Source organism: Bos taurus, chromosome 5 (genome assembly GCF_002263795.3).
Source record: "Bos taurus isolate L1 Dominette 01449 registration number 42190680 breed Hereford chromosome 5, ARS-UCD2.0, whole genome shotgun sequence".
Lineage (NCBI taxonomy): Eukaryota > Metazoa > Chordata > Mammalia > Artiodactyla > Bovidae > Bos > Bos taurus.
The window spans coordinates 41,696,396-41,984,753 of NC_037332.1; the positions used below are offsets into that span (position 1 = coordinate 41,696,396).

A 288,358-nucleotide genomic window follows, 5' to 3' on the forward strand; every position below is an offset into this window, starting at 1 on the left:
TTCTGGGCCTTAGAATGAAACATATAAAAGGTCTTTTCACCATGTCCTTTATATATTTTTAAGATCTCTTTAACTTTATTTCATCTTTCGTCTTTCTGTGCTACATTTGTGTTCTTTTTTAGATTTAATTTCCAGGTCCATCCTTTTTTCTTCAGCTAGGCATAATTTACTATTTGATTTATTTATTGAGTTTTCAATTTAAATTATTTCTAGAGCTTCTATTTGGCTCATTTTCAAATCTGATTAGCCAGTTTCTGGCTTTTTCCCTGATCTCTTATTTTCATTTCCATTTACTATTTCTTAAAGTATACCCTAGTTGTTCAAGTATGAAGGTAGTTATTTTCTCTTCTATTTCTCATAATTTCTGTACTGCAATCCTTACATATCTGATTTTATAAATTGTTGATTTGGAGTTTTATGGGCCATACAGGTAAATCTCAGGCTTACGATTAGGGCATTTCAGAGTAGGTGTATTTTTTTCTCTTCTATCTAGATCCAGAAGCAAAACTTGATCATATAGTCACAATCTCATGTTGTGTGGTAGAGTTTTCCCATTTACTCTGTGAGAGTATTACTCTTTGTAGATCTGGGTTCAATGCGAGTTTTCTTCTCTGTGATATCTTGCTATACATACTCCTATTTTAGACTTTGTCTCTTGTTCCTGATCCACATGACTTATTATTAATAAAACCTAGATTCGATCCACATTGATAAGCAGATCAGCTCACTCAGTCTTGTCTGACTCTTTGCAACCCCATTGACTACAGCACACCAGGCTTCCCTGTTCATCACTAACTCCCAGCACTTGCTCAAACTCATGTCCATCTAGTCGGTGATGCCATCCAACCATCTCATCCTCTGTCGTCCCCTTCTCCTCCTGCCTTCAATCTTTCCCAGCATCAGGGTCTTTTGGAATAAGTCAGTTCTTCACATCAGGTAGCCAAAGTATTGGAACTTCAGCTTCAGCATCAGTTAAGCAGATAGTCCCAGGTCAAATGCTATCTCCAATTATTTTTTACTGCTGTAGATTTACACTTCTTTGTTGTTTCTGAACTCAACTCAGTCATGCATTTAAATTTTTTTATTTTATATATATTTTATTTTATTTTATTCCTCTATTTTTAGAGGAATTTTATATTCACAAATAAATTAAGGTACAGAGTTTTCTCATATACTCCCTGCCTCCATGTATGAATGGTCTCCCCAACCAGAGTGTTGCATTTGTTTCAGTGATGAACTTATACATCATAATCTCCTAAGGGCCATGGTTTACATTAGGGCTCACTCTTGGTGGTATACATTCTATGGGTTTGAACACATATATAAAGTAAAATATATAATGCATAACATATAAAAAGGGTGGTGACATATATCCCCCATTACCGTGTTATACAGGATATCTTCATTGCCCTAAATATTCTCTGTGTTCCTTCTTCTCCATCTTTCATTCACTCACCACACATACACTTAATCCCTGGCAATCACTGATCTTTCTATCATCTCCATACTTTTGCCATCTCCAGAATGTCACATAGTCGGAATCACAGAGTATGTAGCCTTTTCAAATTGAATTCTTTTCTTTAGTTATATGCATTTAAATTTCCTACTTGTCTTTTCATGGCTCACTTCTTTTTGCACTGAATAGTATTCCATCATCTGGCTATACTATAGTTAATTATGCATATACCTACTGAAAAACATCTTGGTTGTTTCCAAGTTTTGGCAATTATGAAGAAAGCTGCTATAAACATCTTGTACAAATATTTGTGTGCATATAAGTTTTCAATTCCTTTAGTTAAATAACCAGGAGCAAAACTGCTGGATTGCAAAGCTAGAGTATATTTAATTTTGTAACAAAACATCAAGCTGTCTTCCAAAGTGTCTGTTCCATTTAGCATTCCTATCAGCAATGTACAAAAATTCCTGCTGCTCCACATTCTCATTAGCATTTGGTGTTGCCAGTGTTCTGAATTTTGGCATTCTAAAAAGTATGTAGTGGTATCTTATGTATGTATGTAGTGGTTTTAATTTGTATTTTTCTGATAACATTGATGCGAAGCATCTTTTCATATGTTTATTTTCCACCTGTACATTTTCTTTGGTGATGTGTCTGCTAAAGATCTTGGCTTATCTTTTAATTTTTTTTTCTCATTGTTCAATTTTAAGTGTTTTTTGTATATTTTGGATAACTGTTTTTTATCAGATGTGTCTTTTGCTAATAGTTTCTCCTTGTCTGTGGCTTATCTTATCCTTTTTATAGTGTCTTTTACAGAGCATAAGTTTTTAATTTTAATGAATTCCAGCTTCTCAAAAATGTACTTCCTGCATATGTCTTTGGTATTGTATCTGTATGTTTTTATCCAGAATATTTGATGTATTGTTTCACAAAGTGTTCACTGAACCTCTCGTATATCACACAGTTAGAAGCAGAAATCCTATTCATTGGATTATTTTAAGTAATAGTTAAGTGCTTGCCTCTGTCTACATCAATTTCAGTGAATATCAGTCAACTTCTCCTATATTCTATCACCAAGTTCCACTCCTGTCCTGCGATACTTGTTCAGCAAGTTTTTGCAGCTCAGAGGAGGTCGGGACGGCGCCGAGAGGAGCAACCTCAAGTCTAAGGAGCGGCGGCTGCGCGGGCACAGGAGGGCTGAGAGAAGCTACTCCACGTTCAAGGTCAGGAAGGGTGGCCCCGAGGAGATACCCCTCATCCAAGCAAGGAACAGCAGCTGTACTTTGCTGGAGAAGCCGTGAAGTGATACCCCACATCCAAGGTAAGAGAAACCCAAGTAAGACGGTAGGTGTTGCAAGAGGGCATCAGAGGGCAGACACTGAAACCATAAACACAGAAAACTAGCCAATCTGATCACATGGACCACAGCCTGGTCTAACTCAGTGAAACTAAGCCATGCAGTGTGGGGCCACCCAAGATGGACGGGTCATGGTGGAGAGGTCTGACAGAATGTGGTCCACTGGAGAAGGGAATGGGAAATCACTTCAGTGTTCTTGCTTTGAGAACCCCATGAACAGTATGAAAAGGCAAAATGATAGGCTACTGAAAGAGGAACTCCTCAGGTCAGTAAGTGCCCGATATGCTACTGGAGATCAGTGGATAAATAAGAAAGAATGAAGGGATGGGTACAAAGCAAAAACAATACCCAGTTGTGGATGTGACTGGTGATAGAAGCAAGGTCCAATGCTGTAAAGAGCAATATTGCATAGGAACCTGGAATGTCAGGTCCATGAATCAAGGCAAATTGGAAGTGGTCAAACAGGAGATGTCAAGAGTGAACATCGACATTCTAGGAATCAGCGAACTAAAATGGACTGCAATGGGTGAATTTAACTCAGATGACCATTATATATACTACTGTAGGCAGGAATCCCTTAGAAGAAATGGAGTAGCCATCATAGTCAACAAAAGAGTCCGAAATGCAGTACTTGGATGAAATCTTAAAAACGACAGAATGACCTCTGTTAGTTTCCAGGGCAAACTATTCAATATCACAGTAATCCAAGCCTATGCCCCAACCAGTAATGCTGAAGAAGCTGAAGTTGAATGGTTCTATGAAGACCTATAAGACCTTTTAAAATTAACACCCAAAAAAGATGTCCTTCTGATTATAGGGGACTGGAATGCAAAAGTAGGAAGTCAAGAAACACCTGGACTAACAGGCAAATTTGGCCTTGGAGTATGGAATGAAGCAGGGCAAAGGCTAATAGAGTTTTGCCAAGAGAACACAGACACCCTCTTCCAACAACACAAGAGAAGACTCTACACATGGACAGATGGTCAACACCGGAATCAGATTGATTATATTCTTTGCAGCCAAAGATGAAGAAGCTCTATACAGTTAGCAAAAACAAGACCGGGAGCTGACTGTGGCTCAGATCATGTACTCCTTATTGCCAAATTCAGACTTAAATTGAAGAAAGAAGGGAAAACCACTAGACCATAGATGTATGACCTAAATCAAATTCCTTATGAATATACAGTGGAAGTGATAAATAGGTTTAAAGGACTAGATCTGATAGAGTGACTGATGAACTATGGATGGAGGTTCATGACATTGTACAGGAGACAGGGATCAAGAAAATCCCAAGAAAAAGAAATGCAAAAAAACCAAAATAGCTGTCTGAGGAGGCCTTACAAATAGCTGTGAAAAGAAGAGAAGTGAAAAGCAAAGGAGAAAAGGGATAGAAGCATCTGAATGCAGAGTTCCAAAGAAGAGCAAGGAGAGATAAGAAAGCCTTCCTCAGCTATCAATGAAAAGAAATAGAGGAAAACAACAGAATGGGAAAGACTAGAGATCTCTTCCAGAAAATTAGAGTTACCAAAGGAAAATTTGATGCAAAGATGGGCTTGATAAAGGACAGAAATGGTATGGACCTAACAGAAGCAGAAGATATTAAGAAGAGGTGGCAAAAATACACAGAAGAACTGTATAAAAAAGATCTTCACGACCAAGATAATGATGACGGTGTGATCACTCACCTAGAGCCAGACATCCTGGAATGTGTAGTCAAGTGGGCCTTAGAAAGCATCCCTGTGAACAAAGCTAGTGGAGGTGATGGCATTCCAGTTGAGCTATTTCAAATCCTGGAAGATGGTCTGTGAAAGTGCTGCACTCAATATGCCACAAATTTGGAAAACTCACCAGTGGCCACAGGACTGGAAAAGGTCAGTTTTCATTCCAATCCCAAAGAAAGGCAATGCCAAAGAATGCTCAAACTACTGCACAATTGCACTCATCTCACATGCTAGTAAAGTAATGCTCGAAATTCTCCAAGCCAGGCTTCAGCAATACGTGAACCGTGAACTTCCAGATGTTCAAGCTGGTTTTAGAAAAGGAAGAGGAACCAGAGATCAAATTGCCAACATCCGTTGGATCATGGAAAAAGCAAGAGCGTTCCAGAAAAACATCTATTTCTGCTTTATTGACTATGCCAATGCCTTTGACTGTGTGGATCACAATAAACTGTGGAAAATTCTGAAAGAGATGGGAATACCAGACCACCTGACCTGCCTCTTGAGAAACCTATATGCAGGCCAGGAAGCAACAGTTAGAACTGGACATGGAACAACAGACTGGTTCCAAATAGAAAAAGGAGTACGCTAAGGCTGTATATTGTCACCCTGCTTATGTAACTTATGTGCAGAGTACATCATGAGGAACGCTGGGCTGGAAGAAGCACAAACTAAAATCAAGATTTCCAGGAGAAATATCAATAACCTCAGATATTCAGATGACACCACCCTTATGGCAGAAAGTGAAGAGGAACTAAAAAGCCTCTTGATGAAAGTGAAAGAGGAGAGTGAAAAAGTTGGCTTAAAGCTCAACATTAAGAAAACGAAGATCATGGCATCCGGCCCATCACTTCATGGGAAATAGATGGGGAAACAGTGGAAATAGTGTCAGACTTTATTTTTCTGGGCTCCAAAATCACTGCAGATGGTGACTGCAGCCATCAAATTAAAAAATGCTTACTCTTGGAAGGAAAATTATGACCAACCTAGATAGCATATTGAAAAGCAGAGACATTACTTTGCCAACAAAAGTCCATCTAGTCAAGGCTATAGTTTTTCCAGCGGTCAGGTATGGTTCTGAGAGTTGGACTGTGAAGGAAGTTGAGCGCCAAAGAATTGATGCTTTTGAACTATGGTGTTGGAGAAGACTCTTGAGAGTCCCTTGGACTGCAAGGAGATCCAACCAGTCCATTCTAACGGAGATCAGTCCTGGTTGTTCATTGGAAGGACTGATGATGAGGCTGAAACTCCAATACTTTGGCCACCTCATGCGAAGAGTTGACTCATTGGAAAAGACCCTGATGCTGGGAGGGTGGGGGCAGGAGGATAAGGGAACAACAGAGGATGAGATGGCTGGATGGCATCACCGGACTCGATGGACATGAATTTTGGTAAACACCGGGAGTTGGTGATGGACAGGGAGGCCTGGCGTGCTGCGATTCATGGGGTCGCAAAGAGTCGGACACTACTGAGTGACTGAACTGGAACTGGAAGCAGCTCTTCAAAGCAGGTTGGAAGGAAAACGAAAAGACTCTATAACGTGTAGGTCCCCTTATTAGGGGACCTACATGTTGTAAGCATTCTTATTCCAAATAAATAGATTTCTTGATGCTCTTATTCGGGTTGTTATGAGGGAAAAGTATACACAGCAATAATGATCTTAAAGACTCACTTTCCAGTTTTTCTAGCCTTTTCATATACAGGTTGGAAATGGGAGATGGCTGTAGGACTATCTTAGCATAATCTGCATAACACATCTCTTTGGATCAAAGGAGTCCTTACACTTTTCACCTATGGTTCTCAGCTTTAACACCTTAGTTGAAACTAGAGATCCTATTTAACTTCTTGTTAAATATATATGTACCCACGTATTAATATAAGTCTATGTGCATAGCAAGTTTCTGAATGACTAAGCACAAATCAGCTAATCTGGAAAATGGAAATCATGAGATGATGAGGAAGGAGTTGTTTTCCTTTATATTGTTTTATATTTTCCTTTTTTTTTACCATGAAAATATATTTCAAATATATTATTTCAAATATTTGAAAAAGTCTTGGCTTTTCAAAATTAGTGTTTACAAAGAAATGGATCAGTTTTATTCTGGATATAGGAGAAATAAAGGAGCAAAAGTAGATTTTCAATACATGTTTTACTCATGAAAGTTTACTTAGCAGACATCTGTTGTCTATGTACTAGCATATTAAGCACTGGCAAATGTAAAGATAAATAAACCCTTCAAGTACAACCTGTAATTTGGTAGGAGAAATAAACATGTATGTAAAAAATTGAAGGGAGTCAACCAAGGCACTGAAAATGGAAAAAAATTATGTGTCTGAGATTCTAAATTAGAAAAAAAAAATCTGTTCTGCACTAAAATTCTATTCCACTAGCAAACTTCCTGTATCATAAATGTGTTGAATGACACTTTCCACACCAAAAGGAAAATCTCTCCACTAATGGTATAGGTTTTCCATAACAAAATAAAATTATCAAGCCCTTCTCTCTCATATACATACCACACAGATATCAATATTTGCTTTGTATTCTGCGCATAACTAATTTTACTCAGTTACCCAAATCCATGTTCATTCAGGGCTTCCCTGGTGGCTGAGATAAGAAAGAATCAGCCTGCAATGAGGGAGGCCTGGGTTTGATCCCTGGCTTTGGAAGATCCCCTGGAGAACCTACCTCAGTATTCTTGCCTGGAGAATCCCTTTGGGCAGTGGGCTACCGCCCATGCAGTCGCAAAGAGTTGGACATGACTGAGTGGCTAAGCACACATGGCACATGTTCATTCAACTATATATCCTTTTCCTCTGTGATGATATTGATGTTAAGTGACAGGTACCTTTGTTATTCATAAAATAATTTCCCAGTAGTTCAGTGTTTACTGTAGCTAATTTTAGGTTTTTCACCCAAGGTGTGACATAAATATTTTGTTTTAAAAAAGGCAACTTTATGGAAGAGGCAAAACTATGAAGACAGCTGTGAAAAACTAGCCATTCCTATGGGTTTATAAAGGGGAAAGATGAGTATGTGGAGCACAAGAGATTTTGGGGGCAGATAGAGTACTCTGTATGACATTATATGGAGACACACATCATTATACATTTATCAAAATGCATAGAATGTACAATACAGAGAATGAATCTTAATATTGTATAAACTCTGTACTTAATAACAATGTATCAATACTGGCTCATTGATTTTAACAAATGTATCCCACTAATGCAAAATGTTATTAATACAGGAATCGGGAGGATTGAGAAGGTATGTGGGAACTCTGTACTTTTCACTCAATTTCCCTATAAACCTAAAAATGTTAAATAAATAACATCAGTTAATTCAAAAAAACAAAATGAAACTTTGAATTTAAGTTTCATCTGAAGTTTTGCTTGAATCTTCACTTTTACATACAAATAAATGAAAGACAGGGGCGCCTGGAGTGCAGTGGTTCATGGGGTCACAAACATCCGAACCCAACTTAGGGACTGAACAACAACAACTTCAGTTTAATAGTGGAAGATGTCACTGTTGCCTTTTTTTTTTCTGTAAAACATGATTTTTTTTTAAATCAGAGAGGTTACTATCCTTTTTCATGAAGTATGACAAATTTTGTGTATCTATTTTTTTAATTAGAAATTAGCATTCTATTCATACAAGTCAAAGTAGTGGAATCAAAATGTCATAAAAACTTTAGGCAAAAATTCATAAGTTTTCTTATATATATATATATATATTATACCTACTATTTACATATATGAATACAAAAACTTTTCTACTACACTTGATAAAGGCTTGAGAAAGAACATCAAAAACAAAAAAAGAGATGGAGAAATTGGAGAATATAAAGTAAATTAAATGGAAGCAATGAATATAAAATAGAAAAAGTGAAAGAAACCAGATAAAAGTAAAAGATCATCATATAACTCAGTTGTTTTTAAAAGTGGCTGCTTATTAGAAATATATCTGGAACTTTGGAGAAAGAAAACAATACCTGGACATTTGTATTTTTCAGAAAATTCCAAGATAATCTTGATATGAATTTGGATTTTAAAAAGTGATTACAGGCTTTCCTATTAAAGGGTAGTTTTGGTGATATAGAATTCTATTGTTTTTCTGTTGACCAATCATATACAATTGTAATAAATGAATAACAGTTACATAATCACAATAGTTGGAGAAGGCAATGGTACCCTACTCTAGTACTTTTGCCTAGAAAATCCCATGGACAGAGCAGCCTGGTAGGCTGCAGTCCATGGGGTCGCAAAGAGTCAGACGCGACTGAAGCGACTTAGCAGCAGCAGCAATCACAATAGTAAAAGCTGTTTACCAGTTTTCACAATCAATAGACAAAAAATAAAAGATAATTATAATTGCAAGCCATAATAGAAATATTATTAACCTAACAATACAAAATAATTAAATACAATCTGGGAGATAGTCAAGCAGAGTGATGTGGTAAGTGGAAGTGCATACATGCAGATGTTTTCATTTGCCTAGCCAGTCTATGTCTTTTGGTTGATGCCTTTAATCCATTTATACTTAAGGTAGTTATCCATATGTATGATCTTATTACCATTTTCTTAATTGTTTTGGGTTTATTTTCTGTAGGTCTTTTCCTGCCTAGTGAAGTTCCTTTAGCATGTATTGTAAAGCTGGAGTGGTGGTGCTAAGTTCTCTTAACTTTTGCTTGTTGGGAAAGCTTTTGCTTTCTCCATCAAAAAATTTCTCCTTGGTGTAGGTTCTTTCCTTTCATCACTTTAAATATATTGTGCCATTCCCTTCAGCTGATAACTTTATGAGAGTTCCTTTGTATGTTATTTGTCATCTTCCCTTGTTGCTTTTAATACTTTATCTTTGTCTTTAATTTTTGTCAGTTTGATTACTATGTGTTTGATTACTCTGTGTTCCTCCTTGGGTTTATCTGCCTGGGACTCTTTGTGCTTCCTGTACTTGACTATTTTCCTTTCCCATGTTAGGAAAGTTTTCAACTGTTATTTCTTCAAATATTTTCTCAGGTCCTTTCTCTCTCTTCTACTTCTGGGACCCCTATAATGTGAATCTTGGTGCATTTAACGTTGCCCCAGAGGTATCTTAGGCTTCTTTTTTTTTCATTCTTTTTTCTATATTTTGTTCTACAGCAGTAATTTCCATCATTCTATCCTCCAGATCATTTATTCATTCTTCTGCCTCAGTTATTCTCCTACTGATTCCTTCTTGTATATTATTCATCTGTGTTCACTTGTTCTTTAGTTCTTCTAGGCCTTTGGTAAACACTTCTTGCATTTTCTTCATTGTTTTTCTGAGTTCCTGGATCATGTTCACTATCATTATTCTGAACTCCTTTTCTGAAAGGTTGCCTCTCTCCATTTCATTTAGTTGTTTTTCTGGGATTTTATCTTGTCCTTTTATTTGGGACATAACTTTCTGCTTTTTCATCCTGTTTAACTTTCTGATGTGGCTTTTGTTCTAACCACGGTGGGACTTTTTGCTTCTCTGTGTGCCCTCTGATGGATGAGCCTAAGGGGCTTGTGTAAGCTTCCTGAAGGGAGGGACTGGCATTGGGAAAAACTGGGTCTTACTCTGGTGGGCAGGGCCTTGCTCAGTAAAGCTTTAATCCAATTATCTGTTGATGGGTGGGTTGCACTCCCTGTAAATTGTTTGGCCTGAGGTGACCCAGCCTTGGGGTCTACAGGCACTATAGTAGGGTTAATGGTGGCCTCCAAGAGGGCTAACACAAAAGGAGTTCTTCCAGGACTGCTGCTTCTAGTCGCTTTGTTGCTGTGGTGAGCCCCTGCTGACAGATGCTTCCACAGGAGATCCTCCAACACAATTAATTTTTTTTTTTTAATTAAGTCTCCTATGGGGTCATTGCTCCTTTCCTCTGGGTTTTGGTGTGAGCAAGATTTTGTTTGCGTCCTCCAAGACCAGAGTCTTTGTCTATTCCAGTCCTGTGGAAATCCTATAATCAAATCCTACTGGCCTTCAAGGTTAATTCCCTGGGGATTCCCAGTCCCTTAGCCAAATCCACAGGCTGGGAATCTTGATGTGAGGTTCAGGAGCATCACAACTGTGGGAGAACTTCTTTGGTACTATTGTTCTCCAGTTTGTGGGTCACCACCGCGTGGGTATGTGATTTGATTTTATCATGACTGCACCCCTCTTACCATCTCACTGCAGCTTCTTCTTTGTCTTTGGACATGAGGGTCTTTTTTTGTGTGTTTGGCGGATTCTAATGTTGTCCTGTTGATTGTTCAACAGGTAGTTGCAATTTTGGTGTTCTCACAGGAGGATATGAGCACACATCCTTCTATTTTGCCATCTTAAACCAGAAGCCTAAAGTGTGAGAAATTTTATAACAGCTTATGCACTGGAATCTAAATGTGAATGAATCAGAGTAGATCAGATCAGTCGCTCAGTCATGTCCGACTCTCTGCGACCCCATGAATCGCAGCACGCCAGGCCTCCCTGTCCATCACCAACTCCCGGAATTCACTGAGACTCACGGCCATCGAGTCAGTGATGCCATCCAGCCATCTCATCCTCTGTCATCCCCTTCTCCTCCTGCCCCTAATCCCTCCCAGCATCAGGGTCTTTTCCAATGAATCAACTCTTCGCATGAGGTGGACAAAGTACTGGAGTTTCAGCTTTAGCATCATTCCTTCCAAAGAAATCCCAGGGCTGATCTCCTTCAGAATGGACTGGTTGGATCTCCTTGCAGTCCAAGGGACTCTCAAGAGTCTTCTCCAACACCACAGTTCAAAAGCATCAATTCTTCGGCACTCAGCCTTCTTCACAGTCCAACTCTCACATCCATACATGACCACAGGAAAAACCATAGCCTTGACTAGATGAACCTTTGTTGGCAAAGTAATGTCTCTGCTTTTGAATGGCAAAGTAATGTCTCTGCTTTTGAATATGTAAATGAATAGGTGGAGCAATATAATTTTATTTTTTATATTATTCACCAAAATTCCAATTCTCACATTTAAATTTTGGCTGCTGGTACTGTCATCACATTCTCAGATTCATTTGTTCCAATGTGTAAAAATTCCCATTCTAAATGAGAGTAACATTTTGAAAAATATTTCTACTTTTTCTTTCTTAAAGCATATTTTAAGCACATTTCTTTTAGAACACCTTTTCTGAAAGTACACTTTACTGAATCCCTATTTGAGTTTTGAAGAGTGCTCATTCTTCTACTTTTATTTTGACTACTCTTTGAAGCTAGAATTAATAGCATAGACACTTACTTTATGCCAGGGACTGTGTATAATAAGCATTTTACTTATGTTAAATAATCTTCAAGATAACCCTTCTTGTAGGTGGTGAGATTTCTATTTTAAGAAACTGAAGAAAACCAGATATGAATTAGGCCTTGTCTGACACCAAATAACCTTTTACTTTCAAGAATTTTACTATAATTTTGTCTTAATGTTAACTCCAATATTTTGGCCACCTCATGTGAAGAGTTGTCTCATTGGAAAAGACTCTGATGCTGGGAGGGATTGGAGGCAGGAGGAGAAGGGGACGACAGAGGATGAGATGGCTGGATGGCATTACCAACTCGATGGAGATGAGTTTGGGTGAACTCCTGGAGTTGGTGATGGATAGGGAGGCCTGCTGCTGCTGCTAAGTCACTTCAGTCGTGTCTGACTCTGTGCGACCCCATAGACGGCAGCCCACTAGGTTCCTCTGTCCCTAGGATTCTCCAGGCAAGAACACTGGAGTAGGTTGCCATGTCCTTCTCCAATGCATGAAAGTGAAAAGTGAAAGTGAAGTCGCTCAGTCATGTCCGATTCTTAGCGACCCCATGGACTGCAGCCCACCAGGCTCCTCTGTCCATGGGATTTTCCAGGCAAGAGTACTGGAGTGGGGTGCCATTGCCTTCTCCGAGGGAGGCCTGGCATGCTGCAATTCATGGGGTCGCAAAGAGTCGGACACGACTGAGCGACTGAACTGAACTGAACTGAATTAAAGTTAACTCTGTTACATGTTGCTGTACTATTTTGTAAATGTTCATTCACAAAGGTGCATGTTAAGTAATCCTAAGGCAAAGACAAATTCTGAAGGGAAATCATTCTGAGTCCGTTTTCCCTGTTTGCCACTTCTTGTCTCAAGTGAATTCTCATGTTAGTATTTAGTTTTGAACAAATAATGATGACCAAGTCCAAAAAAATTTTTTTAATTAAAAAAGAAACTATAGGAATCATTAAACAGGGGAAAACTACTACTTTTCCATGAAAATATTTTTATTCAGCAAACTCAAACACTCAAACACCAAGAAGAGATGCTTCCCTAAAGAACAAAAAATCGGTAAAATGATGAGAACATCTTACAATGCTTTCAGTTTGAAAAATGCTTTAATATACATTATGTACTTTAATTCTCACAACACACTTACATAGGAAAGCTATATAACCATTTTAAAGATAAAAATTCTGGGACTCAGATAGGTAAACTGGCTTGTTTAGTAATTAGTGGGGTTCAGATTCCAACCTAAATTGGAATTTAATTTAAGTTGGAATTTAATTTAATTCCAGATCCCAGACTACTCAAGATTCAATAGTTTGTGTGTCCATTTAAAAATTTTCATTACAGCCAAACTGCCATCCAGAGAAACCACTACCAACTTATAGGCAGTCTAGTCTAATGGTTAAAAGTGTTGAATAGAGAGGCACTTATAAACTGTGAGATCTTAGTATATGTCACTAAAACATGTTCCATCAGGTAGATAGCATCACTGACTCAAGGGACTTGAATTTGAGCAAACTCTGGGAGATAGGGGAGGACAGAGGAGTCTGGCATGCTACAGTCCATGAGGTCACAAAGAGTCAGATAGGACTTAGCAACTGAAAAACAACAACATGCCCCTCAGTTCAACCGTAAAATGAAAATGATAATATGACACTTACCTACAGGGTTTTTATGAGAATTAAATGTGTTGATATATGTAAAATACTAGAAAGAGAGCATGGTACATTGTAAGAAGTCCTTAAGAGCACCAAACCTTTGCTGGCACTGGATATTCCACTAGAATGTCATTATTATTATTATTAACAAACTGAAGGATAAAAAATGCTATTGACTTACTGTTTTACTTTGCATTTTCCTAATTATTAGTAAAGGTATCTTCTTGAGTGTGTGTGTTTTTTTGTTGCTGTTGTTGGTAGTGTTGTTGTTTTGTTTGTTTATTTGTTTTTTGGTATTATCTCATGGGTCAGTTCATATCCTTTGATCATTTTATACATTTTCTGGGTGTTTTTATAATGATTTATAGGAGTTTTATAACAACCTGGATACGAACCCTTTGTAATATAGAGCAGTATTTTCCCTTAGTTTTTATTTATCTTTTAAATTTGTTTAAGCTGTCTTTTTGTTCTAGTTTAAAATTTTTATGTACTCGAGTTTGTCAAGATTTTTCTTTATGGCTTTTATGTCACATGTTTTACATTTTCATCTGATATCTATATACTTTTTGTTTTTATATGCGGGTATTTACTAACCTAGAAGTTTAGTTTTCCGTGTAGAATGAGAAATGGGTCTCCCTTTTTCTTCCCATAGGAATAGGAATCTTCACATGAATAATCTGGAGTTTGGTCATCTGTCCAGGTTTGAACACTTGCACTTCACATCCCCTCAAATTTACCCCTTACCTATACTGTGGCCTCTTAAAAAAATAAGAGTAGATAATCTGATTAATTCTTTCTCAATCTTAGTTTTCTACCCTGCATATGGAAGCTAACCCTGGGGCAGTACATGGACATCCAGATGAGTACCATTGAGAGGCAGTGTGAGATGGAAGAGTGGTAATCCAGTAGGTAAGCAGGTCACTTTCTTATGAAAGTGGCTCAGCTGCCATAACAAAATGCCACAGACAGGGAGGCTTAAACAACAGCGATTTATATCTCACATTTCTGAAGCCTGCAAAGTCCAAAATCAATGTGCTAGCTGACTTATGTGCCTGGTGAAAACTCTTCCTGGCTTCCTGTGGCTGCCTTCTTGCTGCTTGCTCACATGGTCTCTTCATTGTGCACACTGGAAAAGAGACTGCTTTCTGGTGTCTAACTCCAATACTTTGGCCACCTGATGTGAAGACCTGGCTCCTTTGAAAAGACCCTGATGCTGGCAAAGATTGAGGGCAGGAGGAGAAGGGGATGACAGAGGATGAAATGATTGGATGGCATCACCAGCTCAATGGGCATGGGTTTGGGTAGACTCCGGGAGTTGGTGATGGACAGGGAGGCCTGGAGTGCTGTGGTTCATGGGGTCGCAGAGTCGGACACTACTGAGCGACTGAACTGACGGAACTGAATCTCATCATGGGGGTCTCAACTTTGTGAGCTCATGTAAACCCAAACATCTTTTAAAGCCCCATCTCTGAATACTGACACACTGGGTTCTAGGACTTCAATATATACATTGGAGGGGGACACAATATTCATTCTATAACAGTCATTATTCCTGGGCATTAGGTCATATTTTCATCCTAAATAACCTTCAGGGGTGGGCTGACCAGAGATGGTGTCATCATCTGCCACTCAGAGGTTTGTTGTTTAGTCGCTAAGTAGTATCTGGCCACTCTGAGGTTAGCTCACAATAAAGCAGAAGCTGTGCCACTTCAGTGTGTTCACACTGGTTGGCCCAATGCAGGCAGTAGCAGCCTAGTGTATTGGGGCATACCATTTCCCTACCCTTTCCAGAAAGAATGATACATAGAATAGTGCCAATTATGGCCAGGATGACAAGGAGCCTCATAGCCATTGTCATTCAAGGTTATCAACTGGATTCTTCTCTCAAAGTCTATGTCCTTCAGCATCTGATGCACGCTGGATACCACAACTCTGGTGATGGCAGCAAGGATTTCATGCACATGGTCTTGGTACTGTTGTCCTGGCCTTGGCCTTACCTTAGGCTTGGAGTTCCACATGGGAAGTGCAGAGCCTGTACTTGGAGAAACAAGACACTTTAAAAAGCATTCCACCCACTAGGAAAAACCAAACAAAATAATTTGGTATTTAGATTAACTAAGAAATTAAAATTATTTTAAATAATCAGATAATGTTAGTATGTGTTACCAAATAAAAGCATCAAATATGTATTAATGAGGGGTATAAGAAAATATGAGAAGCAACAAAAATTACTAAATGCACTATGGTACACATGTGAGTGCTTTTTTACTATGAAAACTCATAACATTTTATTTATATTTAGCATCTGAGTCCAAACTCTCAGTTCAGAATATGAGAGATATTTGGCATAATAAAACTTCCCACATCTTTTTTTGTATGTTATCCTGAGCTGTTTTTCAAATTAAAAAATAGCAGGATCAAAATAAAACCCCTGGGCACATCTGCATACCCTGGATGTTCAGTAAAGGTGCTGCAACTTAATTGGTATACCTATGCTCCATGAATAGCAGCTTTTCCTTAACTAAAGTTTGTATCAGTTAATGTTTGGGCTTGAAGAAAGTGGTGTTCATTTATCCTTTTACTGAGTAAATATTTCTTGAACATCTACCTTGTGCTATTGCACCATGGTAGACATTGGATGCAAAGGAGTGAATAAGACACATGATTTGCTGGAAATTACAGTCAAGTGGAAGAATACTGGAGTGGCTATCCGTTCCCTTCTCCAGGGGATCTTCCCAACTCAGGCATTGAACTTGGGTCTCCTGCATTGCAAGCAGATTCTTTACATCTGAGCCACCAGGGAAGTCCCAGGTAGAGTTTTCAGTCAAATAATAAGGAACAGAATATATCAAGAAAACAAAGATTTGATAGAGAACAAGTAATAAGGATGTGATCAAGGTGGAAGTTTGAACAGGAGGCTTAAACTGTTAAGAGGATAGAGAACTCTGAAAAGGGCAGAGAAATCTCAGGTATGGAGATAACAAATAATGTGTCTTAGAAACATACATATAAAACTATTATTTTATTTTATTTTATTTATGCATAATTTTAACTGATTGATTTATTTATATGTCTGCATCAGGTTTTACTTGCAGAATGAGGAATCTTTGTGGCAACATGTGGCTCTTTTGTTGTGGTGCACAGACTGTCTCTAGTTGTGGCATGCAGGCTTAGTTGCTCCAAAGCATGTGGGATGCTTTGGAGGGGTAGAACCCTGGTCTCCTGTATTGCAAGGCAGAGTCTTAACTGGACCATGAGGAAAGTCCCCCAGACTGTTCTTTGATCTTAATTTGGAAACCACACTATTCTGTCGAATCTTTATCAGGTTCATAGAAATAGTAAAAAATGATTATTTGGGGAAGTATTCTTTTAGAAAAATGCATGTGTATATAGCATGTTACACTATTAATGTTTTGATTTGCTATGTTAATTTTTTTAACTAAACACTCAAATATTTCCAACATCTTAATGACATAAATTAATTTGAAGATAATTTGACAGCTGTTCTGGTGTTTCAACACTGATATGTGAAATGAATTGCTTGGGGTTGATTTTGTAGATGTTTTTCCTTCTCTTGTATTTCTTGACTGTATAAGTCCCTTTAATATTCATTGTAAAGCTGGTTTGGTGGTACTGAATTCTGTTAACTTTTGCTTGTCTGTAAAGCTTTTTATTTCACCATCAATTTTGAATGAGATCCTTGCTGGGTACAATAATCTTGGCTGTAGATTTTCCCCTTTCAGTACTTTAAATATATCCTGCCATTCCCTTCTGGCCTGCAGTTTCTGCTGAAAGATCAGCTGTTAAATGTATGGGGTTCCCCTTGTATGTTACTTGTTGCTTTTCCCTTGCTGCTTTTCCCTTGCTGCTTTTAATATTCTTTCTTTGTGTTTAGTCTTTGTTAGTTTGATTAGTATGTGTCTTGGAGTGTTTCTCCTTGGGTTTATCCTGTATGGGACTCTTTGCACCTCTTGGACTTGATTTATTATTTTCTTTTCCAAGTTGGGGAAATTTTCAACTACAACCTCTTCAAAAATTTTCTCATATCCTTTCTTTTTCTCTTCTTCTTCTGGGACCCCTATAATTCAAATATTGGTGCATTTGATATTGTCCCAGAGGTTTCTGAGACTATCCTCAGTTCTTTTCATTCGTTTTACTTTATTCTGCTCTTCAGAAGTTATTTCTACCATTTTATCTTCCAACTCACTGATTTGTTCTTTTGCTACAGACATTCTGCTATTGATTCCTTCTAGAGTGTTTTTAATTTCAGTAATTGTGTTGTTTGTCTCTGTATGTTTACTCTTCAATTCTTCTAGGTCTTTGTCCATTGATTCTTCCATTTTCTTCATTTTGTTTTCAAGGCTTTAGATCATCTTTGCTATCATTATTCTGAACGCTTTTTCAGGTAGTTTGCCTATATCCTTTTCATTTATTTGGACTTCTGTGTTTCCAATTTGTTCCTTCATTTGTGTAGTATTTCTCTGTCTTTTCAGTATTTTTTTTTAAACTTATTGTGTTTGAGGTCTTCTTTTCCCATACTTCAAGGTTGAATTCTTACTTCCTTTTGGTTTCTTCCCTCCTAAGGTTGGTCCAGTGGTTTGTGAAGGCTTTTTGTGCAAGATTTCTGCTGAGTTTTTGTTTGTTTGTTCATTTGTTTTTCTTCTGATGGGCAAGGCTCAGTGAGGTGCTAATCCTGGCTGCTGATGATTGGGTTTGTATTTTTGTTTTGCTTATTGCTTAGTTGAGGCATCCTGCACAGGGTAATACTGGTAGTTGGGTGATGCTGGGTCTTATATTCAAGTGGTTTCCTTTGTGTGAGTTTTCACTATTTGATACTCCCTAGAGTTAGTTCTCTGGTAGTCTAGGGTCTTGCAGTCAATGCTCCCACTCCAAAGGTTCAGGGCTTGATCTCTGGTCAGGAATGAAGTTTCCACAAGTGGTTTGTTATGGCATTAAGTGAGATTAAAACAAGTACCCAAAAATGAGAAACCAAGATGAACCCCAGACAAATGGCAGTTACAAAATCAGGCAAACAATAATTAAAATGATGGAATATACACATATACATATATACCCATAAGCAAAGTCAAACAGTCCAACAAAAAATGCAGTACATTGACCTGATGAACAAAGGAAATCAAAAATAATATTTACCAGTTAAGAATAAAACTAACTAAAACACAAACTGGAAAACAAAACTAAAGTAAGGTGCCAATTAGGGAATAAATAAAAGAAAACACAACTAACAAATATGTTGAGAGGAAAGGAAAGAAAGAAAAGAAAGCAAGAATAGATATGCAAAGTTAAACAGAGGTAGATGAAGAAGACTTATATACATTAAAGATTAATTGCAAGGGGAAAAGAACAGGAAAGGCAAACAAAGGAATAAATGTAGAAAAAATATAATAGGTTAAAAAATTAAAATTATAAAAAAGAGAAAATAAATAAAAAAGGAAGAAGAAAGAAAAAAAGGAAAAAGAAAGGGGAAACTCCACAGAACTGTGAAAGCCCAAAATAGAGGCAGAGGTTTATAACAACAATAAAAAATGTGACCGAATATACACATATACATATATACCCATAAGCAAAATCAAAGCAGTCCAACAAAAATAAAGTACAATAGATTGATCTGGTAACAAAGGATACCAAAAATTATATCTATCAGTTAAGAACAAAACTAACTAAAGCACAAACTAGAAAACAAAATTAAAGAAAGGTGGCAATTGGTGAATAAACCAATGAAAATAAAACTAACAAATACATTGAGAGGAGAGGAGAGAAAGAAAAGAAAGAAAGAATAGATACGCAAAGTTAAATAGAGGTAGATAAAGAAGATTTATATACATTAAAGGTTAGTTGCAAGGGGAAAAAAGAATAGTAGAAAAAGCAAATATAGGCATAAGTGTAGAAAAAATAATAACAGGTTTTAAAAATTAAAATTAAAAAAAGAGAGGAAAAAAAGGAAAACTCCACAGTACTGCAAAAGCCCAATGTAGAGGCAGAGGTTCATGACAGTACAAAATGTGAGTGGAAAAAAACAAAAAAAAAAGCTCAAAAGCTTAATTATATTTCATAGTGTCAATAAAGTTGACAACTACAACGGGGGTGGTGGGGTTGGGGGGAGGAAAAAAAATCCAAAAGAATCTACAGAACAAGTGAAAATATGAGAATAATAAATATTTTTCTTGAGTCGCTGCTGTCAGAGTCCTTTCCCTCGCTGAGAGTCACAGTCCACTTCACCTCCTTAGGATGCCCTCCAACACTGTGCTGATCTCTGGACCTGTTTTGGGGGCAGCTCAGATTCTAATCTGGTCCTACTCCTATCTGTTCTTGCCTCCGATGTCCACAGCTATCAGAATTAGTGTGTTTTCTTTTGTGGGAGCTCTCAATGTCCCACAAAAGAATGTCTCTCAATGTCTCAATATATTCCATAGACGCAGAGTCTGCCTAGTTGATCATGTGGATTTAATCTGCAGCTTGTATAGCTGGTGGGAAGGTTTGGGGTCTTCTTCCTTAGCCACACTGCCCCTGAGTTTCAATTGTGGTTTTATTTTCACCTTTGCATGTGGGGTTTGCACCTGAGGCTGCCTTGGAGGACTTGGGTTTGCCCCCGTAAGGGCCAGGAGTGGAGGTGGTGAGGGTTCTGGGTTGCAGGGGTTCTGGCAGCACCAGGTACTCAGGGGAGTTGGTGGCTAGGGCAGCAGGAAATATAGTGCTCTAGAAGGGTATGGCAACCAGTATTGGCCAATACAGTCTAGTATTCTTGCCTGGAGAACCAACCTGACAGAGTAGCCTTGCAGGCCACACTCTACAGGGTCCCATAGAGTTGGACATGACGGAAGTGACCCTGCACATATAGACACAAGATTTCCGCCCCTCCCCCCCCGCCCCGCCCTGTGGTAGCTCTGCCCCAGTGAGAGCTGAGAATGAAGGTGGTGTGGCTGCTTGGCTTGTGGGGACCCTGGCAGCGCAAAGTGTGCAGGGACATAGATTGCCTCTGCCCCAGGAGTTATTGCCCTATCTAAGTCTTTTTTTCAAGCCTCTTGTATTTGGCGATCAGAAGGCCTCTTTGGCCAGTCTTTCTCTGTAGCTCTGCCCATTCAGGTGGAGCTCCCTTAGAAGATTCCCTTCCCTGGGGTCCTTCTCTGTTGTTCTGTGCATCGGGCACATAGAAGCCCCCCCACCAACCCTCTGACTGGGGTCCTACTCTGTAGACTGGCGCATCAGGCACTTAATGGGGCACCTTGGGTGGGGTCCTACTCTGTAGCTCTGTGCATCAGTTACTTAAAGGAGCACCCTTGGTTGTGTCCTACCCTGTAGTTCAGTGCATCAGGAGTTGATGGGCCAGCCTCTCTATTGTTCAGCTGCCAATGCTGGCATGTGGGGAGAGAGAGAGGATATAGTGATGGTTCCACCCTCTACATGTGACTCAGCAGTATTACCTTGTGTCTATGGCTCCCCGACTTTCCTCCACAGGCATTTCACACCACAATCTCCTCCCTCACATCCCCTCGATTTGTCTCTCCACAGTCAACAGCAGCCCTTGCCCTGGGATTGCTCCACAATCCCTAAATTCCAGTTCCTAGCTGCTGCGCCTTCCAGAGGACCCGCATTCCTGTTTGGGGTATATATGGCTGTGGCAAGGACTGTCTGATTCTCATTCCATTGAGGCTTACGCAGACCAGCTATTTCACTCCCAGCCTTAAATGTTTCTCCTCTGACTCAGACAATTGCCCCAACGTGAGGATCGGACCCCTGCTTCAGTTCCCCAACCCGCTGAGGGCAGGCCCAGTCCTACCAACACTCCTGTTTCCCCCCTAGTTCCTTCATCCTAATGAGTTTTGCGTGGTTCTATATATTTGTTTCCACAGGTCAGTTACTCCTGTCCATTCTCAGCTGGTGTTCTGCATGCACTTGTGTGTCTGAAGGTGTATTCCTGATATATCCGTGGAGAGAGATGTACTCCATGTCCACCGACTCCTCCGCCATCTTGTTCTCCCTAACTTATTTTAAAAAGAGTATTTCCAGTATGTAATAATGTTAATACTCTGGTTTGATAATTATGGGATATTTATCAGTTAAGTTCAGTTGCTCAGTCGTGTCCAACTCTTTGCAACCCCATGGACTGCAGCACGCCAGGTTTTTCTGTCTATCACCAACTCCCAGAGTTTACTTAAACTCATGTCCATTGAGTCGGGGATGCCATCCAACCATCTCATCCTCCATCGTCCCCTTCTTCTCCTCCTCCTTCTCCTCCTGATCTACAGGGATATTTATATATGTTATTGTATTAAGGGAGCTGAACATAAGGGAACTCTTTGTTCTACTTTTGCAACTATTTTTAGGCCTAAAATTATTTCAAAATGAAAAACTATAAATGAAACACACATTCGTGTGTGTGTGTGTGTGTGTGTGTGTGTGTATCTCCAGAATCTGACCAGTTCTCACTCCCTTTACTGGTACTGGTCAGATCATCTCCTGCTTAGATTACAGCAATAGCTACCTAAACATCTCCCACATTCTATTGCTAGCTTCTCTCAGTTTATTTTCAACCCACTGTTCATAGTGACTCTATTAGAACATAATGAGTTATGTCATCGCTTAGCTCAGTGTGATCCAATGGCATTCTATCCCACTCCTTGATTTCAGTGGCATACATGATGTACCTTGCATGACAATTTGATGACACTTTGGCCTTTCTACCTTGTACTCTCACCATCCTCCACTTCTGTAATCTCATTTCCCATTCTTCTTCCCGGCTCCAGTCATATTGCCCACTTCATTGCTTCTTAAACAAACATCAGATGTGTTTTCACTTGCAGGTCTTTGCATTTACTGTTCCCTCTACCAGGAATGTTATTCTAGTTTCCTCATGTCTCATCCTTTCACTTCTTTTCGGGTCTTTACTTAGTGTCATCCTCTTATTGAGATTCTTCCTGATTATTTTCCTTAAAATACAAAACATTACCATCACCCATGCATTCTGTATACTCCTTTATTTTGTATAGCATTAATCATCTTTAAACATGTATTACATTGTGTTTATATTGCTTATTGTCTTTCTCTCTCCTAAAAATGCAAGCTGCATGAAGGCAAAACTTTTGCACATTTTGTTTTCTGTTGTATTTCCAGTGCTTAAAACTGGTTTACACACTATAGATACTGAATAAATGGTTGCATGAATGAGCAGTAATCACCATACAGATTGAATTTAAGCAGTGGAATAAAGTATAAAAAGGAAAGAGAAAAGGGCCCCGGACCAAGACTTGTGAGTTTCAAACCTTACAAACTGAGAAGTGAAGGCCTGCAAAGAAGTCCAAAATAAAGTCACTTGAATTACTGGTTTAAATGTAGCAAGCACCTCAGGAATAAAAGAGCACAGTCAACTATTAATTGCTATTTGGAATTCAAGAACAATAAAGGAGGACTTTTAGTCATCTATGAACATTTACTAAGTATCAAATAATATGTATTGTTTGGAGATATAAATATAGTGAGCTTACAATCTAGTGGGAGAAACACTGTTAAAGAGATAAATTCAAAGAAAATGAAAAACTTTAATAACACCCATGTTCAATGTGAGTATATAAAGGGGGTCTCTTTGATCTAATTTAAGTGTGAGGGTACAAAGAAGAGCCTCAGAACACTTTCAAGATTGGGCAGAATTTGGCCAAAGACATAAGGGTTAAAATGGAGAAAAGTTAATGAAAGTAGTTTTAAATATGATGTCATGTAAGTATTAAAACACTTTTTGAATTGATTTAATGACTTATAAGTAGAAATAAAATTTAGTTCAAATTCTTTTTTATCTTCATTAAAAGCTCCTCAAGAGAATAACTGTCCTCTTGGCTTCCTATCAACAGTCCTTAGCTCCCTGGACAGCTAGCTCTCCATTCCCCTGTAAAGCTACCCTCTATGTTTACAACTAGATGTGTTGATCTGATAGATCCATTGATTTTTCCTCTGTTCTCTTTTCCTTTATATCTCCATTGCTTTTATGCTTGTGTTCCACCCACCATTTGACATTGTCTCTACCTTTATTTTTGTCATATTTCTTCATCCCAAATCTTCGACTATTCACTTTTTCTTTCTGCTTTCTTCTACCAGATGAGCTCTCTCTTCCTTCCACCCAATTATTAATAACACTGTAATTATTATCTCAGCTACCTAGGGTGAAATAAAAACTCAAATATTAAGGCAAGACAAGAAAAATTTAAACATAAAACATTTTCTTTGTCCTTTGTCCTTTCCCTCCCTTCTAATGTGCATTGTGATTCTGTATTATGTGTTAACCAGACTTCACTAATGGCTGAAATACCTTCTCAACCATAAGATCAATTTTTCTACTTCTGGTGCCAGCCATATATTTCCTTAGAAGGTGACGTTCCTTCATAATCTCATAAAGGTAGGAGCCCAGCAGGCTACAGTCCATTGGGTTGCAAAGAATACACATGCAAAGAACACAACATGACCTAGTCCAGGAATAGAACATTGAGTGTCCTATCAATGAAATTCTTCCCTGATTTGAGAATAAGCATTCTTAGTGCCTTGGGACGAATTGTTCATGAGATATGACCAAACTTTAAGATTGATCAAATTTTAGAAGACATCTTATGACCAATGTTTGATCGAAATTAAGATAAAAAGGGAGGGGAATGTAAAATAAATAATGTTGCCCACCATCCAGTTCTACAAGAATCCAGTCATTCGCCACTGCAGTTGCTGACCTATAATACATCCTGAAAGGAATTCAGAGTGAAGATCAGGATGAGACACTCTGTGCTCTGTGAAAAATGACAGAACTGGCCCTCAGATAGATATTTTCCAGAGAAAATTTTGATCGTGCCTGTTCCCAATATTTAGAAAAGCACTAAAACCATTACCTAACATGAATGTTCCTTTCAAATAACAGTGACCTTCTAGCAAGATATGTGCTTGATTGCCCGTTCAGTTCAGTTCAGTTGCTCAGTCATGTCTGATTTTTTGTGACTCCATGATTGCACACATTCCCTTCACAAAAATCATATATACACTGGCCTCTGCTTCAGAACAATTCCCAGAGCTCTCTGCGAGACTGTCTCCTGAGTTATAATACTAAGGTTGGCTTAAATAAAATTTTCCATTTCTGTCTAAGACTATTAATTTTTCATAGACACCCAAATTTATTGATATTTTTAAACTACTTTATAAATTCACAGTATTTGATTGAAGGACTCTCTTGTTCAGTCGCTCAGTCTTGTTCGACTCTGTGACTCCATGGACTGCAGCACACCAGGCTTCCCTGTCCATCACCAATTCCCTGAGCTTGCTCAAACTCATGTCCATTGAGTCAATGATGCCATACAACTATCTCATCCTCTGCATCCCCTTCTCCTCCTGCCTTCAATCTTTCCCAGCATCAGGGTCTTTTCCAATGAGTCTGCTCTTTGCATCAGGTGGCCAAAGTACTGGAGCTTCAACTTTAGCATCAGTTCTTCCAATGAATATTTGGGGTGGATTTCCTTTAGGATTTACTGGATTGATCTCCTTGATATCCAAGGGACTCTCAAGAGTATTTTCCAGCACCATAGTTATAGCATCAGTTATTCAGCGCTCAGCCATTTTTATTGTCCAGCTCTTACATCCATACATGACTACTGGAAAATTGACTTATCTCCCTTGTTCTCTCCAGTTGATGCATCTTTTTGGTGGTCTCTTTATCCAGTCTTTTTCTTGCTTATGCTTGATGTTTAATATCAAATCCCCTTTTATTCCTCAATCTTGCTAATTACTATTATTCTTCCATAAGGATGTCTTTCAATTCTAAGTCTTACTTCTGCATTTTCACCATAGTTTATTAAGATGCCTAGTTTAGGCCTTTACCAATCATAATTTATTTAGTATGATATGGTTGCCTGAGTGAGCCTCCCAAATTCATCTCACAGACTTGGATCAGACTCATAATACTTTTAAAATTTTTATTTTACATATTTTAAAATACTGCTTCTGTCTTATTCAGTGCAGTCAGTTCAGTTGCTCAGTCATGTCTGACTCTTTGTGACTGCATGGACTGCAGCACACCAGGCTTCCCTGTCCATTACCAACTCTCTGAGCTTGCACAAACTCATGTCCACTGAGTTGGTGATGTCATCCAACCATCTCATCCTCTGTCATCTCCTTTTCCTCCTGCATTTCAATCTTTTCCAGCATCAGGGTCTTTTCTAATGAGTCAGCTCATCTCATCAGGTGGCCAAACTATTGGAGTTTCAGCTTCATCGTCAGTCCTCCCATTGAATATTCAGGACTGATCTTTAGGATTAACTGGTTTGGTCTCCTTGCAGTCCAAGGGACTCAAGAGTCTTCTCCAACACCACAGTTCAAAAACCTCAATTCTTCAGCGCTCAGATTTCTTTATAGTCCAACTCTCATACATGACTACTGGATAAAGCTTAGCTTTGAGTGGATGAACCATTGTCAGCAAAGTCAGTTCAGTCAGTTCATTTCAGTCGCTCAGTCATGTCCGACTCTTTGCGACCCCATGAATCGTAGCACACCTGGCCTCCCTGTCCATCACCAACTCCCAGAGTTCACTCAGACTCACATCCATTGAGTCAGTGATGCCATCCAGGCATCCCATCCTCTGTCATCCCCTTCTCCTCTTGCCCCCAATCCCTCCCAGCATCTGAGTCTTTTCCAATGAGTCAACTCTTCACATGAGGTGGCCAAAGTACTGGAGTTCAAGCTTCAGCATCAGTCCCTGTAAAAGAAATCCCAGGGCTGATCTCCTTCAGAATGGACTGGTTGGATGTCCTTGCAGTCCAAGGGACTCTCAAGAGTCTTCTCCAACACCACAGTTCAAAAGCATCGATTTTTTGGCGCTCAGCTTTCTTCACAGTCCAACTCTCACATCCATACATGACCACTGGAAAAACCATAGCCTTGACTAGATGGAACTTTGTTGGCAAAGTGATGTCTCTGCTTTTGAATATTCTGTCTAGGTTGGTCCTAACTTTCCTTCCAAGGAGTAACCATCTTTTAATTTCATGGCTGCAATCACCATCTGCAGTGATTTTGGAGCCTGAAAAAAAATAAAGTCTGACACTGTTTCCACTGTTTCCCCATCTATTTTCCATGAAGTGGTGGGACCGGATGCCATGATCTTCATTTTCTGAATGTTGAGCTTTAAGCCAACTTTTTCACTCTCCACTTTCACTTTCATCAAGAGGCTTTTTAGTTCCTCTTCACTTTCTGCCATAAGGGTGGTGTCATCTGCATATCTGAAGTTATTGATATTTCTCCTGGCAATCTTGATTTCAGCTTGTGCTTCATCCAGCCCAGCATTTCTCATGATGTACTCTGCATATAAGTTAAATAAGGGTGACAATATACAGCCTAGATGTACTCCTTTTGCTATTTGGAACCAGTCTGTTGTTCCATGTCCAGTTCTAACTGTTGCTTCCTAATGTCTGCTTTTTAACATGCTGTCTAGGTTTCTCATAACTTTTCTTTCAAAGAGCAAGCATCTGTTAATTTTATGGCTGCAGTCACCATCTGCAGTGATTTTGGAGCCCAAGAAAATAAAGCCTGTTACTTTCCATTGTTTCCCCTTCTATTTACCATGAAGTGATGGGACCAGATGCCATGATATTAGTTTTTGAGGTGCTGAGTTTTAAGCCAACTTTTTCACTCTCCTCTTCACTTTCATCAAGAAGTTCTTTAATTACTCTTTGCCTTCTGCCATAAGGGTGGTGTCATTTGCATATCTTAGGTTATTGATATTTATCCTGGCAATCTTGATTCCAACTTGTGCTTTGTCCAGCCTGGCATTTTTCATGATGTTCTCTGCATATAAGTTAAATAAGCAGGGTGAAAATAAATTATATTAATAAGTATATACTTATATTAAATCTTGTCATACAAATTTAAATGTCATCTTATATTCTACTTTCATCAGTCTAAACTCCTCTGCTTTCCAGATCCTACCCATGTTATTTCTCTTTGATATTGAAACACACCTTTTTATGGTGTATTCATAAGAAAATGTACTTAGAGGCTGCCATTAACTTACTGCTAATTTACTGTCCGTTGACATCTTACTGTGTACATATCTCTGTTGCCAATGTCAGAAGTAGAAAGAAGTTCTTTAAATTCTTATGTTTGGCTAAAAAGAAACTTTCACAACAATTTTCCTAACAGAAATAATTTCTCCCTTTTGCTCTTCTGCAAAAATTGAAGAGGTGGCTTGGGAACATAAAATAAATACAAATGTCACCAGTTTCTCCTGTCTGGGAGACTTTTCTTGCTGGAGTCTACTGTGAAAACTGATCAAATCAAGGAAATAAAAACAGAATTGATATTGATTTAGGTAAAGTTTCATGACATTTAACTTGTGTGTTTTCCCTTAAAAAGCACTGATTCTACCAAATGGATACTTTTATTGAGATAAATCTAAGCATATTTTTGGAGAAGGCAATGGCACCCCACTCCAGTACTCTTGCTTGGAAAATCCCATGGACGGAAGAGCCTGTTAGGCTGCAGTTCATGGGGTCGCTAAGAGTCGGACATGACTGAGCGACTTCACTTTCACTTTTCACTTTCATGCATTGGAGAAGGCAATGGCAGCCCACTCCAGTGTTCTTGCCTGGAGAATCCCAGGAATGGGGGAGCCTGGTGGGCTGCCGTCTATGGGGTCGCACAGAGTCGGATACGACTGAAGTGACTTAGCATAGCGTACCATAGCAAGCATATTTTTTTGCAAAGGTTGATAAAATATTTACCATATAGCTATAAATTATAATTAACTTTAACTTCATATTTTTAATTGCTTTCAGTTCAGTTCAGTTGCTCAGTCGTGTCCGACTCTTTGCGACCCCATGAATCGCAGCACGTCTGGCCTCTCTGTCCATCACCAACTCCCAGAGTTCACCCAAACTCATGTCCATTGAGTCGGTGATGCCATCCAGCCATCTCATCCTCTTTCGTCCCCTTCTTCTCTTGCCCCCAATCCCTCCCAGCACCAGGGTCTTTTCCAATGAGTCAACTCTTTGCATGAGGTGGCCAAAGTATTGGAGTTTCAGCCTCAGCATCAGTCCTTTCAATGAACACCCAGGACTGGTCTTCTTTAGGATGGACTGGTTGGATCTCCTTGCAGTCCAAGGGACTCTCAAGAGTCTTCTCCAATACCACAGTTCAAAAGCATCAATTCTTCGGTGCTCAGCTTTCTCCACAGTCTAAATCTTACATCCATACGTGACCACTGGAAAAACCATAGCCTTGGCCAGATGGACCTTTGTTGGCAAAGTAATGTCTCTGCTTTTAAATATGCTATCTAGGTTGGTCATAACTTTCCTTCCAAGGAGTAAGCGTCTTTTAATTTCATGGCTGCAGTCACCATCTGCAGTGATTTTGGAGCCGAAAAAAATAAAGTCAGCCACTGTTTCCATTGTTTCCCCATCTATTTCCCATGAAGTGATGGGACCAGATGCCATGATCTTCGTTTTCTGAATGTTGAGCTTTAAGTCAACTTTTTCACTCTCCTCTTTCACTTTCATCAAGAGGCTTTTTAGTTCCTCTTCACTTTCTGCCATAAGGGTGGTGTCATCTGCGTATCTGAAGTTATTGATATTTCTCCTGGCATTCTTGATTCCAGCTTGTGCTTCTTCCAACCAGTGTTTCTCATAATGTACTCTGCATGTTAGTTAAATAAGCAAGGTGACAATATACAGCCTTGATTAGGTCTTTTAAAAATAGATTAAGGACAAAAACCCAGAACTTCATTAATCTTTTGGTTTCAGGGTATTCTGAACTATGAGAATTTGAAAAATACCCATGTAGAGGTAACAAGAAGAGAAAACGTTTAGAAAACAGAAAATAATCTACACAATAAATGCTGGAGAGGGTATGTAGAAAAGGGAACCCTCCTGCATTGTTGGGAATGTAGATTGATACAGCCACTATGGAGAACAGTATTAGGGTTCCTTAAAAAAAAACAGATTAATTAAAAATATAAATAAATAAATAAAAATAGAACTACCATATGACCCATGGAAATACTCTGAGAAAATGCTAATTCAAAAGACACACCACATCATAATGTTCATTGCAGCACTATTTACCATAGCCAGTACGTGGAAAAAATCTTAATGTCCATTGACAGATGAATGGATGAAGAAGATGTGGTACCTATATACAATGGAATATTACTCAGCTATAAAAAGAACAGAACTGGGTTATTTGTAGAGACATGGATGGATCTATAGTCTGTCATACGGTATGAAGTAAGTCAGAAAAACAAGTATCATATATTAATGCATGTATGTGGAATCTAGAAAAATAATACAGAAGAACCTGTTTGCAGGGCAGGAGGAGAGATGCAATCATAGAGAATAAACCTGTGGACAAGGGGGAACGTAGGGGGTGATGAACTGGGAGATTTGGGATTGATGTACATGCCTGCCATGTGTAAAACAGAGCTAGTGGGAACCTGCAGTACTGTGCAGGGAGTTCAGCTTGGTGCTCTGTGGCGACCTAGATGGATGGGATGGGGGTGGTGGAGGGAGGTCCAAGAGGGAGGGACTATATGAATACGTATAGCTGATTCACTTCACTGTACAGCGGGAACTAACACAACATTGCAAAGCAACTGTACCCCAATAAAAAATAAATGAAGGCAGCAATTTCAATCAACAGATATGGGGTTGGTGGTATTGATGAATAAGTAAAAAGGATGGGCTAATAAATAGTGGAATGTTTATAATTTTTAAAAAACTAATAAAATGATCTTTCGGTGATTGAATTCTATATTTCCAAATTAAAAACACACACACACACAAAGAATGAGGTTTTAGTGAATGATGATCCAAATGGCTTATCAAGTTCTGTCCTGCACAGTTAGAAAAAACACACTCCTCTTACTAGCTTGGCACAAGATGTTGGCTCAAGACCAGCATGACTTAATAGCTGTAATTTGCATTTGAATGCAATTAACTGGGCCAGTACTTTGGGGTAATCAAGTTGCATGCAATACACATATGCTGAAAACTCAACAGAAGTCCAAACCCTGGAGAGGCTGGAGAGAAGAGTCTTTATTCTTTGAATTTCTCTTAGATTTGGAATTCAGGTCCAAGACTTTAAATGCAATTTTAGATTTCAAATTCTGATTTTAAGTGTAAATAATGAAATATAATGTCTATTTAATTTTTTATTCTTAATAAAGAGAAGTTTACCTACCTGCCATTTTTTCCTTTTAGAAGAAAAATTCCACTGTTTCTGAAAAAGTGATTTATGTTATTTTTAAATTTTCAAGCAAGATACAAAGAAAGAAAAAAATCACTGAAACCTTTGTTTTCCACCCAGAAATAATTCTCACCAATATTTAAAATAAACATAAATGAAAATAGTGTAGAAACTATTAAAAGGTAAAAGTTTGATTTTTTGTAATGTTATGGGTCATTAAAAATAAATTTACAAGATGTTAAACTGCTTTTATCATGAGAGAAACTACTATGATAAGTATTTAAGCTCTCCTTGTGTCTCTTTTCAGTAATATATTCTTCATATGCAAACACTTGTAGTTTAGGCTGAGATTTTCTAAGTCTCCAAAATAAAACACATAATGAAACCAAGAGTGAAAACCAAAGAGTCCAGAACAGAGAGTTAAGATGCTTGGATTTTTATTTAGCTCTGCTAGTAATTTACCGTGTAATATGTGGTGTGTTGGGAACATGGGAACTGGTGTGGTGATCAGTTCTCTCAAGAACTGTTTCCTTATCTGTAAATGAAAGAGGTGAACTAGAATTGTAAAGTGTCCTCTGTTTCCAAATTAACGAAATCTTGCTTACGTTTTCTTGGCTCGGGTGCTCTGGTTTCCTTCCTGATAGTTTGCATGCCACTTTTTTTTTTTTTTTTTTAAACTTTACATAATTGTATTAGTTTTGTCAAATATCAAAATGATAGACACTATGGTCAGGACACAGTCTCTCTGAGGACCATTACCAATGGGCAGCAGGTGATCTACAGTGAAAACTTGCTCTGTACTGAAAGCATACCATGTCCTTCTGGTAATCACTGATTTATACAAGGAAGCACTGGCTGCACTCTAGAATTTTCCACAAACCCCACCCATTGGGAATTTATGATTTAGTTGAGGAGTTAAAAAGTAATGATTACAACAACAACAAAGACATATATGAAGTACAAAGGAGATCTGGAAGAAGAAAAATAATATACTTCTGGTCCAGAGAAGGAGTGAAATCAGGAAAAGTCTGAAGAAGGAAGTAATTTTTGAGTTGGGCCGACACATGGACAAGATTTTAATAGAGATTTTGGGGGAGGCTTCTGTTTACTCATATGCAAAATGGAAGTGATAATTGTACCCATCTACTAGAATCATTGAATCAAGTGAAATAATGCAGGTCAGTCACTTAACACATAGCACTAGCATGGTGGAAAAGCCCTACACATGTTTAGCATTGTTATTAATAGGGACAATGTATAAAAAAATCTAATCATTGAAGGAAAATTGATATTTCTGATTATGGTATTAAGGATTAGTCTTCTAAAGGTTTTTTCCAAAAATATTTCTGAGGAGATATTTGTCTGGGCATGCTCTTCCAAAGCCAGCTGTTTGCACATAGAGTTGTAATCAGTAGTATTTCTTTTAATCTTTCTGCTGGAAGCAAAAAGGAAGAAGCAAATAACTTTTAATGACTGATTAGAATGTGGAAACCAAAAAAAAAAATACAGAGTAGATAGTCTAGAAGGAAAAAACTGGTGATGGTTGTTCTCGTGCATGTTGTAGCTTTCTTTTGGATGCTTGTTTAGGGTGTGCTGGGCTTCCTTGACAGCTTAGCTGGTAAAGAATTTGCCTGCAGTATAGGAGACCTGGGTTCAATCCCTGGGTCAGGAAGACCCTCTGGAGAGGTGAATGGCTACCCACTCCAGTATTCTTGCCTGGAGAATTCCATGGACAGAGGAGCCTGGTGAGTTACAGGATAGTGGAATGGGTTGCCATGCCCCCCTCCAGGGGATCTTCCTGACCCATAGTCTCCTGCATCTCCTGCATTGGCAGGCAGATTCTTTACCACTGTGCCATCTGGGAAGCTCGAAGGTATCTTTCATCCAGATACACCTCAGGCGGGTGCAGATAAAGCATCAGTACCTGCTTTGTAAAACAATTTATATTTATAAATATATTTATATTGTATATTAAATATGTATGTAGCTCTTTTTATAGCTAACTTTATTGTGCACTTACTGTGTTAGTGCTGTGATTAACATGTGATAAGCAAAGCTCTTAATCTACAAGACAACTCATAAGGCTGAAAATACACACAAGAAGCATCTTGCCCAAAGTCACATAGTCACTCAGCTAACATTTAATGACCTGTACTATATGTCAGACACTGTCATAGGAGCTACAGATACATTAGTGAATAAAACAGAAAAGATCTCTGCCATCTTAGAGGAATTGTATAGTTTATAATTCCACAAATGACTTAAGTGCTTTTCTATTCATACTTAAAAGTTGGCATTAAACAATATAAAGATGAATAGTAAATTTTTCCAATAATTAAAAATTTTAATTTTTCTTTATGGAAAATAACATTAAATACTAAGTTAAAAAAAAAGAGAGAAACCACGACAAGTTGAGTGGGAAAACTCAGAAGAAAGGAAAAAGCTTTTATTTTTACTAACATTAATAACATTATTACATTGCTTTTTTATTATAAAAAAGATGCTCTGCATTTTCACTTTGCACTGGATCATGCAAATCATGTGAGCTGGCCTTCTGGGAGTGCTACTTTAGACTGAATTATCAGGAGAGGTCCCTCTGAAGAGATTGCATTTAAACTGACATCTAAAAGACCAAAAGAAGCCAACCATGGGAAGATTCAGGGAAAAAACATTCCAGGTAGAGGGATCAGTTAGCACAAATGTCCTAAGGCAAAGGAACTGTTTTCAAGAAACAGAAAAAAGGCTAATTTCACCAAAAAGTAGTTTTTCAAATTTGGAGTGGCATAAGATAAGGTTAGAGTTTGGAGGGGCCATAGTGTGAAGAGCTTTGAATCTAGAAGAATTCATTCTATTTGTGTTAGTTAGCTATTGGAATGTTTCAGGCAGAGGAATAACATAGATGACTTATGTTTTAAGAGATCATTTTTTTTTTTTTTGCAGTGCGGATACAATAGTGGACTCAGGGAGATGATCCTGAGTGGTCTATACCTGAAGAACTCCTCACCCTTCCAGATGGAATTTATCATACTTTTGTCATAATTTCTATTATTGCACTTACAGCTTTTCAAATTTGTCTGTCTGAACTAAACTGTTAGACAGTCTTCTCTCCATATAACTACTGCCCAGCATGGTGTGCATATTGTAGTCACTTATTAAATATTTATTGAATGAATAATTGGGAAAGGAATTTTTACTCCTATGGTAGAAGCTCTTTCCTCAGAATCTTCTTCAACTTAAGATAATTAATTAGAAGATTCAAAAGGAAAGGGGTTATAGCAGACATAAGGAATCTGAAACAAATAAAGAATATATAGTTGATTTTAAAATGTTGAAATTTGGGAGAAAAATACTGATTCAATCACAATAGGAATTTGAATTTTTATGTTACCTCTTCCTAAATCCATATGCAACATGTATCCAAAGACACAGCTATTACTGGTGTTAATATTTTTGCTGCAAGTTCCAAACTGATGTGGCCTTCCCTGATAGCTCAGTTGGTAAAGAATCTGCCTGCAATGCAGGAGACCCTGGTTGGACTCCAGGGTTGGGAAGATCTGCTGGAGAAGGGATAGGCTACCCAGTCCAATATTTGACCTGGAGAATTCCATGGATTCTAGTGACTTTCACTTTCACTTTTCAAAACTGATGGCCTGGGATTGAAGTTGGCCCCAGACCTATTTTGATTGATTTGCACAGTATGCAAATATAGTGCTGAATTAGTTATTGATGTTTAAAACTAAGGAATTTTCACATAAAAGTCTTACTTTTCTCTATCTCTTGAGAAGTAACAAACATATAAGCAAACAAAAAGCTTTGCAGCATTGGGTCTGCATTCCTGTTGACCAGAGTCAAGAAGGGTGGTTCCTTTTTTAAGAAGAAGCGTATGTTCTCTATTTTAGCACAGTTCTCACTCTGCTTGCTCCACTCACTTAAATTACTTGTCTGGTTCCTGGTGACACTTGTGTATGTGATATGAATGTACTACTGCTATATATATATATATATTCAGTTTTCTTGCTATATTTGTTTGGCTTTACTTGCCTACCTTGTAGCTTTTAGAAGCAAGGTGGCCAGACCAGATCCACCCAAATGTGAGACTGCCAGGGAAGGAGGAAACTGTGCTCAGATTTGTTGACAGACAAATCACTGAAGGAAAGAAGGCTCTCCAGAGGGTAGCCATTGGAGAGCTTTGCCACCAATTTGATCTGTACAAGATACTCACCACCTCTGTCCTCTTTACTTCCTACTTATATGTCTGTTAGGACTCAGAAGAGTATTGAGGTTAAGGGACGGAATAAATTTAAAATTTCTATTATTACATATCACATAGGCCTTCACTTAAGATCACTGAACACTTATTGTATGTCCCAATGTGTGCCACTGCCCCTGACCCATGCTGCTGTATCTCTGATATGGATGATTACATGTGCCATCGTTGGTACTTGGGTCAGTGTCTTTATTTGGATGGAGCCATTATTGAAAAAGACTCTGATGCTGGGAGGGATTGGGGGCAAGAGGAGAAGGGGACGACAGAAGATGAGATGGCTGGATGGCATCACTGACTCGATGGACGTCTCAGTAAACTCCGGGAGTTGGTGATGGATAGGGAGGCCTGGCGTGCTGCGATTCATGGGGTCGCAAAGAGTCGGACACGACTGAGCGACTGATCTGATCTGATCTGATCTGATTTAATGTATTATACTGTTTCATATGAAGCCACACACACACACACACACATATGGGGCAACCCACAAAAGATACTCTGTGACAAAGTTAAAAAAGGCTGTTTCCACAGAGCTATCTGAAGGCATGGGGAAGAACAATAGCCGCAAGCAGAAATCACAATGGGTCAATGTTGATATAATCACGGGATTTTGAAGGCCAGAAGGGAAAGAAAGTCAATTGAGAAGGATGTACTACATAGCAGGTCTTGGTGGATATACAGTTCTGGGGAGTCTTAGCAGTACCAGGGTGCAGTTCATATACCAGTATACAAATGATTTAACAGAAAGGCATTCAAGGGTCTTAAGAGTCAATCATTACCACATCCCACAGGCGATGGACTGCAGAACAACCCAGCTGCCCAGAGGCAGTGGCCAAACCAGGGAGCTGGGTTTAGTATGAATGACTGACTCCTGGGAAGGAGGGCGTTCAGAGGGGGCTGGGGATAAGGGTCAGAGTCCAAGCTGGAGAGAGGACAATGAGCTAAGGGTGGAAACAAAGGCGAACCAGAACGGCAGCGGGCAGATTGCAAGCTCTGCACTGGGGAATCAAGCTTTGCTTTTAGAAGGCGCAGGCTGCAGCAGGGCGGGCACTAGCCGCGGCGTTCTCACAGCCTGCAAGGGCGCCGGGCTCGTCACCCCGGGGCGTGGGCAACCCGCGGCCGGCATCCCTCCCCCGTGCGCCTCCCGGCAAGCAGCGCCTGGCAGTGCCCACCGAGGGCAGGGCGGGGCGCAGGCCGGGCAGCGCTATAGGTGGGGCCGGCAGCTCGGCCGCCGCTGACGCAGTGCGGGCCAGCAGCGGGAGAGTCCAGGCAGGCGTGGAGGGTTCAGCCCGGCCGCCCGCAGGCCGCGTTCCCATCGGAGGGGGCAGGGCACACTCACCCGGCCAACAGCAGGCCGCCGGCGGCCTGCTGGCTCCGCCGCCGCCGCCGAGCTCGCCATTCAGCGCGCCTCGTCTCCGCCCCAGTCCTGGGGGCTGAGCTGGGGAGAAGGGGCGGGCGCCCGCGAGCAGTGAATCACCGCCACCTCCTCCTCCTCCTGCCTCAGAGCCGCCGCCACCTTTCCATTCAGTCGCCCAACATGGCTGGAGTGCGGCGGAGGTGAGCCGACCGCCCCCTGCAGCTCCAGCCTCCTGAGCGCGAGAGCCGCGGCTCCAGCGGCGCCTCAGTTCTGCGGTGCAGAGGCCCAGGGACCCGGCTGTCGCTCGCCGCCGTCATGTGGGGCGCCCCGGACGAGAGCTCGGTGCGGGTGGCTGTCAGGTAAGGACGGACGCGGCGAAGGGCAGGCTGCAGGCTCCCTGAGAGGATCTGCCCTGAGCTCTGGAAACCGAGCCCGCGGGTCCCCGCCGGCCTGGCGCGCGAGGCCGGGTGCTGGCCGGAAAACCTCGCGCCCTCGGCCTCCTGGTGTTTGCAGGTGACGGGCGGCGCCGGGTCCCTGGGGGCGTCCTGACTCCTCAGCGGGAGAAGCCGTTGCCTTCTGCCCCCTCCAGGTCGCGCACCCGAGGAACAGTTGCCTCAGGTTTGGCCGCCTTGGGCGATCGCCTGTCGGGCTTTGCCCAGAGGACCTGCCTCTCTCCAGAGTTGTGGTGCGCTTCTTGTATTTGTAACGTGACTGTCTTTACGGGTACCTGCAACTCCGGCCTTCGTAGGCAGGAGACAAAGCCTCAGCACAGCGCTGCCAACCGCGGGGGTCTAGATCTCTGTGCAAATAAATGGACATCTTGTTAAGCACTGGCGGGGACTAGATAGCAGCAGCGTGTGGGTGTTGAGGACATTTTGGCGTTGCAAGGGATATTATATTTAAGGGAAAATTCATTGGTAATCAGTCTGTAGAAGCAAGAAGACTCTTCAGTAAGTGGAAGGGTTAAATGAGGGAGTGGTGAAAAAGAAACATCCTGAGGTTCAGCAGGGTGGTTACAATATAAAATTTCACATTCCCGAGTGTAAGTTTTTAAATACTAGATACATCAAAATTGTAATTTGGTCAAGGACAGATACATGAGAATCGAACGTAATTTGGATTGTTTTGATACGTATCGAGAAGCGGAGCTCTGACAGTTGCTCATGGAAAATTGCAACATCATCACTGAAATATTAATGAAGGCTTCATGGTAGAATAAGTGCGTTTCTTTTATAGCTCTGATACTTTACTGTAAGTTCATTTCTCTTTATGTACACGTTATAGGATTATAAAAATAATCTGTTTTCTCTGAGAAATTATTTTTTTAAAAAATTCTCCACCCTTGTAGTCTTTCTGAAAAGCTGTTCTTATCCTATCATGTCAGCATTTCAATAGTTATTTTAGTGACAAATCTTGTTAGTTATGGAAATGGTAGTTTTATATATACTTTGTATTTTAATCAATCTAAAGAATAAGATCAATTTCAAAGATATTTGTCATTCCCTTTACAGACCAGGAGATAACCACCCATGGAGGTGACATTTTTATGACTGTTTAGAATCACCTGTTATAAAATTTTTGAAGTTTTAATTTGGCCTCTCTGGGTATTTTAGGGTTATTTATTCAGTTGTTGGATTAGTTGTTTCTCCTGTTTACTGTTTCTACCTCTCTTTTAGCCTTTTAACACTTACTAGTGACTCTACCACCACAAAGGAAGGGGAAGGAAAAGAGAGGAAACTCAGTAAGAAGCAGTTTTGTTAATTAGCAGATCTGGTCGAAGAAAGTGAAGAAGGAGCATAAAATAGTAATGAAAAAAAAATTTGGCTATCAGAGAAAAAACCTGTTGTTACAGAGTTAATATTTTTATCTGTGAATTCTGTAGAATATCATAAGGTAGTGTATTGACCATGCAGTTAAAACTGATGCTGCTTGCAATGGAGATAAACAGAGTAATGAATCACCCCAAAGTGATATTGACAGATAAATAACTTATATTTGCTTTTGATATGCATATTAGCTTTTTAAAAAGGAAATATGTGTGGGTCTGTTTGTTGGAGAAAGGCTTTATAAACACACGTTGTGAAGTAAGCCATATTTTGAAGGTCTATTTTATTTTTATTAAATACATTGAATAGATTCACTGGTTAAACTTATTTTGCATAGGATAAGAATAGCTTAGATAGCACTTCTGTATTTATAAAGTATATGGACGTTTATTTCCATTTACAACAGATATTTATTGAAATTAAGTCCTATCTCTTTTGTCCTAACCTCTGAGCTAAAAAGAGAAATAATTATTGGACACGCAGTATGTGCCAGGATCAGTGCTGTGTGTTAAGATGTTTTATATGCTGTGAAATTGCATTTATTTCTCATAACAATCTTTGACTTAGGTCTGTTATTACTATGGCCATTTTACAGGTGAGACACAGAAGGATTAGGTGATCTTCCCCAAGTTAAACTGGTAGCAAGTGGCAGCAATAGCATTCTACCTCTAGACAGCTTGATTCTAGAGCTCAAATTCGTAACCATTAAATCTATACAGGTGAGAGGCAAGAACATCCTTTGCAAACCTTTACTTAGCTTAAGGTTACTTGCCTCTTCCTGGTTCTGAACTAGTTTAATTAAAAATGAATGACTTTGACAGGATTTTTATGCCTTATATTTCTAGAAAAGATAGAGCTCAGAAAGGGGAAACCTGAACTTACCTAAACTGTTTTCCCAATTTTTAAATCTTTGCAGTGACCTCCAGTCTTACTTTCCAGTTTGTGATAGACTTTATCAGCAGGGTAAATAAATCAACACATAGACACAAATGATCAGAACAATTGATTAACTTTTACCCTTCAATGATTGTAATAACAAGTAATAGAAAGTTGGCTGTACTTGTGTAAATGCACGGTGTCCTAGAGGTCTTTGTGTTTTATCAGATATGGAGATTTACCAATGTGTTAAAGTTGATGACTGTATTTTAGGTTTCTCAAAATAAGTGCATGGGTCATATTATATGACCTTTGGAAAAAGAAGTTAATAGAACATTTCTTATTTCGGGAGAACATTTTAAATTCAATTTCTGAAAAATGCCTTTGGGTAGAGTATATCTGAGATGTTGGTGGCGCTGGTGATAAAGAGCCTGCTTGCCAATGCAGGACACCTAAGAAATACAGGTTCAATCCCTGGGTCATTAAGATTCTCTGGAGAAGGAAATGGCAACTCACTTTAGTATTCTTGCCTGGAAAATCCCATGGACAGAGGAGCTTGGCGGGCTATAGTCCATGCAGTTGCACAGAGTCGGATACAACTGAAGCAACTTAGCACTGCAGCGTGGAGGTGTCCTGTAGGGTATCTTTCTTTCATTGTGTAGATGTGGATTTAGGACCCCCCTCCACCACTATGCAACCCCATGTGGCTATTGAGCACTCAAATGATGATTAATGCTGTAACCAAACCAAACTTGGTTTCACTCTCCCATCACACAGCAAAGCCAATCTGTTGACACCAGGTTGTGGTGAAGTAAAGGATAGCTTATTGAAGGGTACCCACTGTAGGGCCAAGCAAGGAGAATGGGCAGTTCATGCTCAAAAGATGCAAATTCCCTGATGGCTTTCAGGGAAGGGTGTTTAAGGGCAAGGTGAGGGACAGGGTCACAGGGTGCCGGATCAGCTTTTGGGTATCTGTCTGATTGGTTGGTGGTGAGGTAACAGGGTGATATTTCAGGAGTTAACATCATCAACCTTCTGGTTCCAACTGGTGTGGGGTCTACCTGCTTGTGGTCAGCATGAGGTTAACTTCTTTCACTTGGTGGGGGCTTTAGTATCTGTAAAACCACTCAGGGATGTGGCTCAGAATATTATCCATAGCCCTTGTGGAGGAACTAATGGCCTTTGACTTACTTTTAATACAAATAGAACTGTTAGTACTTTGTCTTGCTTGACTGTTTTCCTTTCTATCTGCGTTACTCTGATTAAATATGCTCTTAAGAACTTGGGGACGGCTAAAACTTTGCAAACAGGAGCCTGGTGACATAGGGTGGGGTGTGTCTGTCCCCAGGAAGGCCCTGAAGGGTTGCTTGGTTTCAACACTACTGAGAATCTAAATTTTAAATTTTATTTAATGTTAATTAAATTTAAAAACTGTCCATTTAGTTTTTGGAAAGCTTGTAGTTATGCCTGAAACAATGTAGTTATATGGACCTATTTTTTAACTGTAAAGTTTATCAAATCTAAATACTTATAAAGTATTTCTGATGGAAATTTAGTCTCCAGATTGACATGTATTTTCTGTGTTTTATATATATACATATATATATATATATATTTGATTTTAAAAACAGTATGAGAAAATGAATGTAAATATATCAATGATCTTTATATTGATTACATATTAAAATGATGGTATTTTGATATGTTGAGTTAAATAAAATATTAGAATTATAATAATGTCATCTACTTTTCCTTTTTTAAAACGTGGCTACCAGAAAGTTTAAAATTAAATATAATGTTGTTGCCATGATATTTCTATTGAATAGTGCTGCTTTACAGGTTTTTAAAGATGTGAGAAAAAGTATAGAAAAAAATGTTCACAAATGTTACTCAGCCATAAAACGGAATGAAATTGTGTCACTTGCAGAGACATAAATGGATTAGAGGCTGTCATACAGAGTGAAGTAAGTCAGAAAAGAGGAAAACAGATATCATATATTAATGCATATATATGAAATCCAGAAAAATGGTATAGATAATCTTATTTGTAAATCAGAAACAGAGACACAGATGTAGAGAACAAGTATATGGATACCAAGGGGGAATTAAGGGGTGGGATGAATTGGGAAATTGGGATTGACACATACACACTGTATGTATAAAATAGATAACTAATGAGAACCTACTCTATAGCATGGGGAACTGTACTCAGTGCTCCGTGGTGACCTAATTAGGGAAGGAAATCCCCGAAAGAGGGGATTTATATGTATGGCTGATTCACTTTGCCGTAGAGCAGAAACTGATACAGCAGTGTAAAGCAGCTAGGCTCCAATAAAAAAGTGAAAAACCAAAAAACTGTTCACAGCCACCACGTCGTAGATCTGGTATTTTCTGTAGATTAAGAAAATACCAAAATATTGGGTGTCTGTTTTAGAGTGGTTGTATATATAAACACACATACATAAGTATCTATGCACGTATATCCATGTAAGATTTGATTTAACAGTAACATTTTTCCCCTCTGGGTTGCATAGGTATAGAAAGTTATGGGTAATAGGTTGATGGTAACTGACTTCCTAGAAAATGTAGTAAGCTGATAGATGCCATCTACAAAAATGAGCAATGAGGTTTAGTGTATATTCTGTTCTTATTACCTAACTAGTGTACTGAATTGAACCATTCAGTTAACATTTTAAACTCAAACATTTTGAATTCTAAATCTGGAACTTTATGAAATGATGTGAATGAAAGTACAGTGTTTGCTGCAAGGCACCTACTTTGGGGCCAAGCAAGAAGACTGGACAGTTCATACTTTCCACGTCTGATGGTGATATACTATTTGAAACTTTTTCCCCAAGAATTTTAGCTTTCAAAATACGAGAGGAACTGAAGGAAAATGGAGCTACAGAAAGGACCATTGTGTTTTTATGTCATTGTCTATGTGATTGTGAGCTAAGATTTTTTGCTTAGCTTTGGCAGAGAACAGGACATATCCTTGACAGCAAGTTTGGATTAGTGTGTAATGATGTTTAATTTGCTGTGTTTTTTACCTTACTACAGCATTTTTAAGAAGTGACATTGCTCAGGTAGCTTAAGTGCTGATTGGAATGTAAATGCTCTGTTTTGAGTCCTTCACTGGCACTGATTTGCAATGTGATCTCCTCGAAGTTTTCTTTTTCCTCATGCTGAGGTATTAAGGGTTGTAAGAACTTTGCATATGCAGTATATGAAATGTATGTTTTTTTTGTTGTTAGCCGAACTGTTGGCACTAGTGCTGCCTCTTTATTGATAGGAAGGAACTGTTTTAACATTTAAACTTGACTTTCCCACAATAAATTTATTGTAGGTACTGCTGTTACTTAAGAGAAAACTTTTTGGCTTTTGTGGTCTCTTTGTCCAATTCTGGCTGTAATACAAATAGGCAATATTTTATTTAATATACATTAAAACCGTATGAGGTGGGCTGGACAGATATTATCCCTATCTTACAGATGTAAAACTGAGTCTCAAAGATACTAGGTGACCTGTTCAAGGTTTCTCGCCACTAAATACCAGAAATGGAACTCAAACTCAGACTTCTGGTACCTGTTTCTTTATTCTTAAAAATATTTCCAAATGTTTTCAAAATATTTCACATATTAATGTCAATGTAATAAGGATCTTTCCAGCTAAAACACAAATATACATGTGATGTAACTTATTTGAAACAATTTAATGTCTAAAGAATGTAGAGGCAGATAAGCAAGGCTTTTAGAAATATTTTGTGGAAACAGATGGTTACCTGCTGTTCGATCATTTGTTTATTCCTTCCTTCATTCATCAAGTATTTATCATGTGCCTACTATGTGCAGAACACTTTCCTACTACTGAGGATATAGAGCATACATGAGAGACGTGGTTCCCACTTTCATGGAGCTTAGACCTAGCAATGTGAGGCTCTTTTAGTGCACAAACTATGTTGAATCTAACACAAAACATATCAGTAACACAAACTAGAAATTAGAGAAAGTTGTTGCAGTTTAGTTTTTTATCTGTCACTTATTTTCTTCAATAGCATTTTTTGGGTTCATACTTTCTTGAAGGACAGTGACTTAAAAAACAGAAATTGCACCCTGCTTACAAGCACATGTCATACAAAGTTTGGACTCCAAAGCCTGTGCATTAGAACGATATTTCCAGTTTTGTATGTGTGGCATGTGTACCCTACATGTATGTCTTTGTATTTGGATCATAAAGTAAAGGAAATGAAACAGAGGAGACTAAAGAGCTTGTGGATGATATGAGTTTAAAGTCAGTGAAGTTATTTATTTAAATATGAGTTAATGCTTTTTCTTCAGATAAGGTTTATTAAGTTTATAGTGTGGGAGGCCTGATTGTTATTTGGAACTCCACAGAAGTTCAGATTTCATGTCTAATTATTACTACCCCTTGAGCTCTTACCCTCTTACCTGCTAATTAGTTAATATTTTGATGCATAATTATGGGTTTGTAAATGATGCACTAGAAATTCCAGTTTAGTGAAGCCATGAAAGCTTTGTAGTTAATTTCATAATGTACCCAGTCTTCCAGTTCTCATCCATTTCTCCTCAAAGAAATGAACTTGAAATATCCTTTATTATGGATAGTTTCCCCCAAGACATGTTATAGCTCACCTATGTGACCTTAACTTACAAATTGTTATTTTCTGTCAACATTAGATACGAAACTATCTAAGTTTCAGATTTAGGAAGGAAGACACATCAGTGAAAATGCATGCTAGATAGTATCATTTGTATTCGGTATGTCATTAAAATGACTTTATTAAAAATAAAATGGATGTTTGTTATTTTTAATGCTTCTCTCTGGAGAGCGGATTTGTGAATTCTGTCTTTGAACTTGGTTTCCCAGTGGATTAAGTATTTAATCTTCTCAGGGTGTTAAAATAGTTTTCTCGTGGCTCAGGCTTTATTTGAAGCAAATGACACAGCCAGTGGGACCATTTTGATGAAATTCTACAATTATTATGAGATAGTTCTTAATGTTTAAGAATTATATTTGAGATTCCTTTGTTTTGAAATTATTAGACATTTATATATTGAACATAACTTTTCAGTTCAGTTCAGTGGCTCAGTCGTACCCGACTCTTTGTGACCCCATGAATCTCAGCATGCCAGGCCTCCCTGTCCATCACCAACTCCCGAAGTTTACCCAAACTCCTGTCCATCGAGTTGGTGATGCCATCCAGCCATCTCATCCTCTGTCGTCCCCTTCTCCTGCCCCCAATCCCTCCCAGCATCAGGGTCTTTTCCAATGAGTTAGCTCTTCACATGAGGTGGCCAAAGTATTGGAGTTTCAGCTTTAGCATCAGTCCTTAGGATTTAGTACCTCTGTAATTATTGGATTTGAAATAGATTTTAAAACTGAAAGGGACCATGAAGGAACTAGCTGGCTGAAGCCCCTTCAAGATAATTGAGGTAACAGAGACCCAGAGCAATTGAGGGAATTGCTTGAGATCCTGCAGCCATCAGCTCAGGTCTTCTGTTGACCGTTGCTTTGGATTTTTTAGGATTTCATGTTTTGCTGTCAAACATCCCAGAAATATAGTAAATTTGTATTTTGTAAACTACAGTTTTAATCCCTCAAGTGCCCTTTTAAAAGTTTAACATTTAAAAAAGTGCCCCCAATCTCAGTGCCCTTTATTTTGGCTTTATGATTGCTTCAATTCTAGAAACTAGACCAGTGATTCTAAGAAGGACCTCTCAAGAGAGAGAGAGAGGGATCCCTGGAGTAGAAATCCAGGTTATATTTTAAGGTTCCTATTATATTAAAGTGTGAAAAAATGCCAACACTAGGTTATAAAAATTGTTAAAACAGACTGATTTCAGCATATGCATGTACCACATTAATATTTTAACAACCACAGAAATACAATATCCTGGTAGCTTAATTTGGAAATAGTATTAATCATGTACATAGAATTTGGTGAATGCTAGGCCTGGGACATGTGGCCTTCTCCCTTTGCCGTCACCTTGGTTCTTAAATTTTTTTCCCTACCTCAATAGATTTGACAATTAGAGCACGTTCCATTAATAGTGACAACCTCAATGTCGGGGGGATGATTGGAGAGTGGGGAAAGATGGAGATAGAGTAGGGTCAGTGTGGTATATTTACTGGGATCTGAAATTGGAGCTGGAGGTAGACATCTGAGTGGTTTAAAAATAAAACACTTTGAGAATTACTTCACGAGAAAGGTGGTTCTTAAACTTTAAAATAACATCAGTCCCTTCTATCCTTACTTTAGAAGGATGTAAGGATACAACACATTTTGGCCATACATTTGGCCTTGCATCCAAAAAATACCCTAAATCCCACCTCTGCTTGAAGCCTTTCTAGACTTTATGCAGGGAAATTTCTGCCTTGTGGGGCCTTATTTATTTATTTATCTGATTCTCTCGCTTTCTCTCTCTAAAATTCCGGTGTGAGAGGTGTATACAATATGATGATTTTCACTGTTTGACTTGAAATGTCCCCCAACCTGAGAGAATATTTGACATTTTTTTTAAAAAATGTTAATATACTGACAGCACTATTAGAACATTTAAAGGACATTGGATATACTGAATTGAAGCAAGGTGGTATTTGCATGTCCAGATTTGAAATGGAGGCCATTCAGGATTTAATCTTAGGGTCAACTTACTTGGGCACTGTACACTTCCATCTACTTCTTCAATAAGAGCAAGAAAACCAAGAAGTTGTTCAAAATTGAGTGTAGCAAGGTGGGCATCATGAGCCCACCCAGGGGCTAAATCAAGGATAGTTTAAAGTTTATTCCCTACTCTTTGGATCTCTTAGTGTGTAGTAAAATTTTAGTTTTTGAGATTGGACTTTACCTTATTCTCAATTTGGGGGAGCTATGTCTGTCACTTAGGCATCACAATATCAGTTCTTCTGAGTAGGATGAATGAATTATATTTTTCACAGGAGATATTCACATTATTTGACATACCGTCACAGAATAGAGACTTTTTCTTTCCACAAACAGGAACAAGGAGCCTTGGAAAGGGTCAAGCTATAGTAACTGTTATGAAGTGATATGTTGAGCACATGGTGTACTAATAAGGCATGAGGTACCTCTACTCTGTTATATTCTTTATAATCTTACTTTTTTATATCAAAATTCATTCATTTATTACATAATTATTGAATGTCTGTTGTGCACTAGAATCACATAAGTTAGAGGCATTAAAGCTGTTGGAAGCAATATGATGTAAGAGAATGAACTTTGGATATTTAGAAAACTGTTTTGGTCTTCAGTTCAGTTCAATTCAGTCGCTCAGTCGTGTCCGACTCTTTGAGACTCCATGAATCGCAGCACGCCAGGCCTCCCTGTCCATCACCAACTCCTGGAGTTCACTGAGACTCATGTCCATCGAGTCAGTGATGCCATCCAGCCATCTCATCCTCTGTCGTCCCCTTCTCCTCCTGCCCCCAATCCCACCCAGTATCAGGGTCTTTTCCAGTGAGTCAACACTTCGCATGAGGTGGCCAAAGTACTGGAGTTTCAGCTTTAACATCAGTCCTTGCAATGAACACCCAGGACTGATCTCCTTTAGGATGGACTGGTTGGACGTCCTTGCAGTCTAAGGGACTCTCAAGAGTCTTCTCCAACACCACAGTTCAAAAGCATCGATTCTTCGGCGCTCAGCTTTCTTCACAGTTCAACTCTCACATCCATACATGACCACTGTAAAAACCATAGCCTTGACTAGATGGACCTTTGTTGGCAAAGTGCTTTATAATATGCCATCTGCTGTGGCTGCTGCTGCTGCTAAGTCGCTTCAGTCGTGTTCGACTCTGTGCGACCCCACAGATGGCAGCCCACCAGGCTCCCCTGGCCCTGGGATTCTCCAGACAAGAACACTGGAGTGGGTTGCCATTTCCTTCTCCAATGCATGAAAGTGAAAAGTGAAAGTGAAGTCACTCAGTCATGTCCGACTCTTAGCGACCCCATGGATTGCAGCCACCAGGCTCCTCCGTCCATGGGATTTTCCAGGCAAGAGTACTGGAGTGGGGTGCCATTGCCTTCTCCAAATATGCTATCTAGGTTGGTCATAACTTTCCTTCCAAGGAGTAAGCATCTTTTAATTTCATGGCTGTAGTCACCATCTGCAGTGATTTTGGAGCCCCAAAAAGTAAAGTCTGACACTGTTTCCACTGTTTCCCCATCTATTTCCCATGAAGTGATGGGACCAGAGGCCATGATCTTCGTTTTCTGAATGTTGAGCTTTAAGCCAACTTTTTCACTCTCCACTTTCACTTTCATCAAGAGGCTCTTTAGTTCCTCTTCACTTTCTGCCATAAGGGTGGTGTCATCTGCATATCTGAGGTTATTGATATTTCTCCCGGCAATCTTGATTCCAGCTTGTGCTTCTTCCAGCCAGTGTTTCTCATGATGTACTCTGCATGTAAGTTAAATAAGCAGGGTGACAATATACAGCCTTGACGTACTCCTTTTCCTATTTGGAACCAGTCTGTTCCATGTCCAATTCTAACTGTTGCTTCCTGACTTGCATACAGGTTTCTCAAGAGGCAGGTCAGGTGGTCTGGTATTCCCATCTCTTTCAGAATTTTCCACAGTTTATTGTGATCCACACAGTCAAAGGCTTTGGCATAGTCAATAAAGCAGAAATAGATATTTTGGTCTTAACCAATGATAAACTTGGCTTTGTGTGTACTTCAGTGGACTTGGGAGAAGATCAGCAGAGACAACCATGTGAAAGCATTTGGAAAATAGTTTTTATACAAACACAGGCAATAATGTTTTTAGTGATGAGTTGGATGTATAACCAACAATGAGTATATTGGTTATATTCCAAACTCTAGCAATTAGATTAGTCATTCTGTAATATGTAATCCATAACTTCAATTTGTGAAGTACATTATAGGTGTTGTCTCTGTTCTTTTGCTTTTTGAGTGCCTATTATATCACTATGAATAGAGCAGAAATGTATATAAATAGTTAAAAACCTTCCATTTAAACAGTCACCTAGTTTTCATTTTGTTTTTAACATGTAAATCACATATCGTCCTTCTCTAGTTTACCAAATTCCTTTTTATATAGTTTAGTATAATCCACCATTTTTAGCCCTGGGTGTTCTTTGGAAGGAATGATGCTAAAGCTGAAACTTCAGTACTTTGGCCACCTCATGCGAAAAGTTGACTCATTGGAAAAGACTCTGATGCTGGGAGGGATTGGGGGCAGGAGGAGAAGGGGACGACAGAGGATGAGATGGCTGGATGGCATCACCGACTCGATGGACGTGAGTTTGAGTGAACTCCGGGAGTTGGTGATGGACAGGGAGGCCTGGCATGCTGTGATTCATGGGGTCGCAAAGAGTTGGACACAAATGAGCTACTGAACTGAACTAACTGAACCATTTTTATTCTTTCTTTTCCCACACAAGACTTTCAGTTGGCATAGTGTTTAGTGTTTGTAAAGTTACAATTAATACAATATACTTTGTGAGATTAATGATAATATTGTATTTGCTGCTAGTTGCTTAACCTGATGTAAGACACTGATGACTAAATTGGTTAATAATAATGTGAATTTTCTTTCTGAACTGGCTTGCACCAGATTTTTGAAAATGTTGCCAATGCTTGTCTTGCTTTCTCTCATCAACCTTGTCAACAATACACTAAACCAAGCTGTGGATTAAAGAGCATCTTAATGAGTAAACTAAGTAAAAAGACCTGAGGTAATAATAACATAGAATTTTGAAAATGAGTTTAAATTTTCTATATTTTTTTCTCATACCTAGAGCTGATGGGCAATGCTCCTGCAGAGTTCATTGAAAGATCTATATGAAAATTTAGCTGAAAACATTTTTTTAAAAGGCTAATACTTAGAAGCAGAAAATAGATCTTGCAGGCATAGTCTATCTTCAAAGTCAGATTTTAATTTCATAAGTTATTTTTATTTGATTTCTTTTCCGGTTAATGAAATAATGTAATCAAATTAGAAAAAAAAATACCTGAGAAAATATGAGAAAAGCAATCAATTATAGGTTACCTCCCTGTTATAATTACTACTAGCATTTTGGTATATTTATTTTTAATCTGTTTTCTTATGTGTACTTATATATTTTTAAAAATTGCTGCCATGTGTATAAACTTTTATTGCTTGATATTTACCACTTAATTGAGTAAAACAAGAATTTTTCCACTCAAGTAAGTGAAATTATTGAAAGCCTACTTTCTGTGATGGGGAAACAACCATTTTTGTTTTCTAACTGTGGTGTCCTTTGACTCAGGTGGGCTGCTTAGAATTGGAAGTCACGACCAGGTTGAATCTAATTTTGTACATGTGCTGCCAGTGATCAAGCCTGGGTCACTCTGGACCTTACTTCACTTCCATGTCACCTAGGCCTCTGGCCAGGCTAGATGTCCAACCTTCTTTCACCCTTAATCCATGCCACCTGGAGGTCCCAGTATGTTTTGAAACAGATTTTACCCAAAATCAACAAACTGTGATTTTGGTAAGGGATTGACATGAAACACGTAAACACACATATATACACACCCCTGCCCCCTGCTCCAGTGTTCTTGCCTGGAGAATCCCAGGGACAGGGGAGCCTGGTGGGCTGCCATCTCTGGGGTTGCACAGAGTCGGACATGTGTGCCCACTAGGCTCCCCTGTCCCTGGGATTCTCCAGGCAAGAACACTGGAGTGGGTTGCCATTTCCTTCTCCAATGTATGAAAGTGAAAAGTGAAAGTGAAGTCGCTCAGTCGTGTATGACTCCTAGTGACCCCATGGACTGCAGCCTACCAGGCTCCTCCATCCATGGGATTTTCCAAGCAAGAGTACTGGAGTGGGGTGCCGTTGCCTTCAGTAGCCCTCCCAAAAGATAAAATCTACTAGAAGTTGATGAATCTGGCCAATATAATATAAAATATATGTATGTTCATAAACAAAATAAATTGATATTTGTTTTTTAATCTCAGTTGATAGAAAAGATTCTCAACTTGTCTTTATGATATTTTGGTCAAAAATGATACACTGGGATTGTTAGGAAACTGAAGTTTTGAGTCAACATTTGTGGTTCTCTTGGCTGTCATTTTGAAATGGAAAATTTTAGTCACGCCTGAACTGTACCTACCTTCACATCAGCATGAAAATGTTGCATGGCTTCTGCTGTGGCCATGTAACATATGTACACTGATGGACTGGCATCTCAATTTGGGTAAAGCTGTCCGTAGACTGTGTGCTGAGCTAGGCCAGGCCACTTGTATGCACTCTGCAATTGCTCTGTATGGGACTAGTGAATCTAGGTGAATTGGCCATTGCTTTTTTTCATAGCAGATTTCCTGACAATGAAATAAGGTAGGCAAGAAGAATAATGTTGAAGGGATCAAGGGCACTGACTCTTGAAATCAAATAGCTGTTCTGGCTTCTGACAGCCCTGCATTCTAGTTTAAAAACATCATAGCTCTGCGACAGTAGTGCTCTGTCATATACCAGTATCCATCAAAGAAACTTCTAAAAGCTGGTTTATCTCCAGTCTTTTTTCTGAATTTGCATTCTTTATTATCCCTTTACCCCATCCTTGCCTTAATTTTATTTTCCTTTACCGCATGGCTTATTGAAAAGAGTTTGGATTTTAGTCACAAAGATTGGAGTTCAAAATTTTAGGACAGCCACTTAACCTTTATGACCCTTATTTTTTCATCTTTAAAATGGAGCTAATACCTTCTTGATAAGACTATTAAGATTATATGAATGTTATAAATGCCTTGCATTTAGAAGTGCTTGGGAGATGTTAGATTCTTTATTCCTCTTTTAGTTATTGCTCTTTCCTTCACTTCCTGCTGCCTCTCATCTCTCTGTGTGTGTACACACACACACACACACACACACACACACACACACACACACACATCTCTTTAAATCTCGCTCTTTTCTCTTATGGATAAGACTTACAGTGACCAACCACAATTTCTTTCTATTCACCTCAAGATTTGGATAATTTCTTTGGTGAGCTCTTTTTCTCCTTAGTTTCTCTATGAAATGGAGAAATAAGAGTACTAATCTCATATGATAGTGAGAATTAATTGACATTTATAAAGCACTCAGAATAATGCTTGGCATATAGTCATTTTGTGTGTGTGCTCACTTGGGTCCGACTCTTTGCAAGTAGCCCACTAGGCTCCTCTAACCATGGAATTTTCCAGGCAAGAATACTGGAGTGGGTCGCCACTTCCTTCTCCAGTGGCATATAGTAGGCCTTGATAAATGTCAGTTGTAGTCATTAACTTGCAAAAATTTATTTCTTTAGCAGGGATTCTTTTGAGTCTTTACTTGAAGCCCCTTTTTACAATGTATTATGTCTGTTTCTAAAGACAAAGCAAAGGGATAATGGGGTATGGTATGGAAGAAATAGGAAGAGATTGGTAAAAGGGCACAAACTGAGTTGTAAGAAGAATAAGTCTTGAGACCTTAATATATAACATGGCAATTATAGTTGTTAACATTGTGTTGCATAATTGAAATTTGCTGGGAGAACTTAAATGTTCTTTTTAAAATAATGGCAAATATGTGAGGTAATGATTGTGTGAATTGAAGGGAGGAACCCTTTCACATGTTTATATCAGGATCATCATAATGTAAACTTTAAATATCTTATGATTTTGTTAAATATATTTTCTGAGGGCTTCCCCATGCCTCAGTGGTAAAGAATGCACCTGCAATGCAGGAGAGACGGAGACTTGGGTTTGATTCCTGGTTTGGGAAGATCTCCAGAGTAGGAAATGGCAAGCCGCTCGAGTAATCTTTCCCAGAAAATCCCATGGACAGAGAAAACCTGGCCGGCTAGTCCAAGGGATCTCAAAAGAGTCAGATATGACTGAGTGACTAAACAAAAGCAACAACAAAATATCTCCATAAAACTGTAAGAAAGGATGGTAAGAGTACATTTATATTAAATAATATATGACCTCCATGTTATCAGCTGATATTATCAGCATTGTATTTATATGGTAGAATGAATACCATTGTTTATCTTTATGAATGTATCGAGTTGTGAAAGTCAAGGCAGATCATTATGCTTTCTTGACCAGGTTGAATAAAATATTTTCTTAATAATCTTTGTTCTCTTTTGTAAATAAAGAATTACATTTCTTTCCTGTTTATCTTTAAGGACATGGGAATACTAATTGATTTCCAACTGCTTACCTGGTAAGGTGAGCTGACTGACACCTTAATCCTTAAACTCTTAAGTATATTCCTTGCTAAATTGTTAACATGAGCACATTCTACTTATGCCAACAGAAGTTTTACTAAGACCCCAAAAGTGATCAGAAATACACACATGCTCATGTCCTCAGTTCACATGTACATAGGCACACATGCTTATACACATGGACATACACATGCATGCTCATACACGTATACACACGTACATACACACTCACTTTATAAATGATCTCTAGAAAAACATCACACTATTTCCATGCCTAATGTGAGGTAATTGAAAGATTTGAGGTGACAGAGTTCCCTTGCTAACTTAAAAAGACATTGGCTTAATTTTAGCCTTTCGTTTTTAGTAATTCATATTATGAGATGTTATTTTGCAAATTTTTGGTTTAAGTACTGTGATTAAAGAAGAAATAAAATCAACTTGTGACTCTTTTTTTCTTAGGACCTTATTCAAAAACCAGGTCTTCCTTTTTATATAATAGTAGCCACTGAAACCTTTGACTAGATGGCTAGTTTGGTTTGCATTGAAAAACAGGTTTCTGAGTGATACAGGATCAACAAACCAAGTCAGAAACATAAATGATCTTGAAAACAAGTTTCACTTTTAGAAACGAACCTATTTAGAAAACAAATTTGATTGAACTGGTAAAATAAATACCTTTTGAGTTGGACTGTGAAGAAGGCTGAGCGCCAAAGAATTGATGCTTTTGAACTGTGGTGTTGGAGAAGACTCTTGAGAGTCCCTTGGACTGCAAGGAGATCCAACTAGTCCATTCTGAAGGAGATCAGCCCTGGGATTTCTTTGGAAGGAATGATGCTAAAGCTCAAACTCCAGTACTTTGGCCAACTCACGCGAAGAGTTGACTCATTGGAAAAGACTCTGATGCTGGGAGGGATTGGGGGCAGGAGGAGAAGGGGATGACAGAGGATGAGATGGCTGGATGGCATCACTGACTTGATGGACGTGAGTTTGAGTGAACTCCGAGAGTTGGTGATGGACAGGGAAGCCTGGCATGCTGCGATTCATGGGGTCGTAGAGAGTCGGACACGACTGAGCGACTGAATTGACTGAACTGAACTGACTATGTCCTTCACACATTGTTTTACTGTGAAATAAAGGCTTCCCTGATAGCACAGTTGGTAAAAAAGGTAAAAGTGTGATGACAAATTGAATTTAAAAAATATAGAATAGAAAGTTAAGCAAACCATTGAAGATGACTTAAGACTGCCTTAGCACTTAAGACTAGTCCCACTTGCTGTCTTTGACAAGCAGAAAAATGCTACAAATATCAGTTATCAAAATAATAAACACAGCAGTAGAGGATGAGTATTCTGCAAAATCATCCAGTAGATTTCCGCCCTTGCTTATATGTTTGTTCTCTGTACATTCTGATAAGAACCACGCTCTCTATTTTATGTGAAAAAAGACTGCAGTAACAGGAACTTCTGTTTCTAAAAGCAGTCATCTTTGTGACTTTTTTGACTATCAAATATGTTTATTTGCATATTACATAATTTTGCTTTTATGATTGAATCTTTTAAGATGAACTTTGGTGAGGAAAGTAATGCTTTTGGAGTTTGAGTTCAGATCTTCTTTGTTCCACTGACTCACTTTTATGTGGCAGTAGTATAAAAGTAATCCTGTGGAAAAATAATATGATGTCTGTCTATGACTCAATTTCATCTATGTATAAAGCGGATTGTACTTCTGCTATGTACATTACAGCCTCTTTGTAAAGTATAGGTAATAAAAGTGTAAAAAAAGAGCTATTACTCTAAGCTCATTGTAAGTAGAACAGAAATTACTTAAGTAAGTATATTTTGGTATCTAAAATGGAGGAATAAAAGTGTATTTGTGAGGGTAATTAATAGTTCCCATTCCTGACCATTCTAATTCAATTTGACCAAGTAAATTCAATGTATCTCAGTTTAGTCATATTCAATTTATTAGTTATTGCATCCCTATAATTAAGTACACTCAAAACACTTTGCTAGGCACTGAGAAATGCAAGATGAATCAGATGTGGAATTTGCCCTTGAGAAACTCAGTCCAGTTGGGTTATAAGATGGCTTTCCCATGAACCATGGCAACAATTAAGTTTAAACACATTACATGCAAGTTATTAGAGTGGTATACCTCTATAGACATTGTGATCACATTAGCATACTTTCTCACAGAGAAAAATGACTCTTTATTTTCCAGGATAGCAACATAAAATCTTAATAATCTGTCCCATAACATCTAATCTTTCCACTCTCCTAATCTTTAACATAGCCATGTTCATCTATTTGGTTATTTCCCCTCTGTTACTTATCCTTTCTCATCATTCCTAATTTTTATGCTCATTCCATTAAAAAATCCCTTTCCATAAATTTCATCCTATTTTCATCAGATATTAATTGCAAAAATTTATTGACAACAGCTCATTTGCACATAAAAAGACTTGAATACATACGTATCTGTGCACACTCATACATAAACACACATTTTTGTCCTGTATAATTAATAACTCATTCATTCAGAGTGGCTAGCTTGGATCTGAGTGAGGCAGGAAGCTTCTATGGAAAGTTTCCTAAAATGTTTCACTTCTAAGGATAGTTTGAATAAAATTTAAAAATCCCTTCGTTAACTGTTAATCTTTTTACTTCATCAATCCTAGTGTCCTGTGGGTAATAGGCTCTGTTCTTTTTCAGGGAACTGATAATCTGTTTTATATTTCAAGACTCAAGGACTCAAGCCCTTTGGGAATTTAATATTGGTGGAGTTACAGACTTCCATATGTCTCTGACAGATATTATAGTCTTACTTCTGGTAGATGTATCTTTTGTAATAGCCAAGTCTTTTTATAAGGACCTGACTGAAACAAGTTCCTATGAGGAGAATGGGCTTTGACATCAAGAGGTGTGTTTGAACTTGACTTCTTTCCTAGGTTTTTTTTTTTAATTAATTAATTTATGTTAATTGGAGGCTAATTACTTTACAATATTGTAGTGGTAGTGTTGTCTTTCCTAGTTTTTAACTTTGGGTGAATTGTTTGAGCTGCCTGAACCTCAGTTTCCTCATCTGTAAAATGATATATACTCATATTAATAGAATTATTTTTCCCTAAGGATTCTTCTCTTGCCAGTTTCTACTGTGTATACATATGTAAGTCTAACATGTGGAGCATGATAGTTTGCTTTGTAAATACAGTTGATCCTTGAACAACTCTAAGGTTAGAGGTGCCAACCTTCCCCTCTATGCAGTCAGAAATCCTCATATAACTTTACAGTCAGCCCTTTCATCTGTAGTTCTGCATCCATGGAGTCAAGTGATCTTGCATTGTTTAGTACAGTAGTACATGTGTATTTAAAAAAAAAAAAGTGAGTTGACAGTCGTAGTTAAAACCTGTGTTATTCAAGGGTCAAGTGTAGTATTTTAGTGACTTGGGTTAGTAGCTCTTCTTCCTTAAATGGATCTTGAATTATTTAAAAGCACAGGTATTTTTATTTTTACTTTGTCCTTTTCTGTGAAATGCTTAACCCATCAGTAGACACATCAGTGCATGCTCAGTTGTTCAGTATTGTCCAACTTGTGACCGTGTGAACTGTCATCAGACTCCTCTGTCCATGGAATTTTCCAAGCCAGAATACTGGAGCATGTTGCAGTTCCTACTCCAGGGGATGTTCCTGACCCCAGGCATGTCAGACCTGGCCCTCAATACCAGAGAAGAAAAATATAGTCTATTCCTGATTATTATGGAGATTTTAATCAGTCTGTCAAGAAATATTTGACTGCCCATTGATGTTCCAGAAAGGGTGTCTAGGTGTGGAGAATATAGATATAAGACAAGTGTTTCTACTTTCAAGAACTTAACATTGGGTGAGGACAGAGACAATAAACATTAAAAAAAATAACTTCAGATGTTGATAAGTGCTCTGGAGACGATGAGACAGTATGCTTGAGGGTAGTTAGTCATGACTGGGAAGGAGACATTTGAATTAAATGTGAATATAGAAATGTGAGCCATGAGAAGATCAGAAAGAACATCATTTTATGCCAAAGCAAATGCAGAAGCCATGAAAAATAAGCTGATTTGGTTAGTGGGATGGTAAGAAGAGCAGGTCCCATCACTTCATGGCAAATAGATGGGGAAACCGTGGAAACAGTGGCTGACTTTATTTTTCTGGGCTCCAAAATCACTACACAGATGGTGATTGCAGTTATGAAATTAAAAGATGCTTACTCCTTGGAAGGAAAGTTATGACCAACCTAGACAGCATATTCAAAAGCAGAGACATTATTTTGCCAACAAGGGCAAAGTCAAGTAAAACCTTGACTAGACAGCTAATCAAGGCTATGGTTTTTCCAGTGGTCATGTATGGATGTGAGAGTTGGACTATAAAGAAAGCTGAGCACCGAAGAATTGGTACTTTGGAACTGTGGTGTTGAAGACTCTTGAGAGTCCCTTGGACTGCAAGGAGATCCAACCAGTCCATCCTAAAGGAGATCAGTCCTGGGTATTCATTGGAAGGACTGATATTGAAGCTGAAACTCCAATACTTTGGCCACCTGATGCGAAGAGTTGACTCTTTTGAAAAGACCCTGATGCTGGGAAAGATTGAGGGCAGGAGGAGAAGGGGATGACAGAGGATGAGATGGTTGGATGGCATCACTGACTCGATGGACATGGATTTGGGTGGACTCCAGGAGTTGGTGATGGACACAGAGGCCTGGCGTGCTGCAGTTCATGGGGTCGCAAAAAGTTGGACACGAGAAAGACATAGGCAGGAGCCAGACTGTTTAGGGCCTTGTAGTCTAGAATGGAAATTTTGGACTTAATTTTAGTGGGAAGGCTTTAGAAAACTTTCAGTGGAGATATGATTTACATTTTAGAAAGATAACTTGTTGCTATATAGAAGATGGACTATGTTATAAGAGTTAAAAAAAGAGGTGGAAGACCAGTGAGAACGCTGTTATTTTTTTCCAGGAGACAGATGGAAGCAGCTTGGACTAAACAAGAGCAGTACAGGTGGTAAACAATAGATCTGAGGTATATTTTGGAGACAGAACTGTTAGGGTTTGCTGATAAAGAGTGCAAGAGAAAGAGAAAAATCAAGTAAATTGTTTAGATGGGTGGTATAAGAAAAAGAGGAGATATTTGTAGGAGTGAAGTCCTTGGGAAGGAGACTAGGGATGGGAATGAGGAGAAAAAGGTGAGAGAGTGGCCTTAAATAGAAGCAGTGACACTTCATTATAACAGAAAAGCCTCCCAGAATTTGTGGATATAGATGAAATATAGTTTGGATCTCGAAGCATGAAGATGAAGATGGAGTAGATCTCTTCTGAATGAATCATCATCATCTTCTTCTTTTTTTTTTTTTTTTTTCACAAAAATGAAACTGGTTTTAAGGGGGCCAAAGAATTGTGAGAAAATTGTTGGGTGTATTACCTGAGGGATTTGAGGTTACTAAGAATGCTGAAAGAAGTAGTGATGATAGAAGTAGCTGATAGAGTGGCCCATAAGTGAGATCAGTGGATGAGGCAGTGTGGCAAAGAGCAGCTTGTAGCAAGATCTGACTACAGGTGCTTCAAAGAAGGTGGAATCTTTGGAAGAGGAATGATAGATTGGAAACTGCACTCAGGAGCAAGAAGAAACCTCACCTCCAGGCAGTGTCTTATATATACATGATGTGAAAGAAAAAAATAGCCTTACTTGGGAGCACTTCAGTAAGAGCCACATCCTCGGGATGAACATGTAAGGTTTAGGTTGAGAGTACAGGTGCGTTTTCTAATAAAAATAAATGAATTATCAAACACTCATTATGTGGCGGAAGCACATGTTCTAAACTCTAAATACACATTAACTCACATAAACCTAATGATAATCTTATCAGATCAGATCAGATCAGTCGCTCAGTCATGTCCGACTCTTCGAGACCCCATGAATCGCAACACACCAGGCCTCCCTGTCCATCACCAACTCCCACAGTTCACTCAGACTCACGGCCATCGAGTCAGTGATGCCATCCAGCCATCTCATCCTCTGTCGTCCCCTTCTCCTCTTGCCCCCAATCCCTCCCAGCATCAGAGTCTTTTCCAGTGAGTCAACTCTTCACATGAGGTGGCCAAAGTACTGGAGTTTCAGCTTTAGCATCATTCCTTCCAAAGAAATCCCAGGGCTGATCTTCAGAATGGACTGGTTGGATCTCCTTGCAGTCAAGGGACTCTCAAGAGTCTTCTCCAACACCACAGTTCAAAAGCATCAATTCTTCGGCTCTCAGCCTTCTTCACAGTCCAACTCTCACATCCATACATGACCACAGGAAAAACCATAGCCTTGACTAGACGGAACTTTGTTGGCAAAGTAATGTCTCTGCTTTTCAATATGCTATCTAGATTGGTCATAACTTTCCTTCCAAGGAGTAAGCATCTTTTAATTTCATGGCTGCAGTCACCATCTGCAGTGATTTTGGAGCCCAGAAAAATAAAGTCTGACACTGTTTCCACTGTTTCCCCATCTATTTCCAATGAAGTGGTGGGACCAGATGCCATGATCTTTGTTTTCTGAATGTTGAGCTTTAAGCCAACTTTTTCACTCTCCACTTTCACTTTCATCAAGAGGCTTTTGAGTTCCTCTTCACTTTCTGCCATAAGGGTGGTGTCATCTGCATATCTGAAGTTATTGATATTTCTCCCGGCAATCTTGATTCCAGTTTGTTTCTTCCAATCCAGCGTTTCTCATGATGTACTCTGCATATAAGTTAAATAAACAGGGTGACAATATACAGCCTTGACGAACTCCTTTTCCTATTTGGAACCAGTCTGTTGTTCCATGTCCAGTTCTAACTGTTGCTTCCTGACTTGCATACAAATTTCTCAAGAGGCAGATCAGGTGGTCTGGTATTCCCATCTCTTATGGTACTATTATTAATTCCACTTTATGAATGAGGAAATGGAGAATTTAAGCAATTTGCCTGCGGTCACATAGCTGTAAGTGACAGGGCTGGTGAACTTGTTTCAGCCAATGAAAATGAAGTGAAAGTGACAGTGAAAGTCACTTAGTGGTGTCCAACTCTGCGACCCTGTGGACTATACAGTCCATGGAATTCTCCAGGCCAGAATACAGAAGTGCGTAGCCTTTCTCTTCTCCAGAGGATCTTCCCAACCCAGGGATCAAACCCAGGCAGATTCTTTACCAGCTGAGCCCCAAGGGAAGCCCAAGAATACTGGAGTAGGTAGCCTATCCCTTCTCCAGCGGGTCTTCCTGACTCAGGAATTGAACCGGGATCTCTGCATTGCAGGCAGATTCTTTACCAGCTGAGCTATCAGGGAAGCCCTTGTTCCAGGCTTAATGACTGGTCTATACTGTTGCTGATGGATTGTAATTTCTAACACACACCATTTAGAAAGGAAGTGAAGGATAGAGGGTGGGACCAAATTAGAAGCTATGCAAGGTAGTATTGAATGAGGATTTTTATACTGAAGGATGATTTGGAAAGCTTGGACTTCTGATGGCTAGTTTGGTGAACAGGGGTTTGATGAGCTTTTTCTATATTTTGGACCAAAGAACAATTTGAAGATCTTAGATGGCTGGTGTTCCTGGGGGCTGGTAGAAAGTGAGGCCTGTGGCGGATTCATTTTGGTATTTGGCAAAACTAATACAATTATGTAAAGTTTAAAAATAAAATAAAATTTAAAAAAAGAAAAAAGAAAATTTTGAGTTAGTTGGTGACACCACTGAGAGGAGGTAGAAGGGCAATTGATTATATTCTGGTAGCAGTGGTCTGCCACGTTATTGTCTTGTAGAGAGCTCATTTGACAATCTTGGATGAACATAATATGGACCAGTTTATCTTCCTGGCCCTGAAATCCAAGCATTGTTGTATTTCTCATCATCTGATATTATTAAAGCAACTGCTTTTGGCTGCAAGATTCAGAACAGTACTAATGGCACTGAAAAGAAGATAGAAGTTGATTTTGATTGTAATAGTAAAAATTTTCACATTTTTCCACAAAGTTACTTGCAAGCATTTTTAATAGTGTATTTTTTCTGATTATAAAAAGTATTTTCTGTCCATTTTAGAAAATTTATAAGAATTTCACTATCCAATAAGAACAAATGTCCACTTATTATATTTTAATATGTGCTGTGCTTAGTCACTTAGTTGTGTCCAATTCTTTGCAACTGCATGGACTGCAGCCCACCAAGTTCCTCTGTTCATTGGATTCTCCAGGCAAGAATACTGGAGTGTGTTGCCATGCCCTCCTCTAAGGAATCTTCCCAACTTGGGCATCCAACTCAGCTCTCCTGCATTACAGGGAGCCACCTTTACCATCTGAGCCACCAGAGAAACCCATATTTTTTTAAATATAGTCTCATTTATATAAAATAATACAATTATATCTTATTGCATATATAGTTTTTCATCTTTTTTTTTTTTTTTTTCACAGTTTTAAATTTCCTGAGTATTTTCCTAGGTCATTAAGTGATATTTGATATTCTCAAATCTGATTCTTAAGGCCCATATAACTGGTTTGTTGAGTGGGCTAAATTTGGTAGCTTATAGCTAGGAAACTTTGCTTTTTATGCTTCACTCAAAACTTGCCTTTCAAGGATGAATGTCAGGATTACCTCTAAAAACTTTGTTACATTTTTTCTTTCCAATCTCCTTATTATTAGATCCCATTACTTTTACGTTTATTTTCAGTTATAGGAATGGTCTCATTTTCAGGAATTAAAGTACTGCCCAATATAAACCAAAAATATCCAATTCACTGTTCTGTTTTCATCCATCTCAGACCTGAGTGCTTATTTCCCTATAGTTGGAAAGGGGCACTCCCTTTGTTCACCTTCTTTGCCTCAATTTACTCTTCCATTTTTCCTTCCTTTGCCTCTCTCTGCCTCTTCTGGGCCTTCCAAGAGGGACTGGGGAGACATTTAATGAAGAAGAACAGGTTTTTTTTAAACTTCATATTCTTTGTACTTCTCTTCTCAGTGCTCTTTGTAGTGTTTTTTTTTTTTTTTTTTCCTGGCTTTTACTAACTGACCATTATGCTCTTGGGTTCTTTGTAGAGCAATCCCTTGAGGACAACCTCCTTGCTACATCTGTAATGAGTGTTGCAACCTCTGCTTGACCTTTTGAGGGATGCTCTATCTCCTTTTCCCTTCTATCCTCCTCATACACCTATAGCCTGTTACACTGAATGTCCGTTTGCCTTGGTGATAGTCAACTTTCCTTGGCAGAATTCCTGTGAAATGGCTTATTGTTTGGCTGCTTTTATTTTTGTCCACTTGAACAATGAAAAATATCATGTATCTGTGACTTGTTAAATAGCAGATGTGCAACTTGCATGTTCAATTGCTACCCTCCAATTTTTTTTGACCTCCTATCTTCATACTTTTCCAGGTATCTATCTATAACAGTACCTAGATTCCAAAGAACATACATTCGATTTTCCCAGGAATTCTTTCCCCCCTCCTCTCTGAGTGCTCCTGGACACTCTGAGATGGGCCTGAACTTTATGATATGGGCATTTTAGATGGGATACTCTGCATTCTGAAGAAGTAAAATGCAACAGTCCCCTTCTAATAGCTCTGTAAGTAAAGAAAACCTTGGATCACTCACTCACTTGTTTTGATAGAGGAGAAAAATTTGCCTTACTATATTTTGGAAACAAAAAGAGAAAACAGTGTTCTCTATATCTGTGAATTCTCTTCAAAGTATCTCCACCATGGATCTTGAAGCTTATCTTAAATAATCTGAAGATAAGAGGTTAGGACTGATAGTTGCTGGGCTGGTTTGGTCAACTCTTCCTAAATGCTGTAGGGATATGTCTAGAAATTTTTCTTGAGGCTTGTAGTTGAAATTATGAGACAACAAGAAAAATTCCATTCTTTGTTATAACTACTAGCATTTTATTATATGAATTAGTGGAGTATATCATAGTAAGTATTGCTCGTCAGTATGTCTCCTTCACAAAGGAGCTCCACTCAGCTCCCAAGAGAGTGGTAAAAAAGAGAAGCTGTTTATACTACAGGAATCAAAGTTAGAAGACCTAGGGCTCAACCCTGCTTCCCCTAGTAACTAGATGAGTTACATTGGGCAAAACACATATTTTTTTGTTACATTAGGTAAATCACGTATTTTCTCTTGGTCTTATATTTAAAATGAAAGTTAGACTAGATTTCCTCCAAGATTCTGTCTGCTTTAAAATTGATGAGTCAGTTTCCAAAACATTCCTACTACTATATACTACTCTAGGAACTTGTCAACAGATTATCCATGGATGTGGGACTTTCAGAATAGAGCCATTACCATCCTATCCCAATATTATACCATCTCCAAGACATTTCATACCATCATCATATCATACCGTACCTTCCAATTACCATATCATGCTGTACCATACCATTGGATTACCTTATCATTACCATAATGTGTGAAATACCGGGCTGGATGAATCACAAGCTGAAATCAAGATTGCCGGGAGAAATATCAATAACCTCAGATATGCAGATGACACCATCCTAATGGCATAAAGTGAAGAGGAACTAAAGAGCCTCTTGATGAAGGTGAAAGAGGAGAGTGAAAAAGTTGGTTTAAAACTCACCATTTAAAAAACTAAGATTATGGCATCCCATCCCATCACTTCATGGCAAAAAGATGGGGAAGCAATGGAAACAATGACAGATTTTATTTTCTTGGGCTCTAAAGTCTAAAGTCAGCTGATGGTGACTGCAGCCATGAAGTTAAAAGACACTTGCTCCTTAGAAGAAAAACTATGACAAACCTGCTGCTGCTGCTGCTGCTAAGTCACTTCAGTCGTGTCCGACTCTGTGCGACCCCATAGACGGCAGCCCACCAGGCTCCCCTGTCCCTGGGATTCTCCAGGCAAGAATACTGGAGTGGGTTGCCATTTCCTTCCCCAATGCATGAAAGTGAAAAGTCAAAGTGAAGTTGCTCAGTCGTGTCCGACTCTTTGCGACCTCATGGACTGCAGCCTACCAGGCTCCTCTGTCCATGGGATTTTCTAGGCAAGAGTACCAGAGTGGGGTGCCATTGCTTTCTCCATGGCAAACCTAGACAGTGTATTAAAAAGCAGAGACATCACTTTGCCAACAAAGGTCTGTATCATGAAAGCTATGGTTTTGTACAGATGTGAGAGTTGGACCATAAAGAAGGATAAACACTGAAGAATTGATGCTTTCGAACTGTGGTGCTGGAGAAGACACTTGAGAGTCCTTTGAACTGCAAGGAGATCAAACCAGTCAGTCCTAAAGGGAATCAACCCTGAATATTTATTGAAAGGACTGATGCTGAAGCTGAAGTTCCAATACTTTGGCCACTGGATGCAAAGAGCCAACTCATTGGAAAAGACCCTGATTCTGAGATTTAGGGCAGGAGGAGAAGGGGGGTGCAGAGGATGAGATGGGTGGATGGCATCATCGACTCAATGGACATCAGTTTTAGCAAACTCTGGGAGCTGAAGGGCAAGCAAGCTGGGGGTGCTGCATTCCATGGGTCACAAAGAAGCAGACATGACTGAGTGACTGAACAACAACAACCACACCATACTATACCATACTGTAAGATACCATACTGTACCATACCATAGCATACTATATACCATACCATTCTATATGTTCCATATCATTACTATTACCATATCTTACCATTCCTTTTCTTTCTTTTCCTTTTCATTAATTTGTTTTGTAATTAATTGATTCAGTTAACAAATACTATTCTATTTACTCATATGAATCCATTCATTGCACTGATTCCACATACAAGGTAGATAATGTATCTTTTCTCTAAATAGAGGAGAAAATAATCACAATTTAAAAAGGTAGTTGAGCAAATAGCAAATAAAGTAACAAATAGATTCTAAGTATAGTTTCTGATACATAGTAACTCTTTGAAAAGTATTAAGGGCAATTAAGCCAGTTGAATGTGTCCTTAGTTCCACTGTTTGTACCATATTATTGCTAAATTTTTGGTGATTCCTGGTGATTCCTCAGTACTTTATTTCCTAAAGTACTCAAAGTGCTTTATTAAAATATAATTATGAAGCATCATCATCATAGATACTAAGCAGTTAGTTCTTATTTTAGAACCAGGCCTTTCTTTTACTTATTACTTGTTAATTCTTACTGATGCTACTGTAAATACTTGTAAATATTCACCAGTCATTGAAGAACATTGGCTTTGGTTGAAGCCATTGAAGAATTAAATGGCTATGGTTCATAATTTTTGTTGCTTTTGTAGTTTTCCAGTATTTCCAAATGCCCTCATGTTTATTTGTTCAGGTCAGGTATTATAATAAGATAGGGTCAATAGACAATGAACTTAATAGAATATCCCCAGGAAACCTTATATTGTTTTTATGTATCAGATATCTAAGTTAAGAGAAGAAGAGTCAATTGCACTGTTGGAGGAGATTGATCAACATTATATGCTATGCCTCTCATTACTGAATGTGTCACTTCATGTATGTATGTTATTCCTAGAATTACTAACGAGGTGGTCCTCAAAACTATTACTGATCATCTTTATCCAGATATATATTAGACCTTACAAAGCCAGTTTTTCTGGATGCTATTCTGTCTAGTTACACTTAGCTCATTCAAATGATAGAATTAGGCATTGCACAGAAGGGGCACCTAATTGAATTCCCACCAGTGTAATCAAGGTGGTAGAACCCTTGTCATTCCATATTCATGTTTAGATGTGTTGTTTTCATTGTCTTATATCTATACCATTTTTTTTCCATCCCTTTGGCACCAACCTAGTGTTCAGGTTTTAAATTATGTAATGCCTGTATGATTTCAGTGGTGTTTTGATTAATGATGTAGACCAGTATGATATAAGCATTCTGAAGAGCAGACCTTCCTTCCATGATGCTCTGACCATCAAATCTAGGGTTATTAAGAATTATTTTGTTGGCTGTAGCCTTTCCAGAACCAAACAGGTGACAAGATGAAGCAAGCAATATCTTTTCCTTGTTCACTGCATTTGCGAAGTAATATGAAGAACCATCACTGCAGTTTCCCTTTATAAGATAAAAAATGACCAGCTGAGGAGGTTAACCAAGATGGTGGAGGAGTAGGAAGTCATGGACTTCATCTCTTTCCACAAATGCATCAAGAATACATTTACAGATGAAACAGTTCTCACAGAACACCAACTGAACACTAGCAGAAGATGTTGGACACTGGAAAGGACAAGAAAGATCCCCACATATCTGAGTAGGATGAAAGAAAGAAGGAAAAGAGGAGAGGAAATGAGATGGGATCTGTGTCCTGTTTAAATTATGTAATGCCTGTATGATTACATTGGTGTTTTGATTAATAATGTGGACCATTATGATATGACCATTCTGAAGAGCAGACCTTCCTTCCATGATGCTCTGACCATCATGAAAGTTGAAGCAGAGGAGAGGTTCCTGCATCTAGGGAAGCCTTCTCACCAGCAGAGGATTGGTTGGGACAGAAGCGGAGCATCTGAGGCTGTCAGGGGAGTGTGAAACAGCTGGTCTGTGGCAGACAGAACAGAGTGAGACTTGTACAGATGGTCTGTGCTACAGCCCTGCATGTCCCAGATTGGGACATGTGTCTGCCAGTGTACATGGAGGCTTAGAGCTGTAATATGGGGATTGAAGAGTAAACCTGGGAAGAAGACTACTGTTGGGTGTGAGGAGATAGCCAGAGGGGATGGGAGGGAGGAAATCTGCAACCAGGAATGCTTGTGAAGGAAATCCAGACTGCCACAGAAGCAAGGTGCTACTGTTGACACACAGGGATGGAGCACTCATTGTAGACTCTTTCTCCCCACTCATTGGACACCTGCCCTTCCAGGTGCTAAGAAAAGCCCCAGCAAGTGCTGACCTCACTCCTGCTCCCAGGCACTAGGAAAGGCTCCCATTAGTTCTGGATCTCTTGTGCTTGTGGCCTGTGGCTTTCCTACACACCTGTCATCACCAGGTCCTTGTGATGCAGGCAGTTGTGCCACATTTGTACCCTGTCCTTACAGGGGAGAGATAAAGTACAAATGCTCCAGGGTAGCCTTGGGAGGAGGCTCCTGTGGGTGGCCTACATACAGAGGTGTTGCTAAAATCACAACTGAGACCCAGGGTGGGGTGACTAAGGAAGAAAAACAAAAATATTTCTGTGCAGCTACACAAACCACTGATTAAATCCCTGCAATTGGCTTGGTAAGCCCTGCATCTATGGAATATCTGAATGGACAATCAGTGTTCTCACAAATGAAACCGGCATAGCTATAGCAGTGGTAGACTTGGGGGTCTAGTACCCATGGGTATTAGGCCAGGTCAGAGTCTGAGCTACCCACCACAGTGAACACAGAGGAACCAGAGAACTGCCTAGAAGTTTTAGAGAGCATCCTGGGGAGGTGGAGGTGACTCACAATGGAGAAAAGGATACTGGCAGCTGAGACCTTAGGAAAATATAATTATTACTATTTTTTGTTTTGTTTTTGTTTGTTGTCTTTCTCTTGTTATTTTTTATTTTTATCTTTTGTGTTTTCATTTAAAAATTTTAATATATTTTTTATTTTTTGTATTTCTATTTCTACATTAATTTTTGGTTCTGTGTTTTTCCCTTGTTTTTCTCTCTTCTGTGTTCTTACCCTTTCCCCTTTCTTTTATTTGTTCTTTTTTTTAAATCTTTTAAAAATTTTAAAAATCATTTTGTGTGTTTTGTTTGCTTTATCCTTCAGTTTGCATTCTGCTTTTGTTTTTTGGTTTTGTTAATTTTTTTTTTTTTTTTTTTTTGGTCTTGGGATTCTTTTATTTGTGCAGTTATTCTCCTGTGTTTTTGTTTTCTCTGTTTTTGTTTCTTATTTTGTCTGTGCATGTGCTTCTTTTATTTGGTTTTCTTTGGTCTTTTACCATTTGTCTGGGCTTTTGTTTGCTCATTTGGTTGGTTTTCATTGTTGTTTTTTGCTTGTTTTTGTCTTTGTTATTTGTCTTAGATTTTGTCTGTTTCCATTCTTCCTATGTTTTTCCTCCCCATCTTCTTTTATCTTTTCTTTTCCTCTCCCTTTTTTTGCAGAGCCATGTGGCTTATTGGGTTTTGGTTATGAGGCCAGGGTAGGCCTGAACCTGTGCTGTGTGAGCTCTCAGTGCAGAATTCTGGAATGCCAAAGAATTTCCAGCCCTAGGGAATATTAATTGGCAAGAGTTCTCCCAGAGTTTGATCTCAGCTCCAAGACTTGGCTCCACCCAACTGGCTGTAGGCTCCAGTGCTGAACATCCCACACAAAATACCAAGAAAGATAGGAACACAAAGCCATGCTGTTCTAAGATCACAGACACCCCAAAACACACCTGTTGACATTGCCTCTCCATCAAAAGGAAAAGAAATAGCTCAATGCACCAGGATGCAGGCACCAATCTCTCCCTTGAGGATGCTTACCCAAGTCATTGGACCAACCACACCCACCTGGGGAAGACACCAGAAGCAAGTGGAACTATGACCCTGCAACCTGTAGAAGGAAGACCTCAAGACTGAAAGTTAGACAAAACAGGAAGACAAAGAAATATATTGCAGATGAACAAGCAAGGTAAAAATTCTCAAGACCAAATAAATGAAGAGGAAATAGGTAATATACCTGAAAAAGAATTCAGAGTAATGATAGTAAAGATGATTCAAAAGCTTGGAAATAGAATGGAGGAAATACAAGAAATGTTTAGCAATGACCTAGAAGAACTAAAGATGATGACAAACAGTGATGAACAATACAATAACTGAAATTTAAAATACACTAGAAAGAAAAAATTGCAGAATAATGGGCAGAAGAATGGATAAGTGAGCCAGAAGCTAGAATTTGTGCAGAAAAACTGCTCAGAAGAGAATAAAGAAAAGAATTCAAGACAGTCTTAAAAACCTCTGGGATAACATTAAACATTGATTATAGGAGTCCCAGAAGAAGAGAAAGAGAAGGGTCTGAGAAAATATTTGAAGAGATTGTAGTTGAAAACTTCCTTAACATGGAAAAAAAAAAAGAGTCAAATCCAAGATGTGCAGAGAGCCCCATAGGGGATAAAGCCAAGGAGAAACATGCCAAGACACATATTAATCAAACTATCAAGATTAAATACAAAGAAAAAATATTAAAAGCATCAATCAAAAAGCAACAGATAAGATAGAGGGGAATCCCCATAGGGTTATCAACTATCTTTCAGCAGAAACTGCAGGCTGGAAGGGAGTGGCAGGATATATTTAAAATGATGAAAGGGGAAAACCTACAACTAAGATTACTTTACCAGCATTTAGATTTGACAGAAAAGTTAAAAGTCTTACATACATAAAAAAGCTTAAAGAATTCAGCACCATCAGACAAGCTTTGCAAGAAATGCTAAAAGGACTTATCTAGGCAAGAAACACAAGAGAAAAAAATGACCTACAAAAACAAATCAGAAACAATTAATAAAATGGTAACTGGAACACCCCCTTCATGGACCACAGCCTTGTCCTGGTGAAGGGGCTTACATAATTCAGTGAAGCTATAAGCTATTCTCTGCAAGGCCACCCAAGATGGATGGGTCATAGAGAAGAGTTCTGACAAAACATGGTCCACTGGAGGGGGAAGTGGCAAACCACTCCAGTATTCTTGCCTGGAGACCCCCATGAACAGTATGAAAAGGCAAAAAGATAAGACACTAGAGGATGAGGCCCCTGGTTTGAAGGGGTTCACTATGTTACTGGGGAATGCTGCTAAGTCACTTCAGTCATGTCAGACTCTCTATGACCCCATAGACGGCAGCCCACCAGGCTCTGCCATCTCTGGGATTCTCCAGGCAAGAACACTGGAGTGGGTTGCCATTTCCTTCCCCAATGCATGAAAGTGAAAAGTGAAAGTGAAGTCACTCAGTCATGTCCAACCCTTAGCGACCCCATGGACTGCAGCCTACCAGGCTCCTCCGCCCATGGGATTTTCCAGGCAAGAGTACTGGAGTGGGGTGCCATTGCCTTGAATAGTGGAGGGCAATTACTAATAGGTCCAGAAATAATGAAGCAGCTAGGCCAAAGTGGAAATGACACTCAGTTGTGGATGTGTCTGGTCTTGAAAGTAAAGTCCAGTGCTGTAAGAACAGTATTGCATAGGAATCTGTAATGTTGTTCCCTGAATCAAGGTAAATTGGACATGGTCAAGCAGAGGGTGACAAGATTGAACGTTGACATCTTAGGAATTAGTAAACCTAAATGGATTGGAATTAATGTTCATCTAATTTAATTCAGATTAACATTACACCTACTACCATGGGCAAGAATCTCTTAGAAGAAATGGAATAGTCCTTATAGTCAATAAAGAGTCTGAAATGCAGTATGGGGGTGCAACTTCAAAAACAACAGAATTATTTTGGTTCGTTTCCAAGGCAAACCATTCAACACCACAGTAATCCAAGTCTGTGTCCCAACCACTGATGCCGTAGAAGCTGAAGTTGACTGGCTTGATGAAGACAACAAGACATTCTAGAACTAACACGAAAAAAAAGATGTCCTTTTCATCATAGAAGATTGGGATGCAAAAGTAAGAACTCAAGATATCCCTGGAATAACAGGCAAATTTGGCCTTGGAGTACAAAATGAAGCAGGGAAAAAGCTAACAGTTTTGTCAAGAGAACACACTGATCATAGAAAACATCCTCTTCCAACAACACATAAGATGACTACACATTGACATCACCAGATGATCAATACCAAAGTCAGATTGATTATATTTTTTTGTCGCCAAGATGGAGAAGCTCTATACAGTAAGCAAAAAAACAAGATAGGGAGGTGACTGTGGCTCAGATCATGAGCTCCTTATTGCAAAACTCAGGCTTATAATGAAGAAAGTAGGGGAAAACCACTAGACCATTCAGGTATGACTTAATCAAATATTTTATAATTATGGAGTGGAGCTGAAGAATAGATTCAAGGGATTAGATCTGGTAGACAGAATGCCTGAAGAACTATGGAAGGAAGATTGTAAAATTGTGGAGAAGGCAGTGACCAAAACCATCCCAAAGAAAAATGCAAAAAGGCAAAGTGGTTGTCTGAGGAGCTTTACAAATAGCTGAGAAAAGAAAACCAATAAAAGGCAAGAAACAAATGGAAAGATGTACTCAACTACACAGTTTCAGAGAATAATAAAGAGAGATAAGAAGGCTTTCTATAATGAACAGTGCATTGAAGTAGAGGAAAACAATAGAATGGGAAAATCTAGAGAGCTTGTCAAGAAAATTGGAGATATCAAGGCAAAATTTCGTGTAAGGTCAGGCATGATGAAGGACAGAAATGGTAAGGACTTAATAGAAGCAGAAGAGATGTCAAGAATACACAGAAGAATATTCAAAAAAGGTCTTAATGACCGAGATAACCACAGTGATATGATCACTCACCTAGATCCAGACATCTTGGAATGTGGAGTCAAGTGGGACTTAGGAAGCATTACTGTGAACAAAGCTAGTAGAGGTGACAAATTCCAGCTGAGCTATTTAAAATCCTGAGTTTATGGTGTTAAAGTGCAGCATTCAGTATTTCAGCAAATGGAAAAACTCCTCAGTGGCCACAGGACTGGAAAAGGTCAGTTTTCATTCCAAACTCAAACAAGAGCAATGCTAAGAAATGTTCAAATTGCCATACAGTGGTGCTGATTTCACATGCTAGCAAGGTTATGCTCAAAATCCTTCAAGCTAGTTTCAGCAGTACATGAACCAAGAACTTCCAGATGCACAAGCTGGGTTTCAAAGAGGCAGAGGAACCAGAGATCAAATTGCCAGCATTTGTTCAATCATAGATAAAGCAAGAGAGTTCCAGGAAAAAACATCTGCTTCATGACTAAAGTCTTTGACTTGTCGATCATAACAAATTGTGGAAAATCCGTAGAGAGGGGAATACAAGACCACCTTGACTATCTCCTGAGAAACCTGTATGTGAGTTAAGAAGCAACATTCAGAATCAGATGTGGAACAGCTGACTGATTCAAAATTGGGAAAGAAGTAGGACAAGGGTGTATATGTTCACTGTTCTTATTTAACTTCTAAGCATAGTATATCATGTGAAATGCTGGGCTGGATGTCTCACAAGCTGGAATCAAGATTGCTGTGAGAAATACCATCAACTTCAGATATGCAGATGATACCACTCTAATGGCAGAATCTGAAGAGGAACTAAAGAGCCTCTTGATGAGGGTGAAAGAGGAGAGTGAAAAAGCTGGCTTAATACTCAGCATTCAAACAGAAGGGGAAAAGATGGAAGCGGTGACAGATTTTATTTTCTTGGGCTTCAAAATCACTGGATGGTGACTGCAGCCACGAAATTAAAAGACACTTGCTCCTTGGAAGGAAAGCTATGACAAACCTAGACAGAGTATTAGTAAGCAGAGACATCACTTTGCTGACAAAGGTTCATATGATTAAAGCTATGGTTTTTCCAGTTGTCATGTGTGGATATGACAGTCGGACCATAAGGAAGACTAAGTTCCTAATAACTGATGCTTTTGAGTTGTGTTTGGGAAGACTCTTTTGAATCCCCTGGGCTGTAAGGAGATCAAACTAGTCAATCCTAAAGGAAATCAACCCTGAATGTTCACTGGAAGGACTGTTGCTGAAGCTCCAGTACTTTGGCTACCTGATGCAAAGAGCTTACTCATTGAAAGCGATTCTGATGTTGGGAAAGATGGATGCAAAAAGGAAAAGTGGAAGGCAGAGGATGAGATGGTTAGATAGTATTATCAACTCAATGTATATGAATTTGAGCAAACTTTGTGAGACAGTGGAGCACAAAAAGAGCCTGACATGCTGCAGTCTATGGGATTGCAAAGAGTTGGACATAACTTATCAACTAAAAAACAGCAACAAAATAGGAACATACATATCAATAATTACTTTAAATGTAAATTGATTAAATACTTTAACTAAAAGACCTGTACTGGCTGAATGGATACAAAAACAAGACCCAAATATATATATATATATATGTACCGGGGTCCAGCCCTGGCAGGATCCAGGGAATCCCTCAGGATGACAGCGTCAGCGAGAGAGAGAGAAAAAGAGAGAGAGAAAGAATGACACGGGGAGACCAAGCTCTGATGAACCCGGGTCTGCAGCTTTATTTTCAAAAGGAGCTTTTATACCCTAAGTTACACATTTCCAGAAGTGAAAGATACAGAGTCATGCGGAGTCAGCTCAACATTACATCAGTTTGATCTTCATCAGGACCAGGATGTTTTTTGCATACCTTTCCATTTACAAGGCTCTTTGTGTTAAGTACATTATCTTCTGGCCCGGAGGCCTATTAACATTTTATGACCTTTTTCTGATAAAGGTTGGTTAACCAGAAAACTTGTTTTCCCTTAAAGTGTTTCTTCTTTATTTTTCTAATCTGTGTCTCCCTCAGAAAGTATTGAATAAAGTTACATTCTTATGGAGCAAAGGTGCAGTGAGTTACAACAAAGAAAGAACTTATTAACTCAAGGGTCTTATGTTGCTAGTGCCAAGGCTACTGCTTTTTTTCTCACATTCCAACTATATTAACTAATGCACTCCCAAGCGCACATTGGATAAGGGATAAGGAAACTTGGTAGCAAACATTGGCTCAACAATGCAATATTATTCTAATAAAGCTTTTTTATCGCTCAAAGGTTATGCTTGGGGTGTTGTGAACAATCATATGCATTAGTTGCAAGAGTATGGATAAACCTGCCAAGCAAGCTAAAATGCTAACAGAGGGGTTAGAATTGAAAGCTCCTTTCAAGCCCAGGAGACTTATTAATTAGAAGCCTAAGTTGATTTTCTTCAGAGGAAGGTGGTCGGAGATAGCCCCCTGTTAATGTCAGAAGAGTTGGTGAAAGGCATAATATAGTAAACAGTAGACAGACAGACTTTGGTTTCGGGGTCGATGCTCGAGCATGTCCAGGGAGTCCCTCGAGTCCTGATCCGCCTTGCCTGTAAGGTCTCTTCTGCATGACCTTGTCATGGGTGGGATCTCCTGTGCTGGCTCCCAGCATATATATATATAGTCTATGAGAGACCCAGTTCAGACCCAGGGACACCTACAGACTGAAAGTGAGTGGTTGGCAAAAGATATTCCATGTAAATGGAAATGAAAAGAATGATGGAGTGGCAGTACTGATATCAGTCAGAATAGTCTTTAAAGTAAAGATTGGTAGAAGGGGACAAGGTAGGCCACTACATAATGATTAAGGGATCAATCCAAGAAGAATATATAGCAATGGTAAATATTTATGCACCCTACATAGGAACACCTCAATACATAAGGCAAATGCTAACAGCCATAGAAAGGGAATTCACAGTAACACAATAATAGTGGGGTACTTTAATAATAGTGGGGTACTCCACTTACACCAACATCCAGAGAGAAAATAAGAAGAAAGAAGCTTTAAATTACACACATTAGAACAGGTAGACCTAATTGGTATTTATAGGAAATTCCATTGGAAAGCAGCATAACACACTTTCTTCTGAAGTACATGTGGAACAGTCTCTAGAATAGATCACGTTTTGGGTCACAAATAAAGCCTCAGTAAATTTAGGAAAACTGAAATCATTTCAAGCATCTCTTCTGACCACAGTACTATGAGATTAGAATCAATTACTGGGGAAGAAAGTGTAAAAAAGCACAAATACTTGGAGGCTAAACAATATGCTAAATAAGAAATAAATAAATTTCTAAATAAGAAATAACTGAAGAAATCAAAGAGGAAATTAAAAAATACTTAGAAACAAAGGAGAGTGAAAACATGACACTCCAAAACTTACAAAAGGCAGCAAAAGCATTTCTAAATGTGACATTTATAGCAATACAATCTTACCTCAAGAAACAAGAAAAATCACATATAGACAACCTAACCTTACTCCTAAAGCAAGTAGAGAAAGAAGAACAAACAAAACCCAAAGTTGGTGCTCGCTTCAGCAGCACATATACTAAAATTGGAATGATACAGAGAAGATTAGCATGGCCCCTGCGCAAGGATGACACGCAAATTCGTGAAGCGTTCCATATTTTTTGAACATAGGCAAAACACTCTCTGACATACATCACAGCAGGATCCTCTATGACCCACCTCCCAGAATATTGGAAATAAAAGCAAAAATAAACAAATGGGACCTAATTAACCTTAAAGGCTTCTGCACATCAAAGGAAACTATTAGCAAGGTGAAAAGACAGCCTTCAGAATGGGAGAAAATAATAGCAAATGAAGCAACTGACAAACAACTAATCTCAAAAATATACAAGCAACTCCTACAGCTCAACTCCAGAAAAATAAATGACCCAATCAAAAAATGGGCCAAAGAACTAAATAGACATTTCTCCAAAGAAGACATACAGATGGCTAACAAACACATGAAAAGATGCTCAACATCACTCATTATCAGAGAAATGCAAATCAAAACCACTATGAGGTACCATTTCACACCAGTCAGAGTGGCTGCGATCCAAAAGTCTACAAATAATAAATGTTGGAGAGGGTGTGGAGAAAAGGGAACCCTCCTACACTGTTGGTGGGAATGCAAACTAGTACAGCCACTATGGAGAACAGTGTGGAGATTCCTTAAAAAACTGGAAATAGAACTGCCTTATGATCCAGCAATCCCACTGCTGGGCGTACACACTGAGGAAACCAGAAGGGAAAGAGACACGTGTACCCCAAAGTTCATTGCAGCACTGTTTATAATAGCCAGGACATGGAAGCAACCTAGATGTCCATCAGCAGATGAATGGATAAGAAAGCAGTGGTACATATACACAATGGAGTATTACTCAGCCATTAAAAAGAATACATTTGAATCAGTTCTAATGAGGTGGATGAAACTGGAGCCTATTATACAGAGTGAAGTAAGCCAGAAGGAAAAACACCAATACAGTATACTAACGCATATATATGGAATTTAGAAAGATGGTAACAATAACCCTGTGTACGAGACAGCAAAAGAGACACTGATGTATAGAACAGTCTTATGGACTCTGAGGGAGAGGAAGAGGGTGGGAAGATTTGGGAGAATGGCATTGAAACATGTAAAATATCATGTATGAAGCGAGATGCCAGTCCAGGTTCGATGCACTATACTGGATGCTTGGGGCTGGTGCACTGGGACGACCCAGAGGGATGGTATGGGGAGGGAGGAGGGAGGAGGGTTCAGGATGGGGAACACATGTATACTTGTGGTGGATTCATTTTGATGTTTGGCAAAACTAATACACTTATGTAAAGTTTAAAAATAAAATAAAATTAAAAACAAACAAACAAACAAACCCAAAGTTGGCAGATGAAAAATAATTATAATGATCATAGCAGAAATAAATGAAATAGAGATGAAGAAAATAATTGTGAACACCAGTGCAACTAAAAGCTGTTTTTTTGAGAAGATAAACACAGTTGATAAGCCTTCAGCCAGACTCATCAAGAAAAAAAGGGAGAGGAATCAAGTTACTAAAATTAGAAATCAAACAGAAGTTACAACTAACACCATAGACATACAAAGGATCATAAAAGACTACTATCAGTAACTATATGCCAATAAATTGGACAACCTATGATAAATGATCTAATTCATAGAAAAGTACAACATTCCAAGACTGAATCAGAAATAGAAAATATGAATAGACAAATTACAAGCAGTGTGATCAAAGTCTTCCAATGAACAAAGGTTAAGAACCAGACGCCTTCACAGGTGAAACATTTAGAGAAGAGTTAACACTTACCCTTTTGAAACTCTTCCAAAAAACTTTAGAGAAAAGAACACTCCCGCTCATTCTAGAAGGCCATCATCACCCTGATACCAAAACACACAATGAAAACACAAAAAAAGAAAATTTCAGGCCAGTATCATTAATGAACATAGATGTTAAAATTCTCAACAAAATATTGCTAAACAGAATCTAACAACGCATTAAAAGGATCGTACACCATGATCAAATAGGATTTATCCCAGGGATGCAACGATCAGTATCTGCCAACTAGTCAGTGTGATTGTTGTTGTTCAGTCATGTTCAACTGTTTGTGACCCCGTAGACTGCAGCACACCAGGCTTATAACACATCAACAGACTGAAGAATAAAAACCATATGATTATCTCCATAAATGCAGGAAAAACTCTGGACAAAATTCAACACCAGTTTATGGTAAGAACTCTACAGAAGGTGGACACTGAGGGAACCTATCTCAACATAATAAAAGCCACATGTGACAAACCTATAGCAAACACTAATCTCAGTGGTGAAAAACTGAAAGTAGTTCCTGTAAAATCAAGAACAAGGCAAAGGAGGTTACTCTCATCACTATTATTCAATATAGTTTTGGAAGTCCTAGCCATGACAAGCAAAGATAAAGAAATAAAAGGAATACAGGTTGGCAAAGAAGTAAAACTGTCACTGTTTGCAGAGTGCCATGAAACTACGCATAGAAAATCCTAAAGATGCCACCAAGAAAACTACTAAAGCTAATCAAGGAGTTTAGTAAAGTCACAGGATACAAAATTAAAACACAGAAATCTCTTGCATTCATTATACTAACAATGAAAGATCAATTAGTGAAAGTGAAATTAAGGAAATAATCCCTTTTACCATTGCAACAATAAAAATTACATACCTAGGAATAAATCCACTTAAGGAGATGAAAGACCAGTACACAGAAAACTATAAAATTATGCTGAAAGAAATGAAAGATAACACAAAGAGATAGATCTACCATGTTCTTGGAGTAGAAGAATCGATATTGTGTAAATGACAGTAAGGTAATCCCTATGAAATGATCAATGGAATTTTTCACAGAACTACAAAAAAAAAAAAAAAAAAATTAGTTAGTGTGGAAACACAAAAGACCTTGAATATCAAGAGCAATCTTGAGGGGGAAAAAAACAGAGCTGGAAAAATCAGGCTCCCTCAGTTCAGAGTATACTACAGGGTTACCGTAATCAATCCAATATGGTTCTGTCACGAAAACAGAAATATAGATCAGTGGTACAATACAGAAATCCCGGAGATAAACCTATGCACCTATGGTCACCTAATCTATGACAAAGGAGTCTAGAATATACAACTGAGTAAAGATATCCTCTTCAATTAGTGGTGCTGGGAAACTGGACAGCTTTATGTAAAAGAATGAAATTTAAACACTCAATAACATCTACATGAAAATAAAGTCAAAATGGATTAAAAACCTAAATGTAAAGGTGGACACTGTAAAACTCTTAGAGGAAAACATAGGCAGAACAGGCTTTGACACAAATTGCAGCAAGATCTTTTTTGATCCTAGAGTAATGAGAATAACCCCCTCCTTCAAAAAAAAAAAAAAAAAAAACAGGACCCTATTAAACTTAAAAGCTTTTGCACAGCAAAGGAAATCATAAACAAAACAAAAAGACAAACCTCAGAAAGGGAGATGATATTTGCAAACAAAGCAACTGACAAAGGATTAATCTCAAAAATACACAAAGAGCTCAGGCAGCTCTTTCTGTATATAAAATTTAATCCAATCATAAAATGGACAGAAGACCTAAATAGACATTGCTCCAAAGGAGACACACAGATGGCCAAAAAACACATGCAAAGATACTCAGCATCACTAGTCATTAGAGAAGTGTAAATCAAAGCTACAATGAGGTATCACCTCACACCTGTCAGAATGGCCATCATCAGAATCTATAAACAACAAATCCTGGATAGTCTATGGAGAAAAGGGAACCTTCTTACATGGTTGGTGGTACAGCCACTATGGAGAACAGTATGGAGGTTGCTTAAATGGTGAAAAATACATTTTTATATGAAAAAAATTGAAAAAAGATGAAAAATATAAAAAAAGATGAAAAATAGAGCTGCTATTTGACTCAACTATCCTAGTACTGGGTATATACCCAGAGAAAACCATAATTCAGAGAGACACATGCACCTGTGTTCATTGCACCACTATTTATAATAGCCAGAATATGGAAAAACCATATGTGGAGTCACCTATCCAAACCAGGATATGGAAACAGCAGGTCCATCAGCAGAGGAATGGATGAAGAAGATATATGTAATAGGATAGTACTCAGTCATAAAAAGAAACATTTTTATGTGGAGGTGTGGATGGACCTAGAGTCTGTCATACAGAGTGAAGTAAGTCAGAAAGAGAAAAACAAATAGCATACATTAACTCATATATGTGGATTTGAACAAATTGGTTTATACGATCTTATTTACAAATCAGAAATAGACACACAGACATAAAGAACGGGGTTATGAGATGAATTGTGAGATTGGGATTAAGATAAATACACTATTGATACTATGAATAAAATAGATAACTAATAAGAATCTACTGTATGGCATAGGGAACTCTACTGACTGCTCTGTGGTGACCTAAATGGGAAGAAAATCCAAAAATGATGGGATATATGTATACATAGATGGGAAACAGTCGAAACAGTGTCAGACTTTATTTTTTTCGGCTCCAAAATCACTGCAGATGGTGATTGCAGCCATGAAATTAAAAGATGCTTACTCCTTGGAAGGAAAGTTATGACCAACCTAGATAGCATAATAAAAAGCAGAGACATTACTTTGCCAACAAAGGTCTGTTTAGTCAAGGCTATGGTTTTTCCAGTGGTCATGTATAGATGTGAGAATTGGACTGTGAAGAAAGCTGAGCACCGAAGAATTGATGCTTTTGAACTGTGGTGTTGGACAAGACTCTTGAGAGTCCTTGGACTGCAAGGAGATCCAACCAGTCCATTCTAAAGGAGATCAGTCCTGGGTGTTCGTTGGAAAGACTGATGTTGAACCTGAAACTCCAATACTTTGGCCACCTCATGCAAAGAGTTGACTCATTGGAAAAGACCCTGATGCTGGAAGGGATTGGGGCAGGAGGAGAAGGGGACAACAGAAGATGAGATGGCTGGATGGCATCACCGACTCGATGGACATGAGTTTGGGTGGACTCTGGGAGTTGGTGATGGACAGGGAGGCCTGGTGTGCTGTGATTCATGGGATCAGAAAGCGTCGGACATGACTGAGCAACTGAACTGAACTGAATAGCTGATTCACTCTGCTGTACATTTGAATCTAACACAACATTTTATACTTCAATAAAAAATTTAAAAAGCCAGCTGATTCATTGATTGTTTCAACAAACATTCATTGTTTGTTGTTTTGTAATATCATAAAAATAGGTCAAAATTTAGTAAGATTTGAAAACCTACAGGTACTGCTGCTGCTGCGTCACTTCAGTCGTGTCTGACTCTATGCGACCCCATAGACAGCAGCCCACCAGGCTCCTCTGTCCCTGGGATTCTCTAGGCAAGAATACTGGAGTGGGTTGCCATTTCCTCCTCCAGTGCATGAAAGTGAAAAGTCAAAGTGAAGTTGCTTAGTCGTGTCCGACTCTTAGTGACCCCATGGACTGCAGCCTACCAGGCTCCTCCATCCATGGGATTTTCCAGGCAAGAGTACTGGAATGGGGTGCCATTGCCTTCTCCAACAGGTGCTAGTATCATATAACAAAGTATAATCATGACTGAACAAAATTGTATCCACTTGATAATTTTATGCCATCTTAACATGGTTTTGGCCTTCCCAGGTGGCGCTAGTGGTAAAGAACCAGGCTGCCAGTGCTGAAAATGCAGGAGACCTGGAGGAGGAAATGGCAACCCACTTCAGTACTCTTGCCTGGGAAATCCTATGGACAGAGGGACCTGGTGGGCTACAGTCCATGGGGTCACAGAGATTTGAACATGACTGGGCTACTAAACACACACACATGGTTTTAGTATTATTAGATGTTATGTTCATGTTTAATATTTTTTTCCACAATTTAATACTGTAGTAGTTTTTCATTACTCTGTCCGTTGTCATTGTGTCTTCTGGTACTTACGTTTTTAAAATTTTTCTTCTTTTCACCTACCTCTGGTTGTGGCCAAATCTTGTTGCTTCTTTCTCATTGGTGTCTCTCATACTTTTTCTCCTTGCCAGTCCTTAGTGATTCACATTGTGATTGCTCTAGTTCTGGTCTTTACTGCTTAATGACTGACCTTTTGCTATGGCTTTTTTCTCTAATGATTGTAGTAACTAACATTTGTATGACTCTTTGCAGATTGAGAGTAAATCCTCATTGCTGTATATGCTAAGCTGCTTCAGTCATGTTCAACTCTTTGCGACCCTGTGGACTGGAGTTTGACAGATTCCTCTGTCCATGGGATTTTCCTGGCAAAGAATACTGAAAGTTAAGTTAAGTTGGCTCAGTTGCGTCCTACTCTTTGCGACACTGTGGACTGGAGCCCACCAGGCTCCTCCGTCCATGGGATTCTCCAGGCAAGAATACTGGAGTGGGTTGCCATTTCCTTCTCCAGGGGATCTTCCCGACCCAGGGATCGAACCCAGGTTTCCCACGTTGCAGGCAGAAGCTTTAACCTCTGAGCCACCAGGGAAGCCCCTATGACATCTTCCAGGGTATCTTCTCAACCCAGGGATTGAACCAGTGTCTCTTCCATCTCCTGCACTGGCAGGCGGGTTATTTACCACTAGTGCCACCCAGGAAGCCAATTAGACACCTTCTAATCAGCTTGTTTTTTTTTTTTTTCTCCTGTTTTAAAGATGACAAAACAAAGACTCTGAAAGTGTCAGAATAATAAAGGAACAGGGACTAGAGCCAGGTTTCCTAAGATCAATCACATGCTCTTCCTATTATGCCCTCTGCCTTATATTACACCCCTCTCTAATCTGTTTCATTGCCATTAGATTCAGTTCAGTTCAGTTCAGTTCAGTCGCTCAGTCGTGTCCGACTCCTTTCGACCCCATGAATCGCGGCACGCCAGGCCTCCCTGTCCATCACCAACTCCCGGAGTTCACTCAGACTCACGTCCATCGAGTCAGTGATGCCATCCTGCCATCTCATCCTCTATCGTCCCCTTCTCCTCCTGCCCCCAATCCCTCCCAGCATCAGAGTCTTTTCCAATGAGTCAACTCTTCGCATGAGGTGGCCAAAGTACTGGAGTTTCAGCTTTAGCATCATTCCTTCCAAAGAAATCCCAGGGCTGATCTCCTTCAGAATGGACTGGTTGGATCTCCTTGCAGTCCAAGGGACTCTCAAGAGTCTTGTCCAACACCACAGTTCAAAAGCATCAATTCTTTGGTGCTCAGCTTTCTTCACAGTCCAACTCTCACATCCATACATGACCACAGGAAAAACCATAGCCTTGACTAGACAGACCTTTGTTGGCAAAGTAATGTCTCTGCTTTTGAATATGCTATCTAGGTTGGTCATAACTTCCCTTCCAAGGAGTAAGCATCTTTTAATTTCATGGCTGCAGTCACCATCTGCAGTGATTTTGGATCCCCCAAAAATAAAGACTGCCACTGTTTCCACTATTTCCCCATCTGTTTCCCATGAAGTGATGGGACCAGAGCCATGATCTTCGTTTTCTGAATGTTGAATTTTAAGCCAACTTTTTCACTCTCCTCTTTCACTTTAATCAAGAGGCTTTTTAGTTCTTCTACACTTTCTGCCATAAGAGTGGTGTTATCTGCATATATGAGGTTATTGATATTTCTCCCAGCAATCTTGATTCCAGCTTGTGCTTCTTCCAGCCCAGCATTTCTCATGATGTACTCTGCATATAAGTTAAATAAGCAGAGTGACAAGATACAGCCTCGACGCACTTCTTTTCCTATTTGGAACCAGTCTGTTGTTCCATGTCCAGATCTAACTGTTGCTTCCTGACCTGCATACAGATTTCTCAAGAGGCAGGTCAGGTGGTCTGGTATTCCCATCTCTTGAAGAATTTTCTACAGTTTCTTGTGATCCACAGAGTCAAAGGCTTTGGCATAGTCAATAAAGCAGAAATATATGTTTTTCTGAAACTCTCTTGCTTTTTCCATGACCCAGTGGATGTTGGCAATTTGGTCTTTGGTTCCTCTGCCTTTTCTAAAACTAGCTTGAACATCTGAAAGTTCACTGTTCAAATATTGCTGAAGCCTGGCTTGGAGAATTTTGAGCATTACTTCACTAGCGTGTGAGATGAGTGCAATTGTGCAGTAGTTTGAGCATTCTTTGGCATTGCCTTTCTTTGGGATTGGAATAAAAACTGACCTTTTCCGGTCCTGTGGCCACTGCTGAGTTTTCCAAATTTGCTGGCATATTGAGTGCAGAACTTTCACAGCATCATCTTTCAGGATTTGAAATAGCTCAACTGGAATCCCATCACCTCCACTAGCTTTGTTCGTAGTGATGCTCTCTAAGTTCCACTTGAATGCACATTCCAGGATGTCTGGCTCTAGGTGAGTGATCACACCATCGTGATTATCTGGGTTGTGAATATCTTTTTTGCACAGTTCTGTATTTTTGCCACCTCTTTTTAATATCTTCTGCTTCTGTTAGGTCTATACCATTTCTGTCCTTTATTGAGCCCATCTTTGCGTGAAAGTTTCCCTTGTTATCTCTAATTTTCTTGAAGAGATTTCTAGTCTTTCCCATTCTGTTGTTTTCCTCTATTTCTTTGCATTGGTCGCTGAGGAAGGCTTTCTTATCACTTTTTGCTAGTCTTTGGAACTCTGCATTCAGATGCTTATATCTTTCCTTTTCTCCTGTGCCTTTCGCTTCTCTTCTTTTCAGAGCTATTTGTAAGGCCTCTTCAGACAGCCATTTTGCTTTTTTGCATTTCTTTTCCATGGGGATGGTCCTGATCCCTGTCTCCTATACAGTGTCACAAATCTCAATCCATAGTTCATCAGGCACTCTATCTATCAGATCTAGTCCCTTAAATCTATTTCTCACTTCCTCTGTATAATCATAAGGGATTTGATTTAGGTCATACCTGAATGGTCTAGTGGTTTTCCCTACTTTCTTCAATTTAAGTCTGAATTTGGCAATGAGGAGTTCATGATCTGAGCCACATGAGCTCCTGGTCTTGTTTTTTTTTTTTTTTTTTTTTTTGACTGTATAGAGCTTCTCCATCTTTGGCTGCAAAGAATATAATCAATCTGATTTCGGTGTTGACCATCTGGTGATGTCCATGTGTAGAGTCTTCTCTTGTGTTGTTGGAAGAGGATGTTTGCTATGACCAGTGCATTTTCTTGGCAAAACTCTATTAGTCTTTGCCCTGCTTCATTCTATATTCCAAGGCCAAATTTGCCTGTTACTCCAGGTGTTTCTTGACTTCCTACTTTTGCATTCCAGTCCCTTACAATGGAAAGGACATCTTTTTTGGGTGTTAGCTCTAAAAGGTCTTGTAGGTCTTCATAGAACCCTTCAGCTTCAGCTTCTTCAGCGTTACTGGTTGGGGCATAGACTTGGATTACTGTGATATTGAATGGTTTGCCTTGGAAATGAACAGAGATCATTCTGTCATTTATGAGATTGCATCCAAGTACTGCATTTTGAACTCTTCTGTTGACCATGATGGCTACTCCATTTCTTCTGAGGGATTCCTGCCCACAGTAGTAGATATAATGGTCATCTGAATTAAATTCACCCATTCCAGTCCATTTTAGTTCACTGATTCCTAGAATGTCGACATTCACTCTTGCCATCTCTTGTTTGACCACTTCCAATTTGCCTTGATTCATGGACCTGACATTCCAGGTTCCTATGCAATATTGCTCTTTACAGTTCAGACCTTGCTTCTATCACCAGTCACATCCACAGCTGGGTATTGTTTTTGCTTTGGCTCCATCCCTTCATTCTTTCTGGAGTTATTTCTCCACTGATCGCCAGTAGCATATTCGGCCCCTACTGACCTCGAGAGTTCCTCTTTCAGTATCCTATCATTTTGCCTTTTCATACTGTTAATGGGGTTCTCAAGGCAAGAATACTGAAGTGGTTTGCCATTCCCTTCTCCAGTGGACCACATTCTGTCAAACCTCTCCATCATGACCCGCCAGTCTTGGGTGGCCTCAGGGGCATGGCTTAGTTTCATTGATTTAGACAAGGCTGTGGTCCTAGTGTGATTAGATTGACTAGTTTTCTGTGAGTATGGTTTCAGTGTGTGTGCCCTCTGATGCCCTCTTGCAACACCTACCGTCTTACTTGGGTTTCTCTTACCTTGGACGTGGTGTATCTCTTCACGGCTGCTCCAGCAGAGCGCAGCCATTGCTCCTTACCTTGGATGAGGGGTATCTCCTCACTGCCACCCCTTCTGACCTTGAACTTGGAATAGCTCCTCTAGGCCCTCCTGTGCCCCAGCAGCCACCGTTGCTTGGAGGTGGGGTTGCTCCTCCCTGCCGCTGCCCCTGGACTCGGACGTGGGGTAGCTCCTCTCGGCCGCCGCTCCTGACCTCGGACGAGGGGTAGCTCCTCCCAGCCGCTCTAAGTGCGCTGGTCGCAGCCTCACTGCTTTGAACACATTTGTAGTTATCTCTGTCTTCTTACTCTTGTATATCTCGACTCATAGAAGTTGTTACTTAACACTTGCACATTATCAATACCTCAAACTCTAGGACAGATCTGTTCTTAAACACTAGGTCATCCTGAGCTCCAGTGGCTCAGAAGGTCAGTTTTGTCTTATCTTTCTAATTTTTAATTTCTAATATTTAGTATAGACATAAATTTTTTTGGTGGATGAATTGAGTCTTTATTACTAGGTTTTCAGTAGCTTGATTCCAGGAATTGAATGCTGCCTTGATCACTGCTTCAGTATTTTGTACTCTGTCTTGTTGATCCATATGTCTTAGTTATTGCCTTTCTTTGCTGCTTGCTGCTGCTGCTGCTGCTAAGTCACTTCAGTCGTGTCCGACTCTGTGCGACCCCAAAGATGGCAACCCACCAGGCTCTGCCATCCCTGGGAGTCTCCAGGCAAGAACACTGGAGTGGGTTGCCATTTCCTTCTCCAGTGCATGAAAGTGAAAGTGAAGTCGCTCAGTCGTGTCCGACCCTTAGCAATCCCATGGACTGCAGCCTACCAGGCTCCTCCGCCCATGGGATTTTCCAGGCAAGAGTACTGGAGTGGGTTGCCTGTGCCTTCTCCGTTCTTTACTGCTTGCTGCTGCTAAGTCACTTCAGTCGTGTCCGACTCTGTGCGACCCCATAGACGGCAGCCCACCAGGCTCCCCCATCCCTGTTTAGTTCATCATTAAACTGTCTCTTGAAGTAACTTCAACAAAAGCAACACTTCTATTCACAGAATGTTTAGCACAGACTCCTGTAAGCAGTTGTTTTGTTTTATTCATAACTGGATCACCAGTGTCTAGGTGGTAGTGCTGGTGGTGGTGGTGGTGGTGGTGGTGGTAGTGGTGGTGGAGCATGTTCTGCCGTGTTGGACTCTGTGACTCCACAGACTATAGCTCCTCAGGCTTTTTAGTCCATGGAACAGTGATTAATTCAGAAGAGATATCCAGTATATATTTGTTGACTGACTGTATAACTTTTTGTTATAAAATAAATGTTTGTAATTGAACCTCTGATTCCTGTCAACATATGTGGACTATATCTGCTTAGACTTGTGCCTATTGCTTGCCCTCGTTCTTGCTGTTGTTCTCTGCCTCCTGCTAGGCTTACTTATGTATCTGCCTACATGCAATGAATTTTTTTCCTGTTGTGTGGTGCTGCCGGCATCCCCTGATTATCAAGTCTTCATGGATCTATTTTGGTCTTTAGGTCTTATGTTTAGCTGTGTGTGTTAGTGCTCAGTAGTGTCTGACTCTTTGTGACTCCATGGGCGGACTGAAGCCCACCATGCTCCTCTGTCCATGGAATTCTCCAGGCAAGAATACAGGAGTGGGTTGCTATGCCCTTCTCCAGGAGATCTTCCCAACCCAGAGACTGAACCCGGGTCTCCTGCATTGCAGGCAGATTCTTTACCGTTTGAGCTACCTGGGAAGCCCTATGTTTAGCTGGATTAAATGTTTACCAAGCCTGTGTAGAATTCTTTAAGATCTGTTTAAAAGCTTTTTAATTTTTTTTTTTTAAAGAATGATTTTCTGTGTTTAGAATATACAGTTGTCAACCAAATATCAGCTAGATCTTTTGATAATAAAGTCACCAGACAGTGTTGTAATAGCAATTAATGGTCTCATAGTGATCATTTTTAGTCTGCATTCTGTACAGCTGTACTTCTCTCATTGAACAAATGTGGGGGAGAAGAGAATTAAAAAGGACAGTTGAGTGAAACATAATCTTTATATTAGTGTCCCTAGCAATAGAAAGAATAATTATGTCTAAATCTTTAAATAAAATATCTTAAGTCTATGGAAAGATTTAGAATTTTTCTGCTATATGTAAAGAAAAAGAAAATATCAATTCAAATATCCCTGCTTTTTATTTTAAAGGAGGTTGAGCCATCCAAACCAGGCCCATAAAGTTTGTGCCAAATTTTAATTTACAGTGATACAAAAGGATAATCTTATAAATTTTAGTCAATCTGTTATATATACCATGTTTTCTTTTAAGGTTCTTATAGAGTAGATATTTAGTTAAACTCGAGTACATCTGAACCCTTTATAAAATCAAGCATACAGTATGTTTAAGCCCAATTTGTAGGTGTTAATGCAATAGTCTTATTAGCTTTAACAAATAGGTTTATTATTTGGTTGTATGACATTTTGTTGATTTTATCTGTCAGGACAATCAAATTTCTTCCTATGGGAAAATGATTTTATGAAATAATTACATTTTAATATAGCCTTAATTCTATATGTTGCATTTAATAGCCTTAATTATTATTATAACAATAAAAAGGAAATGCTGCTGCTAAGTCACTTCAGTCATGTCCGACTCTGTCCGACCCCATAGATGGCAGCTCACCAGGCTCCCCTGTCCCTGGGATTCTCCAGGCAAGAACACTGGAGTGGGTTGCCATTTCCTTCTCCAATGCATGAAAGTGAAAAGTGAAAGTGAAGTCGCTCAGTCATGTCCGACTCTTAGCGACCCATGGACTGCAGCCTACCACACTCCTCCATCCATGAGATTTCCCAGGCAAGAGTACTGGAGTGGGGTGCCATTGCCTTCTCCAAAAAAGGATATAGTCCACATATATTTTTGTATTCTGTTATGTGTATGATTTTTTTAGTTTTACCACCAGTTTTGAAGTAATCTGAATTAGTTATTCTTTGTAGGACTTCAGAATTATGATCCATCAGAATTGAATTTTTTCTCTTAGATCAAAGAGAGGTATGACCGTGGGCATCTGTCTGGACACACTTCTTCCTTATCCCTGAATAACCTGCCTGGCCAAAGGGACTCTGGGATTAGATGTTGATGTTTTCTTTGAGTGAAATAGCATTGAATAGTGGAGAAGGCAATAGCACCCCACTCCAGACATACAGGCAACAACTCCAGTATTCTTGCCTGTAGAATCCCTTGTACAGAGGAGCCTGGTGGGCTAGAGTCCATGGGGTGGCAAAGAGTTGGACACGACTGAGCAACTAACAACTAAACTAACAACTAAACTGAGCAATTGAATTTCAGTTTCAGCTTTCAAAAAGAGTGACTGTAACGCCTAGGATTTCAAATTTCAGTATTTCAGTCACTTGAGAGTTATTTAAAATGCAGGTTTTAATTTAATAGTGGCATGAGATCTGAGACTCTGCATTTCTAACAAGCTCTCCCAGCTGATGGTCATGTTGCTGATGCATGAGTAGCAAGTCAGAAGGTATAGATTATAGCATTAAATAACTGACATTGTTATTGAAAAATTAGTGTTTATACATGTGAAATATTTTTAGAGTACTTCAAGGTAAGAGGAAATTGAAGGCTAAAGGAGACATGGACAATATTTAGTTTAAAAGTGAGGGAAAGTTGAGATCATTAGGAACTGCTTCATGGTAAAGACAAGGTTAAAAGCTGGGCCATGAAGGCAGACAGGAATTGGTGAAAAGGCAAAAGGGAAGGCTTTATATAGAACAGAGCAGTGTTAAGGACAAAGATGAGTCTGAATGAGGGCAGTGACATTTGAGCAAGGAGAATCATTGTCCCTCTCTTTCTCTGTCCTTTCAAGCTTCTGATATACAAGAGCTTGTTGCAAGGGGGAGGGGGAGAGGGAGCTTTGTAATTTAATTGTCCATATTTAGGAGTTTTAGAGTTTTGTGTTATTTATTTCTAGTTTAGTTCCACTGTGATCAGAGAATATATAATTTGTGTGATTTCAGTTCTCTGAAATTTGTAGAGACTTGCTTTATGACCCAGCAGATGGCCTGTTTTGGTAAAGGTTACATGCATATATAAGTGTGTATTCTACAATATTTGCCTTTAGTGTTTTATAAATATCAAATAAGTCAAGATAACTAATAGCATTACTTAAGTCTTCTAATTCTTTGAGTGAGTGAGTGAGTGAGTGACAGTCACTCAGTCGTGTCCAACTCTTTGCAAACCCATGGACTATAGCCTGCCAAGCTCCTCTGTCCATGGAATTCTCCAGGCAAGAATATTGCAGTGGGTTGCCATTTCCTTCTCCAGGGGATCTTCCTGACCCAGGGATCGAACCGAGGCCTCCTGCATTGCAGGCAGATTCTTTAGCATCTGAGCCACCAGGGAAACCTCTAATTCTTTACTGTTTTTTAAAAATGTGCTTGTTTTACTAGTTACTAAGAAATGTGAACTAAGATTCTTCAACTGTGATAATGAATTTGTTGATTTTGCTTGTTCTGTCAATTTTTGCTTTTTTATAGTTAAAGTCATATTATTGGGTGGAAGCATTCAGGCTTATTTTATTTTCTTTTTTTATAGAGCCTTTTACTAGTTTTCTACTACTGCTGTAACAAGTTGCCACAAACTTAGTAGCTTAAAACAGTGAATTTATTATCTTCCTGTTCTTGGGATCAGAAGTCCAAAATAAGTTTCACTGGGTAGAAACCAAGGTGCTCCAGAGGCACTAGAGGGGAATTCCTTTCCTTGCTTTTCCTAGCTTCTGCTGTTGTAATCCTTATATTCCTTGACTCATTGCCTTTTCTCTATCTCCAAAGCCAGCAGAATAGCATCTTCAGTCTCTTTATATATATATATTTTTATATATATATAAATAGTTATTTTAAGATCCTCCTAGCTAGCTCCAACATCTTGATCATGTGTTGATTTGTTTCCATTATCCATTTTTTCTCTTGATTATTGGCTACATTTCCCTTCTTCTATTCATTTCTTGACATTATTGATTTCATGCTAGGTATCATATGTAAAAGACTAGTAGAAGATTTTTCTTTGAAATGGGCACAGAATTAGGAAAGATTGAAAATCATTGTGAATAGTATAGTGTAGGGACACAAGGACACTGGCTTATTGCTTGTGAAGGACCTGAGTAGGGAATATTTATTAAAATAAATAGTAGAGACAAATTGTGGGATTTTGTCTAAAGTTGCTGAGAGACTGAGTAAACCGTGACATTGAGTTAGTTACTCAATTTCATGGTGCTTTGGTTTCTTCATTAAAATGACATAATTACACTATCTGTCTCACAGAGTTATTCTGAGGGTTAAATGAGCATGTCTGCAGGACAGTAAGTGTTCAATTTGTTGTTCATTTGCTAAGTCATGTCTGACTCTTTGCAATCCCATGGACTGCAGCACACCAAGCTTCCCTGTCCTTTACCATGTCCCAGAATTTACTCAAACTTGTGTCCATTGAGTCAGTGGTGCCATCCATCCATCTCATCCTCACCTCATCCCCTTCTCATTTTTCTCAGTCTTTCCCAGCATCAGGGTCTTTTCTAGTGAGTTGGCTCTTCACTTCAGGTGGCCAGGGTATTGAATCTTCAGCTTCAGGATCAGTCCTTCTAGTGAATATTCAGTGTATATTCCCTTTAGGATTTACTGGTTTAATCTACTTGCTGTCCAAGGGACTCCTAAGAGTCTTCTCCAGCACCACAGTTTGAGAGCATCAATTTTTTATCACTTAGCCTTCTTTATGGTCCAACTCTCACATCTGTACATGACTACTGGAAAAAGCATAGCTTTGACTATACAGACCTTTGTCACAAAGTGATATCTGTTTTTTAACATGCTGTCTAGGTTTGTCATAATTTTTCTTCTAAAGAGTAAAGTCATGGCTATAGTCACCACAGTGATTTTGGAGCCACCCCCCCCCCCCACCAAATAAAGTCTGTCATTGTTTCCATTTTTTCCATTATGTGTTGGCTATTATTTCCTTGAGAACTGAGGGTGGAGTATTGGATTTGGTTACATGATAGTCATTAGTGTATTTGTCAAGTGAGTTTTTAGTGCATGATGGTGACAAATGCCTGAATGGAGGAGATTCAAGGGAGAATGAGGAATAAGAGACTAGGAATTGGCCACTGTTTTGAGATTGCTATAATGGGAATTAGAAAAATGTGGTAGGCATAGGAAGGCATGAAGGTAAGGGATGAATTTAAGATATGATAATCATAATTATAATCATAGTAATCTTCACAGCAACTCTATAAAATAGGTACTATTTTTATTCCCATTTTATCTGAGGCATAAAGATAGGAATGCAATTATAAAATGTTTGTATGCTGAAAGTGACCTCATAGGGAGGGAAGAATGCAGGAGTTGAAGGGATATTTCCAGGAATAAAGTTTTCAAGTAGGTGAGAAATGATGGAATGCAGCCTGTATGTGGAGAAATTGACCTTTGATAGGAACAAGGAATGTGCATTCATTTTAACAGCAAAGTATGTGTGTAGATTTGGGAGTGGAAAAATACTTAAGAAATATTCTGACAGCTTGTGTTTCTCATTGAAATAAGAAACAAAGGGATCAGCTTAGAGTAGGGTTGGATATGTTGGAGAAGAAATGGTTATTTTGTGCAGTGCATAACTTAGGTATGGATGAACATGCTGATAGTGCTAAGGGTTTAAAGTGGGGATTGTGGATACTGGAGAGAAAAGGGAGATAAGGAACTCAATATCTTTGAGAAGGAATAAAAGGTAAATGAACCTGATGAAGCCAAGAAAAGGGTAAGACAGTCTTTTCCCTTGAAAGCTTAAAGTCTACCTACTAAGTTAAGTGATCCATACCTAAAAGAATACATAAGCAAAAGATAAATGCTAGATAGATTACCTAGATCACAGGCTTTGTCCCTTCAAGGGAGAGAGTGAACACTTTGGGCAACATGGGTAGCTTTAGTGGGAAATGATCATAGGGCATTAAAGTGTGTGTCGATGCCAACAGGATAAACATTTAGCATTTCTGGTTTCAGTGAAAGTGAAAGTTGCTCAGTCCTGTCTGAATCTTTGTGACCCCATGGACTATATACAGTCCATGGAATTCTCCAGGCCAGAATACTGGAGTGGGTAGCCTTTCCCTTTTCCAGGGCATCGTCCAAATCCAGGGATCAAATCCAGGTCTCCCGCATTGCAGGCGGATTCTTTACCAGCTGAATCCCAAGGGAAGCCCAAGAATACTGGAGTGGGTAGCCTGTCCCTTCTCCAGCGGATCTTCCCAACCGAGAAATTGAACTGAGGTCTCCTGCGTTGCAGGTGGATTCTTTACCAACTGAGCCTATTGGTTTCAGTACTGTGATGTATTCACCGAGTCTTTGAATTCCTTGTCCGTGGATTGTACTTCCTGTGTAGTTGGGTAGATAGAAACATTGATTTGTACATTTTCTTCTGAAGAAAATACATTTCAGTCATGCTTAAAGGAAACATAATCATATTGTAATGAACTTGAATTAAATTATTTTCATGTTATATACCAAATATATTGCTTGGAGATTTGTTGAAATTAGAAAATATTTTTTAGGTTTTTTTTTTTTTTTTAGGAGGGCAGGATGATGTTAGGGAGTAAAGGAATAATTTTTTTAACAGGCTATTTTCTGTAGCTTCAGGTTTCTGTTAGAACTTTCAGGAGTGTTTTTTCAGTATTCTAAGCCTTCTTTGTCACTTGAACAAGAAGAGTGGCCAGGGAAGAAATATTTAGAAATGTACTTTATATATGAAATAAAGAAAATATCTTTGTATACAACATGAAATATTAATTACAAAATTAAAATGATAAGGTTTGTACCTGTCTTGTTACTATTTTGTCCATTATTTGAGTAAATTTATTATTTTTCTAATTGCACATTTTTTCCCCTTATGGCCTACTTAAGAATGACCAGCTCCACGTTGTTAGCCATTTCAGTGAACAGGAGGCCCTCTGTTTCAAACAGAGAAACGTCTGTTAGTGAGAGACATGCAGAAGTAATATAGGGCCTTTCTTCATAGTTTGTTTTGGAACTTTATATACACTTTTATAAAGCAGCTGCAGGGAGAAGTGTGTATAGGTTTTTGTTTCTTAAAAGTTAATGTAAGGAATATCTTAAGAACTGTATGAAGCTTTTTAGCAGTGCTTTTATTCATCTATTTAAATTTTTCTGCATTTCAGTTTTATTAGATGGATACAATTTTACAAAAGATCTTACATAGTTTTACTATATAAATGTTTGTTTTATACTGACATCCTTAAAAATGTTATAATAGTTTTGTTAAAGGTGTATTTTTTGGACAACAAATTCTATATATTTTTCTAATTAATCTTTTCACTTTTAGAATAGCATTTAATATTAAGACAATTTAAAAAGTAAATTTACAACTATAATTTTATTGCATAAATAGCTTTAAATTCTCTATTACATATTTGAATAGCATCCAATATGTATTTTTTACTTAAAGAAACATCTTTTGAAAAATCAGTTTACATAAGCAGAATTTCTTCAACATTGGTGCATTTGAAATTTGTGTTGGTTCAGTAAAGAATGTATAATATTTGAAATAGTGAGTTTTCAGTGCATGAGGGTGACAAATGCCTGAATGGAGGAGGTTCAAGGGAGATTGAGGAATTAGAGACTAGGAATTTGCCACTGTTTTGAGATTGCTATAATGGGAATTAGAAAAATGTGGTAGGCATAGGAAGGCATGAAGGTAAGGGATGAATTTAAGATATGATAATCATAATTATAATCATAATAATCTTCACAGCAACCCTTATAAAATAGGTACTATTTTAAGGCAATGGCACCCCACTCCAGTACTCTCGCCTGGAAAATCCCATGGATGGAGGAGCCTGGTGGGCTGCAGTCCATGGGGTTGCTGAGGGTCGGACATGACTGAGGGACTTCACTTTCACTTTTTACTTTCATGCATTGGAGAAGGAAATGGCAACCCACTCCAATGTTCTTGCCTGGAGAATCCCAGGGACGGGGGAGCCTGGTAGGCTGCCATCTATAGGGTCGCACAGAGTCGGACACGACTAAAGCGACTTAGCAGCAGCAGCAGCAGCAGCAGTAGGTATTACTAATTTTATATTTAATTTGCCAAGAAGAGCTCTTACAATTCCATTACTTTCTTTGTCTGTACTTATAGAAAATTCAATTTAGAAACATGTAAGAATTCTCATTTATCATTGAAATTATAGAAAGCATACTTGCAGAACTATTGACTATATAATTTTACCTGGTCCTCTATATCATGAACCATGATGGTTAGTGTGACATTGCAAGGAGTTGGTAGCATTTATGCTAAATTGTTTACTTTAAACAGAAAAAAACACTTTATATTAATGGCCCAAAATTCTTATTGTATATTTCCCAATTGCTTTTGGATGTAGTGTTTATTTTTAGCACTATTTAATTTGTGAAACTAATTTATTCTTAATGTTATTCTTACTTAAGCATATTATTTAACATGTTATTTTTTAAATAAAGTAGTTTTAAAGAAGCTGGAAAATGCAGCTGTATTTCTATGTGATGTTTTATTTTCTAATCAAAACACTTTTTTTTCTTAATCTTATTGGCTAGTAAAGGCAGAAGGATAAGATGATCTTTCTCCATAGGTTAGTGGCTCTTATATTTTAATGTATGTAAATAATCTCCTGCGTACTTGATAAACTTATAGATTCCCAAACTCAGCCCTCTAGAAATCAGATTTACAAGTCAATATGTTTAACAGGCTCCTAAGTGATTAGGATATATCTGCTTCTTTGAGAAATTTTGGCCAAATGGTTGTTCTGTAGCATTAACTCAAATCTCATTACGTTTTCAGCATTATTCTTCAAAGGAATGAAGACTTTGCTATTAAGTTGATATTGCTTGAAAAACTTACATGGAGGTATTTATCAGTTTTCAAAGCTTTGGAAGTTGAAATAACAAGTTCACATATTTGCATTATAATAAATTTTAAATTTGAATAGAGTTCTACAATTTAATTTGTTGTTCTTGTTCAGTCGCTAAGTCATATGTGACTCTTTGTAACCTCATGGACTCTAGCATGCCAGGCTCCTCTGTCCACCACTGTCTCCCAGAATTTGCTCAGATCCATTGAGTTGGTGATGCTATTTAACAATCTCAACCTCTGGGGCCCATTTCTCCTTTTGCCTTCAGTCTTTTCCAGCATCAGGGTCTTTTCCAGTGAGTTGGCTCTTCACATCAGGTGGCCAAAGTATTGGATCTTCAGCTTCAGGATCAGCCATTCCAATGAATATTCAGGGTGAATTTCCTTTAGAATTTACTGGTTTGATCTCCTTACAGTCCAAGAGACTCTCAAGAGTCTTCTCCAGCACCACAGTTCAAAAGCATCATTCTTTGGCCCTCAGCCTTCTTTATGGTCCAACTCTCACATTCATACATGACTATTGAAAACAACAGTAAAACTACAATTGAATATACACTGTTATATTTTTTCCTGTTTAATCTTCATAACAAGCCTGTGAAGTAGGTAAAACAAGTATAATTACTTTCATTTTATGTGTTGAGAAACAGGTTGGTAAAAGTTGTGACCTGCCCTAGGTCATGTAGCTAAGAAACAGTTGAGCTGACTAGAATGTAGGTCTTGACTCCTAGAGCAGGGCTGTTTTCATATCATACCATATAAGCTATCTAGAATTAAAGATTTTTTTAAAAAACATATGTTAGTGTATGTGTGTGTGTGTGTGTGCACATGTATACATACTTACGTATGCAGCATATAATTTTATTGCACTTTGCTTTATTGCATCTCAGATATTGTATTTTTTATAAACTGAAGATCTGTGGCCACCTTGCATCAAGCAAGTTTATCAGCACCATTTTTCCAACAGCTCACTTTGTGTTCCTGTGTCACATTTTGGTAAATTTTGCAATATTTCAAACTTTTTCATTATTATATTTGTAATAATGGTCTGTGATCAGTCTGTGATCTTTTATGTTACTACTACAACAGTTGATGGTTAGCATTTTTACCACTAAAATATTTTTTAATTGCGATATTTATATTTTTTGATCATAAATGCTATTGCAAACTTTAATAGACTGTTCAGTTCAGTTCAGTTCAGTCGCTCAGTCCTGTCCGACTCTCTGCGACTCCATGAATCACAGCACGCCAGGACTTCCTGTCCATCACCAACTCCCGGAGTTCACTCAGAGTCACGTCCATCGAGTCAGTGATGCCATCCAGCCATCTCATCCTCTGTTGTCCCCTTCTCCTCCTGCCCCCAATCCCTCCCAGCATCAGAGTCTTTTCCAATGAGTCAACTCTTCACATGAGGTGGCCAAAGTACTGGAGTTTGAGCTTTAGCATCATTCCTTCCAAAGAAATCCCAGGGCTGATCTCCTTCAGAATGGACTGGTTGGATCTCCTTGCCGTAATATAGTATAAACATAACTTTTAGATGCACTAGGAAGCAAAAAAATTGTGTGATGTGCTTTATTGACTTTATTCCGGTGGTCTGAAATGAAACCTCCAATATTTCTGAGGTATGGCTGTATATCTACTGCATATACACATACATATACATCATCAAACATGGTTGAAGTTTTCTAATAATTAGAAAAGTTAACATACTGACTAGATTTTAGCACAGTTTTAGACAGTACATATGCTTTATCTTACAAACTCTAGACTGGGCAGTATAAGGACATGGATTGTATGTATCTTTGTTTATATCTTTGTATTCTAATTGCCTACCTTACTCATTTGCAAAGAGAATCTAGGTGTTCAACAAGTGTTTGATAAGTGAATGGATGGATAAATGAAAGACCTTCAGGCATTTGTGTCAAGAGGGAGTATTTGAAGAATATTGGTGTATATTCTTGTCTTAAAATGAGAAAGGCTCACTATTGGGCTCTTGGTTTTTAATTTCTTATGACACATATTCTTGAGTCATGAATACATATATTAAGCCAGTTCTCACAAGCAGATGCCAAATAGTGCTTAATGAAGAAACACAACAATCATATAATGGTTGGGATTTCATTTTGTAATTCTTCATAGAATGTTTTCGAGATTTCAAGTCATATGCACACTTTTTCAGTAATAAAATGTGTGTTACCAGGGTAGAACTAAATTTTCACTAAATATGAAAAAGATTCCATTTATTTAAAAAAAAATCTAGAACCCCTTAGAGAATATCTGAAGAAAATGTTTCTAAACCTAACAAACCTTTAAATTACTATTATAACTTTGCCTTTCTTTCTAAACAGAAGTGACTGACCTCTTGCTCTATCCAAGTAGTTTTGGTAGTTCAGAAAGATTAGCAATATTCTAGTATATGTCTACTAGAGATTCTTTTGTGTTATATAAAATAAAATGTATTTGGAGTTCCTTCCTAAGTGTGTAAAATTTCCTAAGAGACGTAATTACCTTTCTTTTCCTAGAACCAGATTATTCCTATGTCAATTATTTAGAATGTCCCAATACACAGTTTTTTTTGTGCCACCAGTTTTGTTTGATTTTGTTTTTGTCTTACCAATATACAAATAATTTTCTTTTTATTGCTCAAATATGCTGCCTATTTCTGTGCACGTTTGTGTATTTGCAATTCATAACTAGTTGGCAAGAAAGTGTGTTGACTCAGATGTTTGAAAGATGTTTTGGATCAACTGTGACTGACCCAAATACATTGATTTTCATATGTATATATAATTCTTTTTGTATTACATATCATTGATAAGTACATTCATTATTAATCCTGAAATTCCCTTTCCAAAGGTAAGTGTCTATCAAAATACTTTTTCTTGAAAAAAATTGAGAAGAATTTAAGAAGAGGAAACACTTTATACACTTCTTGTGAAGACATGGTTTTGATTGATATTCTAGGCCCTGATTTTGATTTAGTGTTTGGCACTTAGACAAGTGTTCCTCCACCAAACATTCAAATTCTTTGACTTGTCTTAGTATCTGTAGAATTATGGGAACTTGCCTTTTACCATTGTTGATAAATTTTATTATGAGCATCCTTTTAATCCTTGGAATGCTAAATTTTCATCTGAAGCATTTTTTTTTCAGTGTGAAAGTGAAAGTGTTAGTCAGTTGCTCAGTTGTGTCCAACTCTTAGTGACCCATGGATTGTAGCCTGCCAGGCTTCTCTGTCTATGGGATTCTCCAGGCAAGAATACTGGAGTGGGTAGACATTCCCTTCTCCAGGGCATCTTCTTGACTCAGGGATCCAACCCAGGTCTCCTGCATTGCAGGCAGATACTTTACACCTGTGCTCTGGCTATGGTGGTAGTGGTTTAGTCGCTAAGTTGTGTCTGACTCTTATGACCCCATGGACTGTAACCTGCCAGACTCCTCTGTCCCTGGGATTCTCCAGGCAAGAATACTGGAGTGGGTCATCATTTCCTTCTCCAGGGGATCTTCCTAACATAGGAATCAGATCCGGGTCTCCTGCCTTGAAGGCAGGTTTTCTACCAATTGAGCTACAAGGGAAGCTATCCAGTACAGGCAGTTACTTTACCGTCTGTGCTCTGGCTATGTTGCTTTGTAAAAACTCACTGTTTCATTTTATCCTCATAACAAATGCAATAAGTAAGTTACTTTACAAATGAGGTAACTATAGTTCAGAATTTGGGTCACAGTGCTAAATGTTTTTCAAATTTTATAAATAGAGCAACTTGGCAAAAAATTTGAAAATTTTGGTTTTTTAAACACTCTACTTTCCATCTAGTCTTATTTGTTTTGACCCAGAAATGAGTTTATTGTCCCATATTATTCTCAGATCTTTTGGCTCTTCTGAAACTACAGCTTCCTTACTGTAGCAAATATTCTTTACAAATGTTCTATTTTTCCTTTTTCCTGTACTGTATAGTCTCTGACCTTTTTCTGATTTTCTCCCCCCCCCAACTTTTATAGTTTAAAACGTTTAGGTTTTTAAAAAGTATTTTTATTTATTTTTTTTTTCATGAGATATAGTTGTGCAATATTATATTAGCTTCAACTATACAACATAGTGATTTAAAAATTTTGTAGATTATACTTCTTTTAAAGTTACTATAAAATATTGGCTCCTGATTTCCTTTTAACAGTAATTCCCCTTGATTCCTAGAACACATTTTTGATTCTCCTTTTCAGTACTTATTTTGTCTTGTTTTTTAATTTTTTTTAAAGGAGGACTGTGTCTATGTTTTCTGAGATGCATCCTCTGTGAGAATGAACTCTTGTCTTACCTTTATTACTCACCAGTGTCAAACATAGGACTTTTCAAAAGGTGGATGCTCAGTAAATATTTATTCTTTTAGTTTAAATTAATCTTTTAGTTTGGTTTCCATTAATATAATTCTATAAAGCCACTTGTTTCCATGAAACTTGATAAAACTAATACAAAAGATATTTTATTCCTTTGGTATAATTAACCATTTTCTCTTTAGATTATTTTTGGTTCTGGTTTCTGATGTACCGTCTTTATGCATATCTTTGGTGGTACATTTCTCTTTTGTTTTCTTTTAGAGATAAGATATTCTTCAGAATTTTGGAGAATAATTATATTGCAGAGGCACTCCCACAGGAGTGAGAATTCTGAGCCCCACATCAGGCTCTTCTGCCCAAAGGTCTGGCACTGGGAAGAGGAGCCTCTAAAGCATTTGGCTTTGAAATGAGGCTTAATTGCAGGAGTTCCTCAGGACTGGGGAAAGCATGACTTCACTCTTAAAAGGTACACACAAATTATTACATGCACTGGACCCAAGGGCAAAAGCAGTAACTTCATAGGAGCCTGGGTCAGACCTACCTGCTGATCTTGGAGGGTCTGCTGGGGAGCTCTGGGGCAAGGGGGTACTGTGGCTCACCCTGGGGTCATAAACACTGGTGGTAGACATATTGGGGAGAATCCATCTGTGTGAATTCTCCCAGAGTTGGATATTTTGCTTGACTTATTAGGACCAAGATGTGGCCCCACCCAACAATTTGTAGGCTCCTGTGTTGGGATTCCTCAGGACAAAAAACTAACCAGGTAGGAACCCAGCCCCCAACACATCAGCTGCCTAAAGACTTCCAGAGCCCACAGCCATCCCTGGACAAACCCCTAGCCATGGCCTTATCTACCAGAGGGCCAGGGCCCAGCTCTGCCCACCTGGGAGCAGACACCAAAGCAAGAAACTGTCAGTCCGACTGGCCTGACACTGTCCTAGGATCAAATAGTCCCTGACCCTTGTATGATGAGAGGGAGGTATACTGCTAGGATGCATAGAACATCACCTACAGAGGGCCACTTCTCCAGGTTGAGAAATGTAACTATCCCCAAAATACAAATAGAAATTTAGACAAAATGAAGTGTTAGATGAATTTATTTCAGATGAAGGAACAAGATAAAACCCCAGAAGAATGGTTTCATACTAAACCATCTTTTCTCTATTTCTATACCCAGTGATAGTATGGGACACAGCAATTGGCTGTAGTTAGCAAGAAATTTTTTGTGGTCTTTTGACACACTGTTTTTATAATTTGCATCATTGGCTAATTAGTTGATATTTAAAATTCTTTGACGATTTCTCTGTGGTTTCATGCTTGATTTCTTTCCCAATATTTGTAAAAGAACTGTTCTGTATGTTTTCCTTGCTGTTGGAGCTCTCTGATGGTGTGTCTGCTTTCATCATTGGTTTTGATTTCCTGTCTCATCCTGTTGTCTGCTTAGTCGTCATCAATCCAGACCCTCCCTCCTGCCCCCGAGGCTGTAGTTTACCCATCCATCTCCCCTCCCCTGTCCCCCCACTTGCTCTGGTCATAGCAATGCTGTGGTCCACAGCGTGTGTCCCTTTAGTCAGGTTTGTGCTTTGTCTTCATGTCTCATTAAGTGGTGTTTTTCCCCCATAGCAGTAAATTGAATTGGTGTATCACTATGCAGTTACAGGAGAAGGCAATGGCAACCCACTCCAGTACTCTTGCCTGGAAAATACCATGGACGGAGGAACCTGATAGGCTGCAGTCCATGGGGTTGCACAGAGTCGGATACGACTGAAGCGACTTAGCAGCAGTAGCAGTAGCAGCAAGAAATTAGCAGCAGTTGAAGACCCTCCTGATCCAGTGTTTAAAAGATTCCCAGACTTTATTTTCCTATTCCATTACCTAAAGTAGGTGCTGAACATCCAAAACTGTAAAGACAGTTGTGGATAGAGGAAAACCACAAAATTAAGGCTTAAATTGAAGAAAGTAGGGAAAACCACTAGACCTTTCAGATATGACCTAAAACAAATCCCTTATGATTATACAGTGGAGGTGATGAATAGATTCAAGGGATTAGATTTAGTAGACAGAGTACCTGAAGAGCTATGGACAGAGGTTCGTAACATTGTATAGGAAGTGGTGATCACAACCATCCCCAAGAAAAAGAAATGCAAGAAGGCAAAGTGATTGTCTGAGGAGGACTGAGAAAAGAGAAGTGAAAGGGAAAGATATACCCCACTGAATGCAGAGCTCCAGAGGATAGCAAGGAGAGATAACAAAGCCTTCTTAAGTGAACAATGCAAGGAAATAGAGGTAAACAATAGAATGAGGGAAGACTAGAGATTTCTTCAAGAAAATTGGAGATAACAAGGGAACATTTCATGCAAAGATGGTTGCAATAAAGGACAGAAATGGCAAGGACCTGACAAAAGCAGAAGAAATTAAGAAGTAGTGGCAAGAATACACAAAAGAACTAAACATTAAGGTCTTAATGACCCAGATAATCATGATGATGTGGTCACTCACCTACAGCCAGACATCCTGGAGTGTGAAGTGAAGTGGGCCTTAGGAAGCATTACTATAAACAAAGCTAGTGGAGGTGGTGAAATTCCACCTGAGCTATTTAAAATCATAGCAGATGTTGCTGTTAAGGTGCTGTACTCAATATACCAGCAAATTTGGAAAACTCAGCAGTGGCTGCAGGACTGGAAAAGGTCAATTGTCATTCCAGTCCCAAAGAAGGCAGTGCCAAAAATGTTCAAACTCCCCGATAATTGCACTTATTTCACAGGCTAGCAAGACAATGCTCAAAATCCTTTAGGCTAGTCTCTAGCAATATGTGAACCAAGAAATTCCAGATGTACAAGCTGGATTTAGAAAAGGCAGAGGAAGAGGAACCAGAGACCAAATTGCCAACATCCATTGGATCCTAGAAAAACAAGAGAATTCCAAAAAAAACCACATCTACTCTGCTTCATTGACTATGCTAAAGCCTTTGACTGTGTGGATCACAACAAACCATGAAAAACTCTTAATGAGATGGGAATACCAGACCACCTTACCTGCCTCCTGAAACCTGTGCAGGTCAAGAAGCAGCAGTTAAAACAGGACATGCAGCAATGGACTGATTCAAAATTTTGAAAAGAATATGTCAATTCTATATTGTCACCCTGGTTATTTAACTTGTATGCATAGTACAGCATGCAAAATGCAGGGCTGGATGACACAAACTGGAATCAAGATTGCAGGAAGAAATATCAACAACCTCAGATATGCAGATGTCAAAACCCCTATGGCAGAAAGCGAAGAGGAACTAAAGAGCCTCTTGATGAAGGTTAAAGTGGAGAGTGAAAAAGCTGGAGTAAAACTCAACATTCACAAAACAAAAATCATGGCATTCAGTCCCATCATTTCATGGCAAATGGATGGGAAAAAAGTGAAACAGTGACAGACTTTATTTTCTTGGGCTCCAAAATCACTGTGGACAGTGATTGCAGTCACGAAATTGAAAGACACTTGCTCCTTAAAAGAGAAGCTATTACAAACCTAGACAGCGTCATTAAAGCAGACACATCACTTTAGTGACAAAGGTCCATGTAGTCAATGCTATGGTTTTTCCAGTAGTCATGTATGGATGTGAGAGTTGGACCATAAGGGAGACTGAGTGCCAAAGAACTGATGCTTTTGAATTGTGATGCTGGAGAAGACTCTTGAGAGTCCCTTGGACAGCAAGGAGGTCAAACCAGTCAATCCTAAAGGATATCAACTCTGAACATTCATTTTAAGGACTGATGTTGAAGCTCCAATACTTTGGCCAGCTGATGCGAGAGCCAACTCATTGGAAAAGGCTGATGCTGGGAAAGATTGAGTCCAAGAGGACAAGAGGGCAGCAGAGGATGAGATGGTTAGGTAACATCATTGACTCAATAGACATGAGTTTTAGCAATCTCTGGGAGATAGTGAAGAACAGAGACGCCTGGCGTGCTGCAGTGCATGGGGTTGCGAGGAGTCAGACATGACTTAGTGACTGAACAACAACAAGAAGGAAGTCTAGGACCACATTTCCCTTAATCTTGAGATACACAGTTTTGTTATGTTTTTTCCTCTCTGCTTTAACTGCAAAGAGGACCAGAATTGAAGTGAGGGAGAGGCCTAGCCTTGGTAGTACTGGTGCCATATGCTTGCTCTACAAGAGAGCCCCAGGTCTAGTATGCCTGGCCTTAACCGTAGCTTGCCAATTAGGTCACTAAGCAGCTGTTTTCTTTGTATTTTTTGGACAAAGAACATGTGGGATAACCAAATTAAGGCCTTGTACGTAAAGAATACCTCATGTCTTATGATTATTTAGTATTCATGTATACTGTGAATGGATCTGGATCACATTATATCTAGAACCTCTTGAATATTTAGTGCCTCAAGAATTTAGGTTTCTCTCAGTCCTTACATTCCTATCTCTGTTTAGGGACACATGCTTTACTTACTAATTCCATTTGTGTATTCAAGTTGTCTTATGAATTCTAGCTGTGTCTTACAAGCTGTTCATTAATTACTTTTCTTTAAAGGCACACCTTTAAAGTTTACCTATGTCTTACAAACTACACACTTTATTCATCTTTATATATTTTTAAAAGCAAGTGCTTATTAGAGTACCTTTACACTTGGCTGTTCTCTTTTGTCTGTTAATGCTCTTCCTCCAGATATCTACATGACTTCTCTTTCTTCAAGCCTTTGCTCAATTGTTATATCAAATATTATTTCACTAATCATAAGACCCTCTCTCACGACTGTATATAAAAGAGTAACCTGCTTGTTTCCTCAGCCCTGATCCCCTATTCCCTTTTCTGCTTTAGTTTTTTCCTTTTCACTTATCACCATTGGGTATTATATTTGCTGACTTCCTCCTAACTAGAATTTAAGCTACTTGAGATTAGATACTTTAATCTGTTTTATTCAGTGTTCTTTTTCTAGTGGTTGGCACATAGTAGTTATTTAATAAGTATTTGTTTAGTAAATAAATGAATATGGAGCCAGATGATTTTTGGAGCATTCACTTAAAAATAGTGGGATTCTTTTTCTTCTTTAAAAAAATCATATAAGCATAAGGAAAAGTTGTGGTTATAAAGGCCATGAAGCTCCTAACCTGGCTGCCAAGCAACATTTAACAGTATGAGAGAGTTTAAAATGTAATAAATATTAACTTTTAAATAATATACAATAACTTTCTTAAATTTATCTGATAGCATAAAGATGATTAACTTTATCATTTTTGAACCTATTTTTTTACACGATAGATCAACTAAAGAATAATTTTTGCAATAGTTACCATGTATTTCAACAAGTACTTATGGAATTTATGCTTTTTCCAAAACAAGTACAAATAGTGGGTTTGGAGATTAAAGATTTTATATTCTATATGGGAAAAAATTTATCATTAAAGAAATAGCAAAGGACAGTGTATGACAAGATAGAATTTAGAATAAGATGAATTAGAGAGCCAATAAATTCATGATGTAGGAGTTCAGAGAAGGAAAAATTCAATATGGGCTAGAATGCTAGTGTGGTCACTGTCTGGACTTTGGAGGATGGATTAGATTTGTAGAAGACATGCTGAAGTTGTACATAGCATAATAGTTTGAATTGAAAGTTTTATAATAAGGAATAATATAATCAGACAAATGTTTTAGAAATACAGTAATGTCTGTTGCATGGGAATGTCTCTGAGGAGAGATGATGGCTCCAGCAAGAAAACAATTAAAGAAAATAGAGAAGGCTATCATAGCAATTTAAGAGAGATAACAGCGTTTTGTACTCAAATAATGTGGGATGTTTTTGTTACCTTTCATGACTATTGTCTGTGAAATTTATAACTCTCTTTTTTACCAGGTTTATCATAACCTTCTTATAGGTTTCTGTTATTGCCACCTATTGCACAGTATTGCAATAATTCATTTTTATGCTTCTGTCCTCTACTAGTTTATAGTTATCCTGTGCTCCATGCATCTAAATCAGTGTTCAAAAAATGTAGGACAGATAAATGAGCTTAATGAACTTCTAAGCTGTTTGGTTAACATGGCATGTATCTAAGCTGGTTTCTTTCTGAAATTTATCTCTCAGGTTTTTTGAAGATTTCAGTCTTAAATTGAGGGATCATCAGTGGCTAACATAAATATGTTAAAATATTTCAGATGACTGGCACAAAATAAAAACATTAGCATCTTAATAGTGTCTAAAAAGGCATATTCCCCACATTTCAATTCCCTGAAGCAAGTCCATTCTCCTTCTTTCTCTTATAGTTTATTTATGCATGATTCCATTTCCTTCATCTTGGTTGTGATAATGAGATGAAAACATTTGTATAGAGAGAGTGCTAAAATCTGCAAAACATAAGATTTATTTTTTAAATATAATGGAATAAAGATAAGCATCTTGCACTGAGAAAAAGACTTTTTAATATTTTGTCTTAGAATTCTTATTCTACTAAAAATGTTTCTTTGATGGCACTGATATATGGAGAACCCTTAGGCATTGTAGTTTGGTAAATGCTTAGCGTTTCAGGGCAAAGATTAGAGTTTCTGTCTACAAGGAATCTGAGAGGAAGGATAAGAGAACAATGTAAAAAATGTATATTACAAGTACAAAATATATACATATTTCTTTGGGCTCTTAAGTACCTTCTAATTTCATTTTAGTCTAACTGCAATCTGAGTAATAACCAGATTAGATACTACTTATTTTTGTTTGACAGATGAGGAATTGTGATATTGTCTTATATGAGAGGTCTGTTTTTCCTTATTTCTTTGTATTTCTATGCATGGTCTCTTGTAAAAACTTATCCATGAGCTATCATTTGATCTTAAAGATGGCCAGTTCTTGGCTTACAAGAATCAATGACCCTTCCTCCTTAAGATGGTTTCTTTAAACATAGATTGTAAATTTCCCAGAGTCCTCTACAGTGCATATTTTGAATAGTTTGTATTGTTGGCACCATGGATAAATAAGAATCTGTCAGTTACTTTGAGTTTACAGCTAAAATTCCAGTTGGAAGAATTCTTTTTAGTTGTTAATTTGACTTGTGGCTAAATAAAAGCACCTTGGGATACAATTTAAAAATCCATCTAATAGTGTTATGTTAGATTTGTGTGGGTGGCTGCAGGCTGCAGTTGAGGCAGAACTTTGTATGTCATACTCCAAAACTGAGGAATTTCCTCACTTCACCTAACACTGTTTTAAGTCTATAAGCTCAGTCTACAGCTATTTATATCATTGTGGGCAGTGTTTGCCATTAGATTATTTTTCCCACGACTCAAGTTGCTATGGCCATGAGTAAAGGGCTGGGCTACCCATGGGCCAGTAGATCCCAAATGTTAATTTGCCTTTTTTTTTTTTTTTTTGAGAACTAGGGAAGATGTACACTTCAGGGTGGTCTACTTGGCAGATTTGCAGGAACCTAAATTTCATTTATTCAACAAATATTTGAGTGACTATAATATAGATGGTCCCCAACTTACAGTGATTTGCATGATTTTTCTACTTTATGATGGGGTGAAATCAATATGCAGTCAGCAGAAACTGTACTTTATTTTGATCTTTTCCTGGGCTAATAACATGCAGTAGGGTACACTCTTCTGATGTGAGGCAGTGGCATTGCTGCACAGCTCCCAGTCAACCATTTAATCAGAGGAGGGAGCAGTTGTTATACTTAGAACAATTCTGTTTTTTACTTTCAGTATAGTACTCAATAATTTACATGAGTTTTTCAGTAGTTTTCTATAAAATAGGCTTTGTGTTAGATGCTTTTGCCCAACTGTAGGCCAATATAAGGGCTTCCTAAGGTGGCACAGTGGTAAAGAATCTGCCTGCCAGTACAGAAGATGCAAGAGACATGGATTTGATTCCTGGGTCAGAAAGATCCCCTGGAGTAGGAAATGGTACCCTACTCCAGTATCCTTGCCTGGGAAATCACATGGTCGGAGGAGCCTGGTGGTCTTTAGTCACTGGGGTCCCAAAGGAGTCAGACATGACTTAACAACCAAACAACACCGTAATATGCTAGAGATTATTAAGTGCTATGAAAAAGAGTTGGTTAAAGTGGATTAGCAGTATTGTTGTTTATTTAGTTGCTGAATCGTGTCTGACTCTTTGTGACTCCACAGACTGTAGCTCCCCTAGCTGTCCATGAGATTTTCTAGGCAAGAATACTGGAGTGGGTTGCCATTTCCTTCTCCAGGGGATCTTCTCGAACTAGGGATGGAACCCGCATCTCCTGCATTGATAGGTGGGTTCTTTACCGCCAAGCCACCAGGGAAGCCTGTCTGTCTATATAGCTTTGCCTTTTCTAGAAACGTTTAATAAAAGGAATCATAACATATTTAGTCTTTTGAGGCTGAGGTGTTTCATTTGTAATATGTTTTTGAGTTTCATCCATTTTGTTGCATGTGTTAATAGTTCCTTCCTTTTCATTACAGACTAATAATGTGTTTGCTGGCTATACTGTACTTTATCTCTTCACAATTTGGTTGGATATTAGGATTGTTCTTAAGTTTTAGGCTATTTTGAATAATCTTGCTGTGTATATTTGCACACGTCTTTGTATGGACATATGTTTTCATTTTTGATGGGTAGGTGTGTAGGAGTAGAATTACTGGATCTATGATTAGTGTTTGTTTAATTTTTAAAGGTATTTCAGTTTTCCAGAGTAGTTTTAATATTTAATATTTCCATGAGCAATATATGAGGATTCTAGTTTTTCCAAATCCTTGTCAACATTTGGTATCCTATCTTATTGTTTTAATCACAACTCATCCTGTTGGATACGTAGTAGTATATGTTTGTGGCTTTAATTTATATTTTCCTAATACCAAGGAGATGAAGCATCTTTTCATGTGCTTATTGATCATTTGTAGTTCTTTGGAGAAATATCTATTCAGATCCTTTGTCCATTTTTATTTTGGGTTATTTATTTTTGATTTGTAAGAGTTCTTTTTATATTCTGGATATTAGACCCTTATCTGATACATGATTTACAAATATTTTCTCCCTTTCTCAAGGTTGTATTTTCACCTTCTTGGTAATCTTCTCTGATGCAAAACATTTAAAATTTTGATCAAGCCCATTTTATCTACTCTTTCTTTCACTACTTATGCTTTTGGTGTTGTATCTAGGACTACATTGTCAAATCTGAGGCTGTGTAGATTTACGTCAATGTGTTTATTATTCATTAATATATATTCCCAAAGGATAAACTTCTAGAAAAGAAAAAAGCCAGATGACTAGTCTATATAAACAGTAGTTCCTACTTTTCAGTTATCTGATATCTCCAGTCTAGGATTGTCTTTCCTTGTCATTGCACCCCTCTATATCCTGAGTTTGAATTGAAATTTTTTTGCAGAACTCCTCTCAAATTTATTTCTTGCAGTTAACCAACTCTTAGGTTGATTTCAGTAGTTAAAATACATTGGTGTTAGATACTTTTCAGACAGCATGTTCTCAACTTTTCAGCTGCTAGACTTTTTGTCTCTTTTGAAGACTCAGCTAACTTTTTATATAGATTGATTTATCTAACGAGGAGAGATCTTATCCTGTGGTTCCTCTGCTCAGACTTTCCTGCCACTGTATTTACTGATATATATTTAGAAATTATATATACAGACTGAAATCACTTAATATTCTTTTTCACCAATATTGTATCAGTAGAGGGTCTCCATGGTGACTCAGATAGTAAAGAAGCTGCCTGCAATACGGAAGAGCTGGGTTCAATCCCTGGGTTGGGAAGATCCCTTGGAAGAGGGCGTGGCAACCCACTCCAGTATTCTTACCTGGAGGATCCCATGGACAGAGGAGCCTGGCAGGCTACAGTCCATGGGATCACAAAGAGTCAGACACAACTGAGTGACTAAGCACAACACCATCAGTAGATGGTTACTTGATGTGGAGTCGTATATCATTTGCCACGTTTCCTTTCATGGTAAGCAGAATAATATCCAGCCCCCTTCCCCAATCAAATGATTAAGTCTTAATCCCCAGAACTTGTGAATGTTGCATAGCATGGCAAAGGGGAATTAAGGCAGTAGATGGAATATTTAGGTTGCTAATCAGCTAATCTTAAAATGGGCAGGTTAAACTATATTATTTGAATGGGTCCAGTGGGTCTTTAAATAGGGAAAAGAGAGAGAAGTCAGGTGGTATGATAAGAAGAAATTAACCTCTGCTGCTGGCTTTGAGCATGGTGGAAGATGACAATGAGTCAATGAATGTGAGTGGCCCTAGAATTTAAAAAGGCCAAGGTAACAGATTCTCCCCTAGAGCCACCAGAATGCCCTGTCCAGTGATACTGATTTTTGATTTTTGAATGATAAAACTATAAGATTATAATTTTTTATGTGCATGAACATGATTTTTTTATTTTTATTTGAACATAGTTAATTTACAATATTTGTTAGTTTAAGGTGTACAGCACAGTAATTCTGTTTTCTTTCACAGATTATATTCCATACAGGTTATTATAAGATATTGAGTATATTTCACTGTGTTATATAGTAAATCTTCTTGCTTATCTATTTTATGTATAGTAGTTTGTACCTGTTAATCCCGTATTCCCAATTTGTCCTTTCCCCTCTCCCTTCCCCCTTTGGTAACCGTAAATTTGTTTTCTATGTTTGTGAGTTTATTTCTATTTCTATATATATATATATATATATATATATATATATATATAAAACTTCATTTTTGTTACTTTTTAGATTCCCCATGTAACTGATATCGTATAATATTTGTCTTTCTTTAACTTATTTTACTAAGTATTATATTGTCTAGGTCCATCCATATTGCTGCAAATGGCAAAATTTAATTCCTTTTTATGGCTGAGTAATATTCCAGAGCATGTGTGTGAGTGTGTATCACATCTTCTTAAGCATGTAGATTGCTTCCATGTCTTGGTTTTGGAAACTGTGCTGCAGTAACATTGACATGCATTTATCTTTGATCACATGATAGTTCTTTTATTTGATTTTAAATTATGAACATATGATAACACATTTACAGCAGACTTGGAAAATACAGAACAAACATATAGTTCCACTATATGTTACAATTATTTTTAACATATATTTTTAACATATTTAGATAAACTAAGATTTTTAGTCAGAGTTTCATTATCAAACTCTAAAAAATTAATAGAATGAATATACAGAGAAGTAGAAAGATTAAGTAGACCTGAAGATCATTGTGAACTAATTCAACATAATTAAGATTTGTACAGTTTTCACACAACAGTAGGATACAAATTCTATTCAAGTTCCCAAAGACTGTAAACTAGGAGACACTGGAACATATCCAGGGACATAAAAACCAGGTGCAAAAATTTCATGCTCTAAAGGTATTGAAATCATGCAGAGTCTGTTCTGTTATCACTGTGGAATTGTGTCAGAAATCAATATCAAAAGATATTTGAAAATAACTCACATATTTTCAAGTGCAATATGACATTTACCAATAGAGATCTTCAACTTATCCATCAAAAGCCTCAATAAAGTTAGACTGAAAAAAAGAGGGTGATTTCACAGAAGAAAGAATTTAAATGAGCAATGAGTATCAAACAGAAATTAATATTAAAGATATTTTAAACAAAAGCCAGGGATTTGGAAATTAAATGTCCACTGTTAAATGATGGGTATATCTAAGAAGCCATAACAAGGAAAACTAGAAAATAATTGTAATAGAATAAAAATGAAAAGGATTTACCAGAATTTGTTGCATGCAGCTGAAATTGCTCAGTGCAACTAAACACAATGTGAAGTCCTATGAAAACAAATAGTGGACATAGCATAAAACTTTGTGAAGTTTGAATAGTTGATAAATAATACTGTTGTTGCTCAGTTGTGTCTGGCTCTGTGCGATCCCATGGACTGAAGCATGCCAGACTTCCATGTCCTTCACTATCTTCCAGAATTTGCTTAAGCTCATGTCCATTGAGTCAATGATGCCATCCATTTGTCTCATCCTCTGTTGTCCCCTTCTCCTCCTGCCCTCAATCTTTCCCAGCATCAGTCTTTTCCAATGAGTTGGCTTTTCAAATCAGGTGGCCAAAGTATTGGATCTTCAGCATCAGTCCTTCCAATGAATATGCAGCATTGATTTCCTTTAGGATTTATTGGTTTTATCTCCTTGCAGTCCAAGGAATTCTCAAGAGTCTCCTCTAACACCACAGTTCAGAAGCATCATTTCTTTGGTGCTCAGCCTTCTTTATGGTCCAATTCATACATCTGTACATGACTGCTATAAAAACCGTAGCATTGACTATATGGACCTTTGTCAGCAAAATGATGTATCTTCTTCTTAATATGCTGTCTAGGTTGGTCATAGCTTTTCTTCCAAGGAGCAAGTGTCTTTTAATTTCATGGCCACAGTCACCATCTGCAGTGAGTTTGGAGCCCAAGAAAATAAAGTCTGTCACTGTTTCCATTGTTTCCCCATCTGTTTGCCATGAAGTGTTGGGACAAGATGCCATGATCTTTGTTTTTTGAATGTTGAGTTTTAGGCCAGATTTCCCACTCTCTTCTTTCACTTTCATCAAGAGGCTCTTTGGTTTCTCTTCAATTTCTTCCATTAGGGTGTTGTCAACTGCATATCTGAGATTATTGAGATTTCTCCCCACAATGTAGATTCCAGCTTGAGCTTTGTGCAGCCTTGCATTTCACATGATGTACTCTGCATATAAGTTAAATAAGCAGGGTGACAATTACAGCCTTAATGTACTCCTTTCCCAATTTTGAACCAAGTCTCGTTCTAACTGTTGCTTCTTGACCTGCATACAGGTTCCTCAGGAGGTAGTTAAGGTGGTCTGGTATTCCCATCTCTTTAAAAATTTTCCAGTTTGTTGTGTCAGAGGCCTTAGCATAGTCAGTGAAGCAGATGTTTTTCTGGTATTCTCGTGCTTTTTCGACGATCCATCGGGTGTTGGCAATTTGATCTCTGGCTCCTCTGACTTTTCTAAATCCAGTTTGAACATCTGGAAGTTCTCAGTTCATGTACAGTTGAAGCCTAGCTTGAAGGATTTTGAGTACTACCTTGCTAGCATGTGAAATGAGAGCAATTGTATGGTACTTTGAGCATTCTCTGGCATTGCCTTTCTTTGGGGCTGGAATAAAAACTGATCTTTTCAAGCCCCATGGCCACTGCCGAGTTTTCCAAATTTGCTAGCATATTGAGTGTAGCACTTTGACAGCATCATCTTTTAGGATTTGAAATAGCTCAGCTTGAATTCTATCACCTCCACTAACTTTGTTCGTAGTAATACTTCCTAAAGCCCACTTGATTTCACACTCCAGAATGTCTGACTTTAGATGAGTAATCATAGCATTGTTGTTATCCATGTCATTAACACCTTTTTTGTACAGTTCTTCTGTGTATTCTTATCACCGCTTCTTAATCTCTTTTGTTTCTGTTAGGTTCATACTTTTCTGTCCTTTATTGTGCCCATCTTTGCATACAATATTCCCTTGATATCTCTAATTTTCTTGAAGAGATCTCTAGATTTTCTCATTCTGTTATTTTCCTCTATTTCTTTGCATTGTTCACTTAAGAAGGCTTTCTTATTTCTCCTTGTTATTCTTTGGAACTCTGCATTCAGATGAGTATGTCTTTCATTTTGTCCTTTGCCTTTTGCTTCTCTTCTTTTCTCAGCTGTTTGTAAGCCTCCTCTGGCAATCATTTTGGTTATTGCATTTCTTTTCTTAGGGATAGTTTTGGTCACTTGTTAATTAATTTTCTGTTTTGTTTTCTTTTTCTTTTTTACAATTTAGTATTTCTTTATAGTCTCAGAATTGGATTAGAAATTTCAACCCTCGTTTATTATTATTTTTTTTTAATCATGAAGGTAATAAATTTTCTAGTTTCTTAGCAGTAACACTAGGTGTGAAAATACATGGAAGTATATCAAATTTTTTAGTGAATATAAATTAGTAGTGTAGCATTCTATTCATACTAACTAAACAGGTGGAATCAAAATGTCATAAAGTTTTTTAGCTAGGCAAAAATTTATAAATTTTCTTATATATATATATATTCATATATACATAGAATAGCTTTTCTGCATGTTTGATAAAAGGTTGATTAGGAACAACAACAACAAAACAACAAAAAGAGATGGAGAAGCTGAAAAACATAAAGTAAATGAAATGGGAGTACTGATTATGAAAAAGAAAAAATGAAACAAGCTAGATAAAACTAAAAGATCATCATATAGTTCCATTGTTTTTAAACATGGCTGCTTATTAGAACATATCTGGAACTCTGGAGAATTGTAGCAATATCTGGGCATTTCTATTTTTCAAAAAATTCCAAGATAATTCTGTTTTGCATCTGGATTTTAAATAGTGATTACAATTTTTAAATTAAATGATAGTTTTAAATACTAGAGTTCTATTATTTTCCATTAATCATTCATGATAGAATGGTATTTAGTGAATAATAATTACATAATCACAGCAGTATATAATGTTTATCAGTTTTCAATGTTTATCAATAGCTAGACAAAAAATTAAATTTAATTACAATTGCAAGCCATAATGGAAACATGGTTAACCTAACAATATAAAATAATTACATACAATTTGGGGGGTTCAGTAGAAATGCTGTGAGTGGAAGTGCAAACCTGCACATGTTCTCATCCATGCAGCCAGTCTATGTCTTCTGGTTGGTGCATTTAGTTCATTATAGTTAAGGTAATTATTGATATGTATGATCCTGTTACCATTTTCTTAGTTGTTTTCTGTATGTCTTTTCCTTCTCTGTGTTTCCTGCCTAGAGAAATTACTTAAGTATTTATTGTAAAGCTCATTTGGTGGTGCTAAATTCTCTTAACTTTTGCTTGTCTGGATAGCTTTTGATTTCTCCATCAAATCTGAATGAGAATCTTACTGGGTAGAATATTCTTGACTGTACCTTCTTTAGTCTCATCACTTTAAATATATCATGCCATTCCCTGCTGTCTTGTAGAGTTTCTGTTGAGAAATCAGCTGATAACCTTATGGGAATTCCCTTATATGTTATTTGTTGTTTTTCACTTGTTGCTTTTAATATTTTATCTTTAATTTTCATCTTTTTGATTATTGTGTGTCTTGGTGTTTTCTTCTTTGGATTTATGCTGCTTGGGACTCTCAGTGCTTCCTGGATTGGTTGAATTTTTCTTTGCCATGTTAGGGAACTTTTCAGCTATTATCTCATTAAATATTTTCTCAGGTTCTTTCTCTCTGTCTTCTCCTTCTGGGCCTCTGTACTGTGAATGCTGGTGTGTTTAATATTGTCCCAAAGGTCTCTTCATTTTTCTTTTCTTTCTTTTTTCTAAATTCTGTTCTGTGGCAGTGATTTCCACCGTTCTGTCCTCCAGATCACTTTTCCGTCCTTTTGAATCAGTTAATCTTCTATTGTTTCCTTCTAGTGTATTATTAATTTCTGTTTGTTTGTTCTTTAGTTTTTCTAGATCTTTGGTAAACGTTTCTTGTATCTTCTCCATTCTTTTCTGAGATACTGAATCAACTTCACTATCATTATTCTGAATTCTTATTCTGAAAGATTATCTATCTCCACTTCATTTAGTTGTTTTTCTGGGGTTTTATATTGTCCCTTCATCTGGGACATAATTCTCTGCTCTGTCATCCTGATTAACTTTCTGTAATGTAGCTTTTTTTCTAGCCACTGTGGAATTACCATTCTTCTTACTTCTGTTTGCCCTCTGGAAGATGAGGCTGAAAGGCTTGTATAAGCCTCCTAAGGGGATGGGACTGCTGGTAGGAAAACCTAGGTCTTGTTCTGGTGGGCAGAGCTGTGCTCAGTAAAACTTTAACCCAATTTTCCCCTAAAGGATTAGGTTGTGCTCCCTACTAGTTGTTTGGCTTGAGTTGACCCAGCCCTGGGGACTGCGGGCTCTATGGTAGCATTAATGATGACCTCCAAGAGGATTTATGCCAAGGGGCCCCTTCTAGGACTGATGCTGCCAATGTCTCAATCCCCATGGTGAGCCGTTGGCAACCCACACCTCCACAGGAGAACCTCCAACACTAGTAGGTAGGTCTGGCTCATTCTCCTGTAGGGTCACTCTCCTTTCCCCTGGGTCTTGACACACTCAAGATTTTGTTTGTGCCCTCCAATGGTGTAGTCTCTATTTCACCCAGTCCTGTGTAAGTCCTGTAACCAAATCTCACTGGACTTCAAAGTCAGATTCCTTGGGGATTCCCAGTCCGTTTATCACATCCCCAGGCTGGGAAGCCTGATGTGAGGTTCAGAACCTTCACAACTATGGGAGAACTTCTTTGATATTATTGTTCTCCACATCATGTGTTGCCCACCCTCTGGTTGTGCTTTTTGATTTTATCATGTTTGTGCATCTCCTTCCATTTTGTTGCAGCTTCTTCTTTGTCTCTGGACTTTGGGTATCTTTTTTTGGTGGGTTCCAGCATCCTGCTGTTAATGATTCTTCAACAGCTAGTTGTAATTTATTGCTCTTGCAGGAGGGGATGAGCATTAGTTTTATTTTTACTTTTTAAAGGAAATTCCCAAGTATATGAGAGTTGTCCTTTTCGTCATAGGGGACCGGAATGCAAAAGCAGAAGTCTAGAGATACCTGGAGTAACAGGCAAATTTGGTCTTGAAGTGCAAAATGAAGCAGGGCAAAGGCTAATAGAGTTTTTGCTAAGAGAACGCACTGGTCATAGCAAACATCCTCTTTCAACAACACAAGAGACAGTTCTACACATGTATATCACCAGATGGTCAATATCAAAATCAGATTGATTATATTCTTTGCAGCCAAAGATGGAGAAGCTCTATACAGTCAGCAAAAACAAGACCGGGAGCTGACTGTGGCTCAGATCATGAACTCCTTATTGCCAAATTCAGAGAAACTAGGGAAACCCAAAGTAGGCATTCAGGTGTGACCTAAATCAAATCCTTTGTGATTATACAGTAGAAGTGACAAATAGATTCAAGGGATTAGATCTGATAGACAGAGTGCCTGAAGAACTATAGACAGAGGTTCATAACATTGTACAGGAGGCCATGATAAAAATGATCCCCAAGAAAAAAGAAATGCAAAATGGCAAAATGGTTGTCTGAGGAGGCCTTACAAATAGCTGAGAAAAGAAGAGAAGCAAAAGGCAAAGGAGAAAAGGAAAGAGACTGGGAAAGACTAGATATCTCTTCAAGAAAATTAGATACCAAGGGAACATTTCATGTGAAGATGGGCCCAATAGAGGACAGAAGTGGTATGGACCTAACAGAAGCAAAGAACATTAAAAAGAGGTGGCAAGGATACACAGAGTGTTAAGTCACTCAGTTGTGTCCAACTCTTTGCAACCCCAAGGACTGTAGCCTGCCAGACTCCTCCGTCCATGGGATTTTCCAGGCAAGAAAATGGAGTAGGTGCCATTTCCTTCTCCAGGATACACAGAAGGACTGTAAAATAACGATCTTAGTGACCCAGATAACCACAATGGTGTGATCACTCACCTAGAGCCAGACATCCTGGAGTGTGAAGTCAAGTGGGCCTTAGGAAGTATTACTACAAACAAGGTTAGTGGAGGTGATGGAATTCCAGCTGACTTATTTCAAATCCTAAAAGATGATGCTGTGAAAGTGTTGCAGTCAATATACCAGCAAATATGGAAAACTCAGCAGTGGCCACCAGACTAGAAAAGGTCAGTTTTCATCCCAATCTCAAAGAAAGGCAATGCCAAACAGTGTTCAAACTACCACACAATTGCATTCTTCTCACACTCTAGTACTCTTGCCTGGAGAATCCCATGGACGGAGGAGGCTGGTAGGCTGAAGTCCATGGGGTCACTAAGAGTCGGACACAACTGAGCGACTTCACGACTGAAGCGACTTAGCAGCAGCAGCACACTCTAGCAAAGTAATTTCTCAAAATTCTCCAAGCTATGCTTCATCAGTACATGAACCAAGAACTTCCACATGTTCAAGCTGGATTTAGAAAAGGCAGAAGAACCAGAGATCAAATTGCCAACATCCGTTGGATCATAGAAAAAGCAAGAGACTTCCATAAAAACATCTACTTCTGCTTCACTGACTACGCTAATGCCTCTCACTATGTGGATCACAACAAACTTTGGAAAATTCTTAAAGAGATATGAATACAAGGCCACCTTATCTACTCCTGAGAAATCTGTATGCAGGTCAAGAAGCAACAGTTAGAACCGGACATGGAACAATGGAATGGTTCAAAACTGGGAAAAGAGTATGTTAAGGCTGTATATTGTCACTCTGTCATTATTTAGCTTATATGCAGTGTGAAATGCCATGCTGGATGAAGCACAAGCTGGAATCATGACTGCTGAGAAAAACATCAATAATCTCAGATATGCTGATGACATTACCGTTACGGCATAAAGTGAAGAGGAACTATAGAGCCTCTTGATGAAGGGGGAAGAGGAGAGTGAAAAAGTTGGCTTAAAACTCAACATTCAAAACACAAAGGTCATGGTATCCAGTCCAATCCTTTCATGGAAATTAGATGGGAAACAATAGGAACAGTGAGGGATTTTATTTTTAAGGGCTCCAAAAATCACTATACATGGTGACTGCATCCATGAAATTAAATGACATTTCCTCCTTGGAAGAGAAGCTATGACAAACCTAAACAGCATATTAAAAAGCAGAAACATTATTTTGCTAACAAAGGTCCGTATATTCAAAGCTATGGTTTTTCAGTCATGTATGGATATGAGAGCTGTACCATAAAGAAGCCTGAGCACCAAATGGATGCTTTTTAGTGTTGCAGAAGACTCTTTCGAGTTCCTTGGATTGCAAGGAGATCAAACCAGTCAATCCCAAAGAAAATCAATCCTGAATATTCCTTGGAAGGACTGATGCTGAAGCAGAAGCTCCAATATTTTGGCCACCCCATGTGAAGCACAGACTGATTAGAAAAGATCCTGATGCTGAGAAAGATAGAAGGCAGGAGGAAATGGATTGACAGAGGATGAAATGGTTGGATGATATTACCAACTCAATTGACATGAGTTTGAGCAAGCTCCGAGAGACAGTGAGAGACTGGGAAGCCTGGCATGCTGCAATCCATGGGGTCATGGAGTCAGACGTGGCTGAGTGACTGAACAATAGCCAAGGAAATTCCACACTTTTTCCATAGTGGCTACATAATTTTACCTTCCCACCAACATCCTCTCCAGCACTTATTATTTGTAACTTTTTGATGATAGACCATTCGGGCTGTTGTGAAGTAATTTGTGGTTCTGACTTACATTTATCTAGTAAAGGCAATGGCACCCCACTCCAGTACTCTTGCCTGGAAAATCCCATGGGCAGAGGACCCTGGTAGGCTGCAGTCCATGGGGTCACTAAGAGTCAGACACGACTGAGTGACTTCACTTTTACTTTTCACTTTCATGCGTTGGAGAAGGAAATGGCAACCCACTCCAGTATTCTTGCCTTGAGAATCCCAGGGACGGGGGAGCCTGGTGGGCTGCCGTCTACGGGGTCGCACAGAGTTGGACATGACTGAAGCGACTTAGCAGCAGCAGCAGCAGTAATAATGATACTGAGCATCTTTTCATATTCTTATTAGCCATCTATATGTCTTCTTTTGTAATATATATAGTCAAAAGTTCTCCCCATTTTTTATTTGTTTTTGGTATTTGTTTTATAAGCTCTTTGAATATTTTGTATATTAACCACTTGTTTGTTTCATCACTTGCAGATATTTTATCCCATTACATAGGTTGTCTGTTTGTTCATTATTTCCTTTGTTGTGTAAAAGTTTTTAAGTTTGACTAGGTCCCATTTGTTTATTTTGCTTTTATTTCTTTTGCCTTGTGAGACTGATTTAAGAAAAATGTTGCTACTCTTTATGTCAAAGATTGCTTTACATATGTTCTTTTCTACAATTAGGTCTTTAAACCATTTTGCATTTATTGTTGTATTTCTACATAGCTCTCTAAATTTCTCAGCATCACTTATGGAGGAGACTTTTTTTCCCATTGTATATTCTTGCTTCTTTTTTCATAGATTATTTGATCATAGGTATGTGGACTTCTTTCTGGGCTCTTGTCTCTATTCTGTTGGTCTATGTGTCTGTTTTTGTGCCAGTACCACACTGTTTTGATTACTATAGTTTTGTAGTATAATCTTGAGTTCTGGTAATATTATAGTCCAGCTTTGTTCTGTTTTCTCAGGGTTACCTTGACAATTCTGGGTCTTTAATTATTCCATACCAACTTTAGGATTATTTTTTTCTCGTGTGGAAAATGTTATGGGTATTTTGATAGGAATTGCATTACATCTGTTGGTTGCCTTGAATAGTATGGCCATTTTAACCATATTCTAGGCAAGGAGCATGGGTTATGTTTTCAGTTTCTGTTATCTGTCGGAGTCTAGCTCTAGCACCCAGGGAATCAGCCTGAAGGGATGATTGGTGGCCACGAAGAATGATGTAGCCTCTGACTCCAGGTATGGGACTACATATTTATTTTAAGCATCAGGTCTTCTTTTATACTTTGACAAAAGCATTAGGTCAGAGGTTTGACATTTTCAGTTCCCCCTCACCCAGATTTATTGTCTCATTGTTGCCCTTTAAACAGAGTTCCTGTTTCAGGGATTCTCTCAGAATCCTGTTTACTTGTGATTACATTGTAACTCATGTTTATGTCTGGGCTGCATACCACATTTCTCAGTTTATTTTTTATCTTTTTAAATCCTGCTTGCCCCTAGTATCTTAAGCTCACTATCTCTTAAAAAGGCTTTTAACTATTTTTAATTATTTTTAAATCCTAAACTCAGCAAACTTTCTTTGCCATAAACATTTCCCTCACAAACAGGTCTCAAATAACAATCGTTCCCATGGCCTCCAGCTGTGGCCTAAGTGCTTGTCCTGGAACATTCTTTGTAAAGATCCTTGAACAAATGTCAGTGATTACTTTATAGATTATTTTCTGGGCACAACTGCAGAAAGCTTTGTGTTTTTTCATGTTTCTCTCAAGAACAATAAGCACCTTAACATTCTTTCCAGCCAACTCAACTGAAGAAAGGAAAGAACAAGTCAGAATCACAGGACCTAACTCCTTCATCCCGGGACTGTGCCTGCAGGATGGAGAGGGGGTTGGGGCCATGTCGGTAATGCCTAACATGGCTCCCGACAGATATCTTCTTCAATTTCCTTTATCAGTATAACTTATAGGATATGGTTCTTTCACTTCCTTTGGTAAATTTATTCCTAGTTATTTTAATTATTTCTATTTTGCTGAAAGTTTAAACTTATTTTTTTACTTTCTGATATTTAATTGTTAATGTATAGAAACACTACAGATTTCTGTATATTAATCTTGCTATTTTGCTGAAGTTATTTATTCATTCTAATAGTTTGTGTGTATAGACTTTAAGGTTTTCTATATAAAGTGTCCTGTCATCTACAAGTAGTCACAGATTTACTTCTCTTTCAATTTGGATATATTTTATTTTTCTTGTCTGAGTACTGTGGTCATTCTAGTACTGTGTCAAATAGAAGTGGTTTGAATGGCCATCCTTGTCTTGTTCCTGAATTTAGTGTGAAGGCTTTCAGCTTTTCACCACTGAGAATAATGTTTGCTGTGTGTTTCTTGTAAATGGTGTTTGTCATATGGAGATATGTTCCCCCGGTCCCTGTTTTGAGGAGACTTTTTATCATGAATGAGTATTGAGTTTTGTCAAATGCAGTTTCTACATATATTGAGAAAATCATGTGGTATTTTTTTCTTTCCTTTTGTTAATGTGGTGTCTCACATGGGTTGATTTGCATATTTAGAACCATCTTTGTGACCCTGGAATAAATTCAGCATGATTATAGTGTGTGATGCTTTTTATGTATTGTTGGATAACTTTTGGTAATATTTTGTTGAGGGTTTTTGCATCAATAATCATCAAAGATATTGGTTTGTAATTTTCTGTTTTGTATTGTCGTGGTCTGTTGTTTACATCAGAATCATGCAGGCCTCATCAAATTAATTTGGGTGTGTTCCCTTATTTCATTCTCTGTGATAGTTTGAAAAGACAACTTTATCCTTGTAAATGTGTTGAGGCTTGTGTTATGACCTAGGATGTAGTCTCTACTAGAGAATGTTCTGTGTAAGCTTGGAAACAATATGTATTTTCCTTTTGGGGGGATGTAGTGTCCTGTAGGTACCAAGTCAGTCCAGCTGGTCTTGTGTCATTTCAGACCTCTGCTGCCTTATGATTTTCTGTCTGGGTGATACGTCCATTGATGTCACTGGGATGGTAAAGTTTCCTTCTATTATTGTATGATTGTCAATGTCTCTTTATGTTAGTATTTGTTTTACACATTTGGGTGCTCCTGTATTGGATGTATATATGTTTATGAATGCAATACCTACTTTTTGTATTGATTCCTTTATTATTATTATATAATGCCCTTCATTGTCTTTCTTTAAGGCCTGTGTTTTAAAGTATATTTTATCTGATATAGGTATTGCTACCCCCACTTTCTTGTCAATGTCTATTTGCATGGAATATCTTTTTCCATCCCCTCACTTCCAGTGTTGTGTGTGTCTTTCACCCTGAGATAAGTCTCTTATAGGCAACATATTACAGGATCTTTTATTTTTCCATCTAATTTGCCACCCTATGTCTTTTGATCAGAGCATTTAGTCCATTGACAATGATTATTGATAGGTATGTACTTATTGCCATCATTTCCCTTGTTTTCCAGTTGATTTTTGCAGTTCTCCTTTCTTCCTTTCTTCTTTTTGTTTATCCTTTTGCAGTTTGATGATTTTCTTTTGTACTATATTTGAGTTCCTTTCTTTTGGTTTTTGTGAATCTGTTGTAGGTTTTATTTATGGTTACCATGGGGGTTCATGTATAATGGCCCATAACTATATCTACTTGCTTCAAACTGATAATCATTCAAGTTCAAACAAATTCTAAAAGAGCTTCATTTCACCCCTCCCCCACATTTTGTGATTTTGATGTCTTGATTTACTTCTTCATGCCTGTCTTTTTACTGTCTATTATAGTTATAGTTGCTTTTATATTTTTTTGTTTTCTAATCTACATACTGACTTATGTGATTTCCCATTTCCTATAGATTCTTGCTTCTTTTCCATTTAGGGAAAACCCTTCAACATTTCTTTTAGGGTAGGTTTACTATTGCAGAATTCTTTTTGTTGTCGCTTGTCTGAAAAATCCTTTATCTCTCTTATTCTAAATGATAATCCTGCTGGGTGGAATATCCTAGATTGCATTTTTTTCTTTTTTAGGATTTTGAATATATCATGCCACTGCCATGTGGCCTGCAAATTTTCTGCAGAGAAATATGCTGTTAGCTTTATAGTGGTTCTTTTCTAAATGGGTCTTTGTTTCTTTTCTTGCTGCCTTTAGAATCTTCTCTTTAACTTTTGCCAGTTTAATTATGATAAGTTTTGGTGGGGGTTTGTTTGGTTTTATCTTGTATAGGACCTTCTGTGCTTTGTATACCTAAATCTGTTTCTATCTTTGGTTTTTGAGAAGTTTTCAGCTAAAATTTCTTCAAATTCATTTTTATCTCCTTCTCTCCTCTCCTTCTTCAACCCTTATTATGTATTTATTGAGATTTTTATATTATCCCATAGATTTTGTATACTTGTTTCATTTATCTTCATTCATCTTTCTGTCTGTGGCTCTGAAAAATTGCAAGCTAATAATTTATTTATATCTGATGTTTGCAAATTGGTTTGGCAATAACAGTTATGGAGATTGCTTGGATAGAACCACAGGTTGTTCCTTTAAAGTGATGTGAAGTCGCTCAGTCGAGTCTGACTCTTTGTGACCCCATGGACTGTAGCATACAAGGCTCCTCCGTCCGTTGGTTTTTCCAGGCAAGGGTACTGGAGCGGGTTGCTATTTCCTTCTCCAGAAGATTTTCCCAACTCAGGGATTGAACCTGGGTCTCCCACATTGCAGGCAGATGCTTTACCATCTGAGCCACCAGGGAAGCCTTATACCTTTAAGGACGTTGTTAAAGAAAATAAAGTTGAATTAGAAGAAGCTCAACAGATTCTGTCCTTAACAAAGGCAGGTAGACAAAGACTGTGACATTTGATATGATGATGACATCTGTATTGCATGCTTTGCTGAATTTACAGAATTGGTTTAGTAAAAGTGCTATTTGGCTACCTCATCACAGTAATCCATGTCTATGCCCCAACCAGTAATGCTGAAGAAGCTGAAGTTGAAAGGTTCTATGAAGACCTATAAGACCTTTTAGAACTAACACCCAAAAAAGATGTCCTTTTCATTATAGGGGACTGGAATGCAAAAGTAGGAAGTCAAGAAATACCTGGACTAACAGGCAAATTTGGCCTTGGAGTATGGAATGAAGCAGGGCAAAGACTAATAGAGTTTTGCCAAGAAAATGCACTGGTCATAGCAAACACCCTCTTCCAACAACACAAGAGAAGACTCTACACATGGACATCACCAGATGGTCAACACTGAAATCAGATTGATTATATTCTTTGCAGCCAAAGATGGAGAAGCTCTATACAGTCAACAAAAATAAGACCAGGAGCTGACTGTGGCTCAGACCATGAACTCCTCATTGCCAAATTCAGACTTAAATTGAAGAAAGTAGGGAAAACCACTACACCACTCATGTATGACCTAAATCAAATCCCTTATGATTATATAGTGGAAGTGAGAAATAGATTTAAGGGACTAGATCTGATAGATAGAGTGCCTGATGAACTATGGACTGAGGTTTGTGACATTGTACAGGAGACAGGGATCAAGACCATCCCCATGGAAAAGAAATGCAAAAAAATGGGTGTCTGGGGAGGCCTTACAAATAGCTGTGAAAAGAAGAGAAGTGAAAAGCAAAGGAGAAAAGGAAAGATATAAGCATCTGAATGAAGAGTTCCAAAGAATAGCAAGAAGAGATAAGAAAGCCTTCCTCAGCAATCAATGCAAAGAAATAGAAGAAAACAACAGAATGGGAAAGACTAGGGATCTCTTCAAGAAAATCAGAGATATCAAAGGAACATTTCATGCAAAGATGGGCTCGATAAAGGACAGAAATGGTATGGCCCTAACAGAATCAGAAAATATTAAGAAGAGGTGGCAAGAATACACAGAAGAACTCTACAAAAAAGATCTTCACGACCCAGATAATCACGATGGTGTGATCACTGACCTAAAGCCAGATATCCTGGAATATGAAGTCAAGTGGGCCTTAGAAAGCATCACTATGAACAAAGCTAGTGGAGGTGATGGCATTCCAGTTGAGCTATTTCAAATCCTGAAAGATGATGCTGTGAAAGTGCTGCACTCAATATGCCAGCAAATTTGGAAAACTCAGCAGTGGACACAGGACTGGAAAAGATCAGTTTTTATTCCAATCCCAAAGAAAGGCCATGCCAAAGAATGCTCAAAATACCACACATTTGCACTCATCTCACACTCTAGTAAAGTAATGCTCAAAATTCTCCAAGCCAGCCTTCAGTAATACGTGAACTGTGAACTTCCAGTTGTTCAAGCTGATTTTAGAAAAGGCAGAGGAACCAGAGACCAAATTGCCAACATCCGCTGGATCATGGAAAAAGCAAGAGAGTTCCAGAAAAACATCTATTTCTGCTTTATTGACTATGCCAAAGCCTTTGACTGTGTGGATCACAATAAATTGTGGAAAATTCTGAAAGAGATGGGAATACCAGACCACCTGACCTGCCTCTTGAGAAACCTATATGCAGGTCAGGAAGCAACAGTTAGAACTGGACATGGAACAACAGACTGGTTCCAAATAGGAAAAGGAGTACGTCAAGGCTGTATATTGTCACCCTGCTTATTTAACTTATATGCAGAGTACATCATGAGGAATGCTGGGCTGGAAGAAGCACAAGCTGGAATCAAGATTGCCGGGAGAAATATCAATCACCTCAGATATGCAGATGACACCACCTTATGGCCGAAAGTGAAGAGGAACTAAAAAGCCTCTTGATGCAGGTGAAAGAGGAGACTGAAAAAGTTGGATTAAAACTCAACATCCAGAAAACTAAGATCATGGCATCTGGTCCTATCACTTCATGGGAAATAGATGGGGAAACAGTGGAAACAGTGTCAGACTTTATTTTTGGGGGCTCCAAAATTACTGCACATGGTGATTGTAGCCATGAAATTAAAAGATGCTTACTCCTTGGAAGAAAAGTTATGACCAAACTAGATAGCATATTGAAAAGCAGAGACATTACGTTGCCAACAAAGGTCCGTCTAGTCAAGGCTATGGTTTTTCCTGTGGTCATGTATGGATGTGAAGGTTGGACTGTGAAGAAGGCTGAGCACTGAAGAATTGATGCTTTTGAACTGTGGTGTTGGAGACGACTCTTGATAGTCCGTTGGACAGCAAGGAGATCCAACCAGTCCATTCTGAAGGAGATCAGCCCTGGGATTTCTTTGGAAGGAATGATGCTAAAGCTGAAACTCCAGTACTTTGGCCACCTCATGCGAAGAGTTGACTCATTGGAAAAGACTCTGATGCTGGGAGGGATTGGGGGCAGGAGGAGAAGGGGACGACAGAGGATGAGATGGCTGGATGGCATCACTGACTCGATGGACGTGAGTCTGAGTGAACTCCGGGAGTTGGTGATGGACAGGGAGGCCTGGCGTGCTGCGATTCATTGGGTTGCAAAGAGTCGGACACAACTGAGCAACTGAACTGAACTGAAGTGAACTGAGCTTTGATTAGCATCTGAATAGTGAAATGAAAATGATGAAACCACACATTCAGTATGAGAGGAAAAAGAGGACTAAAGAATTTCCTGCAGTTTGGTTTAGCATTGCAGATTCTCAACTTCTGGAATACACCTGGACTCATCTGCACACTGAACAGTGTTAGCTGCTCAGTTCTGTCTGACTGTTTGCAACCCCATGAACTGTAGCTTTCCAGGCTCTTCTATCCATGGGATTCTCCATACAAGAACACTGGTGTGGGTAGCCATTCCTTCTTCAGGGGATCTTCCCAACCAGGGATCAAACTCTTGTCTCCTGCATTGCAGGTGGATTCTTTACTATCTGAGCCACCAGAGCAGCTGACTGACTACTATACTAAATCCAAGCTGTGATGTCTGTACTGCTGTGCTGAACTCAGTATTATATACAAGTTAAAAACTTAATCTCTTTTCTTATATTTCCTTGTTTTCCAGTGATAAAGTTACATGGTATATTGTGAGGATTAAATGAGATTATATGAAATAACTTGAAAATCCATTATCGTTCCAGGTATATTGTGAGTGTTCAACCTGTATTAATTCCTTTTCTCCTTACTCCACTGTATGCACAGTGGTAGTTAAACTGCTATTTCTTCCCTCTTGTTCCTTTGGGGAAAATGTAAAAAAGATGCTGCAGTTAGTTTAATGCTGTTTATTTTACCCTGATTTCCTAGACAACAGAGGTGAGGCAAAGCCTTGTAGCATACTGATGCTTTGCCAGGAGTACAGTCTGAGGGTAACAAAACTGAGGGGAAAATTAAGCAAAACTTTGAAAATGGGATAGTAAATATAAAGTATATATATTGAATTGAAAACATAGGCATGTGTTTAAATGTCTCTGGATAAGCTGTGTGGGAACACTCACTTTACAGTAGTCTTTTGGAGGGAAGAAAGTGGAATAATTTATCTGCCTCTTCTTTCTCTCTCTTGTCATTTATTGATCAGTATTTGCCTCCTGTCCTCCTGGGTTCTTCCTCTCAGCCCTTTGGGCACCTGTTGGAAAGCCAGATCCTGCAACCTATGGAGCAGTTCATCTTTTGAGTCTGTAAGCAGTGGTAGGGGCCAGGGCCTCTGAGTTTTGTCAGACTGTGTCTGGTTCCATGCTGCTCCAGTTCCAGGGTAGCACCAAGAGCCCAGTCCTCTTTCCACGTAAGGCTGGGATAGGTAAAAGTATTAGGAGGTGATGCTAGTGCAGCCAAAACATCTGCAGAAAATAAAAAACAGAGTTTAGTACATAGCAGGTTCTTTATTGCTATTTATTTCTGAAACATTTTCTTTTGAAATGATAATCCTTGCATATATAACATCTAGTATAGTTCCTTTATAGTATATATTTTCTCATGATCTGAATTTTATTTTATGCTCTTTACCAATGAGAGCCAGCCCAACAGATGGTGGTGCATCATTCCTTGAGTATGAGTACACTGTGCTGCAGTTGGTTTCAGCTAATGAGAATACCTTGCCTTCCCTGGTGGCTCAGAGGTTAAAGCGTCTGTCTCCAACGCTGGAGACCCGGATTCAATCCCTGGGTTGGGAAGATCCTCTGGAGAAGGAAATGGTAACCCACTCTAGTATTCTTGCCTGGAGAATCCCATGGACGGAGAAGCCTGGTAGTCTACAGTCCACAGGGTCGCAAAGAGTTGGACACGACTGAGCGACTTCACTCACTCAGTGAGAACACCAGCTGCCTCCTTGAGCTGAGGGAACTGTGCCAAGTGTCATACACTTTACTTTGGCTGAACACTGCCATTTATTTTACTATCTGGCGAATACAAATGATTGATAAAAGGTGTATAAGTGCTGAGCTTTCCACAAAGAAACAATGGAATAACTGTTGGATTGGAATGCAAGTATTCAGTGAGATTCTTCAAAGAATTGCTGAGCAAAACTAGGGTAACCTTCTTTATGTACAACAAAATGTACATCACTGCAAACTGAGAGGACCGGTCAACAGTTGTATGAACAGAAACTGGGAGAAATGATGGTAGAGGCATGCTGTGGCTGCAGGCACAAAATATTATATGTAAAGTGACTGGCATATATAGTGAACATGATAAATATTATCTCCATCAATATTGTTAATCATCTTACTAAATGCTTACAAATTGTTTTCCCCTTCTTTAAGACAACCAGTCAGCTATTTATTGAATAACTTTCACAAAAATGTAGGAGGAATTAACTGAATACCATACTGTATAAAGGTTGTACCATGGGTGGATTACACAGCTGGGAGAGAGCTCATTTTTTGCCATTTTGAATTATTTCCATAGTCTTCCCCCTCTCACCCATCTAAGAAGCTGTACGGTGGAAAGCATAGTTCTAGATGGGAGAAGAGAGACACAACAAGATAAGCGAGAGATATTACAGTTTTTAACATCCCCTAAAGCATAATTGGGCTTCCCTGGTGGCTCAGAGGTTAAAGCGTCTGCCGGCAATGTGGGAAACCTGGGTTCGATCCCTGGGTCGGGAAGATCCTCTGGAGAAGGAAACGGCAACCCACTCCAGTATTCTTGCCTGGAGAATCCCATGGATGGACGAGCTTGGTGGGCTCCAGTCCACGGGTCACAAAAGAGTCGGAAACGACTGAGCGGCTTCACTAAAGCATAATTTGCCCTGGAGAAGAAAATGGCAACCCACTTCAACCCACTCCAACCCACTCCCACTGCCTGGGAAATCCCATGAACCATGGAGCCTGGCTGGCTATAGTCCATGGCATTTCAGAGAATCGGACACAACTTAGTGACTAAACAGCAGCAGCAAATCATATTTTGAAAAGTATAATTTGAGTGGAAATTTGTGTGGGATAAAGACAGATATACCACATGAAGGTAAGGTGTGTGGGTAGATGGAATAAGGGAAGAAGAAAAGGTTAAGTCTTCAAATCGTAGATTGCATGACATCCCACAAGATCTAGGGACAGAGGGATAGGCTGCATGGTGGAAATTGCTTATAAATCTTTACAACATGTAATAGTCAATTGAAATGGTATTAAATTATTTAAGCTTCTGCGAATTTGTAATTTAAAGGCTTTTCATCTTTGTAAAAGTAAATAGCTCAGAAAAAGTGCCTTGTATTTCAAGAAAGTAATGGTAAGGATGTGACAGGAGTCATTTGCTCATAGAAGGAGATTGGTCAGTCTCCCAGTACCCCCAGAATCTCGGCATGCCCTAAAGGCTAATGGGAGATACTCAATTACGGTAAATGTGTCTGCCCTAAAGTTCTTTCATAGTTTAAATGCTTATTGGCTTATTTTTTGTCTTATAAGGGTTCTGTTCAGGGGCTATGGCAAGCAGATCCAGTGAAAATAGATCTGTGGGGAGCATATATTTTAGTTGCCATTTAGGGCAGCCAGCTAGTGCACCATGAAACATAGTATCTGTCAATTTATATCACATGTTGCTCTTCTGAAAGCTGTGTTATAGATGATACAGTATGTTTTTGTTGTTATATAACACTCAAATGCACAAATCAAATTTCTATATTTAAAAGATATAAGAAAAGCATAATTTGTGCTGTGACACATAAACACATATATGTTATTTTCCTAACTATTTTTCTTTGTTTCTGGACTTTTAGGCAATATGAATATGTATATAAGCTTTTATTGAATACATATTGTGATTATATATAAGTAAATAATAAGCTAATATTAAATTTATATTACAGATATTTTTATTTTAAAGTTATTTTTTTAATTGAGGAAATGAACTGATGAAAAATTTCAGTTCTAATGACTCTAAAACATGTATGTACTAATACAAAAATTATATATTAAGAAATGTCACCTTGACAAGTTATTTCCTAAATTTTATAATTCAGGGCATTCTTATTGTGCTTACCAATTTCTATTATAGAATGTATTTCATTTCAGTGAGATTTTAGACTGTTTAGTTTTCTTAAATTTTTAAAGCAAATGGTAATTTATCACTGTATTTTAGTCACTATTATTATTTTGTAGCAAATGGTTTTAGAAAATACAGAATTACCATAGTGATAGCTTAAAGTGAACAATGTCAGATTCATGTTCTCTGAAGAAGAAGATTTAGCTTCAGGACCAGAGACCAGGCTTGATCATTCAGAGCTTTTGTGTGGCAGAAGTTTTATTACAGTGAAAAAGGACAGGGAAAACTTCTGAAATAGACAGAGAGGAGACAGAGAGTGCCCCACTCACTAGTCTTATCAAGCATTATATACTTTTACCAGACCCACTCCCACAACATACATCTTAAATCTTAAATTAACAAGATTAGAACTAACAATAGAAAGGTCTTACTAGACACACTCCCACAACATACATCTTAATATAACAAGATTTGTCAGAAGTTTCTTGTTAAGAAGACGAAACATGTCCTTGAGCAAGATATATTGCTATTATATAATCATTAGTACAGAGCTTAAGGAAAAACACCCTTGAGCAAGATGAGTTATTTTGTTGAGTAATTGTTAGCTCTGGGCTTAAAGAAAGTTAGTCTTAAAGATTGTTGTCATAACAACTCAGAGTTTAAGGAAAAAATGTCTATGTTACTAAGATAAAGCCATATAGAAAAAAAAGTTTGTCCTTTTCTCCTCGTTTCCTGGACCCCTTTCTCCTCCTTGAGGGCCCTGGACACCTTCCTCCTTGAAGGCCCCAGACTTCATATCAATCTACAGAGTTAACTCTTTCAGTAGTGAGTCATGATCTAAATTACCCAACAGTTTAGCTGGAATAGGCTTTTAAATCTATTCTATGTGTCTCTACATATATCTATACAATGTGTTGAAAAGTTTCATGGTATAGTTTTATAAGCAAGTATAAGGATACAGGCTTGGCTGTTAACACGGAGATCCAAAACCTCAGTTGTTTAGATATGATAAAAATTATTATGCTACTCCAAAATTAGCAAGGAATCTGCAGTAGCAGTCCCCAACCTTTTTGACACCAGAGACAGGTTTTGTGGAAGACAGTTTTTCCATGGACTGGGGAGGGTGGGATGGTTTGGGGATGATTCAAGTGTATTACATTTATTGTGTATTTTATTTCTATTATTATTACATCAGTTCCTCCTCAGATCATCAGGCATTAATTCCCAGAGGTTGGAACCCCTGGAGAAGACCCAGTTACCTACCATATTTTCACTTTGCTGTCCCTTGGATGTTGATCTTGTTTATGGATGGAGACCACCATGGTTACCTCCCATCAAGAAACTAAAAAGGGAGGACTTTATCCTTTCTTCAAAGTATTGAGCTGGAAGTAGCACACATCAATTTTCTTGCATTGTATTAGGCAGAATTCAGTCATATTACCATGTGTAGCAGCAAAGGAAGCTAGACAGTGAAGAATAATATATACCTAGCTAAAATTCTCATTACTGTGAAAAAAGAACATGGATTTGGGGAGACATCTAATAGTTTCTGCTATGTGCACTCTTATCTTCTGAGCATGAAACTTATCTACTCCATCTCTAAGTCTCATTCTTCTCATAATTCATTATATCTGTGTAATGTGAGGTCTTTTTCTCAATCCCTGATATTACTTATTATGTTTGGCACATCTGATCTGAAAGTCAATTTATGTGCCATCTGCTCCCCCCCACCCCAAACATAGACATCCAATATACAGTGGTAAATACGAGGCAAGGTAATATATACAAAAGACAGAAGTAGAAGAGAAGCAGAATAAGACACTCCCATTTGGAAAAGGGGAAGATAGGAAACCTAAAAGTCCCTTGCTGCTGCTGCTAAGTCACTTCAGTCGTGTCCGACTCTGTGCGACCCCATAGACGGCAGCCCACCAGGCTCCCCCGTCTCTGGGATTCTCCAGGCAAGAACACTGGAATGGGTTGCCATTTCCTTCTCCAATGCATGAAAGTGAAAGTGAAAGTGAAGTCGCTCAGTCGTGTCCAACTTTTCTCGACCAGGCTCCTCCGTCCATGGGATTTTCCAGGCAAGAGTACTGGAGTGGGTTGCAGCAGTGGTCAAATCCTGTGTGTAGGAATTATGAAGAATTTTATCCTTGTAGTAGAAAAGTTTCTTTGTTAGTCCTCTTGGCAAGCTTGTCCCTCTGCCTTGGGGGGGAATCATTTTTCTCCATGGTTCCTGACCTTGTCCTTTGGGAAATTCTTTATTGTCTGTTATTCTCCAAGTGTAGATCTAAAGTGGTCCTTAAAAAAGTATACCTTTTGTAGGGATTAGATGGCTTTCAAAGTTGACTTCCTGCTAGTGCAGGTAAGAGAGCCTAAAGGGTTGTCTTTATGTTGAACAATTATAAGCTTTTATAGTGTGTGTGTGTGTGTGTGTGTGTGTGTGTGTGTGCTCAGTTGCTCAGTCATATCTGACTCTTTGAGACCCCATGGACTTGAGACTGCCAGGTATCTCTGTCCATGGGATTTCTCAGGCAAGAATACTGGAGTGGATTGCCATGCCCTCCTCCAGAGGATCTTCCCAACCCAGGGATGGAACTCACGTCTCCAGCATTGGCAGGTGAATTCTTTACCACTGAGCCAACTGGGAAGCCAGTATGTGTCGTACATCCCCTCAAAACCTTACTGCATTTTCTGCCTATTTATACTGATTAATTTCAAGGGCAAGTAAATGTAGCCAAACATTAATCAATTCAATTTTGTTTCCTAGACAAATAACTGTATTTTAATTGTTGGCCTTTGTGTTCAGCAAATCCCTCAGTTTCTAAATTAAGGTCAGTTATCTTGAGGCTTACATGAGAGGCAAGTTCTCTTAATATCTTCCTGATTGCTGGGCTGAATCTCATTGACTGTTGAACTCTTGGAATCTCAGGTTCATATCAGCTTAAGCAATACCTTCTGAACCTCTTGTTTTAACTACGTGTGACTGGAATATAGAAGAATTAGGTAGCAACACACTCACTAGACACTCAGTAAGTTTAGGTTTCAAACTACAGGTGGGATGAGCAGTACTGAATTCTCTTCTGTATCTGCTTAAGACTTCCTTATTTAGGCTGCATTTTATCTTTTAAAACCTGTTGTTGGAAGAATCAAAAAGGTAGCCATGCATACTACCATTCATACTTTTTCCATTCACTTATTCTCAAGCTGGAGGCTTAGTTATTACTTTTGAAGTACTAACTTTCAAGATGACAGTTCTACTAAACATTTTGCTGTGGCATAGCAAGAGTCAGCAAATTTATCATCTTGCTTTCTGTTCATCATCACCTACCATTCAATCTCCAAGTCAGTACCACATATTGTAGGTTCGGATAGCATGTGTGTGCACGTTCAGTTGTGTCTGACCTTTTATGATCCTATGGACTGTAGCCTACCAGGCTCCTCTATCCATGGGATTCTCCAGGCAAGAACACTTGAGTGGGTTGTCATTTCTGCCTTCTGGGGATCTCCTAAACCCAGGGCTCAAACCCATGTCTCCTGCATTGGCAGGCAATTCTTTATTGTTTAGCCACCTGGAAAGCCCAGGTTCTGATAGGGCAGCTATCAGATTCTGTGTTAGTTAGGAAATGGGTTCAGCTGCTCTAACAATGACCCTAAATTACAAAGGCTTAGTCAGAATAGAGCCTTCCACCTTACAGCCCGGGCATACACAGCCCAGAGCTATATTCCATTGTATTGGAGATCCAGTATACTTGTTTTGTTGCACCACCATCCTTTGAGTGTTGCTCTTGTCCACATGAGTCAAGATGATACACCACCATCACTTCTACATTTCAGGCACTGGGAAGAGGAAAAAAAAAAAAGAGAGAGAGAAGGACATCTCTTCTATTTAACTGTTCACATTAACCCAAACTTAACCATATAGCCACATCTAGCTGCAAGGAGGCTTGAAATATGCAGGGTATTCAGATTAAAATGTTATTAATAGCAAAATGTTTTTAAAGAAAAATGAAAGAATAGACTTTGGACTATTGTTAAAAATTTATGCCACAAAACATAGGATATGCCTTTGGATCTTCAAGAACAAAAACAAAACCAACCAACCAGTGAACAAAAAGCCTTTAGTACAATGCTCAACATGGAACAACAGACTGGTTCCACATCAGGAAAGGAATGTGTCAGTGCTGTATGTTGTCACCCTGCTTCAGTTCAGTTCAGTTCAGTCACTCAGTCATGTCCAACTCTTTGCGACCCCATGGACTGCAGCACGCCAGGCCTCCCTGTCCATCACCAACTCCTGGAGTTTACCCAAACTCATGTCCCTTGAATTGGTGATGCCATCCAACCATCTCATCCTCTGTCGTCCCCTTCTCCTCCTGCCCTCCAGCATCAAGGTCTTTTCAAATGAGTCAGCTCTTCGCATCAGGTGGGCAAAGTATTAGAGTTTCAGCTTCAACATCAGTCCTTCCAATGAACACCCAGGACTGATCTCCTTTAGGATGGACTGGTTGGATCTCCTTGCAGTCCAAGGGACTCACAAGAGTCTTCTCCAGCACCATAGTTCAAAAGCATCAGTTCTTCCATGGTCTTTCTTTACAGTCCAACTCTCACATCCATACATGACTACTGGAAAAACCATAGCCTTGACTAGATGGACCTTTGTTGGCAAAGTAATGTCTCTGCTTTTTAAGTAGTCACCCTGCTTATTTAACTTATATGCAGAATACATCAGGTGAAATGCCGTGCTGGATGAAGCACAAGCTGGAATCAAGATTGCTGGGAGAAATATCAATAACCTCAGATATGCAGATGACACCACTCTTATGGCAGAAAGCAAAGAACTAAAGAGCCTCTTGATGAAAGTGAAAGAGGAGAGTGAAAAAGCTGGCTTAAAACTCAGCATTCAGAAAACTAAGATCATGGCATCTGGTCCCATCACTTCATGGCAAGTAGATGGGGAAACAATGGAAACAGTGAGAGACTTTATTTTCTTGGGCTCCAAAATCATGGAAACAGTGAGAGACTTTATTTTCTTGGGCTCCAAAATCACTGCAGACAGTTGCAGCCATGAAATTAAAAGACACTTGCTCCTTGGAAGAAAAGGTATGACCAAACTAAACAGCATATTAAAAAACAGACATTACTTTACCAACAAATGTCCATCTAGTCAAAGCTACGGTTTTTCCAGTAGTCATGTATGGATGTACGAGTTGGACTATAAAGAAAGCTGAGCACCAAACAATTGATGTTTTTCAACTATGGTGTTGGAGAAGACTCTTGAGAGTCCATGGACTGCAAGGAGATCCAATCAGTCAATCCTCAAGGAAATCAATCCTGAATATTCATTGGAAGGACTGATGCTGCAGCTAAAACTCCAATAGTTTGGCCCCCTGATGTGAAGAACCAACTCATTGGAAAAGATCCTGATGCTGGGAAAGATTGAAGGCAGGAGGAGATGGGGATGACAGAGGATGAGATGATAGGATGGCATCACTGACTCAATAGATGAGTTTGAGCAACTCTGGGAGCTGGTGACGGACAGAGAAGCCTGGCATGCTGCAGTCCATGGGGTCGCAAAGAGTCGGACACGACTGAGAGACTGAACTGAACTGAACAATGCTCAAGACTCCAGTGTGGGATGACTGCATGATATATGCATTTAAATGTCTTTTTAACAATTTAGTCTGTAGCTTGCCCTGTAAAGACTGCAGTAAATATGCTCATGTGTATTACATTTGAGATTATGTGCTGAAAATTTTATTTCTTAAGATTTGTTATTTCCCTTCGTTAATATTTAATGAGGTTTGAAGTAGAGACTAGAAGCAAAATAGCATTGAGTGTCAAGCACTTCCACCAAAGTTCCCCTAATTGCAGAGAGAGAAAATGTGTAATACCCTCTCAAATTGGAAATTTCTTGGTGGGAGGCCTCAAGTTTTATCTGAAAAATTAGGTTGTACTCCATTTCATATACTCATTCTATAAATATGTTTGTTTTTTAACAAGAATACATTACTTTTTTATAAAATTGCCACTCCAGGAAGACATACATCACTTTTTCTGTGTCTCTTACCTTAATGCAGGGGCTTCCCTGGTGGCTCAGACGGTAAAGCGTCTGCCTGCAATGCGGGAGACCCGGGTTCGATTCCTGGGTCAGGAAGATCCCCTGGAGAAGGAAATGGCAACCCACTCCAGCACTCTTGCCTGAAAAATTCCATGGACGGAAGAGTCTGATAAGCTACAGTCCATGTGGTCACAAAGAGTCGGACATGACTGAGCGACTTCACTACCTTAATGCATACCTCTTGGGGTATGAAATTGTTGAGAACTTGGATAGTTGGATTTATAAAGCTCACACTGTATCTTTATTTGCATTCATTAGCACCAAGTGATGAAATGAAAAGATAACTAATATGGCCACGGCTAGGAGTTATTTTCAGTTCCGTCTCCTTCCTTATCCCATTTCCCCTTCCCTGTATTCCCAGTGGATGCCTCCTTAACCCATTGCTTTCACATAGTTGATTCCTCATTCTTAAAGTGTCTAATCAAATATCACATTTTCTGAGAAAGAACTTTCTGACTATGGCAGAGAAACTCTAGGGTGACATTCAGTGATCCTTGCCTGGATCATTGGATCAACAGTAAAGGGATGGTGTTCTTGTCGTTCTGAAATCTCCTCTGCTTCAGTGTGGGCATAATCTGTGACTTGCTTCTAATCAGTAGAATTTTTCAAGAGTGATGAGAAGTCACTCCCATAATTGCATTATGTTATATAAGACAGCTTCAGACTGGAGCAGGAACTTTTTCTTGGTAGTTTTGAAGCCATAAGATGTTCTAAGAGGGCCATACAGCTAGAACCTGACAGTGGAATGCGGGAGTTGAGAGCTCCTCATGTGGCAGCAGGGAAAAAAGAACCTTAGTCCTACAACTGCAAGCAAATGAATTTTTTCACCAACTTGAATGCACTTGGAAGAGAATCCTGAAACTCTAAGAATGCTGCCCAGCTGATGGCTTGATTTGAGCCTGATGTAACTTTGACCTGAGGTCTCAGCCTGAATTTCTTATCTATAGAAAATGTGAGGTAATATATCTGGATTGTCTTAGGCCCTATGCTAATAGAAATTTGATACATAGCAATAGAAAATGAATTTAGATGTTAGGAATCCAGTGTTATTTGAAGGGAAAAAACCCACATTCCACATCCTACCTCCCTTCCTCCTGGTTGTGTCTGTCCATGTTTGAGGTAGTCTTGTCCAACAAGAGTGGAGTGGGGAATGCAATCCAAAATCAGGTTTATAAACTTCAACTTCTGTCAACTTCTGTTGAGCTTTCTTGTCTGAACACATCCTGTGAACCACTGATTATACTGCTATAGTGTGAGGAAGCTTAACTGCAATGACTAGAAACCAAAGTTACTTGGAATGGCACTTTAGTAGAGTTCTGTCTAGTATATCTCTACATGTAATATAAGATAGCTATAAAATAATAGATCTAATACTCATTATTAGGCTTTATTTTAAGTGGAAAACACTATTAGCAAAAAAGCAGGTTTCTGTTTTTGTATGTGAAGTATAGTTAGCTAGTTGGCATACAATAGTATACTAGTTTCAGGTGTACAGCATACTGATTCAACATTTGAATGCATTATAAAATGATCACTATGATAAGCCTAGTTTGTTTGTCCTCAGACAAAGTTTGTCCTCAAACAAAGTTATTATACTATTATTGACTATATTTTTTATGCTGTATACCCTTGTGATTTATTTATTTTATAACTGTAAGTTTGTTCCTCTTAATACCCTTCATCTATTTTGCCCAGTCTCACTCTCCCTTCTGTCTGACAACTGCCAGTTTATTCCCTGTATCTATGAATATCTTTTCATTTTGTTTTCTTTGTTTAGATACCACATGTATGTGAAATCATATGGAATTTATCCTTTTCTGTCCAATTTATTTCATTTCACATAATGCCCTCTAGATCCATCCATGTTGTTGCACATGGCAAGATTTTATTCTTTTTTATGGCTAAAGAATTTTTTTTTTCTTTTAAAGATGATTTCTAGTCACATACCATTGTGTCTGGAAAAGACACTTGATATGATTTCAGTCTTCTTAAAGTTATTGAGACTTGTTTTGTGGCCTAGCTTGAGATCTATCCTGGATATTGCTCAATATGCTCTTGAAAAGAATTTATTCTGATATTTTAGGATGAAATATTTTTTGTATATCTATTAATTCCCAGGCTGATCTAATGTGGAATTTAAGGCCAGTGTTTCCTTGTTGATTTTCTGTCTGGGTGATCTGTCCATTGATGTAAGTGGGGTGCTAAAGTCCCCCACTTTTATTGTGTTACTGTGAATTTCCACTTTATACTTGTTAACATTTGTTGTATGTAGTTAGGTGTTCCTATGTTGAGTGCATATGTATTTGTCATTGTTATATCTTTTAGTTGGATTGATACCTTTATTTTATAATATCTTTGTCTCTTAAAGTCTGATATCAGTGTTGCTACCTTCATTCCGTCATTTTCTTTTGATTTCTATTTGTATGGGATACCTTTTTCTATCCCCTCACTTTCAGTTTCTGTATGCCTTTATATCTGAAGTGAGTCTTTTGTAGGCAGCATATAGGTCTTTTTAAAAAAAAATCAAACTAGCCATTCTGTCCCTTGATTGGAGCATTTAGTCCACTTACATATCAAGTAATTATTACGAGATATGTTACTTATTGACACTTTTAAACTTGTTTTCTGGTTATTTTTGTAGTTATCCTCTGTTCCTTTCCTCTTCTTTTGATCTTTTCCCCTGTGATTTGATGGCTGCCTTTAGAGTTTTGTTTAGATTTTTTTCTCTTTATTTTTGTGTATCTTTATAGGTTTTTAATTTGTGGTTATCCTATATATTACAACCTATGTATATAGTTGTATATTTTAAGTTGATAATCTCTTAGTTTGACACGTTTTAACAGGTTTTCATTTTTACTATCCCCTACCCATTTCAACATTTTTTGTTTTTGACATCATACTTTATATCTTTTTGTTTTGTGAATCCCTTAACTACTGATTGTAGGTATTAATGATTTTACTTTTCAAGGTAGTACTTTTACTTCTTTTGTCTTTTAGCCTTCCTACTAGCTTTATGTTTGCCTTTACCATTAGATTTTTCCTTTCATAACTGCTTTATTTCTAGTTGTGACTTTTTCTACTTAGAGAAGTTTCTTCAATATTTCTTATAAGACCAGTTTATTGGTGACACAGTCTTATATTTTTGCTTGTCTGTAAAATCTTTATCTTCTTCAATTTTGAACGATAATCTTGTCAGGTAGAATATTCTTATAATCTTGGTTGTATGTTTTTTTTCTTTCATCACTTTGAATATATTGGGCCATTCTCTCCTGGCCTGAAAAATTTCTGCTGAAAATTCAAGTATCGTATAGGAATTTCCTTGTTTATAATGACTTGCTTTTTCTTGTTGCTTTGCAGATTCTCTGTTTATCTTTAATTTTTGCCATTTACTTGTATCTTGGTGTGGACTTCTTTGGGTCCATCTTGTTTAGGACTCTGTGCTTCCTGGACCTGAATGTATGTTTCTTCCCCCAAGTCAGGAAAGTTTTCACCTATTATTTCTTCAAATAGAAATTCTCTACCCCTTTTTCTTTATTCTCCTTCTGGGACCTTAATAATGCAAATGTTAGTATTCTTGATGCTTCCACAGAGGTTCCTTAAAGTGTCCCTCATTTTTAAAGTCCTCCTTTTTACCCTTTCAGCTTGGCTGACTTTCACTACTTTGTCTTCAAGATTGCTGATCTGGTGTGTGTGTGTGTGTGTTTTAAGAATCAAATGGGAGACATTTCTTTCCCTACATTAAAGCTTATTTTCAATATGTAATATAATAGATTTAATAAGGAACCTCTAGCATAACCACACTTAATGACATTCTTGATTCAGTGATTTTCTCAAAAATAGGCAAAGAATTTAAATATTGACCAATTTGGTATGCCAAGGTCATGTAATATACTGTCGTTTCCCACTAATGTATTTTTCACTTCAGTTATTATATTCATCAGCTCTGATTGCTTCTTTTTTATATTTTCTAACTCTTCATTGAAATTCTTACTGTGATCATCTGTTTCACCTTTTCTTCTCTCTAGTTCAGTGGTCATCTTTATGATCATTATCTTGAACTCTTTCTCAGATAGATTGCTTATCTCTATTTTGTTTAGTTCTTTTTCTGAGATCCTATTTTGTACCTTCATTTTAACATATTCCTCTGCCTCTTCATTTTTTTCTATTTTCTGTAAGTTTTTTTCTGTGTATTAAGCAAGTTGGTTATGTTGCCTGAGCTAGTAGTAGTATATGTACTGTGCTTTAAGTATTTTAATTGAAAATCTATGTATCTGAGCATATATTTCCGTGTTCCTAACTCATTGGAAAAGACTCTGACGCGGGGAGGGATTCGGGGCAGGAGGAAAAGGGGATGACAGAGGATGAGATGGCTGGATGGCATCACTGAATCGATGGACATGAGTTTGAGTGAACTCCGGGAGATGGTGATGGACAGGGAGGCCTGGCGTGCTGCAATTTATGGTGTCGCAAAGAGTCGGACACGACTGAGCGACTGAACTGAACTGAAGTGAAGTAAGAAAAAAACTTGAGTCAGCTGGACCACAAAGAGATGAGGCAATAGAATACATAGCTAATCATACAGGTTAGGATAAGCTTCTGAGAAATTTTAAAAAGTGATTCATCATTAATGTATTAAAAAGTATGTTCTTCTCACCATCTCTGTTATTCACAGAAGTGTATACTTCCTGATCCCTGGTACACACTGTTATTCTTTATTGTTCTTAGGCTTTTTTCAAAATTAATCTCTTTAGTGGAATTACTGAGGTGTGCTTCTTTCATGAATGTCTTGAAGAAATATGTTTCTTCCCATCAACCATCATTGTAATTAAAGATCCACTTAGGGGAAGATTTTTTGTGGATTTGTATTAATTATGATTAAGGCAGTGCCTGTTCTTTTAGGAAAATAAATCAGCAAGGCCACAAATGTTATAGCAAGTTCCTCTTGTGTGTCAGAATGTCTCTTCTAGAATAGAAGGTAGAGGGTTAAAGTAGTGAAAATTCTTAGTGGTGTCTAATAACTGGAATGAACTAGGAGAGAATCAAACAAGGGACAAAAAGTTCAGTCACTTAGTTGTGGTGACAGAATGCCCTAATGCCCTAACTTTTAAGAAATAGAATGGAGGAAATTAGTAGGATATAATTCACATTAAGGTATCATATTGAATACTAATAAGTATTGTTCACTAATAATGATCATCTACTGACAAATGAGATTTAAAAAAAGGCAAAAGATCTGTTCAGGGAACAGATTTATTGGTGTCCTTTAAGAAGAACGAAGGTGTTCACAAGGTGCCAAATGGGCTAGTTACAGATAGCTGCAAGTAAAAGAGCCACACAAAATAGGAATCAGGTCAGATTATTGAGTAAACTAGACAACTACCAAAATCACATGGGGATGAGATCAGAATAACTCAAGCAAAAAAAGAAGGGACAGTTTATAAAGACATTTAGGTAATGGAAAATTCTGTCATGATTATGAAACAGTAGATTAAGGACTATGGTGTTTTCTAACAGGACAAGAGATTAGCAATGCCCTACAGCAAAAAAGATGACATTTTGTGTATATTCCTTTTCTATTTGTAGGGAAAAATGAAAATAACTTGACCCACATGCTGCAACTAAGATCCAATGCTGCCAAATAAATAAAATAAAAATTTTAAAAAGACCTGTACAGAGTCTGGGATTTTATCCTATTTACAAGTAAACAAGCTAGTCTTTTCACTGCTTCATATGTCATGGCAGAAGATAGAGGATTCCTGAGGTGGAGACAAAGAATTTTTATTATTCACAACACACTAAGCATCATGAGTTTCCTAGTGATTGGAACTGATTCCCCATCCCTGAACCCCTAATCCAAAAGAGGCAATGCAGGTAGACCTGTTACATGGATGCTGTGCCAACAATGGGATATCAAGAAACAGCAACCTCTCATCACAAGGAAAAAACATATATTTCTATTTCTTTAATATGTGTATCTTTAGTACCTATAATGAGATGATGAAAGTTCACTGAACCATTGTGGTAAACATTTCATAGTATATGTAAGTCAAATCATTATACTGTATACCTTAAATTTATATACAATGTATGTGTTCAGTGTGTCCAACTCTTTGCAACTCCATGTACTGTAGCCCACCAGGCTCCTCTCTCCATGGGATTTTCCAGGCAAGGCTACTGGAGTGGGTTGCCATTTCCTCTTCCAGGGGCTCTTCCCAACCTAGGGATTGACCTGGCATCTTTTGCATCTCCTGCATTGACAGGCAGATTCTTTACCATTAGCACCACCTGGAAACTCTCAGATACAATGCTGTATATCAGTTACCATGCTTCCCAGGTGGCACTAGTGGTAAAGAACCTGCCTACCAATGCAGAAGGCATAAGAGAAACAGGTTCAATCCCTGGGAGAAAGGCATGGCAACCCCTTCCAGTATTCATGCCTGGAGAATCCCATGGACAGAGGAGCTTGGCTGGCTGCAGTCCATAAGGTTGCAAAGAGTTGGACACAACTGAAGCAACTTGCATGTCAATTATATCTCAATGAAATAGGAAGGACAAGAAACACTGGACTTGGGAATTCACTGTTTTTATTATTTATTCATTGTTTCCATTGTTTTGCTTAAGCAAGCCAACTCTTTGTCAGGAGGAAGACATTATCCCTAAAGGTTGCTTGCTGCAAATGCAACCTTGAGAAGTGATCCATGAGAAGAGCTGCTAGGATTTTGCATTCTTGGCATATTGAGCAAGAATTTTCAGGGATTTAAGAGGGAGGAGACATATGTATACTTATGACTGATTTATGTTGTTGTATGGAGAAACCAGCACAACATTGTAAAGCAACTATCCCTCAATTAAAAATTAAAAAAACAGAATGTATAGATATGCTAAGGTCTCATGATAGGATGCTTCTTCCAAGAATATATGGCAGAATTAGACCTTAAATATTACTGGGCTTCCCTGGTGGCTCAGATGGTAAAGAATCTGCCTGCAATGTGGGAGACCCAGGTTTGATCCCTGGATCAGAAAGATCCAGTGGAGAAAGGAGAGGCTACCCACTCCATTATTTTGCCTGGAGAATGCAGTGGGCAGAGGAGCCTGGCAGGCTACAATCCATGTGGCCACAAAAAATCAAATGTGACTGAGCCCATTATGTGCAATTCTGCCAGATATGCTTGTCTTATTTTTCGGTCTTATCTAAGACATCTTGAACTAGTCCTCTTAGCTTATTTGATAAATCCAGTTATGATTATTATTTGGGCAGAGAACAGAAAACAAGGCCCAATTTAAGGAAACTTACTGGTCTTATTCTCAGATTCTCTTCTAGTCTTCACTAGATACTGCCACTGCAAAGAGCCATCATAATGTTTTTATGAAGGAAGTTCTTTGTCCCTATGGCCACAGTAGTAATTGCTATAAAAGCTGGAGAGAATAATAGGAACTATAAAGAATATGGAATGAGTAATGTGACTAATGGTGGATATAAGGTGTGGCAGAAGAAAATGGTTGTTTGTTGATACCTTTTAAAGTCAGCATTTTGCTTTTCATAAGGGAATAATTAAAGTAGAACTTGAAGTTAGAACTTCAGGAGTATTAAATACAGGCTCCTATATTCATCTTATAGATTAGAGAATTAATACATAAATTTGTTAAATGTTAAACTCAAGATCAAGTTTCTAGTAACAGAGTAGAGTGATGGGGGAAAAGTTAAGTTACTGTGATAATCACATGCCCAGTATTGAAATATTCCTCCCCTGTAACTAGAACAGTTTATAGGAGTCAGTCAATCAACATTTGTTAAATTAATTTTATGATTGAATAAGATATATTCTCACTTCTCAAATAATTCATTTGCTAGTGATCAATAAGAATTAAATTTGATATCTGTTATTCTAAAATCTCTTCCCAGTTGGTTCAGTGGTAAAGAACTTGCCTGCCAATGCAGGAGACACGGGGGATATAGGTTCGATCCCTGGGTTGGGAAGATGCCCTGGAGAAGGCATTGCAGTATTCTTGCCTGGAGAATCCCAAGGACAGAGGAGCCTGGCAGGCTACAGCCCATGGGGTCGCAAAGAGAGACGACTGAAGTGATTTGGCACATTCTAAAATCTTGTATAAACTGCATAGATTAATTCAAGTTTGGGAGGAAGGGGAAAGCTTTATAAATGTACTGATATTTGAGTTAGGTCTTAAAGAATTGCAAAAAAGTTGCTATGCGGAGACATAGAAGTCCAGCGTTCTAGGTAGAGAGAAAAGCATGTAGGTTGGCACAGTGACTGAAAGTATGTAGTTAGTTGATCAAAAAATGATCAGTGGTTTGATGTAGCTGAGTAGTGTAACTAGATTGGAGAGTGGGATTGTAGGCAGAATTCAGATTAGGAAAATCTTAGAATAGATACCGTGCTAAATAATTGGGACACTTTGGTGGCAGGGAAAACACTGATATTTTAAGGCAACTTGGTATATGAGATACAAGAGGAAAAGATAAGTTCAAAAGGAATGTCACAAAAGCCAACTGCTAAGAAATGTGTTTGTAGGGGAGCAGAAAATGCCACCCCATTATATGCCAATTTGACATAAGAATTGTTTGGGGCTGAAGGCAATGAAAAGAAACAGATATTTGCCAAAAAGCAGGACCTAGCTTTTAAAAGGTTTTCTTCCTCTGCTCTGCTCCAAGAAGGACAGAAGTTAATTACCAGAGACTGCACCAAAGTATCCTACATAATAAAGTTTACTTAATTAGCCTTTATCTTACACTAGCTCCTACACATATTTATATGCTGACAGTTTGTTGTACAAGAAACTCAAAGTCCTTTTTCTTTTTGTTAAGATCTATATAAATTCAAGTTGCAACCACTCTTTGATTTACTCATAACTGAATATTTCCATGTATATGCATGATACAAAAGTTAATAAACTTGTTTGTTTTTATGTTGTTAATCTGTCTTGTCGAAAAGGTCCTAGTTAGGAGAATCTAGAAGGGTAGAGGAAAAAAGATTTTTTCTCCCCTACTGGTTGTGAATAGGATCAAATGTGTCAGGTAAGATGAAGACTAAAAAGGATCCATTGTATTTGGAAATAAAAAGGTCATTGGTGCCTTCTGTCTAAGCAGTTTAAATAGAGTGTGAGAACAGAAACTAAAAAGCTGCTATTAGCTGATGGAAAGATTCAGAACATGGATACATTTGTTCATGTCCTTTTATCTTAAAACAGAATAATTGACAGCTTGTATCATATTTTGTTTCAAACCTTCAACCTTCAAAAACTAGTTATAACAAAGCACATTTATTTCAGTATGGCTCTTCATGGATTTTCCCCTCTCAGATCCCACCCTATTGGTCAATAGCCCACAAAAGATAAAATGTTCCATACCTCATGCTAAGAAACAGGGCATATTCTCTAGTGAAACTGTCACTATTTTCCATAATGGCCCCACCTTGCCTATATTCATGTCCACTGTAACATTTGAAAAAATCCATTTCTATTAGCAAATTAATTTTAGATAGAACCCACATTGTTGTTGGTTTTTTAAATATTGCTGTGGAGTATTAAAATATCTTAAATATTTATGACATAAGTTTTATGCATAATTGTTTTTCTTTAAGAAGCAGTTTCAAATATTAATATATCTAGCTGTTTGATTATAAACATTTAAAAAAGCCTGCAAGGCTTTTTATTATTTCTTAGTGTTGGGATTAGATAAGTATATTTAATGTTCTTATTTTTACATAAAAAAACTCAGAAAGAAGGTATTTCAAAATATATAAAGTAATAAATATCAGATTTTAGTTTTAGTCTTGTTTTTTCCAGAAGGGTGGTATATTTTGTCTATATATAACATCAAATTATAGTTTCTAAATGGAAGCTTGTTGCCATGTACATTTCAGACTCTACATTATTAAAGTAGGTTAATTGGTTTGGGTTAAGACTATCTGAGAATTCCTGACTTGAGTATAAATTTAGGGATTTGGAAAGTTTATAATCTGAATTTTCAAAAGGAAATTGAGAAGGTGAATATATCTCTGAACTTTGAAGTGTAGTCAGCTTCCAATTACCTGCTTGTGTCAGAGACCTTCCCCTTATAGATCAGAATTTCTCAGACTGCTGGGAAGCTGCCATTGCCTGTTTTGGGTTGAAAAGGGTTCCACCCATCTTTTTGGTTTTTAAAGTCACTCTCCCCACCCATGCAGATGGTATGATTGCATATTATCCATCTTTCAAATGCACTCCTCATTGCCATTAGCAAGGATAATAAGCAGGTGAGTAGAGGTTAGGTAAATTCTGGGTGACACTGGCATTCTAAAGTTGGCTGTAGTATCTGCACTTCAAATAGTGTTTATTCTTTATGGTGAAACTAAATTAAAAGTATTTTAATAGCCAAATAAGATGGCCTGTGGTCATAGTCATTTACTTAAAATTAATGAGGCACTGATTTCAAACAGTAGCCTAGTGCTGATTTTCATTTAGTTGTTTTTATGTTTATCTGTTATATTACATGGAGATTATTAAATTTCACAGTGCAGCTATAAATCAGCGAGAGAGCAGAATTTGGGGATAAATGGGGTAGCTCTCAGGAGACACAGCCTCGGCTCAGATATAACTTTATGGTGGAATGCAGAATTAGGTGAGTGCTTCTGAAAGAAGTGAAATCTAAACAGAGATTGAAAACAAGATGTTCAGGCTGGAAAAGGAGTTTGGAATTGAAAAGGAAGAATGTCCAGGAGAGAAAATCATATTTGAAAGTATAGATGCTAGAGAGAGCATAATTTGTTAGTGAAACTAGCTAAAAATAAACCATCACCACAATTACCATCACTAACCAAAGTCCTTTGATGGGAAGATTAACCATGGCAAGAGGAGACTGCAGAGTGACTTAAGGGTATATTAGAGGGTCTTGGCTAGATGGCATCACTGACTCGATGGACATGAGTTTGAGTGAACTCCGGGAGTTGGTGATGGACAGGGAGGCGTGGTGTGCCGTGATTCATGGGGTCGCAAAGAGTCGGACATGACTGAGCGACTGAACTGAAATGAGAGGGTCTTTGGGCTTCCTAGATGGAGCTAGTGGTAAAAAAAAAAAAAAAAAACCCGCCTGCAAATGCAGGAGACATAAGAGATGTGGGTTCTATCCCTGGGTCTGGAAGATCCCCTGGAGGAGGACATGGCATCCCACTCCATTATTCTTGCCTGGAGAATCCCATGGACAGAGCAGCCTGGCGGGCTACAGTCCATAGGGTCGCAAAGAGTCGGACACAAAGAGTTTTAGTCAAGGCAGTGATCAACCATATTTTAAAAATATCATATCAACTTCATATTTTACAAATATATCAACTTCATATTTTATAAATATCAGTACCAATCTGTGGAACAGATTGATAGGGAGCAAAATTTGACACAGGCTCTCTGGTGAGAAGACTTTTGCAGTAATCCAAGTAAGAGATAATGGTGGCTTGATTAGGTGAGGAAGGGAAGAAAATGGATGAGCTATTTCTGAGATAATTAATAGTTCTTAGAGATAGGTTAGATAGATGGAATAGGGAATAATTGAAGTTGACTCTTCCAACTGGCCAACAGACAGAATGGTGATTCTTCCAAGGAGGATGGTGGATTTGTTTTTCTCCTCTTGACTCTCCTGAGGAGGATTGTATTTATCATTTTTATCCCCATGAATGGATGGAGTATGACAGGAAAAGGGGAGTTTGGGAAAAGGGAATATTAACTTTGAGAAAGACAACTCATCATGAAAATGTGGAACCAGAAAGTCAAAGCTGCTTACTACAATGTAAGCTGTAGTAAGTTTTTATAGTCTATTTTTATAGTCCATGGATATAGTTTTTTGTAAGAAACATTTGTTTTATTTCTTATAATATAATTTTATAATAGTATATAAATATTATTAGTCAGTGTTCTTCAGACAAATAATGTTAGATCTGAAGGGAATCTTGAAAATGATAGTTTCTGTCAACTGGTGAGGAAATTGGAGCTCAAAGAGAAGACCACATGAGTGGTCACCTATAGAGTGAGAGAAGTATTAGAATCCAAGTCTCCTATGGACCACTTCATTACTCTTTCCACAGTACCTAGCCAGCTCCCCATTGATTATTGCATGCTATTAAAACGAATCATTGAAGTTGAAGACTTTATGGAAGAAAAACATCATTATTACAGAAGAAGGGGAAATTGCATAAATAAATAAGATTCTTTACTTAACACTTTTATGCTAGAACAGAATTCTGTTTAAGATAACCAGGGTTACAGAAATTCAGTCCCTTCTCAGTATTGCCAAGGATTAAAACTCAGATGATCTAGACTTAGGCTTGGCTTTATTTCTAACAAATAGATGAACTCATTCCACTTTTATAGATCTCTATTTCTGAAAATGAGATTTCTTTAAAATCCTTTCTATTTTCTGTCTGTATCATTTTATATTTTCTATTACTGGTTGTCTTTACTTTCTTCCTCAAATTGCTTCTCTTTCTCCATGGCAAATAGGAACCTCTTAAAAACCCAAGTAGAATAAATCAGTGACATATATGTCCTGATGGTCCTGTTTATGGAGTGAATAAAATAGGGCCAGATTTTGCTTTGTTCTGTTAGTATCATATCACCATATTTACTTTCCTTCTTTGAAAAATAGGCCTTGAAATCAGGATGCTAATGCATAAGAGGAAGGTCCTAGAATCTGAAGTATGAGAGTTGGGTGTAGGTCAAGTATAATGCTGTGATGTAAATGATGATTCAATAGTTTTGAAGAGAAAATATTTAGAACTTTTTTGTGTTTTTATTTTTAAATTCTTTTCAAAATTCTACTTTTGTGTATATCATATAACAAATCAATATGGCACATGCATATATTTATAAATGAATATACAATGTGGGATTATATATTCTGGGGTTATGCTTAAATATGTTAAGCTAACAAAAGGTTATGGTCAAATAAGTTTGGGAACCATTATTGAAGAGTTTGCAAAAAATGGTGAGTCATGGGTATCGAAATAAATGCTATGTTCTTAATTTCTCACTTTTGAATATCATCCTCTTTGGAAATAAAGAAAAGAAATCTAAAACGAAGATAACAATAAATAGCGCTTTGGTAGTTGAACTTACTTAACTGAGTTTTTACTTCTTACGGAGTTGAGAAAAGATATTCACTCACAAAAGTGGCAGAAAGTGAAGAGGAACTAAAAGCCTCTTGATGAAAGTGAAAGTGGAGAGTGGAAAAGTTGGCTTAAAGCTCAACATTCAGAAAACGAAGATCATGGCATCTGGTCCCATCACTTCATGGGAAATAGATGGGGAAACAGTGGAAACAATGTCAGACTTTATTTTTCTGGGCTCCAAAATCACTACAGATGGTGACTGCAGCCATGAAATTAAAAGACACTTACTCCTTGGAAGGAAAGTTATGACCAAACTAGATAGCATATTCAAAAGCAGAGACACTACTTTGCCAACAAAGGTCCGTCTAGTCAAGGCTATGGTTTTTCCTGTGGTCATGTATGGATGTGAGAGTTGGACTGTGAAGAAGGCTGAGCGCCAAAGAATTGATGCTTTTGAACTGTGGTGTTGGAGAAGACTCTTGAGAGTCCCTTGAACAGCAAGGAGATCCAACCAGTCCATTCTGAAGGAGATCAGCCCTGGGATTTCTTTGGAAGGAATGATGCTAAAGCTGAAACTCCAGTACTTTGGCTACCTCATGCGAAGAGTTGACTCATTGGAAAAGACTCTGATGCTGGGAGGGATTGGGGGCAGGAGGAGAAGGGGACGACGGAGGATGAGATGACTGGATGGCATCACTGACTCGATGGACGTGAGTCTGAGTGATGGACAGGGAGGCCTGGCGTGCTGTGATTCATGGGGTCACAAAGAGTCAGACACAACTGAGTGACTGAACTGAACTGATTCTTAGTCATGATTTTTTTGGATTAAGTAACTCATATTGAAATTAACTCAGTATTATTTAAGTTAAACTTTTCAGCTCAAGGTATAAATACCAGATTACATTTGTGATTTAAAAAGATTTGGCTAGGATTTTCAAAATCCTACTTCTTCAGTTTTTTTCCATTTATTGTATCTTATTTTATTTCTTCCTGTTTTTTACCTCACAGAATAAGACCACAGCTTGCCAAAGAAAGGATTGAAGGATGCCATATTTGTACATCTGTAACACCTGGAGAACCTCAAGTCTTCCTAGGCAAAGATAAAGCTTTCACTTTTGATTATGTGTTTGACATTGACTCCCAGCAAGAGCAGATCTACATTCAATGCATAGAAAAACTAATTGAGGGCTGTTTTGAAGGATATAATGCTACAGTTTTTGCCTATGGACAAGTAAGTACCAAATTATTTTCATAGAAGCTGTAACTTTTCAGAAGTGTTAGTTCAGTTCCACTTTCATTTTTGTTGCTTGAGATTATGTTATTAAGATCAAGCATCCATTTTTCTCCATTCTTTTATTCAGACTGGAGCTGGCAAAACATACACAATGGGAACAGGATTTGATGTTAACATCATTGAGGAAGAACAGGGTATTATTTCTCGTGCTGTTAAACATCTTTTCAAGAGTATTGAAGAAAAAAAACACACTTCCATTAAAAACGGACTTCCTCCTCCAGATTTTAAAGTGAATGCCCAGTTCTTAGAGGTAATGGTTTAACTGTGTCATTAGTTTCCTTTAAATCTTATTCTTAAGACCATAGCCCTATGACTTTATAGTCCAGCTTCCATTTTAGTGCTTGGCGTATGGTATCCAATAAATGTTGTTTGAGTAAATTAACATAGGCACTAATAACTAGAGATAATAGGTAATAAGTATTCCTTATTTACTGGCATTTAAGATTATAGATATTTGACCAGCATCCATAGAGTAAAACAATTAATATTGTTTATTTCAGATTTTTTTTTCTTTTCTGAGAATTACTTTTGTAATGTAGTTAGGTTCACAAAGTGCTGGGAATTCAGTAACTAAGACCAAAAGAGAGGGAGAGAATATGAGGAAAATACAATTGATGCTGCAACACTAGTCTAGATGCAAAAGCTGGTATTACTACACGGATATGCAGATATTTTAATGAAGTATCTAAAGATTAGGGCAGGTTTGGATTAATTTAGGACTCCAGTACTCTTGCCTGGAAAAGCCCGTGGACAGAGGAGCCTGGTAGGCTGCAGTCCATGGGTCGCTAAGAGTCGGACACGACTGAGCGACTTCACTTTCACTTTTCATTTTCATGCATTGAAGGAGGAAATGGCAACCCACTCCAGTGTTCTTGCCTAGAGAATCCCAGGGATGGCAGGGCCTGGTGGGCTGCCGTCTATGGGGTCGCAGAGAGTCGGACATGACTGAAGCGACTTAGCAGCAGCAGGCTGGTAGGAAGGTCACGCTAGTAAAAAGACATTTAAGATTTGAGCAGTATTGCTATTGTGTGGACAGTGCCATTATAATTCTGTATGCTTGGGCCAACTAGCGTTCTAGTCTGATTATAGTCTACATCACCTAAGCAAATCATTTTGACAAATGATGAAACATTTTATTCAGCATTATATAGCACAAAATAGAAAACAATTCAAATTAACATTAGTTATCTTACTGCTAGTTTTAATGGACATTTCAATTTAATAAAAACCAAGAAGAATATAATTATGTGTTTCTACCATACCAAACACCTTGGTAAGGTGTTTCTACCTTATCAAGAATGGTAACTAATGATGGAAAAAGAAAAGAAACAGTGTTCTTTTATCTTCCCTTTCACCCTGTAAGCATTATTAGGCATTGTGACTTTAAGCATTTTGATAGGAAAATTGGTGTATACATCCTCTTATAAGGTGGTAGTACAATCTCATCAGAGTCTATTGATATATTGCTCATCTTGCAAAAATACTAAGTATTAATTTTTAGATACATTAAGAAGGGCTGTAGGGCCAAAGAAAATATACTTTTAGTTCAAACACTAAAAACTCTTAAAACCTTCCCTAAACTTTCAAGCTTAGGATTTGTCTACATTTGATACATATTTTTTTATAATTTACTTGTATTTATAAATATTTATCTCTTGCACAGGGCTAGTGGATCATTTTATCTAGTCCTTAACTCATTAGTCATAATTAAGTCTTTTACTCTTCTTACCCTTCTAAAGAAATCTGGCATTTATTTTTATTTGTGGTCATTTTTATGTGTTATTTTGAATAAATATGTCATTTAGAAGAACTTTTAAGGTATATTTCAAAGATATGTGTATTAAGGTATATGTATTAAGGTATATTTCAAAGATATGTATATTTCAAAGATATGTGTTCAAACAATATGCAATATGTGTTATTACATCATGAGGCAATTTTGGCTAACGTTAAACTTACTTCTTTTGATAGCTATATAATGAAGAGGTTCTTGACTTATTTGATACTACTCGTGATATTGATGCAAAAACTAAAAAATCAAATATAAGGATTCATGAAGATTCAGCTGGAGGAATTTATACTGTGGGCGTCACAACACGTACAGTGAATACGGAATCCGAGGTGACATTTATGTTATAGTTAAAATAGAGCATGTTTGGGGGAATTCCCTGGTGGTGCAAGGGTTAGGGCTCTGCACTCCCAATGCAGAAGGCATGGGTTCCATCCCTGCAAGCTTCGAGGCACGGCCAAAGGAAAAAATTAGAGCATATTTGGCTTTATTTAACAGCTTTGCTGCTCACCATATGAAATTTGTATCCTAAAGAGTAGCATTGAGGTAAAATTTTATCTTCATCATTTTTACAGGATTTTATTATTAAAAATGTCACAGTTGTGATAAAGTCAGTGCATTTATCATAACAACTAAAGAATGTAAAGCATTGTATGTATAGTTTTCTTTCACACCTAGAAAAAGAGGGTTAGATAATTTAAAGTGAAGGATGAGACCACAGTCCTTTGTGCTTTTTGCTATAACACATGGAGGCTGTGGGGCTTCCCTGGTGGCTCAGTGGTAAAGAATCTACCTGCAATGCAAGAGATGCCGATTCAGTCCCTGGGTCAGGAAGATCCCCTGGAGAAGGAAATGGCAACCGGCTCCAGTATTCTTGTTTGGGAAATTCTGTGGACAGAGGAGCAGCCTGGCAGGCTACATTCATGGTCGCAGAAGAGTCAGACATGACAGTGACTAAACAACAACATCATGTAGTCCTGTATTATGGCTCCTAAAGAGAGACTGTTAAGAAAACTTACACTGGGGAGTTCTGTGTCAGTCCAGTGTTTCGGACTCAGTGCTTTCAGTACCTTGGCCCTGAGTTCACTTCCTGGTGGGGAACAAAGATCTGCAAGTCACATGGAGTGTTCAAAAAGAAAAAACGTTACAAATAAGAAAATACGGAAGAGCCTGAGTAATTGCGGTTATTGCTTAGTTTGTTCCAAAGTGTTCTACTGTAATAGTTTTGATAGAAGCTGCAGACATCAGCAAATGGCAAACAATGGAATCTCAGTGTTTTCTCCTATTTACAAAAACAAACACCATTATACTTTCTGGTCAAAAAGTGCCTGTAAATAAAATAATAAAACAGTCTACCTCTTGTACATCTTTTAATATGATGAATTTTAACCAGTAGCTCAGACTTATGATTATGTAGATTTAGTTTAAGTATTGTTCAAGTAAAACCTCTCTTTCTTTCCCTTTTCTAGATGATGCAGTGTTTGAAGCTGGGTGCTTTATCTCGGACAACTGCTAGTACCCAAATGAATGTTCAGAGCTCTCGTTCACATGCCATTTTTACCATTCACTTGTGTCAAACCAGAATGTGTCCCCAGATAGATGCTGTGAGTTAGTACTAATGTCTTAAACTTTCAGATTTCATTTCTATAAAATCACATGAGTATCAAAGAGAATATTTGCGTCAAGTTTAGTTTGTTTAATTATTCCTTTTCCTAATGAGATGTCCCTGGATTTATTTAAGCTAAAGCTGGCCAGCCATATAAAATTTTGAAATTAAAAATGGACTGTATTTCTGCAGTAGCCAGAAAGTATGGTGATGGATTAGTTACTTGAGACCCTTCGTTTTTGAGGGCTGTATGGTACAAATTTCTCTTCAATATAAGCAAAGCCTCAGTTGATAGCTCTCTTTGATCTAACTTTGTCTAAGCTTCTAGTTGCAACAGGCGTTTTTGTGCTTATATTTATTTGACTACAGGCCTATACTTGGCTATATGAATAATGAAGGCAAGATGGGGTTGAAGGATATTTAGTGTCACATTAATAAGGTATTTTCAATTATTTTCCTCAATTACAGGAAATTGCAACTGATAATAAAGTGATTTCTGAATCATCACAGATGAATGAATTTGAAACTCTGACTGCAAAGTTCCATTTTGTTGATCTGGCAGGTTCAGAAAGACTGAAGCGTACTGGAGCTACAGGCGAGAGAGCAAAAGAAGGCATTTCCATCAACTGTGGACTTGTAAGACTAAGACTTTGTGCTGGGAATATATCAGAGTTATTTTATTATCCTTTTCCATTTTATAATATATAATACCCAAGTGGAAATCCTTCATACACTGAGCTGAGAAATGAAAGTTACTGTAAACTTATAGTAATGCATTGAATTTTGATGTCAGGCTGTCAACTTTTTTCTCCTTTTCACATTGTAAGTTTTCTTCAAGTGTAAAAAATTAATTGGATTAAGTTTTATGATATGTGTATAAGAGATGTATATATATAATAGAAATGATTTTAAAATTCTCAAATTTAAAAATATACTCAATATTAAATATTATATGGGATGACCTTTAAAGTAGTTTTATGCTAACATTTTTATGACAGGCTTTATTTTGGAAATTATAATAACATGTTATTTAATAACAATAACAATTATTTCAAAATGATAACTTTTCTCATTTTAGGAATTAACTTTAATACCCTGTTTTTGATTGATTGGAAAACATTTTGTGTTGGAGTTAGCCTAAAGTGGTGTTTTTGATTGAATGGAAAACATCTTGTGTTGGAGTTAGCCTAAAGTTTCTACTATCTGAAAGAAAATGTTTTGAACCAAATTTTTATGTAATCTTTTTTTCTTATTGATTTCATTATAAAAGTGGTTCTTTGTTCCTGCTTAGAAGTAATGGCATTGTAAATTTCTGTGATGCTGACAGCATCAGAATAGATGTTTTCTGCTTTGCCTCTCTCCCTTTCTTCCTAGAGCAGGGGATCCAAGCATATGGTCCTTTTTTTTGGTCATTGCCCAATATTTGCTGTTACATGATTATAACTCTTCTGTGGGGGAATTATCAACTGAGACTGATTAGAGAGAGCCAGTCTTCCCAACCATGCATCTTGATGCTTCTACCATATGGTTGAATATTGTGGTCAGAGGAGTGAGTGAGCAGGATCCTGGACTTTGTGTATTTTTTTGAATTTCTTGAGATATAAAATCATGGTATGGTATTTACATTTGTGCTGTTTGGAAAAGACAAAAGCCATTGCTCAGTTTTCTTGTTCAGGCTATTGAAACATGTTCAGATGTGTGGTAGAGGTTCAGAGTGACCAGTGGCTAAAATTGCAGACTGTAGAAAAGGGGGACTAAGACACAGTGTGATGCTGATGCACTCTCTGCAGCATCCATTGGCTCTAACAAAAATATAGTTATAGGCGAGTATGGCAAGCATTTAGGAAAACGCTTAGGCTGTAGGTGCTAGTTCAGTGACTAGGAAAAGTAGAAGCATGTGGCAGGAGGAGGGACTAAAGAGTTCTACAATTTGACTTAATTTCTTAAATATTGGATGCTTAGTACATAGATTCATTGAATTTCTAAGTGCTGCTGTACTTAATAATACTTTATTCAGAGATACCATACTGATATGTTTATTGTGGTTAAAAGAAATTTTGTTTTCATATAAGGAAGCTATAGTACCAGAAAGTTCCATGAAATTGTTAAACTAGCAATTTATTTCTTCATTGAGCTGAAGAGAAGAATTTGCACCATGAATTGGCAGTTTTGTGAGAGATACTTCATGATGCTCTGATAATTCTAAGAATGGTTTAGAAGTCATCAATCTTACAACATTCCTATTTCTAAAGAAAATCTCTTCAGATGTTTTAGTATTTGTGAGTTATAGATATTTATATAGCACTAAATTTTGATTGGTGTCAGTTTTTTAGTAGTTATATGGAAAGCTTCAAGTTTACTTCATATTTCAAAATACAAATGTGAAGTAAAACCAAACAGAAGTGGTCTCAATTCTGCCATGTCTTTGTATTATTTTCTATAAGATTTCATTATTTTAAAATGTTATAATTAGTACATTTTTATCATTTTCCTCTCTCTCTTTCTACCTTTTAGTTGGCACTTGGCAATGTAATAAGTGCATTGGGAGACAAGAGCAAGAGGGCCACTCATGTTCCCTATAGAGATTCTAAGCTGACAAGACTACTACAGGATTCTCTTGGGGGCAATAGGTATGTAGAAGTGTTTATCCTCCATATTCCTGGATTTCAATTATTCATTATTTTTAAAATGTTTGAAAACTGATTTATAAGAATTGTTTATTATAAAATAATGAAGAACTAGTAGTTATTAAGTGCCTTGAGTGCATGAGTGCTTTTGCATGTCATTTCACATATTTCTTGTAACAGCTCTTGAGGTAGGTATTGTTATTCCTATTTTATAGATAAGAAAATTCAGAGAGATTAAGTAGTTTATTCAGTCACTTGGTGTATGAAATCCTTGACATACATTCTCTCTACTGTACAGAGTTTCAATTTTGAGTGCTTGGCACATACTTGATGCTTAGAAAAATTTTGTTGAAAAATGCTATCTTCTATGAAATTAAAAAAATAAGTTAAATATAATTAATTTTTTTACAAGTCTCCTAAAAATTAAACATTTTTTTACATTTTTAGAAAACTTTAAAAATATTAATTGAATGAAATATAGGGTGTTTGCTGGTTATTAACTTTTCCAGAATCGCTGATATTCCTCGTCTTCTGTACTTTGCATCATCCTGATACATTTCATTAGCTAAATGTATTCTTTGGTAATGCATTCCTCTTATAAACATCAGCATGTTGGCTTTAAAAGTGAAAACATTTTTGGCATTTAAATTCAGTCTTGGCATAGTTCAACATTACATACAAACTGATCCTGTAAAACAATCCAGTAATTAAATTTGTTGATTTTCTCTTTGAACAACTATTATTCAAAGAATTTTGATAATGTTGAATTTATTTGGGGTGAGGTTGGATGGATTTGGAAATAATGTTTTGTTTTATAGAATTTAACAGTATCATTTTTATATTGCTTGTTTTGTAATGTTGGCATTGTCTTGACTCATCTCTCTTCTAGCATATCCTTTGTATTGCTTCCATTTGTCCATATTTCTTCTGTTCTATATTTTCATTTGACTTTCAATATCAATCTGAATCTTATTGTAACTAGACAAAAATTTTTGTTTTTTAAGCCAAATATAAATTATTAAAGTTTGCTAAATTGTAACCTTTTACTGTGTTCATTCCTTTACTTTATAGTATAGCTTTGTTTTGTAACAAAAAAGAGATAGTAAACATCTTCCCCTTACCAGTGTCAATACTTTTGAATACTTCAGTACTTCTGAGAGTTTGCTTGCCCTGTAGTAATCTAAGGTATTTGCACTAGGGATTTTTAATTCCTCTTGAGGTTTATCTAAGCTACAGCTAAAGAATCTCAGATGTTCCTCACCCATTTCCTAGGTAAAGTAAAGTGAAGTCGCTCAGTCGTGTCTGACTCTTTGCGACCCCACAGACTGTAGCTTACCAGGCTTCTCCATCCATGGGATTTTCCAGGCGAGAATACTGGAGAGGGTTGGCATTTTCTTCTCCAGAGGATCTTCCCGACCCAGCGATCGAACCCAGGTCTCCTGCATTGTAGGCAGACACTTTATTATCTGAGCCAATTGTGTGGGTGGTAACTCCTTTCTTCTAATCCCATTCTCCTCTGTTCATGGAATTCTCCAGGCAAGAATACTGGAGTGGGTAGCTGTTCCCTTCTCTAGGGGATCTTCCCGACCCAGGGATTGAATCCAGGTCTCCTAGATTGCAGGCAGATTCTTTACCATCTGACCACCAGGGAAGCCCAGTCCCATTGCAGACCAGCCTGGGTAAATTACATCCTTAATTGTTAGTATGTAAGTGCCTATTACACCAGTGACTTCCCTGGTGGCTCAGACAGTAAAGCGTCTGTCTACAATGCAGGAGACCTGGGTTTGATCCCTGGGTTGGGAAGATCCCCTGGAGAAGGAAATGGCAATCCACTCCAGTACTATTGCCTGGAAAATCCCATGGACAGAGGAGCCTGGTAGGCTACAGTCCATGGGGTTGCAAAGAGTTGGACACGGCTAAGCGACTTCACTATCACTAAGTGCCTATTAGAATTTCCACGTCTGATTCATTGACAGAAATTTCTTAGCCATAAGGATTTTATTATCCTATTCTTTGACTGATAAAGCAATTCATCATGACTGTAAAATAATCTTTCACATTTTTCCTGTGTAATCTAACCAGAAATTCTGGAACTTTGACCACTCAATCACAAATGGTATTTCATATTGTGAAACATATGGGTATACTAAGTACTTTTCTTCAGCAGGTGATAGAATTTTGTGTGAAATGTTTTGCTAAGAAAAAGATCAGGATGCAAGTTATTAAAAAAAATTTAAATCCTGAAATATTAAGCACATAATGAAAGCAATGGGTTTTGAATTTCAACATTTCATAGGTAGATTAAATTTTAGAATTATTCTGTGTATATTGCTTCAAAATTTTTTTGTAAAGAGGTGAGAAATAAATGTATGCACTTTTGCTTTCTCAAGGTATTAGGTGTCAAAAAGGGACAATATAAAAACATCTTTTTCCTTAAGGTAGCATTGAGGCTTTAAAATTTGCTTTTATTTTTATGTTTGGTAATATCAATCTTTTGGTATCTTGAAGAGTAGATATTATTCAAAAGACAGGTATTTAAAATGATTATTTCAGCATTTTATTTGCTTTTATCTGTAAACGTAATTTTTGTGTGTGTGTCTTTCAGCCAAACAATCATGATAGCATGTGTCAGCCCTTCAGACAGAGATTTTATGGAAACTTTAAATACCCTGAAATATGCCAATCGAGCTAGAAATATCAAGAACAAAGTGATGGTCAATCAGGACAGAGCTAGTCAGCAGATCAATGCACTCCGTAGTGAGATCACACGACTTCAGATGGAACTTATGGAGTATAAAACAGTAAGTTAATGATTTTGATTTTGCATTTTATGTACTCAGTGATACCTTTTTGTGATGGCTCTCACGTATGTCTCTGGAGTCTCTTGTCATAATGGTGACATCTTTCCTTTTAGGGGTAGAATTCTATAGTTTTCTTTGTGGGTAGCCTTTAATAATGTTCAGTCTAACAACTTGATCAGCCTCTTGTTTCAAAAGACTACTTTCTCAATCAAATTCTTTAGTGACATGCTCAATGAAGTGATGTAGTAGAGGGAAAAGGAACTCTTGCCTTGAGGCTGTTAAGGCAAAAGGGCTCTTGGTTGTAGAATTACACAATCCTGCATATCCTTTAACAAGACTCTTGTGTAGTTAGAACATCTCAACCAACAAGGAAATAACTTTTCTTTTCTAGGGCAAAAGAATAATTGATGAAGAGGGTGTGGAAAGCATCAATGACATGTTTCATGAGAATGCAATGCTACAGACTGAAAATAACAACCTGCGTGTAAGAATTAAAGCCATGCAAGAGACAGTTGATGCTCTGAGGACCAGAATCACACAGCTTGTTAGTGATCAGGCCAACCAAGTTCTTGTCAAAGCAGGTATGTGTGTGGGCTGTGGAATGAGTGAGGGATTACTTTTGGAGGGCAGAAAATATTCTTCATGTTTTTTAATTTCATGAAATAGTTGAAGTTAAAATGTCAGTTTCTGTAATTTAAAGTTAATGTTTAATTTGTAAATAATACATTCTTATAGAAATGAAATGTGTCTTTGCTTCATCATATTATCTTTCTGCTCATGGAATTAAGGGCAGGAAATTTGCTGTTTAAATTATGTTTCAGAGCATTATTGTTTGTTTCCATAACCTTGTTTTTCTCTTACTCTTTCTCTTCTCTTACTCTCAACTCTTGTTGAATTTTAAAGGAAATTCTTTTTTTTTTAATTAACTTTTATTGGAGCATATAGTTGGTTTACAATGTTGTGTTTCTGCTGTACAGAAAAGTGAATGTTACACATATACATATATTCACTTATTTTCAGATTTTTTTCCTGTATAGGTCATTACAGAGAACTGAGTAAAATTCCTTGTGCTATACAGTAGGTTCTTATTATCTGTTTTTAAATATAGCAGTGTATGTATATATGTCAATGTCAATCTCCAAGTTTATTCTTTCCCCCTTATTTTTTCTTGCAGGTGAAGGGAATGAGGAGATTAGTAATATGATTCATAATTATATTAAAGAAATTGAAGATCTCAGGTATAGTTTATATTCTGCAATATATAATGCACATATTTGGGTTTTGCAGTAAAGTATTATTGCTACTATTTATTTGTTGGGCTTATTTTATGTAGGGCTTCCCAGGTGGTGCTAGTAATAACCCACCTGCCACTGCAGGAGACATGAAATGTGGGTTTGATCCCTGGATCGGGAAGATCCTTTGGAGGAGGGCATGGCAACCCACTCTAGTATTCTTGCCTGGGGAATCCCACGGACAGAGGAGGCTGGCTGGCTACAGTCCATAGGGTTGTAACTATTCACAGTGATAGTTCAGCTCTTTGGTCAGGTTAACTTTAGGGGAATAGGTACTTGCCTATAATGAAACATATGGGAACATAATGTCACAAACTACTTTCTTCTCACATTATCTTCCTGTGTTCTACTGCTCTAGTTGTTGTACCCTTAATTGGAAACATACCAAACCTTATATAAGGATAGGCGTAATTGATGTCAATGGAGTTGGCTCCTTGTGCTCCTCACCCTCCATTTGGGAATGCTCATTATCAATAAGTCATCCCTAATTTTTAAAATCTCCCATTACTCCTGTTCCTTATACTTCCCCAGCTGTCTTTTATGAGTGAGTTATTGTATTCCTATAAATTGCCTGCCCCTGGTACATATAAAGTTCATTCGTCACTCACATTTCACACATGTACAGCAAATACTCACTGTAGGCCAAGCATCATGCCATGGATTGAACAAGTATGACATAAACAAGGAATTCACAGCCTAGGTGGGTAAACTTACATAAATAGTCACATGCAGTAAATGGGCTGACCAGAACTGGTAAAGGGAACACCCACACCTGTTGTGGGAATGTGGAGGGGATCACTGAGCACAGATTGTGAGAATAAAGGTCAGAAAGATGATCAAGAACACTAATTATTTCTGTAATATTTTCAGGTTCCATGATTTGCCTTGTTGGCTGAGCTGCTTTCTCTTGAAGTAAAACTACAGTCAGCTCCATCAGGAGCATCTAAATAACTCAGAACTCACTTCTGCTATGCATATGCAGAAAATAATCAAGTGAAAGATCATCTTTCACAACTACCCTAACAATTCTCTATCTTGTGTTTGTCTTCTCTTTCCCTTTCTCTTCCTGTGGCTATTTTAGAGATACTTAAACAGAGATGAGTAGTTTTTCTACTATTTCTGCCTCCATAAGGCAGAAATCCCTTCAATGCTTCAAAAAGTAAAAACTGATGAGAAAACATCTGATGTAGCAATAAAGATACTCAAATTGTTGTTGTTGTTCACTCAGTTATGTCTGACTCTTTGCGACCCTGTGGACTGCAGCATGCCAGGCTTTCCCATGTCTTCACTATCTCTTGGAGTTTGCTCAGACTCATATCCATTGAGGTGATGATGCCATCCAACCATCTCTTCCTCTGTCGCCACCTTCTCTTCTTGCCTTCAATCTTCCCAGCATCAGGGGCATTTGCAGTTTGTTGACTCTTTGCATCAGTTAGCCAAAGCATTGGAGCTTCAGCATCAATCCTTCCAATGAATATTCAGCATTGGTTTCCTTTCGGATTGACTGGTTTGATCTCCTTGCTGTCCAAGGGACTCTCAAGAGTCTTCTCCAGCACCACAATTGGAAAGCATCAGTTCCTTGGTGCCCAGCTTTCTTTATGGTTAGACCCTCACATTGATACATGACTACTAGAAAAACTGTAACATTGATTACATGGACTTTTGTCAGCAAAGTCATGTCTCTGCTAAATTTTAATAACACTGCCTCGGTTTGTCACAGCTTTTCTTCCAAGGAGCAAGCATCTTTTAATTTCATGGCTGCAGTCACTGTCCGCAGTGATTTTGGAACCCAAGAAAATAAAGTCTGTCACTGTTTCCATATTTTCCCCATCCATTTGCCATGAAGTGATGGGACTAGATGCCATAATCTTAGTTTTCTGAATGTTGAGTTTGAATTTATTCTGTTTGTATATTTCCAAACTTTACCTTTTTGATGGAGAACGTTGGGGCCTTAGGTTATAGTTCTGGTCAGCAACCCAACCTGGGCTTGTAATTTCCATCTTGTATTGGCAATGATCTTTCCTGCCCACTGCTAAAAACTTGTTCTCTGACCAGTCCCCAGTCCTTCCTGACTCTTTAGAGTCCATCTTTACCATTCCTTCTGACAAAACTAATCTCTTTTAGTTTCTAAAGATTCTTTTTCTGCTCCTATTTGCTTCCTTTTATCTTTTTTTATTTTCTTGGCATTGATCAGTTGTTAGGCTGATCCATACTCTGGTTCTTGGGCTACATTTCCTCTCTTCCATCCTGCTATTCTAAGCCTGGACCTAAGCTTGATCTCACTATTTGATGAATGGCTTGACTAGTGTCACTATTTCCTAGAAAACTGACTAAATCATTTCTGTTCCTTTTCCCTCTACTACATCACTTCATTGAGCATGTCACTAAAGAATTTGATTGAGAAAGTAGTCTTTCTTTTTCCCTCAATATTATGGAGTGTTGGAGAAGGCAATGGCAACCCACTCCAGTACTCTTGCCTGGAAAATCCCATGGACGGAGGAGCCTGGTAGGTTGCAGTCCATGGGGTCGCTAAGAGTCGGACACGACTGAGCGACTTCACTTTCACTTTTCGATTTCCTGCATTGGAGAAGGAAATGGCAACCCACTCCAGTGTTCTTGCCTGGAGAATCCCAGGGATGGGGAAGCCTGGTAGGCTACCGTCTATGGGGTCACACAGAGTCGGACACGACTGAAGTGACTTAGCATAGCATAGCATAGCATGTGTAGAGTTGTCTCTTGTGTTGTTGGAAGAGGATGTTTGCTATGACTAGCATGTTATCTTAACAAAACTCTGTTAGCCTTTGCCCTGCTTCATTTTGTACTCCAAGGCCAGACTTGCCTGTTACTTCATTAGTCATCTCTTGACTGCTTACATTTGCATTCCAATCCTGTTTGATGAAAAGGACATCTCTTTTTTGTTTTAGTTATAGAAGGTCTTATAGGTTTTCATAGAACCATTCAACTGCTGCTTCTTCAGCATCAGTGGTTGGATCATAGACTTGGATTATTGTGATTTTAAATGATTTGTGCTGGAAATGAACTGAGATCATTCTGTCATTTTTGAAACTGCACCCAAGTACTGCATTTCAGATGCTTATGTTGACTATGAGGGGAAATCTATTTCTTCTGAAGAATTCTTGCCCGCAGTATAAAGATAATGGTCATCTAAATTAAATTCATCCATTCCCATCCATATTAGTTCACTGATTCCTAAGATATTGATGTTCACTCTTCCCATCTCCTGCTTGACCACATCCAATTTACCTTGATTGATAGACCTAACATTCCTGGTTCCTATGCAATATTGTTCTTTATAGCATTGGACTTTACTTTCACCACCAGACATATTCACAACTGTGCATCATTTCTACTTTGGCCCTGCCTCTTCATTCTTTCTGGAGCTATTAGTAATTGCCCTTTGCCCTTCCCTAGTAGTTCACTGGACACCTTCTGACCTGGGAGGCTCATCCTCCAGTGTGGTATCTTTTTGCCTTATCCACTGTTTGTGGGGTTCCTGTGGCAAGAATACTAGAGTGGTCTGCCATTTTCTGGTGGCTCAGTTGGTAGAGAATCTCCCTGCAGTGTGGGAGACCCAGGTTTGATCCCTAGGTGGAGAAGACTCCTTGGAGAGGGAAATGGCAATCCACTCCAATATTCTTGAGTGGAAAATCTGATGGACAGGGTGGCCTGGTGAGCTACAGTCAATGGGGTCCAAAAGAGACACGACTTAGTGACTAAACCACCACTTGTCATTCCTTATCCATTGACCACATTGACCATGAACTATGAACCATGCCTCTTGGGTGGCCCTGCACAGCATGGCTCATTGCTTCATTGAGTTACACAAGCCATGACAAAACTGTGATTCATGAAGAGGAAAGAATTATTATGGGGCTCCAATAAAAGGACAGGATGTATATAATCTTAAATTGAAAAGGTCTAATGTGTTATTACTATTTAGTTATAAGTTCTCACATTGTGTTTTTATCTACTAAATTCTACTCTAATCCATATTTTAATCAATAATTTCTCTTAGGAAGGCATTCATTCACAGCTTCTTAATGCAAATCATGTCAATGTATTGCCTCACATGGGAATGTTTATATTTTGTCTTATCATTTTAATTATAAAATAATAATTTTATAAATTATTAAACTATTTATAAACTATTTATAAACTATTAAACTATTATAAAAATAATAGTTATCTTTTAATAAACTTATACATCACATTATTTGTTGTGAAATGATAACAGTCACTAATTAATCCTAGTTTTCTGAGGTTTAAAGTTTTTGTACAAATTTCTGAAAATGTAGGAAAGTATATCCAGAGTCATCATTCTAAGAACTGATGTTTCATTTTTGTATATCACAAAAAAATATTTATTTTTTCAATGCATACTTTTGTAAAATTTTTATCACATTGTATATATTTTTTGCTATCTATTATTTGAAATATAATAAGATATTAGGAGCATTTTAAAACGCTATTAAATATTTTTTATAACATGAGTCTTGCAGGGCTCCATGAGTACTATCTCATGATTGTAATTGATTTAACTAAACACCTACAATTAGATAATTATATTTTTTCAACTTTTTAATGAGAATAGTTACTATTTTTTAAAATATTCCTTGATAAATTTTGAATTCATTGTGTATCATCCTCATAACTGTGCTAGAGAAATATATATTTTCATCTCTTCTATGGAAGAAAAAGTGAAAGCTTTAACAGCATCATCTTTTAGGGTTCAGTGAGTGATAAAGCTGAGATGGAACTGTCAGTTTTCCTGTGTACTTCTCCTTATGCCTCACTGATTGGTCTCCAATTTAATTAAATGCAGACAGCAACAAATGTGTGGGTGGGTGAGTGGAAAGAGAAGAAATTGCAAAGAGAGAGATGTTATCTCTATAGCCCTCACAGAAAGCAGGAGTGTGGTGTGGGGTTAGTGGAGTTGGAAGTGAGCCCTAAGGGTTTCAGCCTTTATTAGCACCAGGACTGAAGCATTAATAATATGCCCTTACCAAATGCAACTGTTAAAATCTGGTACTAATAAACACAGATTATCTGATTATTATATAAATGAGCCAATTAAAAACAGATCATTATTGATACCTAATTTGTATTTTCAGTCATTCTTAGCATTCATTATTATGTACTCAGGCTCTAGCTAGATATTGAAAATATGAAAAAGTGTAAATTTTGACTTTGAGTTTTTATCATTAAGCTGAGTTTTTATATTTAGGTTGACTTCTTATTAAAAATAACAGCATTATATTCAGAATTTTCTTTACATTGATTTTGAAATCATTTAACTTAGAAGTGTGTACATTTAACACTTTTAAACATTTAAACTTTAAACAATTGTGAACATTTAAATTTTAAACTATTTAACAATTTAAAAACATTGTAGCTGTTGTGTGACGCTTAATATAAAGTAAAACAATTTCATTAAAGAATGTATAGAACACATAAAATATATTCCCTGATTTGTGTATATTCTGTCTCTAGCTGATTTCAGCAGTGTCAGGAATAATTTTGGTAGACAGTGAAAAAACACAGAGCTGACTGTCTTCTAGAGCTCAGTAGCTGCAAATAATCTAGCATCTTCCTCTGAAACATTTGAACTTATGCTAAAGTACATAGTAATATAGTTTTGAGACAGAGATGAGTGCATGCTAGTAGTAATAGGTAGTACTAGTAGGTTGCATTTTCTCCTTATAGCTCTGCCTCAATCACTCTTGGCCTTCCCAGGTGGGGCTAGGTGGTAAAGAACCTGCCTGGCAATGCCAGAAATGTAAGAGATGTGGGTTCTATCCCTGGATTGGAAAGATCCCCTGGAGAAGGGCATGGCACCCACTCCAATATTCTTGCCTGAAGAATCCCCTGGACAGAGGAGCCTGATGGGCTATAGTCCATAAGGTTGCACAGTGTTGGACACCACCGAAGTGACTTAGCATGCGCGCAGTCACCCTTGCGCCAAATTGACATGGGAAATGTATTATATTGAGGTAGATAATCGTGTTCATGATGGTTTAAATTAAATGGACTTAAGGAACTGGCCTAGAGTAGTCTCTGAATCTCTTGTAATCTCAAGAATCAAGGCTGTTTTATGATCTCATCATTCATTGTTTTTGCATTTTACTAACAGCACATGCATTATTCTCCTGTCATTGTGAGGACCACTTGAGCAAACAAAAGAATGTTTTCAATTATCAGACTCAGGTTTCCTTGGTGATTTTTGTCTTTTTCCTTACCATATTCAGGAACCAGATATCTTTCAGCCAGTTAGGAGTATGTTTGACTATTTGGAAATGTTATTATAGCATGATCAATAAGGATGGAAGGAAGGGAACCATGCTGCTTGTACATTTTAAGTTTAAATAATGGGTTTACAAAGCCAGAATAACAAGTGTCTATTGGCCAGAATGCAAGTAATCTAATTATCACTGGCACTTTTGAGCACAGAATATTACTTCAAATTTATAATTATTTAATCAGGAAATTTTAAAAAATATCTCAAACACTAATGTTTAGGAACACTTTTGTTAAAAAAGCTGTACCTTGTAGCATTGTTGAAATATGTTTTGGGAAATGTTTTAGCTTGCAAAACAACTCATTTAATGTGTTCTCCATTTACTCCTAGAGTTGTCCAGTTTGCAAAGATAAAAGGTAGAATAGTAGTTGCTGGGGACTGGGAGGAGAGGGGAATGAGAAGTTATAGTGTATTTTATAAAATGGGTACAGAGTTTCAGTTGGAGAAGATGGAAAAGTCTGAAGGTAGATGGTAGCAGTCGTTGTACAACTGTATGGATGTACTTTGTGCTATAGAACTGTACACTTAAGAGACAGGGAGGTAAATTTTATGTTATGTATTATGTACCACAGTAATAAAATGTTTACAACTGAAATATATTTTTATTCACTAGGGCAAAATTATTAGAAAGTGAAGCAGTGAATGAGAATCTTCGAAAAAACTTGACAAGAGCCACATCAAGATCACCATATTTCAGCGGATCATCAGCTTTCTCCCCTACTATAGTATCCTCAGATAAAGAGACCATTGAGATTATAGACCTAGCTAAGAAAGATTTAGAGAAGCTGAAAAGAAAAGAAAAGAAGAAGAAAAAAAGGTAGTGTTATAAAATCACTTTTATATGAATCTCTATTCTTCTCACTTTTAAGGATATTTTAATTTGCAGTTGCAATGAGTATATATAACCTCATTTTTAAAAATGAAATGTCATTTAACATAGATTATAATTATATATTTTTAAAGATTTATCTCTTCCTTATATGTAAAAAATTAAATTAATTACAATAATACGGTAGTGAATTTTATTTAGACTATGATAAGGTAAAATTACTATTAGAAATTATTTTATTATTTCTTCAACTAGCTGCCTTTGCATTCCATTCATCTTTTCTGCAAAGCTTGTTCTATCATTACTTAGTATTTTCATTTTTTTCCATTTTCTAATGCAGTTAAATAGTCTCATTGATATATTCTGCTTCCTGTCTAGATTAGTTCAACTAAAGGCTAAATTAATTCATCAGGCTGTCATTTAATGTCATTTGGTCTCTTAAGTATTTTCAGCAGGACTTCTAATTTGACTATGTCAAAATTATTTATGTTATTTCAGACTTTCTGACTCTTCCAACAAGGAGTTACTCAGCTTTTCACCACTGTTCTAAGCTTCCTTTTCCTTGCATCCTGGTAGTATCTCCCTCTGAAATCAACTGGATGCAAAGAAGGGGAGGAAAATTAAAATATAACCACTTGTAATGTGCAAGTGGTTAAGACCTCGTAAATTGTGTACATGTTTACATATTGATTCTATGGTGCAGTCAAATAACTTACATAGAATATATTTTAAACATGCTGGTCAAATTAATTTTAAGCATTTTTGGCTAGATATTCCAAAGGGGAATAGGATATCTTATTTGTTAAATAGCTTGTTACAGAGGTGCACTTTGTAGAATTATTATTCACATTTAATCTAGTGCTGCTTTGCTCTGTTTATTTAGACATTTATTTTGGCAACCAGGCATATCTTCCTTGAATAGTCTGTTGACTAAAGTTGTTAAAGGTTCAAACTCTCAGAATTAATTCTGCTTTGTGTCCTTGAGTTAAGGGATTATTAGAATAATTAAAACCAGGAACTGCACATCTATGGTCTTAGGAGCATTGTAATTGCAATTGCATCCTTGAGATACTAATGTCTTAATAGGTATTGCTCATGAGTGGTTGATTATGGCAGCATTAGAAATATATAATGATTAGTTTTTTTTGTAGGGCACTTAAAACTGTAATAGTGTTCACAGAATTATCAAAACTGGTGTGACTCAACATACTGTGGAAATGAAAATGAGACCTTTGCATATAACTTATTTATTTGTAAAATTCAGTTGTGTAGTTGATCAAAATGTGAAATGGTATGACTTGTGTTTAAAGGTGTGGGTAGTTTGGGTTCATGAACAGTAAGCAAGAATATATTTCTCAAGGTCATGAGTTGATTCTGCTCTTTCCTGTTGAGGTAAATTTAGAGATGTTACCATGATCACCTGTTGGGTATGAATAATAAATAATAGGGATCCCATTAGAAACCTAGGCTCTTTTGACATTTTTATAATGATCATAGATACCATAAATTAATACCTCTGACACAGGTTATTTTTGTAACAATGCAAAGCTGTAAGCTTTTTGATTGATAAATATTATTATTTTAGTCAGTTTGATAAAACACTTCATTTATCACCAATAACTTTTAGCTGTATGTATATGTAATATAAATTCTTATTTTAAAAATGTTAGTAAGCTCTCATTTTAGCTAATGGGTCTTTTGTTACTGTTGAAACAAAAATAATAGACAAAGAGGTCCAGAAATGTTTAGAATGATAGCAACTTTATTGAAGTTAGTGATTAGTCTCTGTAGGAACTCTTTGGAGGCAGTAAGTCCTGTTTAGATATTGATTCTGGTTGAGTTGTCTTACATGTTGCATATTTATTTATTTATCAAATAGAGCATTGCAAGATTTGGTGCTACCTCAACTTTGCATATACAGTGAGTTCCATTTAAAATTGTTTGCAACTTGGAACTAATTTTTCTCTAGAAATTGTTGCAAATGTATAATGTCCAGATTTCCTAACTCACACACATAAAACGATATTTATTCATTTTATAGTATAATGTGAACAATTCAAAAGGGAATAGGAAAAGGAAAGCAGAGGGAAAAAATGAATTTCTGCCTTAGCCAGTCTCTCTTATTCCTACTTACTGACCTCCTGTGTCCCAATGGTGCCTTGATTCATTCTTCCCTTAGGAGGTCAGTTCTCATGTAATTCTTCCCTAGCCCAAAGCACTCCCAATTTCAAAATCATCTACTTCTCTCATCTCCTTAAATTCAAAGTTGGAAACAAAGCCGTCTGACTAAAGGAACTCATGCCAGTGGAAATGACTTATAGCTAATAAGATTCCTCTAGGGAGATTTGTAATTTTGAAAGAGAAAGCATTAATCCAACTATTGAAAATGTGGGCAGCAATCTCATGAGGGAAAAAAAATTAAATGGTGTAGGGAAGATTTTTTTTACACCCCTTTTTGGCTGAGACTTTCCAAAACCTATCTGGAGTTTGGCCTTTGGGTTCAGTTTTGCTCAGCTGTCCCAGTTCTCATAGCTGCTTTCATTTCTCCCACTGAATCTGCAAATTTTTTAGAAGCTCCATGTCTTTTAATTTACTTTGTTTTGTGTTGTTAGCATTTGGTTGTAGTTACTACGGGCCTCTGACAACTGTAAGTGTTGGTTGGAAGAATGGTAACTATACCATTTTTAAGTCAGAAGCTATGTTTGTTTTCAAGGAGTATGCCTTAAATCATGTTTTATGTGAACCTTTCACCCTCTTCTGCATCAAAGTTTTTATCTAAGCTACAACCAATTGTTAATATGTGTGGTTTAAAGGTTGGCTCTTCTGCCTTTCTGTGCTTATTTTCTGTTGAACTGTAAAATAATCCAAGTGTAGATAGTAAGCAAGTAAGGAAGAATAATTGAATAGGCAACATTGCCTATTTTTATTGTTTAGTTATTATACAAATGTTAGAATGGTTAGCAAGATTTGTCACAGGTCCCCCACCCCATTTAACTTTGGAAGAAACATAATAATGGAACTAAATGAAATAAAGACCGTACTCCTTTAAATTATGGAGAATTATCAGATTATTAGTTTATATCTCTGTCCCTCTAATGTCTTTTGGAACTATTGATTGCAGTTTTTTTTAAGGAAGCAATTGGAAAGGCATCTAAAGTTTACCTGTTTATTAGCTCACATCATCCATATGTTTTAATATAGCTCTCTTATGTAAGGTAAAGAAAATTTCTTCCTGTTGAAAATAGAAAATTAGGGCTGTTTGTCAGGGAACCATATTCTTTGAGCCATTATAGCTCATTATAGTCAGTATAAGCCTAAATTAGATTTTTTTGTGTGTGTATATGGATAAATAAAATTTGCCTTTCACACAGTAATCCCCATATTTTGGATATCTAGCTTTAAATGATTTGCATTATATCAATAAAAAATTCACTCATTCATCAGACTGCATTATGTTTGTATTTAGTGGTGTCAGGTTGAAACTCTAGAAATTCTAGAGATTTCTTAAGCAATGGCTTTTCTTTCCCTTTTTTAGCCATTATACTGGACATTTTGATCCCTGATGAATATCACTATGCAAAATTTTTTTTCTCAGATTGCTAGTCTCTTCTTGCAATAGCAGTTTATAAGTTGATTGTGAAAACAATCACAGACCTGTGAATTAAAATCACATTATAAAATTAAAATGAGAAGTGCCTTGATGAAATGATGCATTACTAAGACTCCATCTCTTTATTTAAAAATATTGATGATTCTTAAAAGTATATTTGGAATTGCAGGCAGAAGTCTACTGTGTAAAGATTGCTATATGCTTAATCAGAGCCTAGCACATCTATCTCTCTTTTTGCCAACATGAGAGACAATGAGTATCCAGTACATTCCATTGAGTAAAGATTCCCAATTCTGTGTACTGAATATTCTTTAAACTTCAAACTTCTAAATACATATTTATAGTTTTTCTCATAGTTTACTGGTTAAAAAATAATCTTACTAATGAAAAGTACTGCATTTCCCATTTTACTGCTGCCTTTGCCTTAGATATAACCTTTTGATAGTCTAGTAATTAGTACAGTGATATTAATTTGAGTTAATAAAATTATAATTTTCCACTGATATCGTAACAAACATATTCATTTGACCATAATACCATTTCATATATAATTCTGAAATAGAATTTTTAGTGATGTTCATGTGTAGTATATTAAAATATAAAACAAGTTTAAAAATTAGTATCCTAGTATATAGTATTAATGGTATTCATATTATGGTATAAAGGCATTACTTTTTGAAGCTCTTTAAATGATGCCATAAAAAAGTCTTTTGTAAAGGTTTAAAAGGAAGACAGTATCATTGAAAGTGAGCTTTTTTTTTTTTTGGAAGCTGAGAAAAATGATCCATTTCAGATTAAGAAAAGCAATGGCATCCAAATGCTCATACTATTTATCAGCTTCATAAATTGAGAATGTACATTTTACTGCTGAGTAATTTCAACTGATAGTCTATATACTCTTCTTAGATATAATGCTGCTTGTTTTTCTACTTACTTTTTATTTATACAAAATGTATTGCCTTTTTACTGTGTATTGTCCTTTGATGATATCTTTTAAAATTTATTTTAAAGTCTTCAAGCTCATGTATCATTTTTACCTTCTTATCACTTTCGCTTTTTACTGTCTGGTTTGTCCTTCATTGGCTTGGCCTTCCAATACTGTGCCTCGTGATTTTGAAGGCTACAGAAACTTGAGGAAAGCAATCGAGAAGAAAGAAGGTTGGAATATTTCCCAGGTTTTTTATTAAAATGTCATTTAAATACTTAGTTGCCATTCACAAGGTTATGTGTTGTAGAATTATATTTCAGACTATATTAGCTTGGTGTTCCTAAAAATAACAATGATCTTATAAAATTAACAAAAACACTGAAAATATGAAAACTACTTTTTGAGGAAAAAACCCACACCAGTTATGTGAATTAAAATTCAGGCAATTTCATGTGAATTTGGTATAGACTATTATAATTTTTGTGGCTAAAAATGACCCAAGAACCCCACCATTAGACTTTTAGAACATATCTTTTGGAAACCTGTGAATAGACAGAGAATTGTTAATTTGGTGGGAACTGGCATTTTATTGCAGCACATGCTAAGTTATGGGTGGACTCTTTCTCTTCACTTCTTTATTTTATGTATCTTTGTTGGGAAAACAACATTAAAATGGCAACAGGCAAAAGGAAACTGTGGCCTTGCTACAGACAAGATTTATAAGGCATATTTAAGGTTGAATAAGAGAAACTTATTTAAATGTATCTAAAGTGAACATCAAAAGCAGGATCTTTTCCTTTTTTTTCCATTTGATATTTGAGCAAAATTTAGAAGCACACTTCTGAACTCTCAATATAATAAAAATTTGCAGTTTACTCATTTAGTACTATGATTATTTAACCATATGTCAAGTACTATTTTACTTATTAGAAATTCTCTCTATTGATTTTACTAAACATCTCCTGATTACATAATCAAAATGATTAACATAAACTGATTTCAAAATAATATTAAATATTTTAGAAGCACCACTTTATAAATTTTCTTACTTAAAATAAGCTTTTTGAGAACTTTTATTTTGTAACAATTAAACTAGTCTCTTAATTTAAATAGCTGAAACCTTAAAATTATATTTTCTTTAAGTTATTTAATAATCTACATTCCACAATTATATTCTACATATTGTATTCTAGTGAAAGTCTCTCAGTTGTGTCCAACTCTTTGCGATCCCATGGGCTATACAGTCCATGGAATTTTCCAGGCCAGAATACAGGAGTGGCTAGCCTTTCCCTTCTCCAGGGGATCTTCCCAACCCAGGGATCAAACCCAGATCTCCTGCATTGCAGGCAGATTCTTTACCAGCTGAGCCACAAGGGAAGCTTGTATTCTAAAGTTTCTATAATTTATTCTAAACTTATTTAGCATATTCTATAGTTAGAATATAATTCTATCTATAAGTTATCTTAGGACTCACCTAATTAGTTTATGTTTAGGATATTATGTTTATCATTGGGATTAAATTAGGACAATAAAATGTGAAAATTTTTCTATTTTGAAAGGTCAAAATAAAATGTATAGTTAAAGTAGTGTAATAGAAACATTTTCCCACCTTCAGTAGTTAAGTCCTTTAAATGTACTTAATGAACATAGTTCGCTTCTAATATTTATATGATCCCTAATGGATAACAAAAGCAGAATTATTTGGTGTTTTAGGACAAGGCTTCTTAGACATGAATGTGCATGTAAATAGCCTGGGGAGTTTGATAAAATGAAGATTCTGACACAGTAGGACTGAGATGGAGCCTGAGATTCTACATATCTTACAAGCTCCTGGATGATGCTGATGCTTCTCTCTCTGTGAACCGAACTTTGAGGCAATATTCTAGAATACTGGCCTTGGAGTCATGACACCTGGTTTTAAGTCCCCTTGAGTTGATAAACTTTCCCAGGGCAAAGTTTCTTTTTTTCGTTGTCAACAGAGATGTTGACGTTGGTGGTCAAGATGTCAAAGGTTTCTTCCAGATCAAAGATTCTGATTCTATGTAAAGTGCAAACTTACATATTTTTCATTGCTGCTTAGACAGTTATTTTAGATATAAAATTTCTCCAGTTTATTGAGGAAAGTGTGACTATTTGCTGTATAATAATCATTAAGTATCAAATTGTACTTTAAAAGCTGAAGCTTTAAGTGAAATAGGGTGAATTAATAACGTAAACTTACTGCTGATTTTTCTGCATCAGAATTGGCACAAACAGCTTATAATGTATGAATTAATTTCATATGTAAGTGGAAGTAACATTTGTTGAGCTGGACTCTGGTGACTTGGAGGAAGTAGGAGGGTATGTTAGGTCAAGTATCTGGAACAAGGTGGTTGTATGGCTATAAACCTGAATAAGAGGAAATTTGTGCTGGAACCTGAAGTAATGAAGGAACTGATAATAACAAAAATTGTATGTTGCAACAGTTGCAGGTGAGGAAGGGAAACTGCATAGAAGAGGGAGTAAGAAATATCTCCATACACATGTTCTTTTCCTAGCTCTCAGCCTTAGGTCTATCTCAAGTATAGGACTGCTTGAGTACATGGTGCTGGCCTTTGAGTCAGATGACTGGATGAAGGGGAATTTCTTTCTAAATTTCCATCTTGAAATCCATGATGATGGAAAATCAATATCCTAAGTGATGTATGATAAGCATTCAAATATGTTCAGCATTTTTCTCTAACAAGTGATTTAACAAACTCATGGAACCTTGCTGTAGTTTACTTGGTTCCTCTCCAGTTAATTGATGTTCTTGCTAGTAGTTTCTACTCACTCTAGAGACGTGCTGTACTCCATGCGTCTTTATGCATCTTTCAATTTGTACAATTTTACTCCAACATAATTAGTATGTGAGACTCAGGCAGAGGTGCCAAACAGAGATGCTCATGCACAGTCATAGGGATGAATATGTTTAATAAATCTTTCATGTGCATTTATTATGCACATACCGTGGGTACTGGGCATATAATTCTGAGCCAAACACACATGATCCCTACCTTCATGAGACTTAAACAGTCTAGTGGGGGAAGATAGAAATTAAAGAAATAACTACCTAAATAAACATAAATTAAGAATTATGAAAATTTTGAAAATTAAGAATTTTCAAAGGAAAAGTATTTATATTCATCTTGTTCTGAGTTCAAAAATGTCTCTGAGAATTGGGACCTAGAGTTAAACATTACAGATTAATAATAATAGCAGGGCCTACATAAGATTAATTTTTTAGCCCAGAAGCTAAAAATAAGTCCATGTATTAGGGCAGTTATTTAATGTAGCAGAATATCTGAAAGAAATGATAGCTGTTATAAAGATATTCTGATAAAATTTTTAAACTACTTCTAAGGAAATTTTATTTCAAGAATATTGCTTTATTCAAGTGTTCTTTTTATTCTTAATGATTTAAAAAGTTTACTAAAGCACAAGAAGAAAATATTCACATATAGATTCATTTGAAATTCATTTTCTTAATACTATCTAGCTTGATAAAAATACATGAGTCTGACGAACAAAAGTATAACTTCTGTGCGTGATTGATCATGGTTGCTAAACCAAGAAGGGTCAGAGTGATGTAACTATTTAAATTTTTTTCTTGTTGTGGACTCTTCTTTTTCTCATGGCCACTAGGGCTGAAGTAGCTTAGCTTTAACACTATTTGACATCAGTTCGGAGAAGGCAGTGGCAACCCACTCCAGTATTCTTGCCTGGAAAATCCCATGGGTGGAGGAGCCTGGTAGGCTGCAGTCCATGGGGACGCTAAGAGTTGGACACGACTGAGTGACTTCACTTTCACTTTTCACTTTCCTGCATTAGAGAAGGAAATGGCAACCCACTCCAGTGTTCTTGCCTGGAGAATCCCAGGGACGGGGGAGCCTGGTGGGCTGCCTGTCTATGGGGTCGCAGAGAGTCAGACACGACTGAAGCGACTTAGCAGCAGTAGCAGCAGCAGCATGCAGTTAGAGCTGTTGTACTGATACCCGAGAACGAGACTTTTGTTTGGTTGGTGAATCTTGTGGCTGATCCTGAAATTTCCTATTAAATCAGTGGTCAGGCTGAACTTCAGACAGTTTTGATGTGTGGAGATCCATTTCTGTGAGAACATTATGAAAAACAGACCTGTGCTACAGGGATGACCTAGGAGAAAAGAGCCGGTGCTATTACCAGGAGAAATCTGAACACAATGACAGATGCAACCAGTGGAGACAAACCTACCGTGGGCAGATTTATCCTTAAATGTATTAGGACATCAATAAAAATGAAGTTTCTATATCTTTGTATTAAGATGAGAAAAAATTTAGATATTTAGATGAGAAAACAAAACTATTTTTAATTTCCATTGAAATTAGTTTGCCTGCATTCTAGCTTATTGAATGTTACTCTGAGTAGTTCTTAGATATCGTATCAGGTGTCATGCTCCAGGGTATAATCTATTCCTCACTGTTTCTAGAAAATAAGATTTTCTCCAATTATATAAATTCATTACACTATGAGTTGAATGGCAGTTTCTATTTTCCTCTGAAGCATCAGACATGATAACTTTGCTCTTTGTTAAATGATGAACTCTTCTCATTTGTTTTCAGAAATAATTGATGGTTTTTAAAAATCTATAAGGAGAAAAGTGAACAATTTTCCTCTTTAATACTATACATTTTGTTTCTTTTTTTTTTTTGAAGTGTGGCTGGTAAAGAGGATAATACAGACACTGACCAAGAGAAAAAAGAAGAAAAGAATATTTCAGAAAGAGAAAACATTGAATTAGAAGTTGTAAGTATGAAAACATGAACCTGGAGCTTTGAGTCCCTAGATTAGGTTATTCTTGGTTGCTGATAACTATGCTAACCTGTATGTAGAAAAGAGAATCAATTATCATGCATCCATTTTAAACTGTTTTCTTGAGGATTTCTTTTCTTCAGAAATGTGAGCTATGAAATATTAGCAACTTATAGTCTTATGCATTATGAAAACATTTTCTAAGGGATGATAGAGTACTAAGAGATAAAGTACTCTTTGATTTAAGACAAAGTTATTATAAAATAACCTTAAAATTGTATATTGATTTATTTTAACAAGAAGTGAAATTTTTATGCTCTTATACTTCATAATCACACAGTCTCTCTTTTTTGTATTTATTCAGTGAGACTTTATTGCAAATTTTAATATGTGAAGTATTATAATAGAGGCGGGGCAAAATTAAATCATACTGCTAGGCACACTCCATAATGCTGCTGCTAAGTTACTTCAGTCGTGTCCGACTCTGTGTGACCCCATAGACGGCAGCCCACCAGGCTTCCCCATCCCTGGGATTCTCCAGGCAAGAACACTGGAGTGGGTTGCCATTTCCTTCTCCAATGCAGGAAAGTAAAAAGTGAAAGTGAAGTCTCTCAGTCGTATCCGACTCTTAGTGACCCCATGGACTGCAGCCTACCATGCTCCTCCGTCCATGGGATTTTCCAGGCAAGAGTACTGGAGTGGGGTGCCATTGCCTTCTCCAACACTCCATAATATTGAGGGAAAAAGAAATATTCTAACTGACTTTTATTTTTTTGTTTTTTCTTTATTTTATTTCATTTATTTTTTACTGAAATGTGGTTGCTTTACAATATTGTTCATTTCTGCTGTAAAGCAGAGTGAGTTAGTTATATGTATCCATATATCCACTCTTTTTTAGATATCTTTCCCATTTAGGTCACCACAGATCATTGAGTAGACTTCCATTTGGTATACAGTAGGTTCTCATTAGTTATCTGTAATATATATATGTCTATCCCTATCTTCCAAATCATCCCACCTCTCCTCACCTCCTCGGTAACCATACATTTGTTCTCTTCATCTATGATTCTATATCTGCTTTACAAATAAATTCATCTATATCATTTTTCTAAATTCCATATATGTGTATTAATATACTATATTTTTTCTTTCTAACTTACTTCACTCTATATGACATTCTCTAGACCACCCATATCTCTGCAAATGGTACTATTTTGTTCTTTTTTTATGACTGAGTAATATTCCATTGTATATATGTACCACATTTTTTTATCCATTCCTCTGCCAATGGACATTTAGATTGTCTCCATGTCCTGGCTATTACATATAGTGCTACAATGAACAGGGAGCCTGAATCTTTTTGAATTATGGTTTTCTCCAGATATATGCTTAGGAGTGGGATTGGTAGGTCATATGATAGCTCTATTGTTAGTTTTTTAAGGAACCTCCATTCTCTGTCTATAGTGCCTGTACCTATTTACATTCCCACCAATAGCATAAGCGAGTTCCCTTTCCTCTATACCTTCTCCAGCAGTATTGTTTGTAGATTTTTTTCATGATAGCCACTCTGACCAGTGTGAGATTTTGCATTTCTCTGATAATTAGTGAAGTTGAGCATCTTTTCATGTGTTTGTTGACCTGTATGTCTTCTTTGGTGAAATTTCTATTTAAGTCTTCCAACCATTTTTGATTGGATGGTTCATTTTTTGATATTAATATTTAGCTTAATGAGCTCTTTGTATATTTTGGAGATTAATCCTTTATCAATAGCTTCATTTGCAAATATTTTATCCCATTCTTAAGGCTGTCTTTTTGTTTATGGTTTCCTTTGCTGTGCAAAAGTTTTTAAGTTTAGTTAGGTTTCATTTGTTTATTTTTGTTTTTGTCTTCATTAGTCTAGGCAGTTGATTGAAAAAGATCTTGCTGTGATTTATGTCAAAGAGTGTTTTGCCTATATTTTCCTCTAAGTGTTTTATAGTATCTTGCCTTATATTTAGGTTTTTAATACATTTTGAATTTATATTTCTGTATAGTGACAGAGAGTGTTCTAGTTTCATTCTTTTACATGCAGCAGTCCAGTTTTCCCAGCACCATTTATTGAAGAAGTTGTCTTTTCCCCACTGTATATTCTTGCCTCCTTTGTCATAGATTAAGTGGCTGTAGGTCTGTGGGTTTATTTCTGAACTTCCTATCCTGTTCCATTGATCTATATGTCTGTTTCTATGCCAGTACCATACTGTTTTGATGACTGTAGCTGTGTAGTATAGTCTGAAGTCAGGAAGCCTGATTCTTCCAGCTCTGTTCTTTCTCAAGATTACTTTGGGTATTCGAGGTCTTATATTGTGCTATTAATAGACACTTTACATCACATTTTAGGAAGAAAGTCAGGAAGTGAGTGATCATGAAGATGAGGAAGAGGAAGAGGAGGAAGAAGAAGATGACATTGAAGGGGGTGAAAGCTCTGATGAATCAGATTCTGAATCAGATGAAAAAGGTATTTGTCCTTTGGTGCAAGGACAAAAATTTATTTTGGGAAATTGTTTAAAACATGACAGAAAGATCTTAGCACTCTCCATCTCATCCTTGTATGCCCTCCAAGACTCATGTTCATCTCTTATTGTAGTTAGTCATTATATGACTTCCATTTTTATTTGGAACCAGTGGTATTTCTTGTCCTTGACCAATGTGAACACTCTTTATCTTGTTGCCACTTTTTTAGTTTTGGGTATATTCAGGATATTTTCCTTACAGCTGCCAGGTGAATACTTGAATGTAGAGATGATTTTCATGCTTTGATTACAGCCTATCCAGTATTTTTATTTTTTTCTTTTATACTAGCCAATTATCAAGCAGACTTAGCAAACATTACTTGTGAAATTGCAATCAAGCAAAAGCTGATTGATGAACTAGAAAATAGCCAGAAAAGACTGCAGACGCTGAAAAAACAGTATGAAGAGAAGCTAATGATGCTACAACATAAAATTCGGGACACACAGCTTGAAAGAGACCAAGTGCTTCAAAACTTAGGTAAGAATTATATTTAATTCAAATTAAAGTTCAGAGTAAATTGTCACATTGGATTTTTATCTTCTCTTCCTTTACAGGAAAAAAAGTTATATTAGAAGTCACATTAAATGCTAATTTATCTGATTATGTTAAATATTACTGTTCATTTTTGTTTTTTCATGCTGGTATATGTCTAGGCTATTTTTTTTCCCCAAAGTTGTGGCTAATTGTTTTAATGCCTTGATTTATGCTGGGAACTTTTTTTAAATTAGAAAAATAAAAATTCAATGGCTGTTAAGTAAGAATCAATATTAAAAGAGAGAGTAATTAAAAGACACCCTGGCCTCCTGAGGTTTGTATTTGGGAGGTAGTTCTTCTCTAAGGTCATGAATTATAAATCTGTAAAATAAATATCTGTATCTCACAAAAACAAATGCAAATATTGTTTGGTCGTTTAGGCTCAATGGAATCTTACTCAGAAGAAAAGGCAAAAAAAGTGAGGTCTGAATATGAAAAGAAACTACAAGCCATGAATAAAGAACTGCAGAGACTTCAGGCAGCTCAGAAAGAGCATGCAAGGTTGCTTAAAAATCAGTCCCAATATGAAAAACAATTGAAGAAATTACAGCAGGATGTGATGGAAATGAAGAAAACTAAGGTATTGATTATATTTTCAATTAATGTTTGATGGTAATACTTGTGTCATTTGGGACCAAAAAAATTATTGTGGTTCTTTCTGTATTCTGTATTCTTTCTGTAACCTAGAAATGATGCACTTCCTTTTGGCAGTTAGTCGTTGTTTCCTATAGTTATCCATTATCAGAGTCTTTCTTTGAAATGGCTGAAAATCATGTGGTCAGTAGGACTTCTCTGACTTTAATGGATATTTATCTTTATTTTCTTAAAACTCTTACAGATTAGCAAAAGTAAAAATATTTCAAGCATGCAAAAAGTCAGAGATAAAAACAATGAACAATATATTCAGTGTCTAGTTTAAGGTATTAAATATTACAGATATGTACAAAACCTCCTATATATCCATTCCTGATCATAGTCTCCTTTCTCTTAGAGGTGGCTATCTTGAATTTGGTGGTTATTGTTCCCATGCATAAAAAACTGCAAGTTTTTTTCCCTTCACCAAAGAGAGTATGTGAATTCTTATCTGTTATTGTTTTTGTTTTAGAATAGATTATTCTTAACATTTTGCCATGAAAATCAATGTAGTTTCCTTAGGAAGTGTGGAAATGATTGAAAAAGTAGTTAGGTTATTATGTTGTATAGTTGCTGATGACAACAAAAATACCAAAAATAACAAGTGCTTACTATAATGCCAGGCACTGTTATAGGCACAAGGTGGGTATAAACTCATTGAATTCTCAAAGAAATCCAATCCCATAGAAATATTCAGTTCAGTTCAGTTCAGTTCAGTCACTCAGTCGTGTCCGACTCTTTGAGACCCCATGAATCACAGCACGCCAGGCCTCCCTGTCCATCACCAACTCCTGGAGTTCACTCAAACTCATGTCCATCGAGTCAGTGATGCCATCCAGCCATTTCATTCTCTATCATCCCCATCTCCTCCTGCCCCCAATCCCTCCAAGCATCAGGGTCTTTTCCAATGAGTCAACTCTTTGCATCAGATGTCCAAAGTATTAAAGTTTCAGCTTTAGCGTCAGTCCTGCCAATGAACACCCAGGACTGATCTCCTTTAGGATGGACTGGTTGGATCTCCTTGCAGTCCAAGGGACTCTCAAGAGTCTTCTCCAACACCACAGTTCAAAAGCGTCAATTCTTTGGTGCTCAGCTTTCTTCATAGTCCAACTCTCACATTCATACATGACCATTGGAAAAACCATAGCCTTGAATAGACGGACCTTTGTTGGCAAAGTAATATCTCTGCTTTTCAATATGCTATCTAGGTTGGTCATACCTTTCCTTCCAAGGAGTAAGTGTCTTTTAATTTCATGGCTGCAGTCAACATCTGCAGTGATTTTGGAGCCCAAAAAAATAAAGTCTGACACTGTTTCCACTGTTTCCCCATCTATCTGCCATGAAGTGATGGGACCAGATGCCATGATCTTATACATTAGAAAACCAAAGCCTGGAGTGATTAAGTAACTAGTTCAAGGTCACACAGCTACTGATAATAAGTTAAATACCAAAAACTTATTCTAGTAATAAAACCCCTGGATTGAATATAAAAAGCTTAGAACAGTAAGTAATTTGATAGAAGTATTCATATGTTAAAAAGGGCTTCCCTGGTAGCTCAGAGAGTAAAGTGTCTACCTGCAATGTGGGAGACCTGGGTTCTATCCCTGGGTCAGGAAGATCCCCTGGAGAAGGAAATGGCAACCTACTCCAGTACTCTTGCCTGAAAAATTCTGTGGATGAAGGAGCCTAGTAGGCTACAGTCCATGGGATCCCAAAGAGTCAGACATGACTGAGTAACTTCACTGGTTCACTGGATTAATATGTTAGAAGTGTTTTCAAAATATAAATACATTAATCTTATGAAAATAAGAACTGACCATTTAACATGTTGCAAAACTCCACATTTTTTCTTGTTCAGTATTCAGAATCCTGAGTATACTTCCATACGTATGATTTATTTAATGAATATTGTAAAAGGGTAATCACAGTAGATATATTTACTTAATACTTTAGGTTCGCTTAATGAAACAAATGAAAGAAGAACAAGAAAAAGCCCGATTGACAGAATCTAGAAGAAACAGAGAGATTGCTCAACTGAAAAAGGATCAACGTAAAAGAGATGTGAGTGGACCCACTTATGTAAAAATACTGTATGTCAATAATATTGTTCAATAAATGGAAGATATTTTTTGATAACTTTATTAAAAAAGGGACAATAAAGCATTTTTATATATGGAATTTATTATAGTATGTAGATTATAGTAATTCAATATAAAAGTTTATGAAAAACAGTATAATATTACTATAAGTTTTATTGGAGGCTTATCCTAAATGATCAGATGGAAGAAAGTGGCAAATAATAATTGATTATTTCTAGGGAGACCAAGGAAGTAGTTACAGTAAAATAGTGATTTTTAATGTGTTTCCAAAGACAGAGATTCTTATGAATGTTCCTTAACTAATAACCAGACTTCACTAGAAGAGACTTTACTAAGGGCTATACAAATTTTTGTATTCTTTGACCCAAGAATTATGTTTCCATGAACTCAGACTAAGCAAATAATTTAAACTAAGAAAAATTACATTACAGTATGTTAAAATCTTCACTTTAGGTTATTTGTAGTAATGAAAAATGTAAAACCAACTAAGATGTGTGACAGTAGAGGTGACAGTTAAATAAATTATAATTCATTCCATTTAAGGGTATTTATTCATCTGCTAACAATTAGAATTTGGAAACTGCATAGTAAAATGAAAAATGACTATGCTTTAACATTAAGTGTAAAGTAACATTTTATATATGAATGCTTATTTACAATGACAGAAAAATTTTAAAGATGCATATCAATATGCTAAATTTTATTGTATTAAAATTATAGGTTCTAGTTGATTGGATATTTTCTTTCCAAATTTTTGACAATATAGTTATTTATGACTTTTTTTTTTTAAAGGAGCCATCATCTTCTTTACCACAATATCAATTAGGTTCCAGCCTTTGTTCCATTTTCCTCACCCAACTTTTTCTAAATTCTTCCTGAATAAAACATGAATATACAAGATATTTTAGAAAATAGAAATCTGTTTTGTGAGCTAAAGATGAAATTAGGGAGCTAGAGAATGACTAATAAGATAGAAAAATAAATATGTTAGTCAGATGACTCCCATATTTATAACTATATATATGTATTAATTTTCCCAAGATATTAATGTATTTTAATAATCAGTCTATTTTATCATTTTTAATACCTGGTGATTTTAGATCTTGTTTATGTCAGTACATTGTTACTGAAATCAGGTAGAATCATACTCTAGCATATGGTCTGTTCTTTTTTTCCTGCTTTTTAAAAAATTGATAAAACTCATATGCCATAAAACTCAGTTTTAACCTATAAAATTCAAATATTTAGTATGTTCACAAATTTGTACAACAATCACCATTCCATAACATTTTCATCACTCTGAAAAGAAACCGCAGACCAATTAGCAATTACTCCCAGTCCTCTCTTTCTCTGGCTCCTGACAGCAACTAATCTACTTCCTGCCTATGTATTTGCCTATTCTAGACATTTTGTATACGTGGAATCATACAATATGTAGCCTTTTGTGTCTGGCTTCTTTCATTTAGTATATTTTGAAGGTTTATCCATGTTATAGCATATATCAGTAGTATATTTTTTTTTTAATGACTATATGTACCAAGTACATTTTGCTAATCCATTCTTCAATTGTTGGGCATTTTGGTTGTTTTGACTTTTAGGCTGTTTATTTCATTTTTAATGAAATTTTTTAGTGACAGGCATGATTTCCTTACAGTGTATGCTACCTACTTCTTTATTACTAAGTTGGACACAACGATTAAACAACAACAGCATATGATGTATAGAGAGATCAATATTGAACAATTAATTCCCAAGACTGAACTTTTGAATTTTATCCACACATATGATGTCTCTTTTCTGGCTAATCATATAAAAAGCTACCATTTCAGACTTTTTCCTCTCTTTAAATATGCCTTGTGTGCATATTCTACTCCTGTCTAAAGTGTTTCTTGTAATACTCAATTTGAACCCTTAGAGAACCAAATATGTTGTGTATGTCGTACAAAAATTATGAGTGAGCTTGAGATTTGATTTTTAATATGAAGAAATTAAATTTAGTAACAAGCTTGAAACTATAGGTTAATTTTAACTTTGGATAGTTCATTAATTTAAAAAGATTTATTAGTTTTTCTTCCCTGTCTATTATTGTATAGGCAAGGTGTCACAGTGATAAGACAGAGTCCTTTTCTCAACGGATTCCTATCTGATAAGAATATATATAAACTTGGAATGAATCATCTGTTTGAATTTGGGATGCACAACATAGAGAGCTATTTGTTACATCACAGAGTTGAAGTCCTAGAAGAGATGTTTGTGATCAAGTCCAAGTCCAAAGCTTTGCCCATGATCACAGAGTTAAATAAATGACAGAACCAGAACATGTTTTATTTTTAGTCCAAAACTATTTCCTAAATTATGTCCCTGTAAAATGGCTTAAAGTAATTAATAATTTTCTTTATCATGTAGACTACCTAGAAACAAATTGGTAGCCAGTTAATTTTATTGACCAATATAGTATTTCCAAAGTTATTATAAAGTGCTAATACAATTAATATATGTTCTCTCTATATTTAAACCAGAGTTTATAATTATTGTATACCTTGTATTACAAGGTAGTGTATTGAAAATATCTATTGAAAATATTCTAAACTGTGTTTCTTCCTGGTTGCCTCAGCCAGCAACCAAAACAGAAATGAGATATTTGTGAAGTGTTTAGGAAGATACTTGCATATAGTAAGCCCTTTATTGCTGCTGTGTTGTGTTTAGTCACTCAGTTGTGTCCTGCTCTTTGTGACCCCGTGGACTGTAGCCCACCAGCCTCCTCTGTCCATGGGATTCTCCAAGCAAGAACACTAGAGTGTGTTGCCATGCCCTCTTCCAGGGGATCTTCCTGACCCAAGGATAGAACTTGTGTCTCTTTATGTCTCCTGCAGCAGGAGATGGGTTCTTTAACTCTAGTGCCACCTGCGAAGTCCATAGTAATGGATGCAAGGTGATTATTAGCTCAGATGCTACTGAGAATTCTTACAGTTCCCAGTGAAATGGGACAGTGAAAATAAAGAAGTAAGAAGTATTTTATCTTTCAGTTTACTATTTTAACTTATTCAATATTATTTTATAGCATCAACTTAGACTTCTAGAAGCCCAAAAAAGAAACCAAGAAGTGGTTCTTCGTCGCAAAACAGAAGAGGCAAGTAGACCATTTGGAGGAAACATTCTGGCTTTGAAATAAATTATGTATTTCTATAGACTGAGAATGAGTCAGTCTCCATTGCTATTTCAGGTTACAGCTCTTCGTCGGCAAGTAAGGCCCATGTCAGATAAAGTGGCTGGGAAAGTCACTCGGAAGTTGAGCTCATCTGATACTCCTGTTCAGGACACAGGTTCCAGTACAGCTGCTGTAGAAACAGATGCATTAAGAGCTGGAGCCCAGCAAAAAATGAGAATTCCTGTGGCCAGAGTCCAGGCCTTACCTACACCCACGGCAAATGGAACCAGGTAAGCATGTTCTTCTGTTCCTACTGATGTAATCTTTACATCACTGAATGTTGGACTTAAATGAAAAACAGCTCATCATTTGGCATCACATAATCAAACAAGCACATAAGTAACTATGTTTGTATGTTTTTATATGATTATAGAAAAAAATATCAAAGGAAAGGATTGACTGGCCGAGTGTTTACTTCTAAAACAGCTCGCATGAAGTGGCAGCTTCTTGAACGCAGGGTCACAGACATCATCATGCAGAAAATGACTATTTCCAATATGGAGGCTGATATGAATAGGCTGCTCAAGGTGTGAAAAGTAGAGAGTAGATTTGCACTCTCTCAGCTGTTAATTTTTGTTTTCTACATTTGTTTGTTGGGTAAATTGAATACTTGCCAAGCTGTGTTTTTTGGGGGTGGTGGTGATTGCATTGTGTATGAATAGATGAACATCTTTTTTTTTTTAATTGTAGTAAGAACAGATGCCATGAGCTCTACCCTCTTAATATACATTTTAAAATGTATAGCACAGTGTTGTCAACTATAAGCACAGTGTTGTAAATAATTCTATAACTTACTCATCTTATATAACTGAAACTTTATATCCACTGAACAGTAACTCCCCATTTCCTCTTCCTCAATCCCCGGTAACCATCATTCTTTTTACTGCTTCTATGAGTTTGACTATTTAGATGCTTCTCAGAAGTGGGATCCTGCAGGATTTACCCCTTCTGTAACTCACTTATTTCATTTGGCATAAAGTTCTCAAGATCCGAGATGAACATAATTTCTTAAAGTCTAATCTGTTTTCTCAATAGCAACGGGAAGAACTCACAAAAAGACGAGAGAAACTTTCAAAGAAAAGGGAAAAGATAGTCAAGGAGAATGGAGAAGGAGATAAAAATGTGATTAACATCAATGAAGAGATGGAGTCATTAACTGCTAATATAGATTATATCAATGACAGTATTTCTGATTGTCAAGCCAATATCATGCAGATGGAAGAAGCAAAGGTTTGTAACTAAGAAAAATGTTTAATGAGAAGTATTTTTGTCATTAAAAGCACTTTAAATTTTTATATAAAGGGAATTTTTAATCTACAGTTTAATATAATTCTCAGGTTTTGCATGTATACCCTTCCTGCCTACTTTGTAGCTTTCTCTGCTGATTGTGTGATGTTATTTATCATTGATAAAACGTATATATCATTTATTAATCCATCTTGAATTCTTAACTGCTTAAATGTTTTATCTTTTAAACTAGACCATATGTTTCTTAGAGTAGGGATTTTTTTATGCTTTTCTGAGAAGTCTCATTAGCTAATCCAGTAATATCAAATAAATGCATGAAGCAATAGGGTTTGTCTTCTGTTAAATACATTCAGCTCAAGGTAATGATACATCATATGCTGGTTTGATGCAGGAAGAAGGAGAAACATTGGATGTCACTGCAGTCATTAATGCTTGCACACTTACAGAAGCCCGATACCTTCTAGATCACTTCCTGTCAATGGGCATCAATAAGGTAAGATCTAACTACACTCTTACTGAAAAACCTAAGCCTTCGTTAATTCATTACAGTTTTGTTTATCTTTTTCTAATGATCCTTTCCTTTGTAATGAGGAAGATTATTTTACAATGGAAAGTGTTCCTTTTATCTTTCTTTAGAGTTAAGAAAAGACAGGAGTATTTACATCAATTCCATTAGCTTCTCATCTATTGCGCTTGTGTATTAGAACAGGTAAACAACTTAATCATTTCTTTTTTGCTTTAACAAAGGAAAAGGTAAAAGAAAAATCTCTTAGTGTGCAAACAAACTCAGTGTTATAATTTTGATTTAATAATGATTCTTTACAACTCAAAAAGTCAGGAAAAAATACATTTGCACTCTCCTTATCTTAAGCAATTTCTGCTTAAATGTTAAAGATGATAATGATTTCTGACTCACCTTTTTTCTTCACATTGAGACTGTGCTATACCTTTAGTTTTGTTCTCTTGCTTAATCCTTACAATGTATATGGAATAAATATTATTTGTATTATTTTGAATATGAGGAAACTGAGGATCAGGAAGATTCTGATACTAGTCAGGAAGATTCCTCTGATACTAATAGCTAGCCAACATTTGCTCAGGGTCACTGAGTTTGCAAGCAGAAGAGCTAGGATGAATCAAGATCTATCTAATGTCAAATCTGACTCATATGCATTTGTCATTTGATACAGATCTTCATGTAGTTGATTCTGTTTTGTGTCATCTAAGATACATTTTTTTTTTATTGGGGGGAATGTTATAGGGTCTTCAGGCTGCCCAGAAAGAGGCTCAAATTAAAGTACTTGAAGGTCGGCTTAAACAAACTGAAATAACCAGTGCTACACAAAACCAGCTCTTATTCCATATGTTGAAAGAGAAAGCAGAATTAAATCCTGAGCTAGATGCTTTACTAGGCCATGCTTTACAAGGTAATTTGGATTGAATTTTAGTTAAATACATTGCATGGTAACTTTGCTCTTTGAGTATGCTATACTCTACTTCTTTCCTCTATAGCTTGACTGAATAGATGCTGTATTTACTTATGCTTTTAATAATTATTCCTTTTTTAATTTGCATGTATAAATTTTGGGGGATATAATTATTGTCACTACAAGAAATGATTAGTAACTTAAAAATACTCACTTAGCATTATTAAGCAAATAATTTTTATGAATTAAAAAAGATCAACAATGTTTCTGAGTTGGTTGTTTAAATTATTAACCAAGCTTCATTACTTTATTCTGCATATCTAACTGTCTTAAAAATAAATGTATAAGTGTTTGCTATGGCATCTATTCTGCATATCTTATAAATGGTACATAATCTTGTTTTATGTGAGAGTTCTTAACATTGGATCTGTTTTGATTGGAGTATTGCTTTTTGTTTCCTTTTTGCTGTTATTTATACAGATCTAGATAGCGTACCATTAGGTAAGTATGTTTAGCTTTCTGTGTACCCTACAGCTGCATGAATTACTAATTGTTCATGTACACTAATTGTGGTACATCTTATTTAAAACATTTTTATTGACAGCCAGCTGGTTTTTGCATGATCTTTTTTGAAATGTATCTGTGACCACAAACATACTAAGTCTTTTGTCTTACACATTTCTTGATTTTTAAATTCTTAGATGTTTAAAGAAGTATAGTTTTCTTTTTTATTATTTGAACTTCAGTTTTGGCTCTAGTTTCATAAGCCCTTCTTTCTATTTCTTGTAGGAAAAAATGGGATATATATTCCTATTTAGTTTTTAAATCTATCTATGCATTTGTTATTTTACCCTCATAAATATCTTTCTGTGTTATATATCTTTTATATATAATGTCTTTGGTTTATTTTTGATAGATTCTCAGCTATTCTTAAATTTTATAGAATTAAGTACATATATTTTAATATTGTAAGTTGAATAAAGCTGCTGCTGCTGCTGCTGCTGCTGCTAAGTCGCTTCAGTCGTGTCAGACTCTGTGCGACCCCATAGACGGCAGCCCACCAGGCTTCCTGTCCCTGGGATTCTCCAGGCAAGAACACTGGAGTGGGTTGCCATTTCCTTCTCCAATGCATGAAAGTGAAAAGTGAAAGTGAAGTCGCTCAGTAATGTCCGACTCTAGCGACCCCATGGACTGCAGCCTACCAGGCTCCTCCGTCCATGGGATTTTCTAGGCAAAAGTACTGGAGTGCGGTGCCATTGCCTTCTCCGTGAATAAAGCTATCCAAAGAATTTTACATGAATGGATTAAAATAATATTTATAATTATAATATGTTCAAGTTAGAAACAGCTTAAGAGATATTTGAGTGTTGAGATTTTCTAGCTCTTGCATCTATAATATTCATGTGAACTATGCTCACCCATGAATAATATCTGAGCTTCTCCTGGTAGTTATATATATATATGAAAGATCAGGAGTATCAGGGTGATTTTGCAATTCTCCTGAATGATTATTTTTGAACAGTTTTTATTTAAAATTATTTCAAAATCTGATCCTAACTTTTTTTCCTAATCACACAGCTGTCAAAAGTTTTGTAAAATATTTTTCTTGAAGGAGAGGAATGTAGCTAAAAGATTACTGCAATCACCTCTCTGGGTCATTAAACAGTCTATGGATCTGAATTTATTTTAAATGGTAGAATGTTACACAAATAAAATACTTGAGCTGTTTGATATTATTAGATCTTTCTTAGTTTGTCCTGTGTGTTAAATCTCAAAATAATATTTCCTTGAGATCAACTCAGTAATATAGATGTGGACTTTTAACCTGCTCAAGCTATAACAAAGACAGGTAGAAAAAAGTTTGATTATATTAAAGAACCATGTTAAGGCTGCCAAAATTCCTGGAATATAATGAGAATTTTTGCCATTCCATATGTTATTAAGCATATTTCCTCTCCTCTTCCTCTTCACTCTCCTTCTTTTTTTTCTTCCCACCCCCTCCTCTGCCTTTTCTTTGTTCTTCTTCATCTTAGTGGCTCAACTTGCAGTAATAAGTTAATTCTTATTTAAGTCTATTATCTCTTTTAACTTGGAAGAAAAAAAATCAATGCCCTCTTTGATGTCATTTTGTGCAGAAAATATTAAACTGTTATTTGATGAATGTTGTTGCTTTTTCACGACTTTCAATTATCTGTAGCTTAAAGAAGGGTCAAAACACAGAAGAGGAATACATTCAACTGATAACAACCTGTTACTCATGGCATAAATTTTCCCTAAGGCCATAATCTAGACCCAGAAGTGCTTGGAAGAAAGGCATAGAAGGAGAAAAACATGGAAGTAAATACAGACAAACTAGATGGTCATATGTACATTGCTTTAAAAAATTTTTTTTGTTTAATTTCAATTTATCTCGAGCTTCGGGCTGAGTGCTGGGATTCAAACATAAGATACAGAATCTTGCTCTCATGGACTATACCTTACTGAGAGTGACAGGGAAGAGACTTGAGATATGTACAGGGAGTTATGGGATCACAGAATGGGGCTACCTAACAAAAATGGAGGAGTTGATGAAGGCTTTCTGGAGCTGGTAAAATCTGAGCTGAAACATAAAGGAAGAAAAAGATTTAGCTAGGCAAGAGACAAGGTAGAAGGGGGCTAGGCAGAAGAGTCACTCTTGGCAGGGAGTAAGGTAAAGCATGGACATTTAGCCACAACATTATATTTATGAAGACTTCAAGCAGGTTGTTACCCTAGAGCAACAAGTATGTGGCTTGGGATGATGAACATAAGGTTAGAGGCCAGTACTCCATGCTAATAGGTGTGTCTTGTTGTAGCCATTGAAAAACATCTTTATTTTCCCCTTCTTATTCCTCCACCTGTGTTTATGTTGTTGTTCCTAGGATCTTTCTCTACCTTTAGGAGTTTGCTAGAAGATTCAAGGGGCTCAGTATACAATTATATTCATGGCAAAGATTAATGAGAGCAATGTAAGAAGGATACACAACAGTATTATAAAGGAAAAGATGCAGATGGAGTAAGGAAGAATCCATATCCAGGCTTTCTTATGCTCTTTTCCTTCCAGGAAGCATCACACAGAGTATACATTTCTCTCTGGAATGAAAGTGCAGCAGCATGAGTGCATTGTTCACATCCAGGGAATTCCATTAGACACTCAGCACCTGAGGTTTTTACTGGGTACTAGTCACATACATTCCTTTTATATAGTAGTACCAGAATTCCAGATTCTGGAAGGAAAGCAGGAATTCTCAGCATAAGCAATATTGTTTGCACAAATATTCTAGGTGTAATGAACTATATTAGTTAACTGGTGACTAGAGAAATTCTGAGAGCCAAGTTTCCAGATAACAAAGTCCAACTTTGCAAGAACGCCTTTCTAAGGATAGTAGTCTTGGGCTGCTATTGTTACCCAGTCCAGACTCCTTCTGATCGCTGCACAACAGACCATTTAACTAAGAGATGAGATGTTGAGCCAAGGAATATGACTTTATCAGAAATCTGGCTGACTGAGAAGATGGCAGACTAACTTCTCAAAATAATCATCTTATCAGGATCTGCATGCCAGGTTCTTTTATAGAACAGAAATGGGGAAAGGTGAGGAAATAAAGCAAAAAGACCATTAACCTTGCAAACATCACCTGGAATGGCCAGTCTTGGGGAGGGGATATGTCAATTTCTTGCTTTCTGTTGTCATCCATAGGTGGACAGGATCCTGAATAAAGGCGTTTTGGTTTAACATTCAAACAGAGGGGCAGGATTCCCTGAGGCAGGCCATTATGTATGGACAGTATACTTCTAGTGAAAAAAATCAACAGTAAGCAAAGGTTAAGGTAAAATAAACAGATCTAATGTGGAGTCATAATTGACTCTTCCCTGCAACACTATGTCAACTCTTCTCCATACGTATTTATATTAATATAAGACTTTAACAATAACTGTTTGGTTAGCTTCTAGTGACATGAGATTATGCAACTATGTACTGATATGGATGACTTTAAGACATTTTGGAGTTTTAAATCTCACTGCTTTTAGTTTTAATGCTTAACAATGAGAAAAGAAGCTGACACTGGGCTGGAATTATATTCTTAAGAGTTGAAAGTAGAGCAGTGAGATGATGGCATATCCTGCTGCCCAGACGGATATAGTGCCACAGGCAAAGCTCAGGCCTGAAGTGGTGTGTGGTTTGGTGAACGTCTCGGTGAAGGGCTGTATCTTCTGGCTAGGTTAGTTATGCCAAACTGTAATCATCTCTGAATAAAGCATACATGCATATGCAGGAGCTAAGTAGTTTTTACTAAGCACTTACATGATGTTTGATATTCTACCTGGTTTCATCATTCCTTACAGGAAAATTACTAGTTAATCTTAGCCTGCTTTTATGTATGGGAAAATAAAGACTAGATTTGTCATTTCTTTCCATTTTCTGTGTTATTAACTAATTCAGTTACATTAGCACTCAATATCCTGTCTGTGAAGCACATCCCCCAGCCTCTAAGTATGGGCTTGAGATACATATTGCCCTCAAGACCACCATTTTCCTCATTTCAGAAAGTAAACTCCTTTTTTGTGGGTCCTATTAGATGGGCTCCATTTTAGATAATGCTATCATTTATTACTGAATTTCTATCCAGTTGTCTGCTAAACAGTGCGGAAGAATGGGAGCATCTGAGAAAGGAATTAAGAATATGATTTATGAGCATAATACACCTGTATGATATAAAAGTAAAAGTTAAAGGAGAGTAATTCTACATATTTTAATTAACATATATTACTGAAAATATTGCCTTTAGTTTTGTGATGTGGCTTTATAATAAATTGTATAAGTTTTGGAAATTTGCACCTGTGTTAGGGGCTCACTGACATTTTAAATTATTTACTTTAAGTGGATGTTTTATTTACTGACTTCCTACTAGTTTTATGTGTTTGCCTTTTTCTCTCTTTTCATCAGTGTGCTACTGTTCTGAAATAGCAGTGGTTTGTTTGTATTTATTTATAAAACTATTGCATGGAAACCTATAGTTTTAGTCTTTTATGTACATGTGAATGAGCTGCATGCTGATGTGTAACTTCTGAATACCTTCACACACACATACTCTCGTTCTACTTGAAAACAAAAATAAAAATAGAAGACAATCTATAAGTACATTGGAATACTAATAAAATACAACATATATGTTTACACTTATGTATTTTTTGATGTTGCCTCAGTAAATTAAAGGGAGCTTGTGCAGCATTTACTTTAATCTTTCATGTTTTACTCAATGGTTTTTCATACGTGGAATAAATGGATGGTGTGGGATAAATACATACTCTGAAAATATATTTAAATAATTACACATACTCAGATAAATACATGATCTCATTTCCATCCTGTGAACACTGTTCTTCTTTATTTTATCGTTCAACTCATGGTTTTCCTATCTTGAACACATTTTTCTCATCCTAGGACATATAATAAAAAGAGTTTCCTAGAAATTTTTTTTACTTTTCTATTTTGACTCAGTAACTGAAACCAAAGTGCCCATGTTGAAAGACCTCAGGCTGATGTTTATTATAGCATAGGCATTACAGTCATTCAAAGTGTGACATGGATAATACTTACATTTTGGACCATTTTTTTTTTTAGAAAATGTAGAGGACAGCACTGATGAGGATGTACCTTTACACAGTCCAGGATCAGAAGGAAGGTAGGAGAACCTTTAGAAACTTAATGAGTTGACTTCTGTAATTTTTTTTTTTTATTTTAATTTTTAAACTTTATACAATTGTATTAGTTTCGCCAAACATCAAAATGAATCCATCACAGGCACACATGTTTTTTAATACTTTTATCTTGTTGAATCAATTAACATGAAACAAATAATTTTAGATTTTATGGCTAAGTGAAGAACAGTAGAAATAATAATATGGAAGCCAAACTAAGTAATGCTTAACCATCAAAAATTTTAAAATAAAATACTGAGATATTTAAGGAAGGAAAATGAACTATTTTGATTAGTTTATTTTTATTTTAAATATTGTCTTTCTGTGTTTTCCATAGGCTTATAAATTTTTTTCTATACTTAAACTCATTAGAGGTCATATAGTTTTCTATATTGTTTCCTTTTATTCATATGATTAATTATTTATTTGCACACAGCTCACTGTCTTCAGACCTTATGAAGCTTTGTGGTGAAGTGAAACCAAAAAGCAAGGTAAGAATAGAAAATACCAGGTAAACATTTTTTCTGATGTTCTTTATTATCACTATTAAATGCATAGGCCTTGGGCACAGGCAAAGATTTCATATAATAGAAATTTAGTTCTTTATCATATTCTCCCTTGAAAAAAATTTATATTGACAAATTTCTCCTCTGTGGAATTGTTATTTACTGTTTTCTTGTACTTTTTCTGCTGGGTAAGATATGATTATGGAGAACAATGCTTAAAATAATTTAGAATGACTGGAGATTTTTGAAATTTTAACATTATAATACATTCCTAAGTTTCTTATTTATTTTAACATATCTTGAGATGGTTTGAATAGGCCAACTCTTAATCATCATATTGTATTAAAAATTGAGACTATAATGCATATTTGTAAAACTTAAAAAAAAAAGTGTACATGCTATTACAGGTGTGAGAAACAACATGGTATATTTCAGATTGCATGTTGGTAGCATTTGTTACTAGATGAGTTAACTATCCATTTTAAGATGTTTGAAAACAAAGAATTCTTGCAGTGCTTAGTAAATATTTGTTGGATAAATAGATGAAATCAAGACCTGAAAGAATAGTACTGTACTAATGCACAGGATGGATATAAGGCCCACAGTGGTTAGCCAGGTAATATAGATAAATAATTTGGCTAGATATAAGATAATTAACAGGAATCATTATGATTAACTGAGGTGGACATGGCCCATCTAAAGCAAATAGGCATCACTAACTAATGCTTATTTTTGCCATCAAGGAATATGGGCCTAAGACTACCACATCCTCAACTCTTTAAAGAGTAGCTTTAAATATGGATTTTAATGGAGAATTTCCTTCTCTTTAAAATACTGAGCTAGCCAATTGAAAAACATCTCCAGGCTTTGTGTATGGTCCTTGAACTACCAGTTTGGTGATATGTGGTTTGAGTTTGATTATTCTAAGTGACCAGAAATTACCCAATCTCAAAGAAAACATTCTAATATAGTTTGGATTGAGTCTTAACGTGGAGGAGAGAATCTCTTAAGGTAACTTGGTCTTTCAGGCCCTGTGAAATCCAGAGAGAGACGTGAAGTGGTAACCTGAAGGTCATCTCCTTAAAAAACCACTGTGATTAGGAATTCCATGAAAATGATTCAGTTGGCAATAGGGAAAACTGATATGGTGAAAAGCTGGCCTGCAGGGCTTCCTTTTTCCAAAAGTTTTCTGGTAATATCTATCACTCCTTTGGTACTGCATGGATGCCTAGTGTTAGTTGCTCAGTCATGTCTGACTCTTTGTGACCCCATGGACTATAGCCTTCCAGGCTTCTCTGTCCATGAAATTCTCCAGGCAAGAACACTGGAGCGAGTAACCATTTCCTTCTCCTGAGGATCTTCCTGACCCAGGGATCAAACCCCCGTCTCCTGCATTGCAGGCAGATTCTTTACTGTCTGAGCCACCAGGCAAGCCCATAGACACCTAAAGGATCTAATATTATTTATTTTTCACTCATTGAAGACATGAAATTGATTATATATCTTAAATAGACTTGTACCAGCCCTACATTAAATGCAAGCCATATAAAGTTGAATAAAACAGGGTGTCTACCATTTAGAGGTTTATAATCTGGTAAACACTTTGATTATCTTTTAATATATTAGTGATAATAGCCAGCTCTAAGTATTAACAACAAGGTAGTCTCTTTGTTTTTTTAGGAATATGGAAGGGAGTGCTTAAATAAATAAAATAACCTTCACCTGCCTTACCATGCTGCTAAAAACATATGGACTGGTGTTGGATATCCATCAGGGAGATTAAACAGCCAGTTAGGGCATCAGGGGAGCAGGGTCATAAAAATGGAGAAACGGATTTAAAAATTGATATGTAAAATTTAAATTTATATTAAATAATTTTATATATTATACAATATATATTAAAATGTATATTAAATAAGTCATCTAAGCCTGGGAAAGATCAGAATTTAGTTGAATGCCACTGCAACTATCTTTCGGTTTAATTTATTTATTCCTTCTTTTTTTTTCTAAAATGATATATCGAGAAAGCTGGCCATTAGTATCAGGATAGCATAATAATAATGGAGGCAGATTGTCTGGTTTTGAATCTGACTTTGCCACTTACTAGCTGTTTGACTTTGGACTGTTAGCTATCCTGTACTTTAGTTCTCTCATTTTGTGAATTGGGATAATAGTATATACTAATAGAGTAAATTATTTAGAATTTCTGGCATACAATAAGTATAATACAAACATTGGCTATTATTATGACCTCTAAAGTTCTCAGCTGGCTGTATCTCTGGCTTGTCACTATCTTACATGTTGTGTCCGACACACTTGCTAGGAAAGACACGCTGAATGTTTTACCTATTTCAAACTAATATTAAATCTCTATTGCCTAATCATCTTCTCTGCAGAAGTTTGCATATGATTGCTTTTCCTTCCATTCTCTGACTAGGCCCGAAGGAGAACCACCACTCAAATGGAATTGCTGTATGCAGATAGCAGTGAACTAGCTTCAGACACTAGTACAGGAGATGCCTCCTTACCTGGCCCTCTTACACCTGTTGCAGAAGGGCAAGAGATTGGAATGAATACAGAGACAAGTACTTCTGCTAGGGAAAAAGAGCTCCCTCCCCCATCTGGCTTCCCTTCTAAGATAGGCAGCATGTAAGTCTGGCCCAGCTACACTAACTTCCTTTCTTTTGCCTTTTCTTTAAAAAAAAAAAAAATATATATATATATATATATGCATGTTACTAATTTCTTATTTCTATTTTTAAAAATATATGTAAATAAGATCTCTAGTTTTCCAAGTAATTTCTGTTAGGTGTTGTATCCCCTAATTTTTGCACATTCAAAATAATTTAAATGAGATGTTCTTTGTTGAATTGCTTTGTCTGATATTTAACTTTTAGAGTCTTAAAGATTATAATTTTTATAAAGGCTGAGTTATAAATTACAGGCAAAATTTATTTAGAAACACCTAAATTAAAGTTGTAACTATAAAACCACAATATAAAAACAGAAGCTTTAAAAAACTCTTAAATTTGCTCCTAATTATGTTAAACCCTAGTTCTAAGAGCTTGGTCAGGATAATAAACCTTGGCTGAAACTCTTGAAGAAAAGTACAAATACCAGTTAAAAACAACACTTTTTGAAGCTTCCTAATTCTTTGCCTTGAAGTACATTGCATGTCTGGGATGAGTGTACACACAAAGTGTAAATACTGTATTATTAAAGATGTGAAGGAGGGACTGTTTCCTCTCTCCTCTATGATAATCTTAACAAAAAACATTCAAGACAAATCTTATTTAGAAATTTTTCATTATTATCTTGAGAACAAAGATTTCCCTACACAGGCCAGCATGTGTTTGTCTTAGTTATATTAAAGTTATATCAGTCGTTCACTTGGTAAAGATTTTTAATGCCTTTTTTCAAACTAATTCTCACATATGATCTTGCAAATGATCTATTGGATGAGTGCATCACTGCATTGAGAAATATTGCCAAAAAGTGTTACACATTATATGACTCTAAATAATAAAATATAACAAACTCCCCACCCCAACCTGAATATCTGTTTCCCATAACTTTCTTCATCCTATGAAGATATTTTCATTTCTTCCATTCAGTAAGCCCATCTGCTATCTTTAGTTCCAAAATTAATGATGACAGAGCTATCCTGCATGTGCTTGAGGTGACTTATGTAATTAATAATTGGATTTGCTATTAGAGATTGCTAACCAGTATAGCTTATGGCTTCAGTGCTTTTTTGATAACAGTAGAAAAAATGCTTTCGGTGAAGGTAGTGATATAGAGCTGAGAACAGATTTTAGAGACTCCTATGTGTTCAGCATTTAGTCTATCAGATGAATAGAGACTTTTGGAACTTCAAGACTAAATCTATGACCTGGATTCCAGAATGCAGGTAATACCTCCTTGTTGCCTTTTTTTTCCCCCCCGTTTTAAAAATGTATCATTCATGACAGGTTGTAGAAAATATCTTTAGACACTGTCTCTTCACATGATTTATTATCAAGTTAACATAAATTAAGATGCTTATATAGTTCTATACAAATTCAACAGTTGGTCATATGCTTGGTACAGTGATTCTTATAACTCATTAGTACATGACTTCCATTGCATGAAGTAAAATGATTTACTCAAGTGGGCCTTATGATTTAAATAATACAGAACTTCTAAAATATGTTTTCCTCTAATTAAAAAAATCAGGCACATAAAGTTTAATTATATTTAGTTTTCACTTTCAAATAGGAATCATTGTAAGCCCATTCTAGTGATCCCACTTGTTAATTCCTTAGTGGTTTTTTTTTTTTTTCTCTTTTCTTACTAATGTAACTAGTCAAAGATAGCAAAAGTTCATTTTTTCACTTAAAATTCATTACCACTATGCACAGAAATCCTAGTCTTAAATTATTAATTACATGGCCACTACTCAACTACTAGTTAACTAAAATAATTGTGGGTTCTTTGTGATTACCTGTAGTATTCCTTTGTGAGTGTGTAAATATTAATTCATTAAATCTCATTGTTTCTCATACTCTGATATTCTAATATTTTTGTTCTTGCAAAACTGTAAAGACAATTTTCCCTCAACTGAAGCAATTCTAATCAAACTTATACACATGTTTTTAAACACTTGTATTTAAAGTAAAAAATATTATTTTAGCTATTTGGCAATATAGCATTGATGTTTACATTCAAAGATAATGGTTGTGTATATTTGACAAGATTACAAATTTAAAAATTAAAATATACAGCTGTCAAGATCCCATTAATTAAAAATAATTTGTGATATTTTCCTCTCCTAGTTCTGTTTCATTTCCAAATAATCTTTCTCAAATTCCAGGTGTTAATCTACTGAAAATTGAATATCTGCCAAAATTATGTGTATGTATTTAAAATTAGATAATTGAAGAATCTTCTCTCTCAGTTCCAGGCAGTCATCCATGTCAGAAAAAAAGCTACCAGAGCCTTCCCCTGTAACAAGGAGAAAGGCATATGAGAAAGCAGAAAAATCAAAGGCAAAGGAACAAAAACAGTAAGCTATTCATGCTCTTTATCTAGTAGATTGTGTGAAATGTCTGATGCCCTTAGATGCTAAGGGACAATGGTGAAATTATTTTCCATATTCAGGCTTACTCTGGGATTGTGACTTGGTCTTATAGAAAATTTTGAAATTAATTTTGACTGTTATTTGATAAAACTGACATTGATTTCACCTCTTAAAAGTGATTAACAAAAATCTAGTATTAGAAGATATGTGCCATTGTCCGTTTTATTTCTGTTCTTTTATGTTTAAATTGATAACCTCAATTTTTTTTGTTAAACTATTTTAATAGCTATTTGTATGTTTTGTAAGGGTTAGCTTACTTAACAGTACACAATATAATCTGATGATCCACTTACCTGGGCATTTGTAAATCACAATAACACAACAGACGGAAAGTTTGAAATGGGTTAGAACCACTGTCACTTTTCTATTCTATGGCATAGTGAGAGCTCCCTTAGGCCACCTCAGGAGCTACATATGGCAGGTAGATCCCTCACATGGTCTTGAGTAGGAATATCAATGCGAATCTATATTTAAGTACTGGTAAAGCAAATTTCTTTAACATAAAAATAATTATAAAAAGAAGCTTTCATATATTTTCTGTACCTGCGAAGATGATCTTACACTTCCTCCTCCCTTGTACCAAGATGCGCACTCTCTACTTTGACCACTGGTTTAGCTGACTTGAATATCATGGCAATTACTCTTCTAATTAACCTTCTTCCTGTATTTAGAGATGAAATTTACCTGTTTCTACAGAATTGAATGTCATAATTATAAGCAGGAGGTAGGGGATAGGACAAATATGTAATTTAAAAATAAATGAATAAATCAGCTAAATAGATAAATTCTTAAACTCTCAGGGTCTGTTTCCCCATCTGTAAAGTGAACAACTTGGTCTCAACTCTCAAATAGTATAATTTTAAATTTGGTTTGCTTTATTTATACTGACTTAGATTTTAGCAGACATTTTCTTTAGTGCCATCTTGTGGCCAATGTGACAAAATTCAGTGGAAAAAAATTTCAATGAAATTGTTTGGAGTACATTTTATCTTATATAAAAGGAAGAGAGGATGAAAGGAAGGAATTCTATAATGAAAAGCTTTTTTTAAAAATAAAAGCATGTTTATTATAACATTTCTAACAAATTAAAGCCAATTAAAGCCACCTATGTAATGTTCTTTTTTTCTTGTAGCTCAGATTCTGGAACCTCAGAGGCTAGTCTTTCACCTCCTCCTTCCCCACCAAGCCGGCCCCGTAATGAGCTGAATGTTTTTAATCGTCTTACTGTTTCTCAGGGAAACACATCAGTTCAGCAGGATAAGTAAGTCATTAAGTAAAAGAGCCCCAATTATTCGTTATAATATTCTGAACCTTTCAATACAGTCTATAGAAAACATTTAGCTTCTCTGTGTGGGAGATGGAGTCTGACTTGTAAACTCTTCCCATATTTCATGTATTTTTCCAATGGAAAATGAACCATACAGACAAAATTAGAGAAATTTATTTTCCTGCTGAACATTATTCCCTGCTATGGATTTGCATTGCTGTACTTCCACACTTGTCTTGCCTTTTTTTTTTTTTTTTTTTTTTGCAAGTAAATTAGAATTGAAAATCTTTGAGATCACTTGAAGTTTAAATTTCTTGGGATTCTTCAGCTTTATTGAGCCCATAAAAGCCTCTAACCCAGATAGTCTGCACTGAAAAGAGGCAAATTATTTTACTTTTGGTGCATGTATCATCTTCTAAAACCATTGTCATATATGTATGGGTAAAAGAGTACTTTGATGGGTGGACAACATAGAACTCTGGGTTGTTGGGGAAGAGAAGTTGGAGAGGGATGGAAAATATAATTTTCATTAAATTTGAAGTGAAAAAATATTCCCACACTGAGCCAGAATCTCTTTTGCAAGAATTTCCTACTAACAGTGTTGCCATAAGGTATTTATTAACTGACTTCTCTGCTTTGAGTTTGAATGATAACACTGTGGATAATATACATACTTGATATTCAGTATCCCACACCAGTTCTTTGTTTTTTATGCTATAATCTCCCTGTATATATAAGTTTCTGAAATTTATAAGGTATTGTTTAAGATCCATCTGGCATGTTTAGGTCATGCTAAATGGCTCTATGTACATAGGCACATCATCATTTTGAAAGATTGTTTAATCTACTTAATTTATGGATACACTTTTTATTAGATTTTAATATAGTTTTAGCAGTAGATACAGACATGTCCTTTAAAATGATCTAGATAGGTTTTCTAAAAAAATATTTAAAAGAGAACATTGTTAAATCCTCTTATTTAGTTGAGAAAGAGTAGAACATAAAATTGAAAAAAAAAAAAAAGAATGTCTTTAGGAAGTCCATTTTCACAAACAATATGAAGAATTACTAAATTTTGTCTCCCTTGCATTCACAGTCATAAAATTTTTGTGTCAGTCTTTTGATAATCTTGACAATCTAATCATAGTTCCATATTTTCTGAAATTGTTTATGAGCTACCAATCATTTGACTCTGTTGTCATCTCTATAAAGTAAAATTTAGAATAACTGACTACACTTTCAAAATCTCACCTAACTTTTGAATCACTTTCTTTGGGCTCCTTTTTGAGACTAGCATATTTTACCAAATAGAATTAGGTCCTACACATTGTTTCTGATTACATAATATGCCAGTATTATGTAATCACTTTATCACCATTCTTCCCAAGTATTAGAATGACCAAAAAGTTTGTTTGGGAATTTTTCATAAGACATTATGGGAAAGCCCAAATCAACTTGGTGGTCAACACAAGATATTATATAATAATACAAGCTAAAGAGATTTTCATAGTAACTAGACTTATTGTCAGTCCTGGAGGTTTCAGATTAAGGCTGATGAGAGTAGCTCATCTATTTTTAAATTCCAGTAAAACCTCCTAACTATTACTAAGGGACGGCCTAGTCAGAAGAACTCCATGTTTTTGAGATGAATTAAAATCCAAGGTTATTAAATTTTGAATGATTTGCTTTCCATGTATACATATGGTATATTTGTGCAACTTCTGCATGAAGAGTTTAAATATAAAGAAATTATCAAGAGGAATAAAATTCATTAATGACTATTGAGACAGAAAAATGTTTCTAGTACTAGTCAAATTAGAGTCTTGAGGTGATGTATTTCACTAGCTTGATGCTGTTCCTCTTCAGGGCCTGTGTTTCAGAAAGTGAGAGTAGATTAGATTCTGTGGATCAGTAATAGAAAGTTTCCCACCCCCCACCCCCCAAAATTTTGGAAGAAAACATAAGCACAAAATTTTAACTAATTTGGCTATCAATGAATTTGCTGACATTCTGCGCAAATAGAAAAGGAATGCACTATAAAGGAAATGTTTGCTGTATTTCTGTTATTCATAGTACTGAATCCGTTCAGTCTCAGTGTCTTTACCTGTTGACATCTGTTTTCTTTTTCCTCATAATTCTAACTCTTTCACTGTAGGTCTGATGAAAGTGATTCCTCTCTGTCGGAGGTACACAGGTACTTTCTATCTTTCCTACGTTCTGGCATTTCATTGATGTTCTAAAATGCCTTCCAAGAAACTTTAAACAAGTCTCATTTTTGTTGCACTCATAACTTGTAAGCCATATAAATGCACTAATATTTTTAAACATTAATTTTAATATGCTTTTGTGAAGTCATAGCTTTCAAGGTAATGGCAAACTTTTTTAATATAATAGTATAAAAACTTGTGCCATTTGTATTCTGCCTATAATCTAAAACTTTTATTTAAAAGAAATTAAGTTTTATGAAAATTAATGTCAAGGTTTGCTCTTCATCAGGCATTTTTTCCACCTCAAAGTGTAGGAAGTGAATAAGGTATTTTTTTCATGTTGATTTATTGATTTTAAATAAAACTTTATGGCAGGCTCTGTGATTTTAAAACAAAAGGTATGCTAGGGGAAAAAAGTATACTGTGGTACATAAAATATCGAAAGAAAAGAATTTTAAAACATAATATTTTAAGCATTTTAAATGCTGTTTTTAAAATAATGTTGCATTTTTTCATGTTATGGATTTTTTGGACCCTTAATTTCTCTTTTTTTCCTTTCATTTCCTATTCTTACTAATCAATTTGTCTCCTTCTTTCTCTTTGCACTACTTTCCCATGTTTCATGACCATTTTCCTGATCATCAGTAGATCCTCCAGAAGGTAGGCAGGGGAAGGGAGAGGAAATTAATATCATTCACAGTATTACAAAACTTTACTGGTTTTTCATGTACCAAAAAGCATTTTTTTCCCTTTCATATCAGATCTGTTGTATAAGTTTGCAATATTAAAGTTGAGTTATATATTTCATAATGTAAATAGATTTTTAATAGAGAAAGAAATACCTTTGACTTATGTTTCCAATTTCTATATTTTTTCTATTAATATTATCTTTTGAATCAGGTAATGGCTATAAAAATTAACCCCAATATTCTGAATATATGAGAGTATTTTTCAGTATATAATGAATATAATATTATATTTAATGTTGAAATTATTTTCTTCAGAAGTCTGAATGAATAAAATACATAAGAATGAAAAAGAGACATCTTGTTCTCTAAGACATGCCATACATAAGTTATTGAAAACAGATATTTACCTCTGTAATTTTACAACCTTTCATATGGCAGAATTGTGTTGAACGTTATGTCATCAAGGGAACATTAGTAGATTCTTAGGATAAAGACAGTAATTTGAAGGAAGGAAATCTTAGGAGTCATAGTGTTAAATAACCAAGGGTACTGTTTTAACTTTTTTCTTAGGATGATTTGTGTCATTTAATCTGCATTTGTGCAGATCAAAGCAGCTCTAAGCTTGTTAAAATGAATTCTTTTATTTATAATCAGCTTGTTAAAATATACATACATATATATGTAGTGTTTTGGAAGTAAGTATTATAGCAATAGACTATGCATTAGATCATAACTTTTCAACATCTGAAGCAGCAGTTAAAATTTGATGGCTTCAGTTCATAACTATAAACTCCACATAATAGGATTTCAAATTGGCAATTTTAGACTTTTGAGGAGGTTTTGCTACCATTTCTATTTCAATCTGTTAAATTTTTAGATAACCCAAAATTACTGAGCCTTAATTTCAAGGATCTCAAATTAATGTGTATATACAAATAATACTTTGGATTTTGTAGTTATTCATCCATGTGATGGATGATCCATGTGATCCATCCATGTTCCTGGTCTTATTTCTGCTGATGAGAAACTCCCTTTACTTTTTGAAATCATTATAACTAAATCCTAAAAATAAATATGTCTTAATCCTGATCCTAATTTATTACCTCTTTAAATTTTTGTTCATTGGTCTGTCATCAGCCCTCTTGAGCTATACTAGCATTAATCCAGTACATCTATTTTGCATGCATATGACAGCTCTTTAAATATTTAGTACTTTTGTATGGTCTCTCCAATGAAGGTTCTTTTATCAGCTCAATAGATTTAATCTGTTTCTAATGTGGTATAGTCTGCAGATCCTTCTTTTTGCTTCTACTGTTCTGGAAAATCTCCAGGTTTTCAAAGCTCTTTTTAAAATGTGGCCTCTAGAATTCCACTTCATTCTAGATGTAGCCTTGGCAGAGTATAGTAGTTCTATTGCTTTCTTTCTCCTGAAATATTTATTTATATTTCAGAAGTTATAGTGTTAGAGGAATCATACATTGTTGATCCATTGATCTCGTATTCAATAAACAAATTTCTTTAGCTTTTAAAATCTAATTAAGCCCCTTTCCTATTTGGAGCATTCTGTTCTATCTTCAACTTAAATTTTATGTTTAAATTTTATCCAGTGAATATTTAAGTGCTAAGTACATACTTAAACAGATTTGGAGAATAATTTTCTAGACAATATAGCTCTTTAATATGTCAATTTAGGAAGCATGCCATATCTGTCTTCAGTTCAGTGGAAAGACTGACTAGATATTGAAGACCTTTTTCCAGATTGAGAGGAACGTTGATTCTAGGGGTACTTTTCCACCACTGATGGAACTACCTTACTACAACAATTTCAAACTCACCCACCGTGTATGTAGGGATATTATTTGAAAAGCTTTTTGTATGGACTTTATTGAGTCAATATACATTATGAATATGATATTACCCTAGTTTGCTGCCTATTAATTTTACAAAAAAACTCCCCATGAGATGTTATCGCTTACTCATGAGCAGTTAGGTGTTTGTAATTTTTGTAATTATTTATTTAATAGTTCCCTCTATGAAACTAAACAAGTTTTACCCATTTATAATTTCTGAAATCCACTTTTTTTTTTCCCCTTTCTGGAATATGGGATCTACACATTTTATCCCCTTTATTGATTCTCTTAGCATACCAACAACGATTTTGCTTCCACAATGGTATATACTTTCAAAATCTTGTGATATAATAATTTAAAAATAGAAATACTTGAACTCATTGAATGTCCATTGTCAGTTCTAACTTATGTTAGGCTCACATTTCTTCTGAATTATTTCTGTCCCTGGCATCTTAAAGGTTGTTCTCATTCATCAAGAATGTGTATACAGACAGCTTTATCTCTGAATCTGTCCTAATATTAAGCCATCTCTCTTATATAATGGACACACGTGCATGTGTGCTAAGTCACTTCAGTCATGTCCAACTCTTTTTGACCTTATGGACTGTAGCCTTCCAGGCTCCTCTGTCTGTGGGATTATCCAGGCAAGAATACTGGAGTGGGTTGTCATGCCCTCCTCCAGAGGATCTTCCTGACCCAAGGGTTGAACTCGCATCTCTCATATATCCTGCATTGGCAGGTTCTTTACTGCTGATGCCTCCTGGGAAGCCCATAAAATGGACATATTTCAGCATAACTTTTCTTCCTGCTCTGAGCAAAGATATGTCTAACTTATATATATATATTTTTTTTTCTTAATTCACTCTCATTTTTAGTCTTCCCAATACAATTACTTCAATTCAGATTCTGTCTTAAACTCCTTTAGGATAGGGACAGTGTTTGGATAAACTTTACATTTCCACAGTTCATAATCCAGTGGCATAAAGCAGGAATTCAAAAAATATTAAACTTAGGAGAAAGATCCAAAGAGCATCACTATTCTATTAATATTTTATGCTTTTTAAAAAAATCTTCTTTGAGATTGTTAGAATTTTTAAAGCTTTTGTTATTTTTGAGCCATTCTCCCTTTAGATTTCAATTTATGCAATCATTCTTGTATTTCTTTAAATTTGTTTGAAATCTGCTTTCTTAGTATTTTAGGTAGTATGTATTATACCATCTTTAAAATGTCTTTTTTTGACATAGAATTCCAGTCTGATAGTTACATCTTCCAGTTTTCCATCATTAATACTTCTTATTTTTCATAATTTACTATATTTGAATAGCTCCCAATATTACTTCATTAAACTTTGAGGAGATAAAATTGTTAGTGAGAAAATTCAAATGTATTGTTGACTTTGCTTTTTGCAGAATACAGCTGCTAGAAGATTCCTAAATAGTTGATGCACTTCATCACTACTATTATAATTTCACACTTTGTCCCTTTGCTTTAAATAAAGACAAGGAGCAATCTGGTTTTTCAGTTCAATTCAGTTGTTCAGTCGTGTCCGACTCTGGTTTTTATGTAGTACCAATTATTTAGAACAACTTCTTAAAGTCAGAGAAATAAAAAAAAAATCCAGGTTCAATGCACAATACTGGATGCTTGGGGCTAGTGCACTGGGACGACCCAGAGGGATGGTATGGGGAGGGAGGAGGGAGGAGGGTTCAGGATGGGGAGCACATGTATACCTGTGATGGATTCATTTTGATATTTGGCAAAACTAATACAATTATGTAAAGTTTAAAAATAAAATAAAATTAAAACAACAACAACAACAACAACAAAAAATAGTTTCATGATATAGCTACTGAAAAAAATCTTATTTTTCCCCCCACCTCAGGGGCATAATCAACCCGTTTCCAGCTTCAAAAGGAATCAGAACTTCTCCACTTCAGTGTATTCATATAGCTGAAGGGCATACAAAAGCTGTGCTCTGTGTGGATTCTACTGATGATCTTCTTTTCACTGGATCAAAAGGTGCTAATAGTTGTGTCATATGAATATTTAGCAGATCTTTTTAATGATTACATTTTAACAGGTTTTGAAACATTTCAAGCTGCTTAAGACTCATAAGAATCTGAAAGATGATATTGTTCAACTGCTAAATTATATAAAATATAAAATCATTACATAGTTGAGAAAAAAAATACAATCTCTGTTGATGTTATGTGAATAGAATGGTGAAGAAATACATTCCGATTTGGTAATTGAGCACCTAATGCATGCAAAGCCCTGAGCTTAGTAACGCAGGCTATATAAAAATCCATAAAAGGCCATTACAGTGTGTGGTGAAAGAATAAGATGGGTAGCAACCACCATTTCTTGAGCATTTAATAAGTGTCTGAAACTATACTAGCCACTGTGCAAATTTTATCTCATTTAATTCTCACAACAATGCCAAAGTTGCATCCTCATATTACAGATCAAGAAGCTGAAGATTCCAAGAATTAAATGATTTTTCCACATAAGTTTAGCTAGTAAGTGGAAGAGCCAGGATTAGAAACCTAGGTCTGTGCATCACCAAACCTGCAGTTGCAGGCAACTAGAAATTAACTATAAATGATTTAAAGAGTTATACATGAATATTTGGGGTTTCAGAAGAGAAAGAGATTATGCTAAAATTGTGAAAAATAAGGAAGGCTTTGATGAGGAGGCACTTAGGGTGAACCTTACTGGATTGTTTGGATATTGGCAAATAAAAATTGGCAACCAAGATTAGAGAGCAGTGTAAGCAGAGACATGGAGGTAGATGGTTTTGGAAACAAAATCCGTTTGGCTTGAAAAGTAGAATATATGTAGAAGTGGTGGATAATGAGGCTGAAAAGATGAGAAGGAAGCATGTGCAGGAATTTGGAAAGCTGGTTAAAGCCTTTTAGCATTTAAGGATATTACAAGATAAAGGGAAGAATCCTGCCAGCACTTGTAATTGATAGCAAGCAGTTCCCCAATTAAAAAAAAAATTGCTCTGTAAAAGTATAATTTTCTAATAACTCAAATTTATTTCTCCGGGATAATTAGATGCTTATGTCAGAAACTCAAAGTCTTGAATAGAATAGTTTAGTGATCATGTGTATGATTATGTTAATGACGTCAATTAGTGACCTCTGGAAAAGAAATGTGTATGTAGTTCTGCATGTGGAGTGTTGTGAGAAGGTAAGAGAGTATCAAAACAAAATATTTTGAAGAGGCTGATTTGGAATGGCCATTTTAAATTCAGGGGCAGTTTGAAATAAGACTATCAATATGTCTATTTTAAAATTTTGTATAATTATTCTTTAATACCACTTGATGCATACACCAGATATCCTAGCTTTCATCTAATCCTTATACCTACTTTGCCCTTGAACCTGCTGCAAAATGTCAAGGATAGAATTAGGATGCTATTGCAAGTTAATTAAATAATTACCATTTTCTTATCTCATTTTTTCTCATAGGAGAGAAATTGTTATTGCTAAGAAAATCTAATTTAGTTCTTATCGACAATATTTCCTCTTTTTTATTTGCTTTTAGATCGTACTTGTAAAGTATGGAATCTGGTGACTGGGCAGGAGATAATGTCACTGGGAGGTCATCCCAACAATGTAGTATCTGTAAAATATTGTAATTATACAAGTTTGGTCTTCACTGTGTCAACATCTTATATTAAGGTGTGGGATATCAGAGATTCAGCAAAGTGTGTTCGAACGCTAACGTAAGTAACTTAGAGACAAATAGCATAAGGGGCAAATAGTTCCTGTTTATAAAATATAAGAAAAGATAGGTCTATATATGCATTTTTGTTTATTTATACCTGTCCGCTTGCAAAGAATATTAAAATGTTTACAATAAGAATGTATATAACATAAGGTGAAAAAATATTGAGAAAATAAAATACAGTAGTTTAATATTAAACAGAAAAGGAGAAGGAAAAGTCATATTTAATCTGTGACTCAATACACATTTCATGTTTCCTTCCTCCCCAAAACTAAGGAGTTGAATTTTCAGTATTACTTGATGTAGTGAAATGATTTACATTACTTTTTTCAAATGAATGCCACTCCTTGGAAAATGGCTGAAATCACCATTATAGACCATTAAGAAGTACTTGCAAAATTCTGTTAGCATCTATTGAATAATTGAATAATTGAGGAGTGTTTATCTTAAGACTTACACTGCTTTGATGTTAGCCTGTGTTTCATAATTGTAGATTGGACAATTGGAGAATGAATTTGTTTTCTGCATCTGTTATTATATATGTCTTTAAAATGTACAGCAAATAATGATTCTTTTTCCCATAAGATTAATGAACTGTTTCACATAATTAAAATTTTAATTAAAAAATGAATTCTATCGGTTTAAATAAGAGAAAGGAACATAAGGATGGTTAATTTTTACTAATTTGTAGAGTGAAGATTATTAACACTTAAGTGCTATTTTATATGTTGAGACTACTAAGTATTTACTATGCTGAATACAGGTCTCTTGAGGGAAATTTTATAGGGAAAAACACTATCTTAGAAATTTGCCAATCCAGTTGACTCATTAAAATCATTTGAAAATGTTGATTGTAACTTGATTTTTTAGAAGTTAGCTAATAAAATGATTCAAAATTGAAAAATATATTTGCTATTTAGAATTTAGCTGAGGAAATAAATCATGTTGAAGTCTTTTCCACATAGTAAACAGCCCATATATGATTGGGTTAAAGTATACAAAAACTTTTACTCAAAGGGTCATATTTTATATATGAAAGAAATATTGGTTTCTTCCTCAGTGGACTTCTGCAAGCTGCAGGAAAATGAATTAACTTTGTGGCACTGTATCATTTGTTGAGCCTGGCGGGCTACAGTCTGTGGGGTCACAGAGTTGGACACAACTGAGTGACTGAGCACATGCACACATCATTTGTTGAGTTTTGTTATCTTTGTCATCTAGTCTTTTCTGAATCGTATTTAAGTCATTTCTAATAGGGCCCAGAGCCTGGATACCCAGGTGGCTTTGTGGTTAAGAGTCTGTCTTTCAGTGCAGGAGATGCAGGAGACTTGGGTTCAGTCCCTGGGTTGGGAAGATCCCCTGGAGTAGGAAATGGCAACCCACTCCAATATTCTTGCCTGGAAAATTCCATGGATAGAGGAATCTGGCGGGCTACCGTCCATAGGGTAGCAAAGAGTCGGACATGACTGAGCATGACACAGTGACTAATAGAGCCCCAAACTCCTAGTGTTATAACTTGCAAAGTAAGAGTTTTAAGCCGTGTCATCTTATTTTCTGCATTCATTTTTTTCCATTTATCTGTCAATGAAGATAAATGAAAGGTGGCACAAAGGTGGCGCTTTCATCTACTAGTGCCACCTATGTGCGTGTGAAGTGCTGTGCTAGGTGTAGTGCACACAGTGACCAGAGAACACGGATGTTGCCTACAGCATTTCCTGGGAACTTAAGGAATTCTATGACTAACTCTTGTCCAGAATTGTGACTTATTTTGTTTTGTCTCTGTTAAGGTCTTCAGGTCTGGTTACTGTTGGAGATGCTTGTTCTGCAAGTACTAGCCGAACAGTTGCTATTCCTTCTGGGGAAAACCAGATCAATCAAATTTCGCTGAACCCAACTGGGACTTTCCTCTATGCAGCCTCTGGAAATGCTGTCAGAATGTGGGATCTTAAAAGGTAGAATTTTAAAGAAAACGTACTTCCTGTATATGGCAAATGCAATTTTCACACATTAATATTACTGCCGGTGCAATCTAATTTGTATAAAGAAGTTAATATAAAATCCTAGATTTTTCTGTTTGATTCAGCATCCCTAAATGTCTCGTCTATCCTCATTAGCACACTCAAAATTTTTCTTTCTTTTAATCTCCATTGCTGGGGAAAAAAGTATATGAAAGAAAATAGACTTTATTAATATTTGTCAATAAGTTGTATTGTTTACTAGGAAAAGAACAAGATTCTCATGCTAGTTGCATTAGTACCTTTGAAAGAATTATTTTTTTGTAACATCACTTATACATCTTATATTTCAAAATTTTCAATTTATAAACCTTATAAATTTGATCATAAATCTTCACAGGATTTTTATGAATATAAAATTATACATCTATATATGATGAAGTATTAAGAAGATGAAGTGAGTAAAAAGAGAATACCATGCATTACATCTTTGATTTGATTTTTATTTGCCATGAAGTAGGAGATTTCATCCTTCATTTGAGTGTTTATTTTAGAATCTTTTCTAGTTCATAAAATGTTGGCAGCAAGGGAATATTTATTTATTAGTTAACAAATATTTATTCAGCATCAACTGTGGCAGGCTTTATACCAACACTATGGTAGGTACTGGAGATATAGAATGCGCAAGACAAATTTGATGTCCACCTTCTTAGAACTCATCTCGTAATGGAGAATAAAGGCCACTAAATAGGCAATTACAAGATCCTTAGTAAAGTTGGTAATTCAGGTAATAATCCCATTTAGAAGGGTTTTGTCAGTGGTAAATCAAAGGGACATTTATTTCAGAAATTTGAGGGTAACTATTTATTACTTGTAACATTTTAATGGTTGGCTGAAAAAGTATAATAAGCATAATTTATAGATAAATAAATGAGAAGAGAAAGAAGAAACAGTCATGAGGACCGTTTTAGAAATAAAAAGTAGAAAATTGAAAACAGTGCTTGTTTAAGAAAATTTGGAATGTGATAAGAACAAGGTTTATTCTTAAAGATATTAAACTTGAGTTGTATTCAGAGTACCATGGAGGAAGATACTCAGCATCATGACATGAGGCAGAAAAGATACCAGCTTCTAAAAATTTTTACACTTTCTGGTCTGCTGAAAAGTTAGATCCTTTGAAACTTGCTTGATTTTAGTAACATAATTAAATACAGATTCATTTTAACAAATTAACTATAAAAAAAAGCTACAAGAAATAGTAATATTCTAGAAGCCAGATATATCTCTGTATTCCAGCAGCTTGATTTGAGGTAGGATTATGAAACAAAGGTTCATTGCCACCTCCTGACAATGGATATCACACGTTTTTCTACGTCATGTATATTCCTGGCCATTTTCATATCTTTGTAATAATTGATGAAATGGACTATATTTTCTGATGTACACATATGCACAAATATGTGTGCATATGTGTATGTGTATAATACATGTGTACATATGGATGTACATATATGTGTATATATGAAAATATATGTGAGTGTAATAAAATAATCTTACTTTCTCCAAATTGTTATTTTCTAATTATATCAGTGACATAGTTGTTTTAGTCAAATTTAAAATTGACCCTAATAAATCAATCATATGTCTATAACATGTTGAGACATTTAACAGATTAAGGTTTATCTGGACTTAGGTTGGAGTTAAAATTAGCCCTAGGCAAGTTTTTGGACTTTTGAGGCTTTTTTTACTATCTGAATGACATCAGTTACTTTGGAATAACTTATTTAGGATTCCTAAACTTCCATCAGAGAATCAATTAGTTTGGCTATTTTTTGACTCTTAATTTGAGGAGCGTTTCATAGAGACGGAGTTAAATCAAAAAAGAACAGTTTTAGCAAACACTTAGCCTCAGCATACTAAGAAATATTTTCAAACAAAATTATTTTTCTTTCTTTTTAAAGGTTTCAGTCCACAGGAAAGTTAACAGGACATCTAGGCCCTGTTATGTGTCTTACTGTAGACCGGATTTCTAATGGACAAGATCTAATCATCACTGGCTCCAAGGATCATTACATCAGAGTGTGTATAATAAGGCTATTGAATTATATTCTCCTATTAAATGATAAGTTTGAAGTTTTCAGATGTACATAGGATGCTTTTCTCTTAATCAGTCCTTTTTTCTCATTTCTAGACTTTACTTTTTCTTCCTGATCTTTTCCTCACTCAGTTCCTGATTTTGTTGTCTTATCAAAAATGTATTCTCACTTTTTCATAGAGGATATGTTGGGAGGGATTTTAAAGACTTTTTTTACCTCAGTCATCCAACTAATGCTTAAATCTCGTTGTCACCATCTTTTATACTGAGCATGTTATGGTCTTCATGTTTGTTTTATGCCAGTAGCAGATAAGATGAGGAGAGATGAAAAGTTTGATTCTGGAGATGTTAAATTTGAAATACTAGTAGAGGACCTCTTCATGTAAGCCAATATGCCATTTGAAAGGCAAGTACAAAGTCCATGATAAGTTATGAGTAGACACATATGTTTCAGAACCATTCAAATAGAAGCAGATGTTTAAGGAGTAGTTGACATGGCCAAAGGAGAGAGGTTGATATGACTCAGCCTTGGGGAATCCTGTAAGGACCAACAGGAACAAAAAGAAAATATAGTAACAAAGAGAGACAGAAAGAGTGTAAGTAATCTTTTTTTAGAAACTTTTGTTACGAGATGAGAAGTGGGTTAATGACTTGAAAATAGAATGGTTAATGCAAGAGGATTTTGTATTGGTAGACTTGAGCATGTTGATATGGTTAGAAAATGGGCTTAATGGAGAGGGAAAGTGTGAAGAGTGAAGTAGTGATTGGTGAATCAGATCAAAAAAGAATCAGATCAGATCAAAGATGTGAACCTTGAGAAAAAGTAAGTACACTTTAGTATCTTGGAAAGAAGGGAAGGATAAGAGAATGCTTGAGAATAAAAGGAAACTTTTGTAACTGTGAGGGGAAGGGGTGGTCCAGAAAGTCTATTTTTGGTTATACTAGACTTTTTAGGAACTCACAAGTTCAGTAGTTAAGAGAAATGAGGGCAACTGAAGGGAGTGAAATTGAATAGCAGCTTTGGAGAATTTGTGATGACCACCAAGATTGCAGAGCTGCCTGGTTGTGTTTAAATAACAATCATATCATTTATTTGAGTTTCAACGGGATTGTTATATGTAACATTTTTATTATTTAACATATCATTTGTACACTTACACATGAAAAAATTGGTTGTCTTTCTTAAGAGCTTACAAACATGTAAGCATGTGACATGTGAAAATGAGGGCTCAGGTTCATCCTGAGTCACTCAAAGGAAGTCATTTTTATTAATATTTTTATTAGTAAAATATTTATAACAAGTCACATTCAGTTAATATACATGTGTACGTGTTTCTATGAATGAATACCTAAGGTGCTTATTTGTAAGTTAAAGAGGATGACTACTTTCATTTTGCTTTTATTTAGATGTTTGATGTAACTGAAGGGGCTCTTGGAACTGTGACTCCCACCCACAATTTTGAGCCCCCTCATTATGATGGCATTGAAGCATTAACCATACATGGGGATAACCTATTTAGTGGGTCCAGAGATAATGGAATCAAGAAATGGGATTTAGCTCAAAAAGATCTTCTACAGGTAATTCAAAACCTTTTCATGGGATGGAGTGGGTACTTCAAAGTCATCAGTATTCTAATAAGAACACAAAGAGTCTCTATGTAGATTTTCATCATTTAGTGATGGTATCAATCAGGGCTTTCTCTTAAAAAGTGTTTCATTATCACCTACCAGAGTTACTAATTATGAAAACGGCAACATTAGACATTTAATGATATCTCGTAGATAAGAGAAGAATAGACTCTGGTAAGAATTGGATGCTCTGGGATTACCCTGTGCATGTGTTTACTAAATACAGGCTTGGAGTGAAGAACTCAGTTTCTCATTTTGTTTTGTTTTTATGTACACATATTCCAAGAGCTTCCCTGGTGGCTCAGATGGTAAAGAATCTGCCTGCAATGCAGGAGATCCAAGTTTGATCCCTGGGTTGTGAAGATCCCCTGGAGAAGGGAATGGCAACCCACACCAGTATTCTTGCCTGAAGAATTCCATGGATGGAGGAGCCTGGTGGGCTACTGTCCATGGGATTGCAAAGAGTCAGACATGACTGAGCAACTAATAATTTCAATACTTTCACACATATTCCACAGAGTACCAAGTTTTGCTAAGGTCAAAGCAGTCTAAATAATTCTTCATCTCATTTTCATACATCCAAGAATGGTGGTTCTCTCATTTCCTATAGAATGATAGTTGGGTTGAAGTGTTTTGTCAGTATAATTAAATATCAGTAGCTTTTCCCAATTCCCAGAGGAATTGTTCTCAATTTCAGGCTTTTTCTTATACATATATGAGTGTGTATGTAGGTATTGCAATTGCTCACACTTTCCTGCTTACAATCAGATGAAAAAAAAAAAATGAATAAGTAGCATGACTGTTAATAGAAAAAACTGGCAACAGGCACATATATTGCACTCAAAAGCTTTTCTTTTATAGATATACATTCTAGGATGTCTTTTATATTATATATATGAATATATATATGCATAAAATGTGGTCATATAGTCCGAGCTTATAATTATTGTTTGTTGTTGTTGTTGTGCTAAGTTGTGTCTGACTCTTTTGCAACCCTGTGGACTAAAGCCTGCCAGGCTTCTCTGTCCATGGGATTTCCCAGACAAGAATACTGGAGTGGGTTGCCATTTCCTTCTCCAGAGGGTCTCCCTAACCCAGGAATCAAACCTGAGTCTCCTGGATTGGCATATGGATTCTTTACCACTGAGCTACCAGGGAAGCCCATATACACATTGTGAAACATGTAGGTTAGCTCCAGCCGTCTTCAAAAAGCTTTAGGCCTCTATGTTCTCTTCCAAAATCTAAGGCAGTGATTTTAGGAGACAGTCCCTATAGTCTACATACCAGGTGTAGTTTTCAAACTTGTTGTGTGAGATACATTTTCTAGAAAGGTGAGATATTTACTCCTTTGACGAGGAAGTGATGTTTGAAAAATTCAGTATACTTTCCATGTATTTTACAGTCTATAGATTTTTTAACATTGTAGGCCTTTAATACTGATAACACTGATGACAACTAGTGAATTAAATTGAGGAGCAAATTACAGATTTATCTGTTTAACTCATTAAGAGTTACTTAATAGAAAATAATTTTTATGGTTTCCAGACCAATTCAGTGTTCCAAAATTTGAATTTGTCAATAAAAACTTTGGTAACTTATTTTGGTGTGAAAATGTCAGTTTGAAAGGCTTCCCTTAAGCTGCTAATTTTTCTTTTTTCTTTCAGCAAGTTCCAAATGCACATAAGGATTGGGTCTGTGCCCTGGAAGTGGTACCAGGCCACCCAGTTTTGCTCAGTGGCTGCAGAGGGGGCATTTTGAAACTCTGGAACATAGATACCTTTGTGCCAGTTGGAGAGATGAAGGGTCATGAGAGTCCTATCAATGCCATATGTGTTAATTCCACCCACATTTTTACTGCAGCTGAGTAAGTTTTTCCTATTGGTTACTTGTGTTCAGATTTAATAAATACTATAGGTTGTAAATATTTGGAAATGTAGAACATATGAAATCTTTCTTTTATTACAGCTATTCCAGTGTCTATTTATGATGTTTTATTTATATTTTATGAGATGCACTGTGGTCACTGAGTTTGGGCTCCCCAGGTTATATGATAATAGTGTTACTGCTGTATCAGCTCTCTGCTTAGACTAGGAAGTCTGCTACCAGATCTTCCTGTAGCAGTTTTAATTTTTTTTTTAAATCATTCAGAAGTGATTAATTTCTAAATTGTCTTTCCAGAAAAGGCATCAAACTGGCCTCATTCTTCACATTTAGACCAAATCATTAAAAAAAAAAAAACTCCTTTATGCCTCTTCCGCCTCCTTTAAAATCTAAGTTACATAGTAATAATATATACCCCCTCCCTCTTAGAATGGCTGAATTGATTAATTTATTTGCTCATTTGCTCATTCATTATGAATCTCCTGTGTGCCAGGCACTAATTTCAAAATCTTGGGAATAGAGAATTGAACAAAACACATATAAATCCTAATTTCATTCTGAGAAGAAAAAATGAATAAGTAAAATATGTTACATGGTAAGAGATACTATGGAGAAAAAGCAAGCAGGGAAGGGAGATGAGAGCATCACTAGGGAACAGGGGTTGCACAACAGAGTGGACAATGAAAATCATACTAAGAAAGTGGCATTTAGGAAGATGCTTGAAGAAGGTGTAGAGATGTGACCATAAAAATGACATAATATGTATTATATCATAATACATTATGTGTAAGTACTTTTGGAAAGGAAATCATACGTACTATAATGTGAGGCGTTCATCTCATTCAAATAAAATGTAATTTCTCATGAAAATCTCCTTATGTCATTTGTGTACCAATTGTGTTACTTAATTTATTGAGCCATTTCTTGATTCATCTGTCCTAAATACACAATTACCCTGATTTTATTTTGAAACTTCTGCTAAATTTCTGTGGTGTCTCTTTTTATTTGTGCTGTTTCCACTGAATCCCTCATCTCATTTAAATTTACTTTCTGTCATCTCTAAAATACATCAAATACATCTCTAAATACATTTGTGTTTTTCTAAGATGCTTACCTTAAATGCTTCATTGATGCTATTTCCGAGATACATTACTTTCTTAGTTTCATCACTTTTGTTTATTCCCTTACAAACTTGTTTGTCCTTGACAATTTATGGGAAATAATACCCCTCATAGCCGTGGGACACTATAAAATTATTATGACTCACTGAGGTCTGATCACTGAGGTATGATGTAATGATATAGTTTTATTTTTAAGAAACTGAAAATGTCCTCAGTTTACCCACAGTGCATCAGATACAGATGTATTTACCATGTAACATAAAATCAGGAAAATAACCAAGAAAATCAGAAGACCTATTTTCAAATTAGTTCTACTTATTCATTACCTAACAAACCTTTATATAGGGCTTAGTATCTACCAGACATTGTTCTAAGTGTTTTTAGGCATTAACTCATTTAGTCTTCATAAGAACTCTAGAAAGTGAGTATTATTGTAATTCCTATTTTATAGGTGGGAAAACTGAGGTACTTTATAATTCACAGTCCATGTGTAAGTAATTCTGTCATATATGATTTCTGGATCTGTTGCATTGATTGATTTTTCTTATGATATAGGTCTTATTTTTTCTGATTTTATGTCATATAATATTTTATTGAATGCTGAACACTGTTGTGTTGTGTTTTGAGTATCTGGATTCTGTTTTATTCCTTTAAAGACAGTGGGTTTTACTTAAAGTTATGTAAGTTACTTGTGGTTCAGCTCATCTTTTTGAGACTTCAACTCTTGTGTTTTTACTGAATGTCTTGAATGTTTGATGCTATTCTCTACTCTACTGGTCAGAACTTGACTCTCACAGCTGTGTTTTGGTCTGGCCGTATATCTGACTCTACTCATGTGCAGCTTAGCCTTCAGTCAAAGACGTTAGGGGACCCCTATGTATGTAGACTGATGGAATGTTTTTCCCTATAACTCCATATTCCTTTTAGCGTAGCTCTCCCCTCTTCTCTATTTGGTTTTACAAATTACAGCTATTTCACACTTCCCAGATTTTTATTACTGTCTTTTCAACTCTGATTCTGTGGTCTTCTGTTTATTTCCCCTCTTCCTTGCTGCAGTGCGGCAAGAGCTTCCAGACTGCAAGCCAGGGCTGTCACAGAGCTCACCTTCTCTTGTTTCCCTTTTCTCAGGAATTACAGGCCTAAAGTACCCATCCCCCAGGTTCTGAAAATAGTTGTTCCATGTATTTTGTCAAGTTTTCACGTTGTGTTAACTCACAGAAGTGTTAACCTGGCACAGGTTACTCTGTCATGAGTAGTAGTGGAGGTTTGCTCGTCTTAGATTTTGTATGTCCAAAACTGAACCCCCAGCCTTCCTGAGAAACCTGCTCATCCTATGTCCTTCTCCATGTCAGCTGATGGCTTCTCTTTTATTTCTGTTGCTCAGTACAGAAACCTTCATTCCTCCCTTTCTTTCATACTCCATATCCAATTCGTAAGCAAACTATGTTGGTATTCTACCTTTACATTATATCTAGAATCTGACTACTTCTCACCCTGCCTTTTGTTACCTCACTGACCCTAGTTACCATCAGCTCTTGGATTACTACAATAGACTCCTAAACAAACAAGATCCCTTGCCCATATGTAGTCTATTCTCAACACAGACACCAGAGTAATTTTAAAAAATTTTTTAAAATTATGATCATCTTGTTCTTTCTCTGCTCAAAAACTTGTACTGGTCATCCATTTTATCTAAAGTAGAGGCTGTACTTGATCTAAACCACTTGAGCATTTGTCATCTCTCATCTTAACCTTCTAATACCCTCTGGCATGTTCCTTCTCTTACAGCATTGATAATATCTTTGCTGGTCTTGAACATATCAGGCTTATTCCAGCCTTAAGACATTTGCCCAAAGTGCCTTCAGAGATCCTGATCTTCTAACATTTTTCTTTCTCAGTAAGAATAACCCTGTGATTTTATTTAAAATTGTAATCTCTCCTATCACCTACCACTCTTGATCCTGATCCCCTTTGCCGTACTCTTTAATTTTTCTGTCACATTTATTACTTTCTAATAAACTATATAATTTTTATCGTGTTTTATTGTCTGTCTCCTTTTGCTAGAATATATGATCTACAAAGGCATAGGATTCTGTTATTTTTTATTTTTAATTGATCCCAAACACCTAGAATTATGCCTGGGACACTGCAAGTTCCCAATAAACATTTGTTGAATGGATGGTTGAATGAATAAATGGAATGGATAAATGGGTGGACAAGTGAACATATCCCCTTGCTGTTTTCAATTATCTGTGCTGTGTGGGCTGGTGAAAGATTATCATTTCCCCCAGTTTTATTGAGAGATAATTGACATATAACCCTGTTTAAGGTATAACAGTAGAATGACTTGACTTACACATATAATGAAATGATTACTGTGGTAAGCTTAGTTAATATCCATCATCTCATGTAGATTTGAAAAGTAGAAAAAAATGTGATTTTTCCCCCCATGTGTTAAGAATTAGGGGTGAGGAGATTATTGATTACAAACTAGAAAGCCTGCATTCTAGGCTCAACTCTGTCTTCTGTAATGTTACAATGACAAGTCACTAAACTTTCTATATCCTCAAAATATGCTACATAATCTTTGAAATGCTTTTAAACTATACAGTTTCATGGCAATTCTTTCTTTTGGCTTTCGGTTTATTAAGAAATTGGAAAAAAGCAACACTGTCTTTCTAGAGCCAGGAGAAATGTAACTGTCTAATGACTAGTACCCAGAACCTACATGTTAGGTGAATAAAAGTAAGTTTTCTCAGAAATGCATTGAATCGTCTATGTTCTATGACAGGTAGAGTGTTTGTCTAATTCCTAGTAGCTGCCTGCTTTTTCTGTGGGCTTATGCTGATTTCACCTGAACATAATTCTTCCCGAGTATTGACAGATTCACCAACTCTCTGGAATCCCTGCCCTGGCCTCCTCACTGTGATCTTACTCTGGGCTCTTATGCTTGAAGACCTCTGACCATATGTACTGACTATATCAATATAGCCTTAAGAGATGGGGCCTTGGAGCCAATCTGCCTGGTTTCAAATCTTGGTGCTGTCACTTTGTGATCTTGGGCAGATTTTTATTTTTTTGGCTGCACTGTGCAGCATACATAGTGGAAGGGTGAAGTCTTAACTACTGGACCACCAGGGAAGCTTGATCTCGGGAAAATTAGTTAACTTCTTTGGACCCCGATTTGCTCATCATAAATAGAGTATAATGGCATTATCTATATCTTATGGTAGGTAAAGAGAATAAAATGCACCAATGTGTGTGAGGGGAACAAGTAGCAATACCTGGCACATAGTAACCCTTTGATAAGATAAGGTATTTTTAATTTCATTATATGGGTACCTATTTGATATACCTATGGGAAAATGTATATTTTTATCTATATCTATTAAAGACCTTTTCTGTAAATGTTTCTTGATAACTATTTCTAAGAACTGTATCTTTCCACCTGTTTTCACATGTTCATTTTAATTTATTATTTTGTAGTGATCGAACTGTGAGAATTTGGAAGACTCGAAATTTGCAAGATGGTCAAATCTCTGACACAGGAGATTTGGGGGAAGACATTGCCAGTAATTAAACATGAATGAAGATAGTCAGAAACTGAATACTGTGATAATACTTTATCTTCTTTATGGAAAATGTTGTCCTGCATTTATTAGGCAAAAACTTGTGAATGGAGTTAACTGGAAAATATATATGAATCCAACTACTGAATATAAATGGTATTATAATAAAAGTGTGTCGTCTATGTGCTAAATGTCAATATCTACCAATGCATATATAACCTATAGTTGATACACTGATTGATTCACACTTTGATCGTGGCTGGATTTTTGTTCCTATCTATAAAAAAAATCTTCAAATTATCTGAAATGCAAAATGTCTGCTTTTGTGACAGAAAATACACTTAGAATACAATGCCACCCACTGTTATCTCATTCATGTGGTCTGTTCAGCTGATTTACATATTTAAAGCATATGGGAATGTTAGTCAAACATTGGTTTGTCTGGTATTTATGTCAGTCTACAGAGGGTTCGCAAATTTAAAAGCTCTTTTAATGTAATGAAAAAGATGTGAGAATATTATTGATGGTAATTTTTCATAAAATGGATTTGACTTTAATCTACTAACAAAGAATGTTAAACAGATTGTGTTGGATGTTGACATTTACTTGTATTGACCAAAGTTTTGCAGTGCTATTTGTGTGCGCAGGACTAAAATGCTGTTAAATTATTTTATTAGTGCTGTGCATACATTCTGTGATGGGAAACATTTTTGATGTCCTAACAGAAATATATTTTGATCTATTTTCCTATGGAGTTGTTTCTATTATCCACCTTTTAATTTCATTTTTATTTAATAGTAGTATTTCTTTCCCTTTTAGTCTAATTTTTATATGCTGCTAAATATATTTTAATTATACTGTGTTTGCAAACCTTAGTAGCTATGATGAGAACTGTATCATCTGCAGTGGGAAAAGCTATGTAAATAGGTAGACTGTAAAGAGAAAATGTCTTATGTTGTAACTATGAATTTTAAATGCTGTAGATTGGATTTTGCAAAAGGATGTATAATTTATGCCTGCTCAGAATATTAATTTGTAAATTCCTCAAGTTTAATTTTTATGTGAGTGACATGACACTTGAAAATACTGTCTTGTGATCTTTTCCTCCCAAAATATTTGCTTGTAAATGAAAGCTTTGCTAGGGCTTAAATAAACATGTTGCTATGAATAATTTTTATTCTTTTTTTCTTTTCCTAATAGTATGAAAATCGGCAGTGTTTGTAAAAGTTTACTTTATCTGTGTGATTTAAAGAAAGGCATCTTTTTGTTATCCAGCATTACATATGCATTCCTTTTTTTTTTTTTTTTGCTCACTATCAGAGAATCCGCCTGAAGTACAGGAGACTCGGGTTTGATCCTTAGGTCAGGAAGATCCCCTGGAGAAGGGAATGGTTACCCACTCTAGTATTCTTGCCTGGAGAATTCCATGGACAGAGGAGCCTCATGAGCTACAGTCCATGGGGTCACAAAGTGTCAGAGATAATTGAATGACTAACACACACAAGATGTGAAATATTCTTGAAAAGTGTAAACCATAACCTAATCTTGGAGGAACCAAGAAACTTACTATTTAAAGGAATTAAACTATATAGTTCAGGGATTTGAACATAGATGATTAAACAAATAAAAAATATTCCCATAATGATTAGGATAATAGCAACCTTGGTTACTTGCAGAGGAAATGGAAGGCAGGTATTGCAGGAGGTGAGCTGGGAGTGTAGAGGGATATGGTGATGGTGGTTCAGGTGTTAAATTATGTCCAATTTAATGGATAGTTACCCACTACCAGTTATTGCCTCTCTTACTTTTTACTAATAGAAGTCTGAGGATTTTTGCTGAGCACATGGCTGGGCAGACAGATTACATTTGCCCCTAACCTTGTAGTTCACCATGGCAATATGCCATGTTTCTGGCCATGTGATTCAAGGGGGTGTGATACATGAAATGTCTGGTCTTATTTTTAAAAACGAAGTCCTTGACATTTACTTTAACTGTACCCTTTGCAATGAGTAGGATGTGGAAATAGTGGTAATGTACCAACCTTGACCATATAGATGAAGATGACATCCTGGGTGAGGAATAGTAGAACAATATGATAGAATAAATCTGAGGAGTGACCTTGTGGCACAGAGCTTCTTTCTTTTTTGGAGCATCCAACAGCCTTTATGCTAGGGGTCAGCAAATTTTTTTCTGTAAAAGACCAGATAATAAATATTTCAGGTTTTGTAGGTCATATGTTTCTCCTGTCGTACATTTGATTTTTTATTATTTGTTTCCTTATCAGTCATTTAAATATGTAAAATTCTTAGCTTGTGGACCATGCAAAAAGAGGCTGGGCACCAAATTTGGTTCATAGGCTATAATTTGCTAAACTGTTATATCAGAGAAAGATAACATATCTTTTTAGAGTCACTGAATTTTAAGATCCTTTGTTAAAGCAGTCCAACCAATAACACATATAGCTACACATAAAGTTACATAGAGCTTTAAAAAAATATGCTCAAGAAAAGGTTTTCTGCACAGAGGGCGTGTCTCAGGGCTACCAAACATGGTTGCACAGATTGTGCACTGCACAACTAAAGAGATACCATTCACTTTTAGACATGATCAATTTATACATTTGTTAAAAGCTTAGATGACATTAAGTCACTTGTTATTAAAAGTAAAAGAATACAATGATAATTTCAGCATATGGAAGAAAAACTGTGTTAAGAAAGGCATCTTTTTCTAATTTGAACAAGGGGTGCCTATGGCCTAGTGCCCTTTGATGTGAAGGGGATAAGCTCAGGAACCCCTGGCTTCATGTAATTTTTCATTAAAAATTCAAAATTTTAAGTACCACAATATTTTCTTTCACACACCTTTTTTAAAAATGTGATAAAAATAGCTGTTTGAATGGAAAGATTTGGATGAGATGGCATATTAAAATTTTATCTATGACTAGTACCCAAATGTTCTGTGAATAATTGAAATTTTTGATCAGAATTTTATTTAATACAGATTTTATGTTGTCTCTGGATCCCACATGGTGGCATGGAAGCCACTGGGCAGGACACTGTTGCTGCACTTGCTTTCTGTCATCTCCACTAAGATGCTAAAAAGTCTGCAGATGTGCACTTGAACAGTGTGTAACTTTTGCACTTGCCTCCTCCATACATACATGAAGGCCAAAAGGAAAGTGAAAGCTGAGTATAAACACATAAAGGAGCCTAAGTCTGGATCTAGTAGTTACCATTTTTTTTTAATTCTTGCAATTTAACTGACATCTAATTGACATTTAGCACTGTGTAAGTTTAAGATGTAAGCATAATGATTTGAGTTTTATATATCATGGAGTGGTTATGACAGTTTAATGAACATCATCCATAATCTCGTATATATACAAAATTAAATAAACAGAAAAAAAATGTTTTCCTTGTGATGAGAACTCAGGATTTGCTCTCTGAACAATTTTCATACATAGCATATAGCAGTTTTAACTATCTGTTGTATATTACATCCCTAGTCCTTATTTATCTCATAAGTGGAAGTTTGTATATTTTGTACAAACTTTATCCAATTCCCCCTCTCCCTAACCCCACCTCTAATAATCACAAATCTGATCTCTTTTCTATTGTTTGTTTCGTGGGGAATATAATGACCTACAACACTATGGGTGTGTGCGTGCTAAGTCGCATCAGTCATGTCCAGCTCTTTGTGACCCTGTGGACTGTAGAGTCTGTCAGGCCCCTCCGTCCATGGAATTCTCCAAGCAAGAATATTGGAGTGGGTTGTCATGCCCTCCTCCAGGATATCTTCCAGACCCAGAGATCAAACCTTAGTCTCCTAAATATCCTGCTTGACAGGCGGGTTCTTTACCACTAGCACCACCAGGGAAGCCCCTACAATACTGTACTAGTTCCTGTTACACAGTATAGTGATTGCATATTTCTATACACTTCAGAATGATCACCACGATATGTCTAGGTGCAATCTGTCATCATACTAAGGTATTACATAATTATTGACTATATCCCCCCATTATTATTTGAAATATTAATTTCAAATTAATTTGAAATATTATTATTTGAAATTACTGTGAAATTGGAAGATTATACCCCTTATATCTCCATCACCTATTTCTTTCCTCCCTGACCCACCTGCCCTCTGGCAACTGCATTTTTGTTCTATATACCTGCAACTGTTTCTGATTTGTTTTGCTTGTTCATTTGTTTTGTTTTTTAGGTATCCCATATAAGCAAAATCATACAGTACTTGTCTTTCTCTGTTTGACTTATTTCTCTTAGCATAATGCCTTCCAGGCCCGCTGAAGTTCTTCCAAGTGGCATGGTTTTATGTGGCGAATGTATGTGTACACACACATATGCCATGTCTTCTTTACTCATTCATTTATCAAGGGGCACTACAGTTGCTCTCATATCTTGGTTACTGTACGTAGTGCTGCAATGAACACCAGTGGGCATATAAATTTTCCAGTTAATATTTTCATTATCTGGATAAGTACCCAACGGAATTGTGGCATGATATGGTAGTCTTATTTTTAATTTTTTGAGCACCTTCCATACTATTTTCCATACTGGCTACATCAGTTTACATTATGACCAAGCATTCCCTTTTTGCCACATCCTCACCAACCAACACTTTCTACTTGTTATCTGTTTGATAATAGCCATTCTGACAGGTGTGAGATCTCATATTGCAGATTTTACTTTACATTTATTTGATGATCATTGATGCTGAGTATCTTTTCATGTGCCCGTTGGCCTCTGTATTTATTTGTCACAAAAATGTCTATAAGATCCTTTACCCATTTATTAATTGTTTTTGTCATATTGAATGGTATAAAATTTTTGTATTTTTTGGATATCAACTCTTTATCATATATACTGTTTGTAAATATCTTCTCCCATTCAGTAAGAGGTCTTTTCATTTTGTTGATAGTTCCCTTTGCTATGAAAAACATTTTTTGTTCGATGTGTTCCCATTTTTTAATTTTAGTTTTTGCTTCCCTTGTCTGAGGAAACATCCAAGATTGATGTCAAAAATATACTTCCTATTTTCTTCTAGAAGTTTTATACTTTCAGGCCTTACATTTAAGTCTCATTTCATTCTGAATTTATTTTTGTGCATGGTGTGAGAGAGTAGTCCAGTTTGATTCTTTTGCATGTAGCAGTCCAGTTTTCCCAGCACCATTTATTGAAGAGACTTTCCCCATTGCCAGCCAACCCCACCAGTGGTGCAAGTGGTAAAGAATCTGCCTGCCAGTGCAGGAGACATAAGAGACACTGGTTCCATCCCCGGGTCAGGAAGGTCCCCTGGAGAAGGAAATGGCAATCCACTCCAGTATTCTTGCCTGGAGAATCCCATGGACAGAGGAGACCAGAGGGCTACAGTCCAGAGGGTCTTGAGTGGCCCTACATGGCATGGCTCGTAGTTTCATTGAGTTAGACAAGGCTGTGGTCCATGTGATCTGATTGGTTAGTTTCCTGTGATTGTGGTTTTCACTCTGATGGAGAAGGATGAGGCTTACGGAAGCTTTCTGATGGGAGAGACTAATTGAGGGGGATATTGGGTCTTGTTCTGATGGGCAGGGCCGTGTTCAGTAAATCTTTAATCTAATTTTCTGTTGATGGGTGGGGCTGTGTTCCTTCGTTATTTACCCTTCACTTTAATGTGATTGATTTCCTTTCTTTGCAGCTTTAGAAAAAAACTCATTTAAATTTTCAGATATATCTGAAAAATAGTTGCCATATCATGAGGTTATAATGTAAATTTTAAATTTTCATTGATTGAAAAGATTGACTATAGTATCAAAGACTGAACAAGGTGTTTTTTAAAAAATATTCTTTGGAGAGCTCTCTTCCTCCCATGTTCAAAAGAAACTAAGGTTGTGTTTTTCTAACAGTGAGTCCCAACACTTAGTGTATTCTGAAATAAGTTCAGTGGCTTGAAACCAATTTACTATTTTTTTAATGGATAATAAATAGTAGTATAGAAAACATGAGAACATCTTTATTGGTAAGGGTAATATTTCTGGTGAAGTATGTATTTGGTTTTTTGCCTCTGAGTCCAGGTGACATGTTAAAGGTATTTCTCACAGTGGGTCATGATCAAAATTTTTGTTAAACTGTGGGCAAGAGGATACCGTGAATAGAACCAAGACAGAGATCAAACTACCTGGGACAAGAGGAAACTTAATCAGAGAAATTACTGATGATACATCTGATGAAATTAAGTTTCTCAGCTGTCTGGCTTAGAGAGTTAGGATCCTTAGTCAAGGGTCACTTCCATATCTCCGGAGTTGAGTTGAGACTTCCTTCTCTTATAGGATTTTCCTACTATAATCTGCACGAATGATGATACAAACACAAAGTCATATAGTATCTGTGCCACTGGGAAGTAAGGAAAACACTCTGATTAAACAAAAAATTGTAAATAATTTCTTAATTTACAATCTTGTCTTGTACAACAAGAAGCCTATTCAGAATTGAAAACAATAAAACTTGGATTCATGAAATCTTCAAAATATTAAAATGTCACCATGCAAGTAAATTATCAATGTCATACTCTATTAATGTTGCCTAGTTAACACTTGACATTCACCTGTGAATTTTGATACTCTTGAAAATTGTCCAGCACAGAAAAGAATATATATTCCTATCAATTTGTCATTTTATCAAAACCAAATAGTTCCATAGGAAAAGATACCAATTACATCTATTTTGTAGTTATTTAACACAAGAAAGAATGCCGGTGTTTTGCTGCTGAATAAAGATTATGACACAAGATAACTAGAGTGATACAGCGGCACCTCTGTATAGAGGACAAACATTATCATTAATTTTGGGTTTGTGTATTCTCTTATTTACGTTGTTATTTGAGAATACCCAGTATTTGCTTATTAAATTCTGCTGCTAAGATAATTTAGACATTGTATTATTGTATCTGTGGGAACTATGACAAGGTACACTTATCAGAGCTAGTTAATCTATTTGAGGCATCTGCTCCCTTTTGTAGCCTTGCTGCTTATATCAGATGATAACCTTAACTGTAAGTGTAAATATATTAGGAGAACCCTATGATACTGATGGGAAACAGACCAAATACAGATCTGACCTTTGCATGGAGAGGTCTCCTGCTGGGTTAGAGTCAGGTGAGGAAGTACGTGAAATGTGAGCAGGGTTTCAACTCATTCATTTTATGGAGAATTCTTCTAAGTCAGTGTTGTCTGATAGAAATACAATGTGAGCAACAAACATAATTTAAAATTTTTTAGCAGCTACATTAAAATAAAGTAAAAAGGATAAGTGAAATTAATTTTTAAAAAACAAATTTATTTATTTATTTGGCTCTGTTGGGTCTTAGTTGCAGCATGCAGGATCTTCATCGTGTCATGCAGGATCTTTCACTGTGGCATGACATCCCCCACATTGCAAGGCAGAGTCTTACCACTGGATCACCAGGGAAGTCTTGGTAAAATTGTTTTTAATAATATATTTTATTTAGCACAATCTATCCATGGAACAACAGACTGGTTCCAAATAGGAAAAGGGGTATGTCAAGGCTGTATATTGTCACCCTGCTTATTTAACTCATATGCAGAGTACATCATGAGAAACACTGGGCTGGAAGAAGCACAAGCTGGAATCAAGATTGCCGGGAGAAATATCAATAACCTCAGATAGGCAGATGACACCATCCTTATGGCAGAAAGTGAAGAGGAACTAAAAAGCCTCTTGATGAAAGTGAAAGAGGAGAGAGTGAAAAAGTTGGCTTAAAGCTCAACATTCAGAAAACAAAGATCATAGCATCTGGTCCCATCACTTCACTGCAAATAGATGGGGAAACAGTGTCAGACTTTATTTTGGGGGGCTCCATAATCACTATAGATGGTGACTGCAGCCATGAAATTAAAAGAAATTTACTCCTTGGAAGGAAAGTTATGACCAAACTAGAGAGCATATTAAAAAGAAGAGACATTACTTTGCCAACAAAGGTCCATCTAGTCAAGGCTATGGTTTTTCCTGTGGTCATGTATGGATGTGAGAGTTGGACTGTGAAGAAAGCTGAGCGCTGAAGAATTGATGCTTTTGAACTGTGGTGTTGGAGAAAACTCTTGAGAGTCCCTTGGACTGCAAGGAGATCCAACCAGTCCATCCTAAGAGACCAGTCCTGTGTGTTCATTGGAAGGACTGATGCTGAGGCTGAAACTCCAATACTTTGGCCACCTCATGTGAAGAGTTGACTCATTGGAAAAGTCTGATGCTGGGAGGGATTGGGGGCAGGAGGAGAAGGGGACGGCAGAGGATGAGATAGCTGGATGGCATCACCGACTCAATGCACATGAGTTTGGGTGAACTCTGGGAGTTGGTGATGGACAGGGTGGCCTAGAGTGCTGCGATTCATGAGGTTCCAAAAAGTCAGACAGGACTGAGCCACTGACTGAACAGAATCCAAAATATTATCTCAGCATATAATCAAAATAAAAAATTGATGAGATATTTTATATTATTTTTTCACTGTTTTTGTAAACCTAGGGTAATTTAACACTGATAGCATATCTCAATTCAGACATTAAAATTTCATTTTCAGACAGTAAATTTTTTTTAGGATTCTTATTGTAGAGACCATTTGAAGATGAATTAATTAAGGTGACTGAGGCTAAATCAAGATAGATACAATGTATGATTCTCCAGGCGAGAATACCTGGAGTGGGTTGGCACGCCCTCCTCCAAGGGATCTTCCCAATGCAGGGATGGAACCCAGGTCACTCACATTGCAAGCAGATTCTTTACTGTCTGAGCCACATGGAAAGCCCAAGAATACTGGAGTGGTAGCCTATCCCTACTTCAGGATATCTTCCAAACCCAGGAATCGAACCAGGGTCTCCTGAGGAACTTGATCGGCTGCAGTCCATGGGGCTGCAAAGAGTTGAACATGACTGAGTGACAGAATGATCTCTGTTCATTTCCAAGGCAAACCATTCAATATCACAATAATCCAAGTCTATGCCCCAACCAGTAACGCTGAAGAAGCTGAAGTTGAACGGTTCTATGAAGACCTACAAGACCTTTTAGAACTAACACCCAAAAAAGATGTCCTTTTCATTATAGGGGACTGGAATGCAAAAGTAGGAAGTCAAGAAACACCTGGAGTAACAGGCAAATTTGGCCTTGGAATATAGAATGAAGCAGGGCAAAGACTAATAGAGTTTTACCAAGAAAATGCACTGGTCATAACAAACACCCTCTTCCAACAACACAAGAGAAGACTCTATACATGGACATCACTGGATGGTCAACACTGAAATCAGATTGATTATATTCTTTACAGCCAAAGATGGAGAAGCTCTATACAGTCAGCAAAAACAAGACCAGGAGCTGACTGTGGCTCAGACCATGAACTCCTTATTGCCAAATTCAGACTTAAATTGAGGAAAGTAGAGAAAACCACTAGACCATTCAGGTATGACCTAAATCAAATCCCTTATGATTATACAGTGGAAGGGAGAAATAGATTTAAGGGCCTATGTCTGATAGATAGAGTGCCTGATGAACTATGGAATGAGGTTCATGACATTGTACAGGAGACAGGGATCAAGACCATCCCCATGGAAAAGAAATGCAAAAAAGCAAAATGGCTGTCTGGGGAGGCCTTAAAAATAGCTGTGAAAAGAAGAGAAGCAAAAAGCAAAGGAGAAAAGGAAAGATATAAACATCTGAATGCAGAGTTCCAAAGAATAGCAAGAAGAGATAAGAAAGCCTTCTTCAGTGATCAATGCAAAGAAATAGAGGAAAACAACTGAATGGGAAAGACTAGAGATCTCTTCAAGAAAATCAGAGATACCAAAGGAACATTTCATGCAAAGATGGGCTCGATAAAGGACAGAAATGGTATGGACCTAACAGAAGCAGAAGATATTAAGAAGAGATGGCAAGAATACATAGAAAACTGTACAAAAAAGATCTTCATGACCTAGATAATCACGATGGTGTGATCACTGACCTAGAGCCAGACATCCTGGAATGTGAAGTCAAGTGGGCCTTAGAAAGCATCACTACAAAAAGCTAGTGGAGGTGATGGAATTCCAGTTGAGCTATTCCAAATCCTGAAAGATGATGCTGTGAAAGTGCTGCACTCAATATGCCAGCAAATTTGGAAAACTCAGCAGTGGCCACAGGACTGGAAAAGGTCAGTTTTCATTCCAATCCCAAAGAAAGGCAATGCCAAAGAAGGCTCAAACTACCGCACAATTGCACTCATCTCACACGCTAATAAAGTAATGCTCAAAATTCTCCAAGCCAGGCTTCAGCAATATGTGAACCGTGAACTTCCTGATGTTCAAGCTGGTTTTAGAAAAGGCAGAGGAACCAGAGATCAAATTGCCAACATCCGCAGGATCATCGAAAAAGCAAGAGAGTTCCAGAAAAGCATCTATTTCTGCTTTATTGACTATGCCAAAGCCTTTGACTGTGTGGATCACAATAAACTGTGGAAAATTCTGAAAGAGATGGGAATACCAGACCACCTGATCTGCCTCTTGAGAAATTTGTATGCAGGTCAGGAAGCAACAGTTCGAACTGGACATGGAACAACAGACTGGTTCCAAATAGGAAAAGGAGTTCATCAAGGCTGTATATTGTCACCCTGTTTATTTAACTTATATGCAGAGTACATCATGAGAAACACTGGACTGGAAGAAACACAAGCTGGAATCAAGATTGCCGGGAGAAATGTCAATAACCTCAGATATGCAGATGACACCACCCTTATGGCAGAAAGTGAAGAGGAACTAAAAAGCCTCTTGATGAAAGTGAAAGTGGAGAGTGAAAAAGTTGGCTTAAAGCTCAACATTCAGAAAACTAAGATCATGGCATCCGGTCCCACCACTTCATGGGAAATAGATGGGGAAACAGTGGAAACAGTGTCAGACTTTATTTTTCTGGGCTCCAAAATCACTGCAGATGGTGACTGCAGCCATGAAATTAAAAGACGCTTACTCCTTGGAAGGAAAGTTATGACCAACCTAGATAGCATATTCAAAAGCAGAGACATTACTTTGCCAACAAATGTCCATCTAGTCAAGGCTATGTTTTCCTGTGGTCATGTATGGATGTGAGAGTTGGACTGTAAAGAAGGCTGAGCACCAAAGAATTGATGCTTTTGAACTGTGGTGTTGGAGAAGACTCTTGAGAGTCCCTTGGACTGCAAGGAGATCCAACCAGTCCATTCTGAAGGAGATCAGCCCTGGGATTTCTTTGGAAGGAATGATGCTAAAGCTGAAACTCCAGTACTTTGGCCACCTCATGGGAAGAGTTGACTCATTGGAAAAGTCTGATGCTGGGAGGGATTGGGGGCAGGAGGAGAAGGGGACGACAGAGGATGAGATGGCTGGATGGCATCACTGACTCGATGGATGTGAGTCTGAGTGAACTCCGGGAGTTGGTGATGGACAGGGCGGCCTGGTGTGCTGCGATTCATGGGGTCACAAAGAGTCGGACACGACTGAGCGACTTATCTCTGATCTCATCTGAGTGACAACGCACAGCACAGAGGCTAAATCAGTGGTTGAGAGGTTAGTGAGGGAAAAAAAGAAATCGAATAATAGGGACTAAGCTCCTCTGACCTTTTTAACTTGTAAGTTTCTAAAGGGTTAGTTTTTTTTTTTTTTTTTTTCCTGTTGAGCTTGCAGTTTTTGTCCTGAGATTTTGATCTTTATGAGAACAGTCTCAGAAACAAATTTTAGTTTTTCCACCAGGGGGCAGTGATGTCCTCTACAATTTGGTGATTATGGGTGAAGAGCAATATTTATTTATTTCTGACTTGAAGTTGGTGTGAGTGGGAAAAGCTGATTAATTTTGACTGCCCATGAACCTTAGGGTGGATTTGGAACTGAATTCCAACAGAAGATAAGAGTGAGAAAGGTTAAATTGTGTCAACTACAAATTGGCTCTTGCCATCTACCTCTGTGCACGTGCATGCTAAGTTGCTTCATTCATGTCCAACTCTGTGTGATGCCATGTACTGTAGCCCACCAGACTCCACTGCCCTTGGGATTCTCCAGGCAAGAATGCTGGAGTGGGCTGCCATGCCCTTCTCTAAGGCATCTTCCCTACCCAGGGATTGAATTCATGTCTCTAATGTCTCCTGCACTGGCAGGTGGGTTCCTTACCACCTTACCTGGAAAGCTATCTACCCCATGTGCTGCTGCAGCTGCTGACCTTCAATACACCCTGAAGGGAGTTTAGGGTAGAGATGAGGAATGAGTTACACTGTGCTCTGGAAAACCAGCAGAACGGGTCTTCAGATAGTTAAGTATTTTCAGGAACTGATTTTATTAGATCAATTCTTGCTTGCCTCCTTCTGACTAGCAGAAATCTGCAAAGATATTATGCTTGATTGCATGAACTCCCCCTTCAAAATCATATATATATTGACGCCCCCCATCCCCCACTTCTTTGGAGCAGTTTCTCAGAGCTATCTGAGGTGCTGTCTCCTGGGCTGCAATCTTCATTTTGCCCCAAATAAAACTTAACTCACAACTCTCATGTTGTGCTTTTTTTTTTTAAGTTGACAATAACATTGGTAGAACTAGAGTCTTTTAAAATAGAATTACCACTTGATTAAAACAGTTGCCATGGTTAAATTGGGTAGCCATCTTAAGACAGAAAATTCATAATTTTTAAAGTTCTTATCTAGCAGCCATAGGAAATTTGAGGACTTTGATTTGGCAAGAATTATGTGCCCTCATGTCCTGGGCAGCCAGCGCCAAGCAGTGAGACTGCAGTGCCCTCCCACTCATGGGCATCTTCAACATCGGATCCAGACTTTCCAAGACCCCCTTCCCAGCAACTTCATCAGGACCTCTACCTTGGCCCCAAAGAGGACCAGCTGTGGGAAAACCAGGGCACTGGGCTTGTCATTCACCTTTGTGGAGTGACTGATGGGTATATCCCTGCTAGTCAGGGTCTGACAAAATGTGGTCAACTGGAGATGGAATTATCAAACCACTTCAGTATTTTTGCTTTAGAGACCCATGAACATTATGAAAAGGCAAAAATATATGACATGGAAGATGACCCTCCAGGACAGTAGGTGTCCAATATACTACTGGGGAAGAGTGGAGAAATAGCTCCAGAAAGAAGGAAGAGGTTGAGCTAAAGCAGAAACGACACCCAGTTATGAATGTGTCTGGTAGCTTCCCTGGTAGCTCAGAAGGTAGAGTCTGCCTGCAATGCGGGAGGCCTGGGTTCAGTCCCCGGTCAGGAAGATCCCCTGGAGAAGGAAATGGCAACCCACTCCAGTACTCTTGCCTGGAAAATTCCAGCCTCCTCCAGCCTGGAGCAGGCTGATAGGCCACAGTCCATGGGATTACAAAAAGTCAGACACAACTGAGCAACTTCACTGGTTCACTGGTGGTGAAAGTAAAGTCTTATAAGACTGTAAACAGCAGTACTGCAAATGAACCTGAAATGTTAGATCCATGAATCAAGGTAAATTGGAAGTGGTCAAACAGGATATTGCAAGAGTGAACATTGTGTGACATTGTTCATGAGTGTCATTTTAGGAATTAGTGAACTAAAATGGATGGGAATAAGCTAATTTAATTTAAATGATGATTATGTCTACTACTGTGGGCAAGAATCCCTTAGAAGGAATGGAGTAGCCCTCATAGTCAACAAAAGAACCCAAAATGCAATACTTGTGTGCAATCTCAAAAATGACAGAATGATCATTTGTTTCCAAGGCAAACCATTCAATATCACAGTAAACTATGTCTATGCCCCAACCACTAATGCCAAAGAAGCTGAAATTGAAGGATTCTATGAAGATCTACAAGACCTCCTAGCACTAACACCACAAAAAAATATGTCCTTTTCATCATAGGGGACTGGAATGCAAAAGTAGGAAGTCAAGAGATACTTGGAGTAACAGGGAGGGTTTGCGTTGAAGACAATGAAGCTAGACAAAGGTTAGCAGAGTTTTGCCAAGAGATCACACTGGTCATAGCAAACACTCTCTTCCAGCAACACAAGAGATGACTCGACAGATGGACATCATCAGATGGTCAATACCCAAATCAGATTGATTATACTCTTTGTAGCCGAGGATGGGGAAGCTCTATACAGTCACCAAAAACAAGACCGGGAGCTGACTGTGGCTCAGATTATCTGCTCCTTATTGAAAAATTCAGCTCAAATTGAAGAAAGTAGGGAAACTCACTAGGCCATTCAGATATGACCTAAATCATACCCCATACAGTGGAGGTGACAAATAGATTCGAGTGGCTTAATCTGATAGACAGAGCGCCTGAAGAAATATTGATGGCGGTTCATGCCTTTGTACAGGAGGTGGTGACTAAAACCATCCCCATGGAAAAGAAGTGCAAGAAGGAAAAGTGGTTGTCTGAGGAGGCCTTGCAAATAGCTGATAAAAGAAGAGAAGGGAAAGGCAAAGGACAAAGGAAAGGATATACCCAACTGAATGCAGAGTTCCAGAGGATAGCAAGGAGAGATATGAAAGCTTTCCTCAGTGATCAATGCAAAGAAATAGAGGAAAACAACAGAATGGGAAAGGCTAGATAAAAATCACTTCAAGAAAATTAAAGATACCAAGGGAACATTTCATGCAAAGATGGACACAATAAAGGACAGAAATGGCAAGGACCTAACAGAAGCAGAAGATATTAAGAAGAGGTCGCAAGAATACATAGAAGAACTGTACAAAAAAGGTCTTAATGAGCTGGACAACCACAATGTTGTGGTCACTCACCTAAAGCCAGACATCCTGGAATGTGCAGTCAAGTGGACCTTAGAAAGCATTACTAGAAACAAAGCTAGTGGAGATGATGGAATTCCAGCTGAGCTATTTAAAATCCTGAAAGATGATTCTGTTAAGTGCTGCACTCAATATGCCAGCAAATTTGGAAAACTCAGCAATGGCAACCGTACTGGAAAAAGTCAGTTTCCATTCTTGTTTCAAAGAAGGGCAATGCCAAAGGATGTTCAAACTATCTCACAATTGCGTTCATTTCACATGCTAGCAAGGTAATGCTCAAAAACCTTCAAGTTAGGCTTCAGGAGTCAGTGAACTGAGAAATTCCAGATGTATAAACTAAGTTTTGAAAAGACAAAAGAACCAGACACCAAATTGTCAACATCCGTTGTATCATAGAAAAAGCTAGGGAATTTCAAAAACACATCTGCTTCATTGACTAAGCTAAAGCCTTTGACTGTATAGATCACAATAAATTGTGGAAATTTTTGAAAGAGATGGAAATACCAGACCACCCTACCTGCCTCCTGAGAATCCTGTATTCAAGTCAAGAAGCAACAATTAGGACCTTACATGGAACAACAGACTGCTTCAAAATTGGGAAAGGAGTACATCAATCTGTATATTGTCACCCTGCTTATTTAACTTATATGGAGAAATCATGCAAAAATGTCAGACTGGATGAAGCACAAGCTGGAATAAAGATTGCTAGGAGAAATATTAACAACCTCAGATATGCAGATGATACCACCCTAATGTCAGAATGCAAAGAGGAACTAAAGAGCCTCTTGATGAAGCTGAAAAGAGGAGAGTGAAAAAGCTGGCTTAAAACTCTACATATACACAATGGAGTATTACTCAGCCATTAAAAAGAATACATTTGAATCAGTTCTAATGAGGTGGATGAAACTGGAACCTATTATACAGAGTGAAGTAAGCCAGAAAGAAAAACACCAATACAGTATACTAACACATATATATGGAATTTAGAAAGATGGTAACAATAACCCTGTGTACGAGACAGCAGAAGAGACACTGATGTATAGGTCAGTCTTGTGGACTCTGTGGGAAAGGGAGAGGGTGGGGAGATTTGGGAGAATGGCATTGAAACATTTGTAATATCATGTATGAGACGAGTCTCCAGTCCAGGTTCAGTGCACGATGCTGGATGCTTGGGGCTGGTGTACTGGGATGGCCCAGAGGGAGGGTATGGGGAGGGAGGAGGGAGGAGGGTTCAGGATGGGGAGCACAGGTATACCTGTGGCGGATTCATTTCGATGTTGGGCAAAACTAATACAATATTGTAAAGTTTAAAAAAAAATTTTTTTAAATCTACATTTAGAAAATGAAGATCATGGCATCTGATCTTATCACTTCATGGCAAATAGATGGGAAAAAAATAGAAATAGTGACAGATATCATTTTCTTGGTCTCCAAAATCACTGAGAATGGTGACTGCAACCACAAAATTAAATAAATATTGCTCCATGAAGGAAAAGCTATGACAGTGTGTTAAAAAGCAGAGACATCACTTTACCAACAAAGGTCTGTATAGTCAAAGCTATGGTTTTTTCCCCAGTAGTCATGTACAGATATTTGAATTGGACCATAAAGAAGTCTGAGTGCTAAAGAATTGATGCTTTTGAACTGTGGTGCTGGAGAAGACTCCTGAGGGTTCCTTGGACAGCAAGGAGATCAAACCAGTCAGTCCTAAAGGAAATCAACCCTGAATATTCTTTGGAAGGACTGCTGCTGAAGCAGAAGCTCCGATACTTTGACTACCTGATGGGAAGAGCTGACTCTTTGGGAAAGATTCTGATGTTGGGAAAGATTGAGGGCAAAAGAAAGAAGGGGCTGACAGAGGATGAGATGGTTGTATGGCATCACTGACTAAATAAACATGAGTTTGAGCAAACTTGGGGAGATAGTGAAGGACATGAAACCCTGGCACAGTGTAGTTCGTGAGGTCACAAAGAGTTGGACATGACTTAGGGACTTAACAACAACAACAACGACATGTTCCATGAACTCTAAATTTGTAGAATAAATAGCAAGGGAGAATTACTTCTGAACTCGGTGAATTCAGCCTGCATCTTGTCACTAATTCCATCTTAGCTAGTTAGGGTGTTACTAAACACAAGTTCATGTGTCTGACACACAGTGAGGCTAAACAAACTGGAACATTAGAGTTTGGAGCAAAGAAAGATTTGTTGCAGGGCCAATTAAAGCAACAGGTGGCCTGTGCTCAAAACTCCTGAACTCCCAAGTGGTTTCAGGGGGCGGGGTGTTATAGACAAAATTTGGGGTGAGGGCTGCCTGCTGTGTGACTTTCTTCTGAGTGATTGGTGGTGAGGTAACAGGGCAGTGGCCCTGGAATCTTGTGCTCAGCTTGAAGTTGCCATCCTCCTTCTGGAGGGGAGCCTTAGTTCCAGCAGAAGAACATAAAGATATTGTTACATATATATCCCTTGATGGAGAAGGCAATGGCACCCCACTCCAGTACTCTTGCCTGGAAAATCCCATGGATGGAGGAGCCTGGTGGGCTGCAGTCCATGGGGTCGCTAAGAGTCGGACACGACTGAGCGACTTCACTTTCACTTTTCCCTTTCATGCACTGGAGAAGGAAATGGCAACCCACTCCAGTGTTCTTGCCTGGAGAATCCCAGGGATGGGGGAGCCTGGTGGGCTGCCATCTATGGGGTCGCACCGACCCCATAGAGTCAGACACGACTGAAGTGACTTAGCATAGCATAGCATAGCATAGCATATCCCTTGAAGAGGAACTAAGATACTGCTTTAATCATGGCACTATTGTTTCTTGATTGTTCCTCTTTTGTTTCTGCCTTTCCTTACTTCCCTGACCAGCAACTGTTTAAACCTGCCCTTTGGTATTCAGGGAAGGTTGAGGAGTTTGAAGCTTTTTTTCCTACAATCGAAGTAAGGTTATGGAGAGGATTTGTTCTCAAGAGGCCTCACAAGGTCCTGCTTGGTTTCAAGGAGATATTTGGTTGCTAGAAAAATAAGCTATGTTTCTACTCAGGTAGGTTTAATTGGCAGGGGCCTTAGCAAGACTGTAAGCAAAGATATTTGAATCCTGGTATAGCCCTTTTAATGACAGAGAACCATGACTGAACTATAATGGGTGTGGAGTAGGATCCCACAATCCGAGCTTTTTTCCTGGCTCTGCCACTAACTGTATCATCTTGACTAAGTCATTTGGGCCCTCTGCTCTGTTACAGCTCTTATCTGCAAAGTGAGTCACTTGGTCCAAGTGAGCTTCTGGATTCATCATAATTATAAAATTCTTAACTATATGAAAACACAAATCATTCACACTGTATGATTTAGCTACCAGCTTAACAGCTCAGAGGAACTCTGGAAGAAGAGGTTCTTCAGCATGATATGGAGGGTGAGTCCAACTAGTTTTATCTTGCAACACAGAATTTGAACTCAATTATAAAAGAAGAATCGAGAAGGCGATGGCAACCCACTCAAGTACTCTTGCCTGGAAAATCCCATGGGTGGAGGAGCCTGTTAGGCTGCAGTCCATGGGGTCGCAAAGAATGGGACATGACTGAGTGACTTCACTTTCACTTTTCACTTTCATCATTGCAGAAGGAAATGGCAACCCACTCCAGCGTTCTTGCCTGGAGATTCCCAGGAATGGGGGAGCCTGGTGGGCTGCTGTCTATGGGGTTGCACAGAGTCGGACACGACTGAAGTGACTTAGCAGCAGCAGCAGCAGCAGCATAAAAGAAGGCTCCTTCTTGAATTCACTGGGCTAAGAGCTCAGAGAAATGGATCATATAAAGTTTCATTTAGAAAGCTTTTGTACTTTTATTTCTTCCCCATTACTTTACAGTTGAGGAAGAGGAGTCACAACGAAATTCTTCAAGATTCATTCATGCAGATGCTGTTGTTAATGAAGATAGACAAAGGACATAAAGTCCCTGATCTCTTGAGTTTAAGTCTCATTTGGAGGAGAACTACCTGTATAGTGCTGTGGAGGATGGGAAATGGGAAAGTTAAAAGTAGAGTAAGGAGGAAAGGGAATCCCAGGTTTCCAATTCATTTATGTTGTCCAGGAAGGCCTCTCAATATATTTGAACAGAGCCCTGGGAATATGGGCTTCCCTGGTAGCACAGACAGTAAAGAATCTGCTTACCAATGCAGGACACATGGGTTCAATCCCTGGGTCAGGAAGATCCCTGGAGAAGGGAAAGGCAACCGGCTCCATTATTCCTGCCTGAAGAATCTCATGGAGAGAGGAACCTGGTGGGCTACAGTCCATAGGATCACGGAGTCAGACGTGACTGAGCAAGTAACACCTAAGTACTTATTAGGGAATACATCTGGGGGAAGATTGTTTCAGGTAGAGAGGACAGTGAGTGCAAAGGATTGGTGGCAACCCAAGAATAATAAGTAGAGCCAGGATTTGCATATTCACTTGTCCATTCATTTCAACAGTGCCTATTCTGGACTATGGACTGTTTCAGCTCCAAGTCTGGAAACTTGTTTAATTCTAAAGCATTTGTATTCAACTACTTCAAATGTTGCCTTGCTTGCAGAGTACCCTTTTTCTGAGCACCCACACTTTGGTAGGTACTTTTTAGATGTCTTATTGAAAGTAACTTTTATAACAACTCCATAAGCTTATTTCATAAAGAATAAAAAGAAACATACTAGGAAATGAAACCTAATGCCATTGATTTTGAGAAACGAGATAGCTGGGCCCCCGACTGAGCAGTTGAAATTTACTCCTGTAGACACTTCAAGATAAAGATAAGGCAGGAGCAGAGAGGAGCTGGACCCTGTTTCAGTACAAGGAGGCCACATAATTATCATCCTTGGGGTTAAGGAGACCTCTCAGATCATACATACACAGAAAGGATCTTGAGGGGTCAGAGAATGGAGGGGATGCCAGCCCATAATAGGTCCTGCCAACCTTCCAGAAACCCTTGTGCTAGAATCCATCTTAGCTACAAGATGCACATGCACATCAGGGAAGGCCCTGAGTAAAATCAAATATGGACACGAGCTGGAAAATTGGTCAGAGATAATCTGGAAAACTGTCCCCCTTATAAATGATTTTAACTACCCCATTGACTGTAGCCCACCAGACTCCTCTGTCCATGGTATTTCCCAGGCAAGAACACTGGAGTGAGTTGCTGTTTCCTTCTCCAGGGATTCTTTCCAACCCAGAAATTGACCCCAGGTCTCTTGCATCTCCTGCATTGCAGGTGGATTCTTTACCACTGAGCCAACAGGGAAGCCTCTTTGCTGAATTCTTTCTCAAGGAAGACAAGAACAGAGGTTCTGCTTCAAGTCTGCTGACCCTTGTAGTCCAGTAGATAGGATTCAGTGCTTTCACCATCCCAACAGGATTTGATTGCCAGTCGGGGAACAAATTTCTGCTTCAAGATGCTGTACCTTAAAGCACTCCCAGATCAATTTCAGTTCAGTTCAGTTCAGTTCAGTCGCTCAGTCGTGTCCGACTCTTCTCGACCCCATGAATCACAGCATGCCAGGCCTCCTTGTGCATTACCAACTCCCAGAGTTAACTCAAACTCATGTCCATCAAGTTGGTGATGCCATCCAGCCATCTCAGCCTCTGTCGTCCCCTTCTCCTCCTGCCCCCAATCCCTCCCAGCATCAGGGTCTTTTCCAATGAGTCAGCTCTTCGCATGAGGTGGCCAAAGTATTGGAGTTTCAGCTTTAGCATCAGTCCTTCCAAAGAACACCCAGGACTGATCTCCTTTAGAATGGACTGGTTGGATCTCTTTGCAGTACAAGGGACTCTCAAGAGTCTTCTCCAACACCACAGTTCAAAAGCATCAATTCTTTGGCGCTCAGCTTTCTTCACAGTCCAACTCTCACATCCATACATGACCACAGGAAAAATCATAGCCTTGACCAGATGGACCTTTGTTGGTAAAGTAATGTCTCTGCTTTTGAATATGCTATCTAGGTTGGTCATAACTTTCCTTCCAAGGAGTAAGCGTCTTTTAATTTCATGGCTTCAATCACCATCTACAGTGATTTTGGAGCCTGAAAAAAAATAAAGTTTGACACTGTTTTCACTGTTTCCCCATCTATATAAATTAGATGGAAAGACTTACCATTTATCTTGTGAATAACTACTGTATTGTTATCTGAGTGACTTCATTGATAGTAAATTCACACGAGCATTTATTGAATTTACAGTTTGTGCCTAGAGTAGTATTATAAAGCTGTATAAAGTATGAAGTCACAAAAAGAGTTACATTGGAATTGATAAATCTTCCAAGTGTTAGGATGAACTCTAAGAGAATGAGCAAAGTGCCATTGATCTGAGTAAAGATCTGAGTTGTCCTGGGGAAGTCAGGAAAAGCTTTATAAATTAAGACTTGGGCAGGAAGTTGAAGTTGTGCCAAGGGATCATGAACACACACCATGATCACAGCATGGAGCAGATATTTTAAAGGGAGATATTGGGAGGAATCTTAACAAGCAGAACATTAGTGGAGAACATACAAACTGCTGATTTCTCACTGACCCCACAGTTCAGACCAAAGGGCTGCATATGTGATGGTGAACATTCAGACTGAAAGAGGTTCCAGCCCTGTAACTATGTATTTATAGGGTCAGAGGAGTAGCCTGCCACTATGTAACAAGTTGTAACATTGTTAGAAAGGCAGAACCTCTGAAGATTAGAAGCTGGTATCATCCAGGAGCAATTCAGACCTACTGACTCCTCTTTGCTAATCTAACCAAGGCAGAAGACATGAGCCTGTAGGCCCATCAGGACCTGTCTTTCTTGGATGGATGAGTAGGAGTTTCAGGGTGCTCAAAGGCATTCCAGATAGAGGGAACAGCATGTGGAGCTGGAGGGAAACCAGAGGTCATGGTGTGTTCGGATGATTAAAGTATGCAGTATGAGGGCAGTTGGAGATGGGCATCAGAAGGTGAGGGGACATCTGGAAGAGAATGATTCCAGAAAGGTTGCCCTGAAGATGCATAACTGTTAGATGACTTTGTATGTCATGTCATGTTAAAGTATTCAGATTTTGCTTTTTACAAAAAGTAAAATAACCAGTTATATAACCTAAGTGACTGACATGGGCTGGGGCTGGAGCTCAGGACACCCAGTCTATAGGAAGTAGGTGGTGTTTAGTTCCATGTGATGGCTATGTGGAAATGTGTGTCCAGTGTCACAGTTCCGTTCAGTTCAGTTCAGTCGCTCAGTCGTGTCTGACTCTTTGCGACCCCATGAACCACAGCACGCCAGGCCTCTCTGTCCATCACCAACTCCCGGGGTGTTACAAGACACTTGAATTTTTCAAGTGGAGTCGTAACTTTTGTACAACGAATATTCCAATTTTAAATGTTGAAAACTGTTTCAAATTTACTTAACAAATGTACGGGGCTGACTAAACATCGACTGAATTGATCTTTTGTTTCTAATAGATCCAATGGGAAGTGAAAGGGCATGCAAAACATTAGAAGGCATATCAATGTTACCAGATTTGCTTAGTGGAAGGATTATTCTGAATATGATGAGCAGAATAAATTGAAGGAGGCTAGAATAGAGTCAAGGAGAGTAATTACGATCCTTTTGAAATAAAAATTGAGAAGCTGAACTAAAGCAAGGTAGCAGGGATAAAGCACAGATATATTTAGAACTGGCAAGATCAGTAACCAGGGGGATATAGGTAGTGAAGAAAATTGAATGCAAAATGATATTTAGATTTATGATCTGGATGGCTAAGTAAATGATCATTCCAGTTATTTCACAGGAAATGAGGGGCAATGTTGTTTTACAAAGCAATATTAATAGTTATTTTTGTGTATGTTGAGTTTGAGGAATCTACAGTACATCTAAATGAACATCTCATAGCCATTATAGTGAATCCGGAAGCTTAGGAAAGAAATCAAATTGGGACAACATACTGGGGAGTCATCAGTGAATGGCTGATATTCATTCTTTCAACAAATACAAATATTTTCTCATCATCTGACATTTTATTAATATCATTCACTAAAACCTACTTCATCAGAGTCTTCTCCACCTCAGCAAATGACAAATCCATTCTTCCAATTGCTTAGGCTAAAAAGCAGTAAGCCCTGTCAGTTCTACCTAAAAAGTACATCCAGAATCTAATTACTTCTTATCACCTCACTGCTACCACCTTGATTGAAAACTACTAATATTTATTATTTGGAATATGGCAATCCAAACTGATCTTCTTCCTTCAACCCATGAACTCCTTCATTCTATTCCAAAAGAGCAGCTAGAGTTATCCTGTTAAAATAGGTCTTACGTCACTTCTTTGTTAAAATCTCCCAAAGAGTTCTTGCCTCAATAGGAGTAAAAGAGAGTTAGTTATGTATGACTCTTTGTGACACAATGGACTATAGAGTCCATCGAATTCTCTAGGCCAGAATATTGGAGTGGGTATCTTACCAACCTAGGAATTGAACCCAGGTCTCCCACACTGCAGGCAGATTCTTTACCAACTCAGATATCAGGGAAGCCCTCCAAAGTTGATACAAGGTCTTATATAATCTGTTCCTAAATACCTCATTTCACTCAATTTCTGTTTCTCTGCCCTGTGTTTGCTTGGCACCAATCACACTGGTCTTGAAGTTCTTCTAATATAACCCACACATTGAACCTCAGGGCTTTGAAATTATGTTTTCTCTGCCTGGATTGATCTTGTCCCAGAAATCTACATGGTTAACTCCCTAACTTCTTTCAGGATTTTCAGTTCAGTTCAGTCGCTCAGTCGTGTACTACTCTTTGTGATCCCATGAATTGCAGCATGCCAGGCCTCCCTGTCCATCACCAACTCACAGAGTCTACCAAAACTCATGTCCATACAGTCGGTGATGCAATCCAGCCATCTCATCCTCTGTCGTCCCCTTCTCCTCCCACACCCAATCCCTTCCAGCATCAGGGTCTTTTCCAATGAGTCAACTCTTTGCATGAGGTTGCCAAAGTATTGGAGTTTCAGCTTCAGCATCAGTCCTTCCAATGAACACCCAGGGCTGATCTCCTTTAGGATGGACTGGTTGGATCTCTTTGCAGTCCAAGGGACTCTCAAGAGTCTTCTCCAACACCACAGTTCAAAAGCATCAATTCTTTGGAGCTCAGCTTTCTTCACAGTCCCACTCTCACATCCATATATGACCACTGGAAAAACCATAGCCTTGACTATATAGACCTTTGTTGGCAAAGTAATGTATCTGCTTTTGAATAGACTATCTAGGTTGGTCATAACTTTCCTTCCAAGGAGTAACCGTCTTTTAATTTCATGGCTGCAATCACCATCTACAGTAATTTTGGAGCCCTCAAAAATAAAGTCTGACACTGTTTCCACTGTTGCCCCATTTATTTGCCATGAAGTAATGGGACAAGATGCCATGATCTTACTTTTCTGAATGTTGAGCTTTAAGCCAACTTTTTCACTCTCCTCTTTCACTTTCATCAAGAGGCTTTTGAGTTCCTCTTCACTTTCTGCCATAAGGGTGGTGTCATCTGCATATCTGAGGTTATTGATATTTCTCCTGGCAATCCTGATTTCAGCTTGTGCTTCTTCCAGCCCAGTGTTTCTCATGATGCACTCTGCATATAAGTTAAATAAGCAGGGTGACAATATACAGCCTTGGCGTACTCCTTTCCTATTTAGAACCAGTCTCTTGTTCCATGTCCAGTTCTAACTGTTGCTTCCTGACCTGCACACATGTTTCTCAAGAGGCAGGTCAGGTGGTCTGGTATTCCCATACCTTTCATAATTTTCCACAGTTTATTGTGGTCCACACAGTCAAAGGCTTTGGCATAGTCAATAAAGCAGAAATAGATGTTTTTCTGGAACTCTCTTGTTTTTCCCATGATCCAGCGGATGTTGGCAATTTGATCTCTGGTTCCTCTGCCTTTTCTAAAACCAGCTTGAACATCTGTAAATTCATGGTTCATGTATTGCTCAAGCCTGGCTTGGAGAATTTTGAGCATTACTTTGCTAGCGTGTGAGATGAGTGCAATTGTGTGGCTGTTTGAGCATTATTTGGCATTGCCTTTCTTTGGGATTGGAATGAATAGTGACCTTTTCCAGTCCTGTGGCCACTGCTGAGTTTTCCAAATTTGCTGGCATATTGAGTGCAGCACTTTCACAGCATCATCTTTCAGGATTTGAAATAGTTCAACTGGAATGCCATCACCTCCACTAGCTTTGTTCGTAGTGATGCTTTCTAAGGCCCACTTGACTTCACCTTCCAGGATGTCTGGCTCTAGGTCAGTGATCACATCATCGTGATTATCTGGGTCATGTATTCTTGCCACCTCTTCTTAATATCTTCTGCTTCTGTTAGGTCCATGCCATTTCTGTCCTTTATCGAGCCCATCTTTGCGTGAAATGTTCCCTTAGTATCTCCAATTTTCTTGAAGACATCTCTAGTCTTTCCCATTCTGTTTTTTCCCTCTATTTCTTTGCATTGATCGCTGAGGAAGGCTTTCTTATTTCTCCTTGCCATTTTTTGGAACTCCGCATTCCGATGCTTATATCTTTCCTTTTCTCCCTTGCTTTTTGCTTCTCTTCTTTTCACAGCTATTTGTAAGGCCTCCTCAAACAGCCATTTTGCTTTTTTGCATTTCTTTTCCATGGGGATGGTCTTGATCCCTGTCTCCCATACAATGTTACAAACCTCCATCCGTAATTCACCAGGCACTGTATCTATCAGATCTAGTCCCATAAATCTATTTCTCACTTCCACTGTGTAATTGTAAGGGATTTGATTTAGATCATACCTGAATGGTCTAGTGGTTTTCTCTACTTTCTTCAATTTAAGTCTGAATTTGGCAAGAAGGAGTTCATGATCTGAGCCACAGTCAGCTCCCAGTCTTGTTTTTGCTGACTCTATAGAGCTTCTCCATCTTTGGCTACAAAGAATGTAATCAGTCTGATTTTGGTGTTGACAGTCTGGTGTTGTCCATGTGTGGAGTCTTGTCCTGTGTTGTTGAAAGAGGGTGTTTGCTATGACCAGTGCGTTCTCTTGGCAAAACTCTATTAGCCTTTGCCCTGCTTCATTCTGTACTCCAAGGCCAAATTTGCCTGTTACTCCTGGTGTTGCTTGACTTCCTACTTTTGCATTCCAGTCCCCTATAATGATCAAATATCACATTTTCTGGCTACTTTCTTTAAAATTACAACTCCAAACTGCCTGAACTCTTTATCCCAATTTTTCCATTTTATTTTTCTTATTCTTAGCCGTTCTCATTTTATAGTATATGAAGTGTTTTACTTATTACTCTATGTCCTTCTTTATAATGCAAATTCCATGAGATTAAGCATTGACTGTTTAATTTACTATTGTATTCACAGAATTTGTAAGCATCTGGCACATAATAGGATATCAATAATTATTTTTCAAATGAAAGAACACAGTGTTAGGGAACCAGCAAAAGAGCAACCCTTTCTAGGAAAATTCATTTTCAAGAAAAGAGTGGATAATAATCCTCAAAGTACAGAAACAATAAGAACTGAAAGATAGACTATATATTTGGCCAGTGAGAGGCCACTAGTAACTATAGTGAGAAAGAGTAAGGGAAGTGGAGGTTGTTAGAGTGCTACAAAGAACCAAACCAGAAAGAGTGGTGAGGAAGCAGCAGCAAAGTATGCAGACCTTGCTCATGAATCAGGCTGGGAATTAGGGCAATAGCTAGAGTGTTGTTAAATAGAACAGGACAGAGAGACTTGAGGTCTTAGTGTTTCTCTATAGTAGTGAGATGTAGTCTCTCAGATTTGATTGTGCTAGACTTTGTAATTTCCCAAGTTCTCCGAATTTTTACCTGTGATAAAATAAAGTGGGGTGGAATTGTTAAGTTCTTGAATACTTCAGAAATAGTTTCAAATGTCCCAGGTATTTTGAGGCTTGTTTGTGTTCAATCAGTATTTAATCTTTGATTATCTTAGTTTTGTCAACATACAAGTATCTTTTCAATAATGTTGTTAGCCACTTATGTTATTTTGGTGTTTTCCCTGGTCAAAGCTTATGTGAATTGCCGCTAGACTTCTTTGTTGATTTGAAGGACCTGGCTTGGTTTGATTAAAAACCTAATTAAAAAAAATAAAATCCATTATTTACTGACAATTGTTTTTTAATCTCTTGTGACAGAGTATACTTTCTTCACCCTAGATCAATCATTAAAAGTCATTTTCTAAACTTTGATGTATTGAGATACATACAAAAATAAGATCAGACTACTTTTACAGTCTGTATTATTTTCTGTCAGAAAATATTATAAAATATTATAAGTATTATAAATATTTATATTATATTATAAATATAAAATATATTATAAAATACTTTGTGTCAGAAATGTCAGAATTTAACTGACTTTTATCTCTTTTTTGGGGGCTGTCCTGGTGGCTTAGACAGTAAAGTGTCTGCCTGCAATGTGGGAGACACGGGTTCGACCCCTGGGTTGGGAAGATCCCCTGGAGAAGGAAATGGCAACCCACTCCAGTACTCTTGCCTGGAAAATCCCATGGACAGAGGAGCCTGGTAGGCTATACTCCATAGGGTCGCAAAGAGTCGGACACGACTGAGCGACTTCACTTCACTACCTTTTTTGCTTTCTCTTTTATTTTTTTGAATGTTTAAGACCCTATCCATGGGTGCTGGGCTGTACTGCTTATTAATGTGGTTCAAGATAACAGAAACCCATTACATTCCTCAAAAAAGAAAAAAAAAAAAAGCTTCTTTCTAAGGAGTAGAGGTGAACCCAAGTAGAAATTCAATTTCTGACTAAGAGTCAGCCTGTATTTTTTTAAGAAAGAAGAAGAAAATAAAAAGATAGAAAATTTGACCTCAGAATTACAATTTCATGCTTCTATATAAAATGAAACCCTTATGGTAGAAGACAAGTTGTCACTAATTCTATGGAACAGATGGATTTTTTTTCAAGTGACAAAAGAACCTACATCTTTATTCTTAAACTATTATGAAGTGGAAGAAAGCAAGATTTATTTTCATCATCATTTTCCATTTCACTGATGTTTTTTTAAAAATCACTAGGCATCAGCAGGAAACTCTTAAATAAATTAGCATTAAAACACAAAATTGTTGCATCATCCATTTTATAGGAAACACAGATATTTTTTAAAGTGCATTTACTCTTAGTTTGCTTTTTTATTTCTTCATTCATTTCCATTTTCTTTTCCCCTTTTCACTAATTTAAATTTTTAAATTTAATTCCATAAACAATGAAAAGCAATAAAGTCTTATTTACCCCTACCTATTCTTCAAACACATACTTTAGAAGTAAACTCTTTGGTAATTTCTGTTTTTGCCTTTTGGTGATTACTTCAATGAACCAGAAAATATGACTATCTTTCTATTTTTACTTCACCAATAAATAATTACCAATTTAGATGGAAGTGTAAAATAGATAACATTGATGGAAGTTCTGTTGTGAAAGATGAGGCTGTGGTTTCACTGACTCCTGTTTCTTTCTACTTCTTCCTGTCTATGTCTAATGGTTATATTACTCTCATATTACTCAGTTACTTAACTTGGTAATTTTAAATAGAAACTTTGATTGTTTCTTACTTTCTTTATTTCCATTGGGTGTTTTCACATCCCATTGTGTAAGATACATATATTGGCATCTTTCTCCTTTTGTCTGATCTTCCTCCCTTCTGTATCATCTACTATGAAATCAATTAAGATTTTGCTTTATGTTATATAGGTTATTAGGAGAAGGAACTGGCAGCCCACTCCAGGGTTCTTGCCTGGAAAATTCCATGAACAGAGGAGCCTGATGGACTACAGTCCCTGGGGTTGCAAAAAGTAGGCCATGACTGAGAGACTGAGCACATTAAAGGTTATTAAAATTTGTTTTTTTGTTCAGAAACCATACCCAAATCTTCCAAGTTTTTTTCCATATATTAAATCAAATGTTGGACAATGGTATAGAAAATTACATTGCTATAACAAAATGCATAAAATTTAATTTGTGACCAGAGTATGCATTGATTACAATTCTTCTCTTCTAGTGTAAAGACATGGACCAATTATCTAAAATAATGCTGCATTTAATTTTGTTTTATATTTGGACCTTGACTTTTTGTAGTGCCTTTTTTGTTCCCCTTTGTTCTCTATTTTAGGAACTTTCTGTAATCAGTGTTCAGAACTTATTGCCAAATCCTGTATCTTTTTCCTTCGTATTATCTGTCACTTCTTTTTTGCTGCATATCTTGGAAATTTTATTGGACTCTTTTACAGTATTTAAAAAAATATTTTTAAATTTACTTTATACAATTTGTGGTACCAGAACTCATAATCATACGGATGTCTAAGAAGATACTGAGACTAGAGACCACACTCTCATTCTTCTCAATTCCCAAAATTAGCCATGTAGGTCCTCCCAAAACTAGAAGCCATTTTGGGAAACAGGAGTATGAGGGATATACTTTGAGAGAAAAGACAAAAATCTTGTGAGAAATTTTAAACTGTCACAGTTTTTAGCATTTCTTCAGAAGAGAAAGCATCCTCCCCTATTCATAGACATTAAAGCCAGAAGAAACAGAAAAAACTTTGTCAAGTTAAATTTTCAGTAAAAATTAGGCTCTAGAACAAAATTATATCAACTTTAGAAACAAACATAACTACTTGATTTTGCACATCTGAGACTCATGAATAAATTTGACTCCTATATTATAATTTCTTTGAGTATTCAGTTCAGTTCAGTTCAGTTCAGTCATGTTTGATTCTTTGTGACCCCATGGACCACAGCATCCCAGGCCTCCCTGTCCATCACCAACTCCCAGAGTTTACTCAAACTCATCCTCATTGAGTCCATGATGCCATCCAGCCATCTCATTCTCTGTCGTCCCCTATTCCTCCTGCCCTCAATCTTTCCCAGCATCAGTCTTTCAAATAAGTCAACTCTTTGCATCAGGTGGCCAAAGTATTGGAGTTTCAGCTTCGACATCAGTCCTTCCATGAACACTAAAGGACTGATCTCCTTAGGATTGACTGGTTGGATCTCCTTGCAGTCCAAGGGATTCTCAAAGTCTTCTCCAACACCACAGTTCAAAAACATCAATTCTTTGGCGCTCAGCTTTCTTCACAGTCCAACTCTCACATCCTTACATGACCACTGGAAAAACCATAGCCTTGACTAGACAGACCTTTGTTGGCAAAGTAATGTCTCTGCTTTTCAATATGCTATCTAGGTTGGTCATAACTTTTCTTCCAAAGAGTCCATGTGTAGTCTTCTCTTATGCTGTTGGAAGAGGGTGTTTGCTATGACCAGTGCGTTCTCTTGGCAAAACTGTATTAGCCTTTGCCCTGCTTCATTCTGTACTCTAAGGCCAAATTTGCCCATTATTCCAGGTGTTTCTTGACTTCCTACTTTTGCATTCCAGTCCCCTATAATGAAAAGGACATCTTTGTTAGGTGATAATTCTAAAAGGTCTTGTAGATCTTCATAGAACTGTTCAGCTTCTTCAGCATTACTGGTTAGGGCGTATACTTGGCTTACAGTGATGTTGAATGGTTAGAGTACTTTTACATTTATATACTCTCAAGTTGAGAGTAAATCAGAATCTCTGGGGATGAGACCCAGACATCAGTAATTTTTAAAGGTCCCAGATCACTTCAATCTAAAGCCAAGTCTGATAAGTAGTGAAGTAGAATTGTGACAGATTGATATTTGTGACATGGTTTTGTTGGTAGTGTAATGCTAATGAGATATAGTTTTACCTCCAAATTTATTAAAACTTTGGAAGCTCGAAAATACACCTTGATTTGAAAAAGCTTTGCCAAAATCCCTCTTATATTAAATTTTATAGGTAGGCTAGGTGAGTTCAGTGTTTGAGGATATACGTATAAACATCTGTAACAAGTTGTCTGAAGAACAATCCCAAAGTACATTGGGATTGAAGAGCAATCAGTAATGGGCAAAAATAGAGAAAAAGTTTGTTCAACTTTCCTGTAGTTTCTATAAAGCTACAATTTATATTTTTTGCTTTGGAGAGTAAAATTGAAGAAATGTAATCACAGCAGCATGGAGGAGCAATAAGTGGTATTTAGAAACATTGTCTCAAAAGTGACCATTGAATTGGGCTAAGATAGGAAACAAAGGGCTCAGCCAGTGTTTACAGGGCAGTGATTTCAGGGAAGTCAGCTCCTGGTGGTGATCCCCTGACACCACTGAGCATTTTCTACCTTTCTATCTCCTTCCTACCAAACATCTTAATAGATACTGTTTGGCAGGCTTAAGTAACCCTTTCTACCCTGGATTTTTTTAATGCATCAACATTTTAGGGTTATATGCCTTTTAACCTTAATTCTTGTTTTCTTGCTGTTGATCTCAGAATATGCAGTTGATGGGAAAGCTTTCTTACCAAGTTGCTCTGTGGTCCCAATTAACAAGCCACAGGCTAAGAGGAGTTTTAAGTGTTTAACGCTGAGCTCTTATTATATTTGATATACCAGTTTGGGTATCTGACTCCTATAGCTTTTTTAATATTTATGTACCATTGCCAAAGACTCACAGAAGAACCATCAGGAAGTGACTCCATTTCCTGTTTCTAGGTAAGATAACCCTTTTCTATACAAGTGATAATATCTTTGTGTGTAGCAGGCAGTTTCCATAGTAGTCTGTTACAGTATTTCACAATTTAGCAACCACATCCCTAATGTTATATATCTAGCCAAATTAGCACAGCAAGAATTCTCATTTTCATATATTGTGGATCTTTTGAAAAGTCATAGTACTCTTTCAGTTAATTTATTTTCTTCATTTTCTCTTTTCTTTTTCTTGGCAGCATCATACAGCACATGAAATCTTATTCTCAGGCCAGGAATGGAACCCATGCCCCATGCAGTGGAAGCTTGAAGTCTTAACCACTTGACAGCCAGGGAAGTTCCTAGAGTAAGTTCTTGACTATTAAAATAATTGGCAGAATCTGTAAGCAAGAGAGCCAAAGGAAAACCCTAAGGAAAAATATAGACATATCAGATTACATAAAACACAGATATTTGTTGGCAAAAGATTCCACAAACAAGCTCAAAAGAGAAAACTTAGAATGGAATCCTTTATATATAAAGAAGGTAGGTAAATGTGGGGACTTCACTGGCAGTACAGTGATTAAGATTTTACACTTCCATTGCAGATGGCATGGGTTAAATCCCTGGTGGGGGAACTAAGATCCCACATGCCATGTGACATGGCCAAAAATAAATAAATAAAGAACAAGACACATCAAACTGATAATATTAGTTATTTCATGGAGATTGAAATTGGGGGTGGTGTTGGGCTAGAGACTAAAGATAATGGAAAATGTCTTCGTTTTTGGTCTGTTTTCTTGTTACAGTTAATTCATATAACTTTTATAATAACAAAACTTTAAAATAACATGTGTTAAAATGGAAGAGTTAAATGTAAAATCAAGCTATGATACATATCAGAGTCTAAATGTGATTTGGAAGATAGACTATGATGTAAAAATTTCCTAGTAGATTTCTAGAAACAATAGACCATTCAAAGTGAATAAAATGGTTGGACAGTTAGGATGATGGAGTTTAGGAGAGACTTGAAAAGAAGTACTTCGGGGACAGTTGCCCAAGGTAGTGGCTTTCTGGTGGCTCAGTGGTAAAGAATCTGCCTGCCAATGCAGGGATGCAAGAGATGCAAGTTTGATCTTTGGATCAGGAAGACTCCCTGGAGGAGGGCATGGCAACGCACTCCAGTATTCATTCTTGCCTGGAAAATCCCATGGACAGAGGAGCCTGGTGGGATATAGTCCATGGGATCGCAAAGAGTTGGACAAGAGTGAACACTGGGCCGTAGAGAATGACCAATCCTGCAAACAAGCCTAGTAGGGAATGGGGGCTTCAGTGGAAATCCTGAAGAGCTTTATGTGCGATCTTCCCTTCCTCCCTCCCATTTTTCAGGGCTCCTTGGCTGTTGTCTGATTTGTGCCTGGAGAATCTCATGGCCAAGAAAGAAGTTCCCTTTGCTTCCCTGGTGGCTCAGATAGTAAAGTGTCTCCCTACAATGCGGGAGACCTGAGTTTGATCCCTGTGTCCAGAAGATCCCCTGAAGAAGGAAATGGCAACCCACTCCAGTATTCTTGCCTGGATAATCCCATGGACTGAAGAGCCTGGTAGACTACATCCATGGGATCGCAAAGAGTTGGACACGACTCAGCGACTAACACTAACACACTTGAAGCCCAAGCAAAAGAGAGTTTCTGCTCTCCCAGAGTATTTTGGTAAAGGATGGGCAATGAGATTCCAGTAGAGAGAGTTCCATGGAGTTGACTACTGGAAACCTGAGGACTGATAAGAGAAAAGCAAGAATAGAATCCATCAACAGCTTTACAGGAATTTCAGTCAGATAATTTTCCCCCAGAATAAGCATTATCATTAAATGGGTTGCCCAGAGATTTTGAAAACAAAGGCTTCTTATATTTTAAATGAAGTAAGAACTTTTTTACTACTCTTCAGAAACATGCCCAGGCAGCTGTGGAGGGAGGGGCTGAAAAAGGGATGTTAGTTTCAAATCAAGTGTGGAGTTTTGATTATTATCTAGAATCAAAAATGTTTATAAATGCTTAGAGACTATGTTGGTAATTTGAACTGGAAAATACTAGGGAGCCTGATGGAGAAATAACTCCACTAGGAGATGTGATTTGAAAGTATGTAGAAACTGGTCATTTAATTGAATCTTCTGTCCAAAATAACTGAGATGAGGCTAAAATATATATTCCTTTAATTAATTACATTATTATTTGAAATCTTTCTGATAGGGAACAATTATTAGTGAACCACTATGGTCATGAACTGAAGTCTATTCCTGAGAAATAAAGGGCTTTCTTTTCCTTAAAGGAGGTACTCAATGAAAAAATGATTACTAGTTCTAACACCCAGGTGTTTTAATGTCATACTCCTCAGGTGAGTTCCTATTTATGATGTCTCCTCCAACTCTCGGGAAACTGGCTGCATAAAAGTCCTAAAACCTTGGCTCCAGTTTACGAACAGATATCAGTTGTTGAGATTGGTGTCTGAATCACTAGCATCCAACTCAGGGAGACTGAATTCCTCTGTTCTCTAGGTCTTGATAGAATTTACTTCAAAAAAGCATAATGTTAGCATATTGCCAATAAAAATAACAAATGATTACATTAATTGAATTGAGTACATTTGTGACAGTTTGTTTCCTCAACTCCTATTTTAATGCTAGTGCTCTTTCTGTTCCCTGTACTTCAAATTACTGGATCTCTATGGCTATTAATGAGAACTTCATCTAGCCTTTTCCTTAGGCTAACATTTAGGATCTGCTTTATGCTAAGCACTGTCTACAGACATTTCTTCTTGTACTCAGAATAAGAGATGTTAGAGTTCTTTAGCTTTCATTTCTGTTTTAGTTATGCTTATTTTTCCTTTACTTTTTTGAAAATATGGATTATATATATAATACCTGTTTTAACGTCTTTCTTTACTAGTTTCATAATTGCTATAAATTCTAAATATATTTCTATTGATTCTTTCCTTCTCCCCCCACCATTTATGTGCCATATTTTCATATTCAATTAATTATTTTTTACTGCATGCTAGACATTGTGTTACAATATTCATTGCTGTATTTTGCTATATTATTTTAGATATGATGTTGGATGTCTTTCTGACATAAATTTTAGTTAATTAGAATCTGTTAGACCTTCTCAGGGCTCTTTTGGTGGCTCATTTGTAAAGAATCAGCCTGCCAATGCAGGACATATGGATTTGATCCCTGGGTTGGGAAGATCCCCTGGACAAGGAAATGGCAACTCACTCCAGTCTTCTTTCCTGGAAAATTGCATGGACAGAGGAGCCTGCTGGGCTATAGTCTACGGGATCACAAAAGAGCTGGACATGACTTAGCAACTAAACAATAACAAAGATCTTCTCAAGCTTTTTAAGCTTTATTAGGATAAGTCTTGGAGAAGGCAATGGGACCCGACTCCAGTACTCTTGCCTGGAAAATCCCATGGACGGAGGAGCCTGTAGGCTGCAGTCCATGGGGTCTCTAAGACTCAGCCACAACTTCACTTTCACTTTCACTTTTCACTTTCATGCATTGGAGAAGGAAATAGCAACCCACTCCAGTGTTCTTGCCTGAAGAATCCCAGGGACAGCAAAGCCTGGTGGGCTGCTGTCTATGGGGTCACACAGAGTTAGACATGACTGAAGTGACTTAGCAGCAGCAGGATAAGTCTAATGACGCTTTTAAGTCTAGGGTCAATTTAGCCCATTACTATAGCTATATCATTTTTAGGATATAGTCAGTGTCTGATTCTGTGCGGGCTCCAAATGTTCTGCTGTTGCAGAAGTTGAGAAACAAAGCACTGCACTCAGAGAGTTGGAGAACTCAAGTTTATTACACTGGCGGACCCAGAGGAGTTAATACTCCAAGCTCTGAGCCCCGAACAGAGGGGTTACAAGGATTTTATAGACAGTGCATGACATCAGACTATAGTGGGCAATGCTAATTGTTAATAGGCTGGTTTAAACCGAGGGTTTCACGTGTGCGGGAATAGCAGTTAGGACACGTCGGGGAACGCCTGACCTTTATACAGACAAGCATAGTTAAGCAGGATTACAGGGTCTGGGCAATTGAAAAAGCAGGGCAAGGGTGAGTGAGATAAGCTTCAGTGCCTAGCATTGTTGTGTACGTCTCCATTTTCTCGAGGTTATGTGACTTTCCAAACGTTGGAAGGAACAAGTGGAGTTACAGAAGCAAAATGAGCAGGAAGTTATTGTAAATTTTAACTTTTCCTCTTCATCCCACACCACCACCCCCCCCCACCCCCCACCATGCTCCTTAAATCTTATAAGGCATCAACCTCTAGATCTTCTTGGCTCAGGGGCTGATAACCCTTCAGGGCTAGGAGGTATGTGGTGGCCCTCCTGTCTGTGATGGTCTCAGGTAGACTGGAAATGGCCTTCGTGAATAATGACAAGAGGCAAGGTAAGAGGAGACAGGTGCCAAGGAGGAGCAGGACTAATCCCACTAGAGTTTTGAATATTCCTAGATAAGAAAACCATTCCCCAAATAGCTCTCCAGGATTGCATCCTTTCCAAGTCTGGACTGGGACATGAGCTCTGTTAGTCATCTTTCTGGTTATTTCTTCTATAACCTTGCCCTTATCATCTATCTGTAGACAATAGTTGCTAAGACTGAACTTTCCACAGATGCCCCTGTCTAGGTGGTGAACTTCTAACTAATTTTCACTAGGAGCAACCAGGGGTCAAAACAAATATATTGGCCTTCTTGTTGACAAATAGAATAAGTTGTTTTGTTATGTATGCAAGTTTCCTTGACCTCTCCTTGGCAAAGGAGTATGGTAAAGCAAGGTCCAAGTAACCCCTTGACCTGATCTAGTCACATGGATGCATGGAGTGCATGTGGGGTCTATTTTACTTCCTGATCCACGACAGCTCAGCAGGATATAAACTGCTATTACACAAAACATTTGATTCCACTTAACAATCCCACTACTTCTGGGTGGATCATAGTCAAAGTGACCTCTTGTATCTGACCCACAGAAAGCATTAAGGCCAATGGTGCAACCAGTCTCTATTCGGCAGGCTTTCATCATAACCCTGATTCTCTGATGTCCCTCATCCAAGGGTGGGGCTGACTGGAGAGTGATTACAAGAGGCACCTGATAAGGATGATACTTCCCACTATGATGAGATAATAGACAGCTGACAGCAGCCTCTGACCAAACTCCATTTTGGGGGTACAGCTGAGGCCAGTCCTATAGCAAAGAGCATGGCAGTAATACTGATCGGGGAAAGAGACTAAGTGTGACAATGGTAGCCGATTAATATCTTGATAAACAGATCCTCAAGTTTCTGCTGTGCATCAACCAGCCAGCTGCCGGGATGTGGCTGGAGCACGACCAAAGAATCCTCAAGCTTCTGCTGTGTGTTGACTAGTCAACTTCTGGAGTAACTAGAGCAAGGCTCGGAGTCCTTTGTAGGTGAGGGCTGTAGCTTTTGGATCCAGACTTTGAAAGGGTTCTTGGGGTCTTGAACTGCCTTCCAGATGTCTTTGTCATGCTGCTGTCTTGACTCTGATGTGGTGGTCCAGGCGTGATACCTGTAACTTTAACAGCAGTAGAGGTTGCCAGGACTTCCATAGAGGGCCGTCCAAACTGGCTGAAGTGGTTCCTTTTTCCAGTCTTTAACCCATACCTCATCTCAGGGCTGATGAACCCAGTTGCCTAAAGGAATGAGTGTCCTTTCTAAGGTTTCTTGGGTGATAAGGTGGAAGACTTTTCCCGGGGCCTGGAGGTGTCGCGACATCTCCACATCAGCTAGCTGTTGGAGATCTCCGTTGAGCTTTCCTATCACTGGGGGCATTCTCCTGTATAAGATCTCAAAGGGAGAATAGCCTGAGGACCTTGGGGTGCACTGGGCTCAGAGCAAGGTTAGGGGTAGCATGTCAACCCAAGGTAACTGGGTCTTCTGACAGAGCTTAGCTAACGTAATCTTGAGGGTCCGATTCATGTGCTCAGCTTTATGGCCTGTAGGCAGTGTGGAGCTTCCACTTAACTCCCAGTGTCTTGGACAAAGTCCAGATTATCTCCAACACAAAGGCTGGCCCATTGTCAGACCCTATGGAGAGAGGTAGCCCATATCTCAGGATTATGTCTCTTAGTAAGGTCTTGACTACCTCTCATGCCCTTTCAGTGCATGTGGAATAGGCCTTAGCCTGTCCCAAGAAGGTGCAGACTACCACAAGTAAAGGGTTTCCCTCATAGCTCAGTTGGTAAAGAGTGCCTGCAATGCAGGAGCCCTGGGTTCGAATCCTGTGTCAGGAAGATCCCCTGGAGAAGGAAATGGCAACCCACTCCAGTATTCATGCCTGGATAATCCCATGGACAGAGGAGCCTGGCAGGCTACAGTCTATGGGGTTGCAAGAGTTGGACACGACTGAGCGTGTCCAAGCACACAGCACCACAAGTAAATACATATAGCCCCTATAGGGCTTGACTTCAGTAAAGTTCACTTCTAAATCTTCAAAGGGCAGTGTCCCAACTGTCTGCACCCCTGGGTTGGGTCTTGGTCCTTGGCTGGCATCGTTCTGTGCACAAGTCTTACATCTAGCACTGATCTGGGTATACAGGGTTGGGAGCTTAGGAACGAAATAGTAGTGGCTCAGTAAACTTTCGAGTGCAGTTTTCCTAAATCAGTTGTCTCATGATGCTGTTTCACCAAATCGACTGCTATATTGCTGGGGACAAAGAGTCTTTGGTCTGGGAGCTTCCACCAGCCCTCTTTTCCTTTTGTTCCTCCATCATCTAAAGCCCACTGATCTTTTTCCTTGCTATATCTCAAGGACGCAGGCAATTCTGGTGCCAAGAGAACCTTAAAGATTAGCTCAGGGTCTACTGTGGGGCTCTGTTGGGTTGCTGCCTCCTTGGCTGCCTGGTCAGCCAACTGATTCCCTTTGCTGACTGAATCAGTTCCTATTTGATGGTCTTTGCAATGGATGACTGCCACTTGGGAAGGCTTCCAGACTGCCTCTAACAGCTGAAGGATTTTTTCTTTGTTTTTGATCTCCTTTCTCCCTGCTGTCAGTAGTCCTCTTTCTTTATAAATGGCTCCATGAACATGTAAAGTAGCAAAGTCATACCTCAAGTCAGTGTAAAGGTTGACTCACTTTGCTTCAGCAGGGCTTAGTGCCTGGATACGTGCCCACAGCTCAGCCTGTTGGGCTGACCACCCTTATGGCAAGGCCTCAGCCTTCACTATCTTTGTTATGGCATAGCCTACCTTGCGTTGTCCATGTTGGATGAAACTGCTTCCATCAGTGAACAGTCCCAGTTCTGGGTTCTGGAGGGGAATGTCCGTCAGGTCTGGTCTGCTGAAGTAAATTTCAACTATGACTTCCTCGCTGTTATGATTGGGGGTTCCCACTTCCATAGATAAGATGGTGGTGGGGTTCAGCGTCTGCACAGTCTCAAGGCAGATCCATGGGTTTTCACAAAGCAGTCCCTGATAGTGTGTCATCCTGGTGTTGGTCAGCCACTTATGCTCCTGGATGTCCATCAGGGCAGTGCATGGGGAACTTTTACACTTATATTTTGTCTCAGCATAAGCTTATCAGCTTCCCTGACCAGGACCACAGTGGAAGCTAATGTCCAGAGACTGGTAGCCATCCTGCAGCCATAGGATCCAGTCATTTGGACAGATATGCGACTGGGCACTGCCATGGCCGAACTGTTTGCGTGAGGACCCACAGTGCAGTGTGACTTTTCTCATGCACGAAGAGATTAAAGTCCCATGTCACATCTGGCAGCCTTAATGCTGGAGCACTGGTCAAGAGGCTCTTTATATCGCTGAAGGCTTTTTCTTTTTTAGGCCCCCACTCTAGGGTGTCTTTACCAGAGCCTGCTGTGGCTTCATACAATGGCTTGGCAATTTCAGAAAAACCCAGTATCCAGATCTGGCAGAATCCAGCAGCTCCAAGAAACTCACGGACATCTTTCTTGGTGCTTGGATGAGGTGTTGAGCAGATGGCTTGTTTTCTCTCATATCCAAGTGCCTGATGCCATTTTGAGATGACAGACCCAAGGTACTTGACCTCCTATCTGCAGATTTGAGCCTTTTTCCATGACACCTTGTACCCCGTGGTAGAGAGTAGAGCCTGTAGGATTTTGGTGCCTTTCCAGCAGTCCTCTTGGGTGAGACTAACTAGCAATAGGTCATAAACATACCAGAGTAGGGTGTAGCTCAAGGTTTCTCCAGGGAAGGCAGAAAGATCCGTAGTCAGGACTTCACCAAACAGGGCAGGTGAGTTCTTGAAGCCTTGCAGCAGTCAGGTCCAAGTCAGCTGTGTCTTTCTCCCTGTGTGGGGGTCTTCCCACTCAAAGGTGAACAAGGGCTGGCTGGCCAGTGATAGCTGGAGGCAGATGAATGCACATTTGAGATAGAGGCAGGTGAACCAGCTTGCTTGAGTGACTAAAAGACTCAGGAGTGGAAGGGTTCAGGACAACTGGATGGATGGTGATCACTGTGTTGTTGATGGTGTGGAGGTCCTGGACAGGGCAGTAGTCATTTCCTCCAGGCTTCTTGACTGGTAGGAGCCGAGTGTTCCAGGGAGACTGACACTTAGTTAGGATTTTGGCTTCTCACAGGCCCTGGATGTGGTCCTGGATCCCCAGGTGTGCTTCCTGTGCTACTGGATATTGTCTCTGCCTGCAGGACAGGCCCTGGCCTCAGGTCCACCACAATGGGCACATGGTTTTGGCCAAACCTGAGGGCCCCTTTTCTGCCTAGAAAGCAGGGAATTCTTTTAGCAGGCTGGTTGGATTTATTTGTTCTCTCTCTGAAGAATAGAGGTTCCATTCATCTTCCCTGGGCATGGTCACAGCCATCATCAGAGCTGATGGCTCCCCAGGGTGAGCTTGCAGGCTTCCTGGGGGCGAAGATGATCTGTGCTCCCAGTTTTGTCAGTAAGTCTCTGCCCAGCAGGGGAATGGGGCATTCTGATGAACACAGAAATTAATAATTCACTATTGGCCCCCTAATTGGTATGAGTGGGCCTTGCAAAATGAGAGAGTAGTCACGTCCCCTGTGGCTCCAATGATAGTTGCTGTTTGGCCTGTGAGGGGAGCCACAGGTGTGGTTGCCATGGAGTGTTCAGCTCTGGTGTCCACCATAAAATCATTGACTGGGCCCCCTACTTTCATGACTGTACATTCCCTGGGGCCCAGGATCAGGGAACCCGGTCCTCCCTAATGGTTCTAGGCTGGAGTCTTGCTCATGAGGTGGCACGGGGGACATGGAGGGAGGTGGACTGTCCAGCAATGGATCTAACACTGGTTGTGCTGGAACCTGTGGAGCATGGGAATATATGGCAGGGGCAGCAGCAGATCTTCCACTGGGTCTCCTTGGAATATATATTTTTTCTTCTTCCTTCTTCTTTTTGAGCAGTTGAGCCGTAAATATCCTACTCTGTCTCGTCCATTCATGCAAAATCTTGCCTATGGGTTCTGTGCTCTTTGGAGCTAAGAGTCTATGTACAGAAATTCATCTGGATGTCCTGGTGCCTTGATAACTAACCAGTACACAGCTTTGATGGTGGGCAGGTCGAGGGTGCCCTCTGGTGGCCATTCAACATCAAAGGATGGTTATTCGAGCTCACGTAAGTTATGGCGCTTCCAGGGAGTCATCTTGACTCTGTAATCTCCTATGAAGCCCTTTTCAAAGTTACCATGCAATCTAAAATCGCTGGCCTAGAGAAACTTCCCCCACGCTGACAAATGTAATCTACCTCTTTGACGAGACAGAAGAAGGGCATGCACAGGAGGGGGCCTTATAATCTAGGTAACACTGATGTTGCCACTCCTGGAAGGCCCAGTATTCCTACACAGCATGATTACATGCCTCCTTGAAGATGGCCCTAATTGCTAAATGTCCCAGAGAGAGGGGACTGAAGGAGGTGATCCCTTGTAATGGGGTTTGCAGAGGAATAGCTTCAAGTGGGCCTCCAGAGGGGGTCTAAGGTGATTGACCCTCTTGAGGACACTGAGCAGGCAGAGAGAGCAGTATGCATACTCTTTACCTAGGTAAAGGGCCTGAAATGCTCGGGGAATCAGGGGATTATGAAGGAAAAAGGTGCCAGAGGAAAGCAGCCTCATAATGAGATTCCAAAAGTATGCAGGAGCATGTCAGAGTCTGCCAGTCCACACAGGCTGGCTCAGGCTGCCAAGAGAGAGGAAAATACAGATATACCTGGCAAGTTTTCTGAAGAAAGCCTAATTTCTCAATAAGGTGACTCAAGGAGTCAGCTGACAGAGGGGAGAGTGAGCCTTAAAAATTTCAAGAAAATAATTTTGGCAGAGGGCCCTAGGGCAAAAGTGCCGTTTGGATATACACAACTATTAAATCAAATCAGTAACCAACTGTCCCTCTTCCTGTGTATCCTGTCCTATGTCAGTGGTGCAAAGGCAAACAAGGGTGGTTGCCCCCTGAAAAGAGGAGACCATTCAAGTGCCCACCTGGCCACATCCCTATAGGGAACTTAGGTGCCTCTTAGCTCTGATGGGTCAGTATAATCCCCTGATCCGGATCTGACTCACAGGGATGGACTGGGTCCCCCAGAGACAGACATTGCTTTGAGCCATATGAGGTCTCCATGGAACCGCAGGTTAGGGCCCATGCAGACTCTGTAGCCACGAAGGCCGTGGAGCCACATAATCGAGTATGAACCAGGGTGCTCATTCACACACATTTAGACCAGAGTTTATCACAGTGTTTCTCCACTCTGGGAAGGTCCCTGACTGGTGGTCTTCTTACTGAAGACTAAAGAAAGTGATCAAACTCCTCTTCCATCTGGAGCCGAGACCTGACTGGGTTCTGTGCCCTGCGGCCTTGCCTTAAACTGTGACCATTCCTGGTGAGTTGGTCTATTCCTCCAATGAGTCCGATTGGGGCTTGGCTGTCCAGAGAGTCAGAACGCAGGTCTGAAAGAGAATCCGGAAAACCATTAGGTGGCACACCTCCTTGATTGTCTCAAAGTTCCTCTGCCTAGGCCCAGCCAAGCCACTGGTCCAGCAACTCAAGGGGCTGGCATGGTTGGAATCTTGCTGGGGCCTCCAGAAATGTTGCAGAAGTTGGACCATCAAAAAACGAAGCACCGGACTTGGAGAGTTGGAAAACTCAGTTTTATTACACCAGCAGGCCCAGAGGAGTTAACACTCCAAGCTCTGAGCCCCAAACAAAGGGATTACAAAGATTTTATAGACAGTGCATGACATTAGACTATAGTGGGCAATGCTGTTAATAGGCTGGTTTAAACTAGGGGTTTTGCACACATGGGAACAGCAGTTAAGACAGGGTAGGGGAATGCCTGACCTTTATACAGGCAAGCATGGTTAAATAGGATTACAGGGGCTGGGCAACTGAAAAAGCAGAGCAAGGGTGAGTGAGACAAGCTTCAATTCCTAGCATTGTTGTAAGTCTCCATTTTCTCCAGGTTATATGATTTATGTGACTTTAGAAAGAGCAAGCTGAGCTACAGAAGCAGAATGAGCAAGAAGTTATTTTAAATTTTCAAATTTCCTCTTTACTTCCTGCTCATTTTCACTGTGAAAGTGCTGCACTCAGTATGCCAGCAAATTTGGAAAACTCAGCAGTGGCCACAGGGCTGGAAAAGGTCAGTCTTCATTCCAATCCCAAAGAAAGGCAATGCCAAAGAATGCTCAAACTACTGCACAATTGCATTCATCTCACATGCTAGCAAAGTAATGCTCAAAGTTCTCCAAGACAGGCTTCAGGCTTCAGGCTTCAGCAATACATGAACCGTGAACTTCCAGATGTTCAAGCTGGTTTTAGAAAAGACAGAGGAACCAGAGATCAAATTGCCAACATCCATTGGATTATAGAAAAAGTAAGAGAATTCTAGAAAAACATCTACTTCTGCTTCATTGACTATACTAAAACTTTTGACTGTGTGGATCACAACAAATGGTGGAAAACACTTAAAATGATGGGAATACCAGACCATCGTACCTTCCTCCTGAGAAACTTGTATGCAGTCCAAGAAGCAACAGTTAGAACCAGAAATGGAACAATGGACTGGTTCCACACTGGGAAAGGAGTATGTCAAGGCTGTATATTGTTACCCTGCTTATTTAACTTATACATAGAGTGTATCATTCGAAGGGCCAGGCTGGATGAAGTACAAATTGAAATCAAGATTGCCAGAGAAATATCAATAACCTCAGATATGCAGATGATATTATTCTTATGGCAGAAAATGAAGAGAAACTGAAAAGCCTCTTGATAAAGGTGAAATATGAGAGTAAGAAACTTGGCTTAAAACTCAGTATTCAAAAAACAGAGATCATGGCATCCAGTCCCATCACTTTATGGCAAATAGATGGGGAAACAATGGAAACAGTTACAGACTTTATTTTCTTCAGCTCCAAAATCACTGCTGATGATGACTGCAGCCATGAGATTAAAGGACACTTGCTCCTTGGAAGAAAAGCTATGACCAACATAGACAGCATATTAAAAAGAAGAAACATTGCTTTGACCACAAAGGTCTGTATAGTTAAAGCTATGGTTTTCCCAGTAGTCATGTATGGATGTGAGAGTCAGACCATAAAGAAAGCTGAGAGCCAAAGAATTGATGTTTTTGAACTGTGTTGTTGGAGAAGACTCTTGAGAGTCCCTTGGACTGCAGGGAGATCAAACCAGTCAATCCTAAAAGAAATCAACCTTGAATATTCATTAGAAGGACTGATGCTGAAGCTGAAATGCCAATACTTTGTCCATCTGATGCCAAGAACTGACTCATTGGAAAAGATCCTGATGGTGGGAAAGACTGAATGCTAGAGGAGAAGGGGATGACAGAGGATGAGATGGTTGGATGGCATCACTGGCTCAGTGGACCGGAGTTTGAACAACTCCAGGAGATGGTGAAGAACAGGGAAGCCTGGCAAGATGTAGTCCATGGGGTCACAAAAAGTCAGACAGGACTGTGCCACTGAACAACAATAACAAAATTCTCTTTCAGATTATAATTTATTGCAAGATATTGAACATAGTTATTTGTGCTATAGAATAGGACTGTCACTGAGCCCAAACTTGCTCTACTCACTGCACAACAGGTTTATGTGTCTGAGAGATGAGGTCTTGAGGCAAGGAAGAGACTTGTTGTTTATCTAGTTTATGTATGGTAGTTTATATCTGCTAATCCCAAACTATTAATTTATACCCCCTCCCCATTTTTCCTATAACCTTATTTCCATGTCTGTGAGTCTGTTTCTGTAGAACTTTTATAAACAATATTTTTCTTGTAATATTTTAACTCGGCCGTGGTGTTGTATTCATGTCATTTTATTTTGCTTTCTATTTTTATTTCTTATACCTGGGGTACTTTGCACTATCTTGGTGACTCAAAGCAAAATGACCAAAAAAAAAAAAAAAAAAAGTTTTTTTCCCCCTCCCTATTATGTTTGTATCTTAATCATTTGATCAAAGCTCAACAGCTGAAGAGGAAGTTACAACTAACTTTATTTTTTCTCTATCGGGCTATAGATATTTCTCCATCCACCCCTGCTTGATATTCACATATACGTATTATTTGTACAGTGGGGAGTTTCACTGGAACCCAGAAAGAAATACAAATCCTATTAGATGAAAATCTTTTCTAAGTTATTGTTGAAACTCAGATGGTTAAAGAAAGTCTCTTGATTTTTCTTTAATAATACTGTTCCACTAAAAAATATACTTGCTATACATTAAGATTTTAAAAATAATCTATCATGAATATTAATAATGTGATTGATTTACATATATAAGATTGATTAAAATTTAATTCCTATAAGAATTTTTTAAAGAATAATACAGAAAATTGAAAATTTTAAGTGTATCTCTTTTCTCTACACTTAACCAGGAAGTATGCCTTTATATAAGGGCTGTTGTAATTATTATATGAGAAAAATAAATATTAACCATATATCTATACATTACATAGGAAAAATATTTGTTATTCCATAGGATTACTCTAATGAATGCCAAAGTCATAAAGCAGATATCACATATTGTTTGTATGAATTTTATGTGTCTGCCTATTTCTACAAGCTATATTCTTTTCATGTTTTTATTAAAGGATAATTTAGGTACAGTAACACTCAAGTATTTTACAGTTCTGTGAGTTTGATAAATGTGTATGGTTGGGTAACTTCCACAATGATCAAGATATACAGCAACGGTTACTCCCCCCAATTCCTTTACAAATCTTTGTAATAAACACTGTACACCACTTCCAGTACCCAACAGTCACTGATCTATTTTTGTCCTTATGAAGTTACATATTCTAGAATGTCGTATAAATGAAAGTAAGTCTTTTGGATCTTGTTCCTTTCATTCAACATAGTGCTTTTGAGATTCATCCATGTTTTTGCATATATCAGTAGTTCTTTTCTTATTAAGCTGAGTGGGTTCAATCCCTGGGTAAGGAAGATCCCCTGGAGAAGGAAATGGCAACCCACTCCTATATTCTTGCCTGGAGAATCCCATGGACAGAGGAGCCTGGTGGTCTACACCCCATGGGGTCTCAAGGAGTCGGACACCACTGAGCAACTAACACACAGACACAATATTCCACTGATGGATGTGCTATAGTTTATACACTCTCAGCTTTTTCTGATATTAATATAGGTAGTCTAGCTTTCTTTTGAGTAGTGTTTATATGTCTTCCTCCATCCATTTACTTTTCTCCTATCTCCATTCATGTAAAATGAGTTTTTTGCAGACGTCTCATCATGTATCTTTTAAAATTTATCTATAACTTAATTGCCATGTTAAGAATCCTTGTATTTAATATAATGATTGATATAATTGGATAATTAGATTAAGATGTACTATCATACCAAGAGCTCTTTCTCAAAAGGAAAGTAGTTCTCTGCAGAGGATGGCAAAATTTTGTCTCAAAATTGTAAGGGCCTGGGCTGCAATTCACAGGTAGGGGCCTACTAAAGCTTCCAAACAACAAACCTATCTGCCACTGACACTTCAAGGAGTATGTCAAGGCTGTATATTGTCACAGCCTTTAAATTTCATTAGATCTGGTGATTCATATTGCCCAAGTAGCAGAGCCAATGTAGCACCCAAATGAAAAATACATTACCTCAAAAATCCAAAGATTCTCACACTGAGCATCAGTTCAGTTTCAGTTCAGTTTAGTCACTCAGTCGTGTCCAACTCTTTGCAACCCCATGAACTGCAGCACGCCAGGCGTCCCTGTCCATCATCAACTCCCGGAGTTCACTCAAACTCATGTCCATCGAGTCAGTGATGCCATCCAGCCATCTCATTCTCTGTCGTCCCCTTTTCCTCCTGCCCCCCAATCCTTCCCAGCATCAGAGTCTTTTCCAATGAGTAAACTCTTCACATGAGGTGGCCAAAGTACTGGAGTTTCAGCTTTAGCATCATTCCTTCCAAAGAACACCCAGGACTGATCTCCTTTAGTATGGACTGGTTAGATCTCCTTACAGTCCAAGGGACTCTCAAGAATCTTCTCCAACACCACAGTTCAAAAGCATCAATTTTTTGGTGCTCAGCTTTCATCACAGTCCAACTCTCACATCCATACATGACCACAGGAAAAACCATAGCCTTGACTAGACGGACCTTTGTTGGCAAAGCAATGTCTCTGCTTTTAATATGCTATCTAGGTTGGTCATAACTTTCCTTCCAAGCAGTAAGCATCTTTTATTTCATGGCCTCAGTCACCATCTGCAGTGACTTTGGAGCCCAGAAAAATAAAGTCTGACACTGTTTCAACTCTTTCCCCATCTATTTCTCATGAAGTGATGGGACCAGAAGCCATGATCTTCGTTTTCTGAATGTTGAGTTTTAAGTCAACTTTTTCACTCTCCTCTTTCACTTTCATCAAGAGGCTTTTTAGTTCCTCTTCACTTTCTGCCATAAGGGTGGTGTCGTCTGCATATCTGAGGTTATTGATATTTCTCCCGGCAATCTTGATTCCAGCTCGTGCTTCTTCCAGCCCAGCGTTTCTCATGATGTACTCTGCATAGAAGTTAAATGAGCAGGGTGACAATATACAAACTTGATGTACTCCTTTTCCTATTTGGAACCAGTCTGTTGTTCCATGTCCAGTTCTAACTGTTGCTTCCTGACCTGCACACAAGTTTCTCAAGAGGCAGGTCAGGTGGTCTGGTATTCCCATCTCTTTCAGAATTTTCCACAGTTTGTTGTGATCCACATAGTCAAAGGCTTTGGCATAGTGAATAAAGCAGAAATAGATGTTTTTCTGGAACTCTCTTGCTTTTTTGATGATCCAGTGAAGGTTGACAATTTGATCTCTGGTTCCTCTGCCTTTTCTAAAACCAGCTTGAACATCTGGAAGTTCACGGTTCACACATTGCTGAAGCCTGGCTTGGAGAATTTTGAGCATCACTTTGCTAGTGTGTGAGATGAGTGTAATTGAGCGGCTGTTTGAGCATTCTTTGGCATTGCCTTTCTTTGGGATTGGAATGAGCACTGACCTTTTCCAGCCCTGTGGCCACTGCTGAGTTTTCCAAATTTGCTGGCATATTGAGTGTAGCATTTTCACAGCATCATCTTTCAGGGTTTGAAATACCTCAACTGGAATTCCATCACCTCCACTAGCTTTGTTTGTAGTGATGCTTTCTAAGGCCCACTTGACTTCACATTTCAGGATGTCTGGCTCTAGGTGAGTGATCACACCATCATGATTATCTGAGTTGTGAAGATCTTTTTTGTATAGTTCTTCTGTGTATTCTTGCCACCTCTTCTTAATATCTTCTGCTTCTGTTAGGTCCATACCAGTTCTGTCCTTTATTGAGCCCATCTTTGCATGAAATGTTCCCTTGGTATCTCTAATTTTCTTGAAGTGATCTCTAGTCTTTTCCATTCTGTTATTTTCCTCTATTTCTTTGCACTGATTGCTGAGGAAGTCTTTCTTATCTCTCCTTGTAGGCCTTCTCAGACATTCATTTTGCTTTTTTTTGCATTTCTTTTACATGGGGATGGTCTTGATCCCTGTCTCTTGTGCAATGTCATGGACCTCCGTCCATAGTTCGTCAGTCACTCTGTCTATCAGACCTAGTCCCTTAAATCTATTTCTCACTTCCACTGTATAATCATAAGGAATTTGATTTAGGTCATACCTGAATGGTCTAGTGGTTTTCCCTACTTTCTTCAATTTAAGTCTGAATTTGGCAATAGTGAGTTCATGATCTGAGCCACAGTCAGCTCCCAGTCTTGTTTTTGCTGACTGTACAGAGCTTCTCCATCTTTGGCTGCAAAGAATATAATCAATCTGATTTCGGTATTTGCCATCTGGTGATGTCCATGTGTAGAGTCTTCTCTTGTGTTGTTGGAAGAGGGTGTTTGCTATGATCAGTGTGTTCTCTTGGTAAAACTCTATTAGCCTTTGCCCTGCTTCATTCCATATTCCAAGGCCAAATTTGTCTGTTACCCCAGGTGTTTCTTGACTTCCTAGTTTTGCATTCCAGTCCCTTATAATGAAAAGGACATCTTTTTTGTGTGTTAGTTCTAAAAAGTCTTGTAGGTCTTCATAGTTGAATCGATCCAACTTCAGCTTCTTCAGCATTACTGGTTGGGGCATAGACTTGGATTACTGTGATATTGAATGGTTTGCCTTGGAAACAAGTAGAGATCATTTGTCGTTTTTGAGATTGCATCCAAGTACTGCATTTCAGACTCTTTTGTTGACCATGATGGCTACTCCATTTCTTCTAAGGTATTCTTGCCCACAGTAGTAGATATAATGGTCATCTGAGGTAAATTCACCAATTCCAGTCCATTTCAGTTCTCTGATTCCTAAAATGTCGATGTTCACTCTTGCCATCTCCTGTTTGACCACTTCCAATTTGCCTTGATTCATGGACCTAACATTCCAGGTCCCTATGCAATATTGCTCTTTACAGCATTGGACCTTTCTTCTATCACGGGTTACATCCACAACTGGGTATTGTTTTTGCTTTGGCTCTGTCCCTTCGCTCTTTCTGGAGTTATTTCTCCACTGATCTCCTGTAGCATATTGTTTAGACTGTTTTTTCTTTTTTGGCTACACTGTTGGCCACGCAGGATATTAGTTCCCTGACTAAGGATTGAACCAGTGTCCCTTGCAGTGGCAGTATGTTTTCTTAACCACTAGCTCTCAAGGAAAGTCCCTTGATCACTTATCTTTACTTCACTTAGCTCTCTTGTGATTTATCTTGTTCTTTTCCTCTGTCTCTTCATCTTGCCAAATTCTCTGTGTTTATTCTCATGTATTAGATAGGTTGGTTATATCCCTGATCTTGGAAAATGGCCTTATTAGGAGACATTCAATAGGCCCATTAGCATCACCAGAGCTATATGCTCTATGGTAGCACCTTTGTGGGCTGTGTGGACCCTTCTTTTGTAGTGGAACCAACTATAATGGGCATACAAGTAGGTGGGGCTGACCCTGGCCTCATTGGTTGTCAGGCCTTGCCTCATCTGGTGGCTAGTTGACCTGCTAATAGGTGGGGCCAGGTCCTGTGGCAGCTGTGTGCTCAGCCTAAGGAGTCCCAGAACCTATGCTAGCTCACTGATGGCCTGTAAGTCTTTGGCATTAATAGTATAGAGGGAGGATATTTAAGTGGCACTTGTCAGCCTTCATATCATCATAGTAAAACATGCTTCTAAAATTGACTGTGAGTGTTCCTAGGGGGATCCCATGCTCTCTTCTGCCTCTCTAGGATGTTCTCTAAGATCGACAAGTCTAACCCTGGTTTCTTTTACATTTCTGCCTCCACCATGGGACTCAGAGCCTGTGAGATTTTTGCAAGTACCATTTGAAGTGGAGTCTTTGTTTCCTACAGTCCTCTGGCTTTTCTGTTCACAAACTGTGCTGGCCTTCAAAGCCAGACTTCAAGGGACTCATCTTCCCGGTATAGGATCCCTGGCTAGGAATCTTAATGTGGGCCTCAGACGCCTTGCTCTTTAGGGGAACCTCTGCAATTGTGATTCTGTTCTCACTGATGAGTCACCTATACAGGAGTGTGGGTCTAGACCACCACAACTCTGCCTCTTCTACATATCTCATTGTAGCCCATTCTTTATATCATTAGCTGTGAAAAATCTTTTCTGCTAGTCTTTAGGTTGTTATCACTGATAGTTGCACTTATATAGTTGTAAATTTGCTGTGTCTATGGGAGGAAGTGAGCTTGGGATCTTTCTACTCTGCCATTTTGGCCACACCTCCCTCTTCATAATCTTGATATAATTTTCTTTGGCTTTATATTCACAACTGGCATGGCTGTATCATATAGTAATTCTATTTTTAATTTTTTGAGGAACCTTCTTAATATTTTCCATAGTGGCTGTGGAAATTTCCATCTTACTAATAGTGCTGCAGGATTCCCTTTTTATTTATAATCGTTTCATCACTTGTTATTTTTTGCTTTTTTATAATACCCATTCTAATGGGTATTAGGTGATATTGCATTGCCATTTTGATTTGCATTTCCCTGATGACTAATGTGGAGAAGGCAATGGCACCCCACTCCAGTACTCTTTCCTGGAAGATCCCATGGATGGAGGAACCTGGTAGGCTGTAGTCCGTGGGGTCCCTGAGAGTCCGACATGACTGAGCAACTTCACTTTCACTTTTCCCTTTCATGCATTGGAGAAGGAAATGGCAACCTGCTCCAGTGTTCTTGCCTGGAGAATCACAGGGATGGGGGAGCCTGGTGGGTTGCCGTCTATGGAGTCGCACAGAGTCAGACTTGACTGAAGTGACTTAGCAGATGATTAATGATGTGAACAACTTTTTCATGTATCTATTGGCAATTCTGATGTTTTCTATTAAAAATAACTATTTAGACTTATTCAGGGCTTTTGCCATTTAAAAAGTTAGATAACTTCTCTCGTGTTCTTGAGATGTATGAATTTCCTATATATTTTGAATATTAATTCTTATTTTCTCCCATCCATGGGTTTGTTTTTTCATTTTACTGTTTTGCTATGTATACACTTTTTAGTTTGATGTCATCTCACGAGTTTATTTATTTTTTTGCTTCCAGTATTCTTTCCAGAAAAATCCTTACCAAGATAAATGTCAATGAGCATATTCTCTATGCCTACTTCTAGGTATTTGCATTTTCTCTGCGTTTTCTTCTAGGAGTTTTACAGTTTCAAGTTTTGCATTAAAATTTTTAATCCACTTCAATTTTTTAGAAGCAGATTCTCAGGATCTAATGAATCACAAACTCCTCTAGTTGTAGATTTTTGATAATTCACTGGAAATAAATGTGTAGAGTTCTGGAATAAGCCTTGGCTGAGAGAAGCATGCTGGCTGCGATGGACCATGCAGAAGCATGGCCTAGAGGAGCTAACCCTCGCCCAAATCAGGGGTGGCAGCCGAGAGGAGCTACCCCACGTCTGAGGTCAGGGACAGTGGCTGGAAGGAGCTACCCCACGCCCAAAGTCAGGAGGGGCGGCTGTGAGGAGATACCGCTCATCCAAGGTAAGGAGCAGAGGCTGCACTTTGCTGGAGCAGCCGTGAAGAGATACCCCACGTCCAAGGTAAGAGAAACCCAAGTAAGACGGTAGGTGTTGCAAGAGGGCATCAGAGGGCACACACACTGAAACCATAATCACAGAAAACTAGCCAATCTGATCACACAGACCACAGCCTTGTCTAACTCAGTGAAACTAAGCCATGCCGTGTGGGGCCACCCAAGACAGATGGGTCATGGTGGAGAGGTCTCACAGAATGTGGTCCACTGGAGAAGGGAATGGCAAACCACTTCAGTATTCTTGCCTTGAGAACCCCTTAAACAGTATGAAAACACAAAATGATAGGATACTGAAAGAGGAACTCCCCAGATCAGTAGGTGCCCAATATGCTACTGGAGATCAGTGGAAAAATAACTCCAGAAAGAATGAAGGGATGGAGCCAAAACAAAAACAATACCCAGTTGTGGATGTGACCAGTGATAGAAGCAAGGTCTGATGCTGTAAAGAGAAATATTGCATAGGAACCTGGAATGTCAGGTCCATGAATCAAGGCAAATTGGAAGTGGTCAAACAGGAGATGGCAAGAGTGAATATCGATATTCTAGGAATCAGAGAACTAAAATGGACCGGAATGGGTGAATTTAATTAAGATGACCATTATATCTACTACTGTGGGCAGGAATCCTTCAGAAGAAATGGAGTAGCCATCATGGTTAACAAAAGAGTCCAAAATGCAGTACTTGGATGCAATCTCAAAAATGACAGAATGATCTCTGTATGTTTGCAAGGCAAACCATTCAATATCATGGTGATCCAAGTCTATGTCCCAACCAGTAATGCTGAAGAAGCTGAAGTTGAATCGTTCTATGAAGACCTATGAGACCTTTTAGAGCTAACACCCAAAAAAGATGTCCTTTTCATTATAAGGGACTGGAATGCAAAACTAGGAAGTCAAGAAACACCTGGGGTAACAGGCAAATTTGGCCTTGGAATACGGAATGAAGCAGGGCAAAGGCTAATAGAGTTTTGCCAAGAGAACACACTGGTCATAGCAAACACCCTCTTCCAACAACACAAGAGAAGACTCTAAACATGGACATCACCAGGTGGTCAACACTGAAATCAAATTGATTATATTCTTTGCAGCCAAAGATGAAGAAGCTCTATACAGTCAGCAAAAACAAGACTGGGAGCTGACTGTGTCTCAGATCATGAACTCGTTATTGCCAAATTCAGACTTAAATTGAAGAAAGTAGGGAAAACCACTAGACCATTCAGGTATGACCTAAATCAAATCCCTTATGATTATACAGTGGAAGTAAGAAATATATTTAAGGGACTAGATCTGATATAGAGTGCTTGATGAACTATGGATGGAGGTTCTTGACATTGTACAGGAGACAGGGATCAAGACCATCCCCATGGAAAAGAAATGCAAAAATGCAAAATGGCTGTCTGAGGAGGCCTTACAAATAGCTGTGAAAAGAAGAGAAGCAAAAAGCAAAGGAGAAAAGGAAAGATATAAGCATCTGAATGCAGAGTTCCAAAGAATAGCAAGGAGCGATAAGAAAGTCCTCCTCAGCGATCAGTGCAAAGAAATAGAGGAAAACAACAGAATGGAAAAGACTAGAGATATCTTTAAGAAAATTAGAGATACCAAGGGAACATTTCATGCAAAGATGGGCTCGATAAGGGACAGAAATGGTATGGACCTAATAGAAGCAGAAGGTATTAAGAAGAGGTGGCAGAAATACACAGAAGAACTGTACAAAAAAGATCTTCACAACCCAGATAATCACAATGGTGTGATCACTGACCTAGAGCTAGACATCCTGGAATGTGAAGTCAAGTGGGCCTTAGAAAGCATCACTACGAAGAAAGGTAGTGGAGGTGATGGAATTGCAGTTGAGCTATTTCAAATCCTGAAAGATGATGCTGTGAAAGTGCTGCACTCAATATGCCAGCAAATTTGGATAATTCAGCAGTGGCCACAGGACTGGAAAAGGTCAGTGTTCATTCCAATCCCAAAGAAAGGCAATGCCAAAGAATGCTCAAACAGCCATACAATTGCACTCATCTCACATGCTAGCAAAGTAATGCTCAAAATTCTCCAAGCCAGGCTTCAGCAATATGTGAACCGTGAACTTCCTGATGTTCAAGCTGGTTTTAGAAAAGGCAGGGGAACCAGAGATCAAATTGCCAACATCCCCTGGATCATCGAAAAAGCAAGAGAGTTCCAGAAAAACATCTATTTCTGCTTTATTCACTATGCCAAAGCCTCTGACTGTGTGGATCACAAGAAAGTGTGGAAAATTCTGAAAGAGATGGGAATACCAGACCACCTGACCTACCTCTTGAGAAACATGTGTGCAGGTCAGGAAGCAATAGTTAGAACTGGACATGGAACAACAGACTGATTCCAAATAGGAAAAAGAGTATGTCAAGGGTATATATTGTCACCCTGCTCATTTAACTTGGGGAGAAGAAAAACTTCTAGATGTTCATTTAATTGGCTTTGGCCCACATTATAAACAGCTTATTTTATGTTGGGTATACCTTTCAACATTTCATGCAAAGATGGGCACGACAAAGGACAGAAATGGTATGGACCTAAAAGAAGTAGAAGATATTAAGAAGAGGTGGCAAGAACACACAGAAGAACTATACAAAAAAGATCTTCATGACCCAGATAACCATGGTGGTATGATCATTCACTTAGAGCCAGGCATCCTGGAATGCGAAGTCAAGTGCATCACTACAAACAAAGCTAGTGGAGGTGATGGAATTCCAGTTGAGTTATTTCACATCCTAAAAGATGGTGCTGTGAAAGTGCTACACTCAATATGCCAGCAGTTTGGAAAACTCAGCAGTGGCCCCAGGACTGGAAAAGGTCAGCGTTCATTCCAATCCCAAAGAAAGGCAATGCCAAAGAATGTTCAAACCACTGTACATTTGTACTCATCTCATACACTAACAAAGCAATGTTCAAAATTCTCCAAGCCAGGCTTCAACAGTACCTGAGCCGTGAACTTCCAGATGTTCAAGCTGGATTTAGAAAAGACAGAAGAACCAGAGATCAAATTGCCAACATACCTTGGATCATAGAAAAAGCAAGAGATTTCCAGAAAAACATCTACTTCTCATTTATTGACTATGTAAAAGCCTTTGACTCTGTGGGTCACAACAAACTGTGGAAAATTCTGAAAGAGATGGGAATACCGGACCACCTTACCTGCCTCCTAAGAAACCTGTATGCAGATCAAGAAGCAACAGTTAAAGCTGGACATGGGACAATGGACTGGTTCCAAATTGGGAAAAGAGTATGTCAAGGCTGTATATTGTTACCCTTCTTATTTAACTTATATGCAGAGTACATCATGAGAAACGCTGGGCTGGATGAAGCACAAGCTGTAATCAAGATTGCTGGGATAAATATCAATAACCTCAGATACACAGATGACACCATGCTTATGGCAGAAAGCAAAGAAGAACTAAAGAGGAGAGTAAAAAACTGGCCTAAAACTCAACATTAAAAAAATGAAGATCTTGGCATCCAGTCCCATCACTTCATGGCAAATAGATGGGGAAACAATGGAAACAGTGACAGACTATTTTTGGGGGGCTCCAAAATCACTGCAGATGGTGACTGCAACCATGAAATGAAAAGATGCTTGCTCCTTGGAAGAAAAGCTATCACCAACCTAGACAGCATATCAAAAAGCAGAGACAATACTTTACCAACAGAGCTAGTCGGTAAAGTCAAAGCTATCTATCAAAGCTATGGTTTTTCTAGTAGTCATTTATAGACATGAGAGTTGGACTATAAATAAAGCTGAGAATGAAGAACTGATGCTTTTGAACTGTGGTGTTGGAGAAGACTCTTTAGAGTCCCTTGAACTGCACGGAGATCCAACCGGTCAATCCTAAGGGAAATCAGTCCTGAATATTCATTGGAAGGACTGATGCTGAGTCTGAAGTTCCAATACTTTGGTTACCAAAGAACTGACTCACTGGAAAAGTCCTGATGCTGGGAAAGACTGAAGGCAGGAGGAGAAGGGGATAACAGATGATGAGGTGGTTGGATAGCATCACCAACTTGATGGACATGAGTTTGAGCAAGCTCTGGGAGTTGGTGATGGACAGGGAAGCCTGGCCTGATGCAGTCCATGGGCTCGCAAAGCTCTGGACAAGACTGAACAACTGAACTGAACTGTTACTTTTCAAGCCCAGTTTTTTTGGTCTGTTTTGTCTTTATGGTAGTATTCAAAAGCCTTCTGAAGCTAAACTATTATTTATTACTTTTTTGAAACTGCTAAGTCAGCAAATAGACTAAGTAAAGAATAAGACAACTGTGAAAACACCTGCTAATTAACTCTTAATCATTTTCTACTCCTCTTGTGTTTAATCTCTAATTATGAGCTATGCTTATTACATTTTAGTCATGTAGAAAAATATTTTACTTTAAAAAATAAATTTATATGTTTCTATAATTATATACAATGTAAATATTTTAGATTATTTCAAGTGAGATCACTGAGCTTGTTCTATTGTTATTTACATCAGTTCTTCTCAAACCTTAATTTTCATAGGAATCATCTCAGAATCTTATTAAAATGCAGATTCTGCATTTCTAACAAATTTCCAGGTGTTACTAATGTCGCTAGTTCATGGGGCCCACTTTGAGTAGCACAGATTCAGGTAAAATAGACTAAATTGAAATGCATCAATTCAAATGAAATGCATCAATTCAAAAAATATCCTATTTTGGAGCTATTTAAAATAATGAGGTTAAAAATGGAGAAATCTGAAAGGTGTACTGTTTATATGAAAAAGCTAAAATGAAGAACTCAGTGTGATTTTTTCCCATCTAAATATTTATAAGTTCATTGGTTTCACAAAATTTATTTTTATCCTTATCACAATTCTAGGAGGTAGACTCTCTGATAATCATGTTTCATCAGAATTAAAATTTCATTGATTGTAACATGCATCTTTATTTTTATGTACCATTAACCGCAAAACAAATGTGTCAATTAAACCCTATCACAATGCCTTCTTATTTATTAGAACTAGCACTTTGTACTTATTGAAATTATATTTTCTAGGCTTATTTAGACTTTTTTGGTCATACATTATGTTGTGCAACAGAAATGGAAAACATGAATGAAATAAATTGGTATTACTAAAACTTTTTCCCAAAGTCCATTTCTTCTGAATCATTGGCCTAATTGCTTACCATGAGAGGCCCTAGCCTTGCATTCTAGGTCCTAAGCAAACAAGTAACTGCTGTAATTTAGAGTGGTGTAACTCCAATCGGAGAAGGCAATGGCAACCACTCCAGTACTCTTGCCTGGAAAATCCCATGGGCGGAGGAGCCTGGTAGGCTGCAGTCCATGGGGTCGCAAAGAATCGGACACGACTGAGAGACTTCAGTTTCACTTTTCACTTTAATGCATTGGAGAAGGCAATGGCAACCCACTCCAGTGTTCTTGCCTGGAGAATCCCAGGGACAGGGGAGCCTGGTGGGCTTCCATCTATGGGGTCACACAGAGTTGGACACGACTGAAGTGACTTAGCAGCAGCAGCAGCAGCAGCAGCAACTCCAATATTGAAGTTATAGCCATTATCTGCTAATTTTTCAAGAAAAATTCCAAATGCTTTATTTATACTTCATTTGGTTTATTGATGGTTGGCATGCCCCAACACATATCTTTCAGCTAAGGAATTATTCTATTTTTAGAGAGATGAATAAGACCAGGCCAACCAAGGCCTAGTCCAGAACTGTAAACCTTTATTAATATTTCCAATGAATTCTAAAAATCTACACCTGGATGAGCCACAGACTATTCTATCACAGTGATTTTCAAATTTCAGATGCTTCAGCATTATGTGTATTGCTTGTTATTAAAAAAAAACAGGATGATAGGCTTATCTTCAGAGTTTCTGATTCAGCAAGTCCTGAAAATCTGCTTCTAAGAGGATAGAGGATATATTACAGATGACTCTGAGATTATTAAGCTTTCTTGATTAGCTATTAGGCCTCTTAAGCTTCTTATTTCTCCAAATTTTGCTTTTTTTCACAACTAATCAAATTCAATGATAGTTACTGCAATATATATACTGTGGTCATCAAATAGAATAATAAACATTTTCATGCAAATAAAGGTTTCTCCTTGTGAAATTGTTTTTCACGATTTCTTTTGAGTGATTATAGCTCTTTGCTTACATTTCCTCAGCATTTACAGAAATTCACAAGTGCTGTGATTCAGTTCCCACTGAATCATGATAAAAAGGAAAACAAAACTGAAAGAACAACACTAAAATTCTAAAAATGGTGTTACCATATTTCTCTCAGGCTTTTGGAGGTAAAAGGATCTTCATCTCTCCTCATCAGGTGATACAAAGAAACAGGAAAATCTGATATGAAAGCTACCCTGTGCTTTCCTCAGTAGAGTACTGAGCACAGGAAGTGAGGACCAAGAGAGATGGAAAGTCAGCTTAGCCATCTAAAGCGATGTGCTTAAACCTACTGGGAGCTGGGAGCCGAAGAAGACTCACCACTCACTCACCAGTGATCTCCAGTCATTCTTCTAAGAGGGTGGAAAGCAGGCTTTTGATGCCATCAAGATGATGTTAACTGCCTTGATTCTGCAAGATGGCCAAAATGGTAAATTAAGTAATTTAAAAAATTAAACAAGTTTTTCCTATGTGGCAGGAATTATGAATGATATTGGGATAAAATGAAGAGCAGCAAACCAACATGCTTCTCATCCTCATGAAATCTATAGTCTAGCAGGACAAAAGAGATGTCAACACTTAATGGTAATGAGTGGTAATGTGGAATAAGGGGAAAAGCACAGGTTTTGGAGACAAACATACTTGGATTGGGTTTTTGTCTCCGTCACTTGTCAGGTGTTTAAGGTAGAATAGACTTTTCAAAAGGCTTTTCATACTGGCATGCTGAGAATAAAAACTCAGGGAAACAATAGAAGTTTCCAGATTCTCAAGGCTATTTTTCACTGTCACAAAAATAACAAGGCCAATTCCATTTTTTTTTGCAGCGGGTAGAACATTAATACAAAATGTCCAGATCACTCTGCCATTGTTTTCCATTTCTGTGCACATCCTTCAAGTGGTTTTGACTTGAGTTGAAGATTTCATGACCAGATGAGAATTTTAGTCAAGAAGATATACATGGTAATGTGTTAAAGAGCTGTTTAATACATAAAAATTTAACCATTTCATTATATTTTGTTTTTATTTTTATTTTGAAGAGGACAATTTTGAAAACTAACTGACAATAGGTCAAATTTAAAATTTTCAGAATTAACTACTAAAAATCTTAGAGTAACTCATTTTCTTCATAAATAATCAAATAGAATTAATGTTTTTTTCACTTTATTCCTGCTTTTCTAAGTAGTTCAGAGCAATTTTGCGTAAATGGGATGATTTACCTTCAAAACTTACTTAGAATACAACTAGGGAAATGCCATCATAATCTCAAGTTTGAATACATATAAAAAAGAGAGAAATTTATCCTGGACTAGACTTAGGTGCCCTAGTTCTTTCTAATTATCTTGCTCTCCTGCCAATGAAGGCTATTGGTTCAGCTAAAAATGAGATTTTTTCCCCCTGAAAGGCATTAACTGCCTTGATTCTTCAAGATGGCCAAAATGGTAAATTAAGTAATTAAAAAAATTAAACAAGTTTTTCCTATGTGGCAGGAATTATGAATGATATTGGGATAAAATGAAGAGCAGCAAACCAACATGCTTCTCATCCTCATGAAATCTATAGTCTAGCAGGACAAAAGAGATGTCAACTGATATTAGATCAGGAGATTAGAGGCAAGGCTGGACCAAAGATCTAATTTTGGACTCAATATAAATAGTAATTGAAGCTCTAGGTAAGAATGAGATTGGCTAGATGAGTATTCCTCAACACTTTATTGCATATTAGAGTAACTTAGGGAATTTAAAAAAATTCTGAAGCTTAGATTCTATCCTAGACCAATTAACTCAGGCCATCTCCTGGGTTTGCACTCCCATACTGGTATTTTAAAAGTTTCCCAGGTAATTGCTAATATGCAGCCAGAATCGAGAACCACTTGTCTAGAGAGGACAAAAGAGACACATAAAAAAGAACCTGTGGGAATGCATAAATTCCAGTTACTAATTAGATTCTTTAAAAAAAAATCTCTTTTAAAGAGGAGTTGGCATATCAAGTTCCTAAGTGCTGAGGAAAATGATTTGATCTGCATATGTGTGTAATTTGGAGTTTTGATGACTTTCCTAAAGCATCAGGACGATAAACCATTCTCACAGCTTCCCAGAATCAGCATCGTTTTGACAGCTGTGGAATTGGCACTGGGTGTGAACTTTGACCAATGAAAGAGTCAAAATAGACCTGGAAATAACATCTCTATGCTTGACCATTTCTGTTCTTCTACTACATAAAGATTTCTGGACTTACGTGTGTCTGATTATAATACATTATCTTCTGGTGTGTTTCCTCCTACCACACAATTCAGATTTTATACCATGCACAAAAGGCTTTGGTAGGTTTTTATTTCAGGATTAATAGGTATTATTACATAGGTCCAAAATCCACAGTGTAACATAATTTGTGTCTGAATTTAAATAACTCCATGTTCAATTTGGTAAGTATCTTTTATTTTAGTGTTTACCACTCTAATAAGTTCAGGAAGTGGAGAGGGAAAGAAGGGCCATCTGACCCTGCATTCTCAAGGAGCTTACCAAAATGATTAAACAGCAGATAAGTGCCACATGTTATAATAAATGTGTTAGAAGAGTTATAATGTATATGAAGAGGGTATTTTTCCCTGTGCTGTGGTAACAACTGTGTTCAGAGAAGGGCAGAGATGGAATGTCTATCTTTAACTTTGGGCTTGACAGAGGGCTTAAAACATTTCATCTCCTGAAACAGTATGACTTCCTTTCTTCTGCTGTGTGCCCATTTTGCTTTATCCAATTACAAAGAACTCTGACTATTGCCATCTAGGATCCTGTCATTTTGGTAAAGTGTTTCTTCAAACCATTCCTTCAAAAACAGAAAGATTCCCTAACTTGGGATTCTACCTCACGGAAGTACCAGCGCACTGTGTGGTTTATATGTTTTTCTAAATTGCTTTTCTCTCAATAGTAGGTCATGACATTTTTCTAACTAAATGCGATCACCACCTTTGCTTTGAGTTGTGAGTGGGCAGGATCCAGGTGTCAGGCAAACTGAAGGACAAAGCCAGAGCCCTAATAGATGGCTGAGCCTGGCATTTATAGTATAAATTGGGCAGGAAAATCCATCTCTTTGTCAACCTTACCAGGCATCATGCTCAGTGCTTTTTACTTATTGTACCATCAAGTACTCTCATGATTCCTATTGAAAAGGCCCTCTTAAACTTCATCTTAAGCATGAGAAGTAAAATATCATAAAGAATAAGGTCCCATAAATTCTTCATTGCAAAGCTTAGATTTAAATCCAAGTCTGAGTCCAGAGTACCTCATACATCCTACAGTCAAAATATGTGTCAATTCAATATCTAGAAATCTAATCTGGGGATAGGAGACAGGATCCATAGCTGGAATTTGTGTTGCAATCTCAGCAAAGTGTGGGTGTTGTAAAATCCAACAGATATGGGCAGACAACTCTATACAATTAGTGTATGCCTGTCTTCTATTTAAAACACAAATATATTTTCCCCTGACAAATGAAAAACTTCTTTTTAATACTATCCTTTCCTCAAATATTTCAGGAAAAAAAAAGGACAGACACATATATCCTAGTCATATAACACTTGGTAAACATGGTGCTCTTGGCTTAGCACTAGGGATAATATAACTTCAGGCACAGAAAAGAGAAATTTTCAAAAAATAATGACACATCTCTAAAGTTGAATGAAGAATGATAAAATGTTTTCCTAAATAATTATTTTTGTGGTAACTCAAGGAGTCAACTTGCCTGGAGAATTCCATGGACAGAGAAGCCTGGCAGACCACAGTCCATGGGTTTGCAAAAAATTGGATATGACTAAGTGACTAGCATACACAGTCTAAAGAATATTCACATGGAACTCAATGCATTCCTCACTAACAAGGACATGATTATGAAGGAAGATTGTCTTTATAGTAATCAGTCAGTATTTTACTACTCCTCAAATCTTGAGCATTTCAGTGATTATTTTAGCTTTGTTTCAAACACTAAATCATATATTGGCATTTTCCGTGGTGGTGATTAGAGTATATTTCATCATCAATAAACACAGCCTAGATAAGTTACAAAATTCTGGGACCTATTAGGTCTAATGTAAACAGAATGATTTTGGTTATATCAGCCTTCATAATCATGTCCTTGTTAGTGAGGAATGCATTGAGTTCTATGTGAATATTCTTTTTTATTTTATTTTTAAACTTTACAATATTGCATTGGTTTTGCCAAATATCGAAATGAATCCGCCACAGGTATACACGTGTTGCCCATCCTGAACCCTCCTCCCTCCTCCCTCCCCATAGTGAATATTTTTTAGACTATGTGTGATAGTTGCTTAGTCACATCCAATTTTTTGCAAATCTGTGGACTGTGGTCTGCCAGGCTTCTCTGTCCATGGAATTCTCCAGGCAAGAATACCATTTGTATTTGTAGGTTGCCATTCCGTTCTCCAGGGGATCTTCCCCATCTAGGGACTGAACCTGGGTCTCCTGCATCACAGGCAGATTCTTTACCATTTGAACCACTAGGGGAAGTCCAGAGTAAGATTTTCTTTGAGAAAAAGAAAATCTATAGTAAAAAAAACAAAACAAAAAAACCTCAGAAACTCACTAATATAGATTATACTGATACTTCCTCAGATCATGACAGTATTTCTTTTTCTTTTTCTTTTTTCTGGGTATAGGGTACTTTTATTGATGGTACATGACAAGGCAGGTCTCTCTAAGCCCCTCCCCTTCCTTAGGGCTTTGGGGATGGAAACATGTGGAGGTCAGAAGATTCTCAGTGTGGTGGAGGAGCGAGGTGGGGAAGGACTCCCCAGCAGCTGAGGAACTCTCTCTTCCTCTCGTGCTCCTGCTGGGGCTGGGGGTCTGGGGACCTTACTCCTTGGAGGCCATGTGGACCGTGAGGTCCAACGCCCTGTTGCTGTAGCTGAATTCGTTGTCGTACTAGGAAATGAGCTTGATAAAGTGGTCGTTGAGGGCAATGCCAGCCCCAGCATCGAAGGTAGAAGAGTGAGTGTCACTGTTGAAGTCGCGGAAGACAACCTGGTCCTCAGTGTAGCCTAGAATGCCCTTGAGAGGGCCCTCTGATGCATGCTTCACCACCTTCTTGATCTCATCATACTCGGCAGGTTTCTCCAGGCAGCAGGTCAGATCCACAGTGGACACTTTGGGGGTAGGGATGCGGAAGGCCATGCCAGTGAGCTTCCCGTTGAGCTCAGGGATGACCTTTCACATGGCCTTGGCAGCTCCAGTAGAAGCAGGGATAATGTTCTGGGCAGCCCCTCGGCCATCATGCCACAGCTACCTGGAGGGGCCATCCACAGTCTTCTGGGTGACAGTGATGGCGTGGACAGTGGTCATAAGTCCCTCCATGATGCCAAAGTGGTCATGGATGACCTTGGCCAGAGGGGCCAAACAGTTTGTGGTGCAGGAGGCATCACTGACAATCTTGAGGGTGTTGTTATACTTCTCGTGGTTCAAGCCCATCACAAACATGGGGGCATCGGCAGAAGGCACAGAGATGATGACTCTCTTGGTGCCACCCTTCAAGTGAGCCCCAGCCTTCTCCATGGTAGTGAAGACCCCAGTGGACTCCATCACGTACTCAGCACCAGCATCACCCCACTTGATGCTGGCAGGATCTCGCTCCTGGAAGATGGTGATGGCCTTTCCATTGATGATGAGCTTCCCGTTCTCTGCCTTGACTGTGCCGTGGAACTTGCCGTGGGTGGAATCATACTGGAACATGTAGATCATGTAGTGAAGGTCAATGAATGGGTCATTGATGGTGACGATGTCCACTTTGCCAGAATTAAAAGCAGCCCTGGTGACCAGGCGCCCGATGCGGCCAAACCCTTTCACTCTGACCTTCACCATCTTGTCTCAGGGATGCGGCTGGCACAGCACAGAAGTTACGGCTATCTGTCGAACGGGCAGGAGCAGAGAGCCCATAACAGTATTTAATTGTAGTATTTCATATAGTATTTTATATTCATATAGCATCTCATGTGTCATTTATATGCATGATGTACTCTGCATAAAAGTTAAATAAGTAAGGTGACATTATACTGTCATGACATATTCCTTTTCCAATTTGGAAACAGTCTGTTGTTTCATGTCCGGTTCTAGCTGTTGCTTCTTGACCTGCATGCAGATTTCTCAGGAGGCAGGTAAGATGGTCTGGTATTCCCATCTGTTTAAGAATTTTCCACAGTTTGTTGTGATCCACACAGTCAAAGACTTTAGCATAGTCAATGAAGCAAAAGTAGATATTTTTCTGGAATTCTCTTGCTTTTTCTATGATTCAATGGATGTTGGCAGTTTGATCCCTGATTCTTCTGCCTGTTCTAAAATCCAGCCTGAACATCTGGAAATTCTCGGTTCACATACTGATGAAGCCTAGTTTGGAGAATTTTGAGCATTATTTTGCTAGCGTGTGAGATGAGTGCAATTGTGCAGTAGTTTGAACATTCTTTGGCATTGCCTTTCTTTGGGATTGAATGAAAACTGATCTTTTCCAGTCCTGTGGCCTCTGCTAAGTTTTCCAAATTTGCTGGCATATTGATTGCAGCACTTTCACAGCATCATCTTTTAGGGTTTGAAATAGCTCAGCTGGAATTCCATCACCTCCGTTAGCTTTCTTTATAGTGATGCTTCCTTAGGCCCACTTGACTTCACACTCCAGGCTGTCTGGCTCTAGGTAAGTGATCACACCATAATGGTTATCTGGGTCATTAAGATCTTTTTTGTATAGTTCTTCTGCGTATTCTTATTCTGAATATCTTCTGCTTCTGTTAGGACCAAACTATTTCTGTCCTTTACTGCACCCATCTTTACATGAAATGTTCCCCTGGTTTCTCTAATTTTCTTGAAGAGATCTCTAGTTTTTCCATTCTATTGTTTTTCTCTATTTGTTTGCATTGATCACTTAGGAAGGCTTTCTTATCTCTCCTTGCTATTCTTTGAAACTCTGTGTTCAGATTGGTATATCTTTCCTTTTCTCCTTTGCCTTTTGCTTGTCTTCTTTTCTCAGCTCTTTGGAAGGCTTCCTCAGAGAATCATTTTTCCTTTTTTACATTTCTTCTTCTGGGGGATGATGGTTTTGATGACTGCCTCCTGTACAATGTAACAAACCTCCATCCATATTTCTTCAGGCATTCTATCCTTTAGGTTCCCTTTCTCTCCTTCTTAAGAGTGAAGTACCAGAAAGTACAATGAAAGATCTATGATCTACAAGTGGGCTTCATTGCAGGATGGTCAGGCAACTTGCCAACCTTGGGGGACTGGTACATATCTGAGGTAGTTCAGTTTCTGAAAGAGAGAATGAGTCTGGCTCATGTATGTGTTTACAGTTTTCTGGGAACAGGTGTGAGAAGGAGGCTGAAATATTCACTGTTTATGATAGAAATACTCATTCCATATCCTTTTTTTCATCTTGTCACCTCATTTCAGTTGTAAATGCTGCCTGGAGTCCCTGGGCATGGTGATAAATTTCTAATCTCCTGTAGGGAATATGGGAATCAAATGGGGGGAAAGGAAGTTTTCCGCATTTGAAAAATCTGGGTACAATAACATGGTTGATAGGTGGTTGATGGATTCAGATATTTTCATTTTCATAGGGAAGAACTACAAATATTGGTCCTGGGGCCATATTAGTTAGTTGTAGTAATTAAGATGAAAGTGACTTTGGGGCATACAAATTAGAATTCATTATTCTATAATCATGAGTTTTGTGTATGATCATTATCAAGAGCTATATGTTTGGAGAACTTCATAAATTTATTTTTTGTAATCAAAATGAAAGAGAAATAGAGTTTGGGACATGATTAAGGAAACTGATGCTGCTTATCCACCATTAAATTTTTGAACAGTATTACATTTTAATTTTTCATTTATTTGGTTTTGATTTATCTGGAAAGAATGATTGCAAACTTTGACTAAATATTCATACTAATAAAAACAAAAATGCTGCACAAAGAAATAGACTTGTCAATTTTATTTTTAGGATGAAATGATTTTATGTATTTGAAAGTTTACCACATGGAAATAATTTAATACTTTTTACTACACCATAAAAGACAAAAAGGCTATGTTTTCCATAATTATTTCAAGACTTTTCCATTAATATACTGTCTCAAGTTTCACAATAAAAATGCAAGAATCCTATTCCTATTTCCAACTCAGCATTAAAAATCCTCCCTTTAGACACCACTATTTACATATATGCTTTCCAAGTGAAGGAGGAGACAGACAGAACAGGCTCCATCTTGAAAGCAGGACTCCATCTTGGGCCACACTCTGGGCTTTGAGCTATGTGCCCAGTATCTATGGAAATGATGTACCAAGTGGAAAACCAGACCCCCTGGATGCAAGAGCCCCAGGGCTCATACCTTCACCCAAAAGAATACCTTAATTATCTGTGTAACCGAATAGAATCATAAATTCTATTATGCTTATTGGGGTATGACCACAGGCCTATTGATAATTGTCCACTATTAACTACCTAGGCTTAAGGCATACAAATCACGGGTTTAAGGCATATGAAACACAAGTTAACTTTAATTGTATCTTTCTCTTCCTTTGTTCAAACTAGTTTCAGAGAATTTGGGGAGGTGGGTTTGAACACGTACACTTAGGGTATATAAAGTTTTCACAAAAACTGGTTGGATCCTTGGCTAAGAGGAGACTCTGCCTTGGGCCCGCTGGTGTAATAAACTGCACTCCACTATCTGCATTGTCCTTCTGAGTGAGTTTGTTTCCCGGAATGCGTGGCTACAACACAAGAACTGGCAATTATGTATCTGTAGCCAGTTAGAGTTCATAAATAAGCATGAACTTTCTTTATATGTGTATTTTTCAATTTGAAGAGGTATAATTCTAAGACTTTCATAAATTATGAGTAAGAATAACATTACTTTCAAAATCTGAACTTAATGAAATTAAAGTTACGAAAATTGCTTACTGGAAGACACAAAAATTAGATGTATCTTCACAAGGCAAAATTTTCTTACCTACTGTACTGATTTTCTAGGATTGTCATAATAAAAC

At 37.7% G+C, this 288,358-nt stretch overlaps 1 protein-coding gene, 2 non-coding genes and 1 pseudogene across 4 annotated transcripts; 3 read left to right on the forward strand and 1 right to left on the reverse strand.

Moving 5' to 3' along the window:
• Window positions 1-36,274: 36,274 nt before the first annotated feature.
• Window positions 36,275-222,420, forward strand: KIF21A (kinesin family member 21A). The gene is given in 36 exon segments (NM_001206918.1): window positions 36,275-36,641; window positions 149,319-149,541; window positions 149,672-149,854; window positions 151,576-151,725; window positions 152,863-152,997; window positions 153,468-153,635; window positions 155,514-155,629; window positions 158,232-158,427; window positions 158,819-159,008; window positions 159,602-159,665; window positions 166,649-166,852; window positions 176,112-176,202; window positions 178,585-178,702; window positions 179,047-179,235; window positions 179,673-179,872; window positions 181,879-181,986; window positions 185,086-185,154; window positions 185,248-185,462; window positions 185,606-185,759; window positions 186,268-186,462; window positions 186,872-186,973; window positions 187,742-187,907; window positions 193,552-193,612; window positions 194,065-194,119; window positions 196,572-196,783; window positions 199,071-199,178; window positions 200,386-200,514; window positions 202,676-202,714; window positions 203,376-203,387; window positions 207,150-207,286; window positions 208,820-209,000; window positions 210,790-210,954; window positions 212,919-213,036; window positions 214,460-214,630; window positions 216,346-216,545; window positions 221,170-222,420. Coding segments are annotated over 36 exon segments (4,962 nt in total). The 5' UTR covers window positions 36,275-36,597; the 3' UTR covers window positions 221,264-222,420.
• MIR2428 (microRNA mir-2428) lies at window positions 36,456-36,520 on the forward strand. Its single transcript, NR_030996.1, has one exon. It is a non-coding gene; the product is annotated as a microRNA mir-2428 (primary transcript).
• On the forward strand, window positions 74,130-74,236 carry LOC112446895 (U6 spliceosomal RNA). The gene has a single exon (XR_003034973.1). It is a non-coding gene; the product is annotated as a U6 spliceosomal RNA (small nuclear RNA).
• A 61,765-nt stretch (window positions 222,421-284,185) lies between the features above and the next one.
• LOC617654 (glyceraldehyde-3-phosphate dehydrogenase-like) lies at window positions 284,186-285,260 on the reverse strand (annotated as a pseudogene). Its single transcript, XR_083674.5, has one exon. The product of XR_083674.5 is annotated as a glyceraldehyde-3-phosphate dehydrogenase-like (transcript).
• Between the last annotated feature and the right edge of the window lie 3,098 nt (window positions 285,261-288,358).